At 41.4% G+C, this 258,585-nt stretch overlaps 1 protein-coding gene across 2 annotated transcripts; it reads right to left on the bottom strand.

The window, feature by feature from the left end:
- Positions 1 to 24,613: 24,613 nt before the first annotated feature.
- On the bottom strand, positions 24,614 to 241,405 carry zfhx3b (zinc finger homeobox 3b). 2 transcript variants are annotated; one of them, XM_061743342.1, is made up of 14 exons: positions 241,337 to 241,405; positions 225,908 to 225,942; positions 192,893 to 192,969; positions 168,330 to 168,700; positions 108,109 to 110,625; positions 107,396 to 107,975; positions 105,330 to 105,826; positions 82,788 to 83,019; positions 52,005 to 52,112; positions 42,681 to 42,817; positions 41,999 to 42,199; positions 37,946 to 38,069; positions 31,991 to 37,531; positions 24,614 to 31,325 (listed from the first exon to the last, which is right to left on the bottom strand). In XM_061743342.1, exons 5-14 carry the CDS (start codon positions 110,587 to 110,589, stop codon positions 29,599 to 29,601), a joined length of 11,628 nt encoding a protein of 3,875 aa, XP_061599326.1. In that variant the 5' UTR covers positions 110,590 to 110,625; positions 168,330 to 168,700; positions 192,893 to 192,969; positions 225,908 to 225,942; positions 241,337 to 241,405; the 3' UTR covers positions 24,614 to 29,598. The 2 variants fall into 2 exon arrangements, with proteins under 2 accessions (XP_061599326.1, XP_061599325.1); XM_061743341.1 differs by lacking the exons at positions 168,330 to 168,700; positions 192,893 to 192,969; positions 225,908 to 225,942; positions 241,337 to 241,405 and adding an exon at positions 155,688 to 156,048.
- Positions 241,406 to 258,585: the final 17,180 nt, after the last annotated feature.

Below are 258,585 nucleotides of genomic sequence, written 5' to 3' on the forward strand. Positions count from 1 at the left end.
AGTGGTTTTTAGGTTATGCCCCCACAAATGAGTCCCTGTGATCAATTTATAATGTGAGTCAGTGTGCAGAAAAGGAATTAGAGAGATGTTGGTTATAGCTTACTGTAGGCCTGTTTTGCAGCATCCCTCTGTGATGTCATAAAGAGCTTATAAAGAGCTACAAAAAATCTCCATAAAGAAGCATTTTATGAACCTCCGGCAAGATCTAACATGATACTTCATCATAATAACACTATAGGTAAGTCAGAAAACATGGAAAAGCATAAAATGGACACTTTAAAAAGAGTTGTCAGTTTGTTCATCTTTTGGCAGATTGTCTTTGTCCACTGTCAAGCTTTCCATTATTTTTCCTCGTTTGTTTTGTTTGTGTTGCTTTGTACTTGACAACCATTTGTGTCTGCCTTTTGGCCTCCTGATAGAAATGTTTGCCCTGTTTTACCATGCTGAATGACACTATTTAACTACTCTCTGTGTGTTTTTCTATTTATGAGTGAACATATCTTGATCTACAGATCTTCTGATAATCCACTCAGTTTTAGTTCATCCAATCCCACTTTTCCAACAAATTATCCACTATTTCATTAAAAACATTCAGTAAAGCTATGACACGAGGCTACTGAGTAAGCAACGATGTGCTGGAAGCTTGGTAGATGCGTCAGCACTCCTTTTGACCTTCTTTAATTTCTTCATAGGTCACACACATTCTGGTATAAATGTCATATGCTAAATAGATAGATCAAATGACCAAAACAATATGTCCCATTTAGTCTGTTCATTTCCATAAACTTATAGTTAGCAGAATTTACAGATTTTAAGACAGCATATTCATGACAGAAGGGTTTATTATCAATCTGTATTATATTTGAGAGTAATTAGAATTTTTTGATTTTTGAAAGCCGGCAGAAAGATACAGGGTGGTTAGGGTGACAGGTTAATTGAGGACTAATACCCTTCAGAATGATGGATTTTAGTGACTTAAGGTGTCAGAATTCATTATAGGAAACTGAAATTTGCAATTAAAGGGGGACTGCGTACAGAATTCTTTCATTTTAATTCCCCCTTGCCTCCTCCCCTGTTATTAATGTTCTCCATGTCCAGAATCTCTGTTCTTTCCAGGTCTCCCTCACTACATGTAGTTCATCTCGGTCTTGGTAAATCATTTTGTTAATTATGAGCTCAGTATACTAAAAAACACTATGCTGAACTGTATCAGACGAGATTCAAGAGGACATTTAATTTTGAGTTTCATAAATAAAACAGATAAATAAATTTGCAGACACTGCAGCATTGTGAGTCAGTGTCGTGTGTGTGTGTATGTATGTATGTATGTATGTATGTATATATATATATATATATATATATATATATATATATATATATATATATATATATATATATATATATGTGTGTATACATACATACATACATACATAATATTTAACATGAATAAAGTAAACATGTTATGGTGACTGCAGCAGAGTGCATGAATCAATACATTGAAAAAAAACCCTGATGAATAATATTTGCCATGTGTTAGGAAAATGCAGGTGCTGGGTGTATAAATTAAGTATCCCTGTTTCTCTGTTAGTACTATCTTAAGCAGCAGCATAATAATTCCACTATCAGTGCAGCAGTGCTAATGGAAGATACTGTTTTTGTTGATTTTAGGAAAAAGAGTTGGTACAAAATTTGCTGAGATTGTCAGGGAGAAAGGTGTTTGAAAAAAACTGCATTTGTAGATTATATGTTTACTTGTAAACATAAAAGTGTTTTTAGGCAGAGAATGAATTATTAGGAGTGTTATTACTCTTTCTCTGCAGCCCACCCCCATCCACGCACCTCTCATTGGCTCCATCATTCGGACAGCTGGAAACAGAATTCAGCCGATTTGTTCTGCTGCTTTCTCTGTCCCAACTGCCCCATTCCCCCCCACCATTCCCGTGTCCCCCTCACTGCCGTAATAGGATCTGCAGGAATCATTCAAACGCTAGATATAATTTACTGCTTGCCGTGCACAATACCCCCTCCCACTCTTACCCCCTTTCTCAATCGCACAAGGTGCCCTGCGGATGAACTAATCATACTTGAAATATTATTTCTGCTTCTTATTCCTCCATTTTATGAACAGCTCCCTTTTATGGTGCAATGGATTTAACCCCTGCTTGCTCAGACACGCACTGGTCTGTGCAGACGGAAAGAGGGTGGGTGAGATGTGTGGGCGGAAAGGGATGGACATCATCTTTCATATATATTTTTTTTCCACCCTTCTTTGTTCACATTTCAACCTTGATTTTGTTGACTTCAAAAAAACAAAAGAAGAAAAAAGTGATTGTTAGAGCATGTGTATAACTTAGCCGTGGACCTCGCAGAGGAAACCATAAAAACAATTCTGGGAGCTGCATTACCCATAAACCCGCTGCTCCCTTTATGCAATCCACATATTTTGACAAGTAGCTCTTCTGCATTCACATCTTGTATGACACAGTAAATGCCCTCATGCATGACAACTACTATTAGAATGGGGTTTTGGTGTTGTTTAAAGATGGAACTATCATAAAAAGATAATTTAAAGCTATTAAAAATGTGCTTTCTTCTATGACATTTTATGCCATATAGTAAGGTTTTTGAAAAGCTCACCAGCAAGTGTTGAATTTATCAGTTTACATAAGAGACATTTGCTGACATAAAATCATTCAATGATAGACAAAGACATATCTTTACATGCCTACTTCTGTTTCCATTTCATTAACAGTGTTGCACAGTTTCAGAAATTATCACAGATTCCTGCCGGTGGGAATGAAATTTGATTAATGCCTATAACTCCACTTTTGAAAAAAGTGGAGATGCTGGTTACAATGTAAACAAACATAATGCAATCATAGTGGCCTTGCTTTGTCATTGGTTGTTGCTCAAACAGAGACTTTCCTGGCAGCTCCCGATATTTAGCATGTTAAATATTCTTCCACGGTCAGAAATGGCTCTGCAACATGTCAGCATGCTCTTTTGATGCAACATGCTAGTAGAGTACTCCCTAAATAAAAGGAAATTCCTCTTCTTTATTTGAATTGTCTCATTTAAAAAGAATGCTACAAAGTTTTATATCACCTTTAGTGGTACTACAAGGCGCAGTATTTTCAGCACTTTCATTAGCACAGTGGATCCATGTGTCTAACATGGTGCACCAAAAAGAATGGTTGTTGGTGCCAGATGGACTGATTTAAATGTTTAAGAAACTGCTGATCTGCTGGGATTTTCACGAATAACTATTTCTCCACTTTACAGTTAATGGTCTCAAACAGAAAAATTACCAGTTAGCAGTAAGTCGGTGTGTGCCTTGTTGATGCTAGAAATCAGAGGAGAATGGCCAAACTGATGATTACCAGAGCCCCCTGTACAGGGGCCTGAAAGCAGGTGGGTAATTAAAGGGTTAAGAGGATAAAAAGGATAAAACAGCAACAGTAAATCATATAAACACTTTTCTTAAATCCAAAGTATCTAATGCACAATACGTAAAACTGAAGCAGATGAAAAATCAGCAGCTACCTTGTGCTGCTGTGATGTAAATATCTCAGAGGAAGTACTGTACCTCGGTGAATATATGGCGTAAAGAATTAAAGTAGTTCTAAAGCAACAAAAGGGTAGGCTATACTTATGAGATGTACCTAATAAAGTGGCCGCTAGGTGTTTGTTGTCATATCATGAAGATATAAAGGAAAAAATGGAAAAATACAAAGGGAGAAATGCACATAAGAAGAAGACAGAAAGCAGCCATCAGCTGTTCACTTGTACCTAGGGACTGCATTTACTTTCAATTGATTTCCAATGCATTATTTAATTCGCTGTCACTTTTTATTGCAAGGACTCGTGATCTCAGTTAGGCTGTTTGGCGAAAAACTGAGAAAGTTCAAAACTGATGTTTTATAGTATGTAACGCAACTGTAAAAGGCCCTAATTTCTTGTGGGCACCAGATACTAACCCTGGCAGGTACATATCGAGAACAATAGGCATCAGGCAACAAGAGTAGAAGTAGTTAAAGTAGAAATGAGAACACAGTCTAAAAATGTGAGTACAGATTAAATTGAAGGTATTCCAAAAACATACTAATGATATGAGATTAAACTTCAATCCACAGACAGCTCACTTGAAGATATGTAGTCCAGTAATTATTGTTAGTCAACGGATCTTGTTCAGCTTTGGCAAAAAAAAAACCACAGATTAACAGTTTTTTGTTTTTTTTTTCCTCCCTAAAATTGAAACTTCTTTATGGCCTTTTTTTTCCCTACCTCACATCTTGGAGGTTTAATCTGTATTCCATGTGTTTTTCCTCATCCCCCCCTGTATGTTACTGCATGTATTTAATGCAAATATTCATTCACTTAGTTTTCTCTGCCTTTTTATGTTGTCTTTTATCAGAAAGCAGTGCCAGAAGAATATTTGGTTTGGTATAGCACAACTCCAAACAAAGGTTGTTTTTTTTCAGCACATCTGCTTGCAAGGCAGGCAGAGTCTTAACACCTGGAAATAATAAAAGGCCAACACTGAAAGAAGAAAATAAGGTAGGATTATTGTTCTGTACGGGGAGGAGATTATGTTCAGAGAAAAGACAGGGGTGCATGCAGCTTCACTTTCACCTCTAACAACTGAACTAGAAAGCGGCCACTGATTAAAAGTGAAATGAGGGGACAAAAAACATCTAAAACTGAAACACACTTTCAGGCAGAGACAACTAGCAGAAAGCTTTATCTTAAATGAAAATAAAATGGACTGGAGTATTTCAAAGATGCTGCAGTATTATTACTCAGTTACAATTTCATTATCTTGGCACAGATTAAAATGATGTTTGCAGAGAGAAAGAACCGCATCGTAGTTGCCCAGCTGTGATGAAACTCATTTGTTTTCTTTTCCCTGCTTTCTTTTCTCTAAACTCAATCAGCTTGTAAGTTTATTACACTTGCACATAAAATGAGAAGCCCAGGATGTAATCTTATTTTTCATCAACACTATTTTAATCGACTTCTTTTGAGAAGGATATTTGTTATAAATATCTCATTAAAAAAAAAAATCTCTTTTTCTTTTTCAAAAGCGCAGAGTAGAGATGATACACTTCCGACCATTTTCAAACATATATTGGATATATATAAGATATTGGACAGAACGAGTGAAAGGAATTTACTTCACAATGTTAGCCATTTTGGAAGTTACTGGAAACCAAAATGTGTGCCGGGCGTAACATGAATTTGGCTACATCACCTTGTTAAATGCATGCAGACTCTAATGGTGATAGCGTCTGAACTGAAGCAGGCTGCGTGGTGAGTTAAGCAAGTGTCAAATCAACATAAAGTAGCTTTTATGGGCTGACAGAAAGAAAAATAACTGCACTGTTTACTACTGTGTATGTTAATCTATGTACTGGTTTCATACTCCTTTGGGAACTATAATTCCTCAGCTATTCCTTTCCATGCAGTGTCCTTCCATTGGTATGGGCTGGAGGACACATAATATGAACAAATCTTCTGAAAGCCATAACTTGAACCGATCTGCTTCTTTGTTTTATTACTATAAATTATGATTTCCTCATTTGGTCTTCACCCACACCTGTTGATTTGTCTTGAGTTTTATGTATGGCACCAGTGTTGATCAAGACATAATTCCATGACACATTCTTATTGGTTGGTTGATAAACAGGATGACGATACTATTAGAAATTTGGTCACGACCTTTGTTGAATCTCCCAATGTAGGACTGTTTTTTTAGCCATGATCAAAGATATTAACACAGTTCTTTCACATTGAACAAACTGGATTCGGTTAAAGTTGGGAAATTGCGTAAAATGTAAATAAAAACAAAATACGATTTGAAAATCCTTCTCAACCTATATTCAATTGAATACACTAAAGACAACATATTTAATGTTCAAACTAATAAATTTTATTGTTTTTTGCCAAATAATAATTAACTTAGAATTTCATGGCTGCAACACGTCCAGTAGAAGTTGGGAAAGGTGGCAAAAAATCAGAGCCGGATTAACGCAAAGGCAAACTAGGCATGTGCCTAGGGCCCGATTGGCAGGGGGGGGGCCCAGGCAGAGGGACACATTTTTTTTTTTTTAACCTTGTCTGCACACATATTAATGGTTGATACAAAAAAATATCAAGTAAATAAAATATATGTCCTATCTACAATTTAATTCAGTGTTAATATATCAATATTTATTAACTAATTAGAAATAATGACGTTGGTTACTTTAACGTTATTATACCGAGTCCGATGACACCACCCACGACTCTCTATGTCAAACCATTCAAAAGTTATAGCAGGAAATAGGGACAACCAATCAGAAGAAGGGGCGGGGCTAATTTTCACTAATTATGGGCAAGGACTCAAAAACGAGTCTGATGACACCACCCACAACTCTTTATGTCAAACCATTCAAAAGTTATGGTAAAGAAAAGTTTTCTAGGGGGCGTTGTTGAGCCGTTAGGCCACGCCCATTACTGCATACCATGAAATATCAAATTTACCGCCAGGCCTGGCTTGGTGCAAAATTTGGTGACTTTTGGGGAACTATCAAATATGGACCAATCAGATGAAGGGGGGGCGCGCTTTTTGGTGTCTAGCGTCGCCACGGTAACACTTTTGAAAGAAAAAAGTAATGCATGTTGTCACAGGACAGACACGCACATTTTGATGTATAACACACATGTGTGCACGTTACGGTTCGGGCCGTATTAACTGCTGAAGGAATGGCATAAATTGCGCCAAAATTATACGATTAATTCAAAAACTTCCTGTTCGGTTTCGGCCATGGCGCCAAGAGACTTTTCTTTAAGTTGCGACATGACACAGGTGTGTAACGATTTTAGTGCATGTACGTCAAACCGTATTGTGGGGCTTGAGGCACAAAGTTTTCTAGGGGGCGCTGTTGTGCCATTTTGCAACGCCCATTAATGCAAACAGATTAAATATAAATTTTTTCTCCAGGCCTGGCTTGCGTGCAAAATTTGGTGACTTTTTGGGCACGTTTAGGGGGGCAAATAGGCCCTCCTTTTGTCAGAAGAAAGAAAAAAAAAAAGAAAGAAAAAAAAAATTCCTACAGATACAATAGGGCCTTCGCACTGTAAGTGCTCGGGCCCTAATAACATTGATGGAGGGGGGCCCAAAAATCACTGTCTGCCAAAAAGTCTGCCTAGTGTAGTCCATTTATTTAATCCGGCTCTGCAAAAAATACTGAGAAAGCTGACAAAGACTCAACACCTATTTGTAACATCCCACATGTGATCAGGCTAATTGGGAACAGCTGGGTACCATGATTGGGTATAAAAGGAGCCTCCCCAAACATGCTCAGTCATTCACAAGCAAGGATGGGGCGAGGGTCACCACTTTGTCCACAACTGCGTGAAAAAAATAGTTGAACAGTTTAAGAACAACATTTCTCAAAGCAAAGTTGCAAGGAATTTAGGGATTTCAACATCTACGGTCCATAATATCATCAAAAGGTTCAGAGAATCTGGTGAAATCACTGCATGTAAGCGCCACGGCCGGAAACCAAGACTGAAAGAGCGTGACCTTCGATCCCTCAGACGGCACTGCCTTAAAAACCGACATGAGTGTGTAAAGGATATCACCAAATGGGCTCAGGAAAACCTCGGAAAACCACTGTCAGTAAATACAGTTCGTCACTACATAAGTAAGTGCGGGTTAAAACTCTACCATGCAAAGCAAAAGCCCTTTATGAACAACATCCAGAAACGCCGCCGGGTTATTTGGGCCCGAGCTCATGTAAAATGGACTGATGCACCATGGAAAAGGGTTTTGTGGTCTGATGAGTCCACTTTTCAAATTGTTTTTGGAAACACTGGACGTCGTGTCCTCCGGACCAAAGACGAAGCGGACCATCCGGACTGTTATCAACGCAAAGTTCAAAAGCAGCATCTGTGACGGTATGGGGGTGCATTAGTTCCCATGGCATGGGTGACTTACATTTCTGTGAAGGAACATAAATGCTGAAAAGTACATACAGATTTTGGAGCAACATATGCTGCCATCCAAGCAACATCTTTTTCATGGACGCCGCTGCTTATTTCAGCAAGACAATGCCAAGCCACATTCTGCACGTGTTACAACAGCGTGGCTTCGAGGTAAAAGAGTCCAGGTTCTCCCCTGGCCCGTTTGCAGTCCAGACCTGTCTCCCATTGAAAATGTGTGGCGCATTATGAAGCGTAAAATATGACAGAGAAGACTCCGGACTGTTGAACAACTGAAGCAGTTTATCAAGCAAGAATGGGAAATAATTCCACATGAGAAGCTAAGAGAATTAGTCTCCTCTCTTCCAAAACGTTTGAGTGTTATTAAAAGGTGATTTAACAAAGTGGTAAACATGCCCTTTCCCAACTTCTACTGCACCTGTTGCAGCCATGAAATTCTAAGTTAATTATTATTTGAAAAATAAAATAAAGTTTAAGAGTTTGAGCATTAAATATGTTGTCTTTGTAGTGTATTAAATTGAATATGGGTTGAAAAGGATTGTCAAATCATTGTATTTTGTTTTTATTTACATTTTACACAATTTCCCAACTTCAACTGAATCCGGTTTGTACATCTTTCATCTGAGACAGCTAAGGATCACACAATGAATATGAGGCTTCAGCCAGGTAACTCCTTTGTGACATTCAGAGACTTATTTGTATTTGCAGGCCAACATCAAAGTGCACAGATCGGAAAAAATACAAAGACAACAGTGAAAGTTTCTTTCCCCAGGTGTATGATGTTTCAGTGCAGAGTATATTGTCCTATAACCCCCAGTACAGTCCAGCTAATCCACACAAAAACCAATTTAAACTGAGGATAGGGGGTAAGGGAACCAAATGTCTCCCTTTCTCATCACTCTTCCTCACGTTGGCTGAAATGATATCATGTTCTAGCATTTGTTTGTGCTCTAATTGACAAATAAGGAAAGACTGCTGTCTCCATGGCAACATATATGGCTCAATAATCCTAAAAAGCTCGAACAAGAGGCATCTGGATTTGGTTTCTTGGGTCTTGAAGATGTCTCACCTCCTTTTTTGGTTTTAACTGAGTGGTGAGGAATTTGGGGGGGAACTGAGTCCAGTGAAGTGAGAAGTGCACAGACCCCTTATGGTGGAGAAACTAAACAACAGCTCCACTAACATATGCCACAACTGGGACACCCTTCTCCTCAAGTGAAGACTCAGTGCTCCACTTACATCTAAACAATACGTGCACTCTTTGAGGACAGCATACTCCAAATTCTAGACAGAGGAGACGGATGGTCAGAGAAAGCAGTGAAAGAAGCTATCTACGTTAAATGGGGGGAGTAAAAAACAAAAACCAAAATCAACTTTAAATACAAGAGGTATTTCCTCCTTCCTTTACCCCTCAGACCTTAATGCATTTGGCAAAATAATCTCATATCTCATACTTTTGAGAAAAGACCCTAACAACCTACAAGAGACATGGGTGGGTCCATGCTTTGTTACTATAAGTTTCTAAGCCTGATACTCCCCACTGAGCTGAAGAATTAGGTTGGGTGAGGTTGGGTGAAAGGTAGAACATCTTCACAAATTGTGAAAAGAATTCCAGTTCCCTTCTCCTTTAGAGGATTACAATGACCCAGAGGGCTGGGAAACCACACCATCTGAGCATAAACACAAACCTTATTGCATTAGTCAGGCAGGGATATTTGGTAAAACACTGATATCTCAAGGGAAAGAGAGAAAGAAAGAATGCATTGTGGAAAAACTGGCCAGCGCTTGTTATGTGAGTTTGATAACTGTATATTTCAAAAATTTCCATATTGTGCTGCAGCAGTAGGCAATCGTTTGAAAATCTGTTCACTGACCTTGGCATGATACACTGAGAGTGTCATGTTCCTTCGAGGAAGATGGTGAGACTGATAGTTAGTCAAACCAGAGGATATGCTGTGTTTGCTGTAGTATGAGTGAGTTTGCGTTGGGGGTAGGGATGAGTTTCTGGCAGAATGCTGGAGATTAATTGGTTATGATTCACAACTGTAATAACTGTAGAGCAACAAACTGCTTGTTTGACTGACTCCCACTAATTTGTAGGTGGGATGATACGAACTAACGAGTATGAAACAGAAAAATGAAAAAGACTGCATTTTTCATTAGACTTTATGTTTTTCTAACACAATTAGTTAAATTGAGGGTGGACCACAACAACAAAATTCATGCATCAATGTAAAGGCCACATTACTTGAAAAAAACAAGCAAATGTAAATTTCTTGTTCTTTGTGATATTTATGAAGGATTAAGTTTCCATCTCTTGATTCTGCACATTATGTGGTTCTGCTGGAATCAACAGGCCACAACCTGATAGATAGATAGATAGATAGATAGATAGATAGATAGATAGATAGATAGATAGATAGATAGATAGATAGATAGATAGATAGATAGATAGATAGATAGATAGATAGATACCGGTAGATAGATAGATAGATAGATAGATACTTTTTCATCCCCAACGGGGGTAAATAATAGCAATAAAGTACAATAGAATAAATAAAAAGATGCAGAAAAAAATAAAATAAAAACACAGAATGAAACAAGGACACTTGGGGAAAAAAAACACAAGATAAATAGGTAAGGTGCTCTGGCTGAAGTAGTTTTCATCTGTATGTGAAGTGGTGGTACCTCCAACTCTGAGGCTATGGATCTCATACACATGTGGATGCCCTCTGTGTGCTGGGGATGAGATGCTGCCTCAAGTGGAGCAGTTCAGGAGTCTTAGGTTCATGTCCATGAGTGGATGACGAATAGAGTGTAGACTGCAGTGGTGTCCCCGCATACTCTGTACGGATTTGAAAGGCAAGGGTGTGTCTTGGGTTGTTTCCTCAGGAGGTGTTTCAGGCATATCCAACTGGGAAGAGTCCCCATGGAACACCAAGACGCTGGAAAGATGATATATCTGTGAACGCCTCAGTATCCACACCCAGAAGAACTGCACAAAGTGGCTGGAAAAACCTGGGTCTGAGCTTCTGTTTGGTGTGCTGCCCCTGCGACCTAAAGAGAAGTCAATGGGTTGATGGAAGTTGTCTTAATAATAATAATAGTCAGTCAGTACGTTTATGCAGCAGTTCAATCGGATTTCTGATCATATAAGACATTTTTCGGCCTTTTAAACTGCGTGTTCAATAATCACAGTGCTCAGAACCTTGATACTGTGATTAGAAAGGCTACTGTCAAGCAGGCTGGTTAATGTCGTATTGCCCTGTGACATCATCGGCATATTGTATGTTTGCATCGTGCATGTAGTGAAAATGACTCACAAAGGTTTTTTTATCAAGACAGGGCAAGGAGTTGAATTAAGAATCAATCATTGAATCAAAAACAAGTCCAACTAACATTTATTTTACTCAAATAGTGAGATTCATTTTTTATATGTCAAAGACACATTTTATTCAAAAAGATTATGTAAAGTATTAAAATAAGGTATCAGACACTTTTTTTAATGCGAAGTACAAAACAGATTAGAATGGGGCTGCTCTAACACAAGAATATTAATGTTGGAATAATAATAAATGAAAAGGAAAAATTCAAAAACTTGACATCACATTTTAGTTTACAAGGCAGATAAGTCTCTCTCTCTGAGTGACAGCCATTTCATTAGCCAAATAGGGCATCAGAAAAAACTATAGCCTACCGTTCTTTTTTGTCTGTATTCACATATGGATTGACTTTGCATGCTTTCTCATATAGTAATTACTCATATACCTCATTGGCACTTATTCATGTGCAAATAATAAGTGATTCATTCATTTCAAAGAGGTCTCTGTAGGGCACTTTTAGATTTAATTATGGACGAATCTCAGGAAGACAATGAATGCTGATGATAACAGGCCTCACTCCTATTTGTATGTAATCAATGTTTAATATTTATCATTCAACAAGCTATTATGTGGAAGGCTTTAATGAGAACTTATCTTGAGTCCTTCAGCAATTTAGTCTCTCTCATCAGGTGACATTACTGACCTCCCATAGAGGACAGAAGTGAATCAGACTGCATCTCCCACAAGATCTGCTGTAATATTTGATTTTTTTTCTGAAGGAGTTCTTGTTGAGGGTTAATTTGTTCATGTTAAATGACATATTGTATTCTACTCACTGTCTACTAATCAGATTGTAATTACAGCAGAGTTTTCTGAGCCGGTCTGGTCCACCCAGAGACATGTTTGTGATCTTTTGTTTAAAGCTTCAATCCTATAAATCTGTCATATACGTTATATAAAAAAAATAAATGCTTAGAAATAGTTGACCTGGATCATATTTATGAAAACCACCCATAGGCATAAACATGCTTAACTTAATATTGACATTCAGCTACATGTTTTTTCATCATGAATAAAAGCCACAATAGTTTTTTTGCATTAAGAAAATGTGACTAACCGTGTTATTGGCATGAAGTTTAACATATAAAGTATATACAGTATATGTGTTTCAGCCGTAATGTGCCCTCCCTCTCACTGAGAGGAGCTCTCAGACTGACTGAGGATGGTCTCAGGCATCCAGAGCACACCTGGCATCCATTATCTCTCCATTTCACAGGCTTGCACCCCCTAACAGGGCAGCCTGGGAATGGGCCTGGCTCTTTCATCTTCCCATCATTATAACGGCCGGCCCAGGGTCAGGGCCCAGCCTGACAGGCATTCCAGCTGCAACACGCTACAACTGATTTTGGTTAAGGCTTTAAAAATACAAAACTAAAGTCAGAGAAATATTAACAAGAGCAGGTCTCAGAGCAATTATTGTATTAAGAATCCTTTCTCAGAGTTGACATTCTCCCCAGAGCTATGCGAAATATGAAGCTGCTTCTCGAAGCTGTGCCCCACGCTTCCTCCGCAGCATCACCCTCCCTCACCCATGCCTTCGACACAAGCGTCCTTTGTGGTACATGTAGCCTACTCATGTGTCTCACCGGAGCAAGCGCAGATACACAACTGTTCTCCTGTTTGCTGACAAACATATGCAAAAGATTACAACATTGTTTTTTTTTTTTAACCGTCCAATATGAAAATGGTGTTTACAAGTGTGTGGTGATACCATGCTGAGAGCTGGGTTTATCCTGTTGGTTTATTACTCCTAAATCTTGTCCACAGAGGGGTATTTGGAGCCAGATCAAGGATGAGCCAAATTCTTCTCCTTCAGCTTTTTAACTGTTCAAGGGATTTTACAGATCCCTTTGGACAATCTGTGAAATACATTTATGGAGAGATGATACCCTGCCTGATGGTTCACGACTGACATGGTCTACCCATTATCATTTTGCAGATGAGGACAAAATGAGGTGTGATAATTGATCTCTCATGTACTTCAGCTCACTCTATCATGCTACTATCAGCACAGCTTTGTTTCAAGGCAAAAACACTCTCAGGCAGGGCTCACTTGAAGCCTTTTTAATGCATCATCACTTCGAGGTTACAGAAATGGCACTGTGAGAAGTACTTTGAAGTGAAGTAAAATTATCCCTTATTTCTGCCCTCACAAATGATTTATTAAGGGGCAAAAAGTGGAGCAGGGGAGGGGGGTGATGGAAGAAAAGGGCAGATGAAGGATAGAAAAGGACAAACACATTCTCAGCACATATTCTCTTCATTACAAGTGTGTGTGTGTGTGTGTGTGTGTGTGTGTGTGTGTGTGTGTGTGTGTGTGTGTGTGTGTGTGTGTGTGTGTGTGTGTGTGTGTGTGTGTGTGTGTGTGTGTGTGTGTGTGTGTGTGTGTGTTGGGGGGGGGGGGTTGTAGGGAGATCATTCAATTACTGACTGCCGTCACAGGCTAATATTCCTGCCTGTCAGGGCCCATTCTCAGTTTTGGTCAGAGTTCTTCTGATGGACCTCGTTTCCTATTAAACAGAACCAGAAGGTGCTGTGAAAATGGTGACACCTGATCCTGTTTTCACGAGACAGGAAGGCTTTGGCAAGGCCCAAGGTCTGCCATGATACCCACTACATCTTCCTCATCACAAATCTTACATTTCGTAAGCATGGAAGAAAGAGTTGTTGAACCACTGATTCAACCATGATAGTTTAAGTGCAGCAATTTGTAACTTTTTGGGGGTGGGGGTGGTTGGGGGGGGGGGGGGGGGGGGTAGACTACAATATGAAAATGTATCTTTTTGAATGTGGGGAATTTAGACAGTAATTCAAATAAAACCAAAGTCTGTTTATTCATGTTTTATTGTTTAATATCGTTCAGTTTCTCTTTGATCCATTCCCATCTGTAATTTTATCTGGTTGATCATAATGATTGTGATCTACCTGATGGCATAATTTTCCTCTGATGACAATAACCGCTTTCCCGTTATCAAGCCAAAGGCAGCATGTTGAGACAGAGCCATGCCAGTTGCTTTACCATTTTCACTTCCAGTGCTTAATAAGGCCAATTATGGCTCTATTAAGCATTGATTTCTGACCTCCCTTTTCAACGTGGCCAAGAGGAGTTGAATAGACCTGGAGGTGGTGCCAAGGTAGAAGAAGGGTTTTATAATTCATCATCTCTCATGTTGTATATTATGGTTCTTCTTATTAATTATGTTGGCTTTTTTTGCTCACAACTGTTGTCCACATTTGTCTAAAAAAATAAGGCTGATTGTGTTAAATTAAAATTCTGCTCATGCACAAGACAGCTCAGCATAGGTTCTATTGACCATGTTGCAAAAACATCCAGTCTAGCTAAAGTATTGGTTGATGACACACTTCAGCTTGTTTCATCAATACTGTTAAGAGAAGTTTACACGCAATTAAAACTGAAAAAGAAATGACTACAATAACAAATTAAAGCTGCAAGTAGCGATGAACGGGCCCTCTCGCGTGCAATTTCCAACAATAAAGGTCAAGGATTCAAAAAGAGGTCTTATGACACCACCCATGACTCTCTATGTCAAACCATTCAAAAGTTATGGCAGGAAATAGGGACTATCAAATATCGACCAATCAGAAGAAGGGGGGGCGTGCTTTTTGGCATCTATTGTCGCCACGGTAACGCTTTTGACTGAGAAAAGTAATGCGTGTTGTCGCAGGATCGAGATGCACATTTTGATGTATAACACACCTGGGTGCACGTTACGGTTCGGGCCGCATTAACGGCCGAAGAAATTGCATAAATTGCGCCAAAATTACACGATTAATTCAAAATGGCCGACTTCCTGTTCGGTTTCGGCCATGGCGCCAAGAGACTTTTCTTTAGGTTGCGATATGATACAGGTGTGTACCGATTTTCATGCATGTATGTCAAACCGTATTGTCGGGCTTGAGGCACAAAGTTTTCTAGGGGGCGCTGTTGAGCCATTAGGCCAAGCCCATTAATGCAAACCATTAAATATCAACTTTTTCGCCAGGCCTGGCTTGCGTGCAAAATTTGGTGACTTTTGGGGCACCTTTAGGGGGGCAAAAAGGCCCTCATTTTGTCGGAAAAAAAAAACAGAAGAATTCCTACTGATACAATAGGGCAAGTCATCAGTAGTTACCTAATAGTGACAATTCTTAGCTTGTTGACCACACATTTTTGTAGTTCCACATCAAATTATTCCTTATGTTGTATTGTTACTGTATGTTAGTAAGCACTTTAACAGACTTTTAGTTTAGGGTTTTCTTGAACACAGGCGAAAAGGACTCATTGGTAAAGATGGCTCCTCTCTTTTGGTCAGATGGAGACAGGATGATCTGCATTGCAGTAAGGATTTGAATGATGAGACACATCATGGTGTACCTCTGCTTCTCATTTTCGGCATTTGTTGTGTGGAGTGGTTATACAAACACCGAGAACAATGTCTTTCTTTCTTTCTTTTTGAAGACAAAGCCTATACTTACAAAGTTCAACCACATCTTTTAAAGTCATTTTGTTGACAGTCACCCAAAATTTCTACAATTTATTCGTTAAAGTCTGAAAGCTGATACTGAAGATATTTTGGAACACCAACAAGGCATTATTTCCCACAAATCAAGAACCTAGACTTTCACATGGTCACACCACCCAACCCAGGTCACAGTATACAACTAGAGCCTGTGATATTCTATCCACTGGAGTTACTTTTTTGCCACAAAAAAATATTGTGGTATGTTGGGGGATCTGAATTGCTCTCTCAGCTTTAAGAACTCATATAGACATATTTATACCTTTCTACTATTAATTGCATGAAGATGAGTTAAAAAATGTTTTTCTTAAAAGAAAAACTAATTTTGGGATATGTCAAAAAGATATATTTGCATCAATTTCTCTACCATGCATTAACAGAATTTGGAAAAAGAGCGGGCTTATTACAGTACTTTCAGAATACACTGTAAAAGGTTCGCTAGTCTAAAGAGACATATGACCGTTGGAAGCTGTCAGCTGCACCTCTGACTTAAAATGACTGAGTTAGTGAGGTGCATTGAGAATGATAATTAAATATAGGGCCAAAGACTGGCAAGGTGGCCCCTATACTTTTAGGCCAGGGGAGAATGGGCTGCGGAGCTCACATTGCCCAAGGCCTATGTTAGACGCAGGCGCTAACCCAATTTCACACTTTGTGACTGGGTCTGGCCTGTTTCAATGCGGCCTCTGAGTGCGAGTGCCATCTGGCCCACGCCTGTGAAGGAAATGGCCTTGCTTTTCACACTGATCGGATTAGGGTGTTTTTAATTCATTCGGGATGTGCCCTTGCGTGTTAATTGGCTCAACATGGCCAGTGAATCTTGCCTGTTGCTTGTCACAGGATGTTCCCTTCTTCAAACTTTCTTTAAGAGGTTCAATGCTCATAAGAGATACAGGATTCCTTACAAAGTAACACACTTTAGGAGACTATGTTTAATGTAAAATAAATGCAAAGATTGCAGTAATTATTTCTTCTTGGAACAATTAAAACCATATTCATGTCATTTTACCAAACTAAATATATACTATATAATATATAAGGATAAACACCAATTTAATTGCAGTTCAACCAATTCTCTCTTCCATATTAGTTACAGTATGTTTTTCAAGACAACAAGTAATTAAGTAATACTGTCAAGGCAAGAAATGATGGTTTAATAGTATAAATGATGCCTTCCGTATATTTAAATTTGGCACAAGAGTTTTAGTTTTATTGGTATTTAAATATTTGTTCATAAACTCCAAAACAATTTACCTGAAGTTGTCTTAAAGGCTAATTCTGAAGCATAACACTTCCATTTGTGAATGAAAGGTAATTTTCATCTTGACCCTACTTCAATAAGGTGTTGTTAAGTCTGACTATTTTGAGATCAATATTTTATACATATCTAATAGCTTAAAGTTAAACAATAGCAAATAAACAAATAATAAACACATTTTAGCATACCATTTGAAGTATACTAGACAATTCTCAAGCTTCTGCTCTTAAATGATATGTACCTCCTGGGGCTCTAGTAGTTAAGAGGTTTTAATTGTTACTGCTTTTGATTATATAAGCAATACACGTCCACTTCTTAAGAAGTCCCCAGTCAGTAAGTCTATGTTTCGCTGGCTCTGACATCTCTATAATTTTTGATGTAAGACAAAATTTGGATACTACATTTAAAGGGGACCTATTATGAAAAACAATTTTTTTTCTTGCTTTAACATATATAAAGTGGTCTCCCCTCAGCCTGCCAACTCAGAGAAGGAAGAAAGCAACCAAATTCTGCAGTGTCTGTACAGCCGCCCGGATGAGCCGTCCAGTGTGATGTGGATCTACGAGCCGTTCAGATTCTGCTCCTGTCGTTACGTAACGACAGGAGCGATGCGTGAAACCACGCCCACAACTAACACTGGCCGGAAGAACAACAACAACTCCGCCGGCCGGAGCTTCCGCCATTTTTTCATAGCGGTGTATCGCGTCATTAGCGTCATTTGCGTCATTGCGTTAGGCAGCCAATCAGCACAGAGCCTCATTATCATAGCCCCGCCCACTCAGAATCCCCCATAGAGAAGGAGATTAGAAACTGGGAAGATAAAGACATGGCTCAGAGGCTGAATTTCTAATTTATTTAGCAAAAACAATCAAAAGCTTGTTTTTAATACATTCAAGGCCTGTTTAAAATAGGTATTAGATGTCATAATAGGTCCCCTTTAAATATTTCTCAATAAGGGCCTATCTGAAGCTAAAGCAAACTTAAATTTTTCATTGAGCAGGACTCTGTAAGCTTTTCAGCCCTTCAATTAAAAAAAAACTAAACTGCCATGTCTGATAGTTTACTGCATGTTTTTCAGAGCGATATGCTTTCAGTTTTTTTTTATCCTTTTTCTATAGCATAAAAAATGTCAGAAAGGGTTATCTTGTTGTCTTGCACTTAATGATACTCCACCTGCCTCAAAAGGAAAGACAGTCGCACGTTTGTCAAAATAAAAAGCTGTTTATTATCATAACAATTTCTTCAGATAGTTTGTTTAAATGCTAATTAGATGATTGTAATATATTTTGACTAAAGGTCTATACTATGTTAAAGGAGGCACTGATCCACCTGAGTGCTCATCAGGCACAATATCTCCAAGGTCAAAAGGTAAATGGCTCATACTGGTATAGCACCTTTTAATGTGAATCTAATTCATTAACTCAAACATTGTCACGTTGGTATGTAGTGGTGCTGGGGATCAAACCACTGACCTTCCATTTGGATGACAACCTGCTCTACTCACTGCTCTACTCACTGATCCACAGCCCTTCCCAGACAAAAGGTAGCTCATGTCTGTACTTGGTCACCTGCAACCCTACCAATGTAACACTTTCATTTTGCTGGATTCTTATGTCTCGCCTATTTCCATATGTTTGAATTTATGGAGTGTAAGTGTTGGGTGTGTTTGTCTTTGTGTTTTCACCTCTGCTCTCGTATATGCTTTGTTCTTATACGGCACCTTATCTGCTTGTCACAAGGTGTTAGAAAACGCTTTTTTTCTCATTAATTAAGTGAAAGTGACAGAGTTGCATATCCACCGATGCCAATGTATCACTTAAGATATAGAATTAATCTTTAGCGTTGGCCCTTTTTCATTTTGGTGAATCAGTCATGAAATTATAAACCTCAAAATCATGTGTAGAAGGAAAAAAAAGGGGGATTAATTAATTAAGGGAAGTGGCATGATATAGCTTACTGTGCTCCTGAGATTTTTAAGTTGCTAGTCTACATATTTCATCCATCTATCTTTTACTGCTTATCCGAGCTCGGGTCATGGGGCAATAGCCTAACCAGACTTCCCTCTCCTAAGTCGCTTCATCCAGCTCATCTGGTGGTATCCCAAGGTGTTCCCAGGCCAGCTGAGAGACACCCCCAGTCCCAATCTCCGCCCTAAACCCTCAAGCCCTGAACCCTCACAGACTTAAGTGACGTCAGCTGGAAGTGATCAAGTGTGAGAGGGTGTGAGGGCTCCAAATGGTACAAATAAGAATGGGACAGCACTTAGCAAAAACCGGAAACACGTCAGATCAAAATGTTACGTACCACAATTATAGGTTTGGGAATGATCATCCTACGGATGTTTGAAAACAAAGTGGTAGCCTATATAAAGGAGCATAAAATTCAACAATATACACAATTTAAATATGTGCACAGTACAACATGTATTTCCTTGTTAATGTAGTGTCTTTCTTTCAATCTACCCATACCAGCGCATCCAGTATGCCAGGATCAATCGCCGAGTAATTTCATTTTTGTAAGTGTGTAAACTGATGGTATCCTGAGTTAAATATTCCAGCTGTGTTATGACCATCTAATATTACTTTACATTTTGAGCATGATGTCATTTCATTTTTGTAAGAGAGTGTATAAATTGATGTTAACCTGAGATAAATATTTCAGTTATATTATCACTATTTACTGCAACGTTTTTGTTCAACTTGCTGAAATTGTTTGAATTTTGTGGTCATAAATAAATGAATAACCAAATTACTACCTGACTTGTTTGTGTTGGATCTAAAACTGTCTTGCTAGTATTTACATGTATGCATTTCTGTTAACATAGGGAAGTCTTGTTTATTCAACACCAGGTCAACTGACGACTTGTCTAATATAAAATGAAAACAAAAGAAATTGAACATCAAATTATGAATCAAAAAATGATGAGGAAAACTACATTTCGTCCACCATCTTCCCAAAAATGTCAAGATAACTGGTCATCCCTCTTCTTTTCCCTCTCCTCCTCCTTTTCATCCAGCTCCCTCAGCCTCTTTTCTTGTCTTTCACTGTAGTCTTGAAGAAAGTCCAAAACTTCATTTGTCCTTTTTTTGTTTTTTTTCCCTCCGTTTGTTTGTCGCTCCCTGTTTGTAAAGGAAATAATAGGGCCGTTGAAAAATCAGTGAGGGGGCACATTGGGACGGGGGGACAAAGTCCCTCCAGTGTGTCCTGGGACATGCCCAGAAAGCTTCAGGGAGGCGCCAAGTAGACATCCTAACCAGATACCCGACTTACCTCATCTGGCTCCTCTCGATGTAGAATAGGAGCGGCTCTACTCCGAACTCCTTCTACTTAGAGCTTCTCACCCTATCTCTAAGAGAAAGCCCTGACAACCCTCACCCTGCGACCAGAGGTGAGGGGTAGGAACTTAGACTGACTGGTAAACTGAGAGCTGAACCAACGACAGACCAATGCGCATCATCTCATCTCAACTTGGCCTAGTTTCTTTTCCGTTACAATCCAGTACCCGGAGCAGAAGTTGGTGGGGTTGTACCAAAATCTGCTGTGACGTACTTGATTGTGTGACACAAATGAAGAAAAAGAAAACAACACCAAAGATGTAGAACTTGGAGGAGATGGTATATGTGCTGCTTGGTCTGTGGCTTGTGTTCAATATCACGGTGAAAAATGAGAGTGGGAGAAAGCTTCAAGCGAAAATTATTATTTTTTTAGCTTGTCTCGGCGCTGCTGAAAAGTCAGTTGGTAGCCGTAAGCAGATGTGGACTGAGAAAGCACCTGGTAGATCTTTACGTTTCTTATCGCCCGTTTAGATCCCTTTTAATTCTCTCCTCAGCTACCAGGTTTATGAACATTTGCACCTCAGAGTTGGATCATGAAACAGACTTTTGCGCTGCTATTGCTGGTCAGATAGAATGAACAAGAAGCCGCCGTCAGAGTCGTTCTTCAAATGATGTCCACATCCTGACCAATCGGTGGCATGTAGTGTGATGATGTCAGATACAGCCCGACTCAGCCCGCTTAGAACCTCGGCAGACTAGTTACAGAAAAGCATCTACTTGGTAGATCACTAGTGGAAAAGCACCAAAACCAAGCCGAGTCGAGTAGGTAGGTAGGTTTTAGCTGGTAGGCTACTAAAGCTTTTGGGAGGGGGTGCAATTTACCTTGGTATACATAGGGGTGCAACGGTACACAGAAGTCACAGTTAGGTACAAGCTTGGTACAATGGGGAAAAAAGACAGGTAGAAAATAATATTTTGGTCCTTTAATTTTGAAAAATGTAACCATCCAACAATGGCTTATTGGTTATAAGTTTTAGTGAAGCAGTTCAGTTATGCTGCAGTGGAAGAAAACAAATGAGTAGGGTTTTAGTCCACTGTTGTTTTGTATTGTTTTTTTTCTTTCTGGTTTGGGATCGAGATGCACATTTTGATGTATAACACACGGTTCGGGCGAAGAAGCGGCCGAAGAAATGGCATAAATCGCGCCAAAAATACACGATTAATTCAAAATGGCCGACTTCCTGTTCGGTTTCGGCCATGGCGCAAAGAGACTTTAAGTTGCGACATGATACAGGTGTGTTCCGATTTTCGTGCATGTACGTCAAACCGTATTGTGGGGCTTGAGGCACGAAGTTTTCTAGGGGGCGCTGTTGAGCCATTAGGCCACGCCCATTAATGCAAAACCATGAAATATCAAATATTATTTGAATTTGAATTGCTCAACTTGAATAATTGCATCAAAAAACTGAATCTGAATCACATAATTTGAATTTGTATTGTTTAATTTGAATCATTGCATTAAAAAACTGAATCTACATTCAGTTCTCACAATTCAATTTCAGTTCTTGCAATTCAATTTCATTTTTACTGTGCCAGACATCCGGGTCTTCCGGAGGAAGAGCAATCGAGTGCAGATACAAAGAACTCCTTTTCAAGTAGCCTACTATAACCTATTTTCTTTCAACGATATAAACGACCAATGGGAGCTAGATATTTCGAAACCTATTGTGTTTTCTCCATTCTGTGTAAAATCAACATTTATATATATATATATATATATATATATATATATATATATATATATATATATATATATATATATATATATATATATTTACAGATAGGGCTGAGTAAAATATCACTATTACACCAATATTTTGATATGAGAATAGATAGCCTATTGGCTGTGATGGATATCTTAATGTGATATAGTGTCATTCATTTTCAATGACTTTTGTCCTTAATGGCTTTTTTCCCCCTTACATTACTTTTACTTTTATACTTTAAGTAGATTTGAAACCAGTACTTTTATACTTTTACTCGAGTAAAAAACTTGAGATGATACTTCAACTTCTACAGGAGTATTTTTAAACTCTAGTATCTATACTTCTACCTGAGTAATGAATGTGAATACTTTTGACACCCCCGTTAAAAAGACACACACACAGAAAAAAACACTGCTTTAATAATATATTTAAACATGGGATTTCTGATAAACAGTTATTATTAATGTGAATATAATGACAAAGGAGGTAGAGCCAAAAATAGATCAGTGAAAAATGTTGCGGTGCGACCTGGATGCTCCTCCCCCTCCCCCCTCTGTCCCCCCTCTGTCCCCCCTCTGTCCCCCTCTCCTCCCTGCGCGCACTCGTCACGGGGCAAGGCTGATTTATGGTTCCGCGTTACATCAACCGTCACGCACGCGTCGCCGCGTACCCTACGCCGTAGGCTGCGCCGTACCCTACGGCGTAAGCTCTGCGTCGATTTAACGCAGAACCATAATTCAGGCTTCACCCGTTACCGCAAATCTTCACACACTCCTCAGCAGAAATGTTTCTACAAAACGGCAAGATATAAATCTACACTTTTTACACAGAATGGAGAAAACACAATAGGTTTCGAAATATCTAGCTCCCAAAGGTCGTTTATATCGTTGAAAGAAAATAGAGGTTATAGTAGGCTACGTGAAAAGGAGTTCTTTGTAGGCTATTTGCACTCGATTGCTGTTCCTGCGGAAGACCCGGATGTCTGGCACAGTGATATTGAAATTGAATTGCAAGAACTGAATTTGAATCATGAGAACTGAATGTAGATTCAGTTTTTCAATGCAATGATTCAAATTAAACAATACAAATTCAAATTATGTGATTCAGATTCAGTTTTTTAATGCAATTATTCAAGTTGAGCAATTCAAATTCAAATATAAGTTATTCAAATTCAGTTTCTAGTGGCACATATTTCTGCGCATAGTTCCGCGTCACACCAACGCAGAGCCGACGGCGTAGGGTTCGCGGTGACGCACACCATGCTGCGACCCCTAAGCCGTCGGCTACGCCGTCGATTTAACGCGGAACCATAATTCAGGCGAAGCTGCAGTCTGTCTGCGCTGATCACAGACACACCGGGTTGGAGCGGATTTGGTCATGATGATTAACCTGTATTTTGTGATTAATAAGCACGGGTTTTAATTTTTTTTCGTTGGATCAATGTAGCAAATAAAATCGTTGGGACCATCCAGCTCCGAGTCCTCACCCATCAGATACGTGTTTCACATGAGCAGTTCAGGTAAAAACGGCAGTCAAATCAGCAAAAATGTCATTTTGCTGGATGAAATATATGAATTCCTGATAAAATAAGTTTGTTAGTGCACAGCTCTGCTCCTGTACGCATGTGAATGAGTGTACGTTTGTGAGTACATGAAAGTACAATCAGCATTGAGGCTTCTCGCTTCGGGAATCCCGGTGTGTGATTGGACGACGCCTCGGCGTCGCCGCTGCTCATTTGCATAAAGTTCCGATTTTTCAACTTCAAATTGACGCGCCGCTCCCGCCGCTCCCGCCGCTCCCGCCGCCTCTCGACACCCGATTTTCATAGACAATGAATGGCAGCCAGACGCCTATGACGCCCGTGACGCTTTCAGTGTGAACGGGGGGTTAGTTTACTTTAGTTACAACACCAAAGAGTAGAACCATGGAATCTAAATTAAAGCAACATTGAAGGTTGAATGGGCTACCAGGATCTTGATGGAGGAAGGCTGCATGAAGTGGATATTCTGGGCTCCAAATAAGATATTTAGAGACAGGATCAGCATCTGCACATACCGAAATTCTTTTTCCATCATTGTTATTCTGAGAGATTTCATGCTCATTTTACAGATCTCCTGCTTCCACGTTGGTGATGTAGGGTCCTGGCTCTCCGGTGCTCTCCCGCCAGAAGGAAAGCATCCATTCTTTGTAGAACCCACTTGAAATTCACTCTAACCAGGGCCCAGCACAAGCTCTAGCACCAATTTTGTGCTGATAAAAAAGCCCTACACCTGGGGCAGGATCTAATCCTAATCCCACCTGGAGAGGGGACTCCACCCTTTTCTGGCTAAGGAGCATGGTTTCGGATTTGAAACTGCTAGTCTACATATTTAAAATGGTCAAATCTCACAACACTGAAGAATGAATCCAAACCAAGTTATGCTCATACTTTTTTAATGTATCACAATGAGCAAGAAACATACTTGATGAAATATTTTCAAAGGAGTATATTCAATTACCATCTACAATCAACTTAACTAGGACAACAAGTTTTTGTGACAAAAGTTTCTTTAAAAGTCTGAAGTTCCATGTGGTTGTATGTATGTTAGTTTCCATGTAATTTGGTACAGTTTGGAAATCTTCATATAATTACAGTAACAAAAAAGCTAACAAGACTACAGTATAGAAAAGACATCAAGAACAACATTTTTGGTTTAACTTGCTCTTTTTTGTACATTGCAAGGCTGTTTTTTTCTACCCTCAGATGGGCTGCCTGGAGCCACAGAGCCATGCTTATGAGGCTCAAAGGAGGAGATATTCAAGAAAACAAAAAGAAAAACTAAAAGCATTAAAAAAAATGTGGCACCAGAAGTCACAAAAGGAACAGAGCGCTCCAAGTAACAGTTCATCTTTGAAGTTGGAGCAAAACGTTGTTTGGTTGTTAGTTTGGTTGGTAATTTTGGTTAATACGCTTTTTTGTGTGTGTGACTGCCTCTTTAAGAACAGCTTTGAGAACCCATCCCCTCTCTATGTTATTTATTTCTCTATTTAGATTATGTAACCAACACAGAGAGGGGTGAGCTGCCGTGTGACTGGAGAGTTTTACTTGTCTTCCCAAGACAAGTGCACGGAAATGAAACAGGTAGCAACATGAAGAGGAAGAAATGAAGCAGGCATCTCTGTCCATCCTGTCCTGAAATTTCAAAAATGTCCATCAAAGAGCAGAAGCGGAGGCAGAGCTGGAGAAAGAAAGGACAAACAGAAAGGAGATAGAGGCAGCTGGAGCCACTTAAGTTCAGTTTCACCTAATGACTTTCCTCTGTGTGTCACACATGTCCATTGGTTCCAGGATCCATTCCCATTATAGAGTTGTCAGTAATCAAATAAGGAGGTGGTTTTTAAAGCTGTTTTGAGCCTGCCTTCAGCTCCCATGCCCAGTTTTGGTGTGCCCACCGCCTCTTGAGTCCTCCTCACGAGAGCTCCATTGCTTCCCAGAGTTCTTTTGTATTTATTTTCATTCCTTCTTCATTTCAAAGACAAAAAAAGAAAAAAAAGTTGATGTCTTGTTTTAAATATATATTTATCTGTTTACAGGTACACGTTCGTTTTTCACAGTGGGCAAAAGGTGACCTCTACAGCAAAACGTTGTTGTTATCTCTCGCAATTGTCCAGTAAAATCAAGTATTCCAATGTAAGTCAGTGGATGCAGGTATCCACCGAATGCGTTTTGTGCCACAAGATATACACTCATCTGAGGCACAGGTAAGTGTATAGATATATATGTTTCTTTTGTGTCAACTGCATAAAGCTTTGGCCACATTCATATATTCAATCAAAGTAAAAACTGCTCAGTGCTTCGGTATCGTCATTCTCATTTCTGATCATCACCTTTTAATTTGAGTTTTCTAAATTTAACCTATTCATAATCCAGCTTTGTGGTTCTGTTATTTGGTGTGTAACATAACAAAAATAAAAGGCAAACAAGAAAAAAATTGAATTGATGCTGGCTCTTGAAATGCACACACATACACACACACACACACACAGACACACACAAACACACAAACCCAAACGTAGTTCATGTTGGCTTTATCTAATGTGGAGAACTCAGCTTTGTCATCCACAAAAAAGCCCAAATGATTAGACTTTGGAAATCTGGGAACAAACAATATAATTGAGACAATGAATATAAAGAACATTATCACACCATAAAGTGGCAGGGTCATATTTTTTTGTTTGTTTTTCAGCAATTCAAATTAAAGCTAGTGTTAATTTATGATAAAAGTAATATACAGACACTAAAATAAAATACAAATACTTTAAAATAAAAAATAACACGTCCAACATTGTCTGAAAGTTAAAATAAAGCAAACATATTTGAGAAAACAAAAACCTGTACAACTTAAGAATTTTTCAAAACAATAAAAGTACACATGAACAGTATTCCAGGGAACTGGACTTGAGAATTATCAAGCTTACAAACCAGATCTACTGACTTTCAACAGCATCACCGAATCACATTTCTCTGCCAGAAGCAGCACTTTTTAACACTTCTGAGATTGTTTGTGCCTTATTTTCATTAGGGCGATACGTTTTATAGAACAGAGGCCAAAAAGTAGTTTGATTTTGGATTAGAAAATGAAAATTTTTACTTCATCACATCGTCAATGAGAAGATGGGGGGTACCTATGCGCATCCATTTCCATTGCAGCAAAATTAAGTAGATGACTTCTTTGGATATAAAAGCATCCTAAATATTTAAAAACCAAGGACATCTCCAAAAAACTTACTTTTTTCCATAAATAATGCTTTGGAATGAAGATGTCCTTTAAAAACCTGTAATCTATATGTGGAAGTGGCACCTTGCAAACACATGCGACAAGTCACCGGTGGGCCTCCCAGTAATGGGGGCAACAACACCTCAGCAAAACAGCCATTAATTCCCTCTGAGACTACTTGTAGGTTGGCATGAATGACACCAAACCTTTGAGACGCTTCAGTACCAGATGTATTATATACATTTTTTGGTAACCACTGTTACTTGCTTAACAAGTGAGCAACAACCTTGACTGGATGGAAGGATTTTCAGCAATGTTCAATATTAGAACAAAATGACATATAAAGGTCACTCTGTTCAGCAACCAACAATGCAAAAAAATTTACACAACAGTTTACAGTCACTTTAAAAATGAGAAAAAAATAGATTGTGACAATTAAAAGCAATCAAATGAACGAGGATCGGTCCTTGTTTAAGAAAAATCCTTAGTGATATTTGGAATGCACTGTTCTTTACAAATGTTATAGATCATTGGCTTTAAACATTGGTCTGTTTGAAAGAAAAATCGGCAAAATGTCCTTTGGAACATATATTCACAGTCTTCAAAGTTCCGTTTTTGCAACGAGGAAAAAAAAAGGTGTTGCAGAGGCAAGAAATTGGTTGTTATTGTTTGTTTTAGTTAAAGCTTAGCCAAAAGCAAAATGAGCATGCATCTAGGTTTTCTTTTTTTTCTTTTTTTAATCTACATTAGCAGCAAAACGTATGTCCTTGAAGACCAGACCTTATACATTTTCTTAAAAAAAAAGAAAAGAAAAAAAAGGACATTTGAATATGACAAAAGTCAAACGAAGATTATTAACCTCTATCTTACAAACTGCAATGGCTCTGTAACGGTGCTACTCCACGATGCAAGGACAAGGGCCCTTTTTGGTTTTTGGTTTTCACATAAAAAAAGCCACCTGTTTGCTTGCAAAGAAGCGGAAACGGCAACTCTGATGCGTACTCCTTTATCTTTTAAAACTTTGTTTTCTTTCCTCTAAAAACAGCAACAAATTCTCAAGTATAAAGAAGCCTCTTTTCTCATCTTTATGCACCAATGGTGAAAGTGTTTAGTCTTTGGATTTTCTTTTCGTCTTAAAGCGTGAGAATTATTATTAGTATTCTTTTTTTCATTTTAATTTATGACAACAAAAACTGCTAAAATGGAAAATAAAGACTAGCTACACTCGAAGAACAAAAGACCTGCTTTGTAGTGCTTACATCTACAAACGCAGGAGAGCAGAGAAAAATAAGTGCGAAGAGAGGAACATGAAGAGTGACAAATTGAAGTTAGACAGTGATAAGTGCACAAAAGATAACATAAAAATTAAATAAAATTAAACTCTCAATATTTCACCCAGGCTCTTTTGTTTTGGTTTGAGAAAATACCAACCAAACCATAAATTTTAAATAATTTTGATAGAGGATCCTGCCTTGTCAGAAGGGGGCGACTGGGTGAATGTTTCCCAAGAGGTTGAGACTAAGACAGAAATAAAGTTTAGATAAATTACCTGTCCATAAACTATTGGAATGACCAAGACAACATCAAATGAAGTGTCATAAAATTGGACAATACAAAAGCTAAATGTACACAAAGTTTTTTTTTCCTTTTTTTTCTCCATCCTACCATACGGTTTAAATTCGTTTCCAATGCAACAATCTACTTAACACCAAAAATGCTCATATCTATCATAAATAAAGAAGGTAGATTTTTATTTTTTTTTTATTTTATCAAAATTATTTTTTTAATCACCTGTTATGTCTGCAATGCTCTCCTTGTCTGGGAATAATGGGATTGTTATTTTCCCACTGTAAAAGGATTTCTAATATTAAAATCAACAATTCAGTTACCCTTTTTTTAAATGCCCAGTATCAAAGCCTTGTTAAAATTGAATTCAACTTAAAACTTGAAGTTATTAAAATCAAGTTCAGAAAAGGAAAAAAAAAATGCTCATTTTGTTTTGGAAAAAAAAATGTGTAAAACATGGATTTCTGTAACAGAAAAACAACTGTGAGCTGTTGACCTGAGAATACAATAGACATTACATTATTCTTTTACTTTTGCAAGCCATTGGTATCTGAATGCTTAAACAGCAAGAAAACTGATAGACTATTCTCCCATACAGTACATACTGGCTTTTTGTGACTGTGCTATTAAGTAGAAATTATTACCAAAAAAACGGACAGCTTGCTGATTTGAATTTCTTTACAAGGGTTTTTGGGCCGTTTGTCAACTTTGAGGCAGTCCACTCCAATACAGTACAACATTCCTCCATCATTACTCAAAACATAACTGCACTGATCTTTGATCTTTTCTGTTCTCACATTAATATGCATGTATTTCAGTTGTGTAAAATAAACAAAAAGGAAACAAAGCAAAATGAAAACCAGCATGTTGATATGGGAAAACAATCCACTAACATTTAAATTTTTGGTTACAAGCTTTGGAATTGCAGTTAGTCTTTACACATCTTTTTTTCTGAAATTGGTTTGTATACTTTGTATTTTTAACATTGCTGCTTTTTTATGTTTTTTTTTGTTTTTTTTTTTACATTTGTAATTTTTTTTGTTCTTTTCTTAGTGTTTTTAAATATTGTCCATCACCAAAAGCTCTTTTACAATCTGATGGAGTCTGTTCCTACACTAGCAAGGTTACTACTACAACTATTACTGTCTTTGACAAAGCCAGGCTGCTGAGGCTCCTCTGCTTTCATGCCCAGCCTGTCTGCTGACTTCTGACTGCTGTCAGAGTCAGACTCGTCGGTAAAGACGTCTGTTGGTATCGAGGTCTGAACTCCTGAGGTGCTCAATGAACTTGAGGTAACCGTTGAAGGTGAGGACACTGGAGGAAAAGAGGAGGAGGGACCAGCATTGGGTTTCCCAGCTAAAGCTCTGGAGAAAGGGGCCTGGGGCCAGCGTTTGTCGGCAGCTGTGGTGTTGAGTGGGGCCGTAGAGGAGGAGCACAAAGAAGAGGAGACAGCAGCGGATGGCATGGTGGCTGATGTGGTTGGCAGGGGAGGGGGGCTGCTGATGGGATGAGCGGCAGACTGCGAGGTAGATGCGGTGTTAGGATTGGGGAAGCAGGCTGAAGAGTGAGGTAATAAACTAGTAGCGTGCTCTTTGGCATTTCTGACTGATCGCTTGATTGTTCTGTGTTTGTGCAATGCCGATTCCAGGTGTTGACTGAGTGCTTTTTCCCCATCCAACGTAGTGTCACAAGCCAGGCAGTCATAGAGACTTCCAGCCCCTACACCTACGCCACCGGGGACACGCAGCAACATTTCTTGCAGATTTGCCACAGACTGACCGAAAAAACAGTTCGATTTTATGTGGGTAACAGCCGCCTCTTCCTTGGTGAATACAGCTTGACACTTGCGGCATACCAGTTTATACTGCACCTTGGGGACAATGTACTGGTCTAGAGGGGGGTCCGAAGCTTTGCCATCCATCTCACTCGGCTCAGGGTGTACTTTATTATGAGTGGAGGAAGAGGAAGTGGAAGTGGGGGGGTCATTGCGGTTGTTGCCCTTTTGCTCCTCTGTTTTAACTTGATCTTTGGCAGAATCTTTGCGATCCCCCAAGGTTTGTGGGGGAACTGAAGTTTGGCTTGCTTTGGGTTGCTGAATTTGCTGAAGCTGCCGCTGCTGCTGCTGTAGTGCCTCCTGCAAGCTCTGTTGATATTGCTGGTAATGCTGCAGTAGGGACCCTGGGGACAGGCCCATCAATGCTTGTGACAATGCTGGGTTGTAAGGGAAGAGACTTTCCATACCATACATTGGTTGCAAATAGCCCCCTTGGAGAGCACCAGGGATCTGAGGGCTGTAATAAGGGGAAAAGCCAGGCATGAAGTAGGGCAGAAACTGGTTTGTGAGCAGAGCTGTGGGATCCGATGCCAAAGCAGCTTGCAAAGCCTGAAGCTGGGCAGGGTCTACCACATATTCCATGCCAGGTGTGGGCATAGAAGTGGCGGGAACAGCTGTGTCTGGTTTCTCCTTCTTGGCACTGGCAGCAGAAGTGGAAGGGGCAGGGGTGCTTCCTGTTGAACATGGTGTCGAGGGCTTCTCTGTTTTTTCCTTAGCCTTCTCTTTCTCCACTAACTTCTCAGCATCACGTTCTTTGGGGGGTTCCGGCCGTGAGCCAGACTGGTTAATTGTGGAAGTGGAGTTGGATGTAGGGGTGGGGCTTGGATGGGAAGTAGACGAGTTGGTCTGGGCTGGACTAGATGCAGCAAGAGATGATGAGGAGGGAGGCTTGTTGGGCAATCCAGAAGTGGGGAGGCTTGGTGAGGGAACACTGGCTCCAGACATGTTCAGGAGGTTTGGAGGCTTCGGAGGAGTTAAAGCTGGAAATTTTTCAAACAAAGAAATAATTTAGTCATATTTATTTGGTAAATAAACAGATATTTTATAAAAATCTAACAAAAATCAAATCTACCATAATAAACTGCCTGGCCAAAAGGAAAAAAAGTCACAGACACTATTATGTTTTAGACCGCATTTGCCTTTGTTTATGGTAAACATTCACTGTCACATCTTTTCAATAGACTTACATCCAAATGGGGACTTTTGTTTTAAGCTAGACTACATATAACATGCATGAACAATAAAATATTAACATATATTATAATAAGCTCATCATTTTCAAAAGTTAAAATCAGCCACAAAAGCCTTTGGTTAATCTCTTATGGCTTTTGTGTTTCTCACAATGAACTTTTCTGCCAATTAGGGTATGTTAACAACACCAAAAGAAAATAAAAAACGTGTGTTATGTGTGTGTAAATGAAGGGATATGGCCAAATGACCAATTTGGATATAAAGATGATGTTTCAGTGTTATATAATTATTTCAATTCTTCAGTTTTGTATATCTAATTTTTATCTTTCACATTGATTTTTCATTGTTTTGTTTTTTTGTTTGGTAAGTTGGTTGGTTTGGAAAAAACCCATCTGCAACTGTAAAATTCAAATACCAGTCGTACAAAGGTGACTGAAGTACAAAGATAACATACCTGAATTAGATGAGTTAAAGCTAGAAAGAGAGGGTGTGCCAACCCCCGGCAGAAGGACAGGCGGGATGCCTTGCAGATTTGGATAGGCTGACTGAAGATTCAGAGCCTGCATTGCAGGGTTATCAAACATTCCCTGTTGCTGCATGGCCTGCTGCTGTGCCAGTCCTAGAACTTCATTGGCCTTCTTAATGCGGTCCATCTCTTGTTGTGCCATGAGTTGGCGAACTGTTGCTGGGTCAAAGTATTCTTTTTCCTTATCGATCTGGCTGCCAATTGTATCTTTAACCTTAAAGATGTGTTGCTGCGAGAAAATGTGGTCACGTACAGAGAGGCGTGCACTGTACTTTACACCACACAATGTGCATTCAGTCTTCGGCCCCTCGTAAGATGTCTGATTTATTCCGAAGTGCTTGGCCATGTTGAGCTTTGCCTTTTTCTCCTTGGCACGGGCATTTTGAAACCATACTTGCACCACTCTCTTTGGAAGTCCAATATCATTGCCAAGTACCTCACATTCCAGCATAGTGGGTGTCCTGTAGTCATTAAAACAGGACTTCAACACTTTTAGCTGAAGGTTAGTCATTTGGGTTCGGAAGCGCTTTTGGCCAGGCCTATCTCCACTGTCTATGCTCCTGGTACCTGAGGCTCCAGGACTTGGTGAGCAGGGATCAGCCATGCTGGATGTCTCACTGTGGTCAATTATATGTTCATTTTCATATTCCTTAGCATAATAGCTTGTTGCAGGGCTTACAAGTCCTGAGGACATTTGGTCATCATTTTCAAGGACAGTGGTTGCACCTCCAGGCTTAGATAGGTAATCAACACTGTTTTGGCTGTGCTTTGCATCAGCACTGTCATCAACATTGGCCTCATCCCCTGTGGTTGTATCTGTGATGGCTGTGTTCACAGAAGAGCAGTCGTCATTATCCAGCTTGTTTGGATCAAAGCTGAGATTAACAGAGGACATTGATCCACCCTCAAAGTCTTCCATTCCTTCAACTTTGATAGATGAAGGGCTCAATAGACCCCTGGGAGACAGATCTAGGCCTTTGTTCACTGGTGACATGGATGAGCTCTGTCCATCACTATTTGCACTCTGGACTAGTTGGGAGCAACTTGATGTTTCTAGAGCATCCATTTTTATTTGCATGCTCTCCTGCTCAGGTAACATACCAGTGAGAGTCAAATTATATCCAGCACGTTTGGCTTCATGCCAGTGACGAGATCTAATGTGAGCCTCAAGGGCAGTTTTTGCTTTAAAAAGAGCTCGACAAAAAGGGCACCTACGATGAGCCTGAGCTGGCCCTACTGCTCTAAATTGGCCTTTTCTCTCTCTGGCTCTGGTGTTCTGGAACCACACTTGCACTACTCTCTTTTTTAATCCCACCTCATGTGCAATGTGGTCAAGCATTTTACGAGTGGGATTTGAATCTAATAAATACTTCTGATAAAGGATCTCAAGCTGCTCAGGTGTGATGGTGGTTCTAAGCCGCTTGTCTCTTTGTGGCTCTTCTCCACTATTTGTGCTATCATTTTCTCCTGGGCTAGTACTAGCTTTTTCCTCTAGCTTCCTCTTCAGGGAATTCATAGTGGAAGTTGGTGTGGATGGAGAGGTGGCAGAGCTGCTGGGAATCTGGGGCATTGCCCCAGGGAGAAGCTGGCTTGCCAGAAGAGGATTGCTGGGATCAAACAGCATGAAAGGCATGTCAATAGCACGGTCAAGGAATTGGGGGTGGATGAATTGATTTTGCACAGAGAGGAAGTGTAATTGCTGGTGTTCTTGCCAGTGTTCAAAAGAGGGGAAGCCAATCTTGCACTGCTCACATTGGTAAGGGATCAGCTGTTGTGCCAGTTGTTGAGAGGCAGAGGTCAGGTGTGGATTGAGGCCCAAGTGCGAGCTTTGAGATGAGGCTTGGCTCGTCTGAGAGGCTGAGGGGCCACACTGCTGTTGTTGCTGAGTAAAGGACGGAGAAGAATGCTTGATGTGCTTGGTAACATTTTGTAGCTTCTCTTCTCTCTGAGATCTATGGTGTTGTGGCTCAGATTGGGGTTGGTGCACAATTTCCTGCTTAATAGAAATTTGGTTTTCTCTTGGATCAGTAGATATTTCTGGTAAATGCTTGGGCTTCTCATCATAGAAGTTTGAGGTGGTCGCTGGTGATGCCTCCTCCTTCTCAGCAGATGGAAGGTGGGTGAATGCTGATGTTGAGGGAGGAAGAGGGCAGAGACTTGAAGAGGAGGGCATTGGTGTGTGACAGGATGACCCAGATGGAGTATAACAATCATGCGAAAGATCCAGTGAATCTTCATTTTGGCTGTCATACTGCCCATCCTCGTCTTCATCTTTGTAACACAGCTTCTTTTGGTGTTTTATCAGATCAAATATCCGCTGGAAAACCAGACTACATTTCTTGCACTGGTAGTTCAGATTTGATGTCCGGATATATCTGTCATTTGACAGTTCTCGTCTTTCACCATCTTTTGCGCCATCACCCTGGTTTTCATAATTCTTTCTTGCCTTCTGACGAGCATTTTGGAACCACACAACAATTACACGGGTTGGGAGGGTCAAAAGGTTGGATAGCTGTTCAAATTCATCATCTTTAGGATAAGCATTGGCATCAAAGAAGTCCTGCAGAACTCTCAGCTGGTAGTCTGTAAATCTTGTCCTGGATGATCTCTTAGATCCATACAGATCATGTTTCTGAGGTTCTGGGGAAGGAGGTTTGGAATCAATTTTTGTGTCCTCTAGAGTTGTTGTTGGTGGATTATTAAAATTGTAAGGCGAGTCTTTATTGCGCTGCCGTTCTTTAAAGAGGGTGTTTCTGAACCAGTGCTTTATCACTTTTTGTGGCAACCCTGACTTATCCGCCATCTCTTTAATCTGATCTTCATTTGGTGAATTGTTGATATCAAAGTACTGTCTCAGGACCCTAAGCTGGTCATCAGTGATTCGTGTCCGTGGCCTCTTGTTCTGCTGCTGTAGCATGGCTGGTGTAAGTTGTTGTTGATAAAGCTGGGCCAGGTCTGATGCCAGGCTTGGTTCAACAGATGATAACTGAGGAGGCAATTGGGTGGGCAAGGACTGTAGAGACATAGGCTGCATCATAAGTGGTGAAAAGAGGGGCAAGTCCATTGGCATGGGTATCTGTGTCATTTGAACTGGTGGTTGTGAAGGAGGCACAGTTGGAGGTGTAAGTGAGGCAGAGGAGACTGGGATATTTGGTGTGGGAGCTCTTTGGGGCGGAGGAGGAGGTGGAGGTGGAGGAGGAGGTGGTGGAGGAGCTGGAGCAGCCTCTGGTGTTGGAGGTCTCAGTGGATAGAGTTTATCATAATGCTCTCTGTATTCTTTAGCAAATCTCTCTAGGGATCGAAATGGAAAGAAAGCCTGGTGGATATGCTCTTGATGACTCTTAAGAATCAGTATGTTCGAAAACAGTTTGCCACAGGCTTCACATTCCAGTTTCTCTAATCCCTCAATGGGGTCCACCACCCTTGTTATTCCACCTGGACCACTAGATCCAGTAGGTCCAGCTGTCTTTTTCTGCGCTTTCTGCTTATTTTCATTGTACTGAATTACTAACTCAAATCCAAAGTTTTCCAGCAAGGCTTTGGTTGCATTTCCTCGAGTATCTGAAGCAATCCTTGGTGGAGGAAAGCCAGTTTCTTGGTTAATGTGTATAGAGATATGCTGAATGTCCTTATTTTCTTTTGGTTTGCCATCTGTAGAGTCTTTGTTTACATGGGCTTCATTCTTCTCATTTGAATCCCTTTCTTTAAGTATTTCTCTATCCTTTTCGTTCTGAGAGGAGGAACATTTTTGCTTTTTTTCAGGTTGCTGGAGGAGAGATGCACTCTGCTGCAACAATGCCATCTGACTTTGAACTTGAGCGTGAGACAGTTGCTGCTGCTGTTGCTGTTGCTGCTGCTGCTGCTGCTGCTGCTGCTGCTGCTGCTGAAGGTGGTGGTGCATCAGTTGCTGCTGCAAGCAACTTTGCTGGGCCTGTTGAGCTGAGAGTTTTAGATCTTCCAGCAAGGAGGAGGTTGAGGATCCAGCTATACCAAGTGCCGAGTTGCTAATGCTGATCTCTGGGTTCAGCTGAAATTCAGCTCCAGGGATGTAGAAAGGGAATAACAACTGCTGCTGTTGGAGTGGTAGAAGAGCATCAGTTGTCATTGGGAAGTGCTGCAGAAGTGCTGGATTAAATAGTTGTGACTGTAAAATAGCAGCCTGCTGCTGAAGCTCTTGCTGAAGCTGAGCTTGAGCTTGGGCTTGCACCTGAGCCAATTGCTGTTGTTGCTGAAGTTGATGTTGTTGTTGCTGCCCCCTTGCAGACAGAATCTCTGAAAATTTAGATTTTTTTGCCTCATGGTTCTCAGATGGTGAAGATTGGCAGTTCACTGAGGAATTCCCCAGACTTTCAATGCTGTGGGTTGGGTTCATGTGATTTCCTCCAATCATACTCTGAGCTGCCTGAGACCCCGAAGAGCTGTGGTTTGTATAGCTAGTATTTGAGCTGTTGGCTGGGTTAGGACTAGATGTCGAAGTGCTCATGCTGGACCCTCCACCACTTAAACCAGTAGCACTTGCAGAGCTAGTAATCCCTCCTGCAGCTTCAAGTTTGGCTGCCCTAGCTTTGGTCTGGTGTAGAACAGAGCGCATATGGATTTCAAGAGTAGAACTCTGGCTATATGCCACATTACAAGTGCTGCACTTGTATGGCTTGTTGTCAGGACTGCTTGTAGGCTCAGGTTGACCAGTAGTAGACTCCTGAAGAGCCCTCTTTACCTTGTGCAAGTGGGAGACAGAATTATAGTGGACCAGAAGAATGTTCTTCTGGGTAAAAGACTCTTTGCACACAGTACACTTAAAAGGACGAGACGGATCCAAGAACTTCTCCATTGTAAAATTGGGGCCCTTTCTAAATGGCAAAGCACGTTTAGGCTCAGATCCAGAATCCTCCTGCAGTGAACCAGAGTCGCTGCCTGTTGGACTTTGTTTTTCCTCTTGATCACTGTCATCTCCTTCCTTGTCATCTTCTCCCAGACATCCATGATCTTCACCAAGTACTGGGTCACCCATCACCATAATGTCACCATTCATCAATAACCCGCCATATAATTGTTGGATATCAGCTTCACTCAGCTCCAAGTGGCTGGTTTCCAAATGCTTCTTCAAGGCTTGTAGTGTTCTGAAGCTCCGTTGGCAAAGGCAGCACATGGTGGCTGCTCTGATCACATGGTACTGTGAATGGAGCTGTAATTTCTCTACAGTTTTAAAGGCCAGGCTGCACTGGTTACACCTGTACTTGTAGACATGGCGATCTGAGACAGGCAACTGAGGCCTTTTATTGTGAACTTCATTGAAGTGCATTTGGAGGGAGTTGGAGGATTTGAATACTTGATTACAGCCTTTCTTCCAGCACAGAAATCCAGTGGCATCCTCCCTTTCTGACTGCTGATCTTCAAGAGGTGACTTGCGAGCTTCAGCCATGTCTGTGGGGAGGGAAGCCCCTTTCTCTGGATCAGCATCTGATGCATCTGTAAATAAAGCATTTCAAAAAGGTTCTTTTTAATTTTTATAATTTGTTCCCTAATAATGTGAATAATGGACACAGGAGTGTTCTTTGAATCATTACAAATATGAAAAAAAAAATCAAATTATAACTAAGTACAAGGCCTAAAAATACCAATAATTCATATGATTTAAATGCAAATTTAGCAAAAATGTTATAACAAAATAAGAAAAAGCCTAAAATGTTTCCGTAATAATTTTTCCTCAATGTAATATTACTCAATATAATAAACCCTACATTAACATTTGAGATAACAGTTATTGGTGGCTTATCACAATATAATAATAATGCTCATTATGAATCACACAGGTGATTTAAACTTTTGTGAGTGCTATTACTGTGTGGAACAACAGATATTTAAAAAAATTCAGATACTAACCAGCTTGCTTCCTTGTATTTTCAGCGTTAGAGTTAGCTGTGGCATGTGGGGTGCTCTGGGACTCGCGCTCTGGACTAGGCACAGGTATGAACATACTTGCTGGTAGAACATCAGTGGCTGTCACCTGTTTAAACAAAGAACACAAAGAAGCCAAAGGTTAATAGGCTAATTTAATGGCAAATTAAGTCTGTAATTCAGTTTAAATGATGAAATAAAAACGTAAGAAATAATCAAGAGGTACCGAAAAATAACCAAAGATTTTTCTTTTTTTCAGATTCAGCGGTAAACCTTTTCTTTAAAAAAAAAAGGGGGGGGGGGGTCTCCATTCATAAACAACAAAAACAAGTTTGAAAAATATATAGAAATAAAGACGTTTTCTCTGGTCTTAAAAGGTTAATCATGAGTGAGTGCTGGCAACATATGTTTATCCCTGTTGCTTTTTGTCAGCTAGCCAATTTCTCCCCCAGTTGCCTCTTAGCAGTTTCAAAAATAGTCACAACAGCTCATTACACAGTTCTCTGTGAAGCAATAATTACTGGGTGAAAGTGAGTGGTTAGAAGATGACGCTTTGTCTTTTTTCATCTTCTTTCAGTTTCCTTTGCAAATATAAGTAGTCTAATACAAAATGTATTTCAAATTTTTACAACCTATCCTTTCTTCCTTCCTGTTGCAGCTTACATTTTTCACCTTCACATATTGTTGAAGAAAATGTATGTCCCTTCAGCTTTTCAGTTAGTACAAAAACCAACATCTCACATAGTGAAGATGGATTGTACTCTTTCAAAATGAAAAACAGGAAGTATGTGTACTTAAACATGATGAGTTCATGATTATAAAAAATATAAAACCAATTAACATGTTAGTCAATGTATCTGTATGATATAAAAAATGCCCCCTTGGGCATATCTTTCAAACTGTTCCTTAAAGAGCTGCTGTAAGAACATTTTTAAAAGTATTCAGTTATCACCTCATGTATAATTGATTTTAATGTTAACTAGACCAAGTAAGACTTGATATGACAACGTTGCACGCTACTTAGCGGAAAACATCCACCCATAGAACCAAAAGAACAACAAAAAGATCTACATTACTTGGTGGAATTTTTCCTAGACAATTGTTTCATTATGTGATTAGAAGAATAAGTATCCCAAGGTCACTTTTTAAGTCAGACTGACTAATTGGCAAACACAGTTCAAAATGGCTAAGAGCCAGTCGGATTGGAATTAATGAAGCACAATTATTTTCATTACCCCCATCTTACTCAAACAGAAAATGAGACATGGAATGTGGAAAGGGAGACTGTAGGAGTTTATGTATATTATATATGGGCCCTCTGCTGTACGCCAATGAATGTACATGAGGCACACATGAGATGGAAAGAAAAAGTGAGGTAGGAGCGCAAAGATGACAGGTGGATGAAGGGATGAAGGGTGGGAGAGTGAGCGCATCATTATTCACACTTGGCAAGAAATAAAAGTCAGCTATTTCAGAATTAATTAGAATCCTCTATGTAGACACGTGAAAAGGATAAAGTACCTTTCCATCTGATTTCACTAGTTGTAAAAAGGTACAGGCTTTAATGTGTCTTATATTACCTCTGTTCAATCTCCTCTTGTAGTGGTTCAGTACATTACTACCTCTATAAAAGAAATAAATATTGCTGTCTACCATACTAATGTGCTTGCCATTTACTTACTAGATGGGGGATGAAGATGGTTAGGCAGCAGACAGAGCAATGTTTTATTCGATGATTGTCCAGCCAGCTATTTAACCTCGCAGGACAGAACAGAGCAAAGATTTGCTCAGTGATTTACAAGAAAACGAGTAAATTCAAATCTTACTTCACCTTTATAGGTCTTAAAGGACGCAAAAGGAATTGTCTGTCTGTGTAGAAAAAAAGTGTTCCACTGAAATTTAAAAGATATCACTGTAACACAAAGAGTTCAAGTTGGAACACTGCAAATTTAGGAGTTACTTCAGAAGGGGTGCTGCACGTTGACGCTTGAGAACCGTTCTGTTTCATAAATTCAGTTACTTATTTTAGAATGGAGAGATGACAAAGTCTATATTCTTTTTAGTAGTATCTCCTGAAGTGGTGTATCTGTCTATTAACTTTTAATCAGTTTCACAGTTATTTGAACATTCATGACAAAAAAGCTTTGTTTTGACAAGTACACAGATGATTGCAGACATGCCAGTAATGTAAGTGAAGTAATAAATGAACTGGGAGCTGAAACCTGCTTATCTTGAGATCATTAGAGAAAAATACAAAAACAGATTATGAGTTGACCTCTACAAATGACTGTAATTAGAGGAGAGATTCAGATGGTGCTCTGATAATGAATGCATGAAGACAATGGATAAGCAGAGATAAATAAGGATCTTAAAAGGTATAATCATTTCTAATAAGCCTGCGGGATTGCCTGCAGCCATTTCACAATTAACAGGATTCTTTGTGTTTAATAAAATGGATGAATGCTGGCAATTTAGAGCAGTGAATGCAGGAGGGAAAATTGTTCACACAGCCAGGCAGTTTCTGGAGACAGAGATTCATTAAGAGTGAGATACTTATCCTCCTGACATTGCTCAGTCCTTATACTGGTCCTTGACCTGATACAGAGCCTGAAATCTGGCTAGGAGAAATGTATGATAGTGGCAATGTTTGGCTTATACCACAAAGGAGAGCTATGTTTTTCCTGCCTTCAAAGCTGTTTTTGAGGTAACACTTATTGGCAAAGTAATGAGAGAAATTGGTATTAAAACTGGTTTAACCTTGTAAATTTAGGAAAACACATCCATCTATGTTGATGATTTACATACTAAAGTATCACCTGCTATGGGACTATATAACTTGATTAAAGAAATATTTGCCATGCTAAACTAATACATAGTAAAACAACAAGGCCAACTAAAGCCAGTGGAAGGTTGCCTTCAGATGTAATGATTGGCAATGGAAATAAAAATAAAAATAAAACATTTCCCTTGTCTCAGACAATCAAACAACTATGTTCTGCAAAAATCCCCTTGACAGTATACCTGATCTTTTATTTACAGATGTTTTTGGCACTATTGGTTCTAGTATTTTAACTCTGGTGAACCCATCTCCCTCAAAGTGCTCTGGCAGCTTCTTTTAATAGCTATGGTGAAAGGCCTTTCAAAAACAAGAGCCTAGAACCTTCAGGTTTCTACAATTTTCCGCCTTTCTCTAAACTCCCTTTTTATCTAAAGTGTTGGAGAGAGTTGTTTTCAACCAACTATGAACTTTTCCTAGATTAATTTAGTATCTATCAAACACATCAGTGTGGTTTTAAGCCTCACCACAGTACAGTAACTGCCCGTTTGAGAGTTTCACTTCCCTTCACTATTGATTCAGTAACCTCTGCTGTTCAGCCACAGAATTCACTGAATGTGTTTCTAACTTACATTTAGCATATAATGACATATTAGCAGTGTTTTGGGGAATTGGTACATGAAAATATGGTTAACAGGAGAGACCCCACACGGCCAGGAGATTTTCATGGTAGCGTTTTTCGATGTTTTTGGGATGAGGGTGATGTTGATGTTGCAACTTCTGTGATGTCTAGTGTGGCTTTGAGCTGCAGCGTTTTATAGGCTACGACATTGGATAACTAAGACTATCATTGCACATAAATTGTGAAATCCAGCAACACGCAAGGCATTCGTTGTTATATGTCACACATACGTTATGTAAAAGAATATTGACAGTTCAGCGTATACCAGCCTTTTAGGGAAATATTGATATGTCTGTAAGCCATATAGGCTGGTTAAATCATCTAGCTGTGACAGAGCCTCAAGTTAGATTGTAAGATGTTACTCATTGTTTCAAAGGCTCCATTTGTCTGAGTTCATTCATGTTCATACTCCTGTGAGAACCGAGGTTTTCCAACCATGATATTCCCAGATCTAGATAGAGGTGATGCTTTTTTTCCCAGCTGCTTCTACCATTCTTGGAACAACTAATCACAATTTTTATTTGACCCCTAAATCAGAGCTAAAGTAAAAGTAAAAGACTTACAAATATACGGTACTTACTGTAGCAATTAGCTTGTCAACGCAGTCAGGTGCAACACTGTGGAGGTGTGTGAGGTGAAACTGCAGGTGGATCTTGTTGTTTAGCATGTCCTGGCATAACGGGCAGCGTAGCATGGGCTGAACAGAGTGCTGCGTCATCACGTGCATTCTGAGGCGATTCAGGTCCGTGTTGGTGAACTTGCAGTAGGGGCACTGGTACATCTGAGTGAATGCAGACACAGAAACCGAGAGAGAGGTGGGGGAGAAAACAGGGTCAATTGGGTGAAATAGGTGCACTGAGCATGGTGGGCCTGCTTGAAAAGAAGCGCTAGATGAGGGAAAAGAGTGGAGCCCCCCTCCCGTCAAGCAGCAGATCCCTCTGATCACAGACACGTGTGTAATACTGAGTACCACTGAGTCTTGGCACCCACTTCAAAGTGCTCTCATCTGTCAAATACTATATCGATTTTTCCACCTTATACACGGTTAGCGGTGCTACCACAGCAGAAGGGCTAAAATCATTTTGAGTAGATTTGAAAAGAAATCTGCATATTATAACAGGATTTAGTGAGTCAACTAATTAACTAAATTACTGAAAATAAATATATTTTATATAAACTAATGTGTATGATAACGGCTCATTATGAGAGTTGGATAACCCTGAGCAAATAGTCCATATATTAAAGTGGTCTCTAATGCTCACCTGCTCAGCAGCCCCCTTCTCAGCCGTCCTGGGACGTTTCGAGGCGAGTGGACTCTCGGACGTCTCTGATCGTGAAGACGGCCTTTTAGAAGGAATTGGTGAATCTGACTGCCGCCGTTCCAAGTGGCTGGACAAAGCTGGATACATTCAGACAGACGCATGAAAACAGGTAGGGATGGAGAGAGGAGAGAGGAGAGAAGATATGTCAAAACAAAGGAATAGAGAAGGGAGACTGGGAGCAAGTTAATTAATACAACTCTGGGTGAAGGGCTTCATAGGATGTCTTTATTTTAAATTATATATAATTGTCTTTATTAGGTAGTGAAAGTTTTGTATCCCCTTCATGTTTCTGCAGGAATAAAGAAACAAAAAACCCACAATCACGCTCACATACACACTTTGTACTTGTCCTTGACAGCCGGTGTGCTCGGATGGGCTCATTCCTTCAGTGTTGGTTTGTCAGGATATCACAAAACACCAAAACAGGCTAACTAATATTCATTTGTCCCAGGGCACAGATTTTGGGAGTCTTTCTGTATTTGCATCTCCTCCCCGTGCTTGCTTGGGTTCCCTCCAGGTACTCCAGCTTCCTCCCACAGTCCAAAAACATGCGTACTAGGCTAATTGGTGATTCTAAATTGCCCGTAGGTGTAAGTGTGAGCATGCATGGTTGTCTGTCTATATATGTGGCCCTGCGATGGACTGGCGACCTGTCCAGGGTGAACCCCTGCCTCTCGCCTGAAATGAGCTGGGATAGGCTCCAGCAGACCCCCGTGACCCTGCACAGGATAAGACTGGGATTGAAAATAGTAAGTAAGTAAATAAGTAAGAAAGTGAACGGCAGTTAAAATTTTGCATTTTAAGTTCTTGTTACTTGTCAGTGAACAAGAGAAAAATAGGACAGCAAGATAAGAAACTCTTGGTGCCTTCACAAAGCTGGTTTTTACATATGACAACAAGCTTTCATTCAATTCCACTTTCCAAGAAATTAAACCATGCCAGTTTGCTCAATGATGGCCATCAGAGTGATACTCACAGCATTCGACTTTGGTTCTCAGTCTGTGGAAATATGTATTTATAAAAAAAAATACAGCTATTGTCAGGTGGGTGCCAGTCTCACACTAATTCTCTCAATGCATGAAACACCGAAGTTTCCAAAATGACATGTTTTTCTTCATGTGTCTGCAGAAAAAGGCCTCGCATGAACCCATACTTTAGAAATATTCCACTTTACAAAAGGAAGGATAATCTAGAGTTGGCACACAGAGAGGGATAATAGGAGCAGTTGAGCATGTGCTCACAGAGGTGCTTAATCCACATAGAAAACGTGTAAGGGCTGCAGTTGGACCACACTTTGTCACCAGTGGAAAGACTTCACAGTGAAACTTGAGGAGGTGTGTCACCAACCCCTAACAAGCCCATAAAGAGTTAAATTTGGCCTTGTTTGTACAGTTCTGGAGTGGCAAATTGAGAACAGAGGGCACTGGTAAGGGAGGGTTGGTGGGGCTGGGGGTCAGGTTAAGCAGGGCTGACCATGCTCCTGCTCCAGACATTAAAATGTCAGCTTCAATCAGGACGGGGGCAGTTGAGCTGATTACTCAGTGGGGGACCTGGCTTTGGACAGAGCAGCCTGCAAGATCTCCCAGAGACAACGGTATCGGCCAGGGAGACCCTATTAGGGTCCAGTCACAGCCAATCCTATTAAACACATCCGCCAATAAACAAAGGGAATGTTAAACAAAGGGAACCTCCCATTCCCTGACATTAACCTCTCAGTCATGGAACTGTCCTCACCAATTCATCCTCCGACTCCACTTTAGTCCACTCCGACTACTCCTTGAACTCATCTTCTGACCAAACAAGAGTAATACTTTTGAGTTTTGGTGCTAGACTTCTATTTGATAATGGCAATATTTCTTTCTTAAGGACACATCCCTACCTAGTTTTGCTCTGGCATTGACAGCCATAATTGGGAAAAAGTATTTCAGCACCTGGCTCTTTTTTCTCTGTCTCTCTGTCTCTCTCTATCTTAGCAGTTCATTAGTTCAATAGGCTTCTTACGTCAACCATCACGGGGTAAGGAAGGACATCTTCTCTCCATGCAATGTAACAAGGTGTAAGAAAGAAACAGATGAAGGGATTGGAATTAATCATTCAAAGTTTAGTGCATTAATACGGGAATTACTAAATTAAAAGAAAGGGCGTTCAACAGAGTGGAGCAGAGGTGTGATCGCTGAATCTAAAGATAGGTGGTTCAATCCCTAGAAACATCATATCTCAGCCCGATATGCGTACCCCTTTGTGATTGCAGTGACCAAGTTCTGCATGCATTGCAGAGGGTATATCTATTCTCTAAAAGGAAGTGCTTTTTGAGTGTGAAAAAATAAACAACATATAGCTCTTTGTAGTAAATAGAGCCAGGTTAAAATACCCTCTGTGCCATTTAAACTTTAGCTATTAAGTTAGTGAATACAGTACAGAATCCAAAAATAGATCATGCCATGTATCAAACATTTTCTCAGTCTTGTGATGAAGGGAATGTCACAATTACACTTGCTGAGCTCAGTTAGCACCAGTGAGACTGGAACATGTTGAACCACTGGAAAGCTGAACTAAAAAGGGCCCCAAACCTGTTAAATAGTTCAGGTGCTTTATATTTAAGTGTGGATGAGAGAGAAAGTGTGTGAAGCAGAGGGGGCTTACTGCGGCACAGTTTCTCTCGTCACGGCCAATTAGGACTCCGTATATCTGATCAATCCTTTTTCTCTCAACAGTACACCCCGACACCATCACTGGCACCATGACTAACATCTAACTACTGTATCCCTTTTTCTTCTCGCCAAGGGTGACGAAAAACATGACTGAAATGTTGAAAAGTCAGGAATCAAAGAGGCAGAGAAAGTTTTAAGGAGGTTCTTTGGGTCATTAAATACAGTCTAGCGTGGAAAATTTGTTCAAGCATTGATGCGGACATACGTGACACGCGAACGTAGACAATGAAGGGGTTTTCATAAAGACGGAAAGATTGTGCTGTTATGGATTAAAATACTGTGCATCATTTCGACAGCAACAATACACAAAAATAGACAGAAAAAAAATAAATCAAAAGTGTGACATGCTAAGCCCACAGCTGAACTCTCAGCTAAGAAGCAAAGTTTAACTCCGTCAAGACATATGGTGAAAATGTTAAACTGACACTTGAAGTTACTGAGGAGACACAAGTGAGAAATAACATTTAAGTTTCACCTAAATAAGTATGACGTGTAACACAAGACAAAGAATCTTATTGTAAAGAAATGTGAAGCCATGAAAATGTTTTTTTTTCTTTTAAAGTAGAGGATAAAATCCTGCACCGTTTTGAGAGTATAACATGACAGTTTCTATAATAACGTGAAGTTGCATTGTCATCAGTCATCTCGCGATGACTTTGTTTGGACATTTAAGAGCTTTTAAAAAATACAGAGAACTAGAGTACATTTATGTGTTAAACATTAACAGTTAGTAGGCTAAATCACAGTGACCTCAGCAGCCATGACTGTTGAGTTTCCCCTCCTTCAGGGACACGAACGTTTGTCCAGGAGCCTGTCTGCTACCTCCATCTCTTCCACTGGTCATTAAACAAAAGGAAACCAACCACACTAAACATCTTCTGACAGGTTTTTTTTTTTTATTTCTCCAATCAGTTTTGTGTGAAAGCACAAAAAGCATAGGAAGAGTGGAGAATAAAAAACTGAGTCAATTACATTATTAATTCATACCCCTTTTCCGTAAACCAGAAGCTTTTCTGCCATCAGGTCCAGTAAGTGAATTGGACTTTGGCACCTTGTCTCTCTCTTTCCCTGTCTCTCTTCCTCCCTCTCTCCCTCTCTCTCTCTCGTAGCTGGACTGTATTATTCACGGCAGCGAAGGGGCTGTCAGCGCACTGCACCGGTTTCTGGAGCAATCCTCGCAGCCTTGTTGTGCTTTCAGGGGGGAGGTGGTGGCTGGACAGAGTGACTGAGACAGCAAAGACTGGATTAACCACAACAGGTCATCCACCGCTGAGATCTTTTAGGAGTGCAAAATCACAGCTCATCTTAATCTACGTCCTTGTGAGAGGTGATCCATATTTAGAAATGACAGTAAATGGTATGCAAGGATGTGAAAAATGGAGAAAGATTGCTGGTGTTTGAAGGGGAATTCCCATCCCACTGACTAAGATGAGGTGCTCATCATCTCCAGAGCCTCATTACTACAGTTCCTGACATGCCATGGCAGCTTCAGGCCTCAGTTGTAAAAATCATAACCTATCATATATTCTGTCTATGTCAGTGATGCTGAATAACTTTACTATCACTTTGCCCCGAACAGACACATTCTGACAATCACGCAATCCCTTTGTGCAATGAAACTCAAGGATCATGTGTGGTATGCTTCCTGAAAAGTCTGTCCACTCATCCCCAACTTCCTAAAACCTTTCACCTTCAAGTTGCTGAGGCCAACTGACATGTTTCTTGCCTTTTGCACCACAGACAATCCTCACCTCTATTCCCTCAGCAGGCTGGCCATTAATATGGAGATGATTCCACTTCTCCCTCGGTGCCACAAGTCATTTTCTTCCCGAGCTATGCTAACAACACCTGAATATTGTCTTCTCTGTTTCCAATTTCTATCCAGGTTTTTAATCTACAGCCTGTGTCAGAGCCCAGAGCAATAAAGGCCAGTGCTCCATTTCATCCTATATTTCTGGGGTAATTACTCTGCATTATTAAAGAAATGAGAACACAGAAATCTTCAACCAAGAACCAGAGACATAATGTACAAATTAAATAATATCCTGGTATTAATAAAGTATATTTTTTTATAAAACAAAACACACCACAGTGGATATTGGAGGGGAAATTGTGACTTGTGCATCCTAAATTGAGAGAAGACATCAGTTAGCACAGTTGTAATTAATCTAAAGGCTGCCGTGAACAACAGGATGACAAGTTATTCACCTTTGCAGGACACAGCTGTAGCTCTTGTGCTTGGCTGTTAGAAACCCTGTGGTAAAACTCATAAATACTCAGCTTTCAGGGAGGGGCCCTTACAAACAAGGACAATTTATGGCCTATTATCTTCAAAGACAAAAGGAATTATAATTTGAGGGATGACAAACACTGAAAGGACGTGACATGAATAAACATCTTCACTGCTCCGTCTCCGGGATTCTCACTCTGCTTAGTGTTTAAAAGCAATAACAAATCAGAACTGCAACTAAATGTCCCACCGCTCAAAGCGACAATAACATAAACTTGAATAATTTTATTATAACTAAGCATGGGCATCCAATTTTCAGCTTGGTGCAGAGCTAAAACTGAAAGTGCACATCTGCACTGTCATATGGAGAACAATCCGTTTGTTCTCTGGTAGGCTACGTGTTTCTGAGGAGCGACGGCAGAAGACCGACAGGATGAAGTGGAGCACAATAAAAAAAAAAAAGAAAGCCGACTGCAATGCCTTAGCCATGCGTCTAGGGGATGCTAATCATCATGTTCATTATACAGATTACACGCAGCAGCCCCAGTGCACAACACATCTGCTTCTATTAGGTACAAAACACCTGGGTACACACATGTTCTCACTGAAGCACATCAGCACAAACGCAGGTACATTTGTGGAGTCAAAAAGTCGCACTCACACCCAGAGTCCGTGAGATTGTATTCTTGTGTAGCGGCTCTCTGTTCATTTGAACAGTTTCTCAGGTTTGGTGTCAACCTTTGACTGAAAATAGTTCATAGAGAAATTTTACTTAAATACCAAGATTAAATACATATGTTCAAGTAAATATGTCAAACATTGATTTGGATGTGAGCAGGAAATATGTTAGAGTTCTCCTAACTTTATAGTATCAGTTTGAATGTTATTGTTTTGTAATTTGTCAGAGCCTGTGTGTAGTGACGTAGCAGGAACATACCTTAAATATTTGTAGCCAGGCAGCGTATCGACTGTTCCTTACAGCTAATCGAATACTGCGTGTCACACTTAATTGGTGCTCAAAAAACTATATTAAAATACACTTTTACTGTTAGCCTCAAAACAGTAAAAGAGACTTAATTTGGAAAACACATGCATAATTGACTTCACTGTTAAAAACAGTTTTTAAAAACAGGTGGCATGCACAGCCGTCTGTGCTTCACCAGGCATATGGACATTTTTAAAATGATCATTAACTCATCCCTATTTTTAAAATGTGCCATACAAAATGTGGAAAAGACACTGAATATGTATTTATATGTATTGGATATGGAATTAATTTACTTACAAGTCTATCTAATACCTGGGGTGATGTGGATCTGAGAATGTGAATGACCTAGGATGATATCTACATTTTTCTGTCCTTGCATCCACCACTTCCCTCCTTGTGGCATTAATTGGATATTAGGAAGGACATGAAAATCATTTTAAATTTCTACTGAACCCTAGAAATGTTGAATGTGCGACCATGAAAAACTACCCTCCCTTCGGTCAAACTTTTTCTGTACATTTATGTTAAATGTGTAAAATCACATTGTGTCCAAATTTACAGGCATATTAGCAATCCCATCGTTCCAGCCATGTTCCTCTTAGTCCTACTCTCCCTTCCCACCGGTCTTGCTGCACTACTGCATTCTATACATTCAACACCTGCATACATCCAGCACCTGCTTTAATGAAGGATCTTGTTCATATTCCGAAGCCTTTCTCTTTTACCCAGTTACTCTCAGCTACTGTAGGTGGAGAAAGTACGAGGGGAGAGAAATGAGACTCGTGGCTATCCAGTCATACATATTTCATACCGACTATCAAAAATGACCCTTTGAATTACTAATCATGACGGATGATTCAGTTGCAGCCACTGCTGAGATGAACATCAGAGCCGAAATACATTAAATGTACAATGTTCCATTTGTAATTACCTTTAAATGTATACCACTCTTCTGTTTGCAATAGGAATACACTTATGAAAATGTATTTAGTATTCATAAAAAGTTGCACCGGATACTGTGTGCAGTATTTTCCAGCATATGACATTTGCAAACATTTGCATCCCTCAAAACATGCTTCAATGTGTTATCACTGAGATAAATAAATAAATCAGGAAAACAACATGAGAATAATGAAGGCATCTCTCAAGAAATGACAAGCCAAATACATATGTATTTTACAAAGGCTTCTGATGTACATCTAAATGATTTTAATGAATAGTGAGGAGCTGCTTCTTCTTGGAACAAGAAAGAGAAAATAAGATTGACAGTGGCTTTAAAAAGGAAGAAGCCTTTTTTCTGTGCTCGCTAATGCCGTCTGTCTGACAGTGATTGTCATTTGTAAGGGAACAATGTTCTGCTCTGTTCCAACAGCTACATGACAACGATGAGAAGAAGTACTTCAGTAATTCTAATGATCGACTTTAGAAACAGCTCAGTCTCAGACAGGAGGCTCAGCAACTTCAGACATAACAGGTTGGCCAAGACTCATACACCATATTTTAACAAACATTCCATCTGCGGGCCTCCTGTGCAACACTTTTAAACAATCACCAGCTCAAACGAATAATCCTGTTTAATGCCATGTGAGGACTTCCTTGCTTCTCCCCAAAAATATGAGTTTCATGATCTTGTTCTGAATGGGCATTGTATTCATCAATCACAGGAAGTTTGAAGCACAAAAAAGACCCTTCTATTAAACTACAGTTGTCTACATTTCGCTGACAACACAGCCTTGAACCCACCACACCATCATACACCCACCCACGTTTCCACTGACATCAAACAGAACCTCAGACCTGGTTCCCTAATGCAATGCTATTTTTAACTAAGCGTTTCTAATAAGCTGCTGGGAAGCTGTAAATTTTTCATATGCAAGCACATATTTCCTTTGTGAAAACACAGAAACACACTTATTTGGTGATTAGCGACTGACAGAGGGGAGGAAAGGAACTGAATATGCTTGTATCAAATTGCATGCCTTTCAAAAAGGAGGAATCCTAATGCGAGGAGTCGTCTTCCTGTGCACCACAGGTATGAGTGAATTATTAATCGGCCAGCTCATTTTAATGCTTTTTAAAGTGCTTTATTTTGATGTGCTAAAACATACTTTTAGCCATATTCAGTCAGGCATCCATATCATTATTTCTTCCATCAAAGAGGAGTGTCGCCCTTTCAAAGAGCACAAACAACTCAGCCTCATTTAAAATAGAAGTTCGAATATCAAAGACATTTTACAAAGGCTGGGCTTCAAACACTGTGATGAAGTTTTTTTTTTCATGCTATACTTTAGAAAAACTTAGGTATGCTAAAGGTTTGAATTGTTTTCCAGCTTTTAACCTGACAAGTGTAAATCAAAACATCCTGCAGTAACACGTGAAGAAGTTAGTTAAGTGAAATGCATCCCGTTACTGTTGAAGTGTCATTATAAGAAATCGCTTCTGCTCAAAAAGATATCTTAACTGCCACCACTGTTTTTCTACAAAATGTGTACCCTGTAAACTGTGCATGTAAAAGTGAAATATAACCCTATATTTTTAAAAATCTGACTGTAATCAGTAAAAAAGGCTTCACATGTGTAATCAGACACAATGCTGCACATACTCTGTGTAGTATGAAGTGGGAAAAACCATTTTAAAATGTAGCTATAGTCTCTTTTATTCTGTTATACAGCCTTGCAAACATCTCCTTGTCACACAAAACTCAAACACTTTTGCTCACTATGTGATATAATCATCATCCTAAGTCGTCCAAACTGTAAAAGAATATCAGCAAAGAGCAACAGTGTAAAAATGTAAATAAAACAAGTACACCAATGTTTGTGAAAGCAGCCTGCTCGATCAGAGTTTTAGGCCTAAAGCTCCTCCCCTCACACTGAGGCCTGCCCCCTGCCTAAGGTTCACCGCCTCCACCTGTCATGAAAGGAGGGCCAGAAACACCTCTCCTCATCTGACAACATGAAACACATGTGCGGGCTGTGTACTCCTGTTTGACTTTAGAAGAGCCTGCCTGTGGCTCGCTGGAGTTGCACATACAGGCCTGCTCACCTATTGAGCAAAGACAAAACAGGGGTCACATGTCACATGAACATATTACCTAAATTGACAGTTGGCCTTGACTTCACAGTCCTGGAAACATGGAAGCATGCAGGGTGAAAATATAGTATTTGAAAAGTAGATGAGGGAGTTTTTAGAGTGTGTTGACTGCCTAAAAGACTATTCATATTTTGTTAAAATATGTTTAATTTATTTACACAAAAGGCCTGCTGTTGATCACCAACCGGCTTTGGGGCCATACAAATCCCTTGAACGGCAATGTGTGGAAATATTGGGCTTACCTGTCCCTTTGGTGAGCTCCTTCTCCCCCCCACTTTCTCTGTCTTTGGTTTGGTCCTCCTGGTCTGTGGTGGTCTCACTAGCAGCCTCCACATCCTCGCTCAGCTCTCCTGAAGGGGGAGGGAGAACGAGATATGTAAATCACCACGCCATCAGAATTGGTGGAAGCACTTAAAGGGACGGCAGCGGTTTTTCCTATAGGAGCTCGCAACAATTACATTTGCTGACACACCGTTGTAACGCCAGCAGACAAAGAGGGCAGAATCTGCTTTCTGCTCTCTGTCCTGTGCCGTGTGATCTTCGCTCTGAAATGATTTTGGAGCTCAATTATAAAATCAGAGAAATTGTGGCAAAATACAAAGGAAACAAAAATCTTGAACTGTATTAAAACCATGACACAAGCCCCCCCCCCCCCCCCATTTAATATGGACATATATCTATAGGGAGAAAAAAAAGCACAGATGTGGGCTGAAGTGGGCAGATGGAAAAATGATTGTATGAGCAGTATCCTTCAAGCAAAAGACCTTATATTACACCCACTCTCTCACTCTCACTACATGCACACATTTTACTGTCCCCCACCGCAATCTGCTAGATGACTTACCAATACAAACCCCATTTTACTTCTGTTATCCTATTGTGAAAAAAAAATCATAAATAATTTAAAATGTTCAGAGCCACAATTCATTTTATTTTTATGCCAAGTCAAAGACAGAAATCCCCTGTAACCACCTTAAAAGCCTCAGCTCGATATATCAGGCCATTTAGGAGCATCGAAGTCCAAACAATGGATATCCAATAACGCCATTTGTAAGTAACACACAGAGGAAAAGATAACAAAAACAAATAATAAAAAGGGCATCAATCTTGTTTATTTCCCTCCAGTGCCCCTTGAACATCCCTTCTGCCTGTTAAGTTTGTTTAAAAGTAGTGAGACTTGCATGTGAAAGGATTGATTTGACAACAGTAAACTAAGCCGCAGTCAATAGTCTCTATCAGTTATTACACAAGTCAGCTAATTCTCAGCAAATGTACTTAAATGCTCTTTTGAAAATGCTTTCATGCTTTGGCCTACTCTATGAGCTATTGATATATTGACAAAGCTACAACAGCTACTGAAATATCCTGTTCAAGTATTCAGCCCTACGGTCATCACACATCCAGCCTTAGCTCATCACATGACTACCCAGAGCCAAAACCACTTTTTATCACGTCACATTATCCCTCATCCTGGACTGTTTATCTCCTCAGTTGTGAGAGGTTGAATACAGCCATATTCATCATATTCTCAGTCTCAAGTGTGTGTCGTAAACATCGATGAATGTAGGAAATCAGACATGTGAGCTTGCTGGATGTTGTCACACCTGTCTGTATAGTTATTCTGAGCAAAAGAAAAATCAGAACCGTCTCAGTAGAAATACTTTCTACATATAATTCCAATGTGTTAATGAAAAATGCATTTAATGAAATTATTTTTCATTAATTTCATGTTTTATTATCTGCTGCAAGTGTGTCTTCTTTTAAGTGACTTAATTAAAAGTGAAATGGTATTTTGCTATTTTTTTCCCCCAATGTTTATGCTTTAAGGCCGACTTAATGCCCACGAGAGATACAAAACAATTCTGATGAACACTAACTGTTTTGTTTCAGAGAGAAAAAAAATGATTGCGATGGAATTGAGAAATACTTTGTATTTGTAGCCTGGGAGGGGCAAAACCCTCCATTTCCTGCTTTCAGAGCCAGTTGCAGGAGGAAACACCTGTCTGAGCAGAGTGATAGCTGTATGGATTTTGTCACATGTGACTGGTAAAAGTCAAAGCCACGATCCGATGTTTAAAGAAAGATAATTGAAAAGGCATGGGTTCCTCGGAGTCGAAAGCATATGTTAGTTTTTCCTAAATCCCACATATGAACATATTTTATTATTTTATTTTTCGCCGCGTTTCTATTATGTTTCTATGGCAACCTATGAATCCCATCCAGCACAGCCCATCCTGGGCTGGTGAGGCACATCCTGAGCATTCCCACAAAAACCAGAGATCTGCTTCCGAGTGCCAAAATCTCATCTAACTCCTGTCTGCATAAATCTCCACAACGGTGCAAGAATTAGGATGCTGTACCACTGCACAGGTGCTCAGATTACAAAATAATCCCCAGGTAAATTTTTCTTCACCTTTAAAAATGGGGCAAGGTGTCATTTCTTAGCTATGTGACACATGTAGTGAGACTAATTCCCCACCTACACATTAATACACACTTAGTGCTTAAAACGTTACACTGATAGGCAGCCAACATTTTAAAGCTTCTCAGCTTCTTTATACCCACGCCTGAGATCTGCCACACACACTTTACATGAACATGTTTGAACCAATACCCCCCCCACCCCCAGGATTTGTACACTTCTTTATCAAGATGTTTAATCAACATGTATGGCATTTTAAACACACACAACACTGAGAACCATGCATAATTTATGCAGAAATGCAGACGTATAATTCCAGGAGCACCGCTACATCCTTAAGTGGCAAATAGCTTTGCCCATTTCTCGTCTCATCTACAATAGTATTACAGAATGATTAAAGCTGGGCTGACTATAATTAATGAAAGGTCACGAGTGGCCTAAGAGTAGGATGCAAATGGAAGAGACACTAAACTGTAGCCATAGATTAACTCTGAAAATAGATTACAGGAAACACTCACAGCCACGGCAGCAGGCCATTTCTAACCCAAATTTGAAAGATGTAAAGGACAATAGCCTCAAGGTTGTCTTCTAATTAATTGTCTTCATTAACCATCCTAATACAATGATATGAAACAGTTCCATTAATCTAATCATGCAAGCTGAATAAGCCCATTGCCGACACAGAGATTAAACTCATCTGTTCTGAGCATATAAATATCAGCTCAGCTTTGCCAGTCATTCATTGGGGACAGTTCATGTGCTCTCTTTTCCAGTATCTCCCAGACAGACACACACAGAGACACAGTCAGTCATGCACCATCTTGGCGCTTAGCGGTCTTCCCCTCGTGAGTTTTGCGAGTGAATGCAAAGGCTCAATCAGACCCATAGGTGTCACTCTATACAAGCTGGGAGAGAGCAACTTGCTCACACGCATTAATGAGGTGCGGGGGGAAGGGGGCCCGAGCAGCATCAGACAGAAACACACGGGGAAGGGGTAAAGGGAAGAAATATGTGGAGATGACAAAAGCAGATGCTATGCAAGAGCCGTCCAGTGAAGATGAGACACCGAAAATGGCAAGATTACCTTCAGATGAGAGAGAGCAGTCTTCCTTTCCCCTGAAGTGCAGTGATTACACTAATGCTAATCAGACTGACAAGCACAAACGGTATAATAAATAATTGATGGTAACCACAGCTCTTTCCAGTATTCCTTCCCAGACTGTAGAGCAAAGCAGCGGCAAGTAATAATAGTCACTCTAGATATCTTTCACTTGGTCAGACTCCTCCTCCATCCTCGGCCTCAGCCGAACATACTGCTGTGATGGTAACTGCCTGTCTTAAAGTACAAAATTTCTGTCCTACCTGAGAATGGCTGCGGTTCCACAAACAGTCTGCTCGATTTCGCTGCACATACAGCGTGTCAGTCAAAGACACCGCTGTCGAGCTTGGCTTTTTGTTACATCCTGGAGAAGTTCTCCAGGAACAAGCTGAGCTCCTCTCTCTCCTGGACTCTTACTGGGAGCTCTGCGCTCTTGTGTGGAGCTCTGTGTCTAAGCTCTTATTACTCTCATTATCATTACTGGGGCTGTTGTTATCATTTTTAACCAGGTGTCACATGATCGCACTGTAAATCAGAGAGGTGTGCTCCCCCTGCTTTATCCCAGGTCAGACAGCTTCCTTTTCTTTTGGCACTGCGCTGTCGGATAAAAAGCAATCTTATTTCACACTTCACAGACTCCACCCCCCCACCCCCCCCAATCATCTTTTGCACCCCTTCGTTATATCAAAGTTGGCTTGACTCTGGACTAGAGGGTGCAGAATGAAAGTGACAGGAGGGCACCATGGGACAATGAGACACGGGACCCATGCTGAGGGCTTTCATGCATTGTCTGCTCCTCGTATCAGCACCCCAGCATCCCATACGTGAGACACCCTCCAGCCTAAAAATATATATAAAGGACAAAAAAGCACAACGTAGAGGAAAACACTCCCAGTCTTTGTCATCCTCCCCAAAACATGCATATTCACAGAAGCTCTCTCCTCACGTCCTGAAAAGCCACACCTGACAAAACTGCAACTGAGCAAAACATGCCCTCCACCAGGCCAGCGACAATCCAATAAATTCAATAAACCACTACATGGTGCTATCAGAAACAATATGTGCCACTGCACTATACACAAAGCTAGATTATAATGCTCACGCGCTGTTGTGTTTAGAGAAATAATTAAAATGATGAAAGAATTTGCACAATACACATACTGATGTGAATGAAACTGAAAGTACGTTCAGACACACAGACCTCAGTTACGTCATACATTTACAAAGGCAAGCAATCATTTATCAAACAAATGAAAGTGTAGCAAGACACAGAATCACGTGAGAACTAACGCTAGCACTTCATTGTGCACACAAAATGAAAGTCTGTTTGTATCTGCGCTCTTCCTTTCTCACGCATGCCCTCATTCTCTCTCTCCCACACACTTTTGCATGTTGAAAGGGAAGAAGACTAAGCTACTTCAGCGCTGCTGGTTGGAGTTACGTGTTAGATTCCTGACCTGTCTGCGGGGGGACTCGCAGGCCTCTCCCTGCTGGCCCTGCTGTGACCTCAGGATCTAAATGTGAATGAATACTTTGTGTCTCCAAGGGGCTGAGGGCAGGAGGAACCTGGGTAGCGCATGAAGAGGAGGAGGAGGAGGGCTACAGGGGTAGGGCGCTAATAAGTGGAGGAAAAAAAACTTTAAACACCAAGTTAATCACAAACAGCAGCGATAGCTCCCACTGCTTTTGAAGCATCACGCAGCAACCCCTCCTCCAGCGCTCTACTCTTTTCCCAGTGGTGCCTGCTCATCACACCAGCCCAAAGGTCCTCTACACAACACTTAATTTGATCCCTCTTGCATTTCAGAGTCAATGTAGTCCTTTTAAAGGATGCTCGGTGTATTTAGGTCACAAAGAGTCACTGTGTTTTTCAGTAGTACTCTGGGACATGAAAAAAGGCACAAAAAATGCACAAGAAGTGGCTAATTTCACAACTTTTTATGCTCTTGATACTTAGCAAATTAGAAAGTGTTACTGAGTACGATTAATGTATTAAATATTTTCCCTAATGTGATACCTCGTGGGAAATCACGGTAATTAGAAATACTTCTCATGATAATGGCATGTTTAGATACATTACAAATAAAGCAGATAAAGTAAGAGCTGCTCCAGTTCTTTTCTCTTTGTGTTTGACTTAAGTGATGGAGGAGAGGAGGAACTAGGTTAATGTGGCTACAATGGGACTGAGCATTCAGGGACTGCTCACTCTTGTGCCCCATCTGACATACACACACACACACACACACACACACACACACACACACACACACACACACACACACACACACACACACACACGCGCGCGCGCATAAACACCCACTCACACACAACACGCTGACTTCCTTGAATGCCCAAGATGATGGCTCTAACTAACACATATTATGTCCACATTGGAAGATGCAGGCTGTACTTTTCCCTGCTGGGACTCGGGGTTTAAAAGCCTGAATAGGGGGCAAAAGAATCACTAGGCAATACTGTCCCATCTACTCTGCCTGAGGGACACTGTCCTGCACAAAGAGTCGCTCGCCTCTCTGTCAGTGAACTCCCCACCCCATGCATTTATGCTTATCGTCTCCCACTGCTGTCTGCTTTTAAATCAACCTTTTTTTTTTCATTAATGCATCTTGTCTCTTCAAGCTCATACTACAATGCCTTCACCTATATGCGGCTATTCAAAAGGAACCAAACAGAACTGGGGTGGGTGAGCGTTGGGGAGGAGTGACTGAAAAAAAAGACAGGAAAAAAAAAAGCATCACCGCTGTCATGAAGGGCAATCACATCAACTCTGAAATATTCACCAGTGGGTCGGAAAATGTGATGGTACAGCTATGACAGGCGAACAGGCGACTCCCCCCACCCCCGCACTCTAGCCCACAGTCCCCGACCCCTCTCTCCATCAGGGCGGAAGCACAGTGGACACTCTGAATATGTATAACCCGGAAAATATATTGATTTTTCATTTGGCAAAAAGGGACACAAAAATCACATAACCTGAAACTGTCACAGCTCTTTTGCTCATAGCTCATCTCTCCTGATGTTTGGCTTTTCCACAAACTCTCTTTAATTACCAGGTACAGTGAGCTTCAGAGCTTCTCTCCACAGAGACGCAGCCATATACAGCCTGCTGGGCTTAACAAGACAACCCACATCTATTATATATGACATACACCAAGCAGCTTTTGTTTCATTTCTAACTAATAAGTTCACTGAATAAGACTATAGCCACACTTTGTATTCAATTGCACACAAGATATTGCAGATTTTTATTATTATTATTTTTAAGAATAACCTTGAAAGTTAAGGATACAACGTACCACTTTAAAATAGCTTTTTCTGTATTGAAGCGTAATTCTGAATGTTCACAGCACGTTTTTCTTTTTTATGTGCTTTATTAGAAACACTTCTGCTTAACTTGAAATTATTGATCCGAGGTCTAGCAGGTAACCTGCAGGTGCTTGTATGTTTGTATAAGTGTGCACACTCGTGTGCGTCTGTGTCCATTAAGAGGTACTTATCTGTTTATCTCTCCTTTTAGGTCATGCTGGACCAGTACAGTGAAGCGTCTGAAAAAGATCTCTGTCTGTCGATTTATCGAATGTACCATTTGCATATCTTTGTAGTGCTTCCATCTGCCTGTAGACTGTTCTGTGCAGGTATTAGCTCAGAAAATCAATCTCACCGTGGTTGGATGTATGTAGCCCCTACCTCTGCGTGTGCTAGAAGTCCAGTTCATAGCTCCCACATGAGTCCTATTTACTTGAGTCCTGGAGGCAGACAACCCCCCCACCACCCATCCACCCACCTACTTTGAAACTTAAAGTATAGCAACACATTTCTCAGCACGCCGCTCCAGAGTATGCTGTTTTGCCATCCTCCTCTATGGTCATACTGCCTCCCTGTTTCCATCCAAAACACCGAGCTTGACCGTCTGTTTGTTTATGAAAGCGTACTTGGAGATAAAACAGAATCCAACGAGGTTATGAATGCCAATTTTGCAAATCAATTTCATTACAAATATAAAAAAGGTAGCACTGATGTGTGTTTGCTCTTGAAGGTTGAGCGGCCTGCTACGTTCAGATGTTTCAGGTTAGAAGAGAGGAAAGGTGGAGGATGGTGTGCCAGTGTTTTATCGTTTTCATTTATTTATTACACCTATTTCTATTTATTACATCATTCAGCTGTACATTTATGGATGGAGATTGTGTGCAGGGATGCATTACTATGGATAAATAGTTTTCTCTCAGTCACTGTGGTGGATGTGCAGAGTAACTTTTCCCCTAACTACCACCTGGCTGGTTGTTCATGGCTAATTGCTAAAGAAATCCAATGATTACACTGCACAAGCACTTTAAAACATCCATGAGAGTGCAACCACTTATTGGGGGAAAAAAAAAAAACCTCACTGGCTCTATCCAGTCAGTTTCTAATACAAATCAGACATAGGGAGCTTTCTTTTACCATTTGTCTTTCTTTCTGTTCCTCTTTGCATAGCCCATCCATTACTTTCACATGAAATATGAAAAGGCAATATCCTCTCTGTGTTTGTACTGAAGCGTAATGCGATTGTGTTGTCATTTATAGGAAATAATCACAAACCTCTCTTTCATTTTCCAGTTCAAATAACCATGAAAAATTAGCCTTCAATGTCAGGGAGGACAACAAAGGGATGCACACAGACTATTGCCTCACCACCGCGCTTGACATTTTCCCTTAATAGGAAAACGGGTGGTTGTTTCTATCTTTCTTCCTCAATCTTTTTCTTTTTCAAACCTCTTTTTTTTTCTATTGACCTAATTAAAAAAGTTCTAAACTCAGATCTTGATAAATCTTCGCTATACTTTTACTCAGCATGGCGGCCTCGCGTATTAAAAAAAAGTTGGAAGGTTAGAAAACTGTGGTCCCGTGCACACGCTAGCCCCTGCTCATTAACACTCCTACCCCTGTCTGTTAATGGCTGCTGGTGAAGGGAGATGTCGCCAGACAACCACTATGGGGCCTGGGTCGCCGTGACTACCGTCCAGCAGCCCGATAGATAAATAATTCAAGAGCTATCAGACTCCCTGGCAGCAGAGCAGCCCAAAAACACACACTTAGGACTGAGCTTGTAAAGGCCTTCCTAACTGATCAGCATTTAGTCCCTTACAAACGACGTACAACTAGACGTCTGTACGGGATCCAACAAAAATGGTCTGAGTTGTAGTCTGAGGGTCCTTTTAATTTAGGAAATCTTTATTTTCACTGTGAGCAGCAAAGTAATGGTAATTGCTTTCTGTATTACTGCCATTAAATGCTTAATAGGCAGGTTGTTTTCCACTGTAATTATGTACAAAATAATCAACTAACCTTGTAGTGCAATTATGGAAAATGCATTTAAACAAGTCCATGTTTATTGTAACATTAGGTATGGAATATGTATACATGTGATGTGAGGAATATTATGTGTAAATAAAAACAAACAAACAAAACCAATCATTTTACCAAAAAAGAAGGTAAAACGTTCATGTATTTGTAACAATTGCATATATCACAAAACCTGACATTAAAGGGCAATAAGAATATAAAAACCCTCAAAAAAGAAGAATTAACTGTTGGCAGACCTTTGTTCTTTTTGTAAAGAGCATATGAACGCAAGATAAAATCGCATCAAGAAGTCTTTTCAGATGCAGCGTTATTACTCAGATGTTTTGGGGGTTTTTTTCTGAATAAATACTTTTCCTTATTTGCACTTTTTTTTTTAAACTAGATTTCATCTGGCGGTATGGCCCGTGATGCATATAATGAAATTTCTTCGCAAAAGCCCAATGAAAGAACCTCATCTCACACAATTAGCTACTGCTTTATTCCCTTTTGATGTATTAAATTATTATCACATAATTCTGCCAGTGCTATTTATTTATTTATTCGATTACGCACCACCTTAAAGCATTAATTAAAAAAACAAACTCCGAGCCAGAGGATGGGAGAAACAACACCAATGCAAGCATCAAAATCCTCGTATCCTCTGGTACATGTACTGTATGTCCAGCTTATTGTAAACTGAGCGTAATCAGCACGCTTTATGCTTTCAAATTTCCTCTGACTACAAATGTCTGACAATGCAACATGACAGGGCACACACAGTTCACTCTGGAGGGGTTGTTTTTCACTGCTGAGTTTATTCGTACAACTGCAGCCACTGTCTCTTCAGTTGAAACACTTCATCAGTGTTTCAGGTTTGTTAATCTGAATAAAAGTCTGCTCAGTCTAAACTGGTGCACTTGTGCATTACATGCATGCAGCAAACTTCGCTTGGTCTGATTTTTCATGAACATGCCATCAAATTGAGAAAGTGGGCTGAAAGCTCCTGGAGGGGTGGAACTGTGCTGCCCGGTGTGCCGCTCTCCAGAGAAGGAGGCTTGAAGTGATTACAGTCAAACGCCGCTACCCAGTTATCTTTGGCTCAGCCACAGGAGAGGGAAGACGCGACAGGAACGAGAAGAGGAAAAAAAAGAAGTGATGATGTGGCTAAAACATGGGCCAGCTGTTCTAAAATGACCAAAATCACTGGGAGTGTCTGATACAGTTCTGGTATTAAAGAAACAAAATAAAAGGCCCAATGGCAAGCACAGAGCTCAAAGGTTCTTTAGGCACCACAATTGTATTTGTATGCCACATTTCATAAACAAAGGCATTAGGATGAGCAATAAGACACACCATGATATATCAACAACATACAAGACTGACAATCACTGACAATAGGTTTGTTCCTCCAAAACGCAGTCAAGAACAGCTTGGTGGAGCAGCAGATATTAAAGAGGCATTTCGCATGTCCTTGAAATCCTCAAGTAGAGGCCAATTAAATGGCTTTGCAGCATCCATTTTGTGCTGAGTGAACAGGTATGAATGGTGGTGGGACTTGATGGCAGCAGGGATAAAGAGGAGAGAGCAGGGCACGCCAGCAGAAAGGCGCGTCACCTGATCGGCCATCAGCCAGCTCAACGACGTCCTGATTTATGCATGTTTGCTGAACATTATGATGATACAACCTAACATAATTTAAGGTGACTTTAAGTGTTAGTTGAAGTTATTAATGGTCTAAAGATCACAAGTGCAGCATTTGTAAAACACTGGATTTCCCTACCGTCCTCCCCTTCCGTTTAATGCTGACTGTGCATACAGTTATGGAAATGAAGGTGTCCAAGTTGTGGAGTCCCTGCCCTCCCTGAGACATGGTTAGGGATTAAAAACCTCTCCCCTGTGGAGAGGCAGCCTGCTGCTTAATTGTTATTGTGTTATACCACATCTTGTATTTCGTATCTTGTAGGCTACGCATGTGTGGTTGTTAGTGTTGCTGCTGTTTTTGTAATGGGTGCTGATATTGTTCTTGCTGCAGAAGACTCTTCTCACTCATTAGCCAAAGGTTGGAGACTTGGGGGTTAGAGCCAAATAAGGTACAGAATTAATTATTCATCTCAGTGGTTGGTGTTTGGGTGCAGCTATGGGGCCTAAAGCAGGGACTTTAACTAGCAGAGGTCTGCCTCTTGAGGACTGCTTTAGTAAACAATTGAAAAAATGTTATGCTGAGGGTGTCAGTTACCAGGAGAAAGCAAACACTAATCACCAAACTAATCATTAAAACATGCTGCCTATAATAATATGGCTCTCTCTGGATTTGTGGTTCTTCCTTTTGTGTACTGATCCAACATCCTAACGCTCCATCATGTCTGCAGTCTCCATCCTGCCTGCAACTCATAAACAGGCACAGATCTGACCCCCTCCTCTTCATGCAGCCATGGCTTCTGTTGGCTCAAGCCAGGCCCGGTGGCCTCCTGAGAAGGCTGTGATAAGAATTCATTTCTTCCCATTATGTACTCTTGTCCACAGCCTCAGTTCATCAGTTCAGTGCAACAAAGTCAATGAAAGAACCAGTAATGAAGCAATCAGATGCAGCCTGGTTTTCTGGGCTCTGCACTCCATTCTTGGCTCCCGTATCCCAGCTCTCCGTATAGAGTATGGGGTGGGGGCCATGACAAGGGGAAAGTGGACATAAACCACACAGAAGCATTAATTCAAGACCTTGTCTTTCATAGACTTGCGCCTCTTTCACATGTGCTTTACACCAGGTCTGCCATCTCCTGTGGGTTCAGAGAGTCTCCCAGTTTGTGAGAACTCCATTAGTTTAACCAGTCTTCAATACTGCCACTACACCAGCCAGTCTGGGGTGGCTGGGAATCACTGCTTAAGTTTCCACTGAAGGTGGATAGGAGATCCCCTTTCTTCCTTTTCCTTTGCTTTTATCTAACTGTTTTTTTTACTCTTCTGCCATCGCTTCTCTCTGGCACCCACATCTTGACATCTTTTTAACACGTGGAAACTATTATGAAGAGTTTGCGAGAGGAATGTATGTGTTGAATCTTAATCTGGGCCTAGAAGTAAAGGATTCTGGGTCTCCTTTATCTTGTAATATTGTTAAAGTTTCATTTCAAATTAAAAGGGCCTTTTTGATCTCACTAATATTGTTTTTCTCCCCCCAGGGGCTGGAAATAGTTGGCTTTATCTTCGAACAGCCTGCTTTCCTTAACCTTTCTAAGCACACTTGCACACACAAAGATACAGTCAAAACACACACGTACACACACACACACACTTCAGAGTTTGGTTTTATGGACTGGTCAGGGTTCAACAATAGGGTACCAACGTCAAAACAATACACACAACAGTGCACAAAAGAGGCTATAAACTCTGGTAGCAACTATGATGGTCCAAAATCAGTAACACATTTAATGAGGAGTTAGAGTTGGATTCAATGTAGCCTAATACTTAAGGAGCTGCCCATAAATCCCTTCCTTTCCCGTAATGCATACCTTCTCTTCCACAGTTCACCTGCAGCCATCTTTGGCAAAACAAAAAACAAAAAAAAAGACCCTGCAGCTGGATTCTACCTGACAAGAGCTTCTTAGCAAGCAGCAGTCATTAACCTCAGGAGCAGGCAGCTGCCATGTGATGTAGTGCACTCGGCTGGCTGCAGAAGGGCCCTATTGATCCCAGACATACTTGGTGCCTTCCTGGATGTTTATAATCAATATGCAAATGGCCCGCAGCATTGATTCAATATTAATTTTCAATTAGGGAATTCTCGGGGGTCTTGAGGGGTCAATACAGAACCATTGAGAGGAAAGGCTTGAGCAAGTTGCAGGCATTGACGTTCCTCTACCCAAGACAACTTACTTACTGTTTATTTAGCCTGCCCAGCTGTAAGTCCCGATTAAGACTCCGGATAATAGGCAGAGAGACAGATGGATCTTTCTGCACTTCTGCAACACCCATTAGATAAACGGGATTTTGGTCTAAAGGGCTTGTCTAAACTAATAAGTCATCATCTAACACAGTTCTTAGAATTATTTTTCAAAGGTTGTCGAGCTAAAAATGCCAGAAGCGATAAATTGTAGTTTAATATAGCTTGTTTAATTGCATTTATAAACAGAAATATTCTAAAAGTCTATATTGAAATCGTAAATGCATTTGCAATATACACATATGGACAAAGCACCATTTTCAGTCACTCCATGTTCACTGGTTTTTACAGTCAGACTTTGTCATTTAATACTTCATCTTTCATCCCTCCCCAATAAAGATGTAGGAAAATCCAGAAAATTTACACTTACTAATATGTTGAAGAGTAATGTCACCTGAATTACACAATTCCTGCTTTTAAACAAAATAGCATTGATTCATAAGCCTACTTGTTTATGAAGAGCATGTCTTTCAAGAAAAGCTGTAGTCTGATACTTGATTCTTTAACTCGCTTTTCGTCGTGATTGTCAGGACGGCAGGATTTTGTGGCTATTTACACACACTGTAGGCATTTTTAACTGCACAAAATATAATGGAGATGCAATTATATGGTACTAGTGTTACAGTCAAATAATTGTTTTTATTGTAATGCCATTATCTGTTCTGTTGACTAACCTTTTGTGCTGCCTGAACAGTTGGGGGGGGGGGGCATTTGAAACATTGCTCTAATTCTGAACATGAAGAGATAACTTTACAGGAGATGAAGGAGGAGGCCATGGGGATTTAGGAGACTATGATGAAGAAGAGGCATCCGTACAAAAATAATAAAGTCTCAGATCCGGGAGCTTGAAATCCCCGTATTTAAGAAAAACACAAGATGAGTTGGACTAGGAAAGAAAGTGAACTTCTACATGTATCCAGAGATTCAGCACTGAGATTAGATTGAAAATGTAGTGGCACTTAAATGCAATATGATTCAAGAAAATATTCAAAAGTAGTCCCAATTTGTTTGATTGCCTCTGGATCACTTTCATTTAGCTTCTGTGAAGACTCCGGGACAGATGGCTTTAAAACCAGGTTAGCTGAAGAGGCTGCATTAAAGAGGTTGTATGGGAGAAACGCTCCGAGTGTAACAGAGATAACCTGGCTGGAACGCCTGAGGTAATTGCTTTAGGGATAACATTAATTACTGCATTGCTCATTAATGGATCAAGGTTTTATTGGTTCCATTGATCAGTTGGACCTGTTAGCTATCATCCTAAGCAATGGTGGATGTAACAAGCTTAAATATTGGCATATCAATTAATGCAATCAATTCCTGTCTAGCAGTTGCCATTCCACCCATTTACCCTGCCCCCTTACCACCACCCCTCTTTTTCTTCCATTGTGTATCTTAGTGCGTTAGGACAAAAGGTACACTTAAACAAAAAAAAAGTTAACTAAGACATTTTTCATTAGTCTAGGCCAATGCACTGCCAGCTAAAGTTTGCATGAATGACAGAAAATTGCTACGACTTTCCTCTAGAGAGATTAGTCCAAGAGTTCAAATAAAAATGAAGGCTAAAACAACCTATCTGACTAACGTGCTGCAACAACAGCAACTTAAATTTCAAAGTTTAGGCGAATAAAGGGTAATTTCATGGACTTAAATTAGTATACTTGAAGAGATTATGATTTAAAATAAATGCAACCTCAACATGTGAATCTCGGATTTATTGTCTTGCCATGTAAGCCGTTACATTAAAACACAATTCTAAAAGTGGAGGCAGAATATGGCCCTGTGATTTAAATCAGGTCTACTTTTTACTTTGTCTCTTTCAGTGGGAAATAAAAAACCTTACTTCCTTTTTGTGCCTCTTTTTAAGATCAATGCACCTTTTAAGGAGTCATTGATTACAACTTGAAATCCTTCCTGTGCCATGCGTGCTCAAAAGGGGTGACTGACTTCAAATACGAGGCTCGGCGGGCTGGTATAACATGGTGAAATGGGTAGAACATCAGGAATGAATGAGAGAGTGGGGTGTGATAACTGAGAGCACACCATGACAAAGTGGAGGGATTTACCGTTGGGCCCGCAGCACTTCATTTGCTTAATAACAGATCATTCTATAAGAAAGTGGCTGCTTGGAGGGGGATATCACCCAACGAGGATGTTTCACTTGCAGAAATCCTATTTGAAGACAACACCTTTGAGTGCTCATCCTCCTCCACGCCTAAGACGATCAACGCGCATGACAGGCCCCATTAATATGACGCCCTGTGTAACCTTGCTCTTTCTCCCGCTCTTCCAACAGGAGGAAAAAAAACTGATAGCCAAGGAGGAGGGCATTATGTTCAGACCGAGCATATAACAGGAGGGGTTGTGTTCATTTTGAAAGAATGTCTTCCTCATCCTCCACTGAGCTACTCTTCAATAGTAAGTGAGCTACAGTACAGGGCATAGGGGGGGAGAGGGAACTGCACCTTGCATATGTCTGTCAAAAAAATACCAGTTTTTGGAGCAGGGTTTTGGTTCTCTTATTCTGAGTGGTATTTCAGTAAGTCCTCATTACTTCTGTGGCTTTTTAAGCATATTCCATCGCATTTTATTAAGCCAGTAATAACCAGAAATAAAACACCTGAACCCACTGAAATAAAAATGCTGATAAAAGCCTAAAAGTATCCTTTTTTTTCTCCACAAGCTTAGTAAATGTAGATATGGGCAAGATGATAACACAAAATTCTCATCAGTCAAGGCCATTTAAAATTCTGAAAAGTTCATTAGGAGCGACAGAGAGCCGCACATTTGTTGGACATTTTGAGTTTGAAACCAGATGTGCAGCCAGGCACTTAGTTGGACAGCTATTGCTTGTTCAGTGCAGGACCTCCAGAAGGCCCCCGTCCCCTGAGCTGCACACAAGTGGGCTGAGCAATTAACAATTTCATGCTGATTGCCTGAAGCATGTTTTGCTATGCCATAAAGATAATAGCATGAAGGGTGCAGCAGCAGCCCCCGCCCCACCCTCATCTGATGTTCCTCTATTGCTTCCATTTCTCAATTCTCTCCTGTGCAATTCACATGTTGGAATGGCACACTGCCTGCTTGCTTTATTAAAGACCCTCTCCCTGCTTAGAGGGCACATTTAAGAAAAAGAAAATATACAGATGACTCCCTGAAGAGTAAACAGGGATGATTATTAAAGGGAAGGAGAAAAAAGACGAGAGTCTCGGTCTCCCACTGGCTTCTTGATTTGAAAGTCTAATTTGGCAACTGCACACAACAGGCGATCAGGTACACAAAACAGGTTCCATTTCGGAGCATGCTCAGAGAGGCTGCTGGTGACAGCCCTCCTCCTCCACTTTCTCTCCCCCGAACATGACATGACAGCAAACCACTCTGACCATGGAGCTCACCGCTGTGCAACAGGAAAATCTGTGCGCCAATAAAGCTGCTATTTGTGTTCAGAGCAGAGCGTATCAAAGAGCGCCATGTCTCAAAGTATGAGACATGGTGGAGCGAGGCTTAAGTTGTGACGTTAGCGAAGAACAGAAAGAATTGTATGATATGGATTTTGAACTCCTATTGGTGTAGACAAAAAATATTTGGCTGCAGGAAAATTAATTTAGGGTATTGCAGACAACACTGGCAGCTGTTTACATTTCATAACCTGTTCAGCCATGTAGTACAATAAAATCATCAATATTTTAGAAACAGTTCCTCCAATGATGTTCATATGTCAATAAATGCAGGTTTTAGTACCTTCAGAGATAAAATTGCCAATAAGAAAATTGATTTATTTCTGACTCTGAGAGTGGATGAGCAGCTAAGGAATATTCAGATAATCTAAAAGATGTGAAATTTAAATAACCATCTTTAAACCATTATCCATTTTAGCTTTCTATTAAGGTTGGAGCAGGTTTTTATTCGATTGTTCACAGTGTGCAGTTTCGTCATAGCCTCAAGACACAATGTGCGCGTTCTTTTCTAAATATGCCTCTCAAAAGTGTTGGGGAAGGATGCTTCGCTCTGCTGGAAGACGGCAGTAAATGACTGCATTAAGGCCACTGGTCTCCGTACCTCAAGGCCACATTATTGACAATCTTCCCCTCAGGGTCATTGTTTTTTTTACTATGTGAAAACAAAACTTAAAGACATAAGGAGTAGCTGTGGACAAAGGGATGCAGCTATACCCCCCTCTGTCCCTCTAGCCTGCCCTCTGTGACCCCCTCCCCCCGAATCACCTCCCAGGCTTTTGGGTTGTCTTTCCACCGCCTGGCCGGGTGTGAAAGTCCAGCTGACGCACGACTGTCTATGTTCCTCAACTGAACAAACGGGAGCTGCACGGCGGCCCAACGTTGTTTATGATGTAGATCCAGTAATTAATTTGCATTCTGAAGGAGCAAACACACACACACAGTCACTTACCATGCAATAAGTAGAAACATGTTTTTGTGTTAATTTATACGATATAATGTCACCCCCCCTCCCCTCTCCACCCAAGACACACAACAACACACACGCACACTTATAAATTGCAGTCACATCCCCCTGCTAGAAGGGGATGATAATTGCGGACGGCCAATAAATTACTGCTGCCTCCACATCAATTATAAGCATCACGTCTGGCAATGAGGAAAATGAGATCTTGTGACAAATTTCATGAGGCTTGGCTGCCCAGCAGCCTTTCTTAACATGCTACAGATAGCAATCCCTTATCTAGCCTCTGTAATGGGGAGCTAGGGATAGAGAGATGGAACTGCAGCCATTTAATTAAAAAGCTGGGGGTAGGGGGCGGAGAGGTGTAATTCATTGAAAATGCACAGGAAGGAGACAGAGCCATTGTCTTCAATACATATTTTGCTCAATTTCGTCACACATCGAAAACAAAGTTTGTTTCGCCTTTCACAAAGACTAGATTTTCCACATCTTTGTGTTCATGTTTTCAGTGTTTTCTTCCCCGTTTCTCGCTCTGGTTTTCCTGTTTATATATATATATATATATATATATATATATATATATATATATATATATATATATATATATATATATATATATATATATATATATATATATATATATATATATATATATATATATATATATATATGTATGTATATAAATATGTATATAAATATATGTATTTCCCAGGAGTCCACTGATTTCCCCAATGAGACAGCTACAGCATTCTTTTTTTTTTAAACGAATGACTGCAGTGGACAGACAGTGGCACTGAATGAAATGGCCCCTGCACCTAATTGTATTCCCACCTGGTGAAGGCAGGCAAGGGCGGAGGCTTCAAGAGCGCAGCAATGAGGATTTATGGCACACGGGGAGACGGCAAAATAAAACACCAAAAGGGATGGCGCTTAAATCTCATTCCCCGTGCAATATTCATTGTAGTTGCAATCGGGTGTGCCGATAGAGCACTGAAAAAACGACCGCTGTGTTCAAATTATAGCTGTACTCTCTACTAATATTTAACATCATTAGAAAATCATTAGAAAACCATCATAAAACCTGAGATTATGACCAAAGCATTAAACACAATGATTATTCAGTGTGTTCCTTCCCCGCTTTGCTTTGGAAATGTGATTTGCACTGCTGTGGCCATGTAGGGGAAAAGTATGAATATTTTTCATAATTACTGTAACATTTGAAAAACATTGGTTTGCATGAATTACTATACTATTATGAAGTTGTGTTTGTCTGCCCAAAAGCAAAGTTTTCAATGAGGCATGGGATATCATTAATGCACTTTCATGAGGGCTTCAGCAGGATAACACCAATATTTTATGAAACTTTAACCTTATAAAGGTTTTGCAGTCATTAGGTTGCAGAGGCACCATAATTGAAACCATGCACGGCAAAAAAAACAAAAAATTTTATATTTATTTTTGTTTGTATCATCATCATCATCATCATCATCATCATCATCATCATCATCATCATCATCATCATCATCATCATCATCATCATCATCATCATCATCATCATCATCAGACTTAAGTTAGACTTAAGACTAACCTTGAGCAATGGCTATTGGCAAATAGAAAAAAAACGAGTCTAGAAAAGCTGCTTTCCAGGCCACAGATCAGTGTGTACATATCCTCTACTGTACAATGAAGTAATCATCTACTTGAAGACACGGAGGGCCGATAGTGTCAGAGTTGAGTCTTTACTTTTTGGGATTTCTCGGCAGCCCCATTATCAACAGCAGCCATCAGCACAAAGATAAAAGATCCTAATGGAGCTGGCCCTAGTAGAGATGAAAGGTGCAGAGATGGCACACTCTTATGAATCCCTAATGCAGCCCATGTTTCTAAGGTAATGACTCTCACAAGCATCACTGCTCAGGGTACAGGCGATAAAGGTCTCCTGCCACTACAGTAAGTAGTAAGGTAAGAATTCACCAAGGTCCCTCCTCATATTGGGCCTGGGAACTGTGCCGAGAAGGGACAAAGGGTTTTTGTGGGAACACACATTTCTATGTCCTCTCCATCATTGAATCAACATAATCAGTTAAAAATAGAAAAGTTGACAATAATATTCCTTGGCAACACTGGATTTGACTTAAGGTCTGTATTGCCTAGTTAAATAAATGCTATCCTGTGTGATACCGATGCAAAGTGGCAGAAAACATAATTTTGGTGAAGCAACTGCATGTTGAAAATACGCATCTGTCTTTCTTTGAAAGACTATTTCAATTGCTTAAACTGTGCTCATTTTACTGCCAGTGAAAACCATAAACAACGTAATCTTTTTGGGTCATGATGAGCATGAGGGTAATGTAAGAGCAAATCCTTGTCAAGCGCGCATGCAAGTAATTGAAATGACACTTATGAGAACCAATGTTGTTTTAAAATGCATTTCTTGGCAGATATTCTGGCTTTTGTCCCTTCAAATTTGCCAGCAAAAAAAAAGAACATGCCCTTTGAACAACAGAGAGGTGAAAATACATAGTGAGAGAAGTCTTTTCTCCAGTCCCTTTCACAGAACCTAATGGATTGTGAGCACTTAATGCATTAATCAATCAATATCTCTCACTGTACATCAGCAGTGCGACCAAGTTATGAATGACCTTTGCAACAAAAAAGGACACTTAAATGCACAGAAGATTGCTCCTAGGTTAGTAACTTGGGTCTGGTTTTTACCACGCATGATTACACCTTCATTGGGTAGAGGGCCGTTAACAGTGCACTACATATACTGAGGTTAGTTTTGAGACAATTTGCACACTAATATTCCAGCAAAAGACTACAAAATAGGCTCTTCTCTAGTGATGTCTTATTTATTCATTTTTCTAACCTGCTCTTGATTGTAGCATACCCTTCAAGACGCAATTTCATCTGGGGTTTTAACCGCTTGCTACATTATACAAAGACATGTTTTATTTTCTCTTTACCTTTTGCATTATCTACTATAATTATTAGGCCTGGTCACCGGGCAACATAAGAATTACGCTGGATGACTCTGAGACGACATTGTGAGAGGTAAGTGCTCTTGCTTGCGTTATGGCCTGAAAGCTAATTTAAAGATAGTCCCTACATTCAGATAAAAGAACTAGAAAAATACCCAAGTAGGGAGACATTCTTGGATGCAGTGGCTTACCTCCAGTGGCTGGCCATTTTCTGCTATTACACACACACACACACACACACACACACACACACACACACACACACACACACACACACACACACACATATATATATATATATATATATATATATATATATATATATATATATATATATATATATATATATATATATATATATGTATGTAATATATTACATATTACGTATAATAAATGTATATACATACACATTATATATATATATATATATATATATAATATATATATATATATATATATATATGTAATATATTACATATTACGTATAATAAATGTATATACATACACATTATATATATATATATATATATATATATATATATATATATATATATATATATATATATATATATATATATATATATATATTTTTATGTATACATAAAAATGAGCTTTTTTCCTGCAATAATGACTAATAACAGGGTAGAGAAGAAATGAAGAGCGGAGGAGCTGAGGATGATGATGGTGGCAGATGGTAGTGGAGGAACAGGGGGATGTTGGGGTAGTCAGGATTGTGGGCAGGTTTCTGAGTCCTCTAAGTATTGGTGGAGCATGGCGGTGAAGCGAGGAGATGGAGTGGAACGGACAGGAGCTGACTGCAGAGCCAGAAAAAAGAGAAGAGAACAGGAGCACAACCTAATGCCATTGTGGTCAATGAACAGTGGTCTTGAAAGGTGGCTGCATAGGGCCCTTAAACAAATGCGGCCATTGTCATTCACTCTCCCCCATCTAATTAGATTATTTTGCCCAGTTTAACATAACAAAAAAACAGAGCAATATTTCCTAATTCTGGCTGCCACACTGGCCCCTGTACCACCTTAGGTTGTGTAAACCCTAGACTGCAGGCCTGCCTGCTAGACTCACAACGACTTGTGACATGGATTCAAACACAACCGCTGTGTTCTCTGCTCTACATCTCACACACAAATATGTGCTCCATCTCAGCTTTGCCACGTGCTTGAAATATTCCCCATCTACATGAGAGGGGCTAATTTCCCATGAATCCCCCCACTCACCAGGCACTACTTACTGAAAAATACCTGAGTCCTCAAATAAAGTTGATGTCCCTGTGCAACCAAAAGTTGATGCAGGGAGGAGACATTACAGTAAATGTGGTCCTCTAGAGACACAAAGCTGCACACAATAAGAAATGAAGAGAAACTGCTGAATATCATGTGAGGTTACAACGAACCATTCCGCAGGTGGAATTATAATCTAACTTCACACAAGGACCTTTTGTCAACCTATAAAAACGACTTGTACTTTGCTTATGTTTTAAATAAACATTTAGAACCTACCAGTAATGAGCAGTTACATACAACAAACATGTGATTTACAAATGAAGGTTTGTGACAAAGTGTTCAACCATGCTTCCCTAAACAAGATTTATGAAGTCATTATTCACGGACAAGAAACCACGCCATTATTGATCGCAATTTCATAAATCCAATTCTACACCCTAATTGCCTAAGAGCAACAAATTCTTAAAATGGTATAATTTAGCACAACGTAGCTCGTAGACATGTTACTTAAACATTAAGACATGACGAAGCTTTTACAATTTACATTTAAAGTTGTCTTTTTCTTGAAGGAAGTTAAGCCAAAGAGTGAATCATGCTCTCTTTTGAAAGGGTGACTGCAAAAACGAATTTCTAAAAAAAAGTAAAAACACCTTGTTTTAAGAAAATGGGGAGGCTATTTTTTCTAGTTTTAAGAATTTTAGTCAAGAAAATGTTTCTCATCCCACTGACAAAGATTTTCTTTTGGTTTAAATAAGACTAGGGGTGCTGTTTTTGCAGTGTTTTTGGTCAATTTTAGATGACAAAGATGATTTTTTCTGGACAAATATTATCTACTCATTTCAAACTGATAATTCAATTGAAAATAGCTGCAATACTACATCTTCAAAATCAAACCACCAACCAACTTAGTAGAAGTTGAATAAAAAAGCCCTGTCCTTTATTAATGAACATGTTCATGTAAAAAAAAGACAGCGGTCAATCCTGCGTTGCTGTTGAAGTGTATCGATGTTTCCTGCTGCATGCTTACTGAGCAAGTAGTAGAAAAATTGACCTTTGCTTGCTTTTCTAAATCGCGGATACTTCCTCTCAATGCTTCAAATGACTAAATATGAAGAGAAAACATGAAGGCAATATGTTCGGCAACAAACCAAAAACAGGGGATGCAGATATTACTTATACCTTTTCCACCCCTTGCTTGCATGTGCTAACTTTTATTCCTTTAATATCTGTGCCTGTGTCAAAGGATGGATGTATTATAAATCTTATTCTGTTCCAAAGGGAGAAAGTAGATAAACAATAGAGCCAATATATTTCATTCATTTTTTTTTGATTACCTGGTTATTAGATAAACTCTTACTGCTGCAGTAAAAATCCTTTTACCAGCATACATTTATAGTGTAGACGGTCTGTTACTTAAGTGTCATCCATCTCTTCTGTCGTCCAGAATCTTTTGGTCCAAATGAGGGAAGAACACATCTACAGCCAACTAATAAAAACAGCAACATTTCCAGCCAAACGAGGAGAGACAGTGAGGGATGGGCCATCACCTGGACAAGGAGGAACACCAAAGATTTGACCGAGTCAAAGAAAAACTATTTGTCCTCGGAATATCACCTGGCAGACACTCATCATCATATGCTTAATTAAACAGATAATTACATCTTTTCTTTAAAAAAAATATAGCTTTTAAGAAGTAATTGCTTTCTCGTACATGACCACCACCAAACAGACACTGCTGTTTACGTTTTTCTGCTAGAGGGTTACCGCAGTTTTACAAGACTTCACTGCAAATATATGCAGCCCTGTACTGCGTCAGCTCAACAGAAATATTACCTGAAAGTAGGCGGGCAGAAACCCAAGACCTGGAGCTGTTTTGTAATCAGCGGCATCTTACTACTGTGACGTCAACAGCGATGTGAGAATTTCTGTTTGCTGCCAATATCCAGTTTGGGGTTGGGGGAGGGGTGGGGTGCAAGTCCAGAATGATTCCCAATATCCATCTGTGGAAAGTTGCCTCTAATGTAATACACACCAACGTACGGCAGAGCCGCCCTCCCACTCATATTATCCTTTTGTGTTTTTCACCAAACTCATCCATTTCTCTTCATGCTCCCTCCTCTCACCCTCCTCAGGTGGTGTGTAGGGTACTGTCAAGCGCAGCACGAATCAATGACGGGTGCTCACGCCCACAGGTAAAGGTTAGAGAGGTTCACTATTGAATTATTTCTGCACTTCTCTCATTGCTGCCATCTGCCTGGCTGCTTTTAGTTGATGTGGTTGAGGCACTGGAGGGGACTCTTTGCTAATGCACTGAGAACATCGGTGCATGTGTGCGTTTTGTGTTTATCCTTTCTGAATTTTGATCTTTTTTTGGGGGGGATGGAGGGGTTCTAATGATGTTTTCTTCACATGTAGTGCACATTTAGCAACATACACGCAAGTATACACACTCTGTTCACTACCCGTGCCCATCTACCAGACAGTGGATAATGATTCAACACATGTGTGCTTTCAGCCAGCTTTTGTTTCATCTGCTTTTATTCTAATGGAGCGTTCAGAGTTTGAGGGCAACGTGCTGTTGGATAGGGCATCCCTCATTCTCTGGTTTTGTTTTGCTGTCAGCAAGGCAGATCGTCTCTGCTGGACCCAGGCTGAACTCATCCAGAGCACAGATCGTGCCCTTTGATCCACCCGTGCTCTCTAGGGGGCATAAACAGCCTTATTAAAAACAGCTAAATAAAACTTTCCTGCCTCAACTCAGTAGTTCCCAAACTTTACCCCCGTTTCTCCTCTGATGCTGCCTATGGTCAAATTGAGCTGCCTTATTCTGACAGCGAGCTGCAGTGTGCAGCCAATACCCAAACAGATAAACAAATGAAGCATTTCAAGTGTTTAACAATTTATTGGTTCTACTTCCTAGATTACCTGGCAAACACTTGCACCACAATCAATATCACAGAGAAGAATGGTTGGATTTAAGATGATAATATATGCCTTACGGGAAAGTTCAAGTGAGGATCATGTGGGAAACTCAAACATTTTTACTTCACATTAACAGTAGAGTGAAAAGAAAAACACAGCCAAACATAAGATTAATAAGTTGGACGTTTTATCTGGTAAAAGATGTGCATCATTGTTAAGCCGCGTCTGACAACCACAAGTGGGTTTGAAAATGAGAGGCAAACTTAATTGGCCCTCTGTAATTGTGATCATGAAAAGAGTTACTGGAATCTTCTCAGCTCTACTTGTGAAGATGTAAATATTGGCGGTTTGCATTGTATTCTCTGACGCATAAACAAACCACTTACGCACTTCACATCTACCTCAGGGTTAGATAGAAATAATAATGATGGGAAAACCAATCTGTGCATTATATGCTCAAACACATTTCGCATAAATCAGTCCTTAAAGAGTAGAACTGTGTTTCCCCTTCATCTCATCTACCTGTGACAGTGACATGACTGCGACTATAATTAAACCCATCACAACCATTATGTCTCTGACATCTAATCTATTCCCTCCTCCTCTGTCTGCCTGAAACCACAAACTTTCCGCCTCACCCTCTGACTGACAGACCCCGTGGAGGCTGTGGTCACTCTGTGTGAGTGACATGAGGGGCAGGAAGGCTACTGAGTTACCCCCTCCCCCTTCCTGTGAGCCCCCTCCTGATCATGCAATCCAGCATCTCACACCACTGATCGCCAACTCTGCTCCAATATCCAGCAGCAAAGCGTCTGGGCCTGAAAATAGAACTCATTAACACTTTTAGTAAGTACAAATGAGATGACTGTCTCCTGATGGACTGTCTATCTTTTGGATCAGCTTTCAAGGAGAGTGTGTGGTAATGACAAGAGAGGGGGAAACCAATATTATAATGTGCTGCCGGCCTCCTCTGAAAATGGGCTTGATGACAGGGAGAGCCTCTTGCACCCACACAAGGCCAGTTTTCCTGTGCAGACACCTCTGTGTATGCTCATTTATCGGTATGCCAGCGTGCAAAATAAAACCTAGCGCATATTCACACCCACATGACATAACTAACAGTGAAATCGTGCACAGGGCATAACACATACCGAGGACAGACAAGGTGAGCTCAGCTTGTTGCAAATATCTCCATGTCGACTGCTGCTTAACAGGTTCATGTTGCAATTTTGAGCAGCTATTATACTCATTTAGGTCTTAACATTTCTGATCTTTTTTGTAATTCTTTCTATTAATGCTCATCTTTGACCTTAATGGTGCTTTATTTTCTCCTGACTGAGATGTATAAGACACTGTGGCTCGGCTACAGTCGGATCTCATCCACTTTCTAGTGAAGCACAAAGGTGAGCGTTGGAGGGGTCTGTCGGGAGCGCTGGCAAAAATCTGGACACCAGACCTTTTTATCCACAGCCTGTCTGAGAATAGAGCAATGGCTTTTTGGTCAGTTTGCTATAACTGGATGAGCACGGAGAGGAATTCATACCAAGCCTGTGAAGGAGGAGGCACAGGAAAAGGGGAAAGAAAAGACTTGCTTGTGTTAGTTTGAGCAGTAGGGTCATATTAATGCTGAAATACGAGTGGAAAATCTATAAAGCCATAATTTTGGCTTTTTAATAAACGTCTAGTCTTTTGTAATATTTTCAAAATGAAAAGTAATGTATTTATGAATTTCCTGGCACGTTCTGCAGACAGCAAACAATTTCCTACACTGCCTGGATGCCCTTCGGACAGGGATTAGAAGCCAGGCGACTGACGGAGGCCTGACTGAGCTGCGGGCCCTCTGGGGCCCTGCTCATCCAGGCCTACAGAGCCCTCATCCTCATATCCACTCTACATCACCAGCGCAATAACAGCCTTTATTAAAAGCGCATTGCAGCAGTGTCTGTCTATACAACTTACTTTCAGATTGCCCATAATGTGGCATGTAGAAAGGGTCTGGTGGTTAGGGGCTACAATATCCTGTTTCTGGAAAGGTTTACTTTGCATTTTAACAAGCATGAATAAAGAAGGACATTTCAGAAGCGGCTACCGTCTGTTTTGCTCTTGCCTGTGGGGAGCGAAAGCTCAGACTATGGCCCTTGCATGCCATCAAAGCGTGGCCTGGCTCACCTCTAATTTTACCTGGCTTTCACAGCTGTTGCATAGCCATAGGTCACGCAGATAAAATGATACCAAAGACGAACGAGGCCTTGTCTATAGGTTGTAAAGAAGACGAGAAAATCAAACCATGGGATCATTACTATGCGTGTAATATGTATGTGAAGTGGTACAGGAATTGAAACAGTCTGGGCGTAAAGTATGTCCCATCTGACTCCACAAAATCTTTATGTGGGCTGGAAGGTGTTGCGCAATCCTAAAATATGAGTGTGGGGTTTCTGTGCTTATTTAGAGCATCTTTCCATTCCATTCTGTATTTTCCAGTTTCCACGTGAGGCGGAGAGGGAAGTGAGGAGAAATGCCTCTGTTATCAGAACAGGCCTTGCTATTAGGCATGCGACCCTGAAAATGCACCCCTTTTAGTGAAACAAGCAATTAATCTAATATTGGATACCACTTTTATGCAGTAATTTGTATGCATCCTTTCGTTTCATTTCCATTTAATAATGCACACAGCTTCCCTGACCAGCTTCTCAAACTGGTCATTAAAAGTAATGCCAATCTAAACTGCAGGCTTAAGTTCCACTCGGAAGCAGTAACGCGTCAGTAGATGAAATAAAGGTGAAGTAAGATAACCTCCTCCCTGAACCAGTCTTGGTCGCTGAATAAGCAGCTTCTATGTCCTCGCAGACGGGATACATTGACTGGTGGCTGCTCAGGTGGCCCCAGTCCCAGCTTTCTCCTTTCCAGCCTCCTCGGCTCACAGACAGGGATTTCCTCCTGTGATGAGAGCCAAGCCGTTACAGCCCAGCGATCAAGGGCCTGCCATCTGTGACTGGAGCAGATTTACAGCAGGAACTAATCCACACTGTCAGCCACGTTTGTTCTCCATCCCTGCCTCCTTCGTACACATACATACACTCGCATACATGCAACACCACTAAAAAAATACTAATATTTTACCCTAAGATGACCTTTTTTTTCCTCTTTTTTTTTTTTTTCCTTTTTGCATCTGAGGTCTGGTGGTTAGGGAGCGTTTTATCTGCTCTCTTTTCTCCTTGTCTCTCTCATATGCACAGAGGCACAAAGCAAACAGTTCTTGAGGAAAGGCATTCACCCTTCAAAGCAATTTCACTTTGCCCTTTATAAAAACATGATCTCATTCTGTTCTATACTCAAAAAATAACTTTGTCGATTAAATGCTAAGAAATGAGAAACCCCAATGTGTCACTGAGTTATATGCCCTGGTGAACAGCATTCAAATGAAATAGGGTCATCATATGCCCGAGTGTCACACGAGTTTGCAGACACGCGCTCCGGACAAAACTTGTTTTCCCCACTGGTCCACCGTTCATTTCTGAACATATTCTCTTTACTATCCAGATCCCATTCTCTCTACTGCACATGCAACCTACAATAACCTTCAATATCACTGTAAAATCAAAACCCTAACGGTGTTCTGTGTATGTCTGTGACCTTGCAATGAGCCACAATTCCTAAAACTTGAGACTAGCGTTGGTGCATCAGTTTAGGTCAGAATTAAGCTTTATTCTGTGATCTCTGCACACGGGGCAGCTGTGTGAGGCTGGGGTCCCTCTGAGACCTCTTTTGTTTCCCTGCAGATGAAGGGTTAAAGAAGACAAATGGAGGTGGGGCCATAGAGCAACATGCCTAAGCAGCATATTTATAGCACGAGCAAGAATTAAAACAATGCAGACCTTTGGTCTCTGCGTTAGTCTAATTACAACGAAACCTAATTTCTGCAGCCCTTGCTCTCCTCAAGCTCAGAGGAGATTTGTGGGACCAAATCCCCACGGCCCATACTTGCTGCATCCTCATAAAGAATGTTGATATGCAGGTTGTAAAACATAGCAGATCCTGCATGAGCCTGCTCAGATGTATTCTCTTGCAGCCACGGCAAAAGAATAAGCCGCCGCTATCAGTTGTTGTTTAAATCTGGAAGGATTTTATACCACCTGTCTGTGAAGTGCAACATGTGTTTCATCATGTTTGAAAGCTTTTTTGGTGGTGAAAGAAGACTCAATGTATTTTGGGGAGAATCCAAAGCAGGATATAGCCGACCACCTAGACCAGCGAGAAACACTCGCAAGATCACAGGAGCAGGCAAGGAAATTACTGTCTAGGTGACCCAGAAATCCAGGGGCAACTTAGTTTAACAAACCAGGGATTGTTCCACCACTTTAGCAACCAGGCCTCAACCACAAAAAAGAGCCCTGTGCCACAGAAGAGCTACAGAGGAGGAAATTAAATATTACTGGGAGAGAAAGTGGTTCAGTCTGAGCTGTGAGGGGGGCCAGCACCGCTGATGCTCTCGGTTTGTGAAATGGTGAAAGGTGTTGAGTAAGCAATTTTAAAGATTATAGATCAAGATCGTTATTGTGGTAATTGGATCCAGATGTTTGGTCCAAGTTTTTTTTTTTTACAAAAAAAAAACAACAAATGTGAGGTGCTGCTTAGAACAACTCCTGAATCACTCATAATCACTGGATCTTAACTAATGTTCCTGTGAAGGTGTAAGGAAAACAGTTGTGTTAAACTGCAGTAAAACCCTCTATCAATTATGAAGACATAAAGCCAAAAAACAATTTCTACAACCAAGCATCATTGTCAAAGTGCATATCTGATTGGAAGTACATAAACATATGAAAAGATGGTGCTGAAAACCAGAGGTCTGTTTAACCAAGTGAGGGTTGCTGTAATTTGATGAAGTTTTATAAAGCAATGAACGTTGTTTGTGCGTGAGATAATTCTGCCAACGTGCAACTCCTCTGTGAGGACACATGGCCTTACTCAAATCTTAACACATGAAAGGTTAAAACAGGGGGGAAAAAAATATTCAGAAACGAGGGTTTTACTATAAATGAGGAAAACTAATTTATTTGCAAACATAGCAACTCTTTCTCTCTGAAAATGAAAGATAAAATCCCAACCCCCCCTATCCCTTTTAATCTAAAAGGGCTTTCCTCTTGCCTTACATGTTCGCTTGTCCACTGTACTGTAGTCATTAACATATTTGGAGTGCAGTGAGCAGAAAGCTTAATTGTCCCTAATTGCTCAGCTAAATATGTTCTCTAATGATTTGCTTCAGATCTGTGACTGCCTTTTGCGCAATTTCCCGGCCGCTGGCTTCATTATCCCTGCCTCCTTGGAACAAAGCGTCTTCACAGGCTGGCCTTTTTTCTCCCACATAACACAGACAGCGTATGTGTGTGAGGGAAGTAATGGTTCCCTCTTGGAGGAACTCACAATAGAGGCCCTTTGTCAGGGCACAGGAGTTAAAGTGATTAGAAAACCAAATCTCTACTAAGAAAGAGTGTTAATTGACCACAGCTCACTCTTCCTAATCAGTACGTAATAAATGGGCAGCAAGAAGCACTTTCCTTGGTGTAACCGTCTGCTTTTTGGTGTTCCTGTTGTCGTAGCAGCTGTTGTTGTTGTTCGGCTCCCTCTTCTCCAGCCTTAATGCTCGGCCTCAAAATGCCTTTAATGGCCAAAAAAACAGCAGCGTCCATTAACAGGGTCGCCTGCCTTTGCTGGAATATATTGCGAAAATCACATTTGCACCTAAAAGTTGATCAAAAAAAAAGACTGGCATATTTTGTTTATTCTGGATTCAGTGTAAAACGAACGCGTAATTGTGTCTAAGAGTAGTCATGTCTCAGCAAACAACTAAAGTTGTCAAAACCAAGAATGATTAAAAACAACAGAAGCACAAACCCTACATGATATATACATATTTATAAGTAGTGCTCTTGGACAAACATCGTCTGTCAATATTACAGTCAAATTCCAGAGATAAAACAGCCAAAGGTTTATCATTAGCGGGTAAGGAGTGTAAACTTTCATTAGGGACCAAAACAAAGTGAACTAAAGCAGTCTTGAGACAGAGTGGAATATACAAATGGCCAATCTAGTTCTAAAACTTGCCCAATTTTTCATAAATATTTAAGCGCTGATCCAGTTATATGAAAGAAGAGGTCATTAAGTTTCCTCCCTTTGCATCTATTGGCAGCAGTTTGCACAAATCTGTAGTTAACTAGTACCGACCTATGACAACATAGCAGCAAACTAACTGAGAATCCTATACAAAGAGTCGTTTTTATACACTTGCAAAGTTATTTTTACCTTGGTTTGTCTGTTGGGTTCTCTCCATCACTTTCCACACTTGTTACTTAAATGGAGGGACATTTTTGAGTGTTGTCAGGGGTTTAAACCGGCCTTAATCTGACATGGGCAGATTTTACTCTGAACTGACAATCACAGTCATTTTGCTGTAAAACATGATTTTTAAACAGCCTACCATCCAATAATGGACCTCCTATAGGGTTGTATTCACTCCAGAGTAATATACAGCCGTTAAAATGAGCCCCTGGATGTGAGATTACAGTATGTGTCCAAAATACAGAAGCATAGATGAAGAAATCAACAGAAAAATAATAAGAATAGAACAACAGTTGCACACAGATAGGGAGCTGCAGTGGTGTTGTCCTACCTGTATCTGAAGTAGAGCATTTGCGGATGGTGAAGATGGAGCTGAGGTCCTCTTCCTCCTCTGGCAGGCCCTTCTGCAAGCGCTGAAGCTTCCTGAGGCTCTCGCTGCGTTGGTGCTTCATGGACCGTACATGCTGGATCAGGTTGAGCTTGGCCTTGGTCGAGTAGTTGCACAGCACACAATGGTAGTAGCAGGCATCGCCCTCCACCGCGTTTTCGTGCTGCTGCAGGTGCTGCGGAAGGGGATGGAGAGACGCAGAAGGAGAGAAAAAGAAAGAAAGTTATTTGAGATGGCAGATAGCTGGCCAGGCACCACCGACTCACTTTCACTCACACAGTTGGCAAATGAACAAATCAATTCCCAATCACAGCCCCGTTGTTTAACATCCAAACCTCTTCTACTTCAGGACAACTGTTTGGACTGCACACTTGTCTGCGTGAGTGTCTGTATCAGTGGGCTAACAGGACAGGAGAGGCCAGTGAGGCACGTAAATCTCAGGGGCCCAAGGAAGGACAGAAATCGCATCAGCTATCCTTCAGAAGCCGTGGGTCTGTAGCCTCACAGACGGAAGGAAGCATTGATCCCCTTCACTCAACAGAAGCTTCCCGCCTCTGAAAAGGAAACTCCAAACATCTGCCTGTTTCACGCATGGGATGCTAAATATTGATCAGGGTGAGTTAAATCCTCGCTCTCGTAGAGAAAAAGAGCCAAAGCTAGCCTGTGGTGAGGCAGGAGGGGGACTGAGTGCATTCTGAGAGAAAATATAACATTCCGCAACAGAAGGACAACCTTCAGAGGACAAGAAATCAGCATCCGTATTGACCCGTCAAGTCCAGCGCTTCTTCTCCAACTCAACAGCCAGCCTCGTCCAGTGCACCCTCTGTAATGCCACTACATGCGAAACACCCCATAGTGACAGCATGCCACCACAACCTCGTGTTGCCTCACTAAACTCAAGTCTAATTACCTCCTGCACGGCTCAATCAATGACACAAGGCCAAGACAATATGGCGAGGCCTGGTGTGAGCAATAGTTATTGACCATCATTTTAAAGCCTTACATCGATGCGCGTATGCAATGAAAACCCTACACTCGGTATGGTCACTTGTGTCACACTTTGTCTTTTGCCGTTCTTATATCTGACTTGGGACTCTTGCTGTGGATTTCTGTGGATATGATCAAAGTCAATCTCCGAAAGGTTTCCTCTTTCCCCTCTAATCTTCTTGACCCCTGTGTCTACCATGCTGAGAAAGCAGAAGAAATGACTGCAAAATTCAGCATGTCATGAATATAAATATTTAGCTTAAAAGACGTTTAAATAGATTTACAAAATAAAAATAAAATCAATTCTGGCTACATTAAAAAAGAAGTTAATGCTCAAGGTCTGCTGAAAATTAGAATAAAAGGGTAAACGCTAGGCACAACAACTCAAGATCGTTTATCTTAAATGTCAGGCGTTGACAAATAACATCAGAAAATCCTACCGTTTATCCCAAAAAAATCTTTCTTGCACTAGACGGCCCATTTGGCTAGCCGGGAGATTTAAAAGCAATGGAAACATTACACATTTAACCAAATTATATCTAAATCAAGTGTTGACAGCCTGGTGAAAAAAAGAAAAAAAAGTCATAACGATATTACATCCCCCTAAAATGCTCTTGTCCCTTTCTCCTAATGTTTAATTTTCTGGCAATATTGTAATATTGCCACAGGGTTTTCTGAGCTATTGTGTTTCATTCTCTTCGGTCTCACGTTTCTCACTTCTACACCTAAAATGTGCATTAAGACACCGCTTCCAGGAAAAGGAATAGGAGATTTTTTTTCCCTTCTTTGTGAGCCCCACAGCTCAGTGTAATAGAGTTATTAGGTGATTGTAAAAAGCTCTGTGTGCTCTCCTTTCTCGCCTCGTTTTAAGCCATCCATGATGTCATGAATAGGTGTTGCTGGATATAGTGGGGGCCCTCCTCCTTCTCCTCCTTTTCCTCTGTGCACAAATATTGCATCAGACCAAAGGTAGGGAGAAATCTGAGAGAAAGATTCAGTTATAGATGACAGCAAATCAATCAAATTACCTTTAGTCACAGCAGATGGCTTGAATTAAAAAAAAAAAGAAAGAAAGTTGCTGCTGCAAATGACTCAAGGCTCCAACAATCTACAAGGAGACAAGTTTTAAAAAAATGACAGCACCTGACTGAAAACTTCAAAGCTAGTCTCATGAGGTAGAAAAAAAAACTCAGAGGAGTTTTATAGTTTCCCATAAAAAGCAAGTGCTTTATATAGGAGTGAACCCGAGACTGCCTGCCCCAGAATCGACCATAATTCACTATAAACCTGACTGGCCGAGGAGACGGCCTCAGCAGGTCACCAGAACGGGCCTGCCCTAGTGCATGTAGCTATGCCTATGATGTCAAGCGGTTACACCTGTAAACCAACACTTTCACCGGCACCGCACCGGTCGTGACCCAGAGCAGACTGAAGCGTTTTAGAGTCCGCATAAGACGAAGGAGATCAAACCAATAAAGAGCGACGTGGTCTCTGCTCATTCAGTGTTTCAGAGAGAAGACTCATAACAGCACAACACTGAGAACAACAACTCTCTGATCGGCGCACACAAACTTCCTCTATCATTGATTCTCCCTGGATTGTTGAATTATCCGTGTTAAAGATTCCTAGGATTACATCTAAAAGCACAAACATAAATTGGACACAGTATTCTCAGAGGCCAGCTCCTTCTCTGGTTCACACACACGCACACGCTTTGAATGTGAAACATAATAATGCATGAGACGGGGTTTGTGTCTGTTTCCTATGAACCTGCAAAGAAGCCACTAGCTGATAAATCACCTCCAACAGGAGTGCAGGAATTTGGCTGCCTAATGAAAAAGTCATGTTGGGCTTGGAGGAATGAGGTTGCCTGGCTCTAGGGTCTCTAACCGCCCTATCGAGGCCCCAACAGGAGGGGAGCTGTGGAGCATAAAGGGGGAGGGGGGTGACTGGGTCAGTGGCATGGTTTCAATACCACTGAACTATCTGGAAATTTATAGGAATTATATAGTAGATTCCGCTGAGCAAGTTAATGTGCGTGACCGCCTTTACTGCAGGGGTAAAGTTGACGGCGGGGAGACATGTGCTTTGCATGTGGATAAAGCACACACATGTGTGTATATGTGGTGTAAATTAACAGGTATGTTTAGCGTAGATATGTATAATAGTAAGTCATAAGGACCCTAGGGTTAGCAGGAAATAACATGGTTAAATATGCGTAAAGCATAGTTAACAACATTTAGAGATTTTTAATCACATTTTTTCTCGATAACCCAGTTCTGAGTTTTATTTCTACTTTGTTGCTTTTCATGGTTTTTCACACCTCTCCTTTCGATGAAGCACCTTCTTTTTTGGCTGTGGAGGCTGAAGCGGTGCTCTGTGCTTTTTCAGGTAAAGAGGGACAGGGGCGGTGTGGGCACCACCCCACCCTCTCTCTCACGACTCCGCACTGCTCCTTACCCTCTGAGTGGGCAATACGCGCCTGTATCAGTTTCACCACCCACCCGGAGCACACGCCGCGTATTTGCATTTCCATCCACTTAAATGCAAAGTAAAAGTGCACCTTTAACACAAAACGTTGCGGCTGCTGAGAGAGTCCAGCTAACGGAAGATGGAGGTGGATATTACTGGAAGGGTGGAAGAGAGAAAGAAAGCCGGTAATTTGAAAGAATGGCTCCCAAAAGAGCCGTATAGTACAGTGCGCGCCCGCAGCAGAAACATACAACAGTATAGACAAAAGAAACATTACAAATGTACACGCAGACGCGTGCCAAAATACACAATCAGACACACACAGAGACATGCCATTATGATCATGCCCTAATTTCCACCATTAAATTTGGCGGTGCTGTTAATACAAAATTAATGCATTAAAACAGATGACTATTTGTGAGCTAAATAGCTATCAATTCCAAGAGAGCAACCAAATTCCCTCAGTGAGAGCCAGTGAGTATCTGCTCGGATATTCCTTTGTAATTGTCTCCAAGATTCTCAGCAATAAAAGCTCTTTTCTGTGTGTGTGTGTGTGTGTGTGTGTGTGTGTGTGTGTGTGTGTGTGTGTGTGTGTGTGTGTGTGTGTGTGTGTGTGTGTCTGTGATTGTGTGCCCTTCATGGCAGGTGTACATGGTTTAGAAAACTGCAATTCAGACCTGAAGCTGTGCAATGCGCTCCAACAGGCAGATCTATGAGAAGATTATATCCTGTAAATCACAGAGGAAGGAGGCAGGTTTTGGCTTCCTGGCTTGTGAAGTGTTACAATAAGTCATACAGATTCTTTGTTATTCAACACAGTGAGGTCATGGCAGCAATTATAACCAATGAGGTAACTGTATTTCACTCTAGAGGGAGACAATGAAATGTGTCTGTTGGGTTGAAAAACCTACTGTGGCTGCAGGACCATGAAAATCCCCCCTGTGTGCTTCACTATGAGACATCTGCGTCTGCCACAGTGTGTACCGTTGAGCATATGTGTATTTATCACTGAGACAATATTTGACAAGTGAGTTTTCTATCCAACTATGAAGGTTATAAACCAAAATTAAAATGCAATAAAATCGAATAAAAAAAATAAAAAGATTGGTTTAATGAAGAGGATTAAGGTTGGGGTTTACGAAGAATAACAATATTTTAAGATCGTGACCTGTGTTTTTCCAGAAGCTGTGCATTTGTTCAAGGGCAGAGATTTGTTTGGGACTTGTTTCTCATAAATGTGTACTCTGGGATTCCCCTGGAACGTAAGCAGGCTATTTAGCAAAGCAAAGAGCGACTGGAGTCAGCAAGTGCTTGCAGTTTTGGCGTGTGATGCTCTGTCTGCCAGCAGCACGAACAACAGCGTAGACCGCAGAGGCCCCACTGGGTGCCAACTGTGGTGGCTGCTTTGAATTAGCCACTGCGAGTTACAACATGCCTAAAAGTTAGGTTGTGGCTTCAGGGGACTCTGTATTCTAGGTGTAAACTGCGTACCTACTGCTCCCTGAACCTCATCCCCGCCCGTGTCCTTTCTTTCCCTTTGCTCTTTAATCCCCGCTACCTCTCCGCTGCATCCTGTCCCTCTGTTGCAAAGCCCATAATGTGCTATGCTGCTTCCTTTACTGCCGTACGGCAGAAATGATCCATCACTACCGGTGAATAAAAACAGGTTGCATATTTGTCTCCGGCTGTGAAGGGACCAACGAAATGGACCTCTGTGTCTAAAGGAAATGCAGAAGGGTAAAGATGGATCACTGTTGGTGTCCTTGGAGAGGATGACTTAACATTGGCCCATGAAGCAAAGTAGTCTGGGAGGGGTCACGGGGGCACTTAAAGACAATACAGCCCCCCCCCCCACACACACACACACGCCCACAGCCACCCACACACACACACTCTTACTTACTTTTACATTAAATAAAGCAATAATTATTGAATTCCATTTGAATGAGTAAGATGCTAGAAAGTAAACAATGGGAACATAATTGCAGATGGAAGGCAATCAATGCCGGCAGTCGTTTGGGCCATGTTGATTGTGTAGGCTGCTGTATGTGCCTCGTGTGCATGAGTGTGTGCGTTTTTGTGCAGCCACTGCAAATCTAAGGTGAGCCAAGGGGAGAGTGCGCTGTGACAAGAAGCTGAGTAATACGCTCTCCCACATGCACACACAAAACAAGAGTTGGGTAATCCTTCCTTCAATAATGACCCAGGGCTCTAAACAATAGCTCTCAATCAGCTGATCAATGTGTCCACATAATTCATGTGCGACTCACTGTCTTTGAAAGGGGGTGGAGAGGGAGGATAAGCAAGCAGGCGGGTGAGAGATCAATGCCCTGTGTGGTGATAACGAGCCTGGGTCTATGCCCACAGGAGCCCCACGCTGGCGTCCAGGGTCTCTCTCATTAAGAACATTTGGATAAGCATGGCTCTACATACATAATGTGCACTTCTAATCATACCCAGATAAACACATTTCTCCCCTTTTTAATGAGCTAGGTTTTGTTTTTGTGACATACAATGACTCCAAAAGAGGCAGGAAATGGTGTCAGTGCTCAAATAAGACAGAAAAAAAAGAGTAAAGCAAATTAACAGCAAGCTGTTGGCCTCCTCTTTCAGTCGCTTATTAACAGCTTAACCTCCTGGAGCTTTTATGAAAACCATGCTGGGAGGAGCTTGCCAAAACTGCACTACAATAAGTTTACCTGCAGGAGGCAAAGGCAGGGTGGAGCCATGGGGTACCCAAACAACTGTTACAGCAACTTTATGACATGTGTGCTGGCAAGGAACCACCTGGAAGCTGAGCGGGGCAAATCCGGACTTGTCCTGACTCTGTTTTTTTCAATATCCAGAGACCAGTGTCAACATAAAAACCTTCAATTTTCAGCAGGCATGATATTAACTACTTGTACAGGGCTGAAGAACCTTTGTTTTTTGTTTTTTTTTCTTAGATTTTCATCTGAGTAAACCCTGAGGCTGGAATGTTTAGATTTTTAGCATAAATTATTTTTCATTGCATTTTTATTTCAGTGTTTCTATTATCAAAATAACTTCTACTATTATGGAGGGTAACAACTAGTTTAGGGTGATGATGCAGCAAGGAAAAGCCAATACAAAGCAATCAATGAAACTGAAATAACTGCAATCAGCCTTTCTTTGGGGGGAAAAAGAGAAATAAGCACGTTTGTTTGAAGAGATACAACTGTTTTTTGTTTTGTTTTTTCTTATTGGTATTTTTCACAACTAAAGATGGCATCAATTCGATAAGTAACTAAAATCCACTCCCCTTCCTTGGGGCACAAATTTTGGCCAACACGAGTGTGACACAAGTGTTAAACTTCCATGTGTACATGTATAAAGGTGCTTCATGAATTCCTGTATTAGTTATTTGCCTTGCAAACTACAGGATGACAGCAGATGATGACTTTAGGCTATGGAGAGCCAAAACTTTCAAGCTGAATTGTCATTTGCATCTACACTTATGAGTTCAACAGGATTTCTAAGATAATCTGACACATGTCTGAAAAGCACCGCATGGATCTCTCTGACTCTGAAGTTATGTGAAGATGTGAATGGAAGTGAGTATTAGAGCAGGATGACTGACTCTGCTCCATTGTAGGTCACTGACGTGGTGGCGGGGTGAAGTCAGAGGCAGCTCTACAGACACACAAATCTATGTTACTGACAAGTCTCCTACTCCTCTCCGCCTCTCATTTGTCACCTGCCATCCAGACAGTGGCAGCAGGGCCTCGTGGAGATGCTGCAAATGTGATAAGCTGAACGCTTGTAAGACGGAGACAAAGAATTAAAAAGAGTTTTGAAACGGTGGAAAGGGATGAGGCCTGAGAGTGTGCATGAGAGAGATGGTGAGTCAAGGGATGGGAGGGTGTTGGATTAAGATACAACCAAATACCACTCGTAATGATCAATGCATTCAGTGAGCATTACATTCAGAGCAGGAACATTACCCAAACACAATTAGTCTTTGAGAACAAACATCAGGTCTGCAGTGAATGCAGATTCCCAGCCATATCATCCTGAGGGAGAAGTCTGCTGAAATCCAGGACTACAGTGGTGCAGCTGAACATGTGTGGCCTGGTTATGCAGCGTCACAGTTACAGTTATAAGCCCCCTTTCAGCCTCATTGGCATCTGTGACCCGCCGCTCACATGTTCCCACAGTAAAAGTGTTGACTACATCCAGAGCTACAGGTTTGTCCACATTGATCCAGCTATGCCTTTGTCTTTCGCTACCAATCTCCCGTTCCAGCTTTAAACTGATGTAGCAGCCGAGGGGAGACAGAAGGCAGTCTCTTCAGGCTTGTATTATCTAGCGCTCACCCCTGGCGTTCTCAGTTTGGTAGTGTAAATATTTCATTAACACATAATTGGTTGCAGCTTCAGGCTATGCAATAAGGCTGTGATAGCTGTAACACTATGTTTCCCAACTATTCTGTATCCTTTTTTTATGTAAAATTCATAGAAATGTGTTTTTCAGCAAAGGGTGTTTGAGCTCTCATATGGGGAAGTGTTTCGTTTTTCATGCACTGCCCTCACAGAGCCTCGCTAGAGACACCAGCTAATTAAGAACAGTGATGATGTGCTCAGCCAGTGTCAATATTTAACCCAGTCTTATGCAGCTATCTTTATTAGCAGCACTGTAAAGGAGCAATGTGCCCTCTGAGAGGTCCTCTTCTTAAAATGAAAATTAATGAGTGGGGTTGAGTGGAGGTGAATATACAGAGTGGGTCTATATGTGGGCTTATTTGCATGGAACAATGAGTACCTTCCTGGGGTGAAGCTGCAGTTGAGGGTTCTTAAAGCAGGTCATACACCGAAACGCCCGCCGGTTTCACCAGTAAATGCTTCCCTTTTCATTTTTGGGCAAGAAGTTTTAAGAGATTATTTCTCTCAATCAGGGCCATAAAGTTGAAACATAAACCCATAAGAACCAAGTTTTTTTTTAACCAGAACCATCACAGCCCTTGACATATGTGCACGGATAGGTTTTGCAATTATGCTGAAAATGACGCTCTTTGAAGCCCCCCCACCCACCCCCACCCCCGCCTGCTGGGTTTGCTCATTAGCAAACAAAAAAAAAAAAAGCATAACTGCACTTTCCATTAAAAAAGATACTAAAGTGCTCATTGATCAGAATGATCAATTTAGGATCAATAACCTAAACCCTCATCATTCCTAGTGCAGCATTATGGCCGCTGAGATATAGTTGTCATTACTAAAAAATCAAACAGAAAACAGACTAATTAGAAGAGTCCTATTGCTTTGGCCGTGCTGGCAAAAAGCTTTATAAGCCCCAGAAAGACTTGATGATGAATGGTCACTGGAGCTTCCCAAAATAACTTCTCATGCCATTAGCAAGTGTCATAATGGAGGTCATTGTGATGGCCATGGGGACATACAGTGCAGGGCATAACAAGTTAACACAAGAGCTTTGCATCCCTTCCTGTGAAATTTGCGCAGTTTTAAAATCAATTTCATACTCACATTTATGGATCAAGCTGATTTTAATCAGATTTTGTGGAATAATTAGTAGAAAATTCCTTTCTGACCTTTGTGTTAAGCAGCGCTCGCCCTGTCATTTTCCACCGTGGTAGCCGAGCACTGTAAAGACGCTTGAAACGTAGTTAAAGCAAAGAGGCATGACTGATAGTTTGGATATTTCACGGGCTGGCATCGCAGCCAAGCTGCCCTCACTTGCCACACCATATTTGCTTCTGCATAAGGTCTAAAACTATACTTCAAAGACTTCCACTTTTCCCCTTCTTGTTTATTGATTAGGTGGAGCTCTTGTTCAGTAATTGTGCAGTAAATCAAGCATGGTGAGCACTAATCTCAACCCCGGGAGGAAAGTGTTAAAGGTAAAACCTGCTGAAAAGTGCATAATTATGGTGCTGTGTTCAGCCAGGAGAGAGGATACACTCCTCCCTCTCACATTTCTCGCTCGCTGCTTGCCTGCACAACCAGAGGCAGCCGAGAGAGGGATTGGCAGAGGAGCAACGGGAAGTGTATACAGTTTCTAGCCACCTCTTGCTCCCTCCCTTACTCTTTCAATCCCTCTCCCTCTCAATGCATTCCCAACCAAAGCGCCGGGGGCGCCATGCTTGTAAAGAAACCACAGCCTTTTGAGTGCCTCTTGTATTTACAAACGGAGGCATGTTGGAATCAAAGGCATTACCACATGACATAAAACATTAAACAGCTGGCAGATTGAGAATTTATATACTGAATAGATAGTGAGTGGGGTAAATAGGAATAGCACCCTTGTTTAACTATCAATACCTGGTATGAGAGCCAGACTTACCTAAACCAGAGTATAATAAAGGAGTCAACTGCAGCAGCTCCCTCCTTTCCCTTGCTTTGCCTCCCTTCTTAACACACAGCTCAGGCTATACTCCAGGTGGAGACAGCTATCACTTTCCCATCGACTTCCTGTTCCTCTTGTCTCTCCGCCCCCCTTTTCTCTCCACTCTCTCACTCCCAGCTGCTTTAACTTTTTTTTTTCTGTACCATTTTTGAAGTAATATAAAGCTATATCTCTTCCCCCATCTTCACAAATACTCAACTCTGCAGTTAAGAGATTTTTTTTCTCCCCTTCCTCTCATGCCTTTCTCTCTTATCCTCCTCCCCGAACAGTTTCCCCCATGTTGCTGTTCCGCCTGATCTCACCTCAGTTTTTATTACACCGTCATCAGCAGGGATCTAAAAATAAATGATAAATGGAATATGATATTTTAAAGTCTTCTCTTATCTGTTCTTACAGAGGAATAATAAGGTAGTTAATCCTGCAGATCCTACTCAAATTGATTAATCAGCACATGCGGACAATCAAATAAATGATTAATATTCTCCAGTCCTGTGGTCGGACAGTTACCTCTGAAACCATCAGTAATAATTCAGTAACCCTTCCCAGACCACAGGCTGCAGCTAGTCAGCCTCACTCAACATCAGCCCTCTGATGTTCAGCAGGACTTTGAACTCCCCGCACACAAACTCAGACACTCTTGAGGTAAAGCCATGTGAGTCTACTCTCTCTAAAGCCCTTCTACAATGCTTGCTTACTTGATCAGAATAATCCACTATATATAGTGCTTATAGAGAGACGGACCATATAGAGGACAGGGTGTGCTTCGCCTAGCGGTGGTTGTGCCTTCACTTCATGGTGGGAGGCCACAGAAAATAACGAACTGTACATGCAGAAAAATAATGAATACATTTTCAAGTTGCACTGTATAAAAATAAAGAAAAAAAAATCCTTCAGGTAAAAATGTCTACCTGAGTTGGTGTGTTACATAAGCTCTCACTGCAACAGGAGCAGATAGTTTCAGGCGCAGACAGACTGACAGACTGAGGCCTCCTCACACTGAGCTTCCCCTGTCCCGCTGTTGGACAAAGACGGCAATCTCCATTGAAAAAGGCCTTCTTTTCTGTGTCATTACCCAGACCATTCCCACTCCCACAGAGGTCAGCGGTCCGCCATCTCCATGGTCATCATGTGCATCTGTCAGCTGTAACAGTTATTAATCAGGGAGAGGGCTGCAGGCAGATGAGGGCACCTTATACTGCCTTGCATTTGCACCAAGACTAAATGGTTGGGGGTGGTTTCAGGGTGTAGGGTGATGAATGAATATTTGATCAGGGGGTAGAGGGTATGCTGTCTGTCTCTGCATTTGCTTCTATACATAAAGCTATACATAGTCGGTGCTTTATAACAGCAAAGACACACCTAGTTTTTATGCCATTTACATATACATCCCACCTCAGCCCTCTCCTCATAGCTCCTTTCTACCTTACAAAACACTTTTACTGCATCTGACCAGCTGTTTGCCTGAATCAGCACATGCAGCTGTCTACTGTGACCAAGGTTACTCTACCACGACCAGGACACTAGGACTCTTTGCTGCATAGTTATGTTTTAGTGTGGCCTCGCGACATCGCTACAGCCATTTCAAATCAATCGGAAAGGCCGTGACCTTTCACACGGGTGAGAACAGGTTGAGTTTCAGTTATAAAACACTCTGATTGTCTTTGGTTTGTGTTGAGAACCTGAGAAAGTAAAGTACCAGGTGAGGCCTTCACTTTAAAGTGTGAGGGTTATTCACTTCTTGCCAAAATGCCTGGTGATATATGGCTTCTCCTGAAATAGGTACAAGAGTGGTGTCATGTAAAACCCAGACTTTTGTATAAAAGCATTACACTTCACTTTGATCTCTTCTCCTGCTCCGCTGTTTATAAATCAGCCACACAAATATTTATGAGCATAATGAGGAAAATGCCTGGTCTGGTTTGTATCTCTGCCCTTTATCCTTCCCTCCCCCCATGGCTAATGTGTGGATGAGGCCACCGCAGACGCAGAATAAGCATACGGGCCCCAGGCCACATCCATCATGTCTTTTCTGTCTTTAGCAATTGAGTGGCCACAGTCAGGGCTGAACTGTCCAAACTCAAGTCACAGGAAAGATAGTATATTTACTGCGAATAGAAGTGAAAACTGTAAAGACAGCTATATGGCACTTATGATTGGTTTAACTAGTGAAAAATGGTGAATAACTGATGCACAAACAAAGTTGTTCATGTAAAGATGTGCGACGTGTGGGTACACACATGCATTCGTGCCCCTCGCTAATGGAAAAGTAGTTTATCGGTAACAAAACTCAATAAATTAATACAGACATATTCAATACATGCAGCCTCTGCCTCTCCTTTAACTCACCTATCTGATCCTGCCTGCAACAAACACAATGGAGCAGGCCCCGAGCCTCTGGATCCATACACTTTAATTGCTCCCCCCTGCCCTGACCTCTGATCCAGATCACTCTGATATACAGCATCTCTATTAAATTGGGATGTAGGAAAATATTCTTCCAACGACTCTCAGTTCTAGTGACACTGCTGGAAGTGGACCAAAAAAAAAAAAAATCAATCATCTTTCCTTTTTGCCCTTCCCTGTATTAAACCGTTCTTATCTTAAGTTTGACTCCAAAAAGTGTTCTGGATCTTCCAGCAGAGTTAATTTTCTTCTCATCTCGAGTGTCCTTCATGTACACAGAGTTTACCAATCCTATTTAAAGACACGTGAGGTAGTTTTTCATTGAAACCGTGCAGAAAGTTGATCCTGCGATCCAGACTGCAGATAGTCAGTAGTTTAAGTAGTAAAGAGAGAAACTAAACTAAACGTTACCGCCACACGGTGCACAGAAAGCAAGGCTGTGTGCGTCTGTCCGTGCATGAGTCTGTCGTACAGTAAAAGCTGTTGAACCGTGCATGTGTGTCTGTGGACAGGGGTGGGTGGGGACAGAGGGGGGGTGGCAGTGGTGGACTGGCTTGTCGATCGATGCGGTGATTGGCAGTTAATGGCTTTTCCTGTTCTGCCTTGGTAACCCTGGCCTGATGGCTGTTGCGTCTGATCAGAGATGGCAGATGGTGTTTGATTTTCGTATATAAACCTCTGACTTTGTGGAGATGGCTTCATCATGTTTAATGATTTCAAAGTTAAGTTGAATACTGGGAATACTCCAATGCTGGATCTCTCATTTAAAAAAAAAAAAAAAACAACCCATAACCTCCCTTCCAGATGGAAGGGCTAATCTCTCTTAACTATGTCCACATCTCGTGGTTAGCATTGTGCTGTAAGCCACTCTGTCCTTCAATGATAAATTATAACAAAATAATCCACAACACATATGCTTTTCTCCATCTTCTGTTATCCAGACATTTCAGTCGCAGGCCTCATTTACGACATACATCCCCACAGGCTGCTCGCTCGCAAACTCCTGACCTAATATGATGACTTAAAGAGTCAAAAATCCCCAAAGATCAAAGATAATCCTAAATACCAAAAGCTCTATTACCAAATTATTCCAGACCTTTTCACCCAAGCAGTCAGTAATGAGAGCACAGACCAGAAACTGAGCCTTCAAAAAAGGTTGTAAATGGAGGAAAATTGAATGATAAGCTCCATCTGATGTGTAAGAAAAGATGGCAGGAGAGTACAAACAGCAGGTCCTGAAGTCTCCGATTTTTCACAGTAATTTCATGTCCTGATGGCTCTGCATTTATGTGGCTCCTCACATAGCCAGTTTCAGCTGGTATACGCCTGTGGTGTAAGTCTATTTGTTATTCCAAAGCCCGAGACATGTTAAACCAAGACACTATCTCACAAGCAGCTCTGGACCGTCACAAAATAAGACGAAAATTATCAGAATGATCAATAGATAGATAGATAGATAGATAGATAGATAGATAGATAGATAGATAGATAGATAGATAGATAGATAGATAGATAGATAGATAGATAGATAGATAGATAGATAGATAGATAGATAGATAGATAGATAGATAGATAGATAGATAGATAGATAGATAGATAGATAGATAGATAGATAGATAGATAGATAGATATAGACATTTTTCATGTGGATGTAGTTTAATTTATGAAGTACTTTCCAACTATGAGTTGTAAAAAAAGGGCAATATAAGCAAAAAGTACTACTACTACCGATAATAATAAGCTCTGCTTTCAGAGCTTATTATTATCCTCTGAGTGTGTGTCAGCCCTTTCAGCATGGAAATTAAACACGGAAGATATGGATAATCATTTACAGCCCAGATCTCACAATTTCATGTACAAACTTTAACAGCTCCCACAGTACTCTTAACTGTAGCTGCGCATGCAGTCCTTATGGCTCAGATTAAGTTAACACAATTATTCCAGCCTCACAAACATAAGTTAGGGAAATTCCTTTCATATGACAGAGAGAGGCCATCAAAAGGAGGGATCCCGGTCTAAATTATTCAGAGGGCCTTAATTTGGGGATACTGCTGATTGAAAGTGGTGAAATCATTTTTAAAACGTGCGTGTGAGTGAGTGTGTGAGTGAGGGATGACAGTATGTGACATGGGAGAGAGTCTGAACATTCAGTGATGATGGAGACTTCCTCTGAAGAGAGTTCACTGGAAAGAGGCCTCGGCAAACCAACATGAAAGCAAAGGGATTCTATAAAGCACAAACGTGTGAAACTGCCTACGTTAAACCCAAGCATGCACTTAATTTGCTGCAGCTAAAGAAAGAGTCAAGAGTGACCACGAGGTTGACCGCCTTAATGAAGCAGGGTGAGGTGAAGTTAAGGAAGGAAAATATGTGATATAAGTTTTCTTTTTCTCACTACAACATCTATGGTGAGCGTCTATCGTGTCCTAGCGGACTGCTGGGCCTGTAAAGCGCTGATGCCCTTGAGAAGGTGAAGAGCATTCTTGTCCTCAACTCTTAAAAGCTCTCTTTACTTACTATCACTGTTCCCAGCTCTCTTCCCTTCCTTCTTATTCTTTCCATATATTTTGAGTACAACACAAGTGTACGACTGCAGGAATGATAGCATGTGAGGACATTAGTTCTTCTGTGGCGCTTCGCAATAGCTCCGGATTAGAGATAATGCCTTTGTTCTTTGTCTCTGCCACATACCCCCTACTACCACCCTTACATCACTGCCATGTCATTTCCATATAATAACTTTAAAAAGGGATTCTATTTTGGAGTACTTATTACCTTTTCACCCTTGCATTTTATCCATCTTTTGTATTCAGGAATAAAAGGCATAATGAGAAAACAAGGTGCAAAACGATCTTTTCCAGAGCTCCTAATAAAAACCACATGACACCCTGGGCTGCACCGCTTAATTACAAAAGGATGAAATCTTTTCTTCTACATCTGGAAAAAACATTGTCTGCATAACACTGGGAGATTTACAGCTCCCCATTCCGGACTCCAGAGCACAGCAATTAGACAAAACATGGATGGACAACCAGGGCCATGAAATTCAGGAAGAGATGGCTTTCCTCTCTTGACATGAGAGGTCCCACAATTTCAAATAAAAATTCTTGACTCAGACAACTGCTGAATTTTTTTTCTGAAGTTATGACGATGGTCACGAAGAGGTGAAGAAGACTTTCAACTGCATACAGCACTGAATTTCCAATCAAGTTTTGTGCTACATAATCCATGGTGGATAGACGGCCTTGAAGAGGGCCTGCTGACAGGCAGCGGGGAGCCTCTCACCGGTCATTAACTACAAACGGACAGTGAAATCCAGGTGAGAGTTTGAGTAGATCCTGCAATGCAGAAGTTATCAGTGAATCATAAAAAGGGAAAAGACTCCAGAAGCAGGTCTGTAAAGATGAAGAAGAGTCTAGTTGAAAACATGGCCAGTGTATTTGGGAGTAATGAAATAAAGTAAATACACTACTGTAAACCATGAAAGCTGTTTCAATCTTTTAAATAAAAAAGAGGATTGAATTTCACACTCAGTTTCATATAAATTTATGTAAAAGGCACAATAGTGCTCACAAGATTGCATTTAGCTTCTGAATCACACCTTTTGACTTGCAAGTGGAACATTAAAAGACTAGGGAAGTGAAACAACAACTGGGGAGCACATCCATCCTTGTGTAAAATTTATCTGTCCCACGGCTCAACCCCATAGGCCAAAACCAAAGAAAATGGGTCCCCGTGTGCTCATCTTAGCAGCCAAAATTTTTTTTTCTCCTCATCTTTCTCTTCACCCCGCCTTACTTTCGTGCACAGATCCACTCAACAAAGACCTCAGAACTGAGTAGTTTTGTGGCCTTGACCACTTAGGGGCCATTAATCTGGTGGCTAAACCACTGATGTATTGATGGCACAGTGCCGTGCCTGCCTCACTTTCTTTTAGGAGCTGCATATTTGCAGGAGCCTCCTGCTGGCCTTCTCGGGTCAACATTTACCTGCCATTCGGTGTCTTCTCAGACGAGACGCACACCAGCTGCAGAACAAGGGCAGCTTCAGTCAAGTCCCTGATGTGTTCCTGTACGATCAACATACCTCCATTGCTTGCATAGGAGCAGTAATGTTTCATACTGCAACAGTTAACATGAATATGGTCTATGAAAAGACACGGACAATAAGAACAACTACAAGGGGAAACTGAATACTGATAAATTAAACATAAAAAAATTCTTTCCCAGTCATGTTGTACTACAGAGTCACAATGATTCATACTCATCTTGAAATGATAGTCAGCCTAACAGGCAACTCAGTACGACTGCCGTTTCACTGCAAAATAAATTATAAGCTTGGGGAAACCGAAGCTGCAGCATGAAATCCTACAGGGGTCTTTTTGAAGACAAAATGGACACCATCTTCCTGGTATCTCACAGTGGGGGTTTTGTGGGGCTGGTAAAAGGGAAGGACCATGACTAACACAGCACGTCTGGAGAATCATCTTTACAAGACAGAGGCAGACGGAGTCAACTTACAAGATTAGATACAGAGATCCTCTGATTGGTGCAGGAAGAAGTCTCACCAAGGCGCAACTGGTCTCGAAATTAAGTCCATAATTACTGTTTGTCCTTAATATCAAAGAATTGCGTGTCAGCTTTTTTGGGACGAGGACCTCGTGATTTAATAAAAGACTTAAGATGATGAAAATAATATCAGAGGCAGTTTGCTCTACTACAGTTGGAGGGATGTGGGATGAAGAGAAAATATTTCAGCTCACGCTCAGGAAAATGTTTCGTCTTCTGTTGTGTTTTAAAAGAATATTTTTTTTTAATGTAAAGCATTTTTTATTCTGTTTTGTAGAAGTAAAGGGAGAAATATAAGCATGTGAAGATGGCTGTGTAACACTGAAGAAAGGATCTCTGATATAATTTCTGTGTTTTTCCCCTGTCTTATCTTTAAAAGCCTTTTGCAGAAACCATTGGAATCAGGTGGGAGGTACATAGCCATACAGCATCGCCTGTAGTGATACAATTACCCACACAAAGCGGATCTTATCACCATCTTGAACTGTGATAAACCCAGTCACAAAAGCTGATATAACCCTCCATCTTGTTCTCTTCCTTCCTTAAAGACAAACATTTATCTTCCATTTCAACTGATCAAGCTAGAAATAACAGGACCACCAGCATTTCTTGCACATGAACAAGCTGTTGTCAAAAACATAAAGAGTTTTCTTAGTCCAAAATTTTACAGATCACATCATCCCACTCTTTCTCCCTGAGACATGAAATACATTATATGTTCATTCATACCTTGGACTGGCCCGGGACAAATAACATATAATGCAAGAAGTTTCTTAAACTCTTGCAGTTGTGGTAAACAGCCATTCAAAATGGCAGCTGGGAAAAAGATCTGGCCTCCCTCTTTAAACAGCTTTCTTCTCTTGTGCTTTCACTCGCTGTCACTTTGTTAGTCCCCAACAACACCCACAGTAGGGCCTTGGTGCATACATTCAACACCACCAGCAGCAACAGCTGTGCCACGGGTCACAGCCTGACCCTTTCCCCGGCCTTCTCGAGGGGTGGGAGCTACAAGAGTTGTGAAATTCTTGCACACTGCCAAACACTAAGCCGTACTAGCTCTCCTTTGCTTGCCTGACAGCCGTGTTCTACGGTCCACTCAGATTTGAAGATGCATGCCCCTCCTTCCTTGTTCCACCCACCACTGACTGAGATCCCTTTGAGGGAGGATGTTCGAGTTTAAAACCCTGCAGGGGCGACTGACACCTGACACAAAGAGGGTAACTGGGGTTCTGGTTCATAACGGTGATGACTGAGGTATTTGTTAAATGGATGCAGAATTCAAATATCTTTCTCCTCTAAGAGCTATTAAAATGATACATTTCATGAGCCCTGTGGCATTTTAGAGTATGACTGCTGTGAGTGTCTGTCCATCCATCTGTCTGTGTGTATTCACACGCTTGTGCATGTGAAAGGAGACAATAGGCTGTCTCCCAGGATGTGCAGCTCACGCTTTATTAGAGCAGTAGTACCAGTAAATCAGCGCTCAGCTCTTCCTGGAACTGCTGCAACTTTTCCCACTGAGCACTATTACTGAACAATCATAGGCTAGCCATGATAATTAGCAGAGTATCTATCCATCCAGCCCTCCTGCACCCTCCCCTACCACCACTACCACCACCTCTACTTCTCCTGTCTGTCTCTCTTCATCCTCTTCCTCCCCCTCCCCCTCTGTGAAATGTCTGGCGTGTGACTGGATAAGGCGAGGACGCTGCTAGACATCACTTTCAGAGCATCTTGCATTACCTACCATAAATTTGACTTTGATGGTGGAAGATGTGACAACTGGTCCATGATCACATGTGCTCTGCGAGACCACCGGAAAATTACAAAATAAAAAGTTAAGGAGACACAAAAAATGTCAGCAGACACAAAAGTCATCAAACTCATTGGGTGCCCTTGTCTGAATCAGGAGGGCTTGATCGTTTTCAAAATACACCTCAGCTGTCTTCAAGATGCAACACAAACATATTCAATTCATGGTTATTCCCACCTACACTCAATCTAAGAGGATGGAGTCAATCCTGGCACTTTTGACCATGAATGGGGAGAGATCATCATGGCTTGCATCCCATAGTCCAAGAAACCAGCTCTTCTGCTGAGTAAGATCATCAGTTAAAAACAATCTCAACATCTCTTCATGTAAGCCCTAATCCACTCATTACAGCCACTTTTCTCTGCTATGTTTCAGTTTGATCGTTTGCTCAGGACAAACTTTTCCCATGATACATTTCATTTCATGTATTGATTCATTCCAGACATCCTAAAATGACATGTATTGTGCTTGTTAATAGGTATAACGTGTACCAAAAGTCAGGCTCTTTACGGTACAGAGAAGACAGTAGATGTCACTGGGACTGGGTGTTTATAAAAGAAGGAGCCTCACCCCCCGTTCTGTGTTCTTAATAGAGCAGGACCAGGACAGAGGAAGGGATGTCAGGACAATCTTGGTTAAAGATTCCCCATTTGATAGTGACGGCACTTTCTGCCTCTCTTTCCATGGACAAGCGGCATCTGGAGTGGATTTTGTGCTAGCAGACACCGAGGAACATGATTACATTCGGCTAACTGCGCTCTAAACTGATTATGCACGTGCCAAGCTAATGGACTACATTTGCAAGAGGAAAAATAACATCCAATCAATCTCAATTACTGCCGATTGCACCGGCCCCCGAGACAAGGATAGTAGCCAACCTCCCCCCCCCATCCGATGCTCCTCCCCTTTCCCCCAACCCTTGACTGGAAGCTGAGGCTTGTGGCTGGGCCTGGTTAGGCCCCACCCATTCCATCTTGTCAGAACAGCCAGGGCCTGAAGTTGAATTAGCCTCTCACCTCCACTCCCCAAGGCCTTCTGCTAACGGCCACTATGCATACACATTACGTAAATGGCTAATTGTAACATGCCTTTATTGAAGATCCAACTAAGTGAAAGGGCTAGATACTTTAGAGACATACTCCTACCAGTGGTGGATTATCTGCACCACAACAGAACCAAACAGGACTGATCATTCTGGGAGCAGATGGACACCCATCCTGTTGTCATCAAAGCCACTAAAATCCCCGTGGTGCATGGACAAAAAATAAACACGTAAAATAAGGTGAAGGTTAGCTTCAGAGCACAAGGGACAGTTGGCAGAGCACAGACTGCTCAGAATGAGCATCTCTCAAATGAAAACAGTGCACACAGTGGAAGACAGCATCACCCCCCACTGTGCGGTGGTCTGGTGGTCAGGATGACTTGCTGGATCGTTCTCTGGTCTTTTGGAACATTCCAATACATGGGGTGGTGGGGGTGATATTTTTAGAAAGCCCTAATATGGGCCGCATACCACAGACTCTCAAATTATCCCATCCAGCTTAGCCCTAAGTTTAAACCTTCCTTTTTAATTCCAGTAATTACAGGCTCCAATTTATATGGAGCTGTGCACACAAAGGGCCTGTTTAATGCAAACCAGTTTGATTTGGGGGAAGTGTCCCAAGCATCTCCCACATCTTACAGCCTGTTTATGCTGACTTGATGATTTATTTTCTCCCCAAAAAGGTTAAAAATGGTGCTATTTGCATCAGATTTCTTTGGGGAGGAATAAATGAATGGTGATTTTCGTATTTTCGTCTATGCGCAAGATACCAAGTGGGGTTTACAGACTTGTGGTGCACTGTGGGCTTATGCTTGTCAGTTTCTCTACCAGGGCTGTAAATCCAGCATAGTAAGAAAACTGTGACATTGTCAGACATGAGCCAGTGCAGTTATGATGTCTCACAACCATGTACTTGTTGTCACATTGGTAAGCCATAAGCTACTCTAATGATTCTTGTCTACTTGTGAATGTCTTTGTTTTTGAGTGGTGTCTGAGATGAGGAGCAGCTTATGAGGACTACAGTTTTCTCTGGCCAAGAGAGCGGTTCATTTCTGGGCAAATGCACACACTCTTAGATGGAAGATCAATTGGTTTTAAGAAATATGGAGCCATCTTAAGAGGCTTAAGTCATAAAAAATGATCATGCCTGGATGTGTTGTACATATTTAATCCCCCACAGCCAGCACAGCAGCGTGGCATATGTCTCTTCTTCACTAAGAAAGGGAAAAAAATGCTTGGAAAAAAGATTCAGCAGAGGTTTTTAGTTTGGTTTTTGGGCTCACACAAAGCAGAAAGTACAAAGACAATGTATTATAGTGTGCACCCTATCCTGCAAGGTAAAACAAGGTTTTTCCTCTGAAGGTGCAAGGAAGAGAGAAAGTATGCTTGAGCCTGTCTATTTCGGTCAAATGTGAGAAGCTTACTGGAATTCAGTCCAACAGGTCCGGTAGTTTAGCCTCAGGGGTGAGAACCAAAGACTGAAAAATAACTCAATGAATTAACATATATGTTGTTAACTGTCTCCATATCATCCTTGCATAAACCATAGACTGACAAGCCTTCCCCTCAAGTCTTCCCCTCTACTTTTGTCCTTATCAAACAGCAGAAGGAGGAGCAGGACTTTACACCTGCCCTAAAAAAAAAAGGATTTCTCTATTATTCTGTTATTTCAAAACAAAGGCCATGTGTGCTGGAAATATGTCTGTCTCATGCCAGCCGCTCTGAGGAAACATTCATACATTTACAAATAATTGGAATTTGTCAGGGCTTTAAAATGACCAAATCATCTTAGTTTTTAGTGTCATTAAAATGTTTGAATGTCTTAAATATGGACATTTGTCATGTCCTTCTTATAAAAGATAATAACACCACACATGTAAAGCAGTGCACTTGTTTACATGCATTTTCCACTGACTTTTTGAGTCAAACACTGTGTAATGGAGATGGCACAAAGTCAAGATCAACTTAAAAGCAGTTATTCTGCGAGATATGCAATGTATGCTCGCAGAAAGTATGTGTTGCTGTGCATGTGCAACTATGCCAGTTTGGGTTAAGCACAGACTGGCCAAAGCCGCAGACACACAGGATAGGTACCTAAGTGGAATCAGGCCTGTTAGATTTATGGCCATTTGTTCGGAGAGTGTTCATCCACTGGCTATTATGGAATGATTAGAGGAGAAGGTGAAGCTCCAAGTCCAGCAAAAATCAATACGGCTGTCGAGAACAATTCAGCCTTTCCCGCTCCAAGGAGTATTAGCACCAAACCTCTGTCTCCTAACACTTCTTCATTCATCTCCAAGTGATTCAGCTTAAGCTTCCAAACCAGCTTCTCCTGCCATGTTGTTCTTCTGGCAGCAGTGTGGCACTGCCTCCAAATGACTACTGGGGAGGCAACAGTTGCACTACAAAGCCATCATTCATACCTTGAGAGAGCGAGTAGTCGTGTTGAAAGCACTAGAAAATTTACTGGGAAGATCACCTGAACATGTTAGGATGATCTGAGAACTGTTTCACTACTTTTATTTAAAAAAACCCTTAAAGTCCAGAAGTCCCTCAAAGACAATATATAAAAGTAAATATGTATCCTACAACCTAATGATATTATAGTGTCTCAATGAAGTAGAGTAGACATTGTAGTATTTTAAATGTGTCACTGAGTTATGCACAATAGATAAAATGTTATAAATGGCTCTGCATATAGAGAGCATGTATTAACATAAGTGCTCTTTCCTGTAAGTAATGAATAAACCCTTGGTGTACTGTGATGCTGTCATGATGAGCCTGAGTGGTAGGGGGCATAGAGGAGCTTGAGGATCACTAACCTTGTATAGTTTGAGGCTTGCCTCATGCCGGGAATTGACTGTGTGCATCCTCAGCTTCTCCAGGCTGTTGGTGTAGTAGTCACAGGCATTACACTTCAGGTGCACTGGATTGCCTATGGCCACACATTTCAGGCGCCATTCATTGCCTTTGCCCCCTTCTTTGATGTGGGCCACAAGCTGGTATTTTTGCACATGCTTGTCTGTTTTGCAGTGCAGCTGGAAGTTGGCCTTGAGCTGAGTGGTGTAGTGGCACAACTTGCATTGGTGAGAGTCTCCCACCACAGCACGCCACTCCTCCTCTGGCAGGCTCCGCTCAGCTCCCATATGCATGCCAAGCACATCCAGGTTGTCAGTGGTGAATCGGTTGCACACAGCGCACTGAAACAGCTTGAGCGAGGGATCCGTGGTTTGTGATAGACTTTCTCCCAAGGTCATCAGTTCCTCGGACACCAACTGCCCACTACCTAGGCGCACGTCCATTGGGATTTCCCCACCTACTAGAAAGCAGACAAAAAGAAGAAGAGGATGGACAACGGCATTTAGATGACATGTGTTTATACGTAGACTGGATAAAATCTAAACATCAAGCCCAAACTATAATTAAGTTCTTAAAAATGAACAATATAATCGCAGGTAAAGTAATGGAAAAACCACACTCTGTTAGCATCATATTACATAGATGATTATATCCTTGTTATCATCTATGGCTTTAAGGGCGACCATGCTTATGTCTGCACAGTTTGTGAAGGCAAACTTTAAAAATGAAAAAATGTGGTAAGAGACAGCGTCTTTGCATTTGCTTGGTGATCTTTAATCTTTCTATGCCTGGACTGAACATGCAGACCTAGTTTGACAGTAAATTAATTCCAGCTACTATTCTTGTATTTACTGCTTCGGTATGCAGCCTGTTCTCGGACCTTTCTCTATTACCTGGGCTTTTACAGCCAGGAGAGGGAGACCTTCGAGAAGTCCACTCAAATCCCTAACAGACCCATCTACAAAGTTATTACTCTTTACACACACACAAATACACACACACACACACACACACACAAATGCAGCCGCATGCTCACTCTAGTCCTGTATTCTGTTCTAATCTTGGATTGTCAAATAATCCATGCCAAATCAATATGTGAGATGGTATAAAAGAAAATAAAAAAGAAAACTCAAAAGAACTTGCTTGCATTGTACAGAAAATGTCAAAGTGTTTGTGTATGACAGTTTTAACAGTTGCTTAAAATGTGACCATGGATAACATGATTGCAGTTAGGAGGCCCAGTCGCCCAGTCTGTGTAATCATTACCTCCCTTGTAATAAGCTTATTAAAACTCACCTCCAAAAATGAAACACATGGCAGAAGAGGGACAAATAATTAGCTATCACAGCTATCAATTCTTGTTTGTGCCTTCATCTACTGTCATTTGGGAGACAAGTCTTAACAAACTGTGCAGTTGTAACTGATCCTTGAAACATTTGGCTATACTTCGGAATTACCCTTTCCCAGCCCTCTAACCTTTCTTCTTTGACCAAAATAAAATCTACAGCTGCAATTACTAAGCTGAAAAAAAAAAACAAGAAGTACTGAGGTCGAGTAGCAGTTTGGAATAATGACATAAAAAAGTCAAGGGTGGCTGCTTGTGGGAAGGGCAGGGAGGGACGAACATTGAGGTTTGGCTCTCAAACTCACAAAGACCGTGCATGAGGAAAAATAAATTAATGTGGGGGTTTGTGTGCCACTTGGCAGGCTTCTTGCTTTAGATGAGTAAATTTTATTATTTGTCAAACTGAACATTTGGACTAGAAGGTTTCACTATTCATGGTATGAGACCATGTGATAGAAAAAAAATTGGTTCAAAAAGGAAAATATAGTGATAAATATAGTATACTTAGCTATAAAGGGGGTACGAGTGGATAGTGTTACTCGTCATTTTGTGTTATTAGCTGTCAAAATATTTGCTTTACTACCATAAATTCCTCTTAACTGATAAACGGGGATTAATGATTCAAAACACTGATTCCACGTGAAAGGAATGTTTTGAGATCAAGAGAAGCAATATAGGACTCACCAAGTGCCGGAGCCAAGGCAGCCATGCCGGGATCAAGATGAAAGCTGCCCATTAAGAACTGGGCCTCAGCTCCTGTTGGGTCTATCTTCAGGCCTGGTGGGAGGCTCATGTTCTGGGTCAAGTAATATTGGTAAAGCTCCGCTTCTGATGGCGAAGGCATGGCTCCCAAGCCAAGCCGTCCATGCTGCATCTGAGTCACATTTTGCTGGAGGAGCATCATGTTGTGCATGTGCTTCTCACTGGTCATGTGGATTCGCAGGTTGCGAGCCACATTGGTCTCATAGTCACATACTTCACACCGCCAAGTAGGTTTGCTCTTCGGCTTGGTTGGTGAGGGGGCTCCACATGGTACAGACATATGAGTGGAGGACTGCGTAGGATGGTGGTGAGGAGGGTGATGGCTACTGGCCTGGGTCACTGATGGGACTGCCACCACTCCTCCTGTGGTATGACCAAACACCTGCTCCTGCGCAGAACCTATGGAGCCTCCATTTTGCAATGTCTGCATGTTGTTCAGGTGCTTATCCGATTGCATGTGGATGCTTAGGTTGCCCTTTGTGGTAGTGGAGTAATTACACACCTGTGGAACACAACACAACTGTCAGATATCATTTTAAATATTCATTTGCATCTTCTACAAACATCAATGAACAAATCAAATACTTAAATGAATAGAAGCATTTAAGCGTTGCCACATTTTCGTAGTTACATACCTCACACCGGAAGGGTTTATAACCACAGGTATAGCTTTCTCCACGAGCCAGACGAGGGTGACTCTGACCGCTGCTGCAATACGCACAGGAGCCTCCAGAGTCTGGGTGCTTCTCTTTCATGTGGGCCTCCAACGTCTGCTGGTACTTATAATGCCAATTGCATTTAGGACACTTCAGTGTCTTGCATGAGTTGCGTGAATGCATCATGGTCATATGACCACCCAAGGAGCGTGAGGAACCCAGAATGGTGTCACATTTAGGGCACTCTACCCCACTTCCTCCACTCCCACTAGGACCATGGTTTTGTGAACACTCACCCATTCCTGTTATGTCACAGGAAGCCCCTGGCAAGGGGAGAGAGAGACCATGAGATGAAGGGTGGAGGTGATGATGATGGTGGTGCATGTGATGATGATGCAGAAGGGCTCCATTTTCCTCCTCTCCTTCTGCTGGGCAATCATTTGGTTCTGGAGCTGTGGCACTATGTCGATTGGCACTTTCATCAGCAGCAGCATTGGAGGATAGAGGCGAGGAGGAAGTGCCAGCAGTGTCATCCTCGCTCCTTCTGACGGGTGCTGCAGCTATTGCCATGGGAACAGTGGTTCCCTGGCAGTTAAAGCTCTGGGGGAGATCTGAGGTCCTCCCCCCACTGTCCGCAGCTGAACCCTCTTCCTTGACAGAGGAGGACATGGAAGCAAGGGCTTTGCTGTTGAGTGTGGAACTGACTGCAGAGGTGCAGGCAGAAGGCTGGAGAGTGCTACTAGGCATTAATAAAGGAGATTTGGAAATGCTTTGGTTTGAGACAGCTGGTTCTCCCACCTCACACCCACCGCTACTACTGTTACCACCACAGGCCACCGCAGTGCTTTCTGCCTCCACCTCATCTTCCTCCTCACCTAATAACAGTTCCTCCTCTTCTTCTGAGCCTCCCATTTGGTTGGATAGGTGCACCTTGCTTTCTTGTCCCTCATAGCTCCCATCCTCCCCCTTACATGCCACCTCTTTCCCTTCAGGCCCCTCTGTTTTCCCTCCCTGTTTGGCCAGGGCACTGGAGTCTTTGGCAGAGCCTGGGGATGAGGTAAGAGTGGATGCTTTGGGAATGCCCAGCCCACTGAGAGAGAGAACTGAGCCAAGTGGAGTTTGTTGCTGCTGCTGTTGTTGGTGGAGGCCAGAATCAGAATCTTTGTTTAGGAGGTTGTCACTGCCCCCACTGCTGCTTCCAGGATCAAGGTGGACACCACTAAATGTGCCATAGAAGCTCTGTCCAGAGTTCATAGGGAGCAGTGTAGGTGGCAGAGGAGTGCTCTTATTTTTTGGTTCCAGGAAACTAATGAGGGGTTCTTTGTCCTTCCCAATGCCCTGGATGATGGCAGAAGCATGCTTGTCCCCGAGCAGCCGCCGTTCGTCCTCACACAGTGTCATACGGTGATCATGGACAGCATGAGTGGCAAAGGAACGGGCATAGCCAAAAGACAGCTTGCAGATAAAACACATGAGAATGGGTTTACCCTTGCCATAAAGGGCTAGCCCATCAAATTTGGAGAAATCCACGTTGTTGGGAACATCTTTGGATACACAGGACTTCTTGGCAGACCCATCACTGTTCAGATAATCATTGTTGCTTTTGTGCCGCACATCAAAGACACGGAAACTGTGCAGGACAGGGCTGAGACCCGCCATTGTTGAGGTATTGGGAAAACCTTGGTCTGAATTGCCAAACCACTTTCCAAAAGACGAAGCTATATGGAAAGTGTTGATAATCTGTGGGTAGACTGAGGATGAAGTCCCAGCAGGTTCCCCCGATTTTCCCCCACTCATGAGAGAGTTTGTGGGAAGCAGGCCAGGTACCATGCTTCCACTACTTTGGATCAACTGACTGAGGCTCTCCACAATGTAGGCTGAGCCATCTGGCTGGTAGACGATCTCTCCAGCCAGGTTTTCCACATCACTACTCTCCTCTTCCTCTTCTTCCTCTCCTTCCTCACTCCCACTTTCAGGTGGTCCCTGCTGTGAGGGCTGATGACGTAAAAGAGTGGGTAGGCCCACTCCGCCTGATGCTATAGGCACCCCAGGGAAGGGCTGAAGACTTGGGAAACAGCTGTCAATCTCCATTTCATCCAGGTCCTCAGATTCTTCTTCCTCTCCACAGCTCACTCCCTCCTGCTCAACTTCCCCAAGACCCCCTCCTCTGGAATGCAGGTGGTCTATGGCAGAGATATCACGGTGTGTCTGGGATGCCGCCTGTTTTGGCTGCTGCTGTTTGGACTGTAGTTCTCTCACCCCGTCATGAGGTGTAACGGAGTTTTGAGGTTGAGACGGATAGGGAGCAGAGAGAGACAGGGCATCCAGGGAAGGGGCCTGGTTGGTGCAAGTGACCTGTGAGCTTGAGTGATCGTTCCAGGGCTGTGGTGGTTGCTGCTGCTGGGAGGAGCCGAGCCCATCGTCTGTCCCAGAAACCACGGGAGACTCACAGCTGTCCATGCTGATGCCTACATGAGGCGTTCATCGCATCCAGGCCTGCAGAGATACATAAAACACCTTATCGTATTGTATATACCATTTGCAAATACATCATTCATCATTTATCATACCTACGATGAAAACCAATGCCTACATTTTTATCATGCCTAATGAAGAAAGATCAGACATAGAAAATGCACAAGAAAAAGCCCTATGTAGAGGAGCCTTGAAGTTAAATAAAATAAAATTAAAATGTACGGTACATGTGATCAAAGTCAAAAGTCTGAGATAAAATTGGAAAAGTGACACTGTGCTCATTATGCTAGATTAGGCACTTAAACATAATACCTGAGAAAAGCACTAATAAGCTGTCCATTATTAATCTTCCTGACATATCACAAAGGTACCATATTTTATCTTCACCTTCCAAACAACACCCCCGGTCTTATATTGTGCAAATCTTACATCCGTTTTTAATTAACTTGCAGTCAGACTAATGTAATGGATCAAATATATTTCTTGTGTGATAATTAGACACTGAGAAGCCACTCATCAGCACATTACACCTTTACAAAAGTGTAAGGAAAAGTGAAAATGTGTTAAAAAAAGAGAAAAAAAAAGTATTTAAAAGTATCACTGTTATTATTCCAACTTATGTTGTGCATGTATAAGAGGAATATAGCACATGCACATTATTGAAAAATAGATCACTGATCTTCACATGAGCAAGAGAAGGCAATATTTTTGACGATCCACACACACATACATATAAAATGTATAAATGATCCACATACATACACATATACACACACACACACACACACACACACACACACACACACACACACACACATATATATATATATATATATATATATACATATGTGTGTGTGTGTGTGTGTGTGTGTGTGTGTGTGTGTGTGTGTGTGTGTGTGTGTGTGTGTGTGTGTGTGTGTGTGTGTGTGTGTTCAGTTGGGACTTTATTGCAGCTGTGTTTAGATCTTGCATCCAATAACCTCCACATTTAGCCTGGTTTTAAACACTCCAGCCATCATCCGCCTCTGAAATAATAAATGGGAGCTGAGCTTTCGGGAGCTGGCCATGCCCCGAGCATCTGAGAGGCCCAAGACAGGCTGCAATTTAGAGCACAGAAGAGATAAAATGATAGCGCAAGATACTGCTGAGCTAATAATTTTATTAAAGGGATGCAGCCAACATTGATTAAAGGGGGCAATCGGGCTGAAACCAATAACTCTGGGCTGCCCTTTAACCCACCGGTGCTGAATATTACATGAGCAAATTTTCCCGGCACCAAGCTCACTGCCATGTCCTGGCTGATTATCACATTCAGTGCTTGCACTTGATTTATTTACTTATTTACTTAGGGATGCAAATTTCAGCTGTGATCAGAATGGAGTCTACCCCCACACCTAACATATTAACCACTGAGGGAGAGGAGAGATTGATAATGTCTGTCTGCCTCTTCATGAATGTCTGATGAAGCTTACCTCCATCACATAACATAACTGACACCAGCCTATATGCTATGTGCTAAAAATAAAATAAAAAAAACAATGAAAAGCCATCAAAGATTTGCTTTTGTATTTGTATTTCTGTATGAATAGTAACAGGACAGTAGACTGAAGACAAATTATATATATATATATATATATATATATATATATATATATATATATATATATATATATATATATATGATCCATGACCTAATTGTTTGGTTTGATTCTACAGAAGCTAACCTCGATGACCTTTGTGTTACTTTGCATATAAAATGATGAGATGCTAGACTGGCTACCTTATTAACAAGATTGCTTTATACAGCTGGACATGATTTAAAGTTGGCTGCCATATTGAGTGAGGGGATACTAGCCCTACTGGTCTGTATTTATCATCTGCTCCATTAATAAGAGGCTATGAGCTCAACAGCCATTTCACACAAATGGACTGAGGGCAGTGAGAGTGAGGCAAGAAAAAAAAGTCACATGTCAAGTACAGTGTTTGTCCAAACTGAAAGCAAGTGGATGAATCGTGAAAAATAAATGGGGAAAAAAAGACTGAAAAATAAGACGTGTCTAAAATGAAAACATCTCCATGTCTGAACATGGAGTGTTTCACACTTTGCCCCTGTAATCTATCAGCCCCTCCTCCAGATTCCACTGCCTGTCTGGACCATGCCTGGGAACACTGGGTTCACATGCACAACCAGCAGTTAAGACTGCTAGTTAACAAGGTAGCTAACATTAAAAATGGTAGCTAATGTCCTCTTTGCTTTGATGTGTGTGAACAAGCGGAGTACCATGCGGTGTATAAGGGCACGTGGCCATCAATTCCCATAACAACTGGAAGGTACCATTAGCAGTTAGCAGTATATAGGATAACACAATGACTCTTGATCAGAACTGCAGCTCTGAGCCAGCTCGGCATGTTCACTGTTTACAGAAAACAGGATTGCCCTTTAAAATCAAGATGGTGTAATTCAATAACCTGCAGCGGTTACTGATGAGCAATGGGATTGTCTGGAGTCAGAAAGTCGCAGATGGACCTACTGATATAAAGCTGTTTGTCTCTAGGAGGCCTGCCTGGCTCAGTGACACCTGTTTAAAGCAGGAAAAGCTTTAATCTCTGGGAGGCACTAAACAAGTCGGAAGACAGACAAAGAGATGCGGCCGATGTAGAGGGGAAGTGGAGGAGGGTTGTGTTTTCTGAGTGCTGACTGTTTTAATAACCACATATTTAAATGATGGTCTAGTCCCCTAAAGGTGATGACTGCTACTTGATATTATTATCAAGTAGCATTATTAAAATTATATACTGTAGTATGTAGAAACTAACATTTTCTTTTACATACTTGCAGTACAACAAGTGATTGTGCCATGGGCCCTGCTCTTGTGCTGCATTGTAATTCTGAATGTGGGCCCACTGAGTTAACAATAAGCAGGCTGTGTGCAGCCAAAACAAGCTTTAGTTGACAATATGAGATAATCACAGGGAAGAAAAGGTTGGATTCCTGAGCTGATCTGAGGGAAAGCATGCCAATGCACAGATTCTAACTGTTAGACTCGCCCTCTGCTGCCACCTGCCTTCAAAGCTTCCGTGCCAGTGTTGTTTTGCACTTTCTTGTTCTGTCTTCTAATAGAAAAAAACTCAAAAAAAAAAGCAATATTCTGTTCTGTCGATTACCAGAGAAGGTTAAACCTTCTGAACCGGTCTTGCTTCTAATGAACAATGTTAGAAAGGAGGTCTGGATATCATTTTGCAGGGATGCAAAATGAGATAAGTTTTAAGTTATTGGTCTTTTCATTAGGTGGGGTTTACCAGTCATCCAACAGAGGAATTAAAGGCTGTGGAACCATCTGATTACAAGCATGCTTGATCACCTGCCTTGAAGGGTTGGCCTTGCCCCCAGAGGACCCTGCTCTCCAGCTTCTCCGGAGGGAATGAGCTCTGACTCAAATTGTGAGAACTATGGGCAGAGCAGCGCCCTGACCCGTACTCCTGCCCACTTATAGGTTAGCAGCGCACCACCCTGCTCTTTACAATAAAAAACACAATGTCTTTTGTGACTTAAAGATCACTAAAAATATATATATCAGATCAGATTTTCAATTGTTCTTCAGTGATGTTGCTTGTCTGCATCTGGTCTTTCAGCCATCACAGAGCCTGGCCAGCCACCGCAGGGTAAGGGGCGCTTATTGGAAAATCAATGGCGTGAACGCTAAGCAAGTTACTGGAAGATGTGGGAAGGAAGGGTTCTTATTGATAAAGCAGGAGAAGGCTTTTGATGTTGCACCAGGGACATGCTTATTGACGGGAGAACCATTGTAGTCCTCAGGCAGAGAGAAGCCCGGCTTTATCTCCTAGTTTTGTTCCAATTAATCACCAATAAAGGCATGCATGCATTGTACTCGTTAACAAAAGTACACTTTAATGCCTAACATGGCTTTGCAAATTCTGGTTTCAGCACAGCGGGGGATGTAATATCTCCAACACCGCACAGCGAGTATCTTTCTCAGCACCGAGTCGTCTCTTCCCTTTCAACTTCAACTTTTGCCTATACATAATATAAAAACTTGATACTTAGCTGAAGGACTGCTTGGCCGCTGGATGACTTAATGTAAAGAATAAATAAGTGTAAGATGTGATAAAATTACAAGTTTTGCATTCAATAAAATAATAAGTGGCCATTTTTCTTTATCAATACAGTAGTCTGAAGAGGAAAGATGTCTATTTCGTATTTCTCTGACATTGTTGCTATCAGAGGAGTGAGATGAAACAAAAAACCGTTATACAGAGTAAACTATTGTAATTATGCAAGGTACATGCACTTCTTATTCTCTTTTATCCCCCAACATTGCAACCCCGACAATTAGTCATCAACAATGTTGTTTGTTTGCTGGAAATATTCAGTCTTTTATTCTACCAGGGCAGACATAAGGATGCTCCAACTGCAGGAGGCAAAAAGTCACCCCAGGTCGATGGCACTCAGCCTGTAAACAGTGCTTCCCGTAAAATCAATGATCTTCAGTGGGAGCTATCAGTCTGTGAAACAGAAATAGCCATGGCTGTGTTGAGTCTAAAGCAGAGAGGAACAGTGCTGTGTGTTTACATGAACGCGTGTGAGTACAGGAGCTTTGTCACTGGCATGTCTGGGAGTACTTCTCAAATACAGCAGAACTGATGCGTGTAACCTCTGTCATGCATGTAGCAAGGTACTGTAGAGACAAGACTATGGCTTATATACATCACTGATGAAGTTTTTAGCTCGAACAAATACATAACTTACAGAAAAAAAAACAATCCTTACTGATAAAAAATACAATAAAATACCCTGGGGACAATGTGCCAAATATTTTAGTTTCACAACACTCAATTTCAATGAGCATTTTGGACTTGTAATAGTGTCCAAAATAGGTTAAACTGATTTGCTGAGAGTATCCATTGCTTCCTACGTTAGTAGACCTGAAACATAACCTTCAGACTGATTTGACTCTGTAAGCAACACCGTCATGTTGTGCTAATGCATTTTTTTTAAAGAAACGTTATATGACCAGAGCTGGATTGGCACATCTGATTAAATGATCACGACTTTAGCGAACTTTCAAAACCCTGCAGAAAAGATTGATATTCTACCAAAGTGTTTCCCCAGTTTTGGAGGGTATGACAGAAACAGCATGGAGGTGTAATTAGGAGTAATTCATTAGCTGAGGGTTAATTACTGAGTTCTGCAAAGGGATGGTGGAAGACCTGGTGGGGTGGCAAAGCAGAGGGAAGCAGCGAACACACAGCAGGAAGCTCCCAGTCTCCCACCAATTAGCAAACAGCATGGGGGAGGCTCACTGGCACACTCCAAGTACAAATGTGAAAAACTTCATATCATTTCCCTCCAACGACAATACAGGGCAAGAGCAGGCACAAATGCATATGCTGTAAGACTTTTATTCTGGTTTTCATTAGAAAGAAAAAACATTTAACACTAAACCCACAGCAAAGTTCAAATAAAAAAAACAACAACACAACATTAAGAGCCATGTATCTGAAGAATGCTAAAAAAAATTGCGCAGAAATCGCTCCAACTGCAGCCCTTCATTCTGAAAGACTGCACTGTTATTTTCTTCCGATGTCCCATGTGGTTTGTTTAGAAAAGCTTTGTAATTTATAAGCGCATAAATTATCCTAGGAATTAAGGTATTGATGTATAATCAGGGAAGGGCTATTGGACACAAGCTAACGTTCACCCCCAGGCGAACCAGTGCATGGAGCACTGGTACGCATTCACACACAGTAGGGTGTCTGTAAAATTGCAAGACGGAGCGGGAAAGATGTACAAATACTTATCAGATTGGTTAGATACACATCCTCAGCTTTTGCTCAGTTTTAGACCAACAGACATGGATGTTGAAGGATTTGGAAGGGTTTAACAGGCGGCGCTGACTTTCTCACAGTAAGGAATGCAAAAAGGCTGAGAGAATAGTCGATACTTTGTACGTTCATCTGTCAGGGACTATTCATGATTCTTGAGAAAATTGCTAAATGTTAAACGTAAAACCCGGTAAGATATTTGTTGATACAGATTGTATCAAATTGCGTGTCTTTAGTGTTTACAGATTGGAATTAGAAAGAGGTAGAAGATTTAGAGATAGTATGGAGATATAGATTAAGATATGAGGCTAGAAAGCTAGAAAACCAAAGACGCTTGTCTTATGAAAGGTCAGGGACAAGGGAAACGCGCTGATTAAAGTCCTTGAGCCCCTGAACCTTGATTTCTAACAACCACTAAATCTCCCTTCAGATATATATGGAGACGTACTCTCCAGGGAGAAAAGAAATGAATTCTGCAAGCTTCAATGCTTCCAGAACTTTGGCTTGATTGCAGTCGGTCCATTTCATTTCTTCTATCGTATTAGGATGAAAGTCAGTAAAGTTAGGTAAGTAAAGAACAGAAATTAGTCTTCAGAGGGCTATGACGCAAACAAAGATGTAAAATATTGTATCAACCTTTTGTCAGAGGTGGGAAACTTATTCGAGTCAATTTAGAAAATGTGAATACAGGAAAAGTCAAGATCACATTCTTCCATACAGACATAAATACCACACACACACACACACACACACACACACACACACACACACACACACACACACACACACACACACACACACACACACACACACACACACACACACACACACACACACACCTTCCTGCAGTGTTCCTTTGAAGGCGAGGCAACCACAAACACAGTTGTTAAGATGATCAATACCATTGAAATATTAAACTTTAAGAAGCCACATTATTGATTGGAAGCCCAATGATAAAACGGTTTATTATCACAATGGTGGAGCTTTATGTAAATGTTTTGGAAAAGCCATCAGCTCCCAATCCAGCATGGGATGTGGCTAAATTTGAACCCCCCTAACAACACATACACACACAAACGCCGCACTGCCCTCCTCCGTTACCCCTGTCCATTATTGATAGCTGAACCCCTGTTGACCAGGAGAGAAAAAGAGGAATCCCCCCGCCCCCCCTCCTCCTCCTGAGCTGTGGGATCTGCTCTAAAAGTCTCAAGCAGGCATTACATTAATTAGGAGTTTACAGGTGAAGAGGACAGCGACTGCATGCGAGGATCATGCCGTGACAGACAGACTGGGGACGTGGATGGCGCGTCTATAATGCCGAGCCTTACTGTGATCTGGAAAACAAATACCTCAGTAATGACCCAGTCCTGCACCTGGTAAAACACAGGCTTCACAGTCACCTGGAATTAGACAAATATCCACCTCCCCAAGATTCTTAAAGGGACAGGACCAAAAATGAATTATGAAAAGATTCAGACCCTATGACACAAACTATATAAAAAGAGAGAAGAGAATTTCCATAATATACCAATGAAAAACATATTGAAGTTAAAATAAAAAGTAAATAAAAGGCTAAGCTGGGACATGAAGCAGTGTTATGAGAAGCAACTTATGGTCACAGAGAAACTCAGAGAGTTAGGCACTGTTTGGTTAAGTGTTTAAACCTGAGTATGGTGATAAGATCACTTTTAGAAGGCATGTGAAGGCCAAATGACCAGGAAACCTGAGCAATGCGGGCGAAAGCTGTCTGGGGTGAGAGCAGAGACGAGGGAAGTCATGCAATGTTATGTGTGGAAAATGGAAACTCACTATCTCTTTTACGCACCTCCTAGTGAGAAGCACTGCAATCCCATCCACATGGGTTTGTGTGGGCACATACCATAGCATGTGAGTATCCACATAGGCAGACACACACACACACACACACACACACACACACACACACACACACACACACACACACACACACACACACACACACACACATAAGTAGGGATTAGAGAGTGTCCCAGTGAAACCATTCTGTGGAAATTATTTCTTTGCAGGGGAAAAAGAAAAAAGAAAGAGCACGAAAGCCGATGGTGACCTGGCCTCTAATTCTAGAGTAGGATATCCTGGATAAATAATTAGAGGGTTGCTTTGAAGACCTCGCACAGCTGAACCATTCACTCCCCACTTCACATTTGCTAAAGTCATTAATGACAAAGATTTCAAAAGGAAAAGCAAAAATCTTTCTGGTACACAAATACTTTTTTTATGAGGTCTGGCCCCAGTTCCCCTCTGCTGGGCTCAAGCCCTTATCCTGGGAACAAACTGCACCCATTTCAAACAATAAACCTTAGAGGAAAATGTTTTTCTATTGCCTGCTTTGCCCACTAAATGAGGACAGTTAATTAGGTTTAAATAACAATGTTTAATGTTTTACAAAAGTGAAAGTGGAAAATATTTTGCAGTGTCAAAAGACATGGAAAAATATTCTAAAAAATAATAATGACATCATGGAAAGAATCTAAAGAAAAAAACAAAAAGAGTATGAAAAAAATATCTAAGAAAATTAATAGGCACCCTTGCCTAATGGAGATCACCTACTTTTAATTTACAACTATTTTTGTGTCACGGTGACAGTAAGTTCCCACATAAGTGACATGTGTCCTTTCCTCGGTCAGCTGTTTGGCTGATGCGGCTCCCTCTCAGAAGGACTCTCACATGTGGATTTCCCAACAATGGACAATACATCAATGTGTTTCTTAGATCGGGCAGAAGATGTATGAGAATTTCACTGGAGCAAAAATAATATTAACAAAATCATAAAACAGACATTCTAAACAAGTTGTAGTTTACATGGCAGTGGCAGACTTGATCTTTACAAACAAAACGCTCTGGAATCGGGTCTCGAAGCAATTCTCATTTTTAAAAAGAGAGCATATCTTGCCCTACAGTTTACAAGAACGGATTCCAAGGCAAATCTTGGAAGGTGATGTGCATTCCTTCTAAGTAAAGCTGTGATGGGGAACTATCAGCAGAGGAAAAGGGGAAGGAAAACAAAAAGGAAAACATCTTGTTAAGTGTATAACAAGGTGGCCTGGAGGGCAATGCTGAAAGACACCTCAGCACTTGACTCTGAAGTGTGCAAGGAACATCAAACAGCATTTCTGCAGCTACGCTCAGCTCTGACAGAGCCGACCACAGTACTCAGAGACCCTTGTGTGAAGAGAAAAGCTACTGCTTGGCAGGAAATAAACAGGAAAAAATGTGACTTAAAGACTACTGTCCCCCCTGCATTACACATAATAAGCGTTCATATGCACTAAATCTCAGCCACAGACCTCTGGGGAGCCCTGACAGTGACAGAATGCGACTGCCATCAGATAACAAAACAGGAAAAGAGTAACCTAATTCTTAAATGCAGTTGAGTAAAGGTAAAGAACTCCTAGTAGATCATGTCTTCCCCCTGAGTCCTATAGCTAGAAGGAGTGTGTGGCTGTGTGAGACAGAGACACGAGGCTTGTGTGGGGAGGATGTCCCTCTGTGGTGAGGTGTGCACAGAGAGAAAAGGAGCAGCATCAAAACGAAAGCAGTGCACATAAAGTTAAGAAAACTATCAAGTATTCATCTATCACAGCTATGTGAGCTCTACAGTTGCACCAAAACTATGCACAGGGGCATCTGCCGGTGGCGCACGTGTCCAGAGCTAGAAACACTTTCGATCCACGTACCTCTGTCAGTGGGGGGAGGGGGGGGGGGGGGACAGAGAGCTAGAGAGAGGCAAAAACCAGAGTGATATTTTGAGAAATGTGGAGTGCATTGATATGTTCCTCCTCTTCCTCCCCTCTCCCAGGCAGGCCTGAGTGTTGTGACAGTTACAGTGGTGTGGAGCTATATTTGAGAAAGCCCAGCCTCCTGCCCCTCATCTCCACACACAGACACACACTGCTGCCCTTGTTCATCTGCCTTAATGAAATGGCCACATGCCTTCTCTCATGCCAGAGTTGCTTACATGCTGTAGCACCTGGTAGACATAAATCAGTCCTACCGAGCTGTATTTGGGAAGTGAGGCATTAAGCATGACACAGGCTGTCAAAGTTCACATCGCGCCGACCGCAACATCTAACTGAAGTGCAGCGGAACAGACCCGAGACCGAGGCGCAGGCCAAACCATCAGCCTCTTATCTCAGGCCTCCCAGCTCCGCATGACATGGCTGCCACATCTGGGCCCCAGCTGGGCAGCCTGCTGAGCACAGGGAAGTCCACCTAAGGCGAGATACAAGGGCACCGGAGCAACCACGCTGCATAGTTTCATCTCCAGATTCCTTTTTGAAAGACTCAACAGCCTCAAAAAACAGTTACAGCTCAAATTGGTGTTGTTTGCTGCCATTAATCTGTGGGCTTTCTTATCAGTGAGCTGTGAGGGGCTTGTGGGTATTATTACAGTTTTTAAGTGGTGTAGGTTCTATTTCTGAGCAGGGAGATAAAAGCAACCAAGGGTCTGTGTGTTGTACGTACACTCTCAGTGTGTATGCGTGTGTGTGAAAGGAATTTCAGTCACCAAGCCTGGGCTCTGAGGGTCAATCACTGCAATAGAGCCCACACATTCCTCAGAGGACAGGCACACATCTCCACTGCACGGGCATTTGTTACTCTGCATCTGACTGAATGTATGCAAGTGTAAACAAGTCATACCAATCGCATCTTTTAAACTTTTTTCAATTGAACGTTAAGTATATTCCTGAGGAATACACATGCCAGATGGAGACAAAACAGGAAGTGTTACCGCAGAAAAGTAAATGAGAACATGAATAAAACAGTTTAAAAAGGAAAGTTAATGAGTCAAGAAAAACAAACTTAACATATTTTCTGATAGAGATTCAGCTTTGTGTTTTTGAAGATGAATTAAAAAGTAGTGTGAGAAGACTGAATGAAAGGGATCGTGCTAGGGTCAACTCAAATCTGTAAATATTACTATTTACAGTTCTGAATAATTAGTTTGAGAATTATGGGGTTTACGCAACAGAAAGATGCTTTTTATGAATTTTTATGAATCTGCAGATTCAGCCTAGTGGAGCAAGCACTTACTGTACTACGGGGACAAAAACCGCTCTGTGTACAGTGCGGAGTACATGTGAAACAATTTAGCAAAGTTAAGTACAGTATCAGAAAATCTGATTCTTGTGAGGAGGAGGGTCCCGCAACTGACATCTGTTGGATTGTTATGTTACGTGTAGCCTTCATTTAGAACTGGCAAACATCAACATTCCCACTCGGCACCCATGAACACACATGCGTGTGCTTAACAAACATTAAGTCATAGTTTAGAACTTCACTGTAAGATAAAAGGAGTGATTACAGGAAACAAGGCAGGAGCGGCCACTAACAAGCATTCGTAAAACACATGAGCATTAATATTAATGTGGTGAAAAATAATAAAATCCATGACATTTTCTCCGTCCGTGTAGGAAAACGCTGTTAGCACTGCCTAGCGGTCCTCAAGGATTGCCTATTTAATACAATTTAGATCATTATTTCACTGTTTTGACTTTGAAAGAGCATGCTAATATAAAACATAAACAAGATCTCACTCTCGGGTAAGTTGTATAAGACCACTAAAGGAACGAGAAAGCTGAGGAATCACAGATCCATCCAGTCCAACATGCAATGAGAGTATTTTCCACACAACTCAGAGAACACGAAGCCAATCTTGCATTTGGGTCATATGAATTTGGATTTTGCAGTGAAGCAGTGTTTTCACTTGTGCACCTACGACAGTGTAATGATCATCACTAGGCATCTTCACACATGCACGCTAGGATTGGGAATGGCTCATCGATGACAAACATGTTTATGCAGGACTCACGTGTGACACATATCACAAATAGAAACCCTGTGATTAGAAGGGAGGACAATAAGAGTATACCCACCCGTTCGTGTTTCATACAACAAACGTCCTTATCCATATCTGTGATCACCTTTTTACACATACGCAGAGAAAAAAACACGTCAGCTACAAGGTGGGAATTAGAAGAGGGCCAACTGGCTCACTCTGAAAGTTCAAGTTGAGTACTACTACAAATTACAAGTTGACAGCTTTAACTGTCCCTGGAATGTGTTTCTTATAATGCAAGCGCATGTTGGAGTTTGTCTCCAGACAGCTGTTCTGGATGAGGTATTTACATGTCACAATTATTTCTTTCACTTACACACGCACAAAAAAAAGAGCAGCAACATTTAGCGTTCGAGTTCAGATAACATCACTTGAACAGCGCTGAAAAGCAAGTGCACCAGATCAACATCATCCCTCATGATATGATCCTCTACCCTACATCTAAGAGATACCCCTAGATATGAGCTGTGCAGATTGAGAGTGATAGAGGCAGTGTAAAACGAGAGGGTGACTAATTGGTTCATAACCTGTAATTGGTGAGAAGTAATTGGAGTGGACTCGTAGGTGCCAGGTGCACCTTCAGAAGGCGGGGCTGCGGTTTGCCCTTTTGCCTGGCTAAGAGAGGGTGTGTTTGTCATTGCACATGCATGCAAGGTGCTACACAAAGATTGGTTGTGGGGCAACAAAACACCACAACAGCAATGGTCCCCAAAGAATATAATTTAGGTGTGATGTGTGCCTATTAACTTCTTTAAACCACATCAAGACCCATGAATCTGAAAACAGCACAACCACACCCTATGGGGCATAGACACAATACTACAACCTCACGTGTAATGGCAATGTTTGCAATCTGCTGTTGGTAGTAAGAAATCTGCAGCTCAACATTTTCACATGGTTTACATGGCGGGTCAATACGATCAATGTGCTCATGGTCCACGTAGCTAATATCACACCTTTCAAAATCAATGTAATGGGGACTGAACGTTAATTGGGAGTCTGGATGAGGAATTTACATGTCACACAATGTGCTTTTTGCAGAAGCATCAGAAATGTTGTACAGGGTCATGATCTAAACTGCTTAATGTTGACAGTGTGGCCACTTGTTTAACTGACCGTTTAAGGTGTTTTTGTACAACAAATGGAGACAGAGAGGTAATGGTGTCTGTAAAGCGGAGGATGTTTTTGAGAGAACATCTGTTTCTCCTGCTCATCACCATGTCATTATCAGTAATTAGTCTGCAGTTATGTCAACGCGGTGACGAGCTCGCCTCTTCGGGCAGGTATAGAAGCAGCACTGTTAATACACACTGTCTACCTTTTCGTTAAAATCAGAACGCTAGAAACTCACAAACACACACGCACTGAAGAGTGGTCTTCCAATCCTGCTTTAAAAGGGATTTTAGCACCCACTTCAAAAACAAACAGATCAACTACTAACCACACAAAAGTGATGCTTTCAATTTATTTGGGGGAAAGAAATTCTAGAACTGGTGAGGAAACATGAATCTACATTTTATTAAGTCGCTAAGACGCAAATTATTGTGCATAGATAAAAAATAAGGCCTTCGTTTAAGCATCCTTTCCACACCATAAATCTTTTGATGGTCATCTTGGGGAAATAACTTCAGAAATGAACAAACTAAACAAGATCAACTCATAAAAAGTGATGGTGAGGGAGTTTGTAGACACAGGTTTTGCAGAGCACCATGTTTACCCAGTGTCTTCAGTGCACGGGTGTTAATTTCTGATGAGAATCTGCAGCTGACAGCTAAAAAAGTATGTAGAGCACAGGAAAAACTTGCAGCCTGACAGATATTCCTTCTGTCAGCTAAATGGAAGTATGAAGCGACGGTAGGGGAAACAGGCTCCATCAGAGTAAAGGCTGCTTCCCGTGTGTTGCATGTTGTCGTGTCCTTTTTACACGGGACACAACGTTTGTCAGCATGGCATACAGCCCAGAAAACTGCTGCACCGCACCAGGCACTGCAAGGCTTCTCTGGCTATATGAAACCTCTGCAAGCTGAAATCAAAACTGGAGTACGGCTTTATTAACACCTTCTTCACAATATTTAAAAAAAACAACAGCTTTTTGCACTGCAGTAAAAAAATGTAATTGAAAAAAAAAGTCATTGCTTAAGTCCTTTGAGATGGAAATGAGAATGCATTGTCCACTATCTTGGTGTAATTTTGTGAAGATTAACATTTCGTAACCTCTGCCCAGCTTGCTGATGATTTGAACACATTTGGGTCAGAAAAAGTCCTAAAGTCCGGACACAATTAGTTTAAAAACAAGGTGGCCCCATTTAAGACCCAGGCCCGCCCCCAACTCTAAATTACCAAAGCTGACACCGGGAGGGGAGAGGGACAGGCACACTACAACCCTGTACCCATGCCAGTCTCGAGCAGGTCGAGACCTACCCATTAGAGAGCAGGTCAAAGCCACATAACTCTTTAGCTAAGGTGAGGGTCACTGCGATGTTGTGTCCAGCCAGGGTCAACCAGAGGTCTCTGACCACTGAGGTTCATGGCAATACAATAAAGTAATCAATCTGGCTGCTGGACCCTGGTCAATAATATACTCCCAGGTTGTGCAGGGTCACCACCTGTTCCCTGGCCTCTCCTTGAACTGTTCTGGCCTCCTGAACCGCCTAGGTCTTGTATTTCACTGTCCTGGAGAAAAACTGGTAGATCATAGGAAAAAGTAATCAAACCTCGAGCGACATCAGGCTCTATAGCAATAAAGCACAACAGATATTACATACTGTTTATGAGCAATTAGAAGAGTTGAACATTAATAACTATGAAGTGGTTCAATATGTTTCACTCTTTTGTCAATGAATACCTATTCGGTTACAATTTTCCTTCGTCAGTGACTCCACTTACTACATTAATTTACATCTAATCATTACTTTGGAGGGAAATAGCAATTGCGGTCAATGGAGACTTATCAAAGAGGCTGTGCTGTAAAATTCATCAGCTTAGACTATATACAGTATATGACATATCTTATAACTTATAACTTATAACTATATAATGTATATTCTCCAAGAAGTGTGAAATATTCTGACAGTTTCCAATTAAACCTTCTTCCTGACTTCAGGTTTCAGTTTTTGGCGACAAACGCTACCAGCACCATCTCTTTTCTCCCCTTTCTGTTCTTCCCTCTTTGACATCTCATACTCACCCTGAACAGAGACAGACAGCATCCTTGGCAGCTGCCAGGATGAAGCTGCAGTTAATTCTTGGCTGCCCTCCCTCTCTGCTTAAAGGCAGGTATAGAGTTTCCAGCAGCTCCAGCTGGCTTGAAACAATGGCGATCTTGGTGCGGGGGGAGAGATCCAAACAGGTGAACTAACCTTTTCGTCTTCCCCTCATAGCCTTTATCAGCCTTCTAATGATACTACAATCACCCCCTACGCCTTTATAGGAGTTTACCCTATCTTTCTCAAATTCTACTCAACCCCACCCTTAAGTGTTTCCTGGCTGACAGTCTCTGTGCTCTGCCTCAAAGTGAAATAAAAAACTGAAGTGATAACATCTCAAATAGGAATCTAATAAGCTAATGAATCAATGTAGAGTTGTAGCCCAAACCTATTTTTTCAGTCTGTTGCTCCAGTAAGAGTTGTTAATGCAGTGAAATAGTTTGAAATGTTTATATCCGAACTAATGCATGACTGCTACTCGTATTTTTCATCTCTTGTCACCTCAACTCAACAACATAACATGTAATTAGGCAGTTTAATCAGCATCCTATTTGCATACATCTGCTTTATTTTATTGATTGCTACTCATTCGTTAAGATTCAGGGTATGTAATTAATGACCAACCCTGCTGGTGCCATACCCTGGGGACTGCTAATTCCACTGCATGCCAAAGGGATTTCAGCAGAGGGCACAAGTGGGCTTGTCACAATGGGCACAGGGCCAGTATCAGTCCCAGTCTCCTCCCTGCCTCCGGCTGTCCTTGGTCCAAACCAACCCCTCTAACAAGGAGCGCCTTCCTGGGCTGCGTTAACTAAAAGGACAATTATCTTGAGAATGATGCTTTTTCACGGGGGTTGTTATCATTAATGCAGTGGATCTGGTTACAGCAGCAAGCCTAAGCTAATTAACAAATGCTGTCTGTGGACTCTCATTGCATCTTCTTAATTAAGTAAGATTGATTTCAAAATAATGCAATGATAATATTTTGGAGGAAGTGTCTTCCGTTCATTTTTGTTTGAAATTATCAATTTATTTTTATTTCTTTGAACAACTTAACTGCACCTTTCCAGAATTCCTGTGCTAATGGGGGAAAAAAATAAACCCTTCAGTTACCAGATGCTGAACTCCATTGTCTGAGCAACTTTCTTGGAAATCGCTGATTGATTGGCTGAAAAGTCTGACGCAATTAATATTGTGGAAACAGTTGCCTGAAAAAAGACAGCTGACTCTTTCTGCCCGATAAGCTGACTTTTTACAAGGGAGATGGTTGTTAGTCACCAGTCACTCACCAATAACTGCCAAGATGGAGAAAACGGAATGAAAGACGTGTGCATGTGTGCATGTGGGAGCGAAAGAGAAAGAAAGGAAGGTAGAGAGGTCAGACAGATCTGACTGTGTAAAGTCCTGCTGAATTCTCAACATCCTTGGTTGCTCCCTGAAGATGAGTAAACACATGTGCAGAGGTTAAGATGGAACATAAGCCCATTCAAAGCCATAGTGTATCCTTCAAATGACACCCACTTACTGCTGTCTAAAGACTCAAAGATGACCGCTCTGGCTCACAGATGACGGGCAGTTAGCAAACTATTTATTTGCAAACCAGTCTCATAAAGGCCCTTGCTCCATAGCTTTAGCATTTCTGTATCTAAGTGTGTGCAGCAGTCCAGCAGGACAGACCACATGTGTGAACAAACACACACATGAGTGCAGCAATCGGGTTTGGCAACTATGTATGCTTTTACTTGGGTATTGTGAAGGAAGTTACAGCTGTTGATTGTGATTAAAATGCAAACAAAGGACAAGTTCAGAGAAAGGGCGAATGTGTGAGTTTGAGGGTTGACCAACTTCCACAGTCCTCTACAATGTCTAAAACAAAAAAAATCACTTTAAAATCTTCACTGAGCTGGGCAACATCAGAGACTCACTGTATTCATAAAGGATGTAAAGAAACCCATAAAAATCAGTTAATCATCTGCCAGAATTGACTATAAAATTAGATGAAAACTTTTCTAGACGACTGGAAAAAAAGAAGTGTAAAGCTCATTCGAACAGCTCTCTGAAGCTATGAACGTCTCTACAAAATATTAGAATGCATCCCCTCCATGTGAGTCCCATGTCTGGGGTGCTTTTGACCCGATTGCAAGTGCTCTTCCAATCTACAGCAGCACTGTTACCCAGCTTTTAGCCTCTCAACATGAAAAATGTACTGTTTTAAGTAATCCTTGTTTGCACTGACCATAATTGATTGGGTAATCCTGGTTTAACATGCACTAAAGCCAGTGCTTAAGAAACTATTAGAAGGGTTAGCAGCTTAAAGAGGCTGGATCTATCTAATGTTGACTGCTACATCTGCATTAAAGCGCAAAGAAGTTAGAGGCATTTGATGACCCTCCCTCCCATGTATGCTGACCCACCTCAGTTTCAATACGTGCTTCCATTGAACCCCCAGTCATGTGCCAATTTGTAGCCTAGGTTTATCCTCTGATCTCAATTTCAATTTCGTCAATTTAACCATAAAGTTCTTCCAGTGTCTGAGTCGGCTGCACCTGATGCCACAAGTCATCTCCATAGACGCAAAGTTACAAGTCCCTGTCACCTCAACATGAGACATGCCATGCCTCACGCTCTTGACTGAGACAACCCCGTCATAATCACCACAAATCTCACAGCATCAGCATGGAGAGCAAAGATATAATGGAGCAGGAGAGAGCAGGAGAGGAGGGAGGTCATAATACAATCTCAGTGGCTGTGGGATCGGGCAGCAAGTGTGAATCTTAGTGTGCAATCAGGACGGTCAGACAACGGGAAGGCTAATTCCTGCTCCTCCTCCTGCCCCGGTTGCTGTGGTTTGTGCATGACGCATTAGGAGGTGGGGAGGTCTCACACACATACACATACAGCGGAAAAAAGAAAGGAGAATAATCCCCTCCAAGACCTCTGCCCTTATGGGGCCCACTACTGTAATTACAAGGCACAGATTTCAGATCAGGTACTTAAGTAGCCAGCGAAGAGTGCCCAGAAAACAAAAAGCTCTGTAATTATCGGCTGCCTCGTCTCTCCCCAGCCTAACTTCAGTTACCTGTCATGCAACTGTTTTGTCAGGAGTTCGTTGTTTCCTGGATTCTCCCTAATCCATGGCTGGAAGCAGCCCTGGCAGCGCGCCTGTCTGTGCAAGATGCACATTTCAGCTCGCGGGGGTGAGTGACGACATTGCACACAAAGATAGCAGAAACCTGAGTCCTCACAGCCCCACAAGCACATGAATGCATTTTTTTTTTACACACAAGAGAAGAGAGGAAAAGAAGGAGGGGGTGTGTTCAGTTTGTGCCAGACAAAAGATCCATTGTGCAGTGAAACTTTATATACATATTAGAAACTGGAAACTCATAGCCTCTGCAAGCAGGATTCTTGTAACTGTGAACAAGATAACATTACCTACCACTCTTTCCTTGTGTCCATGAAATAACATGAGTGAGTGAGAGAGAGAGAGAGAGAGAGAGAGAGAGAGAGAGAGAGAGAGAGAGAGAGAGAGAGAGAGAGAGAGAGAGAGAAGGTTTCAATCCTACTTTGTTTGCCACAATTGTACTCGTCGTGATGGATTCCTGTTTTTGTGGGGTCATGTAATATGAGTGATATGAGAGTTGTGGTCTCCGGGCAGTTTTGTGGCCCATTAAGTAACACATTCCCCAGGTGGAGCAGAGCAGGAGGGACAAGTTGTCAACAGAGATTTGGACTCTGCATTCTCTTTGCTTGCAACCACCATCTGCCGAACATCTCAGGTGTTGAAGAAGGAATGTGATGCCCATTCCTAAAGTAGCTCATTTCCCTTCTTCAGGCTGGAATGCACTGGATGTTTACTTCCTACAAATCTCTGTTTCTTTTTTTTTAAAGCACATACACACCTATATATATATATACATATACACACACGCACATATATATATATATATATATATATATATATATATATATATATATATATATATATATATATATATATATATATATATATATGTAAACAAAAATAAAATACACACACTTTTAGAGAAATATTAGTGCTACTGCACAAAAACACTTGCTTGTTTCCTCATTCATCATCCATACGTAAAGTGCAATCAAATTAAATCGGAGACCAACACTAAACATTAGGACTACAAAAGCTTCAGACAGAGATTAGTCCTTGCGATAGACGACTCGGGCTGTTCCAAAATATGACCCTCCTTTGAGGCAAATTTGTGAAATGGGAATGACGACAAAGGGAAGTGCAAGTGCCTGCAGTGGATATCGAAACTTAGGGTTGCAGTTTAAGAAAGTCAGTCCACAAGTCTGGGAAACCATGCCAGCATGGTGACATCAGCATCAGACGTGTAATTAACCTATCACAGCCGTGCAGTCAGGGGGAAGCCGGACAGTGAACATCATAATGACAACCCATACAACATGTCATTATTTTTCTCAGAGGAAAAACACGGGCACAAGTACGCACAAAACTAGCACACAGAAAAAGGAGGGGATGCAAAAAAACAAATGCCTGTAAATGCGTTATCACCACACAGGGTGAGCAGTAACTAGTATGCAACAAGGCTGATATACAAGTGTCATGACAACTAACTTATAACATGTAATTTATGTCCAAAAAGCAATGATTGTGGCTCGTGGTAGATAAACATCGCTACATAATTAAATCAAGCACTGTTTAGTATTTTACACACAAGATTAATCTTCACCCCAAACACATGGTCATTTCATTATTGAATTATACTCGAAACATTTTTTTAGTTTTAGTTTATGCCAACTATATGCATAAGCGTGCATCACATGAACTTACCAAACTGCCCTGTGAGATTTAACTACATATTCAACATGTCGTTTGTCCTTCTAGTAACGTCTACACCGTGGTAGGCACATTAATCGTGTCAAATGGCAGCCAGCCCAATAGGAAAACTTGGTTCTTTGATAAAGAAGCCAAATGTTAAAGTGTTTTAGGTTATGCTTTGGGACAAAATATGAAAATCATCTGTGCAGATCTTAAATCACTAAAAAAGTTCCCTCTCAGAAACATATTGTGACTAATCCCGATGCGTTCCACCTACTGACTCAGTCTTTATAGTGTAAACACACTTTCTTCATGTTTGGTTTAATCATCTCAACTATTTTTACAAGTTATGTTCATGCAGGCTTGATGTGGATGGTTTACTGTAAACCAGACCTGTGTTTCGTCAGGCAAACCTGTTCCTGCAGCTTTTTCAACAAACATAATCGTAACAAACAACTAAAACTAACACACACTTATCTGTTTAGAAACTTCAGTGTGTCCTGGCGAACTTGTCTGTTCCAGGGAAAAAAAAAAGTGCAAAGGAAAAAGTACTGTAAGAGCCTTGTCTAAACAGACAACTAACCGCCGGCGTATCATTTGGGGGCTTCAGTGGTTTTGCATGAGGCTAGATTAGATGACGTTCAGCCAAATGATGTAACTGGCACTGAATGTGATGAAGATCCTATCATGGAAAGATCCTATCAAAATGTGGAAGTCACATATGTACCAGCAGCAGCTCTGTCTCTTCTCGTTCTTTGGACCAGGGGCAGGGCTTGCTTAACGGTTTTGGCCGAGATTAAGTAAGCATCAAGCCTGGTTTCGTGTGGTTATCTTAGACTCTGGGAGCCTGAACAGTAAAGAGGGCCCTAAGTTAGTTTTAATAGGCACATTATTTCTACCCCCTAACGCCCGCACAAGCTCCACTCTGAGCCACCAGTTGTTTGAAGTTGGTAACAGCTGTAGTGTTCCAGCCTTTATTTAGATGACAGCTCACTGACTTTACTTAAAAGGAGAGTAGGACTAAAAGACAGAGAAAGAAAGAAAGAAAGAAAGAAAGAAAGAAAGAAAGAAAGAAAGAAAGAAAGAAAGAAAGAAAGAAAGAAAGAAAGAAAGAAAGAAAGAAAGAAAGAAAGAAAGAAAGAAAGAAAGAAAGAAAGAAAGAAGAGAAGGCAGTGGGAGGAGAAACAAAGAACAGAGAGCAAGTGAGAGGTGAAAGAAGGAGTTAAAAAAAGAAAGAGTTACTAGTGTGGCGAGGGATTAGCTGAGGGAGAGGTTAAAAGTTTGTGGAGTTGCATCTGGCCTCCTGCCTGCTCTGTTGTTTATTGCCGCCGGCGTGAAGATCTGGTGCCAACATTAACCGCACCTGAACCACTCTACGGCATATACACACATACACACACAGACACACATACACACCAACTCTCTCTCACACTGGGACAAAACAGGAAGAGACATGCGCACAGCCTGCACTTTACTCCACTGCTTTGGCAAGATATTACAGTATACTAGCTTTTTTCACTCTATATCAGCGTGTGTGTGTGCTTGTCAGTCTGCATGCATGTGTGTGGGTATGCAACACTACTGGATGCCAAGTCATGACTTCTCATTTGTTAATTCCCTGTTGCTCCTATTACCCTCGTCTCTCCCTTCCCATCTTTGTGTTCAGTCACTCTGGATGGCTGCCTGGCTGCAAAGCCCCTGCCTGCGTCAGCCAAATCTCAGTAACTTAGTTGCCCGAAGACTGGCTTGACAACAGTTCCAAGTCTGTTCAAATCTCCACAATGTGCCTGGCAAACGCATGATGGATGAGAGTTCTCATGCTCCATACAAGAATCCAATGTGCCATCAGCCAGTAATATAACACTGACTGGACCACAGACATAACCAGGGTCACTCTGGGCAGAAATCACACAGAAGAATGCTAGGATGCCACCCACGACAACCCAATAGCACAGACCCTTCTCTGTTCAACTTCTCTCTTTCACTGGAATTCCCCATAAGAACGTATCAGCTTACACAGTGAAGCACATGCACACGCATGCATGTACATAAACGTACACTGAATTTTGGGAAAACGCATGGAGAAAAAAAGAAAAGGAAAAAAGAGTTTGGAAGAGGACAAGTTGGTAGACAATGGGGGTTGACGAGGGGGTATATTCCTTTTCCCCCAGGCACGAGAGACAAGCCTGGCAGCCAATTAGTACAAGATCCACACTGCAACCCTTCTCCACTCATCACCTCCCCTCTGCTCAGCCCAGCCCTGGTCTTCTGAACTTGGTATGGTCAGGGCTGGAATGCTGAAGCAGGTCATGTTCACATGCACATCAAAAGCGATTAAATACAAGCCCCCTGGATTAAGATGAGTCTGTCGACCTTCACATCTTGGGCTAACCTCTTGAAAGCACTTGGCTGCCTCCTGCCACAACAGTATCCAAGTTCATTTTGGCCTGACACGGGCAGCTCCTTTGCTTGTGGAAGTAATACCAGATTACAGAGCAACTGTTGTTAAATGTTGATATAATGTGTTTTTTTTGGTCTTTTCTCCCTTCTCTCTGTTTTTACAGCTGTACTTTAACAGCAGGTCATCTCACTGTTCTGCTCTTGTACAGCTCACTTTGCGCAAAACTGATGTATCATTTCAGTTTAACACAGATGAAAAACATTCATGCACTGACTGCGAGGGGGAACCTCTTTAATAAAGCTTGTGGAGTTGAATTTATGTATGCATGTGGCACACATTAACCTACAAGGGCTAATTCTCTCCCCCGTTTTCCGAAACAGTGTTGTGAGGGTTAACTTATCCCTCCATGCCTGTGATTCAGCTGTACAGGACAAGTCCAGACAGGCGGCTGACAACTGAAACACACAGTACAGGGATCTCCACAACCAACAAAAAGGGTTATTTTCACTAGAGCAAGAAGGTCTAAGAAAACAAAATGAGAAGAGGGAAGACAAACACGTCCTTGACAAAATTCTCTTCTTTGTTGAATCAAAGCAGGAAAGGATAAAAGAAACACCCATCAAAACACCTATTCATGAAACACGCCACCTTTAGATGCTTATGGAGGTGGGTGGGGGCTGGGGTTACAGATGAAGGAATGGGCACATGTGTAGGCTATGGAGAACAGTGCTGTAGTCCTCTTACTCCCTTACCCTCCATTCCTACCTCTCCATGTGTACATGTGAGGACCCAGCAGGCTGGAAGCTCTCCCAGGACCCAGATGCTCTCTGTCAACACCAAGATTCCAGAAAGGAAGCAGGGCTTTACAGCAGCAAGCTGTACACACAGCCAGGACCTGCAAAGACCAGGAGCCAGGAGAGAAAAACCTGCTCCATGTAAACACAGACCTCCCTGTCTCCCATCTGAGCCACTGGTTCTGCTTCCTTGCTCAGGATGGGCATGGTTCAGAGGAAGAGTCATTTCAGAGTAAGCTCGCAGCAATAAAGTCCTGGGAGTGGGGAATGAGCCAGAGAGTTCCTCCTGCCTCGCTAGGCCCCCTTGCTGCCTGCCACCATTCAGAGGTAAATAGCTATTGGCTGCTCAATAAGTGGCTTCAGTGCGATGGAGTGAGGGGCCTTTTTTCCTCCACACTCTCCCAGTCTTGACAAGCATGTATTGACAGAGCAGTTACACACTAACCCGTTGGGGGAAATCCTCCACATTGTGCCCCAGGCAGCTGATAAATAGAACTCATACAGTACCTGTAAGCATGATTTCCTAGGCATGGACACAGAAAAGTGCATTTGCGCATACACAGCTCAATACTATCATACTATACCTATTCTACAATGCAAACATAAGGGAGGAGAATAGGGTTTTTTTATATATAATTTGACATACCAATTAATGGGTTATAAAAAGAAAAAATGAAAGTTGTTTTACAAGGATGTATAGTTTAATCCACGCAGTGTTCCCAACACTCCGTCTTCCACAGCTACCATGTAATCAAAAATCCAAGAGACTGTGAAGCCTCACGTGGCTTCAGACTGTAAAAACAATTATTTTACCTGACTGTAATTGATTTGGAAAGTATTTTATTCAACCAGATACTGAAATACAGTTAAAAAAGGTAAAAGAGAAACACAAGACTGTGAAGCTTAGCATTTCAGAATGCCTAACAGTCAGCAGTTGTGTCAAAATATCACAGTCAGTGTCACTTGTACCAAGTCTACTACTTCTATATATTGTTGTAGCCATTAGAGCCAGAGTGCACACGACAGCCACCAGTGGTCCAGAAGAGGAGTCAGTATCAGGGTAAGAAAGGAGGAGTCAGCAATTCAGCCCCCAACATTGGGGAGGAGTTGTCTTGTCTCGCCCTCTCCTTCCCCTCCACCCCTTTCATGTCCGACCCACTGCTGATAAATAGCTAGGGGTGCAGCACTTGCTTTCACTTTGTGATATGATGTCAGTAACCTTCATTGATCTGCTGGCGGGTAGGTAGGCCTTATCACTGCCTCTCCCTTGTGATATACTGTGATCCGGGGCCCTGACTGCTTTTTAATACACTGCACTTTAGGTAACGGTGTCGTAGGCTAACCACCCCGGCTACTAACACCTGAGGCCGTATTTTACAGCAGGGCTGTGATGGCCAGAGAGATTGCAGAGAAACTAACTCTGGGAGAGCCTGCCAGCTAAACGATAACACTGGATAAAAAGGAACAGCAGAGATTTGATGTGTGATGAAATCTGCATTCTGATCAGGTATTTTGGCACAAGTTCATATGCTAAATGGAGGCATGGAGAAAAGAGGCAATCTTGAAAATTAAAAATCTGAGAACGAAGTGGTGTTAAGACTTGTGTGTTATCCCTCACCAAGTCCATCAACCCCTAGCAATCCCTATCCTAAACCATGACAGTCCTCTCTTGTCTCCAGTTGGAACCTCTCAATCTTTTGGCTTTGTCAGAGGCTCTACCTGCGCTGTTTTTTTAAGTCTAATCAACCAGCTCTGTCAGATCATAGAGCTTGTGTTGACAGAGCGCAGGGCTCTTTCCAGGGCTGAATTAGTGTTGACAGCTACTTCCTCACACCACATTTATGCATGCACTTGCAACACCTGAGCTGATTGGTGGGAGTTGGACCCATATCAAGTGAAGGCTTAAACCAATAAAAAGCCAAAATCAGGTTCCCGATATGACACTGGTACAATGGATAGTAATAAGAATAAACATTTTAAGCTCAACTGGCAGAAGTGGCCCAATATGTACCAATGCACAACAGTGGGATTTTATATGCTTGTTAAATAAGATGCAAGCAACACTTTGTTCTTACAAAAAACAAAACAAAAAAGTTATATTTAACTATGGCCTAAATGTAGACGGAGGCATACTCCAACTAACCACCACCCCCATGTATACAGGTTGAAGGAGGCTGCGGATAAAGGATACTGGACTACTAGCAGGAGAATTATCCCAAGTATTGATTTTAGCTGTTGGGTATTACAGAAGGAAACAGTGGGTTTATCAGGCCAGGATCCCTCTGCACTTTCACTAACTAAACGAGTATTTTCCGGGCTTATCAGGCAAAAAGCCTATTACCGATGTTCTCAGCCTCCCCCACAACTAGACAAAGAAAGAGGGTTGGCCGCTATTATGTAGCCACTGGACGGGTTGGGTTTCATCACTCTTTTGGGGACCTCTAACACCTACCAACCACTCCAACAACCCAAAATGATGTCCATATATTCACCATAACATGATACTCCTTAGGGGTAATGCATATTTCATTATATTTATGTATATTAACAGTCATCTGTTAATGGACTTGTGACTTCCTAAAGTATCTCCTTTCCATCTTTGTCTCTCACTATCTACCTCTGTCTCTGGGTCACTGTCATTTCTACACCTTCTCTACATGAGGTCTATAACCAGAGATAAAGAGAAGTGCTATAATCCCTGGGGAGGGCCTAATTTCAGTCTCAATCTCAAAGACAGAGGTATACGTTTTAATTACAGAATAAAAGAGCCACGGTGATACCTGCCAATGTGCCTATCCCAATATCCTCGGTCAGAATGTCTTCTTATCTGTGAAATGAAAAGAAAGCTCTGCTCTCTGTGCGACTGCTTCTCTGTATCAGCTGGTGTGTGAATTAAAAGTCTTCTCGTTATTTTACGATGAAATTATGCTCACAGACATTTTGAATGTATACCCATTTCCCAATATTAATAATGAACAAGAGTAGAGACAGAGAAAATTTCCCTCAGCAATTACTGTGGAAATCCATAAACTGATCAATGTGCAATCCCAAGGATTGTCTTAATACATATAAAGTATACACAACATTACATATGCGTATGAATGTGCATGAATTTATTGCAGCGTAAAATGACCTCAATAAGGCAACAATATTTATAAGAAATAAAATCTGGGTGTAATGATTTAGATATTTCATCCTGGGCCGCAATGAAAGGAAGTGATTAACACTCAACAAGGAAGTGAAGGAGAAAGAGTGGGAAGAGAAAGGAATATTGACAAGACTGAGCAAGACAAACTGCTTACCAGAACAAAATGATAAAGAAATAAAACAATTTCCCAATCAGGTCAGCCATACTAAAAGTACATCATGGAATAATAAGACATTTTGGATAAATATGTCTACCAGATGCTTTAAAGTTAGTCAAAGCAATTCTTGTTCTGACTACGAGAAAAGCTTTCATCCACTGTGTCAGCACAAAGTCTTTGTATATCCTACAAAACCTCTAACGAGGCACTCCACCAACCCAAGTGGGGAAGAGTAGCACCTGCAGTGACACAGGAGGACGGCAGAGGATAGTGGCCAAACTTGGCACCCATGAAGGGCCAGGGCTTGTCTGCCCACCAGTCTGGCTTTATGTCTCCGAGTCAGCCTTGTAATTTGCTTGGAGCGCAGATAAATCTTATCTCAGAGACCTGATTAAGTTTTTAATTTACACTCCAATCAATAGCCCAGGTCTATTGGCAATGTGTCTAAAACTCTATTTACCAAAGGATTCCCTGCTATCAATTGATCAAGGACCCGGCAGCCATAAATTATGGGAACATGTGTGTTTGTGTGAGAGAAAGAGAGAGACAGGGAATTGGTGAGAAAGTAGCTGAAGAGTGAGACATGGAAAGAGCTGGGATGGGTGATTTTAGTAAAGAACAGAGGTACAAGGGGTAGCTCACTTCCAGACACTGGCTATAGGCTGGAGCCCAAGAGCCGCACAAACGCACACGGTGCTCTCCTTCATAATGCTTCAGAAACATTTGGCTCAACCTACAGTGAACCCAAAGGCAGACAGAATTGGAATGTGAATGAGCAGGATCACAGAGGAAAATACTCAGCTCTCTGACATCCACACGACTTTCCAAAGATTTGCACCCAGAGTGACCATGCTAAATGTCTGGACAAGAGACCCACTCCCACTTCCGGCCCTTTCTGCACGAGTGCCATCATCTGTTTACAGTGCTTCCTTCCCCCATCGCGAGTGTTGAAAAGGAAATGTGGGGTTAGGGTCCCCCAAACAGAATTCCTACACATAATTCCAACATCAAGCTATATAGCATTCTGATAGACACGGAAAGAGGATTTCTTCATATTTACACAGCTATGACATCAGCTGGACAGACTGAAAGAGGCAGAAGGATACAACTGTAAATGATCAAACCCACTGTAAAGGAAAGATTCAGTAAAAAGACAAAGACATTGCCATTCTGTTTCAGAGTAAGAGGGCACAGATACAGTTCAGAATCCTGTCGGCTCTTTCCATGCAGAGGAAGTGAAGGGGAGGGAAAGGAGGACAGCGTTATCACCGTGGAGAAAGTGTCGTCATGGCGGTTCTGCTCTGACCCTGCTGACTCGCCGATTCCTTAACATGAGATCATTTTGGACAGCTGACCTCAATATCACTGAGCTCTGCGGATGAAACGGATCCAGTGGAGCTTCTTATTCCCCACACCCTGCTTCCAAAACATAAGTGGGATGCACATTAAGCAGCCGCAGACAAAAAATGTTTGCTTTATCACTGCACCACTATTAACAAGGATTATAAATAAACAGGAAAATAGACAAACTGAACTTGCCAAGATAATACATTTTCACTTTGCCATTTGTCTCACTCCCTTACAATCTTGATATTTAACAGAGCAAATAACACAAAAATGTAGTCGTCAAAAGTAAGAAACTATTCTCTCAGTTTATCAACGGGTCAGCCAAACCAGCACTGTATATTTTCCAGCTTGTACCAAAAATTACTACACACAATAATAATATAGAAAAATATTGTTGTAACAAATGTTTGGGCGGATGTTACGCACTACTTTATCATTAGTGGAGAAGCTGTCTGGTAAAATCAGGCATAAACATGTGTCAGAATTACATATAATTATAGTTGGAAAAACTTCCGCATGAGAGTATGAATCACCTCTGCAGCTGGCTGGCGTGGCAGGAGAGAAAACAGTACCCTGCTATCCTCACCTTCATAACTGCAGTGGGGGAGGGGAAACAAACCACAGGAGACGTGCAGTCTAAAGAAGACAGACAGGCTCATACTAAGTCAGAGAGCCTAACTTGCTGGTCCTCTGCAGGATTATCTAAAGAGCCACCGATGGATATGTGTAATCAGCCCCATCCCCATGTTTCTCTCTCACTCTCTGCCTCTCTGTCTAATGTCTCCGCCTGATTCGATTGAGGCAATTAGGCAGTAATCTATAGAGCTAGGGAGTGATGGAAACATTTCCCACTGTCCTCCTCATGTTTCTCAGAGCTGCTATAATTAGCTAACTTTGTTTCTCATTAAACATCAGAGGAGTATTTACATACCCAGATCCAATTTGGCTCTATAGAGCCCATTCCTTTTAAACCATTGTGAAATCCTGAAACATTTCTGTAAACAAAGGAATGAGGGATCTGTAATCTGCAATTATTTAAAACAAACATTTATATACTATATCGGTAGGACACAATGAATCTATATTGTACAGGCTACAAAAATGTTAAAGGGTGTGTACAGAACAGAGGGAATGATCATGCTCTGGGACTGTTGTAGATGTAGATGAAGCTCGGAAAGCTTGGGTTGCTATTACGTTTTATCCTAGAAATGAAGGACAACTTTCAGTCTTTTGTTTCAGCAAGCTCCCAAAAGGAACTGAATATTTCACTATTGGGTAAAATATTTTTTGTAGGGACCAAAACAGAAGACAGGAACATTTAAGAAACCTGAACAGCTCTTAATTTTTTCATCTGTATTAAAGATGAACGTTCCTCAGTCCCAGTACATCATGCTAACTGCATATGCCACAGAAAACAAAAATGCAGTAGTAGTGCACTTCTCTGTAATAAGTTTTACTAAGCAGAATATCTTTCTGGTAAATGTTTGGCCTTTTTAAACCTGGTAGAACTCAATGATCAAGAGGTATAAGTACAAAAAGCGATTTACAGTCATGGTTTAACTCAAGGTCAGTTCCACCGGTGAGAAATAAACAATTTCATACCTTAAAGGAAAAAAAGAAAATAGGAAAGGCAGATAAATCTGTATAAATACACTAAAGTAATGCAGAAAAATCATCAAGAAGAACTGCTCAATGAGTTTCACTGCAATACTCCCTGTTGAGCTAGTCTATAGAGTTCAATGGAAAACACGGGATCTGAAAGATGTACGCTCTCTTTAGAAACTGAGGCCTTTAGCAGGTTTGCCAACTATCCACAGTTATACACCATTTGTAAACTTTTCAGCTGATATGCAAAGCAACACAGATCATTTTATGTTCCCATGGTGACACTGGTCCTGCTTTGCAAATATGTAACCATGATTGATCATGGTTTTGATAGCAATGTACAAAATCATTGTTCCAACATTAACAGAAACTGTGTATGCTGTGTGTGCTGTGCTATGTGTGTGTGTGTGTGTGTGTGTGTGTGTGTGTGTGTGTGTGTGTGTGTGTGTGTGTGTGTGTGTGTGTGTGTGTGTGTGTGTGTGTGTGTGTGTGTGTGTGTGTTCGAGGATGAATGAGTTTATGTAGATTTACTTGTTAGGTTACGTTTCAGTTGTAACTGCACATCTATATCTGACATAATATAACCCACCCATCTATCATTTTAAATTAGAAGCCCTTATTTTGTTTGTTTAACATGTATTAAATGCATCTGTAAACCTGTTTATTTCAACTTCCTCTTCTGGCACTGAGTGAATTCCTGAAACTAATTTCTGTTCCTCAAATTTAGATATTCACAAGTTCTGTAATACCTTGAAATTGCTGCCAACTCTAAACCTTTGCCTCATTAAATATGCATGAATGTAACAATATGCAAATTGGCCCTGGATGTACAACTATAACTCCATGGCTCACCAGACTGCAGTTACTCACCCTTCACTCATCTCAAACACTCTCTCCCTGGCCTGACAGCGGTAGCAAACATCAGCAACACTTAAACTAAAAATATTCGCTATTGTTACATTTACTATGTTCCCTAACTAAATCTCTGACAAGTTATATGGCTCTCACCTGACAAGTCTCTGGAATCGGTTTCTTGTGAATATAGTAATTCGTGTCAAAAGTTTGCGTCTTTATGACTGCTGCTGCAGTTCCAAGTAGAACTCATTATATGATCTAATATGTTCATTACATGGGGAAAAAAAAGCCCTGGACATATTTACAAGACTGAAAATGTGATTTTCCACAAGTTTACTTGGTTCACTTTACAATCCCCAACCTGTTGAGGTGGACAGCAGCCTTTCCTGAGCCTGGTTCTGCCAGAGGTTTTTTAATAATGTTAAAGGGGAGTTTTTCCTTTCAACAATCGCCCGGTGCTTGCTCCGGACAAGGCATTGCATTGAAGAAAAGTATTGATGCAATCTGTCGGCTTTCTTAGCTAGGCATTTATTATTATAGTTATTTCTACTGGCTTTGTATCAATGGGACTAATTTGGAATGAGTTTAGCTTTATTATTAAGGTGCCTTGAGATGACATGTGTTGTGATTTGTTTCTATATAATGCTGAATTTAATACAATAACTAGAAAAGTAGCACTATTAAGGTTTCAACATGTTCATATTCTAGCAACCAATTGCCAAGAAGTTGAGATTTAAGCAGTAAAATATTTGGTTTGTACTTAGTATGTACAATGGATTCCAATATAAAAATAAGTAATTATATAAAAAATAGATAATTCAATTGAATTGTAATGACTCTAATAATCCTAAAGCTTTGATATCTTTGTTTGCATGTAAATAAAGAACACCGAAATTCATCCTCTGCTTGTCTATATCATGGAGTTGCTTGAATACATGTACAGGACTATAGTCATCAATTAAAGGGAAGTATTTAGAATCAGCAGCATTCCAGTATGACTCACTTTGTCAATTGTGCCTCACCAATAATTCATCTTTTGGAAAACAGAAACTACCTCAGCAGTGATGTCAACTCCCTTACCTTGTAAGGCAGTTCATAAAATTCTAATAAAAGTAATTTTATTAGCCAACACCAAAATCTTTACAGATCTTATCCTAACAGGTATTGCTCATTTTCCTTATGTATGTGACAAAGCAAAAATCTACCCATGCTTAGTGGGGCACCAATTTAACATTTATGGCGAAACTCACAAGTGACCACTTTTTTATACAGACTGTATAAACACACATGTGCACATTGATTATTAGTGGGATGCATAAGTAAACAGTGGGAGGGGTCGGGCTATATGGAGGAGTCCAGATGGACTGGCAGGGGAGGCTTGTCCTGGGAAAAAGCCCATGACCCCCTCCTCTGCTCCCCTCTGGCCCTGTGTGCAGGACTGTAGCTAGTCTGGCCTGAGCAGCAGAGGGTTAACCGCACTGCCCAGTCACAGGCGTGAAGTGAAACAATGAAATAATGGCAGCATGTGAATGCTCAAAGGCAGGGGGCACAGTGGGTGTGGGAGGGCGGGTGCTCGCCATAGGCTGCTGCAGATGTTGCCGAGCTTCTGCGGGTCACACAATCACAAGTATTAGCAATCTGATAGAGGGAGCCTGGGTTAGGGAGCTGAATGCCTTTTTCAACTCTGTCAAAGTTTGGCCACACTGCAGAAGCAAAGCAGTGGGAGAGAAGTCCCAGAAATTTGGTGAGAAAATGCACCAACAAAAGGCAACTATTTAAGGGAGACTACTCTCAAAAAGAACAGGCAAAATGCTGAAATTTGGAGAGGAAAAAAAAGTCAAGGCCGTAATGAAAGACAAATTACACCAAATTATCTAAAATAACTAATGAAAGACCATAACAACCAAACATAAAAAAAAAAAATTAAGCATGTTATAATCTAATGGCTTTGTGAATATGGCAGAGGGAGTCTGTATATGAAACAAAGATTTTTATTTGCAGCTGAGTGAGTGACGAGCAAAGACAAACAGCTTTTCTTTTTTTCCCTCTCTTTGTATGTCTGCACAAGTGAGGAAGAGCAAAAGACAGAGAGAGGGAGAGAGAGAGAGAGAGAGAGAGAGAGAGAGAGAGAGAGAGAGAGAGAGAGAGAGAGAGAGAGAGAGAGAGAGAGAGCAGAAACAAAAGCTTTTCAGAGAGTATGTGTGCTATCCTGTCCTTTTTTCCCAGGACAGAGGTCTCGAGAGGACTCATATTTCTAGCTGCTGTCAGGCCAGTGTGAGAGGCAGAGACAGCGAGGGCCAGCTGTTTTCTATGAGGTAGCCCGACTCCCTCAAACATGGCCTTTGATCCGGTTTGGCACTATGGTCAGCCAATCTGCCCCCCTCCCACCCTGCATATATATGAACGTATGCTTGCATACATGGGTACGTGTTGGAGCGAGAGTGCATCAGACAAATGTGGGGGTGTTTTGTAACTAGTGTGCAAAGTGGCACAAGTGGTGGCAAAATATGGAACCAACTCTGAAACTCAAGTGTTAGAATGAAGTGAAAAGCAACATGAAACTAGGACATTTACGCTCTTCCTCTCTTTTTGTTTTAGCACAAGACAAATAATTTCCAAGGAATGCTGCTGAGCCGGTCTCTACTGTTGTGTAGCCTGCAGAGAGTTCATACAAAGATGACACCAATGAATCTCTATATTTTGACAGAAAAGAGTTAAAAAATATAATTATATTAAACTAACTTCAGAGAGAAACATAACTGAAGGTAATGCAGGTGACTGTAAAGAAGAAATGTGTTTTGTCTGTCAAAACTAGAAGCATTTTTTATGAGTTTTGAAATCTCTGTTTACTCTCACAACAGACATCAGCAGAAAACTTCTGAAGCAAATGCAATAAAATCAATGAGTTCTCTACAAAGGGCAAAAGAGTGTGTTTAAACACCAACAATGTTGTTGTTATTGTTGTTGTTGTTGTTATTCTGAAGCTTCCAGGCCAAATACTTTTAATGCCTTAAAATAACCAAACTGCTGGTCAACCTCCTAAACCAGACAGGGACTCAAACTCAGGTTTCCTGGCAGAATGTTCTTTGTTTATTCTCCGTCTGTTCTCAAACCACCAAATGTTGACTTTGTTTTCTGTAAAAGCTCTCACCTGGCAAAAAGCAGGGGAAAAAACGCTTAAGGATACCTGCTGCATTGAAATGTGATGCCTAAGGGCTCCTGATGAAACATCTGAATCTGACAAGTTAGGAATGTTTTTCGTTTTTTCTTTTTTTTTAATTCATGACAAACGTAGTTCACTGTTGAACTCAAGCAATAGTTGCATTACTACTAGAATCTAGTCAGAAATAATCAGAAATAATAGGGCTACCTTTTTATGTGGGGTCTGACGTATTATAATGTTGAATGCAGGATATTGTTACACAAGTTCAAGCAGGACAATACACAAGTGGAAAATTCTCTGTGCACCCTACTGTCATCATTCTTAGATCCCCCGACAACAGAAATATAAAAAAAAGGCTATGACAATGAGAATACACAGAAAACCTACATATTTGACATTTAAGGGAGGTGTACCTTTGTCCCCAACCAATGACTATCAGTCACTCCACAAGTTAATATTTGCTTCTGTCTGCTCATAAATTTGCATTGCATTAGAACCTGACCTAAATGCATTTTTATCACCCAGAGTAATTAACTGAGCAGTGGTTGTAAGAGAAAGCGAGAGAGCGAAAGGGCTGAACACTTCCTGAAAGGGTGGTTGCTGAATAAGAGCTACAGAGGGGATGGCTACAGAGCAAAGCAGAGCTGGGCCACCAGATGAAAGAGGAAGTAAACATGGCCAGAGTGCTGCCTCTTTAATCTGCTACATTAACTCTAGCACCACAAGGGGAGGAGCCAGCAAGCAGGCAGACGGCACAGCCTTACCAAAGGGGAGTGTCAATGAGGGGGTAATAAGGAAAGACAATGAGTAAACAAGCAAGGGTTGTCCAGGCCTGGCGTGTTACAAACTCCCTGCTTCTCACTGCCTGGCACACACAAAGGCCCCGCTGTAATTAGCCACCCCAATAGGTTGTTTAGAATTTGCATATAAATGCCCTCCCAGGCAAACGCTAAATACGCTGACACAAGCCATGCCCAAAACAGACGTTCGCCACACCTCTACCCCTCCAGGAGGTCTCAGGGGTCCACTTATGCCGGGGGTGCCCCCTCCTCTGCCTTGTGATTGTACCCACTACAGGCAAGCTGGCATCCATGACAAAAAAGAAAAAAAGAAAAAAAAAAAGGCAGACAGCTCGCCATAGTGCGGGCGCTCTGTTCTTGTTTCTGGAGGGATTGTGAAACACTGCAGCCAGGCTTCCTGTTGAAGGCCCACATACCCATTTGTCATGTGAAAGTACATTTTGCCCTTACCACAAGACTCAACGGGACAGTAAGTGCAGGTGTCAGTCTGCAGTTTCGTGATATAAAAACTCTGCCCAAAAGCAGCTCGTACAGATATGGCCGCGAACAACCTGACATCCATGCAAACCTGCACATTTGCATCAGCATGTTCGAGTGTACTGAGGGGGGCTCTGCACGACGTGAGAAACAAATGTTGGGTCACGGTCAGGGCAAACGCATACAGGCATGTTTTATGTATCCTGTTTGGGAAACACATGAGAGATTTTCTCTCTGTGGAAAAGAAGCTAAAGATGGCAGACTCCAAACAGAACCAGACTACATTTACCCAACAGTTTCATATACTTTTCAACAATTTCTGCAGTCTTGAGTTTAATGTATTTGTGTGGCAGCGTTTTAACGTGGCCTCTGTTTCAGCTCTACAATTCATCTCCTGTGCACTGTTGTTTTGACAATGGGGATTCATGAAAAAAAATATATATAAGAAGGAAGGAAGTGATGAGGCTGGTGTGTGCCTTGCCCTGCCCTGACCATCTCCCCTCTCTTTTCTCTTTCCTCCAAACCCATATTTTCTCCAGTGTAAACAACGGCTGTGTCATCCCCACACTCATCCTGCTCCTGGTACCGCTAGGAGGAAGAGGGTTCACAGCTCCTGCACCATTCAAAGGCTAATTCCTGAGTTAATCCTCATCACAGAGTTTACCATTATGTTCTCTTTGTTGGCAGCAGGTTTCTGAGATCTGCTTGTGTCACAGGAAGACCACAGCATGAAAAACTATCTCCTTGGTTTTCACCTGCCATGTGGCCTGTTGTTTCCCATTAGGGCATGATCCAACACGAGGAAACACCTGGCTGTAACAAAAAGCAGTCTGTAAGAGGAGCCTAGTTTGTCTGAGTTATAGGGACAACTGTGTGTAAAGAAGATATGCTGCCCAAATAACACAAATGAGGATTCCTTTTTATGTCAACTGTGCATGGTCTACAACATCTCTCTGTGAAAATGCATCTTAATGTTGCCTTAAGGTAACAAAGGAAAACAAAAAAAAGTAGAAAATACCTTTTCAAAGGTCTGGCCCTGAGCAAGTGAAGAGGAGAAAACAGTTGTAACCGTCAGTATCAGTTTTGGGCCTGGCTCTTACCTCAGATTGACTTCCTATATGTGGTCAGGGTGTGTTTTGTTTTACTGCTTCACCCGAAAATGCATACATACTCTTTGTTACAACCTGGGTAAAACAAGAAATGGCAAACGTTCAGCTCAGCCAGAAAAAGAGCGGAAAATGTCACTTTTAATTCAACTTAAACCGAGGCTTAACAGACTTGCAGGCGTGCAGCAGATGATGAGGTGGAAGAGGGGGTGTTTTAAAACTCGAGCCGTGATTATAAATATACATAATGCTTTCTTAGGCTTGTATTAACCTCCCCGTTCAGCTGAACGACTAATAGCTGCATAAACTAGCCCGGGGACCCAATCTTCATTCATTAAACAGGAGGGGAAATGAAATCCATGGTGACCAGACGAGGCAGATGACGTCACAAAGCCGAGGTCACAAGTCTGTTACGACCGTGTAGCCCCGTGTCAGTCCCGCGGGACATCCCCCACCCCCTCCAGCCGACTGGCCAAACCCAAGCTCTGTAGCACTGAACATTACAATTCAAATAATCGAAGAGGGTTCCATGTCAAATCTGTAAACACCGCGGTGTGCCACTGTCATAAGACGTCAGTAATTGCCCACGTACAGCACGGGATGCAAAGGTGTAGGAACTGTGTGGATAAGAACCCAGCAACCGATATTCAACTACTCATAATATATTTTTATTCACTATATTTGAATGTGAATGGACGGGAGTGGATGAGAGTATGCCTCTTCCTCAGGCTACACACAAACACACACGCAGATCTCCAGTTTTCAGTGATGCTTTGTGGGAGTCTGCTTCTCTAATCAATTTATTATGAGGCACCAAAGTCCTAATGTTTGTTCATTTAACACAGGGAAAATGAGAAACGACATTTGTTCTTGGTACAGTGAGACCGGAATAAAATCCACATTTGCTTCATGAGGGGAGAAGTGAGAAGCAAAAGCACACACACCCTACAAATAAAAAAAGAAAAGGTATAATAATGTGGCTTTGAGGAAATGTTACTTTAATTGTTGTTTGGTGCAACATTTAATGCGGACTGTATGACACCTGGTGTGAATGGTTTACACTCAGGACAGTGCCAATTACAATCCAGCCAATCCAAAATCTTTCATAAATCCACCGACACGCTCGCTGGAACAGCTAGATGCTCATTTGACGAGGTGAGATGGGAGGGGATAGTGAGAGAGGCACATGTAGTATATCTTCTTTTTAATTACAATGTCTGCAGAGGTAGGACTCCGCTATAAACAATCATCTGTGCAATCAAACACAATAACACCAACACTGCATTATAATGTATTCTCAAATTGGAAAACCAAATTATCATGTGGAGTATTTGGATCATTGTTCCTAGTAATACATCTGAAAATGTAAAATAACCGAGCAGTGCTCAGCTTAGGAACTGAGGGGTCGAAATCTGCAGGCTATCTTTCATTCTGCAGCTATAACAGCAGGACTTCCTTGTTCAATTTTATAATGCCGATCAGGTGGAGGTTCTGGTCAGATCAGCATAAATATTTACTGGTATTCACAGAGCCACACGCATATCACGTAAAGGTCCAGGGCTTCATCATTCTTTCATAGATCAGAAAAATATAAAATGGGCTTTTTCCATGGTTTTTTTCTTTTTTCAAGGAGCTAGCACGTTCTCACTCCTCTCTAACAATGCAGGTGCTAAAAAGACCGTCATATCTATCTTCTATAATACATTCTGCTCATATGTGTGTATGTGTTACTGGCACAAGTAAAAAGTGAAATACTCTTGAGGAGCTTGCACCTTTCCAGCAGAACAACTACTAGATGTGAGCTTACTCGCCACAAAGACTGGCCATGTGTGACTGGTAGAATAAATTGTTGTGATAATGAATTCATTGTACACTGTACAGAAAAACAAAAGAAAATATATCGGCAGAGACTGAAAGCCTTCACATCACAAGGCTACAGAGGGTACAGCTCTTAGAGGCCCATTTTATTGCTTTGCTGTGGTCAAGTGAGGTGCGCCGAGCTCAATTCCACCACAACAATGGCAAAGAGGGCCGCAGAGACAAAAGAAGGCTATTCTTGCTTCTTAACCCCTTCACTACTGAGAGATCAGAGGGGCATTGAAAAAAATGGCACAAGGCCACCACAGACGGAGCTAGAGAATGAAGAGTCCCAAATTACTGTATATACCCATGACAACAGTTCACAATGTGCAAATACAATGAGTTATTTACGCAGTAAAAACAGTGGATTCACATAAACCCTAAAAAAATCTGTTTGTGTGCAAACGGAAGTCCAATATGTGGTGTTTTCTGAGCAGGAAGAAAGATTCAGCAGCTTCACAACACACTGTTTTCTGTCTGCGTCTTCCCATTTCTGCATCTCTCGCTCTCTCCTCAGCGAGGAACAGAGACGGCCTATTACGCATTTGCAAGTGAATCACTCTTTTTTTTTTATTTTTCAAGATTTGTGTGTGCATTTGTATATAAAAAAAGGTGGTGGTGTGTGTGTGTGTGTGGGGGGGGGGGGGGGGGTGCTCCTGCCATCGCTTTCTTTTCTTCTCTCCATAATCCCGAGGAGGATAAGCTGTGAGGTACACAGAGAGGAAGTGGCACAGACCTGCTGGGGTCCAACACATCCCAGCAGTGCATTCCTGCAGCCTGGTTATCAGACAACCATATAGACAGAGTCAGGCTGCAGACGTCTGAGACGTACGCAACTGCTGTTTGTGACCAAAACAAACAGGACTATAGAGTCAGGGCTTACAAAAAACATGACCTGAAATCAGACGCACAAATATGAAATCAAAAATATCAGGAAATGAGGAAAAAAAATGAAAAACAACAAAAAATAACCAAACACTCCATGTATATGTCATCGTACAAAGTCCTCTCCCAATTACCTGTCATACCGTATGTAATATAACAGAGGCCAATTATTAATTTATAAAAAACTATATTTATTTCATATTTATAGTTTTCATAAATGTATGGCATGCACACACACACACACACACACACACACACACACACACACACACACACACACACACACACACACACACACACACCACCTGGTACCAAAATAAGGCGTGATATTGCATTATTAAGTTATAATTACTAATGGTTTAAAGCACCAATCATTGCAATGCATTAACATGTGTCTTGTTTAAAAGCACAAGTACATTTCTTCATGTCAACAAAATGATGCCAATGATTTATGTTCGACCTCTGCGACACTAAATGTGATCCGTTTTTATGTAATTATATGAAATTACATTTTCAAAATAAATGATAAAATAGATGATATGAAATATGAAAGCAAGCTTAGAAGCTGATGCACTGTCAATATGTTAAAGCCGTCACTCTCTGTCCCTGAAACATCCAGACGCGCGCACAGGCGCACACTTACATTTTGATTACACAATGCAGATTTCACAGACACAGATAAACAATGTGAGGGCAGTTATCACTCTGCAGAGCACAGTAACACAGAGGAAGAGGAAAAGCATGACAAAGAAATAGGGGAGGACAAGAAGACGGCGTGTGTGTCGTCAGAGTCACAGGCCAGAGGGGCCCACGTATTGTTCCAGGGCTCAGCGTAGGGAGAAAAAAGCGACCTGGGCCGCCTCTGTCTAAGCGTCCTCCATGTTTTATGCATTCTGTCCTTTGTGATGATAAGCACCAGTGTGGAGGATGGAATGTTGGCCTCCAGGGTCCAGGAGAAGGGTGGGCTTATGAGGAGCGGGGCAGGGGGGGGCTTGGTGCAGCTCGGTTAAATTTTGCAGCCCTTGCAGTGCTCCCTGTCATCCTTGTCTTACCCGTATGTAGACATATGCAGCCTATACAAACACAATACTGCTGTCCCCGAACCTTGAGCATCGGCGCTAGCTGCTGCTCCTGCTGCCTCAAATAGGATAGTTTATAATATTTGCTACGACCCTTTCCCTGTCTCCTTCACACACACACACACACACACACACACACACACACACACACACACACACACACACACGTGCGTCTAAATACACCGCTATCACTCCTGAACAGGCATGCATCACACAGGTCTTCCATTCACAGCTGATATAGTGACCCAGACATAAAACAGTTTTGAAATCACTGTCGTAACACTGCGATCTTAAAAACAGTCGCGTTCGCTACAAAAACGAGGCAACAAAGAGAATCAAGGACACCGAAACACATCATAACCTCTTTCCATGACTTAAACAACTTTAATTTACTGTTAGAAATTGACTTTAATTTCGCAGAAATATGTCTTGCCCATTACTGAACTCAATTCTGACAACTCAATAGCAGCCATCACCGAAGGAGAGAAAGTCAAAACAGAAGCTGTGCTTTGCTTTTAAACACATTACTTAAGTGAAAGAGTGTTTTTCTCCTCCTTGTCTATCAACTATCTGTTTGACTGCTAAAAAAAAAACATAAAAAAAACTAAAACAAATCATAGCAGACTTGTGTTGTGACAAACCAACATTGCAATGATTTTTATGCAAACAGTCAAAATTTGAAAATAATAACTCAAAATCAAGATGTATCATGAGACGTCGACACAGAACATTCCAAATCAAAATAAATGAGATTTTCTGAATATCAGTGTGCCCACAAATCTGAAGGCTGCTGCACAAGCCCACATGCAGTGACACATATGCATCTTCTCAATCATAAATCTAGTCTACCACAATGATTTAACCAAGATTGTTAACATGATAACATATTGTGAAAGAGCAAAACCACAAAAAAACTGCCAACTTCACTTCAAGAAGATTAAAAGGATGACAATGAAGAAGAAAAAGAAGCTAATTCAAGGGAAGAAAGGGAGGGGGATTCTTAAGAAAAATGCATCCTGCTGTGGGTGAAGACGGGGCTTTTTTTGGACACTCTGAGCTGCTGGAATGAATCATAAGCTGGACAATTTATGCACAATGTAAGCATAGCTACCTAGACACCCACACACACACACACACACACACACACACACACACACACACACACTTATCCTTCCCACCATCCCATCCCACTTTTTGGCTACTCAGTGCTTAGCTAGGACCACGCCCCCACCCCCACAGTCAACCCGCTCCCTTGTGACAGCGCGACACGTACACTGGCCTCGGCTGCAGGACACCTGGAAGTGGTCTTCTGTGCAGGATCGCACTGAAAATCATACATCACATTAAAAACCGTCATCTACGACTGTCGACTGCACTCATTTGAACGTGCATGCGACTAATGGCACAGTGAGACGCTTAACATTTCTAATTTCGAGTAACACATCCACACAAAGGCAGGCCTGATTATGATGCTCTGGCTCTCATACTCTCAATGATGCACAAAAAAGGAGGAATAATTGTAAATGCCTGTGATTATTTGGAAAAAGGAAATAAAAATAGAACCAGGAAAACTCAGCATTTGATCAATTTATTTTTATTTTTTAATACAAAAACGACTCCATGTTTTATCTAAAAGAGCATAATTACATGGATATTTGTTTTCTGTGTCCATATACAGATGCACTTTTGTTGAAACACACCAATTAATCTGTGCTGAATCTCCCATGTATGGTCCTAGCCAACAGTTCACCCAAAGAGGGCTCCCTCCGACCGAAGACGCTGCAGCGAGCTCCCCCACTGTACCAGTGCCCATGCAAAGGAGAGATGGGAGTTATGAAGAGATGTGCACAGACACAGAGAATGAGACAGGAAGAAGAGGAGGCACAGGGGGGAGAAAAGACCATGACAGCCAGAGGCACTGTCTCTCCTTTCTGAATGTTACCCCCAAAACCATAAAACAAGCCTATCCGTAACGACTGCGCCTCTCTTCATCTCTTTAACCCGACTGGACGTGCTGCTTCCACTCACACAGACAAATGGCGTCTGGATTATATGAATATACCTGTCCTCAAACATTATAACAGACGACGGCCAAGTGCAAAGAGCGGACAACCGTTGTGATGCCGTGCAGGATCACTGGCAACTGTGCATTTTCACAGCAAAAACTGCAATCATACAAGAGCACTGCAACACCGAATACTCAATCCACGTCATAAATAACAGTCACAAAGGCAGCTCGACAGCAATAGAACTTTGATCATATGTACCCACTTTATCAATCTCACTCCTTCATCACTAAATGCATAAACACAACACTCACAAAGAAAGCCTTTCTGATCACTGTGATCACAACAAAGAATTTGTTGCATCTCCAACCATTCATATAATATCCTTGCAATTATTTCTAATTTTCCATCACCATACAAGTGACAGTTTAAAAAAGCTACTTGATGTTTTTAAATGTGTTAAATCAAGTCAAAATAATTAAAAGAGCCTATGATAAAATGTATCTAACTAAGTGATGAGGGAGACACATTAATTAAAGTGTATTTACTCAAAAAAAAGTCATATAAAATGTATCTATTCCAATAAAGATATTGTAAACAGCCGTTCTGCAACTCAAGGTTTCTAATTATTAATAATAATAATAATAATAATAATAATAATAATAATAATAATAATAATAATAATAATAATAATAATAATAATAATAATAATAATAATAATAAAATTGTTATTGGAAAGAAAATCTAGCTGTTATAAAGCTTTACAAACACATAATGCTTTCAAATATTTTCCCACAAGGTTGTCTGTGGTAAAGCCTCCACTCTAGTAGCATTTCAATACGATCGTGGTATACCGAGTATGAGTCAGAGATGAGCTGGAGACACTACAGCCAGGGAGAATACACACAAGACATGATCACATTTTTAACTAAAATACATATATGTAAAGCCAGTGACATGCCAACGCCTTTTTCCCCCCAGAACTGTTATAATTAAACATAAATATGACAATGAGGCAAGACAGGAAAACGGGAAAGGTGAGATGACAGTAAACATTTCTGCTGTCTTTGTTTTGTAACAGAAGAGGGAGGAGGAGTAGGGGTAGGAGGAGGAGAGTGTTACTGTCAAACAGGGGAAGAAGGGAGATCACTTGTGTTTTGGCACAGCAGCCAACCTGTCCTTATAGAACACCTATTAGTGTCCTATAACCGTAATCTGACCACAATAAAGTTACCTCTGCCGACACACAAATAAAACTTCAAAACAAGGACAAAAAGAGGAAGGAAGGAAGTATGATCAGTGATAAAAATCTGTGTTGAAAATTAGTAACACGAAGGCCAGCTTCTACTCTCCGTCACACTGCTGATCTCCGTCTATGTGCCGCTTTTCCAGCATGAAAAGTATCAGGATCCGTTTACCTGACCTCTTCCTCTGTGGTCCATAACTCTCTGACCTCTCCGTGCTGCTTCCCTCACAGACCTCCTTCCTTCTGGAGGGGGTTAGTCTCACTGCTTTGAGTGTACTGCTCAACTCTAATATGGCTGTCTTCATTCTGTCTTAGTTTCTCCCATCTTTGAATAAAACCAAAGTCTTAATCAGGCGGATGCTGACAACCTTAAGCGCTTTGTTTGGCTCCCAAAACATACCAACCACCACCATCACCCTTTTCTCCCAGCCGGAGCTGCACTCCCCCCCACCCACCCCAACATTATCCTTTGGCTGTTTGCGAGGGGGTTTCCTCTCTTTCTTTTTTATCTCTACACTCACTCTGTGACCCCTGTTCCCCCTGTTTCTTGCTGTCTGACCTACACCCCCTCCCTCTACACCCCACACACACACAGCTCCTCGCCCCCCCTCTGTTTTCCCCAACGGTGGGTGCACATATCCTATCACTGCTTCTGCTCGCTAGCAAAAACCTTTTTTTTCCCCTCTTTTTTTCCCTGTTGCAAAAATATCCAACACTGACTCTAAACTGTCGTCGTTATTTTTTTTTTCCTCTAACTCCATATAGGTCCACCCCTTCAGAAAACGTTATTCTTGACTCAATTTATGGAGATTTTTGCTTTTTATTTGCAGCTAAAGGTTAAGCCACTAACAGCGTTTGTTTTTTGTTTTGTTTTGTTTGTTTGTTTGTTTTATTCCTCTATACAGATACATTTTAGGTGAGTTTTGTACAGGCAGCAATAAGCTGGCATGCATATATGTATATGTATATGTATATGTATATACACATATACATATGCAATTTTGCAAGTAGCCTACTTATTGTTAATTTTGGTATGTGGGGGTTATCTTGTTTAATTTACATCTATTCAAGTTAATATTACAAATAATAACTGACTAAACGATGACTAAACGCACACAGAGAGCTACAGATTCAGCCTGGACCCTGCGTAAAGTAACTTTTAAATTATTATATCAGCCTAAGTCACACCAAAAGGGCAGCTTTTTTTTGTCTTCTTTCCGGTCAGCATTTCTCAAGGGGGGGGAAATGCTCTTTTGAAAGTCAGATACGGTAGCCAAGTTGTTCGTGGCAGCAGAGCCAGCCTCTCTGTCTTCCCCAAACCACATGTCTGGGCTGTAAACGCAGCTCGCATTCCCAGGCTGTCCGTGTGCGAGCTCCTGCTGATCCGCTCTGGCCGTGGAGGAGCCGGGGACCCGGGGACTCGGTTCTCCCTAAACACGCCGCATTCACGGGACACACACGCTCCACACACTAACCCCCTCATGCACGCACCAACACACACACATATACACATACACACACACACACACACACACACACACACTTGTCGATCGATTTGCATGTGACTTCGCCAGTGAATGAGCGAGAATCGACTTAAAAACAACGCTTGAAAGAGGCAAACTGCTATGAAAAATAAAAGAAAACAGAAAAGATAGACAAAGTGGGGGGAAAGAGGGAAAGTGTGTAGATGGAGGAACTAAGACAGGGCGGAGGGACTGCACATTTCAGACAGAGACGAGTCGGAGAAGAACAAAAAAAAAAAAAAAAAAAAAATGTCTTTATCCGGAGGAGGATTTTATAAGCACACGACGATGCTGAAGCCTCTTGGATGTGGCAAGTGCCGAATCTGTGAGAAATAGAAAGCGGGAGATGTCCTCCTTTTTTCCCCCGGACGCACACGGACCAGCAGGCTGGACTCGGAGCTCCGATCCCGGGCTGCGCTGCGCGGAGGCGCCGCTGCGCTCCGGCCGCTCCGCGCACACCAAACCGGTGGCGTTCCTGCCTCAAAACACGTTTAAGCCCCGCGTACCTGTCCCCGATCCCACCGAAACACACTCAAATGTTTTGAAAACCGTCCTTTTCTACGATCAACTGCCTTGGAGTGGATCGCTGTCTTTTCCCATTTCTTATCGTCCATTCATGAGGAGGAGAGAGGACGAACGCTCGTGTAAACACAGGTAAACGATACGAATAAGAAAGAAAGAAAAGAGGAAAATGAAGAATAAAGCCAACTATCTTGCATGAAATTAACTTGTGGTGGCCGGTCATCTCTCAGAATGTGAGAATAGCCAGCTCCGCGACGCGAAAAACCGCGGACAGATAGAGGGGAGATTCAGAGAAGTCACCCAGCGAAAAGAATAGGATCGTGGAAACAGAGAGGAAAAGAGACAAACGCAAAGTTGAAACTTACAATTTCTCGCTGCCGCTGTGTGATCCTCGCTTTTTAATCCAGTATTGAGATGATTTAGCTAAAGATCCCATCAAGGCAGTCTCCTTTTGGTCAGTTTGCGCTTAGGGTGGCAAAAGAAAGATCACTGTTGTTGCGGTGTGTAAAAACCCGAAGTAGGTACTTTTAGTAGTTAAAACCAATATAAAAATAATTTGGATGCAAAGCAGCCGATGAGTCTTGTGTTACAGGGAGCGAGGAAGAGGTGAAAGTGAGATCTGATGATTGAAAAGAAAAAACTCTTTGGATCTTTATTCCTGCTAATTAGTTTCCTGCAAAAAATGGCTGTGATTAATTCAGTGCGCATGTGCTTCATTACACAGGCACGAAGGGAAGGGCTAATTAGCCGCCTTCTGGATCAATAAGATTCAGCAAAGGAGAGAGCTCGGGAGAGAGAGGGAGGGAGGGAGGGAGGAAGAGGAGGGAGGGAGGGATGGAGGGATAGATAGATACAAGTAGGAAAAAGAGGAAAGTAATGATCAGGAATTGAAAATATGGAATTAAGAACAGCGGAAAGTAAGAGTTTGATGAGACGGAAGACAGAGAAAGTTAATCCTGAGGCAGGCAGAGCCGCCGCTGCAGCCGCCGCTTCTTCTCCGCGTCTTTCCGCACTTTTTGTCTCGATTTTTGATGTATTTAAAATTCAAATATGGACAAATTCTGCGGCCACTAAGGGCACACATAGGCAACGATGCTTTATTTTACTCTTGCCTTTTTGCAGTGTCTGTCTGACATTCTGGTGGCACAGCAAAGCCACGCACATGGGTTGCGTTTCTGAAGAGTGTATATATATTTTTTACACAACTCTTTAAAAACAATAACTGGGTGAAATGGCCGAGAAAGAAACGTGCCTTTTCCTCAGCTGTCCGGAGCATAGCCGTGCGGGCAATTGTTTGTAAGCAAATAAAAAAATTCCGAAAATTAAAGCAGATCCAAAAGCAATTTTTCTGTCCGAAGCAGCGGTGACATGTGAGCAGCCACGGTGCAGGCTGCTCTGCAAAGACCACAGCTTATCGTAAATACAGTGGTACCTGTGCATGGCTTATTATCGGGGTTAAGTGTGTATTTGTACCGTGAAAGATATCTGTTCAGTTTTTTGAGACGACAATACGGAAAAGCTACAACCAAAAGTTGGCATGAAATAGTTCTGATGCGTAACTGCAGTGTTGTAACTTTGTTAAACTACATATCACTCGACTTGTGCCTCGCATTTGGGTTGTTACGGAATATTTTTATGTTCAGATTGCATAAAAATATGAATCTAACAATGGCAGGCTTTATGATAAGAGAGCATCAACGCAAAACACAACTTAGGAGCGATGTATGTTCCTTTATTCATCATACATCGTGGACACTTTTTATTCATATTGGATAAATATACTAAAATTAAGGCTCCTGTTTGCAGTGGAATTCAGCTTCTTTTTTTATTTTATTTTATTTTGTATTTAAATATCAGAAAGAAAGGACGTAAAAGGCGTCTCAGTCCAGTCAACTCCAAATGTCAGTCCGGATTAAATTGTACATGCTGCTATTTAACACCGATGTAATATAAAATAAAATGTTTCACAGATGTGGAGGTATTCATACACAAATGTTTAAATGTAGTTTTTTTTTTCTCTCTCCAGTAAAATTGGGTAAACTCTTTTACTGGCTTAAGAGCTGCTCTCAAGCCAGTTCAGCTTCTTTTGGAAATACTTGTTGAAGTCTCACTGTATCCTGTGAGGTTGTTTTTTTTTTTTTTTTGCTGCTTTTTTTTGTAATTACATTTTCTAACATATAGCCACTTAAAAGTAGGCTATGCCTGTGCTCGAGCCCAAAAGTGAAATACTTTTTAGGTGGAGGTGTCACACCGAAGAGAGATGTACATCCAGACTATCGTGACACCTCCGACCACACTGTCAAAACTAAAAATAATAACAGCACTATCGGTCTGTGACACAGTTATGTGAAGGTGTTGGGCATCGGCCTGTCTGCGTTACATTTGTGATAATATGATAGTTATTCTAACAACCAGGTGGTCACTGAGGCGTCCTATTTTGAGGGGCCTGGTGATGAAGAATTTCTAAAAACCTTATGAGCAATAATGAAAATTTGTTGAGGTTCTCCGTTTTGTTTTTGATGTTCTTTTTCTTTAATAGTATTTACCTAAAGCCTTTCTTCTCCCTCTGTCACTGATGCTCCATCACTTCTTCCGAGTGAAAGAGACAGTATACCCCCCCCCCCCCCCCCCCCTAAAAAAAAATCAGTGTTCCCTTTGTTATGATAATTTTATTGTTGATTCTCCAATCAAATGGACAACACTTAGACCTCGGTGTGCACATTTCTGTGCAACAGCATCACGCAGCCCAGTATGGGAGCAGCAGCACTCACTGACCATATCATATATTGTGCTGATTGAAACAACAAGGATGTGTTTTTCTGCGTCGTTTGTGGTGAATTCTGACGCACAGTTAACAGTTAAAAGGCAAATAATAACCAAATCTAAACCTTGCTTGTGGATTGTAGTGAACAGAAAGTCGTCATTATACAGCTTTTTGAGACACACATCACAACTAGGTTAATAAAACCGTCTGGTATTTCTTTGTTCAGATGTGTGTAGAAATGCATATGTTGGCTCGCGGTAAATCAAACGTACACTTGGGTTAATTTTTAGATTGCACATATTTAAAATGTTATAGAGGAGAAGATGACTGATGAAACAAATAGACTGAATTTTAGATTTTTTTTTCAAGGGTCTTTGGCTTAAAGGTTGGAGAGGTTATGAACCCCACCCACCCACCCCCATGGGACACGAGTCTCTACAGATCCAACAGAACATATTCCTTTGAAGAGTCCGTGGAAATCCAACTTCTTGCATTGTAGCGTCTGTGGCCAAGACCAGCTCCCCTCTCCCTGCTCTCTGTCGATGTCTCTCTCTCCCTCTCTCTCTCCGCTGTTAGAATGTATGCTGTGCTGTAACACGGCATTTCCTCGGCACTTGCCTTCCACAAGCCGCGACAGGCACTGATACCAGCATCTGCAGCACAGAATGAACCCTCTCCCAGAACAAAACAAGACAACCGCGTCGCCCCGCCGAACGGCGCGCATTTTTGCAGTGTGAGAGAGACGCAGTCTGCAGGAATCTGGAGGATTTGCGACATGCCTGCCCTCTCGGGAAGAAGAGGTTGTAAAAATGAATAGGTTGAAAACAGCGTGCGAGAGGAGTTAAAGGAGCTGCGAGATAATAAAAGAGTCTGGTCTAATTTGAGGCTTGTAGGAGGCAGCTTTCAGCCAGTTAGTCGCCCCAAAGCCTAACAATGCAAACTTCCCTTTACAAATTAATGCAGAGGCCTGATTGACATTGCTCCATCAGTGGCCATATTGAGTGTAGTGTGGCTAAGTCAAAAGAGGGCCTGCCAGACGGAGGCCTTGATGCTTTTAGGGCCTATGCATCAGTGAAAAGAAAAAAAAAGGTGGTGGTGGTGGTGGGGGGGAGTCTGACAGGGTTCGAGGCTTTTGTGTTAGCAGCATTGAATTGCGCCTCTCAGTGGGAAGGATAACTGTCCACGTGCCAGCCTCAATAGGCATACATAGATGAGTGGCATTGCAAATTCAACGCAACCTGTGGCTATGACAGCCCATGGATGGGACAAAGAAAGGGAGAGTAGCCTCAATGCAAAACGCTCCGCGGATGTGGGGCTCATGGAAGTGCTTGACCATCACCAGAACTGCAAAGAACAAAACAGTGCATTGGAGGGCGAAGCCTCCACACTCGCTTCAAACGCGCCTTGGCCGCTGCTCTGTGAAGGCTCTGAACCACGCGCACCACTTCCCTTTAAGAAATATTTATTTTAATATATTCAAATTAAATTGCATTTTCTTTTATAAAGCGGGTTCACGCGCGCACGCCCAGGCCCACACAAAGCACAAAGGGACACAGGAAATGAGCTGGGGTGGAAGTGTTTAAACATTAAACAAATCAAATAAAAAAAAGCTCAATTTGAGAAAAGTCATATAACTTATAGATGATCATTCTATTCAGACGGATTTGTGGATTTGGGGGGGTTCACAAATTGCAGTATTACCAGGGTATCAGGTCTGTGTTCAGGTGTCAAGAAGAAAAAGGGGCATCAGACTTTCTTTAGTAAACAATCAGAGTGAGACATCGCTATGAGAATATTTAGAGTGGGTGGACAGGAGTTTAAGTTGGAAAATACAACATCAAAGTACAATAATCTTCCAAGACTTTTAAATATAATCAAACTTGTAATTTTCGAGTTATGAACTTGATGGAGTTGTCACATGCGGGGCCAGCATGGTTCTCCAGAGACCAGAGCTGCTCATGATTGGTTACAGCCCAATAAAGGCTTCTTAACTCATTCAGTCAGTGCGTTTTTGTTGTGTGAATTTAAGGAGGGGGAAAAAAAATTAAAACATATGTTGAGTAGACCAATAACTGGGTTAATTTAAGTTGTTGATAAATATAAACTCTTAATTATTTAAATCAAGTTAAATCCGAACAAAAAGATTAATCGGATATATTATTAATTCCCATATTGTTTGATTTTCCTTCTTTTTTCAATGATGAACTGCACGGAACGCGTTAGTGCTGCGCTGTTTGGGCTGGAGTCGGGCTCTCTCCGTGTGTAGGGTGGATGGGGCAGCAGCCAGGTGCTCTGGGAGCGCCCTCTTATGTTCAGCCTGACCACTGGGATCAAGCAGCGCAGCAACTCTTTCACGGGAGCCAAAGCGCCTGCAGCTGGCGTCTGCAAGAGCGCGCTTTTACCTCCCAGTTATCATTAGACTGCCTTTCAAAACGCCTCACAAGTAAATGATATAATGCGGTATTTTTGGTTTAAAGACACGGAGACTGTTCACAGCAGAAATCACTTCTTTTTTTCCCCCAGAAGCACGTTTGATCAAAAATAATTTATCGATTAATCACAGGGCATAAACTTCTCCAAGCTGGTGTACTTTGGGAAGTGACAGGGAGCAAACCCCACAGCTCAGATCCAGGTTGAACTTGGCCTAATTAGCGGGACAACCCGCAGAAATCAATCCAGCTGTCACACAAATTCAGAGAAAATGTTTTTACTTAAAATGTAGCCCATATATATTTGATTTTTAATGATCTGCGGTATCAATGATCCGAGTGCATCAATCTGTGTCTGTTGATGCATCGTGTTCGTGACAATCACGGTTTAAGCTCGTCCCTTGTGGAGACAGGTCGCTCTGAAACTCTTATTTGGTACCCTGATGTTTATTCAGCTTTATTGTATACTCTCAAATGGGTAAATGTTCCTCGCTCTTTCTTCGCTTCTGGCCAGGAGTTCACGTGAAATATATATTTTTTAAATAATGGAGAATAATTATAGAAAATAGTTTTGTCTGGAAATCTGGAATGCAACGTTCGCAGGTGTTATACTCATGCCTGCTTTCAACTTGATATTAAATTAAATATTTTCTGCAACATCCATGTGCTTCTGAGTTTGAAGGAGGTACGTCGACACAGAAAGAGATGCCTCGGTGTTTTCTATCTTTAATATGTTTAATGAAATACTGTAAAACGAGCGTTGACTGAGTTATTTGTTTGACTGTTTTTGTTACATATTTTTTTGTATGTTTTCAAATAGCATCACTATACATTTACACACAGTTTGTCCAATTTATTGGATGTCAGTTTTGATATTGATTTCATATTGTTACTAAATAGAGTGGAAATAGAACATTAATATTAAAATCACCATGGAAAACAATGATGCATCATCTGACCTTTTGTTTTTCATCTTTTAAGACTGAATATTTCTTATGCCAATTGTCCATTGTTTTTTATATGTTTCCAGTTCGGATGCAAATCAACAGCTCAAATCGGATAGTATATTTTTGGATGCAAGCTTAAGTTGTTGTTTTTTTTTGTTTGTTTTTTAAAGAAAGAACAAAAAAATAAATAGAGCCGGCTCTCGTCTGGTCAAGTCTGCCTCATTTACATGAGAAACAAGAAGACATCTCAATTTCTCCCTCTTCCATTTACTAGACCTGCCAGTACTACCTTATTAGTGATCCTATGCATTATTCAAAAACACTTTTGTGGTCTGAATTCTAGCAAAAAAAAAAAAAAAAAAAAGTCGCGTTAACCTGTAATTAATTTGTCAATATTCGAAAAATGTTGTAAAACATCTAAAAATCCCCGATATTTTGCTTATTATTTGACTGTGCGGATTATTTCACCCTGACCACTGCGATTAAGTCGAATCAGAGAACACAAGCGTAAAGGTTTCCCCAAAAAGCACCGAGCGTGACTCCCTCTCTGTCGGTCTGTCTGTGTGTGTGTGTGTGTCTGTCTGTCTGTCTGTCTGTCTGCCTATCTGTCTGTATGTGTGTCTGTCTGTCTGTCTGTGTCCCTCCTTCCTCAGTTGTGTGCATGCAGGTTGCTGAGTGAGAGCCAGATATTACTCACGTGTGAGTGAGAGGAATATACAATTGCGCCAGATTATATTGGTAAACATATAAAATAAAAATAATTATTATTATTATCAACATTTAACGTTTTTTTATTAGAAAAAACCCATTTTGATATACGTTTTTCCTTAAACTTTTGATTGATGTTACAGTTAACTGCACCCCATCGGAAATTCCTTACAATGTAAGGAAAAAGGTTATGGTTTTGTTTGTTTAGTATGTGTCAAAAGAAGAGGCTTTGGCAGCTCTCCCGCTGCTAACCGTCAGAAGAAAGCAACAACAAAAAAAGAAAGAAGAAAACAGAGAGCACAAACACTAAATAAATTGAGATAAAAACAAACGATACCCTAAAACACTGCAAGGTGTGTGTTTAGTCTGGAAGTGAATAATAGCAGAGTGCTGCAATGCATCAGAATTTAACGCTAAAACTGGCTAGTGAATTATTTTGAAATAAATATTTGGCGTTCGAGCTGAAGGAACAAAAAAAAGAGAGAGAAAGAAATATACTCAGATTCGGCCTTCAAATAATGCACTTTCAGGTCGGGGTGTAGTGAATAATGGAGAAATCCTGAAAGCTGCTGTCACAGACTCTGGGTGAGAGACAGGCGGGACTCGTGGGGTTTTACTCGCTTAGAGAGGCTCACTGAAACAGAGGGATCCCAAATCAGAGCCATATGAGCACTGCAGGCAACAGCTACACTGGCTGCTGGAAAACCCATCCAAACAGAACGGCGGGGGGAGACGCGCGGATCCACACAACTCCGAGCCCATTTAAATGCCACATCGTGCTCGACGCGGATGCACTTAAACGTAACAAACATACAAAGAGTAATGTTCTTTGATGTCAAGAAAAGGCCCCTAAACAACTCGAGTAGATGAAAGATGACAGGTGGAAGCGACACAGAAGCCAAACAGGCTACAGAGGGAGGATTTTGCCCAGAGGTCAAATCCAAATCCTACGTCACAGACAGACTCTAGATGACGTCTTCTATCTTGTTTAGGTCAAACGAGATGATAAAAAAAAAACAAAAAAAAAACTATGATGATTTATTAAAATATTCCACTTTAATACAGAATAATTCCCAGATGATGACTTTACTCAACACTAAAAAAGAAAAAAAAAAAAGGAAAAAAAAAAAAACCTGCTCAGCACTAAAGAATATTTTACCATTCAAATCAGTGACACCGGTGTGATGGCTGCTGGGAATAATAATGCTAATAGTAACAATAATGGACAAGTGTGGCTGGCCTACATCAAATAAAAGGACAGCTTCTGATCTTTCTTGACATACTCAGAGATTATTCAGTGTTTGGAGGTGACATACCTGCACACATTCATGCAACAACAGATTCAGTGGACTTCTATCAGATGAGGGAGAAAAGATAACACATGGAGAATTTTACATGCATGGAAATCGCCATGTATTTCACGCCCAACTGACGCAGGTACAGTACCTCTGCGACATCTTTTCTAGAAACAAACCCAAGTGACTCCTACAAAGTCTCATGCGATCAAATCTCCAGAGAGTTGAAGGAGCCCTTCAGTAATTTGACAGTAACTGAGACAAGTACAAACCCCCGGAAGCTCTCAAACTCCATATTCTGTGCAGGTGGCTGTGAAACCCTCTCATATGTGTCACCATGATTGAAACAGAAGACAGAAGTGACCCCACTTATGTAGCATTACATGCAGCTAGTAAAACCTTGTGGCTTGTAGAGCTCTTTCTCTTTGTAGGCGGGAGCTTGTTAAGGCGGTTAATAGCAAAAGTGTGTTTACTTTTGCATGGCAGGTATACTTCTGAAAGTTGAGCTAAGATCTTAAAACCAAGAGGTTTGCACCGGTCCATAAAGTGCCATCCATGTGCTAGATGCATACATAAACAGTCCTTAAGCTGAAACACATCCTAATGAGTTGAGCTTTTCAAGTCAAGTCAGAGACCTTGCATATGAGGCAGATGCCCAAAAATAACATCATGAAACCTGCTGCAGCTCACATGACCTGCTTTACTGCCAAAAATATTTGCTTTATGAATTTCAACATGTGTAACAGTCAGTTGAGCTCTTTCCTGTGGCAGGAAAATCTGCCCTAATTCAAGCGCTTTTCATTTCCTTGTGTGTATTGTGTATGAAACATGGGATGCTTGGTACGACAGGAGTGAATTATGGTGGCAAAGGGTCACGGCTTTCTCTTTTTGTTAAGATGCACACTGGCATGAGTGTGAATGGCACCATGTAAGAAGAAATTCTGAAAAATGCAATCAATACTACACGGTTGTTGTATCAAGTGAATCACAATCATTTAAACAGGTTGCTTTGATGCTTAATAGGGCAAAGAAGATGCCAACCCGAAAGAGTGCTTTTGAATTCAAAAAGGTCACACCTTCCCTGTGGTCAAATGATCAGCAGTGATGTGATATTCTTTTTCATAGCTGACAGGATAAAACATGTGCATTGAATCACAGGGAAACACATTCACTTCTTGCCAGTTTGAATTAATCTTATTCATTTGGTTCCTAGTGAATCTTCGTTTTTTCAACAATCTAAACTATATTGATCTGAAATGTGATTGTGCTATTTTTAATTGTATTTTTTCATAATTTCAGGACTAATTGTTTCTCTGAGGCAGCTAATGAACAACTCAAAACATCAACAGTGCAAGACAACGAGTTTCTGTGCAATTTAAACTGTTTAGAAATAAATAAATAAATACAATTCTCTGCCTGAGAGGGTACATTTGGGTGTCTGAATTAATTGCCAATTCAAAAACTGACATAAAATGACCTTCTCACTTTGTTTTGGGCGGCCACTAAAAATATGTAAATAGGGCCATTCAGACTTGCAGGGTACTGTGGCATCACAGATCCAGAGTTATATTTTCCAGTATTCCCATTTTTATAACCATTTACCTTTGGATCATGCTTTTTTTCTCCTCAGAATTACAACTAATTAGGTCTCACAGAAGAGAAGGCTGGAGTGGACTCGAGTGACCGACTCCACGTTCTAAAGCAGGCTGCTTCTAACAAAGCTGTGAAGTCATGATTGAAAAAGGGAGGTTTAGACATGTATCTATGTGGTATTTTGACGAAGAATATATCCCGGAAATTCCACTAAGACATCACGAAATGATGTGAAGTTTTATCTCCTATAATTTTCATGTAATGCAATATTATTTAATGTAAAATAATACATAACTGCAAGAACAAACAGCTTTATCCAAATAGTAAAAGCCTGTGTAAACGATGCATGGTCGTCTTCTTTGGTGTGTTTTTAAGGATGTATTGAATTTTCTGTCTTGTATTTAAAGGTTAAAGCCAAATATGATGACTGCTTTGATTTTTTTCTCTGAAGAATTCAACATGATGGATGAAGAGATTAGAGCCAAACGATGGATTGTAAAGGAAATCATTCAAAACTGATATGAGTACTACATTGAGGTTGATGTTTTCATTGCCATGAAAAACATTAATAACAACTTAAAATGTATAATTCTGTGTGCCTCGGTGCACAAGCATGTACAGGTACATGATGCAGGACAAACATTCATTCACTGTGTTTCTCGTTTTAAGCTGCTACACAAATACTGGACTACACATTGATAATGTAGATATGTGCAGTATGTTGGTGGTGTTTGAGCATTTTGTACATTTACAATAGATATAAAGTATGTAACAACAATGACAACTTGCGTTTTGTCTTTCTTTTGATCTCGTGTTTCTGAATATGTGTGAATATATTTCCTCAGGAAGAAAGGCCACCAGCAAGGGGGAAGATGCTTATAATGTGTTCTGTGTAGAATCATAACTGGATTGCATAGGCACTGCTGTCCAATTACATATATCTTTCATGTATGAAATCATGCATGTCTTTTTCTCTAAACGGGGAGGGCTGGCACAAAAGGAGCAGCCCCGACTGCAGAAGAGCAGTGTGCAGCTCACATGAAAAATAAGGTCTTATGTCGGCGCCCCGAAGCCCTGGGCGAGGAGCACAGCTTCATCAGCACACAGAACAGGGAGGGAAGTTACTTTCCCCAAGACTGGAGCCCTTTCCACTGCTGTCTCTTGCTGTATTATTGTTGCCCTGCATGTGAGGCAGCTGACCCTTTGGGTCCTAAATCAGACTCCATAGAAAATACTTTCCAGATCACGTCCTTAATTAGTTCCACAATGATAAATATTGTTTCTTGTTCTTTCAAGTGCTTTTTTTTTAAATGCACACTAAAAATAATTGATTAAGATGAAGAAGAAGGAGTAAATGCTCGTAATTTATTTATCCTTTTGTTTCTCATTCCCAAAACAAAGACTTCTCAAACAGATGTCTTTGGATTTTTACAGCAATAATTCTCTTCTTATATTGTGGCTGTAAATCAACTTGATGTCTTAAACCATCATTATTATAACTATTATTATTATTTGACATATTTTCAAAGGGAAAACAAGTACAACGGGAGCACACGTCTGAAACAAGATTCAAACACACACGTTATACTCACTTTGGGATGAATGTGTTCGCACACACACTCAAATAATTCACACAACATAGTATCAACTACATGTAAAGGATGTTTGATCAGTAGGAAAATACATATTTGTCCCTTTAAATAAATAAACATATGTGCATCTATATATCTGCAGATTCACGTAAGTCATTACTGACAGGATAACACACGTAAACACAAGTGTTTACGTGTGTAAAACTTCATATAAAATGTATTTCCTGTCCATTTGTGACTTTGGCAACAAAGATGTAACTATAGAAACAATGAACTCAGGTGAAAACAGCAACTATGTTCATCCTGTAACTTAAAGATAGTTTTGTAACGCACCAATAAGCAGGTAGGATCAACAAGATTTTGGAATGCTCGTATCAATAATGGCAAAATATGAATACAAGAGAGAAAACTAGCATTTGCATTCTTTTCTTCATATTAATGATCATGTTAGTTTTATTAGTGTCTGAATGACAGTCCCAAAACAGAAAAAGGTTGAGAGGATATTATAGAAAAATGCACAACAGTAATTGTAGAATTACTGTTACGTTTACTTTGACTTTTATTTTGTTGCAGATGACATGCATCCATGATTTTTCATGCTTTTCTCATAATCTTCATTTCATTTCTTTATTTAAATTTGTTTCCTGCATTTCAGGCTTGCAACACATTTCCAGAAAAAGCTGGAACCATACAAATTTCTAATGTTTCCATTCCGACTCAGATTCTTAAATAACTTCCTGGCGTTGAGATTTCAAAACGAAATGACAAACTCGTGAAAGTGAGCATTATTTCATTTTTTTGTTTCAAAGTTCTCCATACACTTTCCTTTGGACACAAGCCAGAATGTGCTTTTAGACACAATGTTATGAAAAAAACCACTGGATCCAGAATATTGATTTGTTTTACCAAAGGACACATTTCCACTGTGTGATGGGCCGTGCCGCACGCCGTTGTCCCTTGTGGTTATATCAGCGTCTGGTGAATGCTGCTTCACGATGCCGGCTCGCGGGTGCCGTCTAGGCTTGTACCCTTGCACTTAATGGACCGAAAATCCTCCAGATTCTTTGGGATATGCAATCACACAATTGTGTCTTTGAGAAACAATCTTTTAATGTTTAGATGCAGGGAGATCCTCTGTCCACCCTCAAAGCCGTCTTTTTTTTTATACTGCTTTTGTACATAATCATGTTAACACCTGTTTATAATCACAATGTTCATATAGCCTCAGATACTGTTTTTCAAATGTGTTGCAACATGAAATGCATAATCTGATGTCTTTCAAGAGGCAAAATCAAGCTGATGAGGAAAAAAAGTTTTTTTTTTTTCATTTTTCATTCTGTCCGAGCCTTAGTTTTAGACTGATGGAGCCAGTAAAGTTACTTACTCTGTGTTTGAAAAATGGTTTCACTATGAGAACAGGTCACCCATACCCGACTCTGGCGGATGACAAGCCAAATCTGCAATCCGAAGAACGTCAGACACGCATCTCTATGAATCCTACTATGAATCCTAAAAATACGGCACGGACCGACAGGTGAGCAGAGCATGAAAACAGGTCCTTTATCAGCCGGACTTTCCTTTCAGTCAAATCTGAGGGCGACAAGTTAGCTTCAAAGTCCGGAAAAGGTTCAAGAGCTTAGGGTTTGGACAGCAGGAGCAAGGGGACTTCAGAGTCTTACCTGATGGGGTTTTTGGTCTGCGTTTCCAACACACCGAAGCCTCGCCGTCTGTGTTTCCTTTTCAAGTGTCTTTTTGAAGTCAGCAGGCAGAAAGGTCACACCTTCTTGGACACAGCAGGTTCGTTGCAGCAATGGTGGATGGCCAGCGGCTATTGCTAATATTCAGACTTTCTTTCTTTGTTTACACAAAAACAAAAACAAAAAAAAGGGGGGGAACGTAAAGCTATTGATCTGGTGCCTGGGCACCTGCAGAAGTTTTGGTGAGAATACTCCCAGAATTCCAGGTATTTCCAGGGTTTTCCAAAGCTATATGTTTTGGGATTTAGAGACTCCCAAGTCACAAGAGGAGGGAATCAGGATGACAGTATCGCCTGAAAGGACAAAACAAAGAGAAAAGGAAAGAAAAACAGATTTAAAAAAAGTGTTTCAAACACAAAGAAGTCATTACAACAAACACACATTTCCATAGCGGTTCTCCAGAAACACCCACATCCCGGAAATATGAGCACATAATAAATGTCTTTGAGGAGAGGCAAACCAGACCAGTATGACTTCCATCAGGACTTCAAAATTAATCATCTGTTTTTAGAGTCAACAAAATTAATCTATAATTATTTATATGCTACTGCTGCTGGACAGCCTCGCATGATTTCAAGATTACATTTAATAGCAAATGAACTGCTGTGAGTAATTTCTCTTCTCATATCACTGAAGACTGTTCAAATGAAAAATGAAAAAGATTTGCAGAGAAACTTAATTTCCCTGTTACGGAAACAAGACATATTCTTGTAATAGCATATATAATTGCTGGTTCTGCAGAGGATCTGCAGTATATGACAGCAGAGTCTCATAGAAAATACTTATTTATTCAAATGTCAATTCTGGTGATGAAAAAAAGAGAACATGTTAAAAAAGACTCTGAATTCCTTGTGGGGCTGGTTTATGAAGCCGGGTAAATATGCCTGTCATATATTCCAATAGTTCCACAGTGACAGAGATTTAGTTTGGGAATACAGGCGGAAGAGGCAGACAGCTTGTGATAAATGAATAGCTCTTTTGAAGGCACATCTATTTAGAAACATTCTGTGATTATTTTTACCTCTGTGGTTAGACTGGAGTTTAAACCCGTGTTTAATTGTTCCCGGGAGTTCTTAGCGCGGTGCTGATACGGAGCTCTGGGAGTAACATTTAAAATTGCTACAAAAATAACTCCACTCTTGCTTATTGTCCACAGGTCTGATATAGTGACAACTGAGGATTCGAAAAGCAAAGACAAAGAAAGAGGGGTAAAAGAAAGAGAGAGAGAATTGAGGGACTTGCAACTGAAGAGTTTATCAGTTTCTTCTGGCTTCACTGTGCACTCAACTTTTCAGAATGCTTTACTTGCTTTAAAAAAAAAACTATTTGAACAACGATCCATTTAAGCTATGTTGCATGAAAACCTGCTAATCAATAACTAAATAATTTTCATGACAGGCTTTCGTTAGCTGTTGCAGAAGACAGGAAAGAGCACCGTTAATTTGTCATCTGTCTCTTCACCTCTCTTATAATTCGTCCAAGGCCACGACTTCCCGGTTTGTCGGGGCGACCTGTGGGAGTGTGTGTGTCGGATCAATAGCCCACCCACAGCAGAGCCGCGGGCGATCCCTGACCTGGGCTATTGATTAGGCCTGGCTCAGCTGCCAATAGCAATGTGCTGGATGTGACACGAGGCTAAAACGAGAGCTGAGGAAGGGGGATCCTGTATTGCCAGTGGCAGCCCCACAGCACACCGCAGATAAAAGTCAATTCCACTTAACCAAATCACTGACAACTAAATAGTTAGCAGATACAAGAATGCCCCAAGTCTGTGATGGCAGCAGCTAAGTGGCTTTGGGGATTTCCTGGCCCGTGACCTGTATCGGAGAGCTCAAAAGGTCAGGGGAGACACTCAGCTACATGTGTTTGTTTATATTTTCATGTAAACACCCCTCTCCAGGTGGCACCTGTTTCTTCAGGACCTAAGGGACACTTCAGTCCAACGCCTCCCTCTAGGCAGAGCATTCCTCAGGTCTTTTGAGCGATCGATTGAGGCATTATCAATTAATCTGGAAATATAGTAATAAAGTCATTTTAAAAATGAATGAAGCTGCTGTTAAATATATCAAAAACCAATTTTAAATAAAATTTTATACAATCTATTCCTCCTGAAGGAGACACTCCTTCATTCTGTGTAAGAGCAGCTAGTTAGTGCGACCAGTGTTTCACACAGATGTCATGCAGGTCCACTGCAACTGTCAGTCGTGTCTATCCATATTGCTTCCAGTCATTACCAGTCAATATCGGAGTAGTTTACATGTCACTTTACCAGTACTTTGCCTCATGAATGTAATTCTGTGGTTTCCGCCTCCATATGCATTCAGCACCTATCTTTGACTCCATATCTCTTCCAGTAATTGCTGAGTGACAGAAAGGCAATACTGACCACTTCATTATAGGACAGCCAGACTAACTGGACAGTGGCCTCTTGGCTTTAGGGTCAGTTAGGCCAGACTGACCTTGTCTGCCGTGATCGTCAGGGGTCGGTAACCCTGAACCTATGAGGACTTCACTACAGTTGCCGTGGTTGCTGTACAACAAGGTCTTCTAACACGGATCGCTCTTATCAGGTATTGATTGCAGTTTGTCTACTTCAGTGGAGGTCGGGGTAATCTCCCAACACCAGCAGCAGTGATTTGGTTGGTAGATTGGTCATTTTTAAGTCATTTTAGCATCAGTAGTTGTAACCCCAGCCCCTCCACCCGTTGAAGTGTCCTTGGGCAACACACTTAAACCCACATCCCCATCCATATGTTACAGGTGTAGAAAAATGTGTTGCTAGCCATCCGTTAAAGGAAGAAAAACCTACAATGGTTGCTGAAATAACATGAAAAAGACAGAAGTGATGATAAATAATGATTTACTGAACACTGACCAATGAAAATCAGATATGGCTTTTGAATCGTAGTTCAACATCAAACCTTCCCCCTCAAAATGAAAAACAAAAAAAACCCCAACAAATGATTTAAATTATTTATCTACACCTACTTTGTAATTTACTACGTTATTGTAGCTTGATTGTTCCTCTGTCGCAAGTCGCTTTGGATGAAAGTATTTGCAAAACCTAATGTTTTTTTTATTCCTGTGCCCAAAATATTGAAAACATTTCCTTCTTTTGGAGATTTTTTTTCAAACATCAGCACTCAGAGGGTAGAATTTATTTGTATAGGCGTGTTCTTCAGGCAGTGTCTGTCCAGAAGAGCAAGAGCTCCAACCGTAATTTTAAAAGCCGAAGTTTATGACTTTGCAGCAAAGTCTGAGTGGGTCAATTGCAGTGTTGGCTGGCATACAGCTAACCTTGCTTCGGTTTTACACTTTAATACCTAAACCTTGACATTTTGACTTTATCTCACAGTTAAGCTCACATTCGAACTGGCTGCAATGTTCCAGACAGGATCAGTTTAGTTTATCCAAAATTAAAGTGTTTGGAAACCAGAAATATGCTACAACGTCGGCACCAACCTTGTGGACTCATACAGTCTATATGAAATCAATTTCATATGTACGAAATTGATTTCATATCCATCAAAAAACATATTTATTTAGTGTGATAAATGAAGGATTTCTATTGAGTCCTGTCCTCATTAAAGTATTTAACAAGGACCTGACGCAATGATTATCTCAACCACCTCATGAACACGAAAGAACATCCTAACAGCCTGAGGAAACAACTAAAATCAGTGGCATTTTATTGCAATTGAAGAAAAAAAAGCCATGAGCTATAAGCATAAACACCTAAAATTAACACCAAATGCTCAAAAGCCTCACAGGTATCTAAGCTCATGAAACCAGTCAGTCAAACATCAGACAATCTACCGAGTGGTTTAATTACAGTCCTCATTGTACAAGAGCCAGTGCATAGCAATAGATGCAGCTTAATTGACTAAGGCACATAAAAAATGAGAGTGAGAAATGAACCGTGAGAGTTAACGCTGAAGATGTTTAGAGCTGAAAATAGGGATGCCAGCGAGCTATTCTTTTATATCAAACTACACCGTCTATGCTCATGCCAAACAATGGTAACTACAGCAGGTTCCCTGAGTGCAGACCGAGCAGTGCTGAGAAACAGGTTTAAGCAAACAAACAGGAATTGAGATGTGTGATGTGTCTGGTAATTAATGAGTTTAGTTATTTGAAGACAGTGACCCAGGTAGCGTGTAAGGGAAAGTTGATCGACCCTAGTTAAGTGGATGCAGTTTCTTTGTGACAACTGGCCTCAATCATGAAATCTGTGCATAAATCAGCTCCTTACTAAAACTGTACTGCAGATTCAAGAACACTGAAAATTCAAAAGTTCAGGCTTAAAAGTAAGGTGAATGGCAGTCTATCGCAAACAACATATAAGAAAGCCAAGGAAGTATAAAGCTGAACCCTCATACTATGGGTCTACTAGTGGACAAGGCTCATGTTTCAAAAAATGAAATAAAAAAAGGGAGAAGGAAGAACATTTTCACATGTGGCAGTATAAGTCATTTAAACTGAAGTAGAGCTCTGTTATCAGGCTACAGGTGTGGTTGCAGATATTTCACTGCTCAGCATTTTACTGACTGAGTGCAAATCCATAATGTCCCACAATAGTAAGTAAAGAACATATCAATGACCAAACAGAAGCATTCAAAGTGCAGTCGTTGTTGATGTGGATGACTGTTTTCATCCTCAAAATTTAAATTGGATTCTAGTTCAAAAACATGCACAGAAGGATCTGATGTGTTAAAAAAATTAACAGAAAATGCTGAAAACATGAGTGTGTCTGACTGGCAAAGAGAGTTGTGCATGTCCACGAGTCGTTAGCTCTGCCCATCGGCAGGCCTCCAGCAGTTTGACCAATCACAAATACACTTGAGCCAAATCTTGTTTTCTGGGAGAGCTTCTACTTGTGATGCCTGGTCTTTTTTCATCCTGAAATACGTTCAAATTTTGGGGCTTAGGTCGGGTGCAAATTTACTTTATACATGCTAAAAATGTAATGGCTGAAAATAAGTATAATGTGCCCACTTTAGAAGAAAAAAATACTTGAAAGAACCGTGAGGTGCAGCAGCAGGACTTGAATCATGATTTGATTGCTTTACAATCAAATCATGATTCTCTGAGGTTGCAAATATGATGGGATGGAGCTTGGTGCATGACTATTCCATGATTAAATTGAACAGCTGCTGTTTGGTACTTTACTGCACTATAACTGGAGAACATGTCTTCTGCAGAAAAAGGTCAAAAACCACAGAACCTATAAATTTAGAACCTACAATTGTTTATGTTGCTTTAAAGCCCTCAAGTTCATTTTGCTGCTGCTGTTTACTCTCGAGATGTTCACGTTAAACAATGAAGGCACTAATCAGTTTTTCCCTCAAATTTATCTCCCAATAAAATGTATCAATCCTTCTGTAAAAATGAGTATGTCTTAGGCTAACACATGAAAAAACATATGAAGTTGTTAGTTAGCACCTATATGCGCATTTGTTTGTCTCTTTCTCAGCTCGTGTGCGTGAGATCATTTATGTACATACTAAAGCATCCCCAATGCTCGTTAGATCCCGTCTCTCGGCAGCAGCTTGCCACCATTCATATTAAATCACAATAATGGCAGATGAGCATTTCCACCGGAGAGACAGGCGTCTGTTTGAAACTGCATTTTATTACACTTTGTTCTGTTTAATACACAAAAAAGAACGAACGATAACCCGGTTTTAAAAATCCCAGATAAACAGCAACGATTGCATCTTTAAATAATAAATGATCCTCTGCCTCTTACAGACGGGAATATGACTGAAAATAATTGAAGACAACAATGTCCTATAAGAGCACCGCTCGAGCAGTGCTGATTCAGAATCTCTCATAACTTCAAACGTTCAGTCATAAAGTATAGATAATCCGTAAAAGAGAGGATGGCGCGTCTGTTTACAATTTCTTTCTAATTAAGGCTACAGGACACACTCCACTTTGTTAAAGTTGATGTGTGTTTGTTAGACTTCCCAAAAAACTGTACAACTGGCAAATTAGGGCTGGAATACAAAACGAAACAAACAATAACAGTCTAATATGAGCTGCAGTCATGGAATAAATATTTTACAATCTGTCTACATTTGACACAATTTCAGTTGAGAACAAAGGATTCCTGAACAACAAATTGCTTAAACTTTGTCTGATAGCAATAACCTTTTCGACCCGCATTAATTCGCTGTGTGGCTTTTTTGATGTAATATGTCCTCAATTTGTTTGGAATTTAAGGACGCATTGTTATTTCTCCTCCTTAAGTAAAAAAAAGACAAAAAAAAGTTATGGAAGCGGCAAATCAAAAAAGATCAAAAAGTTAACAAAGCGAGATGCCGTGTAAGTTGAATGCAGGTGGTGAGTCGGATTTAAAGACGTCCACAGAAATGATAAACCGAGGGAAAGACAATGTTTTGGCAGTTTATGTCTGTTGCTTTCCAACCCTCATTAGACTGAATGATGGTTGTTAAAACCATAATAGTATCCCTGAAATAACACACAGAACTCGACTGTATTAAGCCGGTGGCGAGGATGAAATGAAGAGTTTGGAGAATCAAGTAAGCACCATGCTGATGAAGGTGATGTTTTCCCATTTCCCCTCTGTGAACAAGCGAGTGGTATGCTGTGTGTCTCAGAGGGATAAGGTAGAGCTTGATGATTAATCACTGGACATAATAAAGCTTCACACCATGAGCACACAGTCCAGCTGATTCTATGATATGATTGGGGCCGATTTGAAAAGAGAAATAATCATTCCTTACAGTGCATTCATAGTACACTCTAATGACATCTTCTGATTGGCCCTTGTGGAGAAGATAATAAGGGCCATCTTCAGAATGCTAAGATTATTTCTTTAACTTCATGAAACGGGGGCCACGGGCCTGGACGCTGCTGATTTGAGGATTAAGATAAGATGACCTTTCACATTATGTTGCAATGTGTAAAAGAAGAAGTTTACAGTCCTTCATTACATTAGACCTTATCATTGGTTAGAGCCTTTGTGAAGCCCCTTTGAACATCACAATGGTTTTTGTTGGCTGGTATACATCCGTCCTCGACCCCCTAGAGTGGGATTACTTTGCCCGTGTGGATGTGTGAGTGCTGAGAAGGGCGTGACGTAGACATGCATGGTTGCCTCTTCAGACCACGGTGAAGCAATAAACCAATGTAAAAACGTCATTCTGTCTCTTTAACTTGGTCGCGCAGGACCAAATGGGTTAGCAAAACCTTTAAGATGGTCTGGCAGAAGTACACTGTAGTGTACTATTACTATGATGAAGTCAGCTTGTGTAAAACATGTAATGTGTCATCAGGAGGTCAGGTACAACTCCTGAATGTCCATACTAACCCTTCAAGCTGTTAGGTCCTGCCAGTGAGAGACTTGCACTTCCCCAGAACAATATTCCCATTACATTGGTACTGAACCTCAGCAAAGGCAAACCTATATCTCAGATCCAGTGATTTTACATTAAAACTAGCAGAAACCCGCCTGTCACACTGCCACGTGTTTCAATCTCACTACGTTTGAAATGAGTCAAATAATCTCACCCCGAGGGCAGATTTGTTTTCTCTTTTTGTTTTTAAGCAGCCAAAACTAACTGCACCAAATAGCTGAAATTGTAATAAATGTTGCACGCCCATGAGCGCTCTGATAGCGAGTGACACTTTGGATCATTCGTCTTCAGCAGGACAGCACTCCTTGCTGGGTGGGGAGTGAGAACTATAGGCTTTAACGGGCGTCTGTCTACACCGGCCAACGACTCCAGGCTTCTTTGATGTGGGAGGCATTGCTTACCCCTATAACTTACAGCCCAGCTCTGCAGGGACCTATTTTTATAACCTCCATTATTTTCTATCATAAATATTCAAATCCAGATCTTAAATCCAGAGCTTAGTGAGGAGAATAACCAAAAACAACATGCGGCTCTTCAGCTTCCCTCAGCTCTCACTCTTCTATAGAAAGTCATTATGAAGATTAATACAGAAATCAAACAGAATGCTGAGACGACACGGTAGGCCCCAGTAGAAATAATGCACTCATATGAAAGAGTCAGGATGGGATTTTTTTGGTCAAGCGTCTCTGACTGTTTTTGTTCTTTATTTGTTTGAGCATTTTGACAGATTCTGCATTTCCTCCTTTTGACTGTGAATTAATATTTACAGCTTGAATATTAATCCCGATTCAGTGGTGGATTAGTTTGCTATTGTCCCCTCTGTGCTGAGCCCTAAATAAAGGCGCAGACATGGAGAGGAAATCCACACTTCTCTGCCTGCAAACAAAGACCTCTGCACCCAGAGATAACACGTGTCCCCGCAACCGAGACCCCCCTGCTCTACCCGTACGCTGGATCTTCCATCTCCCTTCCCTCAGTCCCACATTTCTCCTTCACCCCACTCTGCCTCCCCGTGTCCCTCTCTCCATCAGAAAAAACTTTGCCATGGTAGATTTGCAATGCAATTGTGCCCTTAAACTGCACCTCTTCCTCAGCTTATACCACGCATTTTCCAGAGTTTATCAAAGAATACAATGGGGTTATGCTTTCACCATTATTCTCCAGGCAAGAACAGTAATTTAAATGCACCAGTAAGACTGAGGCAGGGCACAGCCCCGCTGTCTCACCACAGAACATAGAGAGATGAAAATGCGTTACAAAAAAACGCACTGCATTACTTTGTTGACCTTTCCTGTACTCGTAGTTTACAAACAGCTGTGAAGCTTTTTCCTCTGGGCTCTTTGTACATCAGAGACTGGGACTGATGGAGGCACGCCATGCTTAAATGAAGGGCTTTTTTAACTCGCCTTCGTTGTGCCTCATAACAACACAACCTAACAAACATATATTTACTTCATTTCTGCCGCCAAAGACGTTGCCAAAGAGAGGTAAGAAATATATACAGACAGGTTCGGTATCCTTTCATGTAAGCATACACTTTAACACATAGTCTCTTCAAGAAAATACACACACCCACACACACATAGAAAGACATTTAACTTTCTCATCAACTCCAGGAATATCAGTGAGTAATCTTTGAGCATTATTCTTGTAGAGACTGAAGTTTAAGTCAGACTGCAGCAAAATATTTAAATTGCAGCTCTTCTAAGGGCCCTACTGTCCATAATCAGCATGTGGCTCATAAAGTGAAATATCTACAGACATTCATGTTTAATTATGGTATTTTGAAAGCAAAGAAGCACACTGAGAGCTGCGTTTAAATTGGCTCGAGTTTGAGTATAATCAGCCAACTTAGGGGAGGAAGATGAAGATGAGAGGTCACAGGAGGGATTTTATTCTTCATGGTCGGTAAAAGTTGGGTAGGAGGATGAGAGGGAAGGGTAGAAAGAAAGCCTGTTAGAAAGGATGGAGGATTGACACATTCTGAAAAAAAGAAACCGCATGACAAGTGGATATGAAACATGCGTGAGTGCAACAGACTGGACGTGGACGTGGACAGGATCAATCTGCAGACCTGGACAGACTGATGAGAATGGGCAGCCATAGTGATGTCATTATGTTGTTAATCAGTCCACTGATGTCTGCTTGTCCGGGTGGGCAGAGAGTCACAGTCTGGAAGGGGTTAATGGGAAATCAATGAGAGGGATGTGCTTATGAGCAGGACATGGGGAAAGAGGGACAAGATTGGAGGGGTCGCTGGTAGGAACATTGTTTCCTGTGATAGTAGCAGCCTTCCCAGATGTTATCTGTCATTCAGTTGAACACTGGTGGCCAGATGTTTAGGCTCAATGTGATGGAGGGTGTATACGCGTTAGCAAGGGATCAATATGGGTCAAGTGCATGGTAATGCTAATCACTGCACTGAAGTCACACTGATGTCTTTACAACACGGAGACCTGTGCAGCAACACACTCTTTAAATATGCTCATCTATTTCAATAGTGTGCAGATGGTGGTGTTTTTCTCATTCACATGGATCTTACGTTTGACCTGCATCAACAAGATCTCCATGTGTCCATTACAGGAAACAAAGGGAAGCGCCAATTTGGAGGGAAAAGGTAAAATACATACAGCAGAAATCACCCAGGGGAGTTTTCCGAAGGCCTGAGGGCATTTGGGGAAGGTGGGTGTGGGGTTGGAAAGGGGGAACCAAGAGCAGGTCCCAGTGCGGTGAGGCTCTTTGTAGTCTGAGCATTCTGAACTAGCCAGAGGCTTCCTGCTCTAACCCCTAACACTCAGAGAGCCTGTTTGGGGAAATTACACCACAGCGTAATAATTAATCAAGTAAACACCGAACTGCTTTGATTGGGATTACATTAACATATTATCAATAATGTATTAATCAAATACAAATAAACACCTCTGCATAATGGCATACTTAAGTAACTACACTTTTACACTAAAGTAAAAAAAGATAATCTTTAGCAATGAGGAACCTCAGTGAGGACGGTAGAAGCGGTGGGCTTTCTTTTTTTTTTTTGTGGTTTTGAAATCTGCGTCTCTCGGTATTTAAACTGCCCGTGTTCATCAGCTTCCTTTTTCATCACTGCATCACTCAGTTCAAGCTTTTACCAGGAGGCACAAAAAAAAAATTATGAAGTCATTTATTTTTTCTTAACAATGGCAGAACGCATCATGCAGAATAAATAAACACTGATGAGGCACTGAAAACACAATGCACGTAATTTGTGCAAAGCTACTCGAGGTTTGATTCCAAAAGTAGCAAAGTGGATTGAAGAAAGGAGTTAGGCCCTTTTATCATTCGCAGAGGAGTCGAATCAGCTCTGCGTTTTGTATTTTCACTTAAATTCATGTTCTGTTTTTCTCTGATAAGTTGTGTTGTTTAAAAGCATCCGTTCTTGCCTAACGCTTTGTTCATTGGGGGAACTTCATGCCCAGGGATTTTCTAAACACAATTCATCAAAGTGGAACGGCATTCTCTCTTTTTTTTCTGCATTCCTAATCCTTTTCGCTGCAGATGAGAGATTTGCTGTTCAGACTCATTAAGATTAAAGCGTTTTGCCAGAGTTATTTAAGAATGCAAAGTTCCATGTGAGACCTCTCAGAGTTAAGAACAGAAGAAAATCCTATTGACACGCTGAGTGCACTGGGGGCTGATCTTAGCCTATATTTCTATATTTTCTGTCAGTGATTGAATGATTTTCTTTTTCTGATTGCGTGATGGTATAGAGTAATTATTACTTTTTCATACCAATCAGAAGGTAATGGGCTTGTTTGCACTTTTTGTCCTCCCTTGTAAAAGTAATTGCTTTAGATAAAACCCCAGCACTGTTACTTTTATTGTGATGTCTGGTTTTATTAAAAAAATCTTTTGTTTACAGGTTCTGATAACTAAGCGGAAACTAGCAGACAAATTAGCCGTCGTTTCCTGGGGGAAATAATACATTATGGTCATAGACTGTAAATGTGCAATTAACTAGGTAGTATTTTGCTTTCTAGTGTGATTTTGGCAGCTGAGTTTGGCAGCCCGAGCGTATCACTCAACCGGCTGGACAGACAACAGTTAATATGTAGCTCGAGGAGATGGCAGTCATGTAGCAGAAACAGAAATTATCATTGGATCAGACTGAGTGTTAGTTTTCTGCCTAAGGATTTTTAATATTAGCGTTTTTGGCAGTGGACTCGGTAGTCTGTTGGCTGTGCTGTAAAGCTCCCTCTCCAAACTTTCCAAGTCCAAGTGTCGCAATCTGGTTCCATTTTACAGCTGGCCTTGAGATTGTAACAGAGCTCCTTTCTCTCCCTCCTCAACCGCATATTTAATCCCTGTGCTTATGTCAAACTTAATTACAGAACCTTGTACAAAAAAATAACAAGTGAGCCTTGTAGGGGTGAGAGAGAGAAAAGAGGAGTATTAAGAAAAGGGGAGAATACTAAGATGTGTTTGGGAGAGGGGGGGGGGGGGGCTGAGATCTTTCATCTGTAGGACTTATATTGAATGACTGCATAAAAAAGCAAGATCAGCACTGCAACATACAAAGTATATCTGTAAAACTGCTAGAATATTTAATGATAACTAAAACATTAAGATTTTTTTAATGTTTAAAGTAGATTGATATTGCCTAGTTTTAACATACTGTATCAAATTACAATGGCAATCCTTGTGAAGAAATAAAGGAGTCGAAGGTACAAACAACCACAGGCCCTACATCTATACCTTTTTAACTCACAGCCTCCAAATTCTCCTGAACTAAAACAAGAGGGGGAAAAAGAGAGAAATAATCAGCAGACAAAAGCCAGTCAGTCACCCAGTTTGTGTGTTCATGCTTGTGTTTGTGCACCTAAAACTATTTACTCTGTAGAAGTGGGACAGCCGGGGAGAAGAGATGTTTAGTCTGTCAGTTTAAAACTATTACCTCAAACTCTGAAAATATGAGCTGAGCCTGTCGTGCATCGATACAGGGAGACGGCGCTATGAAGAACAAACCTTTGAAAAGTCTAAATCAATTTTTGGGGGAGTAACATAACAAATGCTTTGCTGCACTGAAGAAAAAGGGGTCTCTTTTTTTAACACTTTGAAAAGCACATATTCATATAATCTTCATAAGGCAAAACAGAATAAATGCAGTATACATGAAGTCTTTTGAAAAAGGAGACGACGGAAAGGGAGAGAGGGAAGAGGACACGGGGATGTTCCTCGGAGAAGTAGGCAAAATAAACATGAAGACCATGAATGTTAAACACAGCCCCCTCGTACTTTTTTCCCTCCACCATGCACACCGCACACACCCCCTCACACATCCACCCAGCCCTTCGGCCAGCCTGCTGGCTGAAGCCTTCCCAGACTAGACTTAAGTGGTCAAGCAGTGGACCAGAGGATGGAGAGAGGTTCCCATGCCACTGGTGCTGGAACTGGCGCGCCACCCGGAGGTATTTATAGTAGGTCAGCACTAAAGGGCCGGGAGAGAGGGCATGCTTGTTTTCCTTTCCATTCCCCAGGCTCTTCTACCAGGCCTCACATATGAGTGTTAAATATATATACCCAAATACTGGGAGCAGCGTTGTGGAGGCAGAAGATAGGAGACGGTGGGCTCCCTTAAAATAGGAGTGGTCTGGGAGCAGAGGCAAAAAAAGAAAGGAATAAAGAAAGAACAGTGACAACAATGACGTGTTTAAAATGTAAAAAAACAGAAGGGAGAACTTGTAAATTTGTTTGCATTCTCCAAGCTCAAAAGGGCCTAAGAATGAGCGGTAGGCTCAATGCCAGCTTCAGGACCCGATTGAGATGCTGGCAACGACAAGAGGTCAGAGCCGGGCTGAATGCAATTCATCTGCCGACTCCGTAGTAGGGAGGAGTCCAGACAGAACAAGGGGGACATTTGCACAGAAGTGCTGGGGCAGGCCAACTTCTGTGGCGTCCTTAACATAAAATTATATCTGGCTCTTCTATATACTCTGTGATGTATGTCTCACGCTCTGTCTTTCTGCATGGGAAATCCAGAGTGACATTATTACCATGATGAAAACAGACCCTATAAATACGCAGCACTATGATGAATATAACAGTGATTATGGGGGCAGGGATAATGAGATCAAGAAAGAAAGAGACTCATTGAAGTTTGCTCTGTTTTTGTGTTTGGGAATTCCTTTCAACCTTTTGTCTAATGTATGAAAAATTGCAGAGCCAACAATATTGTGTTAATCATTTTGGGTCTCTAGGAAGGACTCTTGGGGCCTCTTCAGTGATGCTCTCTCCTGTTTTAGCTCTCTGCTCCCATTCACAGCTGTGTGAAAGCCTCCCTGGTGTCTGTTTTTTTAATGATGGTTTGACCAACAAACAATTAATACGCTGCCCCACAGATGCCTGTTAAAAAATGGAATAAGCAGGAACTCGGGAGTACTCCCAAACGGGGCCGTCCAGCAGCTCCTGCTACCTTTTCATCTGGTTTCACTCATCAGGTTTTACCTTTGTCAGCAGCTCTCTCGCCTACTCAGGTCCATCTTAGATCTTTAAGTTCTAAGCCTCTAACAACGCCCTGGCCTGAGCCCTTAACCAAATCCCAAATGTACAGAAGCCGTCCCACTTACTGATTGCGTCAGAAAGATTCCACAGCCATAGCCTCTGTTTTTTCATGCGAGTGGGAAAATAGCAGTTCATGTTTCCTTGGATGCTTCACACATTCCTCACCCTGTCTTTACATTGCAGGGCCCCCAGAGCACGGGTATGGTCATATCCACTCCAGAGGAGGTGCTCGGCAAATAGGAGGTGTGGCTACATGAAAATGGAAGGGATTTCTTTTTTCTTTTTCTTTTTTTTTGGTGTGTGTTTATTTAGGAGAGAGTTGCTAGGTGATGTGAACCCAAAAAGGCACTAATTACATTTCTCTGGGCTTGATGAGTATAACAGAACTTGGACAGGAACTTTCCAGCTCATTTAACCTCTCGGAACACAGCTGGGAATTATAGATAACAGAACATCTGGAAGTCACAAAAATACTTCTCTAGTGACTGGTCCAAACTAATTCAAAAGTCACCACATCCTGCAGTGAATGACATCCCAGAGCAAACTCATTAATTTAAAGAAAAAAAAGAAAGATCAGAATACGTCCTAAATGAAGCAGTATTGCTTGGATGCATTTCAACATTAGACTCGAAAGGTCAAAGCAAAGTACATGAAACCCCTACAAATCCCAAAATCCAAACTCACATGCACACTTTTTGCACTGTGTCACAAAGCGCTACATAGAATCACTTTCTCCATCATTACTGATGGTGAATGACAGCCGTTCCAACGCATGAGAAGCGAAGGCATACCGAAACATGACTGTTTCATTCTTGCGATGCAGCTGCAAGATTTACACATGCGGAGATAAGCAAACAGAACTTTCTTGGCTGCATTCAAGTTGTGTCTCATCCCAAATTCCAGACCTCAAAAGCTCCAGACAAAGGTAGTTAGTCTTGATTTATGCATGATTCAGCTTAGGATGAAGACAGCAGGACACAGCAGCAAAGCAATTAATTGCAGTGCTGAAAACATTATTAATGGTAATGTTTAAAACATCAAAGCTCCGGCTGACAGAGACACAGCGTCTTTACTTTGACAGGATGGAACACATGAGCATGCTTGAGTCAGTCAAGGTGAAGCGTAGGGGAAATGTAACTCATCTTTCATCTGCTTTTCCTTGAGAATATGCGGCCCAAATACTTCTGGACCTATATGTGTTGATTTTTTAAAACCGGTTGGCATTGTGTAATAAGTAGCCAATGTTTGTTTTGTTTTTTTTCTGACTGAATAACTAAATTCAACCAAAGGACAGTACCATTAGAAAGCGTGCACAAGTCTTCGGTTCATACCGAGTGAGCCCGTCAAGAACCCCTCCTCTATCTGTGTGGACTCCTCACTGTAGCTTTGGGCAAAGGGATAAAGCTCCTCTCACTCCCACATACTCATTTACCCCCCACCATCACACAGATTGAAGTGGGGAGTCTGGGGGAAGTCACATTGATATTCACCACACATCTCCATCCCCTAGCCACAACCATCCCCACTGGAAATATTATTTCATTACATATATTATGCATTCAGCATGAAGGAGTTAGTGAATGTGCAGATGCGCCTGTGTGGGTGTGTGCAAGGGCAGATGTTTCCTTCTATGTACACATGGATGTGACATGCTTCTTGCAAAAAGAGTTTTAAAGAGGGTGTAAAAAGACATAATGCCTCAGGGGTCCCGTGTTAATGCTACTTGGTTTACTTTGTGAGCTCAAAGACAAAATATTTATTTCATGCAGTTTTGTGTCCGCAGAGGAGAAGCCATTCTGGCATTCTAAGTTTTACGGTGCAGGGGGAAAGTTTCCTGCCGAGTTTGAATGGATTTTTTCAGTTGATCTGAGTACATGCGTCCACATGTGAATGTACATACTGTGCCTCATGGAGAGCAGGGGATAAAGAAATTCAACAGAGGAAACCGAGGAAAGAGGCCAGAAAGAGATGAAGATATAGACAGACAGATCTTTCATATAGACTGCCGTTCTTTGGGCCCTGATCCAGATGTCACCAGAGGAGTTTTTGTTTGTAAATGTCTTTCTTTTAAAAGCCTCCTTAAAAGGGACTGCTGCCTTTCCCTTAAGTCCTTAAGTGGCTCAACACAATATAGTCTTGTCTGATCAGGACTGGAATCAATTTGGAAAAGAAACCATTTCACCTCTGATTAAGCACTGCTCTGTCTCTACTTTGGCATGCTGACCTTTGCAGAGGTCTGTCTTGTGCTGCTAGGAGGGGCCAACCAGAGGATATGCTGAGCTAATTAGACTGATTGACGTCAGCAGCAGGGTGGCTTATATTTGAACCATTTGTCAGGGCCCACAACTGCATCTCTGTTAGGGACTCAGACTCACAAGTCAGCCTAATTTCATTTTTTGTTTCGTACAACCGGCCTTTATTTGCAAATATCTCCCCATGTGTTTTCTCTTTCGTCTTCTCTTAAATAATAATTTTCTCCTAACTTGTGAGGAAACTAAAAAAAATTAGACACCTTCCTGCCAGTTTTCACAACGATGAGCCTGGAGTGAAACTTCCTTACTTGCACTAAATTCAGCATTTTCTATAACTTTAAAAAATTCTCAACTTTAAAGTGGTTTGGGCATCAATTTTGCCAAATTTTACTCTAACACTGTTCTAATATTGAAATCTTCTGAGTGTCTGCCAGTGGGAACGTCTCTCTGGGTGCTTTTCATTTCTCGCAAGTCTCTTCACTTTCCTCACTCGTGTTGGGTCCCAGCAACGGAGCTGCTCTTGCAGAGGCTTGGAAAGAGAGATGCAGTGAAGTGACTAGAGGATGTGGCTGGAACTGGCAAAAGAATAATCCCTATATGCTTTCCACTAGTCGAAAGTGAGATTAAAACCAGCGCTGCATGTGAAGGTGCAAGACAAGTAATATCTCATACTTAAACATCATGACACTTGGCAAAAGAGTTTCACAAAGGATAGACACCTGTTTTCTTTTCTCCCTTCCTTCCTTGATGTACATTTGAGGGATTTGGAAATCCTTGAGGATAGCATATGACAAACAACTTCCAGATCAGAAGAGGAGAAAAGATGCAAGGAAGTATAAGTTACCATTGAAAATAAATAGATAAAAGCAGTTTTAGTGCAACTTGTTTGTCATTGGTTTCTTTATCTTTCGCCCTCTTGCATGAAATGTGGTCATGGAGCTGTAGTGGAAGTTAAACATCTTTGTACATCACAGCCCTGCATGACATATACAACACGGAGGTCCCGAGAGCTATCGGATGTTGCTAACCCAGAATGCTTTGAGAAGGGAGTTCAGAGGGAGAAGTCCTCCGGAGATCAGCCCTTGGTCTACATTCCAAGCACTTTGCCTCGTACATCCTGAGATGTGTTGCCTAAAGAGAGGCCTGCTAGTGAGAAGCCTCACCTCCGGTTCAAGCGGATTCCTCTGCCCTTTTATTTGCTCTCGTTTGGCTGCAGGGGAAACGTGCTCCACCATGACCCGGGGGCACTCATCCAATCAGCTCGCTATCTGCTGCAAGGGCCTCCATAATAGTGACATTTTTCCACCTCGTCAATAAAGTGGTGAAAGCCACCCTCCACCCGCTACTTGACCATTTAACTTCTTCTTGAAAAGGCTCTTTCTTTCTATCTGTCTCTGTGTCTAGCTGAAATCAATAAAAGCACAGCAAGGAAAGAGGCTGATCCAGCAGCTGCATTAACTGGTGGTCTCAACTGCTGTACAAAGAGGATGGTACGCAGAGAAGAGCAGGCAGCTCAAGCCTCTCATTCATGCAGTGGTGGTAGAATTCATGTTGTTGTTTACACTATACGTTGTCATCTTGTAAGGCTGAGGAGTTTGAAAATACAGTCATAGATAGACTCGCATATATGCTAAGCTTGTAAGCCTTAACAGCCACAAATAAAGTCAAAACTTTAAAATTATTCACAAAGAGCAAAAGGTAAAGATTATACACAATGAAAAAAAGACATTAACATATATATAAACACTGCACTCTCTAATGATCAGTGCTTGCCATGACTCATTTAGCAGCTGCATTCACACATCACCACATGACTGCAGTGATTGACATAATGGCATCAGAGTGAGAACAAAATGTCTTCCAATAAAGGAGCAGGAGGGAGAAAATAAGAGAGATGGGTTACATCTCTGCCCGTGCCGAAATGAGTGCAGTGCTTTGTTTGGTTATGCCGTCTGAGCTGAAATTGATTTCTGTGAGAAGCATGCACCAAAGAGCCCCTGCATTCAGATGAAATAAATAACACGCTCTTGTAGAGATGGGAGGGTACATGGAAGAAGGAACTGAAGATGGAAAATGGGATTGGGGAGGAAGGCAAGAAGCAAAGATGGATGAGGTCAAAATGAATTTACAATGGGAAAAATGCAGAGATAAAAAAGAGGTCAATGTCAGAATGCGCAATACGGACTATCATGTCTTCAGTCTAGTGCTGCGCTCGAGAGACGCGGCCTGGAAGACATCTGGAGTAAAGGAGGATAACAGCCACACACCACTCTCCAACCACAGACAACATGATGAGCGATTAAACTTCATTGCAACATGTTATGGTAATGAATGGGCTGTGGCCAATTCGGAACGTGTTAGAGTAATCACCGCTCTCCAGCATATGTGTGAGTGACACTTTTTAGATGTGCGAGCAAAGCCATATGTCAGTCTGAGCAAGTGTGCTCGTAATTTTCTTGGGAAATCCAGGGCTGGTGGATGCTGGATGAGGTCTACGACCATCCAGGAGGCTCCTCTCTGCGTCGACCCAGGCAGTAGCAAGCAAATTAAAACATGCAACATTTAAACAGTGTCAATGAGGGTAAAATCTACTATAATTAGTTTAACACTGTTCTTTAATAGAAGATGGGCAGGTCCAGACATGGTGGTCTGACCCAGTGTCTGGGCATCTGGGTCTAGAAATGGTGCCAGAAAGGGACGAGGACAGGGGTGGGTGAAGACACAGCCACACAACCCAGAGGGGTGAGGTTGACTGTAGGTCACATTGGCTGCCTAGCCTTATGGCTGACAGATGTTAGTCTGGTTCAACAAGAGTTGTGATTCTGGAAAAAGTTACACCACACTGTGCACACACTGCAATTATCTTTTCTGTGTAATGAAACATCTCATACATCATCACTCGGCAAGACATGAGCAGGAACCCCTCCCTGCACCGAAAACCCTTTGATAACACCATGGATCTGCAAAGTAGTTGCATGCCATTGAATTGTTCTGGTGTTTGAGCTGGTTGGCCTGTCAGTAGGGTTCCCAAGTGAAGCCAGAGCACGTTGTAGTTGTAAGATGGAGCGGAGCAGCAAGCAGTGGGTGGTATGCTGTCGCTACTAATGATGCAAATGAGGGCCTCAGTGGTACAACAGATAAGACTGCAATGATATCATTTTATTTACAGTAAGCTTCAAAGTGTGGGTGTCTGCAGGGAGGCCAATGGGAGCCAGGGGGAAATCCTGTCCCCAGAACAACTCATAACAATATAGAAGCTACTGTTGTTGTGAATAGGTGTCTTTATGTGCCTTGACACCCATGTGCTTGTTCATATTTGCTTATATGGAAATCAATGGTGTCTGCGTTTGTGTTTAAATGAAACGGGTACAAGGATTCTGACAGGACAGCGTAGATGTGTAGACAAGTCTTTATGACTGGAAGACAGGGGAGGAAAGGAAGGTGAAATGATGTTGATCATTAGATTGCAGTCCCTTGCTGCATCCTAATTTATGCACATTAAATTCTTCCCTAATGCAAAAAGAGAGGGAGCGGCTATTATTGCTTTGCGATCAGTCGACATCATAAGGCTTTAATGTAAAAGCAGTGCACAGTACTTATGCGGTTTGGAACGTTTAGCCACATGAGCTAAGGAGGGCTGGGGCACACCGTGCAGCAGTGACAAAGAAAAGCAGACTATGCCAGCCCTCTTCCTGGCAAGGCGTGAGGCAGACAGCCAATCAGGTCCATGCCCGTTCTCTTGTAGGCGAATGGCATGGAATGCTGGCCCTCTTGTCGCCCCGCCTTCCTTCCCCGCTGCACCGCAGTTGCCCAGAATGATTTTATAAACATTTTGCCAACGGATCAATACCTGTATTGATCAAGCATTGTGAGAGTGATCCGTCTAAAACCCAAAGCCGCCTGGAGCTCAGAGATGGGAGGAGCGAAAGAGAGAGGCTGCACAGAGAATGGAGAAAGAGAGAGAGTCTGCAGCCACAGTGAAAGGAAGAAGAGGTACAAGGGAAGAGAAGGGAATCTGAGAGAGAGGAAGACGCAGAGCTGAAGGCAGGTGAGGAGGCAAATTTCGGAAAATGCTGCCAGGCCACTGGGATGGTGGAAAAAAAAGCAATAGTAATTGCTTTCTCATTAACGGAGGGGAGGGGGCGACTAATGACTGCCGCGGGTAAGTAGTGAAGAACTGTGTATATGCACACAACAGAGGGGTCTCCAACACCCAAGCTAATTCCTGCACGAGTTTGGCCTGCTGTAGCATGTAGCGCCTTCAGTTACGTTGCTGCTTGTGCAAAAGTGTGCATGAGTGCATGAAGCTTAGAAGGATTCAGTTTGCATGGAGGCTGGTTACCAGATAAGGTTAAAAAAAATGCCTATATTCTTCTTCATTTACTCCTGACTGTATTTTAAATGCTTTTTTTCATTATTCTGTCAAGGAATAAAAGAAGAGGTTGGAATACGCTCTCCAGCTTTGGTGACTACATGGGACAGAGGAGTCCCAGCATACTGCTGACATGAATTCAGTCGTTCCAGAAACATCAAAACTAACATTTCTTGAAGAATCCAGACCCTTCTGGACAGGAATAATGTGCATCCTGGATTCCAGAGTCCACAAAGGAAGAAGCAGAACCATTTCTGATAAAAGCAAACCTGAACGTATACTTCAACACTCATGTGAACAGATGAAAACGGCTGCATAAAGAGTGTGGCAGTGACAGTGGTTAACCATCACTGTTCTGAACCGGTGTGGATATAGCTGGCTTTTGGGATGTTTTTGACACTGAAAATTGAATGCACTGGATTTAATTAGGTTCATGGGAACCTAACTGAGCAGATGACTCACCGGAGCACTCAACAACACTAATTCAACGCCACAAACCCCTCTCCAGCCGAGAAGAAGTCAAAGGGATTTTGGGATTGTCTCCTAATGCTAAAGGGAAATTAAGTTTCCATTGATTGATTTTAAATGTGCCTTTGTTGCGCATAAGAGGGAGAAGACCTCGATGCGCTCAAACTCAAGACTGCACTGGAGATGTGACGTATGAGCACCCAGACAGAAAGGCCTGCAGGTTCGCTCCTCTCTGAGGGAGTTCTGATGCGCTTTATCAGCAACAACATGCGCATATGTGTTCTTAATAAACAGAAAAAGAAACAGAGAAATGTGCAAAGACCAAAGGAAAGTATGGAGCAGTACTTACCTTTGTTTTTTCTCAGTCAAATGTTTCCTACTAATACAATAAAGACTGTATTTTAAAGTATGTTGTTTGACAAAAATAAATGGCAGGAAATGCTGCTGGAACGTGCCAACATAGTGCAATTAAATCAGGAATTTTCTAGTTAAGAGAAAATAAATGAAATCGGTTGTGATGTGGGAGAGGTGTATTGATTAGTGTTCGGTGTGTTCGGACGTTTCACACTTCTCCAATCGAGATTGTACTTATCTAAAACTCAATGTGTAATATATATATATATATATATATAATTATATATATATATATATATATATATATATATATATATATATATATATATATATAATTAGGTTGCAATTCTTGATTTAGTGTTGGACCTGGACTACTTTTGTAAGACAAATGTTGTACAACGATATCAAGGATCTGAACCAGGAGTCTTGAGTCGATGTTTAAGTGAGAATAGTGCATCAGCAACACGTTTACAAGGCCACTCGCATCAGCATCGCCAACTGCATACAAAGCATACATTATATATTCAGTGTAAAAACAACAAGCTATTTCATTCATTATCTCTAAATATGAAGCTGTATTGGGTCCTCAGATGTGCCAATGTCCTTTTCATCTCAGCAGTGAAAGGATGACAAAACATAGCCAGTGGTTTCAAAAACAAGTGGTCCCAATAAGTGTTATCATTACAGGCTTTCACTATAGATGGACTGAAAAGTTGCTCTGCATAGCAAACTGTTACATTAATTACAGGTAAACCTTAATTGGTTTCCTTTTTGTAAAGGCAGATTTTGAACCATTCAGTCAAACACCCAGGTTGAAAACAGTATGGGGGGAGCGTGTATATAAGGTACTGGCCACATATAATCCAGGACGTCCAGTTGGTGTAACTGAATATGCGTTTAAAAAGCTCATTAGATGGCTTGATAGTGCACAACACAGACGCATTTGTGCAAGTGGACAAATACTAAGTTGTGAGATTGGACATTTTTTATGTAAACTTTTGTCATGGCGTCTGAACACTGTTAAGAGCCGATAATATAAATTGATCAAACATCTCGTGCAACTAAGTTTGATTTGAAAGAGTCCAAACTGTTTTGATTTCATTTTCATGTGTTTTCCAGAAGATGAGGTACAAGAAGTCATCAAGAGAAAAGTAATCATTTCAAAAAAATGATAGTGATGATGATTGTTTTAGTTGCCTAATCATGCAAATCCTTTCTTGTATGACATTCAATACGCAAGACATTTTAGTCATTATTATGGTCAACCAAAGTACATTACAAAGAAAAGTCAATAGCAGTATTATTTTGCCCACAAATAACAAAAGAAAGCTTAACTGTAGTTGATCCTTTGCTTTCTACTCATGCTGTTGCCCTGCTAATGTCAATATCTGCCTAATTTCAGGAAGATAAACTCTTTAGTGTTATCATCTCACTCAAAGATTTAATTCACTGGCTGACAAAGCTACATTGATGCACTGAATCCTTTCTATGTTTCCTTTCATTCTTTTTGTTTGATTCCTTCTGTCAAAAATGAACCTTTGGATGACTGCCAAACGATAAATTAGAGTATTCATTAGACACATCAAATCTAAATTACTATTCAATTAACAAGCCAGTCAAGCTGAACTAATCAACCAATTAGGCCATGTGTGTACACAGAGAAGCTAACAAAAGCATTTCCCCTGGGAAAGCAGTAAAGCCCTGCAGAATAATGACAGTGCAAATGAGAAGCTACAGGTTTAGACGGGAACAGGAGGAAGGGAGCGCTGCAGATCCCAAAAGACGGTGCTCCACCACCGACTTCCAGCTTTTAATAATGTTTTGAACAGTTCTTAACATGCCATTTTGACCATTTCAGCAGTATATTTACTTGTTTTGTTTTTCTTGATGCAGATTAGCAGCATCCAGGTAGCGACTTTTTTATTTTTTGTACTCTCATGGCCAGTCAGATGATCTCAGGAGTAAAAAAACATCACAGGTCATTCCTCCTTCAGGATGTATAGACCAATCAACTCAGGCCTCGCAATTACATTATTCCTTTGTGACGGTTTGTGTCAGTAAATATAAACATTAAAGGCTGTTACTGTAGGATATGGTTGACTTTCTAACCAAGGTTTATGAGATTTTTACAATGACAGGTTCTGCTGTTGCACTTGTATATCCGGCCAGTTGCTGTAAGGTCTAACCAGTGTTTCAACCAGTCTCCTTGCTGTTAGACAGTTCTGACAAATAGCAGTACATTTCTTGATGTTTGGTTACACTCTACTCTCACGTAGGAACTAAAAGACTATTAAAGCAGCTCTATGAACCACTATTGACTGGAGTCATTTCAGTGTAGACGCACAGGAAAAGAAAAGGAACTTCCTCCAATAGTCCAAAATGCACCTGATGCATTTAGGTGTCACCTTACTTTATAGTACGCTATGAATGCTGGGCACAAAGACATAAACTGCTCCAAAGTTTGATATTAGGTGCCATCATTTAAAGGAGCATGAGGCTCCTTTTAAGAAATGAGACTTGATAGCGCCACCCTTTGCCACGATGGCCGTCGGGGGTATTGCAGCCAGCAGCGAAGCCGGCACTGGAGAACGGGGAGAACGCGCATGCAGCGTCATGTGACGTCACATCCGCAGGACAGCGGCCCAGAATTGCAGCACATTTTGCAGCACACAGCCTGTTCAAGGCAACGGACAGATACGCTAGAGGGCTCATTCTTTTTGGTTTGGAACGCTTCATCTGACATTATTACTAGAAAACTTAAAACGTATACGAATTTCTTTTCATAAATCCTGCCTCCATCCTGCCTCATGCTCCTTTAAACAACTTTGGCACATTTTAAGGACATGTGCTCATCCGGGCATGCACAGTCCCTCTTCTTTCGTCATGTACTGTTGCAGATGAAGCAGAATATAACTGCATGCATTTTCAGCACTGGTTTAATTTATTTGTGGGTGAAGAATGTTCCATTACCTGAATCAAGAGTATTTGAAAATATCACATAATATTGGACAAATTGTGTTTAGGTGGAGAGAAAGCTCTCTGCCACTCGTGTTTGGCGAGCACTGTGACATGGTTAAAGGCTTTGTCTGTGTGTGAGGTTATCTGTGTTGAACGTACCTTTGGGCCACGTGAGATAGTCGGCAGAACGGGCTGTTCAAACGTTCACTTCACTCTCACACACAGCAGACAGCCACCTAAGGGGGAAACAAAAACACACAATATACACACTTGCAGACCAACAGTGTTAAAACATCTACCTAATCATGTATATCAAATGTAAACACATAATACTAATATAGTTTCCTAAAAAATGGAAAAGATATATTGTGACTAAAGCATTTGTACCCCTCCCACCCCTCATTTCCAGATGTCTGCGGTATGATGGCACCGCACTAAAGGCCAAAGGGGGCTGTAGAAAAGTGAGCACCATTATTGTACCAGTAAATGTCAGAACAACTTCGTCTAATTGTGCCATTACTAATTCATGTTTATTAATGCGTGATGTATGATGGCTCCACAGACACACTGCGTTTGTCTGTGGCTGTCATGTATAGCTCATTCTTCGCTGATGGAGGCTGCAGGAAGTCTGTTAGCATTAAACTGGATGGTGGGTGCGGGGCAGATGCCACATGTAGCGACGGTGCCAAGCGATGTGTGACTTACACATGAAAGCAGAGTGTTTGAGGCAGCTGACTGATGGGGCTGGCGTCTTCTTCTGGCCTATTGCCAGGGCCCCAGTCCCCAGTGCCCCAATCCCTCACTACCACAGAGCCTCTGGGCAAGTACCACAGTTATTGTTTTCACTGCCAAGCAATTAGCAGCACTTAAGATTTATTTAGTCATGCTCTAATGTGTGGTAATTAGCTCGGGGCCCAAGAAAGCCTCTTCGTCCCCTCACCTTGTCCCTCAAACTAGCGCAATGTAGCAGGAGACAGTGAGGGAATGCGAGGGAAGAAACGAGAGGTGCAGAGGGTAGGGACGTAAGGAGAGGTGGAGCCGAGCTGGAAGGATTACAAGAGTGCCAACCCAGCTCTGTGGATCAGCACTTTTTAAGAGATCTTCAGGGGCCTGTTGGCTGAACGCGTAGCAAGAGGAAAGGGCAAATACAGTGCAGTTACACTTTTATAGAATGCTTTGTGGAAAAACACCCCTGACACACACCTCGGTCTGGCAGCTCGGTTTGTCATATGGCCCAGGGGGCTCCGCTAGCCTGTCACATGACCATTGCAATGACCTTAAAGGGCAGCTTCCCCAACAAGCGCAGGCCACTCCCACTGGCTGAACTGCTGTTTGGAAACACAGCTTGGGTCATTGCATAATGTGTGATGCATATGGCCCTCAGGGTGAAACTAAGAAATAAATAAACGTGAATATATTTTAGAAAAAAGGCCAAATAGATAATGCATAACCTGCCATGCAAAGTAAAAAAATATATAAAATGCAGGATAAACTTAAGTTTCTACATGGTTGTAAACAGCTTTGCTTTTGATAATTGCTATAGCCTGTATATGCCGTACACTGAATGTGCAGGCAATGTCATAAAGGAACCTTTGTTATCTGCATTGGCGCTGTGGTGATAAGTGCACGATGACAGACATTTCCTTTTAAGAAAAAGTACATAGCAGATTTTGACAGTAGTGGCTCAGTGTCTTCATATGAAGGTCAAAGGCTGGCTCAAATGCATCAGCATCAGATGTGTACAACAATACACATCAATCTTTTCCTGTTCGTGAGGCAAGAAGAACATTTTCATCTTTTTAGATTAAAAAACAGCATGATACACGTATACAGTGTATGTCTGTGATCATGAAAAAAAACAGTAAAAACTAAACTAAACTAAAAAAAAACCCTGATGTAAGACCTAACAAACCGTAATTTTGTATTTAGTATTTTGGCTGGTAGATGCACCCTAATCATTGCCGAGCTGGGCCTCCTCATCACCTAAAATTGCCATCCAGTCTGGAAGGGTGGTGCTATAAATGAAATATCACTTTCCATTTTATCTCCAGGGGTAATGTGATGCTCCAAACCAATCAGAACCTCACAAGTCAACCCCTGACCTTTTTCATCTCAATATGACTACCATTATCTTGCAGAATAAGCGCCTCACTATTGTTCAGTAGCAATGGGGGGTGGAGGTTATTTAAAGATAAATGCTTCAGTGTTCATGATCCATGCAGCAATCAGCCACCAGCATCACAGGAACGGAGTAAAAACATGTCTGCCACAGCCCGGTGGCAGCATGAATGCACCCGTGCACAGACGAGAGTATGCATCAATGTGTTCGTGTTGATTATTGAACACTGATGAAGCTCTACATTTGTCTGGTGAACCTGGCAGTTATAGGACGGCAGGTATCAGTGGACTCTTGTGTGCCATGAGCACCCAAAAGAACAGCTTAAATGCACAATTCTGACACACTTGGAAGGAAGTTCATACAGCCTTGATGTCAGTGGTCTGCACAGGCAACTGGTTCACTAGTGACCGTCTCAAAACATCAGAAGTGAGAGGAATAATATCCTCCTGGTAACAAAGGCGTAAGGTGACACATTTGAATAGAAAATATGTAATGCTAGAATGAAACTTGATGGTGTTGGTGTGAAAATTAACTAAGATTCATTAGCCTTTTTATTCCCTCCCATTCAGAGGTAACCAGAATGTATCATTTATTTTTTGGCAGTCAAATAAATAACTTGAACAACCTGTATGTTTAAAACCAAAATCCAATGCACATATAGTCATATATAGTCACTTTGAGTAGATTCATAGTGAAAATTTGTGCAGTATTTTCTGTTTCTGTTCTCACTGTAGCTGTGTTTAGTAGGACGCTCTGTTAGAAAGTGAAATATATGGCCGTAACTGAAATATATACAATTCAATAAGCAGTCTTATACCAAACCACTAAATTTACTGATGTCATCATAGGACTCAAGTGGAGAGCTGCTATTACCCATTTGTTACTATTTTTTTCTAGGAAATACCGACAGCTAAGGGAGAGCCTGCACTCTGTAAAACCATTGAAAAATTGAGTTATATTCATAATTCAAAAAAGTTTCCCTTTAGACAACACATTTTCTGAATATGATTATGTGACTTATTTTCTTCTCTATTTGAGCAAGAAAACAATTAAATATTTTGAAATAGAACCTACACATAAGGACTGTATACTTATACAGGACAAGAGATCTTCTTTTTCTTTTTTAAGTCATTTATTCAGTATAATATCAATAATGCAGTACTCTTGTGGGAAAAGTCAGTCGTCTCTCCGGCTGGTATCACCCTCATTTAACTGAGAGTTGTGGAACCTGACCACCTCTAAAAGCAAAATGACTCGAGCTCCAAAATGTTTGAGGGTTTTCCTGCATGTGCAGCCTGTTCCAAACCTACTCTCACAAGTCGTGTTTTAAATTTGGTGCATCCCCTCCTATATAACCCTGTTGGCTTGGAGTGGTGAGGGTTGTTGTTCTATGCATCCACTTCCAGTTCAATTTTAACCAGACAGACAGGTATAATGTAATCTCCAAACACTCTTGGACATGATGCAGATTATCTGTGATGTTTGAAAAAAAAAAAGCCAGCCGCTCAGTCCGTGCGACAGCGAAGCAGCGTCAAACCATGATACTACCACCACCCAGCTTCACAGTTATTCATGTGGCTCTTCGCCTGACTTGTTTGTTGTGCAGGCCAAACTGTGACTGAATAACTTAAAATTGAAACAAACAAAAAAACACGTTAAAAAGCAGGTCCTTATAAATGTACAGAGCACATTATTGCAGGTATTTTTGAGGATGCAAACCAGACTTTTCCTGCAATGTCTCTCATGCAGTCTTATTTTAAATAATCTCTCCTTCTCTTTCGACATGTAGCAACATGTGCATCCATATCAGTAGTTATCGATTTAGCTGCAGATTCTGCAACTACTTGCATCTGCTGTTAAATTAGATCTGCTGAGGTAACCAGACCTGAGACAAACCATCATCTACAGCACTTGTATATGTCTTCCCTTTTTTTAAATTCCTCACAAGAGACAAAAACATGGACGAATCGGTTCTGAAGGCCTATTAGAGCTCTTCAGACCTTGTTGTCATTGCAGTCACCTTGAGCCCTGGCACTGCTACAAGTACCATTTGCTTATCTGCTTAAGATATACCTTTAATAGTTCAGTAGGAAGTGGGATATCTAATTTCACTTGAGAAGAATAATGAATGGTTTAATTTGATATAATTTAAAAATGAGAGCAGTATCTCCATTTTATCAGTAAGAATGGATGAGAAGCAAAATGTGAAAATTAAAGATTTAACTTATGCACTGGCTCTTTTAAAGTGATTTTTTTTTTTTTTACTCACCATCAAAATGAAAAGAAAAAACATTTGCAATAACAACTCTTTTCCAATTGTGTACAACTAGGTTTGTTTCAAATTTGACCATCAGATATGGGATTGTGATTTGCACTTTAAATATACAAATGCATTAAGAAATATGCATTTAAAATGTGCCTCAAACCAAAGGATACCAACTTTTAAGGATCTCTTTTTTAATTAACTCTGTGTATGACTTGGTCCAATGGCTAAAGCATTTTATAACGTAGGTTTTTATCAACAATCAATGCGACTTGAAGCACTTCGGCTCAATTCCTGTTATTTTTTTAATGTGCTGCAAAATAAAAGAGAATAGACCTAAAAATAACAACATTCATAACTGTTTAACTTGGACTGGTAGGGAGGACAATGAAACCGACCACAAATTTGCCCCGGTTCCATTGAAGGACTGTTGTCCTGAATCTCATAAAACAGCAGGAAATATGCTGCTCCATCCAACATATGTCAATAGAAGAATATGCTTAAATGAATATGTAAATAATTTTGTTCTTTCCTCAGTTCCAGTATTAGGTATTATCTATTATAATGCATGCATAATGTTATAGAGGGTCACAGAATAGTCCAGTTTTAAATGTTATATTTATATGATTGGTTCATTCTCTCCATTTCCTGTTCATTGTACCCAAGCAAACTCTATTGTCTGTCGGTAGACTCAGCTCGGCCCTCAGAGGGGCCATCCCCAGGGAGCACTGCATCTTTTATTAATCAGGGGCGCAGCACCACATCCCCGCTTATCTAATTTAGCAGCCTGCCTCGATGCAACTATGTTGGGCTGGTGTGGAAAGAAGGGGACAAGGATGTGGGGGTGCGGCTGGTTGTAGATAGAATGGGGGTTGGGGGCTCTTCCTTCGTTTTTTCCATATTGTTGGGTGATGCAGGGCAGGAACGGGGAGACAGAGGGGAGGCAGCGACTTATCAGACACCTCGTCACCAAGTTTTAGGTCTGAATCACAATACAGCAAATTACCTTCTGCTGACAAGAAAAAATGAGCATGGCCCCCATATGAAAAAAAAATAGGATTGTCAGTAAGAGGTGACACATTGATTGCTTAGTATGCGCATCTAGAAGGCTGGGGTTCAGAGGCGTCCTCCCTATATATATGTAGAAGAGGCACAGCAGTGCGCTGCACAGCCGTGAGGGGGGAATGAGAAATTGAAATGCCATTTTAGATTGGAGTCCCTTCCTCAAGCCAATCTTTCTATTGTAGCCCATTCTACCCCATATTAGCCCCGCCATATCAGAGTACAGCCCTTTGTCTCACGGTGACAACCTTAAGACAACTATAAAAAAACATAAAACAATTTGGAGCTCGGAAGCAATATAATATACTTGAAAATAATAAAGTACACAAATTTTACTCATGCAAATCCAGGAGAATCAAACATAACCTGCTCTCCCTGTGTTTTTACACTTTTTTTTTCCATCTGGTTGACCCTCCTCCCCTCTTTCCTCTCATCTGTGTCATGGCTCAGATGAATCAGTGTCACCGGTGTTGAGAGCACTTACTGTCAACCTTGGCGCCCCGGGCTACAGCACTGATGGACACAAACTATAAAATATCAGCCCCCTGGGGAGACATCGCTCAAGCACTGCCCAACAACTCCGAGGGGTGGGGGTGGGGGTGGGGGGGTGATGTGGTCAGTGTGAATGTGTGTCTGTGATGCATGAATGAAAGGTAAAATGGAAATTTGTTTTTCATGCCTGTGCAAAGCATGTATTACAAATGTTCTGTTTACTGGATTGTGTCAGAATGTAGATAAACATGGGTATAATATTCATGATTACTAAAGTTCTTGAACCTTAGCGCTCTTGAATATAAGTGCAGGCAGCTTTATGGGAAAACACAAATTAATCAGTCAATAAAATCAATGGCTCTGTCTGTGGTCATGTCTTTTATCCGTTGATAAGTGGTAAAAACATCCCGCCCTTTGCAGAGGGGCGGTACCAGGACACGACTCGGGGCTGGGACATGGTTTTGCTGCTGTTCGCGTGTCAGCTTGTTGCGTACAGCACCGTGCTGCAGCCAGGGTTCAGCCCCAGAAACACCAGGAAGCGTGTGATGTGTAGGAAGCTCTCGGTTGTGTTCGTCTCCTGCTCTTGGCCCGTTAGGGAATTGTTCTGCCGTGAAACCGATCACAATGGACAAGGTTTTGGTTTGTGGTGGAGCAAAGCTAAGAGTTCAAAAAAATGAAAACCACCCAGTGCAACTACTGACTGGCCTTTTTTTTTCTTTTCTTTTTAACCAGTGTTACTTCATTATTTAGCATTTTTGCTGCTTTGTCCTGTTGGTAATGAAATGTTGTTGGCCCCCTCCTGACTCCTATTAACTTTCAGCCAGTCAGCATTTGACTTACCAAACGACACAGGTTGCTGGCACATAAAGCCAGCCTGCGTTAGTTGAAAATGCACCCTTAAATGCTATCATAAACGAGCCTTGAGAAGGTAAGGAAGGAAAAATCTGTAAGGGATTGAGAAAAAAGGCTTTTTCAGATCTCTGAATGAAAGGCTCCATCCTGCACGTATCGATGGGCTGCTCTTCCGTTTTACAAGGCCAGTGTTCTTGTCTAAAAACTCCTGTTTGTGTATGTGTCTCTTAACATGCCTTTACCATCTCTCAATATCGACTATTCATTCACGCCATTTTAAGTCTGTTTGTTTGATTCAACTAAACACAAAAAGGCTCCCTTGAGAGTCAAAGACAAAAGCTTTAAGAGAAAAAGGAAGTCAAGAACTGCGCAGCCGAGTGCAGGCTTATGTTGCGTTCCACTGTTAGAGTATTTAGGACGCGTGTAGCGGCTTGGAAGGAAAAATAGAAACGTAAAAAGAATAAATGAAAGGCAAATATCTTAATTTTTCTATACTCTTGTTTAAATCTCTTCACACAAATAGGTGCGTAGGAACATAGACATAAAAAAACTGATCAAAATGCACCAAGATGTCTGTAACAGTTGCTTTTTATTCAGACTTTCACTTGCTTTATCCTGACTCATTTCTAAGTTGTTTTTTTTTTATTGAAAAGTTTCAGTGTTTCATGTGTGGAAGATGACTAGAGTCAATGATCAGATTTATTTGAAAAAAATAAAGTTCCTCATGTTTAAAGTTCTCAACTTGTGTGGTTTGATTGTACACCCGTGTGACGGTCACTTAAGCGGAGCTTAACTCTGCCGGGCTGCCACAAGGTAAAGCTCATTTATAATTTGTGATGAGTGTAATGGCATCTCCACCTCATGATTATGTGATATTCTTCACCTCTGCCATAACCAGCAAGGCCAATAGGTGGACGTCTAAATGAGGTGGCTCCAAGTTCAAGTTGGAAAAGAGGAGTGGGAAGGGCGGCGTGCGGAACAAAAAGGAAGTGAAGCTGGATAAACTAATAACCTCATCAATGCTGACAAGATCACAAAATAAAAATATTCAATTAAACATCAGTCTTGTTTGAATTATTACCTGAATAAATGATTTGATTGGGCTTGCTGATAAAAATCAGTTGTAACTTTAAGCCTGGTTTATCAGATGCCTCAGCTCGTTCTAATCACCAATAAAAACGGCGAGAAAAAGCTGTTAAGTCCTTCCTCTGTGATACAGATCCCCAAAAAAACACTTGTTAGGGGAATCACAGCATGCTGGTTTTGTCGAGGATTATGTCCACCAGGGACATCTCACGAGAGAACCTCTTAGACTCATTTTCAGCAAAGTGCATTGCTATGCTCTCGTAACTGATCTCAATGCTATGAATAAGTAAACAACAACATTTTTCCAGTCGTTTAATCTTTGAGCACTGCAATTAGTAAGTCTGTAATTTGTGCTGCTTTTTTTTTTTTTTTTTTACTGCCTTTATTATTAGGGCCCGAGCACCTTCAGTGCGAAGGCCCTATTGTATCTGTAGGAATTCTTCGCGTTATTATTATTATTATTAGGGCCCGAGCACCTTCAGTGCGAAGGCCCTATTGTATTTGCAGGAATTTTTATTATTATTATTATTATTATTATTATTATTTTCCTGACAAAGTGAAGGCCTTTTTACCCCCCTTAACATGCCCAAAAAGTCACCAAATTTTGCACCCTAGTCAGGCCTGGCGAAAAATTTGATATTTAAAGGTTTGCATTAATGGGCGTGGCAAAATGGCTCAACAGCGCCCCCCAGAAAACTTTGTGCCTCAAGCCCCACGATACGATTTGACGTACATGCACGAAAATCAGTACACACCTGTATCATGGGACAACTTAAACAAAAGTCTCTTGGGGTCATGCCCGAAACCGAACAGGATGTCGGCCATTTTGAATTAGTCGTGTCATTTTGGCGAAATTTATGCCATTCTTTCGAAAGTTAATTCAGCCCGAACCGTAACGTGCCCCCAAGTGTGTTATACATCAAAATGTGCGTCTCCATCCTGCGACAACACGCATTACTTTTCTCTTTCAAAAGCGTTACCGTGGCGGCGCTAGGCGCCAAAAAGCGCGCCCACCCTTCATCTGATTGGTTCAACAGAAAAAACTTTGTGCCTCAAGCCCCATAATACGGTTTGACGTACATGAACGAAAATCGGTACACACCTGTATCATGTCGCAACTAAAAGAAAAGTCTCTTGGCGCCATGGCCGAAACCGAACAGGAAGTCGGCCATTTTGAACATTCTGAATTAATTGCGTAATTTTGGAGCAATATATGCCATTCCTTCGAGAGTTAATTCAGCCCGAACCGTATCGTGAACCCAGATGTGTTATACATCAAAATGTGCGTCTCCATCCTGCGACTACACGCATTACTTTTCTCTTTCGAAAGTGTTACCGTGGCGATGCTAGACGCCAACAAGCGCACCCCCCCTTCATCTGATTGGTCCATATTTGATAGTTCCCCAAAAGGCACTAAATTTGGCATGCAAGCCAGGCCTGGCGATAAATTTGATATTTCATGGTTTGCATTAATGGGCGTGGCAAAATGGCTCAACAGCGCCCCCCGGAAAACTTTGTGCCTCAAGCCCCACAATACGGTTTGACGTACATGCACGAAAATCGGTACACACCTGTATCATGTCGCAACTTAAAGAAAAGTCTCTTGGAGCCATGGCCGAAACCGAACAGGAAGTCAGCCATTTTGAATTAATTGTGTAATTTTGGCACAATTTATGCCATTCCTTCGGCAGTTAATTCAGCCCGAACCGTAACGTGCACCCAGGTGTGTTATACACCAAAATGTGCGTCTCCATCGTGCGACACCACGCATTACTTTTCTCTTTCAAAAGTGTTACCGTGGCGACGCTAGACGCAAAAAAGCGCACCCACCCTTCATCTGATTGGTCCATATTTGATAGTTCTCCAAAAGTCACCAAAATTTGCATGCAAGCCAGGCCTGGCGATAAATGTGATATTTCATGGTTTGCATTAATGGGCGTGGCCTAACGGCTCAACAGCGCCCCCTAGAATACTTTTCTCTGCCATAACTTTTGAATGGTTTCACATAGAGAGTCGTGGGTGGTGTCATGGGACTCTGTAATGAGTCCTTAAGCTTCGTTGGCCTTAATTAGCCCCGCCCCTTCTTCTGATTGGTTGTCCCGATTTTCTGCTATAACTTTTGAATGGTTTGACATAGAGAGTCGTGGGTGGTGTCATCCGATTCTTTATGGAGTCCTTGAACTTCATTGGCCTGAATTAGCCCCGCCCCTTCTTCTGATTGGTTGTCCTTTTTTTATAATAAAATTGCCGCGAGCCGCCAGTCGCTCTCGCGCTGACTCCCGCTTCCTGATTCAAACGTCTGCCGGCCCCGCCCCCTGACCAATCAGTGGCGAGTAGGGTGATGGCGGCCCCGCCCCCCGACCAATCAGTGGCGAGTAGGGTGATGACGGCCCCGCCCCCCGACCAATCAGGGGCGAGTAGGGTGATGACGGCCCCGCCCCCCGACCAATCAGCTCCCTGTAATGTGGTGACTTCAGAAATATTCCCGGCTCAGCCCGGTTACAACCTTGGCAGAATGGTTACAGAAAAAGTAATAATTTAAATAGTAGGGTTTTACTAATATTTATAACTTACAAATAGGCTATTTAAAAAATTAGGAAAAAAAAGTTCCAGACATTTTATCGCTATGTTGGTCTGTCCTAAGCCAGTAGGTCAAATAAAAAGAAATAGCTGAGACTTAGCTCAGCCAGACTATTGCGGTCTTTGCTGCCAGAGGTCGGGAGTTCAAGCCTGGCTTGATATGCCAAAATTTTTGTCAGCAATTTTTGTGTTTTTTTTACATCAAAATGTTCGTCTCTGTCCTGTGACGACGCACATTACTTTTCTCTTTCCCCTTCTTCTGATTGGTTGTCCCGATTTTCTGCCATAACTTTTGAATTTGAGTGGAGTTTGCGCGCGCAGCTCCCGCGGGGGGAGGGGCTGATGTTCAGCGCGGCCGCCATCTTGGTCGAGGCGCCGCATTGACTGCCTGAGAACGTCGGGCGTGGCCGCCATCTTGGATCGGTATCGCTTTAACTCTAGAGCGTTCACTTCTATTGTGGAAGGAGGTGTCTGCATAAGTAAAATAACTATAACTCACTTGATTTTCAACCGATTTTCACGCGGTTTGCTTTGTTACAAACGGCAGACATGTAGCTATGATACAGGATGCTTGATGTACGTTTAATATGCAAGCTTTCATGCTAAAATACGTTCTGCAGGTAGTCACACTTCAGGTATACACACACACACACACACACACACACACACACATATATATATATATATATATATATATATATATATATATATATATATATATATATATATATATATATATATATATATATATATATACACACACACACACACACACACACACACACACAATATACACAATACAAAATACAGTATAGCATATTAATGAATGTATTAATATATTTGAATAACAGACATAACAAGCTTAAAAACAAAAAACATAACGGATGACAGCATACAATTGTCATAATGGAGAAAAAAAGAAACATTTGGAAGGAGTGTGTGTGTGAGGAATTGTATATTAGTGTTATAAATTGAAATTATATAATAATGCAATCGCTATGATATATAATTTTACAATATAATACAGTCAAAAATATATGAAATGAAGCAACATACAATGCAATAATACAATATGCTATATTACTGGGTACGCTAATATGAAATAACAACATGTAATATAATATGGTATAATAGATTAATATAATATCATACATTCTGGACCATGAGATACAGCTGTACTGTATGATCGTCGTTCATTTGAGTGATCTGATTTTTTTTTTCATGGTTTGCATTAATGGGCGTGTCCTCACGGCTCAACAGCGCCCCCTAGAATACTTTTTTCTGCCATAACTTTTGAAAGGTTTGACATAGAGAGTCGTGGGTGGTGTCATGGGACTCGGCATTGAGTCCTTGACCATAATTGGTGACAATTAGCCCAGTCCCTTTTTCTGATTGGTTGTCCCTATTTTCTGCTATAACTTTTGAATGTTTTGACATAGAGAGTCGTGGGTGGTGTCATGGGACTCTGTAATGAGTCCTTGATCTTCTTTGCCCTGAATTAGCCCCGCCCCTTCTTCTGACAGGTCGTCCCTTTTTTCTGCTATAACTTTTGAAGGGTTTGACATAGGAAGTCGTGGGTGGTGTCATTTCTGATATGCTTATGGGGGGCGGTTGACGTGAGTGCGAGGGCCCGTTCATTGCTGCTTGCAGCTTTAATTATTATTATTATTATTTTTCTGACGAAAGGAGGGCCTTTTTGCCCCCCTAAACGTGCCCAAAAAGTCACCAAATTTTGCACGCAAACCAGGCCTGGCGAAAAATTTGATATTTTATGGTTTGCATTAATGTGCGGGGCAAAATGGCTCAACAGCGCCCCCCGGAAAACTTTGTGCCTCAAGCCCCACGATACGGTTTGACCTACATGCACGAAAATCAGTACACACCTGTATCATTGCACAACTTAAAGAAAAGTCTCTTGGAGTCATGCCCGAAACCGAACAGGAAGTCGGCCATTTTGAATTAATCGTGTCACTTTGGCGCAATTTATGCCATTCCTTCGAGAGTTAATTCAGCCCGAACCGTATCGTGAACCCAGGTGTGTTATACATCAAAATGTGCGTCTCCATCCTGCGACTACACGCATTACTTTTCTCTTTCAAAAGTGTTACCGTGGCGACGCTAGAAGCCAAAAAGCGCACCCCCCCTTCATCTGATTGGTCCATATTTGATAGTTCCCCAAAAGGCACCAAATTTGGCATGCAAGCCAGGCCTGGCGATAAATTTGATATTTCATGGTTTGCATTAATGGGCGTGGCAAAATGGCTCAACAGCGCCCCCCGGAAAACTTTGTGCCTCAAGCCCCACAATACGGTTTGACGTACATGCACGAAAATCGCTACACACCTGTATCATGGCACAACTTAAAGAAAAGTCTCTTGGAGCCATGGCCGAAACCGAACAGGATGTCGGCCATTTTGAATAAATTGTGTCATTTTGGCAAAATTTATGCCATTCCTTCGGCAGTTAATTCAGCCCGAACCGTAACGTGCACCCAGGTGTGTTATACATCAAAATGTGCGTCTACATCCTGCGACTACACGCATTACTTTTCTCTTTCAAAAGTGTTACCGTGGCGACGCTAGACGCCAAAAGGTGCGCCCCCCCCTTCATGTGATTGGTCCATATTTGATAGTTCTCCAAAAGTCACAAAATTTTGCATGCAAGCCAGACTTGGCGATAAATTTGATATTTCATGGTTTGCATTAATGGGCGTGGCCTAACGGCTCAACAGCGCCCCCTAGAATACTTTTATCTGCCATAACTTTTGAATGGTTTGACATAGGAAGTTGTGGGTGGTGTCATGGGACTCTGTAATGAGTCCTTAAGCTTCGTTGGCCTTAATTAGCCCCGCCCCTTCTTCTGATTGGTTGTCCCGATTTTCTGCTATAACATTGGAATGGTTTGACATAGAGAGTCCTGGGTGGTGTCATGGGACTCTGTAATGAGTCATTGACCTTCATTGGCCAGAATTAGCCCCGCCCCTTCTTCTGATTGGTTGTCCCTTTTTTCTGCTATAACTTTGGAATGGTTTGACATAGGGAGTCGTGGGTGGTGTCATGGGAATCTGTAATGAGTTCTTAAGCTTCGTTGGCCTTAATTAGCCCCGCCCCTTCTTCTGATTGGTTGTCCCGATTTTCTGCTATAACTTTGGAATGGTTTGACATAGGGAGTCGTGGGTGGGGTCATGGGAATCTGTAATGAGTTCTTAAGCTTTGTTGGCCTTAATTAGCCCCGCCCCTTCTTCTGATTGGTTGTTCCGATTTTCTGCTATAACTTTGGAATGGTTTGACATAGAGAGTCGTGGGTGGTGTCATCAGATTCTGTATGGAGTCCTTGACCTTCATTGGCCTGAATTAGCCCCGCCCCTTCTTCTAATTGGTTGTTCCTTTTTTCTGCTATAACTTTTGAATGGTTTGACATAGGAAGTCGTGGGTGGTATCGTTTCTCATATGCTTATGGGGGGTGGTGGCCGTGAGTGCGAGGGCCCGTTCATCGCTGCTTGCAGCTTTAATTGTTATTGAAATGTCACAGTCTTATTTAGATCAAGGATGAATAATAAATAAGCTATAATTACTATCTTGAACAAGCTGACGGCTTCTTTGGGTCAGTGGCAAAGAGAGACCCTCCTCCCCCCATTTTCGCTCTTTTTCTTTTGCTCTCTTTCCCTTCTTCTTCCTCTCTCTCTTTAATTGGATCTAGTAATTAGTTTCTCTGATGGATCTGGGAGGTCTGAGGCATCCTCTACAGCATTCATTAGCGTTCTTGGAGGAGAGTGAAGCTTTTAAAAAGCTTTCCCTGCTCCATCCCTCACAGGTCATCACGCGAGTTATGATTCCTCCAAAACATAATCGGAGCAGCATTTCCAGCCGGTTCTGCACCTCCAAGATGGAGCAGATCAGCATTGTGGGTCCGTGGGAACAATTTAAGGTACATTTTACAAATAGATATGGAGATTAATTTATTTTCATCTTTCTAGAATTTTATATCCCCTCGTAGAAAGTTTTTCAATAGGTGTATGCATATATATATATATATATATATATATATATATATATATATATATATATATATAGGCTTAAATTTTGTATTCAATTGGGGGGAGTGTCAGGCAGTACATGGTTCCAGGTGAAGGATTGGAAATCTGAAATAAAATGTGCTTTGGCGTCCTATTTGAAAACTGACCAGCCTCTCTACAAATTATTTTTTGACATTTACATGTACAACACACACTCTCACAAACACACACAATGCTCACCCACGCCTCCAACCCCCACAAGCGCCACCATCCCCACCCCCTGGCACCCTAACACCATTCCCCCCCCATATTTTTTTTTCCCCCACCCTCCACTGGCCAGGCTACACTAGACATCTCTCCCTAATCAGCAGCCTCGTCTTGCTCAGAGTGGTTGCCATAGTAATATGCCGGCTGGTCGACATGGCAACCATTCCGAGGTCCACTATTAAATGAAGAAGAGAGATAGGGAGAATGGAGTTGGGACACAGCGAGACAGGGAGGAAGAACAGTAAAGACAGCAAGAGACGGGGAGATATTGTCCAAGATGGGGGAGGGGGTACCTGGGTGGAGTGCATGGAAAAATGAAACAGTAGAGGGGGAACGGAAAGGAGGAAATGGAGGCGTGACAGGAGATAACAGCAGTACTTGAGCCACCTATTGCATTGTGTGGTATTAAAAGCTTCTGATACGTGTCGCAACGATCCCACAAACCTGATGCATGACGTCATTTAGTTAATGCCTCACACTCGCAAATGTATTCACAAAAAAAATTACGTCTGCAAGTTGTCTTGATTCAGATCAAGGATGGTTAACCAATATTATGTTTCTACAATTCAATTTTCCATCCAATTCATGACTGGAGAAGGCACGTTTAAAGTTTGGGTGAGAATCAGACAAAGGCTCGTCTGAAGTTCCTGCCAAACAAAAACAGGAAGTAAACAATTGTCCCTTAGATTAATGCTTTTTTATATTTTTTACATTTTCTTTGTCATCCACCTGTATTGAAAAAATAATAGGCTCCTTTGTTTCATTTATTATGTCAGAAAGATACTGTATATGTAAAGTGGGTGTGTAATTTCCAAGCAGCAGGCCCAACAGTTTCTGCAGCCATTTTATCATTCTGCCATCAATGCAAAGTGAAAATTCACCAGGACACACATATCTCATTGTGCCTCTATAGCTTTCTACCCTGATCACTCTTTCCTTTCCCCTCTACCTGCTTCGTTACCTCATTGTCTCTCACTCTTTTCATCTAGTTTCACCTCACTCTTTCTAGTTTGGTGTCTTTGGCTGCTGCTGTGCATTTCTTCTTTCTGCCATTTTTTTAAATCCCTCTTCATCTTTTCTGAATGAATACCTCTGTCTTGCTTCCTCTGAAAGTCAGATTTTCCCCCTTTATTTTAATGAATGAAATGCCATTCCATCAAGATGCCAATACAGCAGTGACACAAAATAGCATTTGTTGCCTTGTGTGTGAAATTCCTCTATGAATTGAAGCCCTCTCTTTTTTCCCTGGAGCATCTTATGAAAGCTACCTAATTGCATGTCCACATTGTACCATCAGTCCCTGCTTCCCCAGTGCACCATTCAGAGGCAATTAAAGTGAGCTTAAACAGAGTAAGAAAGTGCGTCATCCTCTTAATACAATTAAGGAAGTGTGCACACAAACATGCAGTAATAGTCTGAAACACAAAAACAGGAACACATAGAAAGAACACAGTACAAAAACAACAAAAAAGCAAACAGAAAAGCTTCATTTATCAGGCACTGCAACGCCTTGGCTTGGTTGGGTCAAACCGGACTTTAAAAACCAAAAGCTCAATTGTGTTGTTAAGTAAAATACTTTCTATACTTAGATAAAGTGTATGTTACTTTTAAACAGCAAACTTACTGGATTTATTCATAGACAGCTGTTGCTTTATCCGTTATAAAACATTTTCCATTTTACTGGGCTCATTGTGGAGAAACTAACAGGCAAATAAGTGTTGTTGTTTTTTAAGTTAAGAATGCCTCAAAACAAATGCAGCACAGAGGAGAAAAGCAAGAACAAAAGCAACACAGTTATGTCAGTCACTGTAAAAGTCATGCTCCAACACTTAAGTCTCCGTCGTACAGTGTGTGATTAGGAAGGCTGCATGATCACGCAAACATCAAGCAAGGCTTTAATATAGTACTTTAAACTTTAACCTACTTCAAAAAGTGAATTATTTTCTTTTGCATGGTAATTTTGTATGTGCAGTAGCCTTTGCTATTCGTGGGCAAATGTCATAACCCCCCCCCCCACGCATATAAATGCAAGAAACTGAAAATGACATAGTTGTAAAACTGATTCAAATGCGACATGGAATACATAAATCTATAAAAAACTATAACACATAACTACAATAAATACATACCGACATGAATGTATATGTGCAGTCATAATCGTGTTTGCAAAGGTCACAAGCTGCAGAAAACACACAGTGATATCTTTTGTCAGTCATGAAAGTGCCATGATTATTATTGATCCATCATTATACTTTTTTAACTCTGAGAATTGAGTTTCTAGTCAAGTTCAGTGTCTTACAAGTGACAAGATGTCTAAAATAAATCTGTCTCATCTGACCACAGTTGACAAAGCAAGCACTTGTACTTCAACATAACCACAGCGTAAGTAAATGTGTGGCACAATTATCTCCTAATGTCTCACCTTTTTTTAACTTTCCAATCCCCAACATGTATACTTATTTTTCTCATTTTCACATAGTTTATCTTTTGTCAACAAAACAGTATGTTTTTATTTTATATGTGTATTAAATTCCAACAAATGAGAACAACACATTACATTCCTATGAGGGAACCAACAAGTGATGCACGACATCCATCGAACACGTCAATTATCGACTGATATGGGAGGAAAATTATGCCGTGTTTATCGCTCTTATAGATAAACTGAACCAGATAACTATTCCCTTTCAGCAGGTGTTTGAAAACTGAAAAAACAATTTCTACAAACATCAAAAATGCTAAAGCCATAAAAGTCAAAGTGATGAATTCGTAGTGGTTAGTGATAATCCTGTAAACACTTTTTGCTGAGGATTCACTTTTTAATCATTTTGTTGACATGTTTCATATACCTCTATTATACTTTCGTAAAACATTTGACTTCAATTTTTTTTTTTCATTGTTTCAATCGTGTCATTGGCCATATTAGTGCATTTGATAGACTGAATTAATCTGTAACATTGTGATTATGATCGTCTTTTGCTGTTATGTTGTGTGTGTTTCTTTTCAATGCAGCAACTGATCACAGGCCTTTAGTTTAAAGGGGACCTATTATGAAAAACACGTTTTTTCTTGCTTTAACATATATAAAGTGTTCTCCCCTCACCCTGCCAACACAGAGAAGGAGTAAAGCAACCAAATTCTGCAGGGTCTGTTCACCCCGCCCGGAGGATCCTTCCAGTGTCATGTGACTTCTACAAGCCGTTCAGATTTGCGCATTTTTGTTACGTTTGCAAAATGCAAACCACGCCTCGGTCTCCTCTGCTGCTGAAACCACGCCCACAACTAACTCTGCTGGCCAGAGCTCCGTCATTGTACAGAAGCGGTGGCTGTTTGAACAACGAGGGACAGTAAAAATTAGGTTTTGCATCGACACTTACCCTCATAAAAGGATCAGTACCAACAGAACAGACCCGGCAACAGCACACGAGTCAGCGGTAAGTGACGTTAATTTTTTATGTTATTTATATTTGTCTACAAGTATGATCTTTGCATGGGCTAAGTATTTAGCTTAGCTCCGGAGCACCGGAGCCACTCACCGGACCGGACCGGTGAGTGGCTCCGGTGGCTCCAGTGTTACGTAACAGAGCCACTCACTCGATAGGTAACACCGGAGCTCTTTTAGTAATACATTTTTTTCTGTCTGATTTCAGATCTTCCAAGCAATGCACCTGAAGCTGTTCAACGACACCACGGTCCTTCCTTGAGGCAGCAATAGTGCATAAATGTTATTTATATACAACTTATGTTTTTGTTTTTTTTTTAACAATAAAGTTGCCATTTGTGAACATTCAGTGTTGTGATTTCTTTACAGTTAACATGATTCATTTGTTTTGTAACATAAGAAATTAAATGATGAGGAATCTGCGTAAATAAAATGTACCTGTTTAGAATTCAATTAAATCTTCCTGTGTGAATTAGTGTGAAGATGAAGTGACTAAAGGCTGATTTATGGTTCCGCGTTACACCAACGCAGAGCCTACGGCGTAGGGTACGCATCGATTTAACGCAGGACCGTAATTCAGGCTTTATGGAATTGATTTTGTCGCTGAAGCTCCCATCGCATGGGACACGCTTCAATAGTGTACGCAGCCGCTTTGTGTCCTCCCCTGCTACACGTCATTCAGGCAGCCAATCAGGGCAGAGCCTCATTATCATAGCCTCCCCTCCCCTTAGAATCCCTCATAGAGAAGGAGGTTAGAAGCGGTAAAAATGAAGACATGGCCCAGAGGTTGAATTTCTGATTTATGTAGAAAAAACAAGCTTTTGATTGTTTTTAAGACATTCAAGGCCTGTTTAAAATATACATTAAATGCCATAATAGGTCTCCTTTAAGTGTAAGGTTTGTAATACTGCATGCATACACATTCACTGTGAGCAGTCACTTGTCTCTGTTTACATGACACATCCCAAGTTATGTTTATGAAGTATTTGTGTGAATACTTCATGATCATTTGAAGAGCTAGGTAAACCACACAGTTGTGCTCATTTTCTTCAGACAGTAGACTTCGAGGAAAACCTTAGGGTCTCTATATCTTTTGAATTGGTGAAAATACCTTGCACTTCACGATCAATACATGAGAAAGATGCGCAATGAGCTTTACTGTCCTTGTACATTAGAAGTATGTGCCGAAACTATGCCAAGGTGTGGAAGAGAATAATAATAATAATAATAATACATTTTATTTGTAGAGCACTTTTCATGTATAATCTCAAAGTGCATTACATAAACAAGGGAAAGTCAGGGCACATAAAAGACGAGAAGTAAAAAAAAGCATAAAAATAGTAAAAAACATCTAAGAAAGACCAGGGAAAGCCTTCCTGAACAGGAAAGTTTTAAGCCCCTTTTTGAAGGTGTCCACAGACTGGGGTTGACGGAGGTGTTCAGGGAGGGAGTTCCAGATGTGGGGGGCAGCGGAGCAGAAGGCTCGGTCTCCCATGGAGCGGAGTCGTGTGCGGGGCTGATAGAGGAGGTTGGTCTTTTGTGAGCGGAGGTTCCGGGTGGATGAGTGAGGGGTCAGGAGGTCTTTGAGGTATTGAGGGGCAGTGCTGTAGATGCAGAGGTGGGTGATGAGGGCGAACTTGAATTGGATTCTTGCGGTTATGGGAAGCCAGTGGAGTTTCTGGAGAATAGGGGTGATATGGTCGTATTTGCAGGTTCTCATCAGAGTTCGGGCGGCACAGTTCTGAATGAGTTGGAGTTTCCGAAGGTGTTTGTTGGGGATACCGATGAGCAGGCTGTTGCAGTAGTCAAGCCTGGAGGAGATAAGAGCGTGGACGAGTTTTTCTGCATCAGGGAAAGTGAGGAAGGGGCGGAGTTTGGATAGGTTCTTTATGTGGAAGAAGCAGGTTTTGTACAGATGTTTGATGTGGTTTATGAAGGTGAGTTGTGGGTCCAGCTTCACACCGAGGTTTGTAACAGAGGTGGAGAGGGGGATGTCTTGACCGGAGAAGGAGATGGTGGTTATGGGTGATGACTGGACCTGGTGAGGGGTGCCAATTTGTATGGCTTCGGTTTTGGAACTGTTGAGTTGGAGGAAGTTGTGACTCATCCACGCCCTAATCTCCTCCAGGCAGTTAGAGAGGGCTTGAGTAGGTGAAGATGAGGGGACTGGGGTGGAACGAAGGTTGGGGTCAGTCCGGAGGTACAGCTGAGTGTCATCGGCATAGCAGTGAAACGAGACTCCGTGCCGGCTGATGACACGACCCAGGGGCAGCATGTACAAGATAAAAAGGAGAGGCCCTAGGACAGATCCTTGGGGGACACCACACGTAACAGGGGCTGTTTGGGACTTGGAAAATCCCAAGCTGACATACTCTGTCCTGTTACCAAGGTAGGAGGTGAACCAGTCCAGTGTGGAGTGATGGAGACCAACGTCGGTGTGCAGACGGTTTAGGAGGATGTGGTGGTCAACAGTATCGAAGGCTGCTGAAAGGTCGAGGAGGATGAGCAGGGAGGGGGATCCAGAGTCGGCGGAGATGAGAAGGTCATTGGTTACCCTCAATAATGCTGTTTCAGTACTATGGGCAGTACGGAAACCAGATTGGAAAGTTTCAAATAGTGAATGGTGTTGAAGATGTTCCTGTAATTGTGTGGCAACAGCTTTTTCAAGCACCTTGGACAGAAATGGAAGATGGGAAAAGGGCCGGTAGTTGGAAAGACATTCTGGGTCGAGGCTGGGTTTTTTCAGAAGGGGCTTGATAATGGCAGTCTTGAGTGACGGCGGGACATGACCGGAGTTTAACGAGTGGTTTATTATTTGTGTGATGAGAGGGCTTATGACAGACAGGTTGGATTTGATGAGTGCTGTAGGAATGGGATCCAAAGTGGAAGTGGAGGGTTTCATTGTTTTGATGAGACTCTCAACTTCGGGCTGTGTGACAGGAACAAAGGTGCTGAAGGGTGCAGGTAGAGGGCAGGCAGGTGGCAGAAATGGTGCTGAGGAGCCTGCGAGCTGGGACCGGATGGAGTTGATCTTGTCCTTGAAAAATGAAAGAAATCTGTTACAGTGTTCGGCTGTGGACTCTGTCTGGGTTTGGTTTTTGGAGTTTAGGAGAAGATTTATGGTGGAAAAAAGTTGTTTTGAATTTCCTGGACTGCTGTTGATGATGTTTGAATAATAGGTGGACCGGGCTTCTTTAAGGGCAGCTGCGTAGGCCTTCTGATGGTCTTTGTAGGCCAGCTTGTGTACCACCAGGCCGGACGATTTGACTCGCCTTTCAATGGCCCGGCCAGCAGCTTTCATCCTGCGCAGTTCATTGGTGAACCAGGGGGCAGTGCGGGAGAAAGACACAGTCCTTGTTTTGAGAGGGGCATGTACATCCAGGAGGTGGCGAAGAGAATGGTTGTAGTGTTCAACCGATTCCATAACTGAGGGAAAGTTAAGTGAGGCCAGCATTTGGAGGTCAGAATGCAAAATGGCAGGGTTGATGTTTTTTAAATTGCGAAAATGAATATCGCGTTTAGGCTGAGGGAGGTGGGATGAGCAGGAAATGTCCATTGAAATAATGCTGTGATCAGAGACACCCAGGTCATATACTGCCAGATTATTGATGGAGGGGGAGTCTGAGATGACCAGATCTAAGGTGCGCCCCCTGGTGTGAGTGGGTGCATCAACATGCTGTGTGAGGTTGAGACAGTCCAACACATGAAGGAAATCAGCTGCCAGGGGGGAGGAGAGGTTATCAACATGAATGTTCATATCACCCAGTATAATGTTATTGGAGGATAGAGAGCAGAAGGAGGTGAGAAGGTCATGAATCTCCGTGATGAAGGATGGGTGTGGTTTGGGCGGCCGGTAAATTAATACAGCATTGATCTTGGATGGAGGTTTTGATTTGAAGGCCAGATATTCAAATGAGGACACTTCAGGTAGAGACAGAGGGGACAGCTTGAGAGTATTGCGGTAGATAACCGCCAGGCCACCACCTCGGCCAGTGCAGCAAGCTCTCTGCAGGTAACTATATCCAGGGGGGCAGGCTTCATTTAATGAGGAAAAGACCTCAGGTTGGTGCCAGGTCTCCGTGAGGAGCATCAGGTCAATATTTTTGTCAAGGATGTGATCGTGGACCAGGCTTGATTTATTTGATAGAGACTGGGCATTGAAAAGTTCAGTCTTGATGTGGATTTGACCAGTGGATCTCTGGATGGGACAGAGCAGGCTGAGATCCACACCTCTCCGCCCACCACACACAGTATGGCTCAGTCTCGCGATGTTCCCGGCAATATTCCTTACCGCGGTGTCGGCGCTCTGATGACGTGTCAGTGACGCGACCGGAAGAGCGGAGGACCAGGTGAGCGAGATGGATCCAGCATCGGGAGGCTGGAAGCAGGCATACTTGCTCCGAGATGCTCCTGCCTTAAGCTGCGCCAGGGTAGCAGGTCCATTTACCGGGGTAATCAGCGGCGCCGGCTCCGGAAAGACAGGGCGGATCCAGCGGCTGCAGACGAACCGGGCAGGAGGAGAAGATCCGCAGCGGAACTCAGCCGAGGAGGAGGACGCTCTCAGGTGAGCTTTGAGTCGGACTATCACACCGGCACGTCTCCCCCGCCTTCTCGAGCGCTTTCTCCGGGGGAGAGGGCATGACAGCCAGCGTCGGTGGTCGGAGCAGGGCCCGCTGGAACGGGGGCCCCGACCGCGATCCCTCCGGGGAGAGACAGTAGGCAGTCGGCGCAGGTGATCGGGGATGTCCGCCAGCAACGGTGTTTGCTGATAGAAGAGTGGATGATCAGGTAACAGCAGGGAATCTGACCAAGCCCTGAGGTCGAGGAGGGTTTGGTGATCATATGCCAGCAGAGCAGAAACAAATCGGAAGGCAAAAAGCAGCAGGAGCAGGAAAAAAGACATGACAGCGCAGGAGCGAGGCGGGCGGCATGCCATCACGGGCGCCACGATCATCTCATCTCAGAGAGAAATGTCAGCCTTCCTGGACAACACGGTTTTGTTAGAAAGGATAGTGTCAGTGAGTCAGACTAAGGTATAGCTTCTCTGTCCTAACAGAAAGCAGATCTTTGAAACAAAGGGTGACATATTTGTTTATGTGAGCGAAATATGTGATTACAGCTGCCTTCAATTATAATCCGGTAACCTACTTAAGAAACACCGTTCTCAGTATGCAAATAAAAACCTGAAAAGTTTATTAAACCACAGAACTTGCTTTTATTCCCAGATTTAGCTTTTTTTGTCTGCCAAATTCTTACTCTCTGACCTCCTCACTGCCTCAGCATAGATTTCCTTTAGAGGGGACCTATTATGACAAACGTTTTTTCTTGCTTTAACATATATAAAGTGTTCTCCCCTCAGCCTGCCAACTCAGAGAAGGAGGAAAGCAACCAAATTCTGCAGTGTCTGTACAGCCGCCCGGGTGAGCCATCCAGTGTGATGTGGCTTCTACGAGCCGTTCAGATTCTGCTCCCGTCATTACGTAACGAAAATGCGATTTACATAGGTTGGCCTCCGATGCGTGAAACCACGCCCACAACTAACTCTGCCGGCCGGAGCTTCCGCCATTTTTTCGTAGCGGTGTATCGCGTCATTCAGGCAGCCAATCAGCACAGCGCCTCATTATCATAGCCTCCCCGTCCACTCAGAATCCCACATAGATAATGAGGTTAGAGACTGGGATGCTAAAGACATGGCTCAGAGGCTGAATTTCAAATTTATTTAGCAAAAACAATCAAAAGCTTGTTTTTAAGATATTCAAGGCCTAAAAAAAAAAAAAAAAAAAAGATATTCAAGGCCTGTTTAAAATAGGTATTAGATGCCATAATTGGCTGATTGGCTGCTTGAATGACGCGTAGCAGGGGAGGACACAAAGCATTGGTGTTTACAACCAACAACAGAGCAATTTGCATGTCTAGCTTGAACAGACGCCATCACAATACAAAACTACGAAAAAATGACGGAAGCTCCGGCCGGCGGAGTTGTTGTTGTTGTTCTGGCCAGAGTTAGTTGTGGGCGTGGTTTCACGCATCCGGGCCAACCTATGTAAATCGCTCCCATCGTTACGTAACGACAGGAGCAGAATCTGAACGGCTCGTAGAAGCCATATCACACCGGATGGATCATCCGGGCGGCTGTACAGACACTGCAGAATTTGGTTGCTTTCCTCCTTCTCTGAGTTGGCAGGCTGAGGGGAGACCACTTTATATATCTTAAAGCAAGAAAAAACGTGTTTTTCATAATAGGTCCGCTTTAATATGGAAGAAATGGAAGAAATAAATAGAAGAGGTCCTCTACTCTGGACAGTATATACAGCACATTACCTGTCAATATTACAATAATTAAAGAAACAGCAATAAAATATTTTGTGCACATGGGAAGTTTAAAGAAACTTGGACGACTTAGAAACTTAGACCATTTCCAACTATTTTGCTAGTTTTAAAGAAATCTAGTCAAGAAAATCTTTCTTACCCCATTGAAAGAAGACAATTTTGACTAAATTTGTGGAATATTAGGCTTATTTCTACAGGGGCTGTTTTTGCAGTGTATCGACACAGGTGGATGATTTTTTCTGTTCTCAAAACAACAACAACAACAAAAAAACACCTTTACCCAGTAATTTACTGTAAATGTTTCAGTTGTAGAAATTATGCATTGGTTGAATTTCTAAATGTTTTCTTTGCAATGAATAATAAAATATCACAATGAAAAGGAATATTTACTGCTATGTCTTTCCTGTCAAAACTGTTGTATATTTAATCTGTAGGGCTAGAGCAACATCAAGAACCTTGTCATTTACAGCTTGAAATGTCAAAATAGACCCTAATCAGCCTTAAATCACAGCTGAAAAAAAGTAGGAAAAATAAATGATATTCATAAAACGGTGGCTATCATAAATTGCACTCTGTATGAAATATGAAATGTACAGCATTAACAAATAAAATGCTGGAATACCATTCAAGCTCCAGTAAAATACATGTTAAAATATGTCTAAAAGGGTGCCACAGCAGCCCCAATGGCAAATGGACAATAAGAGAGCAGACACACAGGACGTGCAGACTGTTCATATCTGCCTCACAATGGACTACTTGACTGTAGAGGGGGCTTCGGCATCTCTGTTATTTGGCCGGTACAGTCACCATCACAGCCTTTTCTGACACCAAATGTAAAGTCCAACTGCCCTCCAAATCCCTCCCAATTATAAAAGGTCCTTGAGTTGCTGTTTTGCCCCCACTCTAGCTCCTGTCTGATTACTGAGTGTGGGGTGAGCTGCGCAGGCAATCAGCTGCAAAGCGCAGAGGACCAAAAGGACTGGGAAAAAAAAAAAAAAAAAAAAAATCAAATCCAAAACACTGCAAAAAAATAAACTAAAGGGAGACTACTGGACCGCAATTACAGGCCATCCAGCCAGGCCCCTGTGCCGCACTCAAGAGCTGCCATGATTTTCGACAGAAAAGGTTATTAGTTTTTATTGGAGGAAATAGATGCTGGGTGGCTTTAAATGGCACAGTAATGCGGGGTGGGGTGGTGGGGTGTATGTGCCTGCTGTAGGAGGCCTCCTGACCCAGGTCTCCCTAGAGACCCATTGCACTGCCAAAAAGACACACAGAAGCCATCACACAGCTTCTTCCCTTCCCCCAGTCGTCATGCCGCACAACTCCTGTTTGAACTCCGAGGCAGCGCCCTGGTCTGTGGCCTTGAACTCAACCGGGACACCCACTTCTTTTTCCTCCGTAGACATATGGTAAGCATCATTACTGGTGTTTAAACAGTCTCACATTATTTCTTCTTCTTCTTGCCATCACAAAGTTTCTAAGGACAATGTATTTTTCATTGTTTTAACATTTTACCTAAATAAATGCTGTGGCTGTTTGAAAGCAATTTAGCAATTTTGATATTGCCTGAACTCTCCGTAAACTGTTTAGGAATATTCAGGCCGTGTTTATGTACATGTAGACTCGTATACACACATGCTTCCAACAGAAGCGGCGCAAGTGAAAACATTATCAGTAAGCGTGGCGGCTGCGTGTTTGCTCGGCTCTGTGTAATGACTGCCAGCAGATTTCCTGTCACGAGCACGTGAGTCTGCGGCTCCAGAAGGAGAGGAGAAGTATGCGACCATATTTGCCTTGGTGCAGGGCTGCCAGTGTGTGTACTCTGCTGTGTGTGATGTTATTTCAGATTGTGTAAGCTATGATCTGGCTGCATCAGATGAACTGCTCTCCACAAGCGTTGCTGTTGTCAGTGTCCAGTGACAGGCGCTAATCACGCACAGGTGGTATCCGGTGGTAATATACTGAAATATTTGAATGATTTAACTGGTATTCCACGCACATTATTCGACATTTCAGTCACTTAGGTGCATAAAATGCAATTACTGTATGAGTGTGTGTGTGTCAAAATATGTTGCTGCATGTCAAAGTAGATAATATGTTAATGTTATCTTTTGTAAGAGCTTGTGTGCGTGTTTGTCTTCATTGTGCTTGCCGCCCATGCTCCTTTCCTAATCTGTATTCAATGCAGGTAGGCTCCAGCATGGACCTGCAGCTCAGTAACTAATGGAGGGGCTGATGGGGGCTTGATGACGACCACTGGGCCATTTGTGCACACACACACACACACACACACACACACACACACACACACACACACACACACACACACACACACACACACACACACACACACACACACACACACACACACACAAGCAGATTGCACATATACAAACACTATTACTTTTTCCAGCCACAGCTGCACCCAGCTAGTAGTCAAGCAAGTTAATTACACTGACCATTTAATACTGGTGATTTTTTTTCTTTAGTGCGCAGTGCAATTTGATAAAATTTATCATCTTTCTGAGTAAGTGAAAAACAATTACAGAGCAAGACATCACCCTTTTCCTATGATGAGGCTGCTGCTGCAGCTGGTACTTCTTAGATTTCTGGTTTTCTATGACTGCAAACGTCTCCAGCAAACCACTGCCATCTAAGCTGATTGCCAGGAAGTGCAGGGAATTAGAAAATTAATGTCACACTGGGGTCAGCGCATTAGGATGGCACACACATAAACTTGCATCATGTGTGTCCCACAGTACCAGTGACTAGAGTTTTACACAGTTTTTTAATTACATTTTAGCTTTGGGCATTATTTCGTTTTTTTCTTTTCAATAATTTATTCACCTCGTATCGGAAGAAATGTTTCAGAAATTAGACGGTCAACTGAAGTCATTTCCTGTATCTGTGTCAAGGGGATTTGTGTCAGACTTCCAGAGGACATCCAGAGACTATCGGTACCGATGGGAAAGGTGAATGTGAGCACCACTTATGGCCAGTTCTGTCACCCATAGGCTCTGAAGGGAATAATCGGCTGACTTTGCAAAGTCTGCAACTTTCCTAATCATTCTAACACTTAATTGGCATTTTTCAGATGAATAATGGAGAAAGAGATTTTCTTCAAAGCCTTTCTGTGTTTTAGCTGAACATTGAACAAGATATACGGCAACAGTTATTTTTCTTTTCTTAGCATAGGAAAACATGATTGTAAGCAGGAAATATAATAGATATACATGTAAATTTAAATATTTAAACAGCAGCCTTATATCTTATATTTTCCACTTTTACCACTATATGCTGTCTCCAAGCTTTTGTTCTGTCAAGTTGATGTGTTTTTTAAGAGTTCACAAAATCTATCTTTAATACTGATATCAAAGACGCAAAGTGAATGTTTAATTAGATTTCAGATCCACAGTTTATTCCAGCCATTATTGGATTTTTTTCTGTTGTTTTCTTGTTTTAACGAGTATCAATCAGACGAAAGGCAATACTTGAGGATCTTTTCCTTTGTAAGAACCAGCAGAACCTGCCACCAGGACTGTGCCTGCTGTAACACTCTCTTGGTGGCAGCAAAGCAGCAACACTGTCCTCAATGTAGCTGTTTTTAACTTGATTGGCACAGTGCACTTAAAAACAACAACACATCAATCTCAAAAAAATTATTTGAAATTTTGTAAGTCTTCAAATAACTCCTTAAGCCTCCTAATCTTAGATTGTCTTTGCCTCGTAGCTGATAACTCATAATATATGTACACAACATTGTAGTTATGCAGCAGTCAGGATTTTATTTCTAGTTCTGTCCTTTGATTTAATACGAAGAACTGGATGAATTAGACACTCTTGCACGCTTCCAGGTTTTTTTTTTAAATCTGGACCTATCTGGACACTTAGTGACCAATTATGAACAGATTCAATGTTATGTATGGATGCCTTCCACAGCTGCATGTCATTTCCAAAAACAAATTGCAAACATAGCACACCATCACTTCCTCAAATTTACTACTATCGTAGAGATAAAGGCAGACACTTTAACTTTAACCACCAAATTATTGAAGGAAATAGCTTAATTTGAGATACTTCCATTCAGAGGGTGGCTGCCATCATGATGCAGGTGACAATATCAAGATGCATTGTGGGACATTAATGTCCATGTCAACCTCTGCACCAGTATTGCATTGTGTTCTAAGTACATCATAATCTTTGCTTGTTCTCACGGGCCAGATAAAATGAGATGATAGGCTGGATTTGGCCTGTGGGCCTTGAGTTTGACATGTCTGCATTAGACATATTTAATTTGGAAATATCTCTATATATACACTACACTAAACACACTTGGGTTTAAATCAATACTAATCATTACTAAATATACTTTCATCCACCCACACAACATTTACACCATGACACCCAAATTCACTTACTAAAATGATCATCTGCCTAATCCTGGACCTCGATGTTGACTTGATACATCTAACTTAAAAGGGACCTATTATGACATCTAATACCTATTTTAAACAGGCCTTGAATATCTTAAAAAAGAAGCTTTTGATTGTTTTTGCTAAATAAATTAGAAATTCAGCCTCTGAGCCATGTCTTTAGCATCCCATTCTCTAACCTCATTGAGGGATTCTGAGTGGGCGGGGAGGCTATGATAATGAGGCATGTGCTGATTGGCGGCCTGAATGACGCGATACACCGCTACGAAAAAATGGCGGAAGCTCCGGCCGGGGGAGTTAGTTGTGGGCGTGGTTTCACGCATCGGAGGCCAACCTATGTAAATCGCATTTTCGTTACGTAACGAAAGGGAGCAGAATCTGAACGGCTCGTAGAAGCCATATGACACTGGACGGCTCATCCGGGCGGCTGTACAGACACTGCAGAATTTGGTTGCTTTCCTCCTTCTCTGAGTTGGCAGGCTGAGGGGAGACCACTTTATATATGTTAAAGCAAGAGAAAACGTGTTTTTCATAATAGGTCCCCTTTAAATTTTTCCAGACTAACTCCTGCAGCAGGACAATGCACCCAGCCAGACCACAAAAACTGCTCTAGGATGGGAAGAGGAGACCAGGTGGGCAGCCCAGCCCCCAAACTCCACAGATTACAGTCCTAGCACCTAGTCTGCTAACACCGACGGAACAGACCATATTCAAATTGGCCACATCCCAAAACCTGCAGGGCCCCAAAACTAACCATTACCAACACAAGAAAACCACAAGAAATCCCCACAGAGCACATGTCAATGTCCCCATTGGCCAGTGTTGTATTAGAGTAGTGCATATTAAATATAACATAAACAATATTTTACATACCCCCCCCCCATGTAGGTTCACCACCAAGAGGCTGGAAGCCTAAGGGTTCTACACAAGCAACCTAGCTGTTTAGGACTGGTCTGCGCTCTTCTGGTCAGGGCTCTCTAACGTTGATCCTGGAATCTGCAGAAGCCCTGCTTCCAGTCTGGAGGTCACGGTCCCAAGTGCTCTGATTACCACTGGCAGCACCGCTCCCATCCTCTGCATCGAGGCCCTCTCGCTGGGGGTTGCTTATACAGCAGCATTCCAGGAGTTCGACATTCTCTGGTCTAGTCCATGAATGTGTTGTTGCAGTTGCTCACGCCTCTTTCTGAATGTCCTCATTCCCCAACAATATTTAACAAAATAACACAAAAATTGTGTCCATACTTCAAGTACCGAAGGTTTTCTCACCAATCTCTTTTTTGTACCTGTGCCCTGTGTCCATCTGTTTTTTATCTTGTGATTTGTTCCCCTCTCTCCTACCATGCAATATCTGTGGATCTCATCCAGTTAGCTTTTTTCTTTTCTTCCTCTGTTTCTTTCTTGTCCTCCCTTACCCTCCTCTTTCTCCTTCTCTGCTAAGCTCGGGGCAAAGAGCTGACAGCCGGTGACCTAGGAGCCTCTGAGGTTCCCAGGGAGAAAGGTAATGGGCCCAACCCCGGAACACACTCTCACTCTCTGCACACACGGGGCTGCCGGCAGCTTTGATCCGGTAGCCCCCTCTCTGGTCTCCTGACGCCTGGTGAGGAAATTCAGAGGAACAACTGGAAGAGGCCTGTGTTTATTCAGCTCCTTTAATGAGGAGGGAGACGGATTATCGGGGGCCTAAATCTCCCCAAAAAAACACAGGGAAAGAAAACTCCTGCTCGTTCCAGATGTTGCTCCACCACCAGTCACTCCAAAAGAATCCGAGAGAGTGAGAGAGAGGGATGGTTTCATTATGCAAGAGGGGGAAACTAGTGGCCAGCAGGAGAATTTCCTTGTGTTTTCTCTGTTCTTCTGTCTGGCCAGATGTGGGAGCTGGCCAACAGTCTCTGGGTGAACCCAGAGGAGAGCAGCTGCCCAGGTGCGGTGGGGAAAGCTGGGGGCTCTGTGAGGGAGTTTGCACACATGTGTTATTTTGTTAAAATAAGTGTGTTTGATGGTATGGGAAACCAAAGCTCTCAAGCATAAGCTTTACTTTAAGCAATTTGTGCTGTCTTAAGGAGAAAAAGAAGCCATTTCCTGAGCTTGTCATATGACTCTTAATGTGTTATTTTTTTCAGCTTTCACACACAGCTTCTTTGTAATCACAATTTACGTTGAGTAGTGACGTGGGACCAGACGTATGAGGCCCATCTGTCCCAAAGACTGAAATAGAAGCATGATCCACATATAAAGTGGTACACTTTATGGAAAGACACACGTGCTTCAGCGTTGCTGACGCCACTCTACCTGCAGACAATAAGAAGAATCAAACCACGCATCAGGCTCTCCACCTTTTACTAGAGGGCTGCCCAGATCAATACATCTCTCTATTGTCAAATCATTTAGGAGAGGATTATAGGTCACAGATCCTCACACGCAGAGGGCAAAGGTCAGTCTGTGGTGCACACTTACATGTGATTTTGAAACATCAGGTGTTGTGGAGAGCATCACTTTTGGTACAAAGAGCATTTCGGTGCAGTACAAGTTCCCTCAGCTGCTGCTCTAATCTATATAGCCAGACCAACTTTGCCGTTGTTCAGTGAACTGCACTTCCATTAGGTCCGTGGCCATGGGCTGTGACAAGCTGAAGAGGGCTGCCCAGAGCGTGTTTGAGAAGATTTGTGATAGGTTAACTTCACTAGAGAGGGGACAATCACCCTGTGCTGGTCATCCAAATCGCAGTGCCAATGCAAAATACGTCCATGGAGAAGAAGGAAGCCTGTGTACGTGCGTGAGTGATCATGTTTGGATGCCGGTTGCGCAAGGGATTTCCTCTTACTTATTTTGTTGTAATTAATGTCACTTCAGGAGCTGAACTGAGCTGAACTGAACTGAGTGTAGATGCAAATGTGTCCCCTGATGTAAAATTACAGCTGAGTAGTTCATTCAATTAGGCAAATTATTCATATAAATAAATAACTGTTGTTGATCGGTCACTCTTTTTCAATAAAAAAAAAGCTTTAATTGTCAGTAATATTAAACTGACACAAAATCATCCAATTAAAACCAGTTGCATTTGAATAATTATCATCTTGCTTGAACACGAGTCCAGCTCTGATATGAGTAAGGCTGGAGTAAGAGGACTGAAGCGCAATGTTGTTTTGATTTTCTGTCTGATAGAGGTTTCATAGAGGGTTTCTTTTCTTTATTTTTTCTACAACCTCCTGCCGAGCAGGCATGCAGTTTTATCTGTACGTTTTCTAACGTCTACTCTCTACTGTCACATCTCTCGTTTTTTTCTTAAAGACCTTACAGACAGTGGAAATTGCAGGGTGGAAGCACTTTGATATCTTTTTATCGCCTTTCTCTGCTTTGTAAGCATCAACAGATTACTTTTTAGATCCCCAATCAATAGAGGAGCCTGTAGCTGTTGAGTGCTACCACAAGTTTTGAAAAGTCAGAGAATCAATCAAGCTCTGACCTGTCGTGGGCTGACCTAATGACAATTCCTCTCCTCCCTTAGCAGCTCTAATGAATCACATACCACTTACTTACTCCTTTCCTACGTGTCCATGTATCGAAAGGACCACATTTACTTAATTTATTTCATATTGATTAAATATGAAAAGTGTTATGACATTTGAAAAATGCTTATTTTTTTATATTGCAGGGATTGTATAATAAACTCATGGTGACCACATAAACAAACAGAAAATGAAATCTGTGTGGTCTTTTGAATTCATGTTTATTTTAAAAGGAGCCTGTAAATAATAATTCATTTTAAGTTCATACTGAACTCTATATTTTGCAATTCATTTCATATTTGTAATATTTTATGACTTAGTAACCACTCACATTTTGTGAAAAGAACTTAAGTGACAAAAAATAAAACATAACACTTCATGATTCTATTTGCCCTCATTTAGCATCACCCTACGTGGTTAGAGCTTCTCAGATAAACTGAGCACAAACATAATCATTTCCCAGCTTTGAATTATTGAGTGTAATGTTTATGTGCATTCAGTAGGCCTTGGTTGAGAAAGTCATAGCAATAACGTCATAATAAAGAGAAAGTCATCAGTAATAACATTCTCCAAACCATCTCATCTTAAGTCCAATTCATTAAATGACACATCCCTGGAGTCAAATCATATGAGCCTTGTTTGCAAATTTAGTATATAAAATAATAATGCTCCCCAAAGAAAATATTTACAATTGATTAAAAATAAAGTTGAACCAAGCACTTACCAACTGTGAAGCAGCAAAAATGTTTCCTCTCAGTCCTGCAAAATAAAATATAAGTATATCAATGTCTATAGTTTTCAGCTGTAAATAAAAAGGTGAATCATAGGTCTCACTTTTCCCGTTAGTTTAATACAATCACTATTCACAACTTTTCACAACATCTTTCTGGCCCAAGGCTGTACTAAGGCTTGCAACAAGATCTTTTAAATAAATGGATAACACCTGAATAATCTGGAAAAATTACAGGAAGCCATTATATTGTTACTTTGCACTCCTCTTTTTCTGCAGGCGCTGTGCTGTTTGTTATGAAGTTATTACAACCCGGGGTGAGAAAAGAACTCTCCCACAAACACGTTATGCATAAAATCCATAAAAGCCACCTAGAAAAACATCTCTTCCTGAGAAAAAAAATATAAATGTAAATCTAAAACTACTCCTCTTTCATACATCGATGGCATTCACATTATTTAGAACACTTTGTACAGCTTTTTAGATGAAAAAAATAGACTCCAGTGCATTGTCCATTACTCATACAAAATCTAACTTTCCTTTTCAAATCATTATGCTCCTCAAACATCACCCCAGAGCACAGAAAATGATCTCTGACTCATCTCACTAAGCTACAGTGTGTGCTGCACACTATCAGATGCTGCAAAAACACTGCCGACTCAAATTCAGAGTTAAAAAAAACAAAACTCTCCCCCACGACCAGTGTGGACCTTGAGTTTGTAATATGCAATGTTATGCTTTTCCTTTTCTGTTTGTGTTGTTTGTTGTTGCAAGAATGACACATGTCGTCTTATCTCAAACACAGCACACACACAATGGCAAACTAATCACCGCACTATATCCAAAGCACATTCCACCAGATGTGGCTGTAAGGCCATAAAATTCAAATTTGAAGTTGAAAGGACAATTTTCTAGCCTGGGAAACAGACAAATATGAGAACTCGTGTTTCATTTGCTCTGGCAGAATGCGCCTGGTCCTCCTCCCATTCAAGCAGACATCCACCCACCCAATCACAACCCTTTATCTAATATGGGGGCTTATTTTATACATGGCAGTATGGAGGGACTCTTGTAAACAACAAAGATGGCTGCCACTGGTGCAGAACAGTCGCTGGAATGCACCACAGTCCCAGTAATAAAGAATCATCACGCCACAGTGTGTTTTTATACTATAAGATGATATCAGAAGCAATTTACTTCAGAATAATTTTACTTGCAGGTTCCATTTAACTGTATCTAAAAGTATTTTGATGCATGCCTTTTGATAAAAACCCCTTTTGTAGCACGTTGAAAAAAAATAATTAAAAATCAATTTTTTTTTAAATCAGGTTAATTGGTTTTTGTAAAATTTTCTGATTATGAATAAATTATAGACATCACTTTTCTAGTGATAATTCAATTTTGGTGCAGCAGATAGGTTTTGATTAGTGATACTATTACAAAAAGAAATGTTGACAAATTGTTGTTATAAAAGACAAGCTTGTTTAACTGAACATTTGAATGTCATTCTATAATGTTCTCTCGTGATGGTGAGGACATTAGAACATTATTTTGAAATATATTGGCTTTAGAAAAGCTGTTCTTACACTCCCATGCCTCCCTGTACTGCGTGGTGCCAAGATGCCAATCACCCTTTAACCCCTGATCTTTGACAAGGTAAAGGCATCCATTCTTCTGACTCCAGGTCAGTAACCAAGCTTGTTATTTGGATGGCTGCTGCTGATTGTGTATGTACTTTAATAAGCGAGCTGCAGGTCAGGCAGATTTATAGGCCCTTGGTGGGGTGGAGGGACCAGACTCCCTTGGCCTCCAGCTTCCGTCTGTGCCATTACACCAGAGTGAGATATAGTGGGATATTGATCCCAATGCCACTTCATTTCGCAATAACTATTACACGATATTCTCCCGGGCTGCGCGTGTCTCCTGATTTATGCTGCCTTGCTATTTACATTAACAGTAAGTGTTTTTCTATACCAACTGAGGAGGGTCTCAAACCCACGCAAATGGACATGTGCACATTCACATTCAAAACCATGCCCGTATTTTTGCTGCCTTTGATTCCTGTTCACAGTAAAAGGCTTGTTTAACAGAACACTGCCTGCCAGGTGCATAATGGATGATACAGGCATCAACATATTGAAGAAAACAGCCCAGCGTTTATTAAAGTACTGCAATTGACCTTGAGTCAATGTTATTTTCCGCATTATGTCTCATTTAAAATATCTCCTTCATCACATCGACTCTTTAGAAGGCTATTATACTCAGAAATATTTTTGAACTATTCCATATTATTCATTCCCATTCGCTGGTCAGTAGTGTTCAGTCAGCATAAAGAAAGCAATCGGAATTGTAATGGCTTCTGCGTCTGTGCCAGAAAACAAAATAATAATTTCTGTTAAACTGTGACGCTGTAGGATGTTATATTTAACACATCCAGCAGGTTTATAGTGCATTAACAACCTTACAGGACATAGCTCTTCAAGCTAAAAGAGCAAACATTCCAAAGGCATCATTTAAATTGGGCTTCTCTCCATACATGTTTAACTGAATGCAGCAAATTTGCAGATTATATCAAATGAAAGACACCATTGTCAGGTTTTCGGGCCATCGGGATTTGAAGCCTGTGGCCCCTGAGCTTGCACCATCACCAGCTGCGCTCTGAAGAACTGGTTCTCTGCCAGCCCATCTCCTCTTGCAGTGCCAGGCTGGTGCTGAGTGTTTGTTTACACACACAGTAGGATTGCGTCGGTGGCAGAGGAGCAGGCATGAAGGGGGAGGAAGGGTGGGAGACAGACCCGGTATAGTGCTGACATTCCCACACGCAGCCCCCACGGGGGACGGGGGGGGTGGGGGCACCACGCCTCAGATGCTGTCACTGCTTTATCGTGCCACTACAAGAAACAAAAGGACTAATGACCCCTAATTGCTTTGGAGATGTTTAAAATCAGATGAGTGTCACATAAAGCTGGAGTATGTAAATCAAATCGCCCCCCTCCCAGACACCCCTTGCTTAGCCAACTCCCCCTGGCACAATCAAGTCTTTTTCTCATGAGGGGGCAGGGCAGCTTAGCAGGCTCGCTGCCAAGTGAGGGTAATGTGTGGTAATGTGGAGACACTTGTTGCTATAATGCTTGCCTGTTACGCCAGCACATGGTAGAAACGAGGAGGCTGAGGGGCGTGTGTGGGGAGCAGATGGGCACACTATAGCCTCCACGTGCTTCCATATTTAACACAACAGAAGAAAGGCCACGCGCTCTGCTCAACTTTCAAAGCTGGTGTGAATGTCCCATTCATTAAGAGCTTCATTCACATGTAACATGAAGTTTGATTGTACACAAATGTCTTATCAAAGAACAAGGGGGTGGGATGTTTGTGCTTGTTTGAATGCATGTTTGACCTTGAGTCAATGTTATTTGACTCAATGTTATCTTTGATTTGTGGATGCCTAGAGATGCTGTGCTTTTTATACTGAGAGGTAAAAGACACTCCAATAGAACAAGTTTCTATAGTTGTACAGAAGTTACTGTGTAAGAAAAAGTATTATTATATGTTAGAGGGAGGTAAGTGTCCGAACTAGAAACCAGTAACCCGTAACACAAATAAAGTTTTTAATGCAGTCTTCACTAAAAAAGCCTGAAGTGTCTTACTACAAAACAAACGGCTGAGTTTAATGATGGCATCTGTGTCTCTGGGACTGAGCTCCAGACCAGGTGATGTCTGCCTGATGTCCATGAGCCACTAAGAAGTGTGCCGTGTCCTCCTGTGCCCCTGGTGTCCCACCACACCCATTAGCATCAGTTCTTAACGCGTTTCCCGAACGTGCATGTCTTCTGCTACAGTTTCTGGTGATTTAAAGGCAGCAACAAACCTGTCCCATTTTCAGAGTGACATTATTGATAGACTGTCACTTCACACTGTAGGTAAAGTCTAATGGTTATTTTATGGCCATATGTCAAATCTGATGTGTTTTAGTTTTTTTTCGTCCTGTACCTTACCTGTATCATTATTTTGTTTTAGTTTTATTTGAGTCTAATGATGGTCTCTCAATTACTGTCTGTTTAATTGGAACAAACTCAATCATTCACTCACTAATGTTCACAAAGTAAAATGAACCGTATTCTTTTAAGGAAAAAAAAACACGAGGAAGTGCTGAATTTTTGTGTGTATCTTATTGATTCTTGTCTGACTTATGACTCATTTGTTTGTTTTTCAATCAATAGCGGTGTAACAGTGGCTGCGTTTTGCAGTAGAGAACAGAAATGACTGATTCCAGTCCGAGTCAAAATCAAGAAGTTCAGGAATGAAGACATTTTGCATCTGATCTGGGATAATTAGGCATAAAGGCGTAAAGAATGCATTTTGTATACACATCCATCGTGATGTGTTGAAAATCCAGCTCCCCAGACAGACCATCACCTCCTCATCACCCTTCCACTCTTTATGCACTCCAGTCTTTTCTCCCTGTGAACCCGGATCCCCCCTCATCATGAATCAGCTTCCGTATTTGCATAAACAAAGACCCGGTCAGCATGTGTTTATGCGCTGGTCCATGCAATGTGCTGAGAGGGCACATGTCTCCCACTTGTGTCTTAGAGGACCCCAATTTGTGAGGCTTTAATCAGAACACCTGCACAGACAAGAACTTGTGCCAGTGGCTCACTTTGTGTCCCCAACACTTTTCCTGGCTGCCGGGCTCTTTGTTTCAGCCACTTCAGTCATCAGTGTCATTTTGAAATCAATCCCAACAATTGTCCCTGAGACTGATTTGAGTATGCAAATGTGGCTATGGAGGGGGGAAAAGGAGAGATCCTGCTGTGCATTATGTTGACTTTAAAAAGCATTAAGTATTAATACATCAAGTATTGTTCCAGTATGTGGAGGAAAGAAATCCTACTGAATTTGACCTTATGCTGCACTAAGTCACTAGTCTGCACAAGGACTGTTTTAGGAAAAAAAGAAAAAGAGTAAAACACTATGACAGGGCAAGGGAGTACAAGAAAGAGGTAGCAGAGGAAACAAATGAATAAATTCATGGGCCACAACATGAAAAGAAGGATGGAGGGGAGCAGAGCAGAAGGGGCTTGGAGTCATCAGTGGAAGATTTTTATTGTCCGGACAGTGGAGGCATACACAAAAGCACTGGGAAGATTCAATTAAGTATCATATGCAGTGACCTTATTGCCATGGTTACGGAACAGTGGGAAATATTAATCAGGCCTGCACTTGCAACAAGGAGAAATGGGATGGTGGAAGGAGAAGAAAGACTGCAATGACGGAGACAGAGGGCGGTAACAGGGGGAGAGGGGATAATGGCACAGCCTCTATATGTGTTTGATTGTAGGTTTTTTAATGAGTAGAGCTGCAAAGGTTTATGACTGTCCCTAGCAAGCTTTGAACATCTGTGAGCCGACATTAAAGATGCAGTTTTTGACAATGGGTTTTCTTTTTTCTCCTTGTCAAAAATACATTTTAAAATGCTACCGTGCTCCCATCAAACCTCGCCTGGCTCACACTTACACAAAGACAAGTCGCACATGTGAGATGAACTCAATTCTGAACTCATTTCATACAGGGGTTAACTCGTTTTTCAGCTGAGATTTATTTTAGCTTGCTTTGTGTATTTCATGTGCCCCAATATCTGTCGATGCTTCTATGGCGAGGAAATAAAACAATCCCTCCGCATCTACAATCCATCACGCACGAATGAAACCATTAATAACCCAACTTGCAAATGTTTGCCACATGAAAATGAAATGTTTTCATCCATCACTGTGCTTTTTTTTCCCCCTGTGTAAGAGTACTTTTCCGCATGGTTCTAAATAAAACCTCTAAAAACCAGCGCTGGCATACTGTTAGACTCACACAGAAAAATTATGATGATCATTTCAATCATATTCCATTATGATGCTCCTCTCAGTCACATTTCCCTGCACACTGCAGAAGGGGAAAGTTGAAGATTGTTCTGTTTGATGAAGCTGTAGTGTGTTTGCTCGCTGTCTGCAGGGACTGTCTTGAAAACAATCTATCTGAAACTCTCCCGCTGAGTAAAATGTTAAATAAACAAAGACGGGGATAAACAAAATCTCTCCATTTTAATGTCAGTGAGAAGAAAGCCAACATTTCCATGCTGCAGTTGTGAACATGAGCTGTAACGTGATCCCCGTTTAACTTTGGACACATGGCAAAATTAGTATTTTTCTTGAAAGAGTTAATTGAATAGCAGTCAAACTATAATTATTGTTCTTGCGTCAGCGATGAGATACTCACTGCATTTATACCCTCAGAGAGAAAATAGCCAGATTCCTCCCGATAGCAGTAATGATATTATCTTATTTTAAACATACTGTCCTAAATTGTTTACTTGAGCTTTTGGAATTTACTGAGAGGAAGCCGAACAATTGTAGCAGAATGATGAAATTAACATTCTTGTTGAAAACATAAAGCATTTTACTATTCACAAAATGAGCATTTTTATTTGTTTTTAATGACGACACTATGATTCTATGAGGAAGTAACAGCATTTACCTGCATACAGGGTAAAAAAAAAGCAGATTTTTGTTTTTTTACCATTCATGTCCACATAGATTCTCCATTAAAAGAATACTGCAAAGCAGCTGCATTATTTTATTTAGCTCATCATTGTGGTATAGTCTTCGACTGCAGGGCCCAGTGGTTACCTTCCACAAACTAGGAGTCTTCACAAATAAGAAAGGTATTTATGATTTTAGGCTCTCGCTCATTGTAAGGTTTTGTGTTTTGTTTTGTTTTAGTTTGGGTTTTTTTACCTGGTGGTTTTCATGCTTAATTTTCACTCCATTTTTATTCACACCACAGCAAGAGTTGACCCTGCACTTAATAAGGGAAGCAGCAACCAGAACCCAGGATCAAAAAGCAGAGAGGATATTATTCCTGTCTCTGCTGCTCCAACATCCAGATGCCAGGGATGGCTGCACTTTCTTCATAATAGCTCCTTTCCTGCCAGAGGAAATCAGGCAAGCCATCTAAGATGCATCTTAAAACTCTCAATTAAAAGTATGTGGACAACTTACATCATTGCAATATTGTTTTTGGTTAAAAAATTAAAAAATCCTTCCCTGTCGCTACCTATATTTCATTTTTCATCTGGCATGTCATGGACTTTCCAGAAAAGATATAGATTAACAATCACAGTTGCTGTAAATCAGTCGTATAATCTTTTTTGTTCTAAATTTCATCTGCATGTGACATAGCATCATATGATGTGCTACATGACATCTAAACCTACACTGGGGAAAATGAGATATGATAGATGAGATTTATGCTCTTCCAACCAGGACGAGCATACATTTCTGTTTTATACTGAAGCACAGCAATTAAAGGAAAGTTTGCAACAAATGTGCACCCCTTACATGTATCTTTAATGCTTTATTAATAAACTATGTGGAAAAATAATCTCACTAATCAAGAGTTTACAAGCCATGAAAGTTAAAAGTTTTGAATTTTAACAAAGAACTTTGCTGAGAGAAGTTTTTAAATCAGTTAACTCAAGTTCAGTCTCTTATGAGTGATCGGTAGAGTAACAGGCAGTGGTCAGGCAGCAAATCAGCCAGTAAAGTCGTCACTGAGGGATTTCAAGTTCAACAATTGCTCCAAACCCTGCCTATTCTCATGTCATGCCTCGTGTGTGAAATGTTCCTGCTCGTCTCGCTGGCAGAGCCTGCAGAGGTCTGTGGTGGAGACACAGGTTGGGGTGTAACAGGAGCGAACCTGAGCACAGAGGCTGTTAAAGCGCCTGATGTGACCATGACCACTCCCAGAAACAATTTAATTTCAAAGCTCAGCCATCTCCAGCTGATCTACTCCTCCAAGGTCATTAACTGTGCCACAGAGGGTCACATGATTAATGAGTGACAGACCCTCCGGTGCAATAACGTGTATGAACGTGGCCCATTAATTAGACAGGGGGGCCAGAAAGAATGAATGGCCAGGGACAGCTTGGTCCCCTCACAACCCTGTCCTTTCCAGACCCCATTTTTCATCTTCATCTGCACAAACAGACACATGCAACCACTCATAATACTCCCAAAATACCACGTATCGCCCCGACCAGCCAAGAAAAAACATACACGGGTAAAAACGTTTACAACATTCTAATACAGCTCCTCCACGAACCGCCACATAGCTAGTTACAGAATATTACTTCAGATTAAAAAAACAAACTCTTCCGACGATTAAAAAACGCAGGAGTCTATCTGAGTTTAAAAGGTCATGAATCTTTGCAACTAAAAGGGTTCAAGCGGTGCTTAGAAGTGCTGTCAGCCTGGGTCCAGGTTGATCCGGGTATCAAGCATCTGAATGCTGTGTTGTTGCGGCCCTTTTCCAGGACTATGGTAAGCACGCTGCTTTACTGAGGGCAATCTCCAAAAGGAAATGAAACATTCTGCTGCCACAGACTAGCTTTATTAGAAGACAACAAGTCCGGCCTCTCAGGATATACAGATCAGGAGATTTAATTGATGCTGACCGACTGTCGATGCACTCCTATAGCTGGGAGAAACAAGACTGTTTAACACTGCTCCATTGTAAATAGTATTCATTTCTCTGTCTAATCCACTTAATGCAATTCCAATAAGTCCATTTCTTAGAGTGGCCTTGTTGATTTGAAACCTCATAGCCTTTCTGTTTTATTTTCACCAGTGACAAGAAGTGTAATAGCTGCTAAGTATATTGGCCAATAATATACAAATGTGCAACATCCAGTGCATGCATTTCAATTTTACCTTGAGGTCACAGTATTATGGATACACCCCTGCGGCGTCATTAATCTTATATACTCACATTTTGTGTAGTAACAACCAGTGGGGGTTATAGACAACAGATATGGTTCAAGACTAGGACTTATAAAAGACCAGGAGACACAATGGATATCTGTATAAACAAATCTCATCAGTTTGCCCGCTGCATCTGGGTCAGCTATCCACAAAGCTGGCACACAGTTAAGTACATGTATGCAGAAGTACACATCTCCAATCATCACTGTCCAAGAAACATAATAAGCAGTGACAGGGTGAATCAAAGTCACTCAGAAAAGAGAGAGAGAGAGAGCAAGAGAGAGCGAAAAAATCTGCATCTTCTGGGAACAGGAAAAATATGAAGATGTTAAAATTTGCAAGTTTGTGTAATGATGTTTTATCATGAGATGATTTCTAGGTCACAGGATATTTATCTGTACTTATGAATATGGAGAAGAAATTATTCATGAGGGATGTTGATAAAAAACATAATTTTGAAAGGTACTGCTGACACTTTTACACTACTTTTTTAATATAAATGAAAAAAAGACTTCTTCCATCTTATCAAACACTCAGAGAACCTCTTGACCCTTCTGAATAAAGCATCACTCTGGAGATTTGACACACATCTCTCAACACAGATCTGAAGACAGCCATGAATGTTGCTTGCCCTCTGATATATTTTTAATATTCAGATGATATCAAATATGTCCTCCTTTCAATAATTGATCTATTTACTAGCAACATAACACATGCTGAGCTTCGGCATGTGATTTCTATGCTGCAGTCAGCGGATCTTTTTTTCCCCACTATTGGGTATGATAAGAGGGACATGGCTGCTCTTTCAATGTGATGCACATGGCCAGGAGGCTAACCCTCAACATGTGCCAAGGAATCCTGCACACGCAAAGTGTCAGTTCATAACGTTGAAGCTGCATTTGATGTCTACGGAGCTAAAATCAAACAATACAGTTTATTTCTCACTCTAATAAAAAGGATCTATCTGAATTCATCACAAACAACTAAGCAGTTTTGGCAAGACGTCAAGCTATTTCATATCTTAAATACAGTGCACCGCACGAGAGTATGATGCTCGATAACGTCAGGTATGAAGGCACAGCCTATTAAGCATACATCTGTTGTGTGCGACATGTGCTGAAACGTTTTTCTGTTCTGTTAAAGGGACACGGTGCAGTGCAAAATTTCCAGAAAGTAATGGAGTGAGTGTTTTTTCTTCCTGTCTTTTGACCAGCAGCATCTCCTGTGATGGCTCATTTCCTTAGTGCAAGAGGTTCCCACCCTCCATAGCAGCCAGGCTTCGGGGGGCATGGCAGAGGGAATAGGAGATGGAGAGAGGGAGTAAAGTAGAGGAGGGAAGCCATGCTGGGAGAAAGGAAATCTTCCATGTTCAGAAGCAGAGTGGCTAGAGGACATTTCACGCTAATGGCGGCCGGGCCAATTGAAACGACTGCAGCGCTGCATGATTTGAAGGTCAGGAGACGGCGGATTATATTCCAGCGGTGGTAGAGGAGGATTGGAGGAGTAAAATGGTGACTCCCCACCACCTCGCCCTTCCTGCTCTCCTGAATGATTGCAGAACAGCCAAGACATTATCAACATAGCACCAAATCCCACTATCATTACTCTTACACACAGTACACAACACTGAGCCTGCACATTAGAGGTATTCTGCTCACAGGCCTCGCTCGTGAAACAAAGCAACCCAACACAGTCCTCTCCCCAGTAAAAGCAATCCTCCATCTAAATGTTTTTCATTATGTGACCAAAAAGAATTACATTATACGCAGCACATTAAGTTCAATAGCAAATTGAGGAAAAGAAAAATGCTGCACAAAAGACAATTATTAAACTGGGGAAGGCGTATGCATGATATGGGCTTTCCAGTGAACTTCCAAAAACAATGTGGCTGAAGAAGCACGGTTTCTGGTCAACCTCACAACTGAGTGTGAAAAAGTTAGTCAGGCGTGAAAAAAAGTATAAAGTGATTATGCACATGACTGCACTAATAAGCTGCAATAAGATGTAAATCAGATGTGGACTGACCATAAAGAAGGCCAATGTGAATACATGGCATTTTTAAGATACAGATTTAAAGCAAAAAATAAATAAAAATACACTGCTTAATATGCAGACAGATATGGAAACAACAGTTGAGGGAACAATGATGTCAAGCAGGATTTCATAAATCAGGGACATTAATGTAATTAAACCTGTCCCTTGTAGGCATCATCTTATATCTTCTTGATGTGAGTTCAGAATTTCTTTTGTCTGTATAATTTTCCACAGTCCCCATTAGATATTGCACATCGTGTCTCAGGAATTCTGGCCATGAAAGCAAATCAGACCTTTATATAATATATATATATATATATATATATATATATATATATATATATATATATATACATATATATACCGGTATACGCATCCATTTTTATTCAGACGGAGAAATAAAAATGCAGCTGAATGTCAGTAAACACTTAAGACTTTGGGGCAGCATCCAGTCCTCGATGCTCAAAAGCACTGACAGCAAAGAAGTGGACATTTCACAAAAAGGACAACAGATGCCAACCACTATGAAAGGCCAACGGAGCCATTATTTCTGAGCTGACAAAAACGTCATGACAGACATGATTGCATTCACAACTATACACAGCACATGGCCATCCTGTATATGTGATCAAAATATGTGCGGCGTGCTACGATTCACACAAAAGCACAGCAAAACGGATGAATACTCTGAATAAATATTATATACAAACTGTCAAAAAGATATAAGGGAAAAATGCTATGCTTGAATTTAAAGCTATGAATTTCTAGCGTATAGGACACTGGGCATGGCACAGTACAGATCCTATTGACTTCAACTTGCTATTCATCATAAAAATAAACACTTTCTGACATAGTTTGTTGTTCTTTTTAATACTGAATAACATCTACAATATTGCAAAAATGACAAATACAAAAAGCTGTAGAAATAATTAAAACTTGTTTTGCCAGTTGTAAAACTAATAAAATACATTTAAATATTTTTGAATGAGATACAATTATTTCTTGTGTTACAGAAAATATCAGAATGTGTCACGTTTGATTAATGCCAGTTTAACTGAGATGGGGCTACAGTTTTTCCCTCTCTGACTACTATGCTTGGAGAACTCCAGAGATAACGGCAACCGGGATAGTCCAGTCAATCCAGTGCATGTTTGAATGGCTGTCCATGTTAAGCTCTTAAAGCAGGCATTAATCCAGGATTGTAGGAGCAAAGCCAAGTTTGGAACATTATCATGGCAAGGCCCAGACCTTAGACAGAGTTCAGTCACCATGCAGAAGCACCAACAGCCTCAGTCACACAGGCCACACATGACTGCTGCCACAACCGAACGAGTGCAATAACCATAATAATAACGAAAAACATGGAAAAATACTTAAATCATCAGTCACTTAATAATGTCTTACTGTCCATATTTACATGTTTAGTTCCTTAAGTTAATTTAAGTGTATCTGGAGCTACTAAAAAAAGGATGCTTGTATTTCTACTGTAATGTGTGTTACATTTTTCAAGGCATGCTCAGAGTGCTGGCACTCACAGAGCCTGAGTGACCTCTCTGGCCAGCCCAAGTCTCACACTCGCTTCACCCCCTCCAGATGTGCACAGGCCAGACAAGACCAAAGCAGAGAGCACGGCCCAGCTCTCGGCTCCGCTCCACTCCAGATGCACACAGACCGGCTCAGATAAACACAGAACATAGCTGTGCCGACAGACAAACTTATCAAGCGCTGACAGCTACCGACCATGCAACTGCAAAAGTAGCATTATTGTGTTTTAGCAAATCATGATATAATATTAAAAAAAAAAAACAGTAGGCAACGCAATAACAGCAAGTACAGAGTCACACAGCCGCACGTGCATGCACACACTCGAACAAAGACATGCACACGCCAATCTCAGGGTGCAGTCATAGGGCTTGGGCCGAGGCTTAAGGGGTAGAGCACGGGCTTAGGGGAGTACGTGTGGTTGTTGGCAGAGTGGGGATATTAGGGCCAGTGTGTTGACTTATAAATCTTCCTGCACAGAGGAGGACCAGAGTTATCATCTGACATATGAAAAAATACCAGAGAAGCTATGGAGAAAAGAAAGGAAATGAAATGAGAGTGGTACAAAGAAAAGGCGGGGGTCAAACGAGCATTGTTGCAGACATCTGTTTTGCTCCTCATCTTCACCCACGCACGCATCTCCATATGTGTAAGCATGCACATTGCATCGAAAATGAATTCCTGCTTCAACATTTACTCTGCTGTACTCTTTGTGTCATGAGCTGAACAGCATCATGGCTGATACATATGTCGAAAACAGTCCTGTACGTTTGTTAGAACACCTGCAACTTCCTGTATCAGATTTATACAGGAGCTTGAATTCGGGGCATGCTTGGCAGCCTTCCTTTATGCATACGTCTGCAGAGTATTGCATAGAAAAGTATAAAGGTATGCATGGGAACAGCATATTGTTGTTCAAATTATTATAATTGACACAGCATAAAATATGGAATAAAACACTCTTAATAGTATTTTATATTTGATTTTTTGTTATAAATGTGAATATTTTCTTTGTTTTGTTTTATTTTCTGCAGTGATGAGTTGAAACAGATATCATTTGAGATAGATATGGAAACAAGAAAATCCTGATGTTCTGCTCTCGGGCTAGCGTGGTCGTTTCCTGCAGGAAATCCTTCCTTAAGTAAGGTTAAAATATTGCTTTTTTTTTCTTTTTTCCCCCTGAAATGGACTGTAGTCTGAAGCACTGTTGAAGACTGCACTGTGCTAAAATGGTAGGTGTTTTTTCTTTCTTCTGTCTTTTTTTTTGACGTTACAGTCAGCTGCATCAGTGAGAACAGACTAAATGAGCATTTGCTTTGAATATTCATCCATAAAAGGACCCTGAATGATTTCCTGAATGGCTACCAGTAGACACTGTGATTCCACTTTTGCTCACATGCTGTCCAAACTATCAGGGCTGATATGTCCATGAATGTACAAAATGTAAGCATTGTGAAAGTCAACTCTCAGAGTAAAACACAGTTGGTATATTGAACTCCTGCAGTGACACCATGTCCGCTCTTTAAGTGGACAGATAATTCTACAATCAACATGTGCCAGCTCAAAATAATTGAAAGTGGGAAAAGAAAAAAAAAAGTAGACTTATTAACACTTTGAGGGTTGCTGTGCATGTGTGTCAGTGAATGTAAGCGGGTGAGTTAGGGGGAAAGAGAGACTCCAAAAGATTTCAGCCCCAGAATAAATCACTGTCACCACAGAAACAGGCCGACAGCTATGATGGATGGCTGAAATTTTTCTGTTGATGTCTTTAGTACTGCTGACAATTTGGTCATCCAGGCCTTTCTCCTTTCCTCTGCTAACGTGTGGCTAAAAACTAAACATCATGCATACACATACTCAGATATTGTTCATTTCTACCCGCTCAAGTTCTACTTTTGGATAACAACATCCTGACAGATGTTTCTCTTTTTTGTTTTCTTTTAAATTGTGTGGCACGGAGAGTTCATGAAAGCTGATGTTCAGCATTCACAAAAACAACACTTTCTCTCATTAGAGAAGCACTAAACTTTTTATCTAGTTAGATACAACACAAAGTAAAACCTCCAAAACTTTTCACGATGAAGCTGTGGACACCATCTTGTGTGCACGCCATAATCACGTGGTTTTCTTTTACACCTGTGCGCACCGATTCTCTCATTGGGTAATACCCCATCACGTGACACAGTGACGACTGTGTGTGAAGCGATACTCGTCAATGGCACCGTATCTTTACGGCGTCCACACAAACTGAAGATGAAGGAACATAATCTCCCCGTTTCTTATTCCCTGTGGTGTTTCCTGGTCTACTTCAGCTCTACCTGGCACATCCTCTGCACACACACACACACACACACACACACACACACACACACACACACACACACACACACACACACACACACACACACACACACACACACACACACACACACACACACACACACACACACACACACACTTGTGTGTTACCATACATTTCAGAATGCCTCTTCCACATACAATACTTTAGGCAGTGAATATTGTCCTGGATACTAAATATATATAAATGTATATGTATACATAGTACTTTTTGAAACAAAAATGCATTATTACACTCTCACACCCTATACACACACACACACACACACACACACACACACACACACACTCAGTAAAGAGTTGGGCCACTCTGTGCCAGCACCCTCCCTCCTACACACACACACACACACACACACACACACACACACACACACACACACACACACACACACACACACACACACACACACACACACACACACACACACACACACACACACACACACACACACACACACACACACACACACATCCAGAGTCTCCCTCTGCTCTCAACTGGCAGAATGAAAAAGATCACACTTCCCACAAACTTACACAGAATCAATACTTTGAAAAACAGCAAATCAGAGCAGTTACAGGCTCAGAACCAGATCCACACTCACTGTGCTCAAAGTCCTGAAGACTGAAACTAAGAATCACAGAGCACAAATTTAAAACACACACATATATATATACTGACCTTTCTGTCTTTTTCTCCCCCTTTTTTCTCTGATGTCCAGTCCCTTGTTTCTCTTCAGTTTGTTCTTGTCCTCTAGACCTCTTGTCTAAATAAGTCATGGAGGAGCTTCCTCCTGCTCCTGCTCAGCCCTACGCCAGTGTATTAGTCTGATTTCACACTCTGCAGCCCCTGCCTCCCATCCTGAAGGGGACGGTGAATGTGCTGCTTATTTAGAAGCCGGCGCACACTACCTGTGCTTGTAGGCAGCTGTTTAAAGCATGAGGCAACATCCAGGGTGCATAATACCCCCCACCCCCCACCAGCCCCCCCATCCGACACACACACACACCTTCTCTCTGCCTCTCGCTCAAACACACATGCACAAACTCTCACTGGCTGGCTGGCTGACAAGATAGGCAGCACATACACACACACACACACACACACACAGAGGAGCAAAGTGAAAATACACACTCATGCAAGGAGTCTGTCAGAGGTCTCTCTACCTTGGCTGGGATAGCGGGCGGTGTGAGAGCACACGCACAGGCTCACTGGGAAGAGCCGGCCGCTCCGTCCTCTCTCCGTCTCTAAGTGTTTAGAAGACAATTTCAACAAGGGATTGCTCCCAATCTACTAGGGTGATCCACATGGATGAGTTATAATATGCTTGCCACTCTCTTTACCCCCACACCCCCTTCTGTTCCCTCTCTCATCACTTTCTCACTCTCTCATTCTTCTGCTCTCATGCTCGTTGTCACAGATTTCAGTTCAGGAGGAAAGCCTTCCTTTCCTGGACTCTTTATTTCTCTTCTCCGTGGATGTACGTGAGATGGGGCCAAAGACTAACTCCACCAGAATGCGTATTAGTGAAATGCATTATTTATAATACAGCCCCCCGATATGCCAGTGGACATGCGGGGGAAGGGAGCAGTGGTGGGGACCGCCTCAGCAGCGAAGGGGTGCATCCGCGATGCCTGTGTTTATGGGCGGGGTAGGGGGAAGGGACGAGGGGTCAGGGTTTTGGGATTGCTGGGGTCCGAGGGGAGGTGAAAAGAATACACAAGATATAATTTTAATTTATTTATTTATTCAGTGGCTGGGATTGCCTTATCATCCTAGATGCTACTTAATGACATCACTGCTGGCTCCAAGCTGTCCCAAATCACACTGCCACTCATATTTTCATCTAAATGACTTACTGCTGTTTATGTTGCACACGCATGTGTGTGAGTGTGTGTGTCCTCATGGGTGTGTAAGTAACAAAAACAAAACAAACAAAGAATTTAGAAGAATGAGGTGAACAATCTACAATCTGAAGGAAATACCGAATACTGAAAGATTTTTTTCTTACAAAAGAAAAAAAAACACTACATTAAATCTAACACCCAAAAAACACAACAAAATAATTTCATTGGATAGTGGTTTAACAAGATGGGTTTATTAGAAAAGAAGATTGAATTGATGAACTTTTAACTTAACTAAAGATTAAAAGAGAAAAAATGCATGTTGAGTCTTTTATTCAGGTATTGTATTTATATAATTTATTATTATTATTATTATTATTATTATTATTATTATTATTATTATTATTATAAATTAATCATTACAAGTACGACCCAATAACACAAACTAACCACTTCAAACTGGCATCACTAAAATAATAAAAAACCATTCAGCAAATGGCACATTCATAATTTATAATAATTGATAACTTGCTAATGGTTACTAATAAATTATACAAAGAGTCGAATAAAGCAAAACCATGAAAACCTCAGGCTTGTTCCAATGCTTTAAAAATGTTTTCAGATAAAATGTATTAATGAAAATATAATTAAAACAATTAGAAATGTCAATAGTTTCATATGTTCCATCTAGACCAAATGCAGTTTGAAAAGAATGCATTTGAGCATCATAACTTAACTAAAGTAAAGTCCTTGACATTCCAGCATGTGCCAAATAAAAAACAATCTTCACAGAATTTCATGTTTTACACACTTAAAATGTACATTAAAAAGTTTTCCCCTGTATTTAAATAATCCTGTTTTTCAGTTTACATATTAAAAAACTATTTAAATAATCAGTTACCATACAATTTAGTCCAGCAGCTAAATCGTCATTATAAAACAGGTTTATCACAGCGAGGCCTGGACTCGTGTGCAGGAGTGGCGAGGAAGGCTGGAAATGGCTGTTAAATGTGAAGTTGTCCCACTGGTCTAAAAGATCCTGCAGTGTGCACCCTTGGGGGCTCACAGCCAGGCAGCAGTCGTGCCTGCACGGACGACCCTCAAGACTTTGTCAGCACTATCAGCCTTGGGTCTCCCCTCGCTGCAAGAGACAGATCAACACAACAAAAACACAGCCGCCTGGGAGGGTCACTCGTGCAGGCCGCTGTGGTCTCCGCTGTGGACCAAACGCTCACCACGTCACGGCGAAAGACAGCTGAAAATCTCTCCCTCCAAAAAATTCCAACAGCCTTGGAAAGAAGAGAGAAATGTCATTTCCTTTGCTTGACCATCTTAATTGAGAGTGACTGAGTGAATAGAGAAGTTATAACTTGTGAGTCAAAGACAGAGAAAGTAACCTCTAATCCTCCCACTCCTGTGTCCACCTCTGTCAGTCTGCACTGTGTCAGCACTCTGACTCCCTCACCATGTTACAAGTCACAAGAGAAAGGGAATATATGAATAAGATAATTCATATTAATGAGTGGTCTGGTTTAACTAAGTAGGCCCATTCACACAACTGCCATGTGCTCCCCTTGACCTCATCACATCATGTGACCGATGAGACATAAAGCTGCCCCCCAGTGCTCTGCTCGCCTCTCCGTAGACGTCATATTCCAGACACACAACCATAAAACATCACTAAACACTCCAAGAGTTAATGTTTCCATCTCTTCTCCTCTGTTTTTCATCTTTCAATTTTCCTGAATAGCATGATTATGTTTTATTAATATCTTTGAATTATTAGTCATTTTCCTCTTAAAATGGAGTGCTTTAATTCACATTTGAAGTACTCATCAAGACTCTGCAGTGAAATTAATGTGGAAGGATACATTATATTTGCAAAAATTCCAAGGGTGAATTAAAAATATATAACAATACTGAAATATTAACTATTAATACCAAAAAGATAATTTGCAGAGGGAAAAAACCTTTTCATTATTTCTATGACTTTCTTTCTTTTTTAAGTGGACTTCTCTGATTATGTCTCTCTGAATAATATTTAATTATCCTTGAATGAATATTCACCTGTGTACCGAATGGAATATTTATGAGTGGTAGATTTCAGCTGTGAAAAAGATATGTGTACTTTCATTAGATTTAAGCATAAAACTGATACAGGTGAAGCATGATGGCAGTGGTTATCAAATTTATGTCCAACTTAGACGGGATTCAGTTATAAAAAAATAATAAAATAAAATAATAGTAATGATAATAATAATATGAAAAAACTCGGTCCGAGTACGATAGTTTTAAATATTTCTCCTTCGTGTTGTCTCATTGTGATTTTTTTTTTCAACAATAGTGAACTCTAATTCCCATGATCACCCTTGAAAGGGTGACCTTGTGCTGTGTGACAGGAGATAGCCGCAGCATGAAGACAGAACGCCACTTATCATCAAGGGACGAGGTGGCTGTTTAATTTCACACCACCAGTGGCTAAAACCCCTGTTAGTGCGGAGTGCCACAATGGCAGTTACGCTGGGGGAGCAGATGTCCTCGTGAAGGGGTGTAAAGAGGGAGGAGGTTGCATTGGGAGAAGGGCAGGAGGGAGGAGGAATGACGGTGTTGGTAGTGCCTGTGTGTATGTGTTGTTCTGTCACCATGTATTGTGCTCGGAGCACAGTCTGACCCCATGTGTAAGCCAAGCAAAACAGCGCCTCTGTCTTTCATGGGAGTAAAAACAGAACGGAGAAGCACACTCGTTGTCAGTGTGGCATTTGGTCATCCTCACGGGCTTTGGTTAAGAGTGGCAGGATGATAGTACGCCGAGTGGACCGAGTGGACCGAGAGGAGAGCATGGGCATGAGCAAAGCTGCAAATAGAAAGCTGGACGAGAGCCGAGTTTTGTAGCGCAGCCCTTGTCGCAGATGCCAAATGCAATGAGAGCCCAATCGCTTTTTGAAGAGCTTTCCATTGTCTGCAGTGATGAACTTGAGCTATGGCCTTCAACCCAGGGGTGTGTCGGTCTAATCTGAGTGCCCCCGGCTTCTCTTCACAGACCCCCCCCCCCGCGAAAACCTGACACGCGTACATGCACAGACAGGCATAATGCACACTCTTCATGTGACGCTTGACATGACTGCAGGCTTGAGCGGTGACCAGCGAATCCCAACGCAGCTGAATATAAAACACAGTAATGAACCAAGTAGGAAAATGGCTTCCCTCTCAAACATGGCTGCTTACTGACAGCCAGATGCAAACCAGGTAGAAAAAGGTCACTTCGCTCATCTTTTAGTACGCAGCCTGCCCTTCCCCCACGCGCATCTATATTGCAGTGATATTTTTATTTTCCTCTAGACCCAGATGTACTTTTTCATCTTGCACCTCCACTACCACCTTGTATTTCCCCTCCCTGGTCACTCTGCTTGCCCATTCCGTATGCGGATGTCGGCTTATTATTCAAGAGACAAAGGAAGGGGATGTTGGGAAGAGACAGGTGGCTGCATCAGAGTGATGAGGAAATCACAAAAGTGAAATCCAGCTTCTAAAAAAAACCCTCTCCCTCATGGTAGATATGAAAAAAGAGGAAAAAACATAATTGTACCCCTTATCCTCTTTTGGTAAAGCTAAGCAGGAAAAGAGAGCAGCTCCCACTTCCATCCATCCCCAGCACAGTTTCAAATCTCCTCTGAGCACCGGCGTCCAGTCAGATATATTCATTTCTCCTCCCTTACTCCCCCGGTGTCATTTTTCTCTATTTTACTCCATCGGTTGGTTATGCACAGAATGCTCTAAATGCACTCTGACTGCTTGATTTCTATTTTCATAATATCAGAACATCAAGTTAAAGAATATAAATGTTTATTCAGCAGAGTGAGCAACACTGGTGCCTGGGTGCAGTGGCTCCTGGGGGAGAGTGCCCATGCTAAAACAGTAAATCACTCCATCTGGAAGATGAACGGCATGTTTTGGAGTTCATTGCCTTTCGTCTCGGGCGAGTGGTCGGTGCAGCAGCGGGCCCAGCCGGATGAGGCGGAGGAGTCTGCTGCTGTAGCGGGTTACAGAGGGACAATGAAGTAGCGACCCACCTGGAGCTTGGGCAAAAGCAGCGAGAGGGCCTGCTGCCAAATGTGGCTACTAGCCCGTCCTCATTCTGAGACATCACATAAGGTCTGCTGAGTGCTTTGACTCAAATCCTTCTTGGAAATGGTTAAAATGTGAAAATGATCAAGTCTTAAAGTTCTCTATGACTTCACTGCACTCTGAAGTAAATCAGCTAAAGACTATCTTAACCACGCTTTAGCTATCTCACCCCTCTTTCCGACGGACATCGTGCCAATCTAAGCTTATCTGGAGCACAAGAGGTATAAATTACTCTAACAACCTTGTCACCACATTCAGCGACACACAAACAATTTTGTTCAAAGCAAGCATTGCTGGCCGTTTCTGTCCAAAAATGGCCACGAGGTTCAAACAACCCCTGATGTACTAAATCAAAATGTTGTTTCATCACTAGATACTAGATTTATTTTGTATTGCACTGTCAACTGCATTTGCATATTCTGGGGCTTTGAGAAAACCTCCATCATCTATTTTAATCATGTCTATGACCACACTTTAGTTTGCATCATTTCTCAAACTATATCATGAATTTTGGGACAAAGCGCTTTTGTATTAATTCTCAACTAAAATGTGCACGACCCTCAGCTGAATGTCTTAAAGGTGCTTACATCAGACATTATCAACCAAAAACATGTTATGAAACACATATCAGACCCAAGAATCCAATCTACTACATCAAAACCACTCTGTGGTTGGCAATCCTACCGCTCTCCTCACTTGCAGCTGAAACTAGGATGCAAGGCACAACATTTAAATAAGTTGATAGAGTTTATCACAATGACAGGCAATTAGAGTTGCTCTAGCCAGGGATCGCATGCTAAATGGAAGTCATTTGAGTGGTTGGGGCCATACATGTTATATAAAAGAGAGTGAGAGTTCTGCAGCCCCAATTCTGCTCCTGGACAGGCCTAAATTAAATATCCCCAAAGTCCATTAGGCTAAACAGCCCGAGGAAAGTCTTCTGTCTCACCACAGAGAGAGAGAGAGAGAGAGAAAGAAAAAAAATGACAGTAAACTCAGGCAATCATGCCGCCAATCAATTATGCATGAATTATATTTTTCTTGGACTGTGTAAAATGTCTTATGTTAATTCCTCTAAGAATATCAATGTCCATTACTTGTAAGACAGGTATTCATGTGCATATGGTATAAATGAGTGTTTTCTTGAAGATTTATCAGCCCCACAAAGCCAGATGAAGTAAAAACACTGAGGATGAGTTGTAATTCCTCTTGATTCTGTTAATTGCAGGAGTCACTGGCAAAGCTCAGATGTCCTCTGTGCTGACAACCTGCATGGGTGTAAATCTAGTGACGGAGAATATCCTGAGCAATGAAAAAAGCATCAAGGTGTGCCTGTAAACTGGTCTATAGAATCTGCAGAAAACAAGATGGTGATTCAGAATATAGACAGAGGAGGAAGCAAGCTAGAAAGAGGTCAAGGTGGGAGGGCGTGGGCTTGCCTTGACCTGGCCTGACCTGTGGGCTATAGGCTTGTTGAGCCGGAGAATAGCGGAGTCTCTGAGGTCCCCATCGTAGCCCAGATCTCTGATAATGACCTCTGTCTGGCCATGATAGTGGAAGACAGGTATTGGCAGGCCGGCTGACCAGTGTCAGAGAGGTCCCAATAATTGGTCAGCGTGTTTATAACAAGTGACCTCATGGCCTCTGTAACCTGACCAGCTTAGGAGTTACAGGAGTGTGACTCATTGTGTAAATAAGTGTGCAAAGGAGTGAATGTTCAAATCAAGACACTAACATGTGGAATGTTTGATTTTCAAAATATAATCTAATGCATCAAAATAAAAACAACTCCATCCCCAATTTCTCACCGTGCAGATATCTAATTATACCTGACTCAATCCTAATCAGCCAGGGGCAATGTAGACATTTATGGGTACACAAATCCAGCATTTTGCTCCTTCTTTTCCTACCTTCATGAAAGTTCCTCATGATCCCCATTGGTCCCTTCTTATATTACATGCAACACAATCCACCCTCACACACTAATTTGTTTTGTTTGGCTCTTTTTCTGTTTCAGAGTGTAACTGAGCCCTTGAATATATACAGATTTAATAGAGCTAATAGAATCATTATCAAATTCAGATCAATATAAACTTAGCCCCAGCAACCATAAGAGGCAGCAATATTGAAATACAACACTGTCTGCGCTCTTTCATTCTTCCGCCTACAACTGACGCTTGCTGCCACCAGACATGAATTACCAGACAGGCACATTACAGCTAATAAGACTCTCACAAAACACCCTTTATTAATGCATGAGAGACTCTTTGATCCTGGAGAAACTTTCATGGGGGAAGCAGTAATCACTGTGCCTCAGACGACACAATAAGATGCTTCCCATTACCCTGAAAAAGTCAACAATGTGACTGAGGTCGAACCAACCTGCACACCGTGTCTTTGAAGGGAGGGACAATATAAAGCTGCTACAAATCAGCAACAGGCGTTGTCAATCAAAACCTGTAAATGGAGCATTTATTCTTATTATTATTATCATTATTATATTTAAAAGAAATCAATATTCTAGAAACTTTTTCATCCTTTCAGAATATCTGCCTGTAACAGTATTAAAGCCCCTTCCAAATGAGCCATCTGAGGGAAAATGTCTGCTTTAACTTCTATTTCAGTGATCTAGGTTTTGACATCGTCTGTCACATTAGAAAGCCTGAACACGGTTACAAGAATTGTGAATGATACCCGTGATGGAGTTCTATTGGAGTGGTCAGGAAGAAGCCCGTTCTCCATAAAAGGCCCCTGGATCTGAAAATGGCTGTCGGGAACACCCAGCCAACCTCTCACCACGGCACGATTCACGATGAATGCGAGGCGAAATTGAAGAGAAGGACCCCATTTGAGAAATCGAGGTGCCATCACTAATTCATCACCTAAGTATTCAAGTGACATATATCCCCGGTTCAGATGTGAGCCACAGCTATACACCTTTCTACGTAAGTATGGGTTCTCTCAAATTGTGAATAAGATAAAGGTGAGGCAAGCGAATACTGTCATGTTGAAAAAAATCTGTCTGAAACATTTGTGGCCCCAGTGATTTTTAAAGGAAAGGTTTCAGAGTGGTGTGGAGTGAAATCTATTTAAAATTGTCTGAATATCCACATATAAACTCTATGTAAATACATGATATATTAAAATTCAACGTTTTTGTCCATCTTGAATGCAAACTTGCTCTGAGTATTCAAAAGATTCAATTTTCGGCCCGTGCTGCAGCAGCATGCTAATCAGCCTATAGGGTCAGGGGGTCAGGTCTGGACAGAGACAGCATCCTAAACCGGCCACAACAAATGCTGAGGAACATCTGCTCTCTTGCGTCACAAAAAGCTGCTCCCTCGGAGCCCTCGGGAGCCTGGGAACGGTTCAAAGTCAAGGGCAGCTTCCACACAGTTGCTGACTGGACAGAGAAACAGCTTTTGGCTGTGCTCTGGATTTTACAGTTTACGGTAATTCGGTTAACTATCCTGCCTCATAATGGTGAACTACATCTAATTACCCAAAAGTAACAATAACCTTGAATTCATTCGATTTGAGCACAAGCCTGTTTCTGATTCTCAGCTGAAAAAAGGTTGAGGCCAAGTCACAGAGAGCTACTAGAGCATGGCTATTTTTCTGAACAAGAGTAACCTTTGAATATGCATGTTCTACAAAAGGCACATGTCTCCCTGATGACAGAGAGATCACCCCTTCACGCAATAAGCCTCATCCCTGGGCAGCTTGACAATATACTTGAAATAAAACATCAAATGATGTCAATAGCTGGATCAATATCCTGGGATGTCTTAATTTCCCCTGCAGCAAATGAAGAGTATTATACGGATCCTCCCGGGCAGAGCTCCTAGCACACTTCCAGTGACTAAGGCGCGTACTGTAACAGCACTGCTGAGCGACAGCTGATGTATGTCTCTTCTCCAGACGTCACCACATGCATGCCACATTTCCTCTGTCTGTCTAATGTGCTGCTGATCTACACCTGCTGGGCCCAGGGTTGCTTAGGTATACGCTATTTGCTGACAACATCAATCACTCAGCAGGCCTTATTACTGCCATTTAAAATACATTTAAAAGGATTCATTGGAGCTACAGGCCAACTCTGCATGGACGCAGTAGTAGTGATGCGTTACCATGAAGAACATCTCACAGTAGCAGTTAGGGTTGGGAAGAGATGGCAGCCTTTTGCACTTTGTGTTTTGTTCTTCTAAGTGGGTCCTTCAGTCGCGCAAACCCCTCATCATAAATCATCATCATCAAAATTCCTGGCAGTTTATTTTCTCTTCACAGAAACACTGAATGCTGTCTAAAGACTTGAGCCCGTCTTAACATCCCGTCAATGTCACCAAGCCCTAACAGCTGGAGTAATCTATAAGTGGCGACGGAGCATCGGAGAACTGACACGCGCTCCTGGACTCTCAGGTGATCTTAGTAATAGACACAGTCACTCTAATTCCCCTTCAATTCTCAACTAAAATTGAAACGTGCCAAATGCAACCTTGATTACATACTACCCAATCAGAGTGTGACCTTGTGCTTCTTCCCCTGCATCCATCCATCCTCTCAGGAACAAAAGCAATGCATCCCGTCTGAGGTCTACACACATTTCAGGGGGGGGAGTAAAAAGGCCTGGAGTAAATATGAGATGGATATATTATGTATATAGGAAGACGTGCGGAGCAACCTGCTTGGTCAGCACAGAGTGTGCGGGAAATGCAAGCAGATCAAGGAAGAAGCAGGATTATGAATCTCCCCTTGGATGTGACTGGGCAAGGTCTATTGACCCAAATTGAATTATTTCAACATGCATCTATTGCCTTTCCCTTTCCTGTCCCCTTTACACTGACAAAGATCTTGCTTTTTAAATGACTGTATTATTACCTTGTAGTTTATTTACACTTTAAGATTTATCAACATGCATATATACAGCATTTTCAATACATAGTGCTTAAACCCATCTCATGAATTCATGCAGCTCAAAATGTGTTATCTGAAGTAAATTTGCATATATATTATAGATACATAAAAACTGATTGTCATCAGTCTGTTTGTTTTCCTTGAAACAGTGCTGGTCCGCTTAAAGGCATCGCCTCTGCGTGGACAAATCACCCAGAAAAGTCTGACTGCAGCCACAGTACACACACAGCTATTTTCCATCCTATCCTCACCAGTCATGTGATCGTGGTGTCGGCACCACGTCAGTCGGGGAGGAGCTAAGCTGCACTGTGCTCACCACCATTTTGTGTGGGTACCTGTATCATATATTTACCTGCATAAGTGTGAAATATTTACACTGTGCCATTTTTGGCACGCTTCATGCAAGGGATTTTTGTAATGGTGGACACACAGTGGCCATACTGGTACAGGAGCACGAGGGATGCAGCAGATAGAACATGATGTGGTATGCGTGTGCCCCGACTGCTGCCCATTCTGGATTTCATGTCGTGTATGTTCTTCATCTCTCCTTTCTCTTGGCTATGCTCCCGACAGACCCCTCTCCTTCCTGCCATTCGATGTGTGAGGCACATATGGCGAAGTGAAATTGCTGTCTCCGAGAGCATGCCTCTGCCTGTCCAGACTTCATCAGAGGGATTAAAGATTGGGATAAGGGAGAAAAAAATGATGATAGCCAGGTAGTGGATGTTATTTTTCTTTCTTTCTCTTTTCCCCAGCAACCCCCACTCCAACCCCCCAGGTCTGTTTTAAGCAGAGTGGAACATCGGATGACAGAGGGGGATCTCTTGCCGGGGTGCAGCGGTTTGCAGGGAAAGGGTTGCCCGGTCAGTGAGCTGTGCTCAGTTTATTTGGCTCCGACGAGGGGCTCACTACAAAGGAAAACCAAATTACAGACAGTACTGTTCCTCCCCATACCCAGCCAGTGAGGTTCACTGAAAAGCTGCATCCAATTAAATGAAAAGTGACTCAGCAGTGCAGCCGCAGCAGCTTTCTTTTATTATCACTAAGCTATCCCAGTCTGATGTGTTCACATAAACAAACAAAAGAAGAAAAAAAAGTGCAGTGTTAAGAAAGCAGAGGTGAGAATATGCACGCTGAGGTGTGATGTTATAGTCATAGTGATTGGGATATTAACAAAAAGGAGAGAGAAGAGTGGGAAGTTTGAGGATAAGGGGTAATGGATGTCACACCAGGCCCCGTTGACAAATTCCCATATGCTTTCATCATGGCTAGAGAAGACTGATCAAGGGAACAGGACATTACTTGGTTCCCTAGTACTGTTATTACCAAGGAAGAGTAAATAGTTATTGCACTGTTTATCATCCTGAAAAATAGCTACTGCAGAGCGAGCAAGCACAACTCGTTCTTTTGATATATTCAATCATCAAATAATTCACAGTCCTTATCATGCGGAAACTGCTGAAAATAAAGTAAATTCAAAAAGGTACAACATTACTAAGAACCAAAAAAACTACAATTAAAGATAGTTTTTACAGTTGGATAACAGGAAAATATCAAAAGTTCATTAACATGAATCTAGGCTGACTAGAGGCTTTAAGTTGCTAAAGAATTAAAAAAAAAAAAAAAAAAAGGTTCCCAAAAGGATAAAAATTCAATATACAGAAAAGGTCTGCCTCAAACTTTGCATGCAGATTGTTCTGTGGTGATCGGACCGAATTCCAGTAAATAGGGATATATTCAAAGGTTTATTCTGGGATTTGCCTGACACTAGATCCGGCCCTGTATTTGAGACAACAAAAAGGCAATCTTGACATTTTGCCCAACCAGCAGATAATATTTGCTGTTCAGAGACTGGCTTTCTTTTGTTCCAGGTTTTTATTAACCCAAGACACTTGAAATTTAAACCCAGTTCAAGAAATATTATTTGCCACAGGGCAAGGTAAATCTCTTGACGGGGTTTTTCAAAGGGCTGCCCTGGGTTTGTTTACAATTGATCTTATTTAACAGTGTTTCTTTTCTTTTTTTTTTAACGTTTCAAAGACATACTTTCTGCCATGATCTCGTAGGTCAAAAGAAAGATGAATGTTTCTTTCTTTTTTTTTTTTTCAACTGAAGCAAGAAGCCTGAAATAATCAGAAGATAATAGTACAGAAAGCCCTGTCATAGCCCTCGCTCGTCATGGATCTTCAACTTTCAAAATGGGAAATAGGAAACACATGCAAAATAACATCTACGACTACGCAAAATAAAATACACGCACCCCTGGTGAGAAAGCAAATAAAAAGAAAAATTAACTGCCAGAGAAATTTTCCTTCCCATGATTTACTGAAATCTGAGTTTCATTAGGGAATACGATAGAAAACAATTTCCAATCATATCGTGAGGGCAAGCGTTGATGTGTGCGTCTGTGCTGCAGTGAAAAGAATCTGGCCTATGAGCTGCATCGAACAGCTGCTTCTCTCATTGTTTCAGGAAGCAATACTCAATTTTTATTCAACCATCTTCCTCGAGGAAAATGACTGACCCGAGAACTGACCAATCCACATAAAGCACAGGGGGTGGGGTGGCAAGAGAGGAAAATGGAGGAAGAAAGCAGAGGATGTGCACTCCTCGTTTAGGCCAAGTGACACAAACTCCATCTTTCTGACCCTTATTCTATTTTAACAAAATCAATGAGGTAAGTTGAGCCAATAAATCATTGTTCAGTCATGATCAGACTTGAACATGAACTTGTTTCAATTCTGGAAAACTTGAGCAGGAACTCCCATGTGTGAGGAGAGCGAGGAGAGAGATAGGGAAAGATGGGGACCAGCCTCCAGGGCTGGGAGGGTCACTTCCACACTCAAACCAGCCATGCTGGAGGAGGAGGGGCGGTGGGGTGGGGGGGTCACCACGGAGCAGCTTTAAAGCTCACTGCTCCTGGGGAAAGAGACGGACAAGCAGAGGGCACAGCAGCAGGGGCACCCCAGTAAAGACTCCTTCATCTGGACTACACCTGGGGGAGCCCATGGGCCACCCAGCTCCACAGCACAGCAGCTACTTCAAACACACACTCACACATGGAGCTGTGTGTATCTATCACAGCCTGGGCACAGAATACTGGATCATTCTGTTGCAACCAAAGAAAAACTAGAGTTACACCTGTAATATCTGGCCATGACGAAATGAGGGTGTAATGAAAACAAAAAAATAATTTATGCAGCCATTATTATTACACTACACATATATTTTTGGCCTGAAATGTGTGGCTATTTGATTGATTGACACACTGAGTCTCACAGTGGTTGAGCTTTCTCAAAATAAGATGTTAAAATGAACTCTATATCATTTTTCAATTTTAATCATATTTCCTGTAAAAGCAGGCAATTCTTATTTTGATTTTCATCCTTTTTAATTAACAGCACAGCTGAAGAGATGTTTTACGGCGCACGTAATTTTCATTTGTCAGGAATTACAGTAGAATATTTATTTGTTTTGTTTGGCATGAAACTTTTTTTTATTAGATCCAGGAAGCTGTCGCAGGACCGCAACTCTATCCTGACTTCCAAGAAGGTTCAGACCACATTTTATGTACTAAATCACATCTCTCCCTATTGTGACTTGCTTGAGCTTATAAGCAGGTCCCTGGGGCTCGTCCATTTTCCAAGAATCTCCCTGCACGGCTCTTTAGGTTAACATGTCGGGTTTGACTATTGGATCGATAGTTTTAAAATGCCTTCATGTCGCAAAAGAGTCAACCTTGCGAACAGTTGCAGGAATGCATATATGGAAACAGAGAGTGGTGGATAGATATAGATATCCGCACTTTGAAAAAAAAAACACATTATTCAAATGGGTGAAAAGAATTCACATAATTTTCCATTTTTTTTCCTAAAGCCAAAGTACATTTTGAAGATGTCAGCAACTTCCAAAAAAGTAATCCTGATCCATGTTTATTTGTAAAAAAGCAGGACTCTGTGGCAAGAGGTGGAAAATCCCCACTGATATCTTTCTGTACCTCTTTTGTTCTTATGTGATAAGGGGTGATGTAAGTTCACTCCTGAGCCTCCCTAAAATACCCCCAAAGCCTGCCTGGCTTCTGAGTGGGAGTGTATAATCGGTGCTTGCAGAGTGCTGGTTAATGGGGGGCACAGGGCCATGGGTTGGAGATGTATTCATGTGCATGGCGTGGCGCCTGGACCCAGGGTGACACTTCTTCATTCCTGCTGCCCCAGGCCAGGATTAGGATTGCGCGCAGTCTCACAAAGCCAGCCATAATGCAAAATCATTTTCATATTAACCTCGTCTCTCCTCTTTGGGCATGACAGTGGACAGGCCTGCTCTCTTTGGTACTCAAATTATCCTCAATTACTGGGGAAAGGGCAGGCGAGGGGACGTCACCTAACCTTCACCATCTGTTAGGTTCAAAGCTTTAGCAGTCGTCCAGCCTGCCTGTCTCTTGCCTCTGCTGACCTTTCCGCCTCGGCCAGCTTCTGCTTTGTGCCCCCCGAACCTCCTCCCCAGCCCCATGATAGCCCTGCCCTCTCTGGACACAGATGGGAAGTGCATGCGCACACATCTCATTAAGGGAGAAAGGTTATGTCACGCTTCTCCAACAAAGATTTCAATATTCAAAACCCTGCAGAGGCCAGTATACAAAGGCTATGCGACTTAACATAGGTTAAGCCAGTCTCCTAAGGATAAGCAAGTGCGCTCAAGATGAGTCAAGCTTTTATTGGTTGTGAGATGGAAGTAACACTAAAAATAAAAGTTAAAAATATCCTGAAGGAATTGTTTTCTGTGGATTTTGTGTGGTATGCTTTAATACTCACATATAGAAGAAAGTATTTACATGCAAAACTAAGATTTCATTTATTTCTTTAACAAAATAAAAAAATATGAATTTGAATTAAAAACACTGGTTCTTCAAAACTAATTTTTTGTAAACGAAAAGTACTCACATTTTCAGTTCATGTTTGTAAAATCACAGCAAATAATTAACGAGTTTGAGTTTACATGATTTCTTTGAAATATCTTTTTGCTTAAACATTTAAACACCTTAATTTGGGAGTAAAGTTAATGTCAATAAACGCACTTTTATTTGGTTTTATTTTACATATACTGCAAAAGTTGGCTTTAATCAAACATTCCTCTATATTTGAAACTGTGCTTGTGAAATATTGAAAGCTCTTATAGTGAATGCACCTCTTAATAATGCAAGCTGTGTTTCTGTTTGTTTTGAGCCTGTGTACGTGTGTGTGCTTGTGTGTGCTTGAGTGTGCGTGTGTGTGTGTTTTAGCAGTTCCACTGTGTCCATTTGGATTTTCCAGTCTGTCTGGCCACTCAGGAGGCCTTGTTTTCTCAGGTCATCTGGTAAGACCCTATGGCTCTGAAATAACTTTTAATAAATCTGATAAATAATAGATGGAGCTTTGGCTAAAATCAGGCAGGGAGGGGTAATGCAGGGCTGAGGACAGCAGTCTTCAGAGACAACCACCAGGTCCCAGGCATTCCCCCGCCATAATCAGCATCAGCAGCAGAGTAGCAGAAGCAGTCATGTTCACTCTCCTGCTTCACCTCCTCTCCAGACCCAGACTCCCTGAGGTCAGAGGTCCTGGACTTGACATTGTGGCCCCCCGGAGGATGTTCACTGTGTTTGGGGAATCATTTGGGATTTATTCAGCAGGAGGCCTGTCTCAGGCATTATGCCTCATTATCCTGGGGCTCTCTGTGATCACAGGGCAGATGCATCAGCACTCCATTCTATTTACACCTTCCCAATCCTGCAATCAATACCTAAAACTGACAATATTATTCATTTAAATACATCGGAACCAATTTGAGCACGAGAAAAATTCATTTCGGCCTTATACAAAAACAATTCCTATTTCTCTTCATTGTTTTTGTAACTAAAGGCCAATAAAAATAATGTTGCAATTAACAAAAGAAATGAAAAATAAAAAAAAAATAGAATTATATAGGAGGTACAGTACAAAGGAAAATCATTTCCATGAATTTAAATTGTTTATATTTAAATCAATTTATTTGGTAACGTTGCATTAAAATTTTATTCCCTGAATTTAAGATTATCCTTTAATTATTTTTAGTTTTACCTTAAAGTAAGCCTGACACATTTATGTGTCAAAATGTTACATTTAATAAATTGTTTTTGATTTTTTTTCTTTTTCACAGAAATTGAATCTTATTCTCTACATTTTATATGCCCCCAAAAAAAAGAAAAAAAAGGGGAAAACATCTGCCTGGGCCTACCTAATCAAGGCTTTTCAAATTCTTGTCTCTTATGGCAAAAAGTGCAGGGATATCTTTCAGATGCAGGCTAAAAAAGAGTGATCATTCCTATTATGTGTGCTTCACTCTAAGTAGGTCCCTGTGGAGGACAATTTTGGAGAGATCTTTTCTGATAAGAAAGCAGCCCTGCATGCATTAATATTACATTAGAGCCAGTATATCACAGAGCCTTCTGCTCAGTCAGGTAGACAGCCTTTCATTGACATCTCCTTATCATGTTAATATTACACTCATCAAAGAAGACTATACCGTGCTGAAGGAGGGGGGGCATGCAACAAAACGTGCAATTTTACAGATTATTCTTGTGAGAAGTCTAAAAGGGGGAACAGACGATAAAGTGGTTATTTAGGTCACATATTCACTGTAATGCGCAAGAAAGAGACAAATGCCGCAGGAAAGGCGTTGTTCGCGTGTGTGAGTGTGTGCGTGTGTCTCGGTCAGAAATATGACATGCATGGCTAGACACATACACACAAGAGACTGGGCTGCAGGAGGGGAGACAGGTGCACGGCTCTGCCCTGCACTGTATACACGCATTTAAAGTCCATTCTTAGCAGGCACTCCCCCCCTCTTTATTTCAATGAGATTATCCCTCTACCCTGCTTTTGTTGACGTTTTTTTTTTTTTTTTGTATGAGATTTTATTTCAGAGCGTTACATTTAAGGTTAGATGGAAAACGAAATAAAGATAAAAAACATAAAATAGCATAAGCTTTGTGATTGATTTTATTCATTTATTTTTATTGTTCAGTTTAGAGTT

Source organism: Cololabis saira, chromosome 2 (assembly GCF_033807715.1).
Source record: "Cololabis saira isolate AMF1-May2022 chromosome 2, fColSai1.1, whole genome shotgun sequence".
NCBI classification, from domain to species: domain Eukaryota; kingdom Metazoa; phylum Chordata; class Actinopteri; order Beloniformes; family Belonidae; genus Cololabis; species Cololabis saira.

Coding starts and splice junctions, on each gene's coding strand:
- zfhx3b (XM_061743342.1), bottom strand. CDS start 110,589: ATGGACAGCTGTGAGTCTCCCGTGGTTTCTGGGACAGACGATGGGCTC. Junction 107,976..108,108: donor ATAAACCCTTCCGGTGTGAG/GTATGTAACTAC, acceptor TGTGTTCCACAG/GTGTGTAATTACTCCACTAC. Junction 31,326..31,990: donor CTTTAACTCATCTAATTCAG/GTATGTTATCTT, acceptor AAAAATTTCCAG/CTTTAACTCCTCCGAAGCCT.